Source organism: Stigmatopora nigra, chromosome 6, assembly GCF_051989575.1.
Source record: "Stigmatopora nigra isolate UIUO_SnigA chromosome 6, RoL_Snig_1.1, whole genome shotgun sequence".
NCBI classification, from domain to species: domain Eukaryota; kingdom Metazoa; phylum Chordata; class Actinopteri; order Syngnathiformes; family Syngnathidae; genus Stigmatopora; species Stigmatopora nigra.
In genome coordinates this window covers 15,713,048-15,968,830 of record NC_135513.1, presented here as the reverse complement: position 1 = coordinate 15,968,830, position 255,783 = coordinate 15,713,048, and the positions used below count along the sequence as shown (strand labels likewise).

The 255,783-nt window shown below is 40.2% G+C and overlaps 19 protein-coding genes, 1 long non-coding RNA gene and 3 other non-coding genes across 44 annotated transcripts in view; 10 read left to right on the top strand and 13 right to left on the bottom strand.

The window, feature by feature from the left end:
• Nucleotides 1-13,861: 13,861 nt before the first annotated feature.
• Nucleotides 13,862-14,952, bottom strand: LOC144198467 (uncharacterized). Its single transcript, XM_077719497.1, has 4 exons — nt 14,822-14,952; nt 14,632-14,746; nt 14,460-14,552; nt 13,862-14,032 (listed from the first exon to the last, which is right to left on the bottom strand). Exons 1-4 carry the CDS (start codon nt 14,886-14,888, stop codon nt 13,972-13,974), a joined length of 336 nt encoding a protein of 111 aa, XP_077575623.1. The 5' UTR covers nt 14,889-14,952; the 3' UTR covers nt 13,862-13,971.
• A 1,110-nt stretch (nt 14,953-16,062) lies between these two features.
• On the bottom strand, nt 16,063-23,288 carry LOC144198508 (ribosomal protein S6 kinase beta-2-like). Its single transcript, XM_077719561.1, has 16 exons — nt 23,083-23,288; nt 22,439-22,493; nt 22,290-22,327; nt 21,984-22,098; nt 21,513-21,581; nt 21,269-21,416; nt 21,118-21,175; nt 20,728-20,828; nt 20,477-20,567; nt 20,316-20,406; nt 19,598-19,705; nt 19,409-19,471; nt 17,964-18,041; nt 17,782-17,889; nt 17,574-17,686; nt 16,063-17,114 (listed from the first exon to the last, which is right to left on the bottom strand). Exons 2-16 carry the CDS (start codon nt 22,490-22,492, stop codon nt 16,934-16,936), a joined length of 1,416 nt encoding a protein of 471 aa, XP_077575687.1. The 5' UTR covers nt 22,493; nt 23,083-23,288; the 3' UTR covers nt 16,063-16,933.
• A 223-nt stretch (nt 23,289-23,511) lies between these two features.
• On the bottom strand, nt 23,512-23,584 carry trnak-uuu (transfer RNA lysine (anticodon UUU)). Its single transcript has one exon. It is a non-coding gene; the product is annotated as a tRNA-Lys (tRNA).
• Nucleotides 23,585-23,901: 317 nt separating this feature from the next.
• On the bottom strand, nt 23,902-23,974 carry trnat-ugu (transfer RNA threonine (anticodon UGU)). The gene has a single exon. It is a non-coding gene; the product is annotated as a tRNA-Thr (tRNA).
• A 277-nt stretch (nt 23,975-24,251) lies between these two features.
• LOC144198266 (E3 ubiquitin-protein ligase DTX4-like) lies at nt 24,252-35,777 on the top strand. 3 transcript variants are annotated; one of them, XM_077719183.1, is made up of 13 exons: nt 25,368-25,528; nt 25,629-25,871; nt 25,986-26,212; nt 27,218-27,432; nt 27,516-28,351; nt 31,533-31,594; nt 31,666-31,827; nt 31,911-31,972; nt 32,049-32,215; nt 32,626-32,779; nt 32,857-32,946; nt 33,074-33,172; nt 33,287-35,777. In XM_077719183.1, coding segments are annotated over exons 2-13 (2,208 nt in total). In that variant the 5' UTR covers nt 25,368-25,528; nt 25,629-25,869; the 3' UTR covers nt 33,419-35,777. The 3 variants fall into 3 exon arrangements, with proteins under 3 accessions (XP_077575307.1, XP_077575309.1, XP_077575310.1); XM_077719181.1 differs by lacking the exons at nt 25,368-25,528; nt 25,629-25,871 and adding an exon at nt 24,252-24,555; XM_077719184.1 differs by lacking the exon at nt 25,629-25,871.
• Nucleotides 35,778-36,108: 331 nt separating this feature from the next.
• On the top strand, nt 36,109-42,324 carry patl1 (PAT1 homolog 1, processing body mRNA decay factor). The gene is made up of 20 exons (XM_077719539.1): nt 36,109-36,247; nt 37,100-37,205; nt 37,292-37,519; nt 37,763-38,002; nt 38,073-38,161; nt 38,353-38,433; nt 38,500-38,700; nt 38,773-38,874; nt 39,050-39,136; nt 39,216-39,454; nt 39,526-39,670; nt 39,886-39,991; nt 40,143-40,240; nt 40,324-40,383; nt 40,450-40,595; nt 40,698-40,857; nt 41,126-41,251; nt 41,332-41,423; nt 41,589-41,738; nt 41,815-42,324. The coding sequence occupies exons 1-20, from the start codon at nt 36,233-36,235 to the stop codon at nt 41,834-41,836; spliced, it is 2,493 nt and encodes an 830-aa protein (XP_077575665.1). The 5' UTR covers nt 36,109-36,232; the 3' UTR covers nt 41,837-42,324.
• On the bottom strand, nt 40,879-46,385 carry LOC144198493 (uncharacterized). 4 transcript variants are annotated; one of them, XR_013326725.1, is made up of 8 exons: nt 46,261-46,384; nt 46,079-46,196; nt 45,922-46,009; nt 45,025-45,858; nt 43,315-43,367; nt 42,416-42,482; nt 41,533-41,718; nt 40,880-41,465 (listed from the first exon to the last, which is right to left on the bottom strand). It is a non-coding gene; the product is annotated as an uncharacterized LOC144198493 (long non-coding RNA). The 4 variants fall into 4 exon arrangements; XR_013326724.1 differs by having other exon boundaries at nt 40,879-41,718; nt 45,927-46,009; nt 46,261-46,385; XR_013326723.1 differs by having other exon boundaries at nt 40,880-41,718; nt 46,261-46,385.
• A 4,981-nt stretch (nt 46,386-51,366) lies between these two features.
• On the top strand, nt 51,367-51,453 carry trnar-ucu (transfer RNA arginine (anticodon UCU)). The gene is given in 2 exon segments: nt 51,367-51,403; nt 51,418-51,453. It is a non-coding gene; the product is annotated as a tRNA-Arg (tRNA).
• Nucleotides 51,454-51,653: 200 nt separating this feature from the next.
• LOC144198174 (fibrinogen-like protein 1) lies at nt 51,654-53,789 on the top strand. The gene is made up of 7 exons (XM_077719066.1): nt 51,654-51,859; nt 52,062-52,230; nt 52,285-52,444; nt 52,518-52,615; nt 52,727-52,815; nt 52,954-53,120; nt 53,219-53,789. The coding sequence occupies exons 1-7, from the start codon at nt 51,800-51,802 to the stop codon at nt 53,484-53,486; spliced, it is 1,011 nt and encodes a 336-aa protein (XP_077575192.1). The 5' UTR covers nt 51,654-51,799; the 3' UTR covers nt 53,487-53,789.
• On the bottom strand, nt 53,737-73,611 carry LOC144198173 (uncharacterized). 3 transcript variants are annotated; one of them, XM_077719065.1, is made up of 18 exons: nt 73,470-73,611; nt 72,021-72,171; nt 68,483-69,354; nt 68,013-68,345; nt 67,026-67,194; nt 65,299-65,496; nt 64,540-64,686; nt 60,498-60,610; nt 59,818-60,099; nt 57,443-57,509; nt 55,953-56,076; nt 55,793-55,883; nt 55,617-55,722; nt 55,482-55,555; nt 55,318-55,410; nt 55,083-55,199; nt 54,902-54,999; nt 53,737-54,655 (listed from the first exon to the last, which is right to left on the bottom strand). In XM_077719065.1, the coding sequence occupies exons 3-18, from the start codon at nt 69,179-69,181 to the stop codon at nt 54,433-54,435; spliced, it is 2,934 nt and encodes a 977-aa protein (XP_077575191.1). In that variant the 5' UTR covers nt 69,182-69,354; nt 72,021-72,171; nt 73,470-73,611; the 3' UTR covers nt 53,737-54,432. The 3 variants fall into 3 exon arrangements, with proteins under 3 accessions (XP_077575191.1, XP_077575189.1, XP_077575190.1); XM_077719063.1 differs by lacking the exon at nt 72,021-72,171; XM_077719064.1 differs by lacking the exon at nt 73,470-73,611 and having other exon boundaries at nt 72,021-72,253.
• Nucleotides 73,612-74,097: 486 nt separating this feature from the next.
• Nucleotides 74,098-80,660, top strand: mtmr7b (myotubularin related protein 7b). 2 transcript variants are annotated; one of them, XM_077719605.1, is made up of 14 exons: nt 74,098-74,357; nt 74,928-75,053; nt 75,615-75,777; nt 76,177-76,334; nt 76,425-76,553; nt 76,623-76,757; nt 76,832-76,964; nt 77,065-77,174; nt 77,578-77,703; nt 77,777-77,826; nt 78,060-78,260; nt 78,425-78,559; nt 78,766-78,892; nt 79,506-80,660. In XM_077719605.1, the coding sequence occupies exons 1-14, from the start codon at nt 74,334-74,336 to the stop codon at nt 79,812-79,814; spliced, it is 1,926 nt and encodes a 641-aa protein (XP_077575731.1). In that variant the 5' UTR covers nt 74,098-74,333; the 3' UTR covers nt 79,815-80,660. The 2 variants fall into 2 exon arrangements, with proteins under 2 accessions (XP_077575731.1, XP_077575732.1); XM_077719606.1 differs by having other exon boundaries at nt 74,099-74,357; nt 78,766-78,938; nt 79,506-79,710.
• Nucleotides 80,661-82,116: 1,456 nt separating this feature from the next.
• pmm2 (phosphomannomutase 2) lies at nt 82,117-84,733 on the bottom strand. 2 transcript variants are annotated; one of them, XM_077718968.1, is made up of 8 exons: nt 84,504-84,733; nt 83,935-84,046; nt 83,779-83,855; nt 83,627-83,718; nt 83,437-83,536; nt 83,232-83,307; nt 83,055-83,170; nt 82,117-82,662 (listed from the first exon to the last, which is right to left on the bottom strand). In XM_077718968.1, the coding sequence occupies exons 1-8, from the start codon at nt 84,576-84,578 to the stop codon at nt 82,558-82,560; spliced, it is 753 nt and encodes a 250-aa protein (XP_077575094.1). In that variant the 5' UTR covers nt 84,579-84,733; the 3' UTR covers nt 82,117-82,557. The 2 variants fall into 2 exon arrangements, with proteins under 2 accessions (XP_077575094.1, XP_077575096.1); XM_077718970.1 differs by lacking the exon at nt 82,117-82,662 and adding an exon at nt 82,747-82,889.
• Nucleotides 84,734-85,256: 523 nt separating this feature from the next.
• On the top strand, nt 85,257-87,737 carry hmgb2a (high mobility group box 2a). Its single transcript, XM_077718481.1, has 5 exons — nt 85,257-85,423; nt 86,173-86,334; nt 86,607-86,755; nt 86,818-86,992; nt 87,061-87,737. The coding sequence occupies exons 2-5, from the start codon at nt 86,188-86,190 to the stop codon at nt 87,235-87,237; spliced, it is 648 nt and encodes a 215-aa protein (XP_077574607.1). The 5' UTR covers nt 85,257-85,423; nt 86,173-86,187; the 3' UTR covers nt 87,238-87,737.
• Nucleotides 87,738-89,617: 1,880 nt separating this feature from the next.
• wdr17 (WD repeat domain 17) lies at nt 89,618-98,703 on the top strand. 2 transcript variants are annotated; one of them, XM_077718479.1, is made up of 32 exons: nt 89,619-89,782; nt 90,523-90,651; nt 90,949-91,132; nt 91,196-91,426; nt 91,497-91,607; nt 91,706-91,846; nt 91,904-92,026; nt 92,265-92,455; nt 92,532-92,700; nt 92,961-93,052; nt 93,132-93,214; nt 93,319-93,405; nt 93,635-93,799; nt 93,937-94,052; nt 94,157-94,243; nt 94,317-94,466; nt 94,537-94,667; nt 94,823-94,948; nt 95,053-95,208; nt 95,336-95,400; nt 95,648-95,780; nt 95,896-95,984; nt 96,068-96,167; nt 96,284-96,423; nt 96,575-96,686; nt 96,822-96,963; nt 97,191-97,293; nt 97,364-97,465; nt 97,542-97,640; nt 97,885-97,952; nt 98,019-98,107; nt 98,292-98,703. In XM_077718479.1, the coding sequence occupies exons 2-32, from the start codon at nt 90,529-90,531 to the stop codon at nt 98,409-98,411; spliced, it is 3,828 nt and encodes a 1,275-aa protein (XP_077574605.1). In that variant the 5' UTR covers nt 89,619-89,782; nt 90,523-90,528; the 3' UTR covers nt 98,412-98,703. The 2 variants fall into 2 exon arrangements, with proteins under 2 accessions (XP_077574603.1, XP_077574605.1); XM_077718477.1 differs by having other exon boundaries at nt 89,618-89,782; nt 97,885-98,107.
• Nucleotides 98,704-98,710: 7 nt separating this feature from the next.
• Nucleotides 98,711-102,697, bottom strand: hpgd (15-hydroxyprostaglandin dehydrogenase). The gene is made up of 7 exons (XM_077718480.1): nt 102,522-102,697; nt 102,306-102,429; nt 100,202-100,308; nt 100,036-100,132; nt 99,823-99,899; nt 99,567-99,730; nt 98,711-99,293 (listed from the first exon to the last, which is right to left on the bottom strand). The coding sequence occupies exons 1-7, from the start codon at nt 102,612-102,614 to the stop codon at nt 99,170-99,172; spliced, it is 786 nt and encodes a 261-aa protein (XP_077574606.1). The 5' UTR covers nt 102,615-102,697; the 3' UTR covers nt 98,711-99,169.
• Nucleotides 102,698-103,901: 1,204 nt separating this feature from the next.
• On the bottom strand, nt 103,902-119,771 carry glra3 (glycine receptor, alpha 3). The gene is made up of 10 exons (XM_077719604.1): nt 119,463-119,771; nt 112,602-112,732; nt 112,031-112,098; nt 110,585-110,808; nt 109,662-109,744; nt 108,106-108,243; nt 107,802-108,016; nt 106,673-106,819; nt 105,698-105,826; nt 103,902-104,971 (listed from the first exon to the last, which is right to left on the bottom strand). Exons 1-10 carry the CDS (start codon nt 119,528-119,530, stop codon nt 104,660-104,662), a joined length of 1,515 nt encoding a protein of 504 aa, XP_077575730.1. The 5' UTR covers nt 119,531-119,771; the 3' UTR covers nt 103,902-104,659.
• A 158-nt stretch (nt 119,772-119,929) lies between these two features.
• On the top strand, nt 119,930-148,214 carry LOC144198772 (docking protein 1-like). Of its 3 annotated transcripts, none has more exons than XM_077719966.1 (14): nt 119,930-119,987; nt 122,052-122,091; nt 124,737-124,829; nt 125,109-125,294; nt 126,441-126,519; nt 127,997-128,127; nt 128,193-128,303; nt 128,384-128,453; nt 128,773-128,945; nt 129,477-130,918; nt 132,205-132,290; nt 138,467-138,607; nt 144,845-144,932; nt 147,319-148,214. In XM_077719966.1, exons 4-10 carry the CDS (start codon nt 125,238-125,240, stop codon nt 130,278-130,280), a joined length of 1,425 nt encoding a protein of 474 aa, XP_077576092.1. In that variant the 5' UTR covers nt 119,930-119,987; nt 122,052-122,091; nt 124,737-124,829; nt 125,109-125,237; the 3' UTR covers nt 130,281-130,918; nt 132,205-132,290; nt 138,467-138,607; nt 144,845-144,932; nt 147,319-148,214. The 3 variants fall into 3 exon arrangements, with proteins under 3 accessions (XP_077576092.1, XP_077576091.1, XP_077576093.1); XM_077719965.1 differs by having other exon boundaries at nt 119,975-120,122; XM_077719967.1 differs by lacking the exon at nt 125,109-125,294 and having other exon boundaries at nt 119,975-120,122.
• Nucleotides 136,183-143,720, bottom strand: gpm6ab (glycoprotein M6Ab). The gene is made up of 7 exons (XM_077719975.1): nt 143,555-143,720; nt 138,653-138,845; nt 138,416-138,572; nt 137,597-137,750; nt 137,415-137,491; nt 136,811-136,876; nt 136,183-136,733 (listed from the first exon to the last, which is right to left on the bottom strand). Exons 1-7 carry the CDS (start codon nt 143,589-143,591, stop codon nt 136,581-136,583), a joined length of 837 nt encoding a protein of 278 aa, XP_077576101.1. The 5' UTR covers nt 143,592-143,720; the 3' UTR covers nt 136,183-136,580.
• A 144-nt stretch (nt 148,215-148,358) lies between the features above and the next one.
• On the bottom strand, nt 148,359-152,522 carry hand2 (heart and neural crest derivatives expressed 2). The gene is made up of 2 exons (XM_077719974.1): nt 151,509-152,522; nt 148,359-149,029 (listed from the first exon to the last, which is right to left on the bottom strand). The coding sequence occupies exons 1-2, from the start codon at nt 152,196-152,198 to the stop codon at nt 148,901-148,903; spliced, it is 819 nt and encodes a 272-aa protein (XP_077576100.1). The 5' UTR covers nt 152,199-152,522; the 3' UTR covers nt 148,359-148,900.
• cep44 (centrosomal protein 44) lies at nt 150,038-184,329 on the top strand. 3 transcript variants are annotated; one of them, XM_077719969.1, is made up of 14 exons: nt 150,038-150,190; nt 168,291-168,340; nt 178,877-178,961; nt 179,572-179,696; nt 181,204-181,301; nt 181,699-181,846; nt 182,069-182,206; nt 182,328-182,399; nt 182,761-182,928; nt 183,011-183,142; nt 183,214-183,309; nt 183,479-183,550; nt 183,921-183,958; nt 184,042-184,329. In XM_077719969.1, the coding sequence occupies exons 5-14, from the start codon at nt 181,210-181,212 to the stop codon at nt 184,100-184,102; spliced, it is 1,017 nt and encodes a 338-aa protein (XP_077576095.1). In that variant the 5' UTR covers nt 150,038-150,190; nt 168,291-168,340; nt 178,877-178,961; nt 179,572-179,696; nt 181,204-181,209; the 3' UTR covers nt 184,103-184,329. The 3 variants fall into 3 exon arrangements, with proteins under 3 accessions (XP_077576095.1, XP_077576096.1, XP_077576094.1); XM_077719970.1 differs by lacking the exon at nt 178,877-178,961; XM_077719968.1 differs by lacking the exons at nt 150,038-150,190; nt 168,291-168,340; nt 178,877-178,961; nt 179,572-179,696 and adding an exon at nt 180,981-181,117.
• fbxo8 (F-box protein 8) lies at nt 175,871-180,851 on the bottom strand. 2 transcript variants are annotated; one of them, XM_077719971.1, is made up of 8 exons: nt 180,591-180,851; nt 179,554-179,656; nt 179,191-179,274; nt 178,125-178,269; nt 177,889-178,015; nt 177,691-177,809; nt 177,074-177,270; nt 175,871-176,570 (listed from the first exon to the last, which is right to left on the bottom strand). In XM_077719971.1, exons 2-8 carry the CDS (start codon nt 179,654-179,656, stop codon nt 176,383-176,385), a joined length of 963 nt encoding a protein of 320 aa, XP_077576097.1. In that variant the 5' UTR covers nt 180,591-180,851; the 3' UTR covers nt 175,871-176,382. The 2 variants fall into 2 exon arrangements, with proteins under 2 accessions (XP_077576097.1, XP_077576099.1); XM_077719973.1 differs by lacking the exon at nt 180,591-180,851 and having other exon boundaries at nt 179,554-179,713.
• Nucleotides 184,330-184,573: 244 nt separating the features above from the next.
• dctd (dCMP deaminase) lies at nt 184,574-187,193 on the top strand. Its single transcript, XM_077719211.1, has 6 exons — nt 184,574-184,902; nt 185,082-185,181; nt 185,525-185,660; nt 185,787-185,903; nt 186,086-186,182; nt 186,645-187,193. Exons 1-6 carry the CDS (start codon nt 184,862-184,864, stop codon nt 186,727-186,729), a joined length of 576 nt encoding a protein of 191 aa, XP_077575337.1. The 5' UTR covers nt 184,574-184,861; the 3' UTR covers nt 186,730-187,193.
• Nucleotides 187,194-194,131: 6,938 nt separating this feature from the next.
• tenm3 (teneurin transmembrane protein 3) overlaps nt 194,132-255,783 on the bottom strand; it is a 106,622-nt gene continuing 44,970 nt past the window's right edge. For 3 of the 7 annotated variants that reach the window (XM_077719976.1, XM_077719982.1, XM_077719983.1), the window contains 50 exons: nt 252,831-253,101; nt 248,543-248,716; nt 244,778-244,842; nt 241,266-241,373; nt 239,035-239,115; nt 238,820-238,944; nt 236,646-236,895; nt 235,339-235,440; nt 234,179-234,373; nt 232,778-232,978; nt 231,783-231,968; nt 231,448-231,474; nt 228,121-228,267; nt 225,826-225,956; nt 225,629-225,717; nt 223,241-223,360; nt 222,044-222,176; nt 221,005-221,133; nt 216,330-216,461; nt 216,125-216,260; nt 215,040-215,183; nt 213,105-213,176; nt 212,840-213,017; nt 212,305-212,325; nt 211,117-211,241; nt 210,415-210,522; nt 210,064-210,218; nt 209,317-209,418; nt 209,029-209,202; nt 208,795-208,854; nt 208,439-208,601; nt 207,708-207,846; nt 207,533-207,638; nt 207,321-207,463; nt 206,561-206,739; nt 203,685-203,789; nt 203,122-203,252; nt 202,683-202,852; nt 202,097-202,223; nt 200,648-200,845; nt 200,339-200,398; nt 199,914-200,258; nt 199,174-199,418; nt 198,928-199,109; nt 198,447-198,649; nt 198,047-198,157; nt 197,827-197,969; nt 197,629-197,753; nt 197,386-197,516; nt 194,132-196,179 (listed from right to left, as the gene is read on the bottom strand). In XM_077719976.1, coding sequence (XP_077576102.1) covers nt 195,424-196,179; nt 197,386-197,516; nt 197,629-197,753; nt 197,827-197,969; nt 198,047-198,157; nt 198,447-198,649; nt 198,928-199,109; nt 199,174-199,418; nt 199,914-200,258; nt 200,339-200,398; nt 200,648-200,845; nt 202,097-202,223; nt 202,683-202,852; nt 203,122-203,252; nt 203,685-203,789; nt 206,561-206,739; nt 207,321-207,463; nt 207,533-207,638; nt 207,708-207,846; nt 208,439-208,601; nt 208,795-208,854; nt 209,029-209,202; nt 209,317-209,418; nt 210,064-210,218; nt 210,415-210,522; nt 211,117-211,241; nt 212,305-212,325; nt 212,840-213,017; nt 213,105-213,176; nt 215,040-215,183; nt 216,125-216,260; nt 216,330-216,461; nt 221,005-221,133; nt 222,044-222,176; nt 223,241-223,360; nt 225,629-225,717; nt 225,826-225,956; nt 228,121-228,267; nt 231,448-231,474; nt 231,783-231,968; nt 232,778-232,978; nt 234,179-234,373; nt 235,339-235,440; nt 236,646-236,895; nt 238,820-238,944; nt 239,035-239,115; nt 241,266-241,373; nt 244,778-244,842; nt 248,543-248,716; nt 252,831-253,101 — 7,703 coding nt within the window. In that variant the 3' untranslated portion in view covers nt 194,132-195,423. The remainder of the gene's footprint in view (nt 196,180-197,385; nt 197,517-197,628; nt 197,754-197,826; nt 197,970-198,046; nt 198,158-198,446; nt 198,650-198,927; nt 199,110-199,173; nt 199,419-199,913; nt 200,259-200,338; nt 200,399-200,647; nt 200,846-202,096; nt 202,224-202,682; nt 202,853-203,121; nt 203,253-203,684; nt 203,790-206,560; nt 206,740-207,320; nt 207,464-207,532; nt 207,639-207,707; nt 207,847-208,438; nt 208,602-208,794; nt 208,855-209,028; nt 209,203-209,316; nt 209,419-210,063; nt 210,219-210,414; nt 210,523-211,116; nt 211,242-212,304; nt 212,326-212,839; nt 213,018-213,104; nt 213,177-215,039; nt 215,184-216,124; nt 216,261-216,329; nt 216,462-221,004; nt 221,134-222,043; nt 222,177-223,240; nt 223,361-225,628; nt 225,718-225,825; nt 225,957-228,120; nt 228,268-231,447; nt 231,475-231,782; nt 231,969-232,777; nt 232,979-234,178; nt 234,374-235,338; nt 235,441-236,645; nt 236,896-238,819; nt 238,945-239,034; nt 239,116-241,265; nt 241,374-244,777; nt 244,843-248,542; nt 248,717-252,830; nt 253,102-255,783) is intronic. The other 4 variants (XM_077719977.1, XM_077719979.1, XM_077719978.1 and 1 more) reach the window with 2 other exon arrangements.

The following is a 255,783-nucleotide window of genomic DNA, read 5'->3' as shown; positions in this document are numbered from 1 at the left end:
GGGGACATTTGGGGACATTTGTGGACATGTGTGGACATGTGTGGACATGTGTGGACATGTGTGGACATATGTTGACATATGTTGACATTTGTTGACATTTGTTGACATTTGTTGACATTTGTGAAATCGAATGATCTAGCCATCCACTTTCAACAGCTCTTATTTCAACTCTTGCTCGATTTGGGGTGTTGGAGCAACTCGGGGCCAAAGACGGACTCCGACTTTGTCACTTGCGACTGCCAACACGGTCCAAGTCTTGGTGTACGTCACTGAATTTCCGAAAAAAGCACTTTCCTTCTAGTCTATTCCAATACGAGTGTCTTCTCATAAATAAGGGAAGTTCGGCTCTTACATAATACGCACACAGAGATTTCATTCATTCATTTGCTTGAGGAAATGTATCTTTCAAACACAATGGCCTTTCTTCTTCTTCTTCTCCGCCCACTCTTGAAATTCCGCCGTTTGGGCTGACCACCCAAACACCGCCCGATATGCTCCGGCACCCCACAGCATCACAACATGACCTGAAATTTTCCACCATGGAATCCACTGGGTAAAGTACGGCAGATACGAGGGTATTTCCTCGCCGTAAGAATGTCGGCAAAAAAAAAAACCCAAGGTGGAAAGGGATGACGGAGGAGTGGACATTTTGCTCAGGGCTCCCGAGTGAAAGCGGGTAGGATGGTATTCCGTCTTGCGTAGAAAAGATGGCGAGCCGCATTCTGTTCTCGCTGACAGCTGAAGCGTCCAATTTAAAAGGCAGGCCTGGGAGTTGGGCGGTGGACTCCATTGCCGCCGTCCTTCCCTTATTAAAAGAAGAAGAAACGTCAAGGAGGAAGTCCCTTAGCTCTTTTTGGCTCTTTCCTCCAGTCAGTTCAGAGGTGGACTCCCAAATAAGACAGAATTATTTAATGGTGCCATGTACTATAACTCACAGACGGTTGGACAAAGTGGGCGATGGCTGTTGCTAGGACAAAAACTCAGTGAGAATGGCTACAAAAAAGACGTCATTGATGGAAACAATTGGTAGGTAACCTGGACCTCTTGTCCTCACAAGGGTCGCGAGGGGTGCTAGAGATCTATCCCAGCCAACAAAGCTCAATCGGCGGCCAGCCAATGGCAGGGCACGAGGAGACAAAGGACAACAAATCATAGCTAGGGTGGTTTGGCCAGGGGTGTCAGACTCAGGTTGGTTGGCAGGCAGCGTTAACGTCAACTCCAATTTACGTGGGCCGGACCATTTTAGGTATAAGCCACATTTGGCCCCCGGGCCGCCACTTTGACACATGTGGGTTAGACAATTTAGTGTTTAACCAGCTAGCCTAGCATGTATGATTTTTGGAATGTGGGAGGAAAGTGGAGTACCCAGATAAAACCTACGTACAAGCTTGGGGAGAAGGTGGAAAGGCCGAGGATTCGAACGCGGAACCGGCCGACGTGCTAACCACTCATTTTGATAAGATCAAGAAATGGACCCGTGTTTTTATTTGGTTTTGTTGTGAGGCGTCGCACCTGTTTTTTGTTTTGTGTGGCTAACGTGCCTTGCTTGCGAGCGCGCCAACAAAGCGTGGAAGACAAAAGCTTCAAAGCGCAAAAGTTTGGGGCGCCTGCCTGACCACGGGGGTGCCGAGTAATGAGCTGCCAAGCCAAACCACTTCTTTGTCAGCAAATGGGTCCACACATCAAAGCTCAAGGAAACAATCCTCAGGACGTTTAGCAACATTTTTACTTTAACTTTATTAACTAATGGCATTTTTTGCGTTGCATTTCTCAGATTTAACACTAGATGGCAGTTGTCATGTGACTAGCGGCTTTTTGTTAGCTTAGAGCAGGGGTCGGCAAACTTTTGGGCCCAAGGGTGGGCCATATTGACTTTAAAAATATGAGAGATGGGCGGGGTCAGCACAAGATACGATACAAATAAAAAAGTGCATCTGTGCGCCTTATAGTGGTGAAAATACGGTAAGAGTTTGGATGGCGTGGCCTTTGCATTGCGTTTCGCCATTTTGAGCCAAAGTGCGTTGGCGTGGATGGAGCTCCCCTTGGACTGCGTGACCTTTAGCATTTAGCTACTGTCACGTTTGCGTGTCATTGCGTTTGTGGCCAATGTAGCGGCGAGCCAGCCAGCCTGTGTACGGATGGCTGTGATCAAGTCTGTGAGCCCGCACTCGTAAATGCCATCGCATTAACAACGTCTCGGGGGTCCGCACGACGTCCCCCGCATCACGATGAAGCGCCGTTCCCGTGCGTACACGTGGATAGCTAGCCGTCCCTCGTCACCAATTCGGGGCGGCGATCCATTGCAAAAGGATAAAACTTGAGCTAAAAGCTAATCAATGCTAATCGATGAGTATATGCATGCAGAAAAGGCGCTAGAGACGTGATGCAACGCTCCTATTGGTGCGTTCGGGACTAGGCACTTTCCATATTTTAGCAGAGAACCATATGCACCCGTCAAAAGAGCCGCATAGGGCTCCCGAGCCATATGCACCCATGAAAAGAGCCGCATAGGGCTCCCAAACCATTGGTACCCTACCTATTTGAAGCATTTTCTAAATTACTGGTATCAAAGTGGCGGCCCGGGGGCCAAATCTGGCCCTTTGCATTATTTTGTGTGGTCCTAAATTTTCCCCCTTTTAAATCAATAATTGTGATTTTTTAATCATTTTTTTCTGTGTTTTAAGTTCAAAAAATATTTTGTAAATTTAAAAATATATTTAAAAAAGCTCAAATAAACATTTTTTACATCTATAACAAAACGGAATATTCAGGGCTTTTTAAATCCAGTTATATTAATCCATTTATAACAAAAACAAATCTAAATATTCTATCTAAAATGGTCCACGTGAAATGGAGTTGACGTTAAAGCGGCCCGCCAACCAACCCGAGAATGACACCCTTGCCTTAAAATCTTTACCAAGAATAGTACTAATAATGTGTCAAGGTCTGATGAAGACGATGATATTTGGTGAGTCTTAAGGAAGGAGGTCATAAATTGTCAAGACGTCGTCCTTGTCCCAGCCAGCCATCCAACGGAGGAGGAGGAGGAGGAGGAGAAGGAGGAGGATGCTGGGATTAGCCGCAGGGATCAGCGAGTGTGTCTATGCATGAATCAAATCCTTGTTCAAACACATGCGCGCTCTTGGCATTTTAAATGAGACAAAACACCAGCCACCATCCTTCATCCCCCCCGATGCCAAACATGAGTACCACCTCATTTTTCACCATTTTTAAGGATTCCAATTGAAATTTCAACAGGCAACACTCGTCTGTAGGACAAGTTACAGTTGACAAGTCGTCGTCGTATTTCCCCCGCCTGACTCCAGCACCCCCAGGTGTCAATAATCAGAGAAGCGAGATGGTCAGTCAGTCGGTGGCGAGCATTGTGAGCCAGTCAAAGAGACCTAAGTGAAGAAGCTTTATGATCGATAGCACTTGATTGCAGACAGGCAAAGGTTGTTTAATTGCGCGCCGCACTAATTGAAATCAATGGCTAATCTCGTGACACTTAACCTTTCCACCCCACGCCATTCATAAAGGAGTCGTCAGCCATCTGACAAACACAAAACTCCCCACAATTCCATTTCAGATGGCCACCCGCTACCTTTTATTTCTTTATTTTTTTGTGCTGATTCACACTTTTACTAATATACCTAAAGGGCCATCCAATGAGCTTTTTGCATTGCAAGATCGATAACGTAGTGCCCCCCCCCCCCTGCCTTTTATGTCTGCTAAAATCCATAAAATCGTTGCGGATGGAAAAAATGAACAGGCGACTAAAATGTGCAAAAGGTCATTTGAGCTGATTTGTACGAAAAGCAAATGTCATTGTCAACGAGCAAAGATCTTATTCTACTTGTATAATGACAATAAAAGCATCCCATTCCATTCCATTGACCCATAGCACCCTGGTCACAATCTGTTCCAAATCCTGCACTTTAGGAGATGCTATAGGTCCCACAAGGTATGGACAAATAGTCTTAAGGACAGTTTTTTGTTCACCACATCCATCAGGATTCTAAACTTTCGGTAGCACGACACACCGTCCCTTCTGTGTAATAACTTTGGGGTGAGGTCAAATCAAAGACATTGATCTGCCTCCTACTGGCTAATAAGTGAAAGACAGTGAGCGGTAAGTGATATGATATATGAATAACGGCAAAATGCCAAATTCCGAGTCCGAAATGATCCCTTATTTGGGTTTTTTTTGCAGAGAAAAGGCCCCCTATGGAGAAGCACTACCAATTTGGTCATATGCAGTTTCTGGGTATGACGACATTTAGGCTTTTGTTGAGTCAATGATGATGACATCGTGTCCAATTATTATTATTATTAACTAATAGCACTCGGTAGGATCGGTCTTCTCATAAATGGAAAATTCTCCTAAACGGCGAATGGCGGTGAACATTTTAGCGACACTCGGTTAGCGTCACCCAGACGCATGATCGTGGGAGGCCAGGACATTTTTCAACGGCACTACCCATTTCTTTTTTTGCAGAGAAGTGGCGATAACGAGGCCCGGCCTGCCGGGCCTGCCGGGCCCGCCGGGGAAACAAAAGACAGAAGGCGACGTGCAGAAAAACAAACGTCTTCTGCAGACAAAACGAGAAAGCGGTGGAGCACCAAAAGTCATTAGCCGCAACTGCACTTGACGATGGATTGGTCGCACATTCCAGGCTTTACAAGACGAGTGATGGGCCACTTTACAATTGGGCTAAAGGAGGTGAAGACAGGTGCCCAAACGGAAATGTCTTGATTCAGAGCTAAACTGGCTAATGGCTACGCTACGTCACTTAGCTTGGGGTCCATTGTCAAACGAGTGCACGTTATTGGTCGTGGGCCGGCCATTAGGAAAGTTTGCCGTCAAGCTTTTCAAGTGGAAATATGCCAGCAGATATTTTGACAAAAATATTTGGCGTGGGCGTCGCCAGGAAACTTTTTGGGTTTTTTTTCTTCGTGCTTGAGCACGTGATTGCTTGGTTTTTGGATTTTCTAGCTGGCAGCCATCGTCAGGCTTTGTGTGGGTGGTTGTTTGTTTCTTTCCATTGTTTGAAAAACGCGACGTCAGTCTCTTCGTTTTTTTTCAATGTCGCTGTCACACAGGTAAAAAAAGACCTCCATTTTATCAGTAGGTGAATACAAATCAATGATTGGACCTTGACATGTACACATGGAAAGAAACATGCCAAAATAATGGGATAAACAACTTGATTCATTAGCATTTGTCTTTGTGAAAAGAAAGGAAGAGCCTTCATGAAATGGAAATCTTCTGCTGACATCCCATTTTCTCCTTTGGCAATCAGACCTTTGCTAGCCTTATAGATTGCGTCTCTCCCACACGTTCGTACGCTGCCTTCGTGCGGGTTGTCGTGTCGGAGCAACCGGGGGTGTTGATTGGTGACCGGTCCGTCATTTTCGTGGGAGTAAATGTCCGGATAATTTGGAGAAAATGGCCGCTAAACTGAAACGGATCCGCTGAAATGAGGGATTTTGACGCGGCGTCCCGGGAAACAAGATGGCAGAACGGTATGGTACCGCCGTGTCGTGTCAGATTTGTCATTGGTTGGCGCTTTAAGCCGGATTTGCGCAGGTAGGGGGTCCTCGCGGATACTCGTAAGCGATTTCCAGAAAGCGAAACGGAGTGACGCGGTGACTTTACGGTGAACTTTAAACACGGATTGCGGTGTTAAGAAAATATGTTAATGTTTATTAACTATCGAAGTCGGCAAAAAAAATGTTGCGGTTGCTTCCACCTCGATAACCGATGATTGACAGCCGTGGGCATCAAAAAGGTTTATCGGGCTAGCATATATATGAAAAACATAACGGTAATTATCGTGAAGTTATTTTGGTCAACGGTAAAAATTCCATCATTTCAACTGCAGTTACATTGTCTGACCACCACAAATAATGGGGCGCTGTTGAGTGATAAACGCTAGTTTGCAGACCAATTTGAATATTTTATTCATTTCAAATTGCGCAGAAACTTTTGGTTTGAAGGTAAATTTATACAAATACATTTATTTGTTACTTTTTATAGTGTAAGGAGGGAGTTGTCTTATTTTTATTGCAGAAATGGACAACATAAATACTTTATATAATCATCCCATTTCATATTTTCTTTTCTTCTGAAGTAAGAAAACGTCATTAATTCATATTTGAATAAGGAGGATAGTTATTTATTGACTTATTCCCAGAATGTTGAAGTATTTTAAACAAAGAAAGATTAAAAAACTGATAAGTGATAACAATTTTTGTCATATCACCCAGCTCTAAGTGAGAGAGCTAACGCTAGATTAAACTTGTGCGTTCAAACTTCAACATTATTTTTGCCACAAAACGTAACAAGCTTTCTTTTTTTTTTCTCTAAAGTGTCCCGAGGCCAGCAATCAGGTACTTTCTTATTTTAGGCGCCTATTTGCGACAGATAAAGCGACCGGCAAACGTTTGATATGCCACGCGGGGTCCTGAGGGGGAATTTTTGCGACGGCGCGCTTAATCAAGCGTGTCAAATTCCGCTTGTAAAAAGTCAAACAAAACCAGTCGTAGGTTGCGCTGTCGTCGAGATGAAGACACATTTTTTGGCAGCCGCTTTTTCCGGGCTTGACGCAATGTGGAGGCTTCGGCGCCAAATAAACACACAAACACCTGTTTTTGTTTTTCCTTTTAGCCACCTAGCTAGCTCGCCAGCTAGCTCAAGTCATCCCATTTGCCCTATTGAGTGGATTTTGGGACGTTGGCACGCCATGGAGTCGTGTGACCTTTACAATTCAGACGGCGCTGCCTCATCGGCAAAATGGCTACCTATTGCGGATGTCACCTTTCAAGTTATTCGATAGGTGCGTTACAATTCCGGACAGAGTAGAGCCGCTGCTGAAAAACGTGCAGCGACTTACAACAAACCAGCAAAAAAATGGACGGAATTGCCATTTTATAAAGTAGTATTTGGGCAAATTTGCAATTTAGCTCAATTGTACTACTACAACAACGCGTACAGTATTTATTTATGAAACGAACAAATGACAAAAGTCATATATTGCAACGAGACCTACAATAGACGGAGGCAAAACTACAAAAGGAACCAAAGAAGACCATTAATCTGTCACAGAACTGCTATTTTTTAACAGTAGTATCCAGCAAAATGTAAAAAATCCTCATTTAGGACAACTTGGCTCATTTCTACAACTGTATTTAGGCAATAGATAAGTTAGAAAAGCCATCTTTTCCAACTAAAGACCCACAATGAACAGAAACAAAAACTACAGTAATCCCTCAAATATCGCAGCTTCACGGCTTCACAGATTTTTTTTCTGGAGGATTTTTTTTTTCATTATTATTTTTTTTGTAAGTCCATAAAAATGTAAAAATCCATGCTGAAACTTGCAAGCAGAAGCCACGCCCCCGTCCTCCACTTGCTACTATAACTCAGCACTAAAGTGAAAAATTATTATTATTATTTTTAAATAGGGTTGACCCTATTTTGCAGTTTTTTGGTGATGGCGGCCATGTCTGGTCTACACTAACTACAATAATTTAGGGATTATTGTACAAAATCAATTAGTCCGCCTATTTTGTTAATGAATAATCATTGTAAAAGGGGGAGGGGCCATCGGACCAGCATTGGCACTCACCCACGGATAACGTAGCCTAAGTACAAGAGCGAATGTGGACGACATGCTCCCGCTAATGAGGTCAGCGCCCTTCCTCCAAAGGTGCGACCTCCGCCCAACAGGATTTGATATTTGTCTATGCAAATGGCCGCCGTGCTAATCATCTCATTTGAAAACTGGCAACATTTCACCTCCCCTGTCGTCACCACAATGTATACTCTTTCAAAATCCATCTTTGGAAATCTTTGACAGAGTACAACAGGTGAAAAATCGTAAGTGCGCCATTCCAGCCGCGCCATTGGACAACAAATACGCTCATTAACAGTTGCCTGGATTTGAGCTCAAATTCAATTATGTAGGTCCACTTTAGCCCAGTGCCTTTTGTAGTCATTTTCTGAAGAAATTGAGAAGGAAATGCTGACACGCGAGTCCAATCGATAGCGTAGCCACGGCGTTTTAATCGCGGCAGGCCAAAAAATGTGGCAGAAATCGGATAACGCCGACTCAGGCAAATTGCCTATGGAAATGGGAATTCTCTTGGAAATTTCTCTCATGAGCGGCCACCAAACGCCCGGCGACCAAACGTCCGAGCACCGTCCTTTGTCTCCTCGTACGCCGAGATTGGCTGGCGACCCTTGTGAGGATAAACGCTGCAGAAAAAAGAACGAAGGAAAGACTTTTGGAGAAGTTCAATATATTCCTGTTGTCTAATAAAAAGCACTTTTTTTGCGGTAGCTTCTTCAATCGATGAGCAAATATCGACCAATGGCGGAGCAGAAGACCACCGCCGTGGGGAAACAAAGACGCTTTGAGTGACAGACGGCTCAGTTGGATGACCACAAGGCTCGTGTGGGGCCGCCTGTTGAAATCTTCCAAGTTTAACGCCGAAATGTTTTGGGGGTGACTTGAAACTTGCTTGATTTGCAAGAGGAATATTTGCCACTTTCCTGCGAAATATGTCATCACCACATTGAATAGCTCCATCCTCCAGAGACTCTTCTTCTTCTATTTTTTTTTTTATGCAGACGATGAAACGAAAGCTGACGTGTGAAGAGAAATTGTGATGGAAACAATATCTTTTCACAGGTGTAAAATGGATTGGTAATGAAATCCCCCCACAGTGGCGGGCCACATGATTATCCTCCCCTGGCCAACGTGTACAATCCTTCATTATGCAAGACGCCCATTGGATATCTTCCAATCTGTGCTGATTTGACTCTCCTCGCAAAAAAAAAGAACAACAATGGTTCCAAAGAGAAAATCCTTTTTCCTCCAGTCTGGAGTCAAATCTGTCTCTGGGGTGGCGGGGAGGACGATGGGGGGGACGGTTAGTCTTCGACTCTTCATTGTCCCCCGAAATTCCAGGTTTGGCTCAGTCTCCAACCGCCAATTGTTGTGCGTCGCCATTGTTGTTTGGTCCTCCAGTCAATGGAATTTGCCACTTTCTCCGTTTTTTTGTGTGTGTCCCGAGTCTTGGCGTCTTTTGCCTCCCTTGAAAAACTTTTGAACGGACAGCAATATGTCTGGTTGATGCTCATTACTGGTTGATACCATCATAAGTTAATGAATAAATAAATAAGCGTGTTACATGAAATATATACATATGTTCACTATTATGGACACAAATATGTTCTGTCCCTTATGAAATAAATCCAATTTAAAGTCCTCCCATACCGTTTAAGATTCAAGATTTTGCTTTGGAAAGTTTGCTCGTCAATGGATTTTTACATCAAAACATTTTAGAAAAATGACAATAAAATGGACTCACGGTTTTCCTCTCGCTCTGTGATCAAATGGCGACCAGTTCTGGTTGTTTGTCCACTTCCAGCGCATCGTTAGCTCCGGCACCCCCGCAATCATCATCGGGGTGAACTGCAAACTGAGGAGAATGGGCACAATGAGACAAACAACCAAGAAAAAAAGCAAACTTGGAATGTGAACAAATCAGGTGGCTGATTCAATTAGTGGAGGTCACACGCGTGGGCTGGCCAAACTGATTGAGTCAAGGCTAGGCTAGGCTAGCACCTTTTATTCGCTAATGCCATTAATTGCTCTTTAAGTCGGGTGGCGCCTTTCGAGGAACGCCATGAATATGGAACGGCGGCCACTTTATCACCCGTGAGCGTGCATTCGCTCACGATGGGTCGCCGAGGCCGAGCCTGTTATTCGGCGAGACGTTAGCCGTCTCCCAATTAGCACTAGCGTCGTCTACTTGGGAATTCCGCTGGGGACGGAGCGGCGCACTTTGTGATGGTCCGATTGGACGGAAATCTCCGCTTTTGAACGCCAAAGTCGAGATACGCTTGGCTAATGGATGGCATAAATTAATGATTTGAAAAGAGGATTAGAATGATTGCAGTTATTTGGCTCATAACGAGGGTTTTGCCAGATTGGGATCCGAGCCCGGTTGGAGCGAGTAGCTCCAATTGGCCACCCGGGACTTTTCAGCCAATTAAGGGTGTGCTTGGCGTGTCGGCCAAAGAGCTTTTTATCCACTGGCTGCGCGTGGGGGAACAAAATCCATACGCGGGGCGCCCCACCCCCGGCTGACATTTTGGCTTCTCGGAATATGAGGAGTCGGCTCGCTTGTCTCCTTTACGACGACGGATCCTTCCACCAGAATTCAAAAATGGCCCCATCAGGACAAAATACTCCGGGCATCTATTTAGAAATATGCATTTGTTCATTCAATTGGAATTTGCAGAATAGTCAGAAAAAGTATTTTTTTAAAATTATAATCTGCCAAATTATTTATCAAATCCAATTCATTTGGCCCTGATGAACTGGACTGTGTTTTAAAAGAGAATTAAAAAACATGAAACAAGTATATACAAAATATGAGCCGTATTCATTTTGGACGGGAGCCGCATGAGGCTCAAGAGCCACGTGTTTGCCACCTCTAGCATGGGAAAAGGATGATTATTGCCACAAACCTGAAAAATACTTTCATGAAATGTGTATCATTTACCATATTAACAAGCTCCGTCAAAACAAGTGCGGCGGATAACAGACGGGAGACAAACTTTGTCAATTTGACTGGAGGCTCATTTACTCTGCAGCTAAAACGTCGGTGTATTTGAAGTAAAATGTGAGTGTGTTGGCTTTCTTCTCACGCTCCAGATCATTAAAAGGCTCCTATTGGTTAAAGTTCCTCCTTCTCACATTTGTCTCCATAAAACTTTCCCAGCAATTTTCAGCTTGTTTCTCTGGCCCTAGTCGCTTTTTTGCGGGGTGGTGTGGGGATACCATGGTTATCTCTTGTCAGCTTTGCGTACCTTCACTCAAGTGTCAAGCTATTTAATTTGTCCTGATCTCAGAGTGCTTCTCTTTTCTAGCTCTAAACTTCAGCTCAACCTTCACCTGCAGTCAACATTTACACACATTTCAACTACTTTGGGCTCATAAAGCAAGATTTGGGCTTAGTTAAAAAAAATTCCGCTCTAAAATCAATTACATTGCACACGTTTTATTTCAGACACTCATCATTGACTATCCCGGGCCACGCAAAATTTGGCCCCGGGCCAGATTTGGCCCCCGGGCCGCCACTTTGACACCACGATGTTTACGCAAACAATTTGACTTTAGCAGGTCGTTTAGGAGTCTTATAATTAATACGTTGATGTAGATTATAGATGATGATATCGTGCTTCGTACTTACAAGATTGCGTGTCTTTGAGTGTGTTGATTGTTGTCAGTAAAACGTTCGGACGTCGTCCACAAAACTGTGTTTTTCAGATCATTGCAACCTGCAGGATTCTCTGCTTTGGAGTGCACTGTTTTGAGCGTCCATTAGAACCCGATCTTGTCATTAATAACAAGAATGGCGCATTTGCGATTAGCGGTGCAAACAAATTCGGACATGCAGCTGTAACGGCAGTCATCGATTGGTGTTAGAAAAAGTTCCGGCAACTTTGGAGCGTCCGCATGTGTTTGCAATCAAGCGACGCATTCACAGTCGAGTTGCGCCTAAATGACGTCATCTTTGGGGGCCCGGGGCTTGTAATCAAGCGACATATTCACCGTCTCGTTGTGCCCAACTGACGTCATCTTTGAGGCCCCGGAGTTTGTATACAAATGAATGGGAATGTGACAGATTGACTTTTCCACACAGCGAGTCGCAAACTGCAGATTTGTCACAAAAGAAACGTGATTTTCTCAGATTAGGTTGCCTAAAACTGATGGCCACACCTGTTCACAATAAATTATTTGATCCAAAACGAACGAGGCTTCGACTTTGTGTCCCATTCCAACACTTGCATACATGCCACAGTACAGCTATTACAATAAGTAGATGTTTTCATTAAAACAAAAAAGTCACTCCAAGGACGCATCTATTTTAAATTGGTTACATAAACTCAAGGAGGTGTTCTAGTTGCTCGGGAGTAGATTCAATAGTGTTCCCGAAAAAAAAGGAAAGGAGAAAAAGTCAATTTATTGTCAAATTTGACAGCTGTCCGATGGCATGACGTGTACTTCGCTGACTACCGATGATGGCGACGATGGCGATGAACACAGCTCGGGTGGCTGAAAAATTAACCGTCTGATGTGACATGACGTTTTCTTAAATAGGAACAAATGGGGTCCTGACCCCCGTCTTTTTCCTCTCGCTAAACGGTTTCAAGTGCGAGCGGTCTTGTTCGATACACTCGGAATGAGAGTTGGGAGTGAAAAGCTTCATCAATTCCTCACACAAGAAGTCGTGACTCCCTCTTACAGTGACAAAAGCCAGACGTGATGTGGTTTGATCAGGAACCTGTGGCTCAGGACCCGCATCTGGCTCTTTGGATGGGTCCGCATGGCTAAAACATGGAGACCACTAGTTCTGTACGCACCAGTCGGAGCGTCACATCAATCTTTGTTTTAATTAGACCTTTTTGTATGCATACTCTCATTTATACTTGTTGATTAGCAATAGCACCAAAACTCGGGTAATTATTTTAAGGTTTGAATAACAAAGGGATTGTGTTTGCGATGGCGGAGAGCGAGTGGTACTTGTTGCCCCTCCCCCTTCTTTGTCATCATGTTGTCAGTGAGAAAGAAAGAGCGCATTGAAATTCAGCGACAAGTAGAGCGAAATAAAGAAGACGGGGCTTAGCCGGGAGGATTTTCAACGTCTGCGTATTTCGCCGTCTCAGCAACGGAACGCCATCTCCACGCCGCCGGGGTTACCTCTAATTTTTGGTTGGTCTGGGCAGAAAGACAACCTCCTATGGCCTAAAATTGAAAAGTAAACCTTAGTTTTGAACTTCTTTTGACCTCCAATGGACACTTGACCTCCATTTGACCTCCAATGGTCAATTCCAGTACACTCTGACATCAACTCATTCCAAAATATTCCAAAATGGGACACAGAGGTCAATATTGTGACCCTTCGACGACCCCAAGGATTGCTTAGACAGAATTCCCTGGTCAGAAATTCTTGGAAAATAGATGGACTGTCACGGCAAATGTGTTTCAAACAAAAGCTGTTGCAAAACGGACTGGATGTTAACATTGTGCAGATTCTCTTTTTTAAGTACGTAGTATGTCCCACCCAACATGCAGCTGCAAATGTATTTCATTTCTCCGGGGCATTTTTAAATGGCAATCATGCAAGAGATCCTTAGCGTCTACTAAAGTCTTTTTTTTTTTTGTGTGAACAATGGCTTTCCAAAGTCAACTTTTCTCTACACTACAGAATAATGATGATATCATTTAGTCAGGTTTTCGTTATTAGAGTTCAATTATCCCAAATAGGAACAGATGCTAAGCTATCATTAAATATAGCCCCATTAAAGGTTTAATACACAGCATTTATCATACTTTTTTTTATCCTCACAAGGCTCACGGACGTTATTCTCAAAGTCTGTCAATGTCAAGAAAAATCTATACAACGTGTGTCAAAGTGGCGGCCCGGGGGCCAAATCTGGCCCGCCGCATCATTTTGTGCGGCCCGGTAAATTTCCTGATTTTCCCCCTTTTTTCTGTTTTTAGTTAAAAAATCATTTAGTAAAATCTAAAAATATATCTTAAAAAAGCTCAAATAACCATTGTTTTAGATCTATAAAATAACAGAATATTTAGGGATTTTAATCCACTTCTTTTAATCCATTTATAAAAGTAAAAAAATCTAAATATTCTATCTAAAATGGCCCACGTCAAATCAAGTTGACATTAAAGCGGCCTGTGAACTATACAATAAATACACATAAATAGCAAAAAGTACATTTGAAAGTGACTGAATATTTACAGTGGAGACTTGTTTTTTTTCTTGTTCACTTGTGGGCTTCCTTTTTGTACTTTTGGTTTTCCCAAAAAGTCCCCCAAAAAGTTGTTGTGATAATCCCTGGAGGCGTTTCCTTCCTGGAAGAGCTCCCGTTCTTCACTCTGCCCTTCTTTTTCTTTCGATGCACTCCGTCTTCCGCTTCTCGTCTTTGTTTATCCTTTAAAAAACAAAAGGGTGAAAAACGAAAGGGGGGGTGGGGGGGTTGTCCAGTCATAGGCCAGCGAACTAATACGAAACATCTGGAGTTTTCTTGCCAATTCTTTTTGCAGGCTTGCTCAAGGGCTCATTTGGAGCCTCACATCTTTTCCTTTTTTCCTTAAATCATGTGATTTGCGGAATGTGCTTCGAGTAAAAGTTGAAGCTAAAGAAGGCGTGGTTAAACTACGGCCCGCGGGCCACAAACGGCCCCTTAGGCTTTTTAATCCGGCCCGCCGACGTTGTCCAATTGTTTTTTGTTGTTGTTTTTTTACCCCAAGATGGCGCCATCCCGCGTAAGCCAGTGTCAGTAGCTGACCCCGCCCATCTGTCACATTTTTAAAGTCAATTTGCCCACCCCTACGCTAAAGTTTTGAGGGGGATCTTACCTCTCCCAGCATCGAAAAAAGGCCTTGGCCAGTCTTCCCAGTGGATTCACGCAGACTTTTTCCGTAGCGTTGCCCGGCTTGTCCAGGGTGATGCTGACCAAAACAAAAAATGGAGCAAATTTCAAAGTGGGCAAGGACGAGCGCCAAAAAAAAAGTTGTATTATTGACTTACATGAGTTCCGTTTGATCGCAAGCCGGTCGCTTTTCCAGGACTTGGAAATCCGAGATGTTGCCTTTCAGGAACTTGATGGAATTTGGACAGGAGCAACGGCCGGGAAAATCCTGGGCTGGTTTTGGTTTAGTGTCAAGATTTAAATACCATTAAGACCACATAAAAATGAGTTAAGATAGTTGTGACTTACCTTGATTGAGGTTCACAGAGAGTCCGCTGACCAGAAGAAGCAGGAGGAGGAGAGCAAAGGTCATCATGTCCTTCTCAGCCAAACCAAAGAAGTTCCAATGGGACGGATGAAGAAACCGAGTGGGAAACCGAGTGGGAAACCGAGTGGGAGGCTAAAGAACATCCTCCTCTTGTTTTATACGGAGTGGAGTGGGGATTTTTTTTCTTTTTTTCCTCCCCCGGAGACCACGCGCTTTCCCGTCAGGCCGAAGCGAAAGCATGAACTGGAATTTCCACAAATGCCTCACAGGGGCTAACTACATTAGCCTTGCCAAGTTCTTCATTGATGTAAGCCTCAACTAGGAGGTCGTCGGGTTGACAAAAATGGTGGATGGGCAGTAAATACATCTTGAAATGTCTTCTACTTCTATTAGGAAGCCGAAACATGGTAAAAAAGTTTTTTTTAAATGGAAATACCCAATTTTGCGGTTTAATATACCCCTGCACCCATTAAAATACCCAGGTATATTAAACAGCAGGGGTATATTAAATGGCGCACAAACAGGAAGGTACGATCCACTACGCACTCTTTATGGCGTGACGGGGTACATCCACGTTTTGAAGACTAAAAGTATTTACTGCTGAATAAAGTTTGACTTAAATGAACTTGAATTTTAATGAACTTAAGTATCTATAATTATGCTCCTATGAACACCATACAAATCTTGCCAAAAAAGCCGAGTTGCTGTTTAATATACCCGGGTATATTAAACGGCAGGGGTATATTAAATGGCAAAAAAATCTAAACTCATTTAAAATACCCGGGTATATTAAATGGCAAAATAGGGTAGATGTGTCAAATGGTAGTTTGTTAGGACAGGAGAGGACAGGAGAGTTTTTGGCAGAGTGGCAAGACACTAGAGCCATCTGCTGGGAAAACAAAACATTGGTAGAGAAAGTCCAGAGCAGAGGAAAATGTCAATTTCAACTAGAGGAACTTTGAGGAAAGGCACTGAATCTTTCATTTTTAACATGTTTAGATTCTATCTTAACAATGTTTGGTTTTTTTGTTATGATTTTTTTTTCCTGCCTTCACTTTCACCGTCATGCAAATTTATTTGGGTTCTTGCGTTCTATTTTTACCGCAAACAAAAACAAGCAGGCGTCACATTTCAAAAGAGGAACGAAGCTTTTAAAGAAAGAAATAAAAAACAAACTCTTCCTTCCAAGAAAATAACAAGCACGAGAAGAAGTGCACAAATGTTAGTAGCAGTTGTTTTTATTCACTCTTCAGTGATGTGACTCCAAGAAATTCCACTCCATAATATTTCTAGTACCAATATATATAATTATCGTGAGATTCAATGTCAATTTTTATATATTAAATATAGAACTTGACACAATCAAAGCAACTACACATTTTAAGATAACACTGTCGCAAATAAAGATAAAGATGGTAAATCAAACAAGATGAAAAAAAATTATTAATATTATAAATACTTGTTTTTATTGCATTAGAATTGTCTTATTAAATTTTGGCATTTATCTTTGAGGACGCTTCAAAAAAGGCAACACTGTTTATCGGAGATAAATAATTAAGGCTAACGTCAAAATAGCATTTGAAAGAAAAGTGTTGCTAACTAACCAGCTTGCCTAACAAAATTTTAATAGAGAAAAAAATACTGCATTTCAATTCATAGAGAAAAAAATGCGGTCTTTGAAATAAGCCTTTAAAATAGAGAAAAGGTCAAAAAACGCTGGCTAATTTGCTTAGCTTGCACCAAAAACATACGCGCTAGCATGCTAGCACGTCATTGCTAACGTTTTTTTTTCCTTCAACGGTCCACCAATCCTAATTTAATTTTGTTTTTATATGAAAAAACTCCAAGTATATGTCCATACTTCTATATTTTATATTATGTACTGTCATGACATGATCGAGTGAAAAATAAATTAATATGACACGTGATTGTCTCATTTTTGCATTAGCATACTCTAGCATACCTTGGTATGTTCCAATCCATCCATGCGACCAATCCCACTTTGCCTGAAACAAAATTAACTTCTTTTTTTTTTCACCTACCCCTTTTTCAACAAAAAAAAAAGCTGCAAAAAGTCAGCGAGAGACAGAGATTCATCTGCGGTGGCCTTTGTCCTTTTTGTTTCTGGAGGGCGTCTTGATGGGCATACTGGCCGCTCCGTTCTCCAGCGGCACGGCGTTCGGGCGGCTCACCGGGGGCGACGTGGGCGAGAAATGTCCGGGTTCGCCGTCCATGTTGGATTTGAAAGGGCCGGCGGGGGAAAATTTCAGAGGGCTGAAAAGAAAAAAATAGGGGGAAGAAACAGTTCATGAATGATGCCATATGCCACAGGTGTGTCAAAGTGACGGTCCAAGGGCCAAATGTGGCCCATCGCATCATTTAGTGTGGCCCAACAAAGTCAATGATGAGTGCACACTTTCTGTTTTTGGATCAAATTCAAATGAAGAGTATAGATATATTATATTTCTTGAATTTCTCCCTTTTAAATCAATAACTGTCATTTTTTAAATACATTTTTTTCTGTGTTTTTAGTTCAAAAATCATTTTGTAAAATCTAAAAATATATTAAAATAAACATAGTTTTAGATCTATAAAACACTGAATATTCAGGGGTTTTAATCCAGTTCTTTTAATCCTTTTATATTAAAAAAATCTAAATATTCTATCAAAAATGGTCCGGCCCAAGTCAAATGGAGTTGACATTATGGTGCACTGTGGTAGATGGAGGCTTACCTGTTGGGCGTTCGTGGGCTGCTGTTGTGTCGTCGGACCGGCCTCATTCGGGGCTCGAAGGAGAAACCTTCTCTTAAACTTTCCAGGACGGAAGGTGCCACGTAGGTGAAGCCCTGAATCAAAGTTCACCACAGGGAAATGTCACATATATGTCATATACATGTGTATGTATGTATACATATATGTCATGTCATGTGTCTTTACTCACGGCAAAAGTGACGTCTTGACTCTGACCAAGTGACGTATCGTCCGGACTGTCCACCGGCGTCTGTCTGGTAAACCTGGTGTCAAACTGGCTGAAGTCCTCGTCGGAATGCTGCGAGGACGGACAAACGGCGGGATTGTGACGTTGGCAATAGTTGACAAGAGGCAAATGTCAAAATGCTTTACCAGCTGTGGCTTGTACGGCGGCTCAACTCTCTTAGCCAGCAGGTCGGACCACTTGATTTGCTTGAAGAATGGATGTCCCTTTAAGACAAAAAAAGGGTGTTTTCACACTGAAATTGTTTCTTAGGGATTTTTTTCCACTGTCAAAGCCATCCATCCCAATATTTCAACTAGTTTTCTATGGAAACATAATTATTTGTGGGTAAATAGATATGTCCAACGCTTCAATTTTGTCAAGGTACTCTTGAATGGGTCAAAAGTCTGCAATGTTTTGAAAAAAAAGTCTTGGACTGGCTTCCACAGTCTATACTAGGGGTGGGGCTAAGCAGTGTTCGAGGACCGTTCCCTGTGAGGGCAGCTTTTTGGTCCACAGAAACTAGAGTTGAGGGAATGGGGGTTGGGCTGAAACAAGCACCTGATGCCAATCCACTGATTGCACTCGCAGTACACTTAGTATTGAGGAAAGCTTTCCTCTTTAGAAAGTTGAAACTAAAGCACCCCCACTTTGTGTACTAGTTTGCCCAACCCTGTTATACGAGGGTTAAATTTATTTATTTACTCATATAGTTGTGTATATATTTATTTACTTATTTACTACCGTACTTATTTACTTACTTACTTATTTATAACAATAAAATTTCTCAAATACGGGATGAATCCAATTCAATCCTAAAAGCGAGATTTATGGGATACCACATCTTCATATGTCCGTCCAATGCTCCAACTTTATCTAGTCTAGGTGCTCTTAAATGTGTGTTCAGTGTTCGAGGGCCTGTGTGGGTGGGTGGGGGCAGCTTTTTGGTCCAGAGAAAGAGAGTTGAACCACAACGGGGGTTGGGCTCAAACAAGCACCTGACGCCAATCCACTGATTGCACTCGCAGTACACTTAGTATTGTGGCTTTAGAGTCAGGACTGAAAATATGCACCCCATTTGTTGAGTAATTTCCACTTTGTGGAATAGTTTGCCCACCACTGTTAAATAAAGGCCTAGTCTTATGGGATGCTACATCTTCCTTCCTATGTCCAACACTTCAACTTTATCAAGGTGCTCTTAAATGGGTCAAAATGTCTGAAACGTTTGAAATAGGTGAACAAAAAGTCTTGGACTGGCTTCCACAGTCTATACCAGGGGTGGGGCTAAGCGGTGCTCGAGGACTGTTCGCTGTGGGGGCAGCAGCTTTTTGGTCCAGAGAAACAGAGTTGAACCACAACGGGGGTTGGGATGAAACAAGCACCTGACGCCAATCCACTGATTTCACTCGCAGTACACTTAGTATTGTGCAAAGCTTTCTTCTTTGGAGCTTGGAACCAAAGCACCCCCGCACCCATTATTATTACCCATAGTTTTCCCAGCCTTGAACAAGGCTAGAATGTTACATTCCAATTAGACACTGCCCATATCTTTAATATCTACACTATGAGAGGAATGCAAAAGTCAATGACATACTTTAATTTCTGCACAGTCTGCTTTACTGGAGCCAAGTCTTTGGGCTGGATTCTTCTTTAGCAACTGAAAAAAGTGAAGAAAAAAAAAACTTTTTGTCATAAAATGTTACCAATTTACTGCATATGTCTTATTCCGTGCATGAAAATAAATGTAAAAAGGGGATTTTGGGCTGGTATTTGTGTTACAGACCTTCTTGACGAGGTCCTTGGCATCGATGGTCAGATAGGGAGGCAGATTAAGTTTACATTTCAAGATCTTATCAATGGTCTTTTTTCGGTTGTCTCCCGTGAACGGAGGCTAGAAAGGGAAGGCCAGGGGGAGAGAAGAAAGAAAATGACTGTGATAACATCACAATTCATGCAAAAACCTTGTCTGGTCTGTCACAAAAGTCATACATTTCTAATGAGATTGCTGCTTCGAAAAGCTCAAGTGGTGTCAAAAATAAAGTCAAGAGGAGGATAGAGAACTTCCATTTGGCCTTCTATACGCCTCTCACAAATAAAAATTAAATAGTATTTAGTAGGCGTAGTTGTCAGCTTTTAATTTGAAAAGCTAAACTTGCTAAAACTTTTTCACAAGTGTCAGCACAACATTTTTTTTGCGTAATATTTGGAGAAAAGTCATAAAATAATCCAATTATAAACATGGCATTACTTATTTTTGCATCACTCAAACTGGGTTTGCAGACATCAGCTTTTGTTGACATTAGGTCAGACTGAAAAATCAGATTTTTAAAAGATTTCTGTGATTCCTGCTGTTAAAATTTTGACGAGAATGACTATAGTTAACGTAGGTGTCATAGTTCAAAATGAAAAGATTTTCAAATTTCATGCAAAAAGTGTGCCACGGCTCAAAAAAGGTCGGGAAACACGGATGTAGCCTCCCCCAATGCGGAATTTTGTCTTACCGATCCGGTCATCATGTCATACATGAGCGCTCCGAGACTCCACCAATCGACGGCTTTGTTATGACCCGAGCGGCTCAGAATTTCCGGTGCCCTGCAGACCAGAAAGTGGGTCAAACAGAGCAGCATTGGGGCCAAAAAGACAGCCAATCGGCGACACTCACATGTACTCGATGGTGCCGCAAAAGGTGTGCGTGACGATTCCGTCGTGGATGGACTCTTTGCACAGGCCAAAGTCTGTTAACTTGATGTGTCCTATAAAATGCAAATGGGGGAAAAAATTTGCGGTCGGAAGTAGAATTGCAACTGTCTAACATTTAGAGTTAGCATCCTGTGCTAATAATGCAGAAGACTTTAGTTTCATACCCTGAAAAAGGGCTAAAATGGGTGTCCAAAGCGCATTATTTGATGGTACCTTGGTAATTAAGCATGACGTTCTCGGGCTTGAGGTCTCGGTAAATAATTCCGCTGGAGTGGAGGTGACCCAGGGCAAGGATGATCTCTGCTAGATAAAAACTGACCACAAAAAACAGCTTCATTCAATTGACATGTTTGCAAATAATAATAATAAAAAAGTAAAAAAATGGTCTAAAATCCAGATTGCTCAAATTATAATTCCGGGTACCACGTAAACAACAACAACAACAACAACAAATATTCAAGAGCGCAAAGGTAGTAACTATATCTTGCAAAACACAAAGTATTTCGGGACAAGGAAAATGAAAATCAGCCTTGTGCTATGCTAATATTTATCCCAATAACAAATTAAAAGTGGCTAAAATAGTGTAGGTAAGGCCATCCATACCAAGCCGTGTCTTCCATGAAGATGCCCTCTTTCTCCAATTGCATGAATAACTCTCCTCCTGCAAGCATGAACGCATGAATTCAGATTTCTGTACAATTTTGAAAAATACCGTCATTAACCAAAAGGGAATTGTGCCCCCCATTTTTCTTACCACTTAAATACTCTAATATGAGGTAGAGTTTCCCATTGGTCTGGAAAGCGTAGAGAAGATCTACTATGAAGGGGTGTCTGACCGTCTCCAGGATCTCCCTCTCGGCTCGCGTGTGCGCCGTGTCTTTAGCGCTGCACACGATTTTCGCCTAAATTAGGAACAATTAAAAAAAGCTCAATGATGAGAGAGAAATTTTGGAGCCTTTCTCTGGTCGCGGGAGATTAAAGACTATGTTTCAAAGTACCTTTCGGAGGACTTTCATGGCAAATATTTTCCCGGACATGGCGCCTTGCACTTTTCGCACTTGAAAAACCTGAACAAAAAAATAAAGATGTCTTCGGGTCACTCACAGAGAATCTGTGTTCAAAAGGTATCCATCAAAAACGTGATGATTACAATAATAATAAGAAGAAGAACAATGTCGTGGATTTTGGTGGCACTTAAAGATGCTTTCCTAGATTGAATTAATTTCACTGCACACTAGGTGGCAGTCACGGAAAGTTGGGTAAAGTATCTGGCCCATGGATATAATATATATATTTTGTTTACAAATATGTACTTATTTTTAAAATTTGAGGTCACAATTAACACATCAGTCTGAAATTGGTTTGGAGCCAAAATGGCCAACGTGGAAAAAGACACACCCAGACGAAAACACACATATAGACAGACATATATAGACATAGACAAACACAAACATAGACAGTCAAAATACCTTGCCATAGGCTCCTTTTCCAAGTACTCTGAGAAGCTCAAAGAAATCCGGTCCGACTCGCTCACTGTCCCTGTTGACCAATTCACTGGTCAGCTCCACTTCTTCTTTCTGGACACTGGATCAAAAAGACAAAATAAAAATATAAATATACAGCTGTTAAAATCCAAATGAGTAGAATAATCTCTCAAATATTGTGGTTAATGTAAACCAGAGATGACGGTAATAATTGAAAAATCATGAAGTAACTTTTTTTTCTTCTTTGATTAACACCTGATTGAAAGCATAAATAGGAAGGATTGAACTCACTTGTCTGGTTCTGTTATGGTGCCGTCACAAACGTCATCCTAAGGATGGGAAAGAATCCAGCACAAGGAGTTAGCACAATGATACAAGTTAGAGGTGCTTCAAGCCTTTTGAACACTTTAGGGAAGAAGTAGTTTGTTACAAAGACAAACCTCTGCATCGCTGACATCCTCAGTCTCCAAGTCAATGTCGAACACGCCAGCCATCCTGAAATCAAAATAAAGTCATGGACCCTTGTGAGGAAAAGCAGTCCGGAAAACGAATCATTTAATAATACTTACATGGCACACAAAACGGGGCTTTATAGTTTAAGCTCTCAAGAAAAACAACAAAATCTCTCTTGAGACAACTTTGGAATTGTTAGGTCAATAATGAGTCTGCATCAAATTACAAAGTAAACAAACCGGTCCAATTGAAACACACATGAATGAGTGCTTCAACTCTTCATCAAAATAGTACGTTGGATATGTGTCATTGATAGGTGATGTAACATTTGTTAATGGAACTGCATAAGCTAGGTTTACTATGGAGGAGTTTGATTGGCTCTTTAAAAATGCCGATTGTTTTCATTCCATTACCTTCACATTTTTAAACCGCATAACTACCACGGGTGCAAATAACAGAAGCATATACAGGCAATAAAGTATTATTAAGATGATTGGGGCGTTCAGTTTAATGTAAGAAAACATTTTTGCTGACGTTTTGGGATCGTCACTTAAGGGGATAGTTTCTGTTGATACTTGACAGCTAGCTTAGCACAGTAGCAGAGTCGCTAACAACAAGTAAACTAGCTCACCTGGTGGCACTTTCATCCGGGGGGTTCGTAGAGCTCTCAGAACGGCAACAATGTAGAACGTAGATGACACGGAGGGTGGAAAAAACAACGCGAGTGGAAGAAGGTGCTCCTTCTGGAACGGAATCGGCGACCCTCTGTTGTGTAGCACTCCGGACGGTGATCCAGGTTCACCTCGTGGACACTTCCGGATTTTGTTATTGCTACGTCATTGTCCACGTCGTTGGTCTTTTCTTTTACTTTGTAGTCATTGGTTGGGAACAAACCATTGGGTCTACGTCAGTGAGCTTAACTGTTATTTGTATTCTCTTTACCGTTTCGAAAATTGTAACTATCGCTTCGGAAGTGTGGGAAAAAAGACAAACAAGTCTCAGTATAAAGGGGGGATCAAAGCTATTTTAGTTTATTACTGAGAAAATACAGCAAAACATGCGCCCGAACAGGGACTTGAACCCTGGACCCTCAGATTAAAAGTCTGATGCTCTACCGACTGAGCTATCCGGGCTCTGCTGTAAGGTTTCCTAAATCTCAATAACAACCTAAAAACCGACACAGTTTTACATGTGCTGTAGGATTTTGACGTTGTGAAGAACTGAATCATTTGCTTTGTTTTGAAGACGCTATAACGTTCAAGGGAGGATTTTTACGTGGTAACGAATGTACAACGTAATCCTGACAAAGGTGATCATTTATTCATGCAGTTTTGTTCTGTCAATTAAATACCTTTATTGTATTTAGATTACAAATTACCTTTAGTGGTGTCCAACTCGTTGAACGTTGAATTTCATTGCACAAAACAATCATCCAAAAAGAAAATCTTTGAGGCCCCAGCGAGATTTGAACTCGCGACCCCTGGTTTACAAGACCAGTGCTCTAACCCCTGAGCTATGGAGCCCGTTTATCGAGACTGGCGAGATGTTTTAATATAAATCTGTCTAGACAGGATACCAAAACCCAATATGCATATCCAAATGAAGTTAACTGTTTCCAAATACAATATTTTATAAAAACAATGCTAAACAAATGTGAAAATGTCACTAGCCAGACAATGCAAATGATAAAACACCTCGTACTGGTTTGCTTTGGAATGCTCAGTCCTGATTGGCAGGAGGGGGGAACTCTCCAGCAGCTTGCTTATTCCTTTCTCTCCTCACACTTGATCTCCCCCTTACAGAGTAAAGTTGGACACCGAACCAAGCAAACATGAGGGATTGGATTCATTTTCTTTAGAATGGTTGATTTCTGTTCCTTGCTTCTAACTGGACGTCAATTGGATGTGATTGCTGGCCGGGTCCTGATTTTGTTTTGACCAAGAAGGACCAGCCTGGCTTTGTTCCAGGCTCCGTGGAAGCGAGGGGAGCCATGGTGGACGCAGAAGAATGGACACAAGAGAGTGCATACTATTAGTAGTTGCCAGATGAAAAGCTGAGTTATCCGAGGGTCTTGGATGGTGGACCCGGGAGATCATATCAGCGAGTAAGTCAAATTAACCTTCTCCAAACATCGGTGCGATTAAATATGTGTGAGAGCTTTTTTAGTTATGTATATGTTTTTTCTTAATTAAAAGGCCTAACCAGGGTGTGCAGAGCGCCCTCTACTGGCTAACTCGAACCAACAGGCAACAATAAGTCCTCAATGAATGAATGGATTTAAAACTTCACTGATTGATGCGTAAAAATTGCCAGAAAACAGCTCCCAGATTTAATTGTGCTATTTCAATTCAACAATTACTCAACCGTTTTGAGAATGTCAATCAAATTTCATTCTGATCCATCTTCCAAAGACAGATGTAATATAAGTTCCTCCAGAAGAAGAAGAACAATATTTTTTTAGCCATCCGTCCACATGCAATAGGCATTTTTCAACTAATAAAAAGAAAAACACTCCTGTTATGGCCCTCAACAAGTTTAATTTCTGTTGTTATTCATATATTTAAATCCATAATATTCAACTAATGCCCCATTGATAATGATAAAAACCCAATAAACTTAAATTGGGAGAACTTCAATCTATGTGATGGACGGCCATGCACGTCCAATCTGGCAACCTTTCCCCGTCAAAACTGGACGTCAATGGCAGCCAAATAGTCACTTGAATTCCTCGCAAGAGGCTGAGGCATATGTTCCCGTCAGATCTATTGATGTTATGTGCCCCGGCGACTGGGTTGTTATTTTACGTATTGATTTGGCAAAGCAAACTTGGTCGTCATCTTGTGTCAAGGCACCCGTGGAACCTGTTCTCGGATCCGGGTTGCACCCGAGGAGGAGAGTCGCTCGCTACAGTCGCTCCAGTCGCTCCAGTCGCTACAACTGGATTTGGGTTTCTCGGTGGCGACCTGCTGCTACTTTTCTCTCCAGCTACGCCCCAAAAAAAGGATGAAAGAAAAAAACACTAGCGGTCGCCATATATGATGCCCCCCGTTGGATTTGAATTGGAAAATCTGTAGTAGGTAGGCTAGCTTGCTTTGCTTTTTTCGACGTCCCAAAACGTCGCCTTTCATGCTTTTCCCGCATCAACACATCTCTTCCTTGGACACGACTGACCAACAGAAGATGTTTAAAAGGCCTCGTGTCGAAGTCAACGTTTCTTCCGAGATTCTATCGGCGTGTCTATCGGGGTTGCTAGCCAACTAGCCGAAAAAAAAGAAGAAGAAGCGTCGTCAATGTCGGACGGTCTTTGTTGTGGCTTTGCGCGGCTGGAGCTTTTCCTTGCCCAATGGCCGGCCGAGGAAACGGGCTACTTGTAGAGGAATGCTCCGCTTTCTCTTGGCGTTAGCTCTGCGGCGAATTCATGTAAGGCTAGCCGCCGTATGTGCGTCGAAAGTGGCTATTAGCTTGTCACCGCCGTCGTTGTCGTCGACGCGGCTCATTTAGCTTCATTTTGGTATGTTTTTTTTTTTTTTGCAGGGCCAACAATAACAACATGCTCGTCGCCTCTGCTGTGGTGGTGTGGGAATGGCTGAACGAGCACGGTCGCTGGCGGCCCTACAGCCCGGCCGTCTCGCATCAAATCGAGGCGGCCATACGGACGGGGGATATCCGAGGAGGGAGCGTCGTCCTCGGCCAGGTGGACACTCGCCTCTCCCCGTACATCATTGATCTCCAGTCCATGCACCAGTTCAGACAAGACACAGGTAATGGAATATATAAATAGTATTTTCAAATGTAAAATGTATTTTAGAGGGCCTGTAATAGCCCTGAGAGCAATTTATGAAAACATTAAGAGAGAAGAATGCTTCAAATTATACCAGATAACCCTGGCTCATTCTTATGTTCCCCCAAATAATCATATTAAGTCTTGACATTTCATTCGGGAAAATGGCTAATGTTTATTTAAATTGCTAATTCTTGAAAAGCCGAGAACATTTGTTTAAATAAGATATTAAAAATGAATACAGACTTATTAAGTCACTATTTTTCTTGACCAACAACAACAAAAATGTAAATATGGATTAGACAAACGCTTTCGGATAATTCCAATGGCGCTTTACCGTTAAATTGAAAGATTTTATTATCATTATACAAGTGTAATAAGATTAGCGTTGTTGGTATCACTGTGACATCCGTCATTATACAGCCTGACCTAAAAATGTTTTAACTGTATCTTCCGATTTTGACACTTCCTGGCTGTACTAATCACATGATTTTGGCTAATATGTGTGAAAATGCGATCGTAGTCCTGAGTTTTAGGAGTTTTATTTTGGTTAGGAGTGTTTTTTGGGCCATCGGTGTTGTTTGAGCAGAATGTAGCTCCAGCTGGCCCTGCTGAAGGAGACACTTTCTCAGACCCCCACAAAGCCACGGGGCAATAAGGTCAAGGAAGGAGAGAGACCCTGGCTGGCTGGCTGGGGGAGGGCAACGGTAGTAACATAGGCTACCAATAGCTAACATGAAGTCAGATTCTTATAAAAGTTGGATTTTTTTTGTCAGGGACCCATAGACAAAAAATAAAACAGCTTTTTTTTAAATCAAAAAATAGGAAATGGAAAAATATCCTTTTCCATATAAAGCGCTAAAACACTTCCCAAAATAATAATATAATATAATAAGATAATATTTACTTTTTTTTTTTTTTGCTATTTCAAAAGGTGAACATTCTGTGCTCTGCTTATAAAAGTAATTTTTGGCTTTGTTTGCAGGAACTATTCGCCCAGTGAGGAGAAGTTTTTACGAACCCTCGACAGCCCCGGGACAAGGTTGGCAATGGGAGTGGGAAAACGACAGCGGTTCGTGGACGCCGTACGACGTGGAGGTGGCCATCGCCATCGAGAACGCGCACGCTCGCCAGCAAGCCTGCCTGGACCTGACGGCCCTGGGCTTCTGCTACCTCATCGATTTTCAGAATATGACGCAGGTTCCTTTATCCGCCCGCCTCTTTTTATGTCTTCTCCTCCCTCGGGAATAAACGTTAGCATTTCCCCATAAAAAATTCCCTAGGTGAACAGACAGAGCCAGAGATGTCGAAGAATCCAGCGACGGGCCGACGTGGCCTACCCGTTGGTTTCCGGGCCTCTCCCGTTCCCAAAGGGCGTTCCGGGCGGGGGATTGACGGGCGCCCTGCTGGGCGTCGGCGTCTCGGGGGCCGGCGCCGGAAGCGGGAGCGCCGTCTACCCCAATGGCGGCCTGGTGACCGCCGTGTTGGGCCAGCCGTGCACCTGCCAGCAGTGCATGCTGGTCTTCAGCGTGAAGACCAGCACGGGAGGAGTCGGTACGCAGACTCTTAGCAGACGCTCGCTAACCATCCAGCGTCCCAAGACCATGATAGTGGCAAAACCGCCCACCGCTCCCAAATCGGCCACCCTTGGGAGAGGACAGAACCTGACGTCCAATTGCAACGCCTACCAGACGCTGCCGCACGGCTTGGCCATCTCCAAAAACACGGCGTCCCCGAGGAGAAACGCCCAACTGTTCGCGCAGTCGCTGGCCGCCCTCACGTCGGGGACTTCCGCCCTGGCCATCTCGCCGGCTTCCAGGCCTCCGCCCCCGTCACTCCCGCCCCCTCAGCCGCCGTCGTCGTCCGGCGGCATCCCTCCGTCCATGGCGGCCAAGCACGAGCCGGTGCCGACAGCTACTTTGGTGACCCCGGCCGGCGGCGTGACCGCGCCGCCGTCCCCAGCGCCGTCTCCGTCGCCGGCCGTGATGAAGCCGCAACGCGTGCCATCGTCGAAAATGTGCCACGCGCCACTGCCCCAGAGGTCCAGCCTGGCCGGATTGAGTCGACCGGCGTTGCAGAGGATCGCCATGGCCCAATCCAGAGCGCTGATTGCATCGGGGTGAGTCAAGATAACAATTAGTACTTTGAGTATGTTTACTAAAACTACCAGTACCGGTACCCGGACGTTTGGTCGACGGACAGTTCTCTCTCTCTCATGATTATAATTTTGAGATCGAGCAAATCTGGCGACAAAACGTCCATTCAATGAAACATCCGGGGACCAAACGTCTGGGGACCAAACGTCAGGGGACCGAACGTCCGGGGGCCAAACGTCCGGGGGCCAAACGTCCGGGGACCAAACGTCCGGGGACCAAACGTCCGGGGACCAAACGTCCGGGGACCAAACTTCCGGCTACGACCATTACCTGTGCTTGTGCGGAATGTACCATTGTGTTCATTTCAATTTTGATCATTTGATAATCACGTTTGGTCTTCAAACCAAATTTGGAGTTTTTTTTCGCCATTTTCTAGTCTGTGATTCCTCGCCACCTTCCGTCTTTGCGTCCGTCCCATTCTGGGCCCCTCGAAGCCACATTGTTGGTCTCCACAGAAACCTTTGTTGCATCACACAAGCCTGGGCCACATTAGCAGCACAATGTCGAGTCTTTGCTACGGCACCCCCCTCCTCCCATCCTTTCCCTGCTTTGTCTCATGATTTTTTATACATGGAGGCTTCTCATCTGCTGCCACCCACTGCAATAATTCTCACCCTTACAACCTCCACCACTTTGGTTTTGTGGGGATAAGATGCTCGAGCACTGGTGTCAAAGTGGCGGCCCGGGGGCCAAATACGGCCCGCCACGTCACTTTGTGCAGCCCAAAAAAAATTAAGTCGTGTGTCGACTTTCTACATGAGGATCAAATTCAAATGAAGATTAGAGATGTGAAAAATATTTCCAGATTTTTTTCCCTTTTTTAAATCAATCAGCGCAATTTTTAATCCATTTTTCTGTGTTTTTAGTTCAAAAACCGTTTAAAACTTTTTTGTTCTCCACTAATATTGAATATATAAAAAATACTTGGTTTTCTTTTGAAATAAAAAACAAATAATTAAGAAAAAACTCAAATAAACATTGTTTCAAATCTATTAAAAAAAACAACTGAATATCTACGGATTTTGATCCATTTCTTTTAATTTGTTTTTTTTTAAATATGTAAATATTGCTCTGGAAAGATGGCTACTTTCACACTAGGCTTCTCGCGTGGAAGAAGAGAGGCGCTTGGTTTGGCCAATGTTTATCTTTTGTGTCTGAATATGGGCTAGACGCTATTGTCTATGGCGCCTCTACCAAACCAGTGTGTGTGTCCCCATCTTAGACTGGTCCCCACCCAGACAACCCCCAAGACGGGGTGAGAGCTTTTAAAACAAAGAAACGAGTCAGGAAAGGAGCCTGAGCGTCACGTGACGTAAAACATCGACGGGGAGACGTTAGGCTAACACGTTTATTACGCCCGTGTCCACGTCTCCTGTGGGAAGCGTCAATATTGACCGTCCTCACGGGAGACACAGTCAGGAATGTTAGCTTTTGCTACCATTCCACGTTCCGGGAAGCACACCAAACTATTTTGTCGCCTAGACCGTCGGGTCACCACCGAGTGAAGGGGTGGGCAAACTTTTGGGCCCGGCCGGGGGGGGGCCACTTTGACTTTAAAAAATTGACAGATGTGTTGCTAGTTGAATTCTAGTTTGGAAAGGTGGAGGAGTTTGTTATTGTTTGGAATCGAGTCCAGCTGATGTCCATCTGGGCCCCAGGGAGTAGGACACGGCCATTGTGGGAGTGCCGCAGAGAAAGCTGGGGGAGTCGTGTCTTTTGACTCGGGGTCAAGCGCCATTCAGCAAAAACTACATCACCCCCCTTTTTTCATGTTTCTTTATGTTAAGGGTGTCAGACTCGGTGGGGTTGGTTCGCGGGCCGCTTTAACGTCAACTTGAGTTCACGTGGGCCAGAGGACCATTTTAGATCGAATATTTACATTTTTTTGTTTATAAATGGATTAAAAGCCCTGAATATTTAGTTTTTTATAGGTCTAAAACAATGTTTATTTTATCTTTTTTATATATATTTTTAGATTTTACAAAATGATTCTTGAACCAAAAACACAGAAATGTATTTAAAAATGACAATGGTTGATTTAAAAGGGGGAAAATAAGGAAATGTAATATACATCTATACTCTTCATTTGATTTTGATCCTAAAACAGAAAGTGGACACTCATGATTGACTTTCCCGGGCCACACAAAATGATGCGACGGGCCAGATTTGGCCCCCGGGCCGCCACTTTGACACACTTGCTTTAAGTAGTCCTTCTCACTGAGTCTTGCCTATTTCACCCTTTTTTCCCCTATTGGATGAACCCGCTTTTACAAAACATGGGACAGTCGTGGGCCCTCCTGCGATTGGCTGTAGAATATTGCGCGGTGCCTCGTAATGACCATTAATACCCGCATGTGATTTACGCGTGTAATTTTAGTCCTCTACACGTGCACGCGTCGTAGTGAGTCATTCACGTACGCAAAAATGACTCACTAAGATACGTAACGTAGGTCAAGGTAAATCAGCTTTGTGCACAAAGGATTTTGCCAAAAGGAAACAACAGATCATCGGCACACTTTGACTACATTTTTACCGTATTCTTACATGTACGCCATATTTGATATAAAATAATGCTCATTGTCACGAGCAATGTCAATCTTGATTCGCGGTCGCATTTAGGGGACGTAGTAGCGCAGTATTTTGCTCACGAGATGAGAATGTAAATACGGAGGAGTGTATATTTGCACATAACAAAAGCTTGTGGATTTGACACGCCTGTGAGAGATGATTGGCTTTGTGACCAAGCAGGTAATCCCCCCCCCCAGTGAGCGACTATATGACGTCCGTCTTTGAGCAAATGGAAAATCCGTGGATTAGCTTCGCGCCGCGCATGTACAAATGGCCCTTCGCAATCATCCGTAGGCTTAGTGGACATTCAAAGCCTGTCAGGTTTGCTATCGCCAGCGACCAAAATCGGGCTCGGACCATCGGCTTTTTCACATTGGACATCTTTGGGACCTTTTTTGTATTGTCCTGCTCTTATCTTTGCTTTTTTAAATTTTACTGTCCTTGGGAAAATGACAGTCATCTGTTTGTCGGAGTGAGTATCTTGATTGTTTTTGGTTCTGATGATTCAACTGATTAAAAGGAAAAAAATACCCTGAAAACAACTGTTTTAAAGAATTATTTTTTTCATTTTTGCAGCGTGCCTACTGTTCCCGTGAAGAATCTTAACGGAGCCAGTCCCGTTCACCCGGCACTGGCAGGTAATCCTTCATTTTTTTAAAAAAATCTCTAAATTCTGTATTTGTCATTTATAAAGCTTCTTCCATTTCAGGGATCACAGGCATTCTGATGAGTGCTGCCGCCCTGCCCGTATGTCTCACCCGGCCCCCCAAACTGGTCCTCCACCCTCCGCCCGTCAGCAAGAGCGACATCAAACCGGTTCCGGGTTTCGGCCATTGCTGCAGAAAGACCACTAAGAAGCAGGCTCGCAAAGGTCCGAAAACTGGATTCCAAACAAACCTTTCAATAGGCAAAGATCTATCCTGAGCTAACATGCTAACGTCATTCCCTCCTCAGGTAAAACTCCGGAGGATGTGGTCAAAAAGTACCTACAAAAAGTCAAGAGTCCACCAGATGAGGTGAGCCTTTCGGACCGAGAAAATGACAAAAAAGATTGGTCTAAATGTCAGTTCTTGGTGCGTCTTCTTCTTCCAGGATTGTACCATCTGCATGGAGCCGTTGGGGGGGCCTTCTGGCTACAAAGGTCCAGGAGTGGGACCCGTCTCCAGAGCCGAATCCGTCGGGCGACTGGCCCAGTGTGGGCACCAGTACCATTTCCAGTGTCTGGTGGCCATGTATAATAATGGCAACAAGGATGGCAGGTGGGTCGCAACAAATATTCTTTTTAACGCTCTAGCAAGTAGACTTTAATTTGGTTTTTGCACAAATATGGTCTCATACATTACCAATGGTAATGGGTTGGTAAATGAAGAATTTAGGAATGTCTAAAAAGCAAACTATATCACCAATCTTAAGATCAGGAAGAATCTTTCACACAGAATTAGGACACTGATCATTTTTTAAAGGTATTTTTGAGGACCGTGGACTGAATTACGAAATTTACATATACAGTACTACTCTGCTTACAAAATATTCAAGTTGGGAAAAAAGTTGTGGAACCTATTAATTTTGTAAGTAGAGGTACGACTGTATAATTCAAATGAAGACACTCGGTTGCAAATGAGCTGTTATTATGTAAACTCCTAGCTTAATCCCAAGTCTTTTGTTTCAGTCTCCAATGTCCCACCTGCAAAACCATCTACGGCGTAAAGACGGGAAACCAACCGGCGGGCAAGATGGAGTACCACATCATCCCTCATTCACTACCGGGGCATCCCGACTGCAAAACCATTCGCATCATCTACAACATCCCGCCGGGCATTCAGGTACGAGGAACCGGTACGGAGACGGCGCCTCGTCCTCGAGTCCTTCTGATCTTGTGGTCTTTTTCGCGTCCGATCAGGGACCGGAGCACCCCAATCCGGGAAAGCCCTTCACGGCCAGAGGCTTCCCGAGACATTGCTACCTCCCGGACAGCGACAAGGGTCGCAAGGTAAACATTCATTGCCTTTCTCTTGACCCTTACTGAGGACTGAGCGGTGATAGGGATTGATGGACAGTTATCTCAATGGAGATAATATCACGCTACTTTTTGATTGACGGGCGCATTTTTCACTCAGGTATTGAGACTCCTCCTCGTGGCTTGGGACCGCAGGTTGATCTTTTCGGTTGGGACCTCCAGCACCACGGGAGAATCCGACACGGTCATATGGAACGAGGTATGCAATTCAATTGAATGCTTTTATTGTCATTATGACTTGCTGGACAGGGTAGGTAAGAGGGAGTTGATGATCATCAGGTCAGATTTTGCTGAATGAATTGTCTTTTTGAAGGTTCACCACAAAACAGAATTTGGCTCCAACCTGACGGGTCACGGTTTCCCCGATCCCGGACACCTGGACAATGTTCTGGACGAGCTCCGAGCTCAGGGCATCACAGAAGATGACGGTTTGACAGAAAAGTGATCTACCCGGGGGAGCAAAGATGGCCGTGATGGAGAAAGAAACCAAACGGAAGAAAACGGAGAAGAAACCTTGGCCTCGGCGGGTGACGCGGGATGGACAAGGAAGAGGACAAGTCTGGCAGTATTCAAAAAGGACGCAGAGAAGAACCTTTGGAGCATTTTTTTCCCTTTTGTTTGTTTCAATAACCACTTTTTTAAATGTTGATTTTGTTACTGCCTGTCATTCCAGTTTGTGTATGGCTAATACACATGAAAAGAAAAAAAATCTGAAGGAAGAGAAAGAGGACTTTGCCACTCAGGATTTAGCTACTAACAGCCCACCAGAATGAAATGGTACTAATAACCAAGAACAAAAACAAGTTTAGTTTACACAGTGAAATTGTAGAAGATGGTACGTTTGAGAGTTTTTTTTAAAGAAACAAAAAACGAGAGAAGGGACAGAAAGCGAGAGATGAGTGATGAGGGGAAGGAGGGACGGTAGAAAAATTGCGGCAGCAAGAACGAACAAAGGCTTTATGAATGTAGTGTATGCGATAAGAGTAACGCTAACTTGTATTATAGACCATAGTCCTTTCATTCAACGCAAGAAAATCAAGCGACAATTCTGGCCACACCACCAAAATGCCTCCATTATTTTACTTGTTTATTGTTATTATTTTTTTACTTTTTTGCAACATTATTTTTGTGAAACTGCTCCCTCCCGTGTTCGTCTGTGGAACTACATTCACCACGTCAGCCAACGAAGCGCTTTCATTTTAATAAGGCACCACTTGTATTATTTTTTTTTATTTTCTCAGCCCCTTTATCCTCACTAGGGTCGCGGGGGTGCTGGAGCCTATCCCAGCTGAAACCGTAGTACTTGGAGAAAACCCATGCAGGCCCAGGGAGAACATGCAAAGGTGAACCGACCCAGATTTGAACCCAGAACCTCCACTGTGAGACCCACTCAACCGTCCATTCATTTTCCGAACCCGCTTATCCTCACTAGGGTTCATTTGAGGGGCCAAATTGAGCACAGTGACCATTGTGTACCCAACCAACGCATTCATTATCCAATGCGTTCTCCTTTAAGCGTCTTTTCTAGTATTTTTTCGTCCAACAAGTCGCCAAGGTACGCGTACGGGTGAACGAAACGATTGGTCGCCCTGAAAACCCACGCAAATTACGAAGCTCGACTTAGAAAGGTCATTTAACGGTACCCAATGGGAGTTGCGTTACCCCGAAAAGGTGCCTGTTTCCGTGCCATGAGGTCACTTTGCAGCACCGTGCTAATTAGCATTGTTAGCATAATTCTTCTGTGTACTTTGGGATTTGTGTTTGGCACATTTGCGGATCACCTTCTCTCTTCCAGCAAGCAGCAAGTGATACTAATGCACTGCCAAGTTCCTTTTTATTAGGGTCTGATCATTAAATTCCTGTTATCTTAATAGTTTTGAGTGAGTGCATGTGTTGCAAAAAAGAAAAACGCTGTGTACTGTGTATACTACCAACTTGCTCTGAGCCAAGAGTTTTACTTCTTTCTATTTTCTCTAGTCATTCATTATATTCTTGGAAAACTTGGAGGAAAAAATTATGAAGATGGTACCCACTCTATGTTTACTCCTTTTTAATGTCTTTTTTTATTTTTTACTACTGTTGTGTTTTAATTCATGTGAACTGTAGCTACAACTTTTATGTATAGTAGAATATTCTTTACATAGACTTTGTTGTACATTTAATGCGTATTCATTGAGAATGTTTTTTTCTTATTGGTTACTGTTGGTTTACATTTTTTAATACCATTTATTTGTCCATTTTCATTACGTACAGAAGTCAAGCTGGTTGGAAAAATCTTTTCTTTAGAAAAGGAATGTGATAATATAGTATTGCGCGCGCGGCCAATGGGTTTGTCATGCCAATCCCAAACAAACTCTTTTACAGTTGCTTTGCTTTTTTTAGATGGTTGGAGAATGGTTACGGGCCATTGTTTTGGGATGGGAATGTTATCTTGAATGTCCTGGCGTTTTATTCCAGCTCTTGTTCCCACGACCCAACTGACTGTCACGATTTCGTCGGGCTCGAGAGCCATAGTCTGTGAGTTTTTCGATCCTTTGAGCGTCGTTGAAAAAAAAAAGGCAAGCAACTCATTGGAGTTGTGCCTCCTTTTAAAAGCTGATTTTTTTGCCATTCGCAGTTATTCCAGATGGCAATAATTCATCTGTCTGATGTGACCTCTTGGAATTGATTGTGTTCATCTGATGGGACTGCGGGGCGGGAAAAAAGGGGTGCAGGTACTCAGTCAATGGGACAATGTGTAATTACAAAAATGCTGGAGTGCAGTATGACTGATTAATACATGTAAGAATAAACAATGAATGAAACTTTGGTTCCGATTTTTTACTTCAAAGTCGTCGCTGCAGTCAGGAAATTGTTTCTAACGGTATAAATTTCATTTTCATGCTGTTTTAACTATTCAAAGAGACAACGTTTATTTGGGATAAAAATGCATTCAAGGGCCAAAGTGCAGTTTTTAAATTGATTTGAATGCTTTTATTGTCATTATACAAGTATACTGAGATTTAAAGCGTCACCACAAAGTGTAAAAATAACAACAAAGAAAAAATAAATAACCATTTGTCGGAATCAGGGGAGATTAACTTTAGAAAAATGTTCCTAATATATTACATAGCAATGGTCCATCCATCCGTAGTGTGCGTCTGAATGCGTGCTCGTGCACGTCATTCCCAAAACGCCCGTTCACGTGAACGTAAGCAGTGCGTCACTCGCGCGCCGTTTACCTTTTGATGCGCCGACCTCCACTTGAATTCCGGGATAGATGTTTCGATTCCAGGTGAGTGGCCTTTACCCAATACTAACCACGGCCTTTCGTGGACAAAGTGTTCGACAGCGACGCTTCATTTTAAGGCTGTTTGCGCCTTCCATTTGGAATCATGCCACGGCTACATTGGCGGCCTGTGAGGCAGCCCGCTTTCCTGCTGCCTTGAGCCGCAGGAAGAAGAGCAGAGAGCCGCCACCTTTTGCTCGGTGCTTCGCCTCACTTGTTTGGTACTAAACCACAGTGCTTTGAGTCGTTTTCGTCTTTCACGCGGGGTTCAAATCCCACGTTGGTGGTTTCTTCTCGGTTCGAAATCGCAGCTGCGTGCGTGATGTAAGATCACATTGGGATTAGCATTGTTGCTAACGGCTAACGTGGTTGCTTACCTGTTTATTGACATTGTGTTGGGAAATAAGGGGGCTCAGTGTGTGTCGTTTTAACGTCGTGTTTGTGTATTTGGGCAGGTGTTAACGTCAAAATGCGAAATTAAACCTTGCCAAGGGTGCGTTTTTACACCGGGATACCGTGATCGGTCATTGCAGACACTGTTATTCAACCCGTCGATACCTATTTCAGCGGGCGGTAACCGAGAGAGCCGTAAACAATCGTATTTTCAAATGTTATTCCGTGAGAAGCCTACACGGAATTTAAAGGTCAAAATACATGAAGTTATGTGCCTTTTTTTTAGTCATTTCACCATTTTTAAAGTGGAAAAAGTATCCGAATTATTTTTGACAACACGGTTACGATGATGCTAATGTGTTTGTGGATATTTCTTAGCTCTTTCCCATTTTGTAAACAATATCTCAAGCATGTTGTAGATTGTAATTTCTATCTTGAAAAATCTGGTGTCTTCTTTTCTTCTAGTCCTTGGAGGAAGACTGTACGTTGGAGGAGGAAGATGATGGACTGGTAGAAGAGGAGGAGGAAATTGATCAGTTTAATGATGATACCTTTGGAGCAGGAGCTATCGGTTAGTCAATCGCTGACCAGTTTTACAAATGTTTTGAATGGACAACAACAAGCAACTCACCCTTTATTCGCCGTTATTTTGTCCAGATGACGACTGGCAAGAGGAGCACAAACGCCTCGCCGAACTTGATGAGCGAGATGAGCTCGGAGAGGGACTTGGCTTGGGAGCCGTGGTGAAAAATGACCCCAATTTGCCTCTGGCCGATGATCCGTCCGCCAACTATGTCACCTCGCTTGCCGGCCATCTTCCCTTATACTCGGTCCTCCCGGGAGCCCAGCGCTCGTCCTCGTCTTCTTCTGGAACACATCAAACAGGTTGGTGACCTCCTTCAAAAATATCCTCGAATGGGATGCAAATGAAATTAAAACTTGGGCAACTGCTAGTTTTCCAATGAGAAAGTCCTTATCTCAGCCATAGATTGAATAGATTTGAAGCTCCTTATTGTTATCATACAAGTACAGTGAGATTTAAAGCCTCACCATAAAGTGCATGCATAAATAAGTAGTCATAAAATAACTATAAAAATGAAAATAAAATGGCTGTGTTTTTACGAACAGATGCAGAAGAAGGAAGACGGGAAGGTGACCTGGCCGAGTCGCTGGCAAGACTGGTCCTGGAAGCCGACCCGGCTATCGCCGGAGTCGGGGCGGCCGAGTTGCCCGCTTTTCCTCCGAACCAAAGGCTGGGCCAGGACTCCAGGTCCAGAGTCCTGCTTCCACCGTCCCCCGTGTCCCACCCGCCTCGACCTCACCTTCTACGTCATCCCAACCAACGGCCTCCGGGGCCCTCCATTTCAGGTAGCAATCTTCCCGGTTTGGTCTTATTGTCAAAGTTGTTGGACTGATGTATTTTGTCGGTTGACTGCAGGCCATCCCTCCCCATCCATGCTTAGTTATCAACAACAACAACAGCAGCAGCAGCATTTGCTTCGCTCTGTCCCTAGTAGCATTGGCCAGGTTAGTGTTTACCACTCCATTCCCTATCATGCATTTTGTTATAAAACATTATGATTTTTTTGCTAAAATGCAGCACAAAGGCATCACTTTCACCACCATCGGAGCTTGTTTTTCACCACTGCCAATCAATTTGTACACTCCTTTTTTTTTTTCTTTTTTTTTTTAATGTGGCTCAACCTCCACTCTTTTAGATGAACACCCGGAATATCTGGGAGAACAATCTGGGTTTTGGACCAGTCAGTGTGACTCCCGGATTAGTGACCCACCTGGAGGTGAGTTACTTTATTCTTTATTTGTTTTATTCAATGACTAATTTGGACTCTTTTTTTTCTTTTCAGGATAGTCCATTAATGTCAATCATCAAGGAGGTGGGCCTTCCCAAACGTCCATCCCAGGGGATGAATGACGAAGGGCGGGATTTATCGGAACGGGTCCCGCCTCCGCGCTCCACGTCTCCCGTGATTGGCTCGCCTCCCGTCAGGGCGGTGCCTATTGGCACTCCTCCCAAGCAACCAATGGCTCACTCCTTAAATCATCAGGTGGCTTTTCCCACTTTGTCTTTTCACTAAAGCAATTTTGACCTGACCTGATTTTTTTGTTTGTGTGTACAGATCCATCACCCCACGGCCGTTCACGTCAGAGCCGCCATCCAACACAGATACCCGCCTCCTTTCCCCGAACGTTTGTCTCCAAACACGCTGCTCAATTTTACCGTAAGCTTTTCATTTTTTTTCCAATTAATCCCATTTCTGTCATACACACCCACAAACGAGGATTTAGTCCAGTCTATTGGACAATTTTTTTTGCACGCCGTCTGAAAGTTGTTACTGTCACTTTAAATAAGAGAACTATTGACTATCTGAGCCTCACCCTGGCATCTCCCCCAAGAACTCGCCGCTGTGTCGTGGGCCATTTCCTCCGGGCGTGGGTCCAGTGCTGTCGCAGCTTCAACGGGCCCAGCTTCTCAACTCTCAGGTCGGTGGCGCTCAGTCGGCCTCAATCTTTCCCATTTCATGGATTCAACCACATTTCTCGTACGCCGGTGTGTCTGCAGGTGGGCGGAGTTCCCCGCGGCGGTCCGGTGCCGCCCCTGTTACCGGGCGGAGGTGGTTTCCGAGCCTTCTTCGGCGGACCGCACCCGGTGCACGGCCATCGGATGGGGCCCCCGCATCCTCTGAATCTCCCTCACCCTCACGGCCTCCCCAACCACATGCCGCTGATCAGGCACAACGCCACGCACCTTCACCCTCAGCACCGCCGCATACTCACCCAACGGATGCAGAACCGGGGCGGGTAAGTCCATTGTTTTTATCGTGGCGTGGAGAGAACATCCACCTGACCGCGAGAACTCGGCCTCCCCGTAGGGATCGAAGCCGAAGCGGGGGGGACTGGCGGAGCAGGGACCCCTACAGCAACTTGATGACTCAGAGTGAGAAGGAATGGGTCACCAAGATCCAAATGATGCAACTTCAAAGTACCGACCCTTTCCTGGACGACTACTACTATCAGGTGGGCCACAATGGGCTGGCTTCGCCCCTATTTTAATTTTCATTCAGCGTATTTTCTGGCATATAAGCCGCAGCCTTTAAATGGTTGAATTGGACTCGGTATGAGACTCCTAATTCACCAATCATCCATTTTCCTGGCTTATACGCCAGAAAATGTTGTAAAACTCAAAGGCATGATGTGGTAAAGATGGTCCGTAACTCTTTTGACTTTTGTAGCAATACTTTGAAAAGATGGAGAAAGAGAAGGACAGCGGCAAAAAGGAACACACCACCAAGCTCATCACTCCACAAGTGGCCAAGATTGAACACACCTACAGACCAGGTAGGTACCTTTTTCAAAACGGAGTCGACTTTAAACACTTTACATTTTTGATGACTCATAGTTTATGTCAAATGTGCAGCAGGAATGTATCGACTCGGAATAGAATTCTTGGAGCTGAGTTTAATATTTTATTTTATTTCTTTCTCAACAGTCCAGTTTGCAGGGTCTCTGGGGAAACTGACCGTTTCAAGTGTCAACAATCCGCGCAAAATGATTGACGCCGTGGTGACCACGCGCTCGGACGATGAGGTACATTTCAGTCTGATTTTTTTTTTTTTTTTAAGAGATGACCCTACTTTGTAATTTAACTCCAACCCACTTTGCATCCGCAGGAAAAAAGGGAGAAGCAAGTTTGGAATAAGAGACGACAGGTTCTGTACACGGTGGAAAAGGTGAGAGCGCCGCACAACCAAAGTTGGGCAAAATCTCGGTCCAACCCGGTTTGCCTCCCTTTTCAGATCTACAGTTTGCTGCTGGAGGTTCAAGACTTTGGGAAACGTTTTGTCCACGCGCCCGAGGAGGACAGGGAAGCTCTTCTGGAACGCAACAAAAACAATTCCCTGCAGCTCTGCCACTCTCTGCAGGAGAAGGAGTGGGACGATAGGTAGGAACCACGTAGACACTCGTCCAGCACTAAGACGGAAGACGTATTTTAAAGAATTGAACCCCCGTCGTCCTCATGGTGATTGTCTTTCTCCCCGAAAAGAGTGAGCGACGAGCGCTGCGTGATGATCATGTCGGTGAGGAAAGGCAAGCGGCTGATATCCAGGCTCCTCCCCTACCTGCCCCCCTCCCAGGCCGCCGCCGTCGTCATGGTGATCGCGCGCAACCTTCCCACGTTGGCCAAGAAGGACAAACAGGACCAGGTCAGGAAAATTGTCTAAACTTAGCTTTCTGGTACAATCCAGCCGGTCCGCTTACAAAATGAGTTGATTTGCCTTTTGTCATTTGGATTTTTTATTTTAAATTTGCTCCGAAACTCTTTAGAAATAATCCAAGTAATTACCAAAAATACCCAAAACATTTATTCGCCATTTCAATTGATAAGAGATGCAACGACAACTCTCCCACAACAATTAAAAAAAAACAAATGACAGGAATGTTTGATTTAGTTTGACGGTCCACCCCGAGCAGGTCCTTAGCTGGTTACTGGAGCCCGTTTCCACGGTGATCGTCTCCATGTCCAGTGCCGGCCTCATAGACTTGCTGCAGGAGCTTCAGGGCAGTGAAGGTCAACTGGCTGCGGTCTTGCAAAACAAGGTGCGCTGGTTTAGCCCCGTCTTTGCTCTTGAGATGGAATGCCTCCAATGACGCCTCGTTTTATTTTTGTCTTCCTTCAGTTTGGCGTGACGCTGCTCTACCTGATCCTGAGCGAGGGAGAGAGGATGCAAAGCTCCGACCCTACCTGTCAGCTCATGGACGACAATCGATGGTGACTATTTTTCTGGGACCTTTTTCACGTTCCCGGTCGCCCCTGGACGAATATAATTTTGAGAGCTGCTTTCAACAGTAAACTGTCATGTTGTCAAACGTCCGAGTACCCCTTTTTTCTCCTCCAATCTTTATTCAAGCGTTTGCTCTCAATGCGTGTGTCCAGGAGCGAGCTGGTGTTCTCCGTGGCCCGGGAATTGCTGAGCGTCCCGTCTTCGTCCTTGTCCTCTCCGCTCTACGCACCCGCCAACCTGCTCAGCCTCTTTTCGCGCTTTATCGACCGCCAGCGTTTGGACCTGTTGCAGGAAAAGCTCCAGTAAGTCTAAACCCAACGCTCAAGCCTTTCCCGCTTGGAATTCTACACCGTTTCGTCTCCATTTTGTCTCTCTCAGGCTCACCGACTCGTCCAGGTAGAAGTTTCCGTGGCCTCCATCCAACCGGGTTCACAATTGATGAAGAGCGTGTGTGTGTGTGTGTGTGTGTGCGTGCGTGTATGATATCATGAATTGTTTTAATCCTTGGTGTGTCTGTGATAACATGAATTGTGATTGCGGTTTAAATGGTCGTGAAATATGCTTTTCTAATCTTAAATCTTGTTTACAATTATGCTTATGTGGAACCTTAAAATTAAAAAATATTTCTATTATATAAAAAGTGTCATGTTATCTTTGGGAGCTATAAAACTTCTAGGATGTATATTAATAAACAAAACAATAAATACTACTGCTTACTTTCGGGAGCCTGTGGTCCAGTGGATAAGTTATTGGCCTCCCACCTCGGTGGACCTGGGTTCAAACCCTGCTTTGCTCTGTTTACCTAACTTTTCCCACTTGAACGGAACATAAAGTACTAAGTATGACCTGTGAGTGAAAAGAGACAAAACAATAAATACTACTATCTCATTCTGGGGAGTGGTGGCCCAGTGCTTGCAAAGATTTTCCCAATATTATTCAGGTAAATGAAAGAGACAAAAATATAAGTACTATTGCCTACTCTCATGGTGTGGTGGCCCAGTGGATAAGTCTTCAGTCTGCCACCTCTGTGGTCTTTGGTTTGAATCCTAGAACATGCAAAGATTTTCCCAATATATTATTCAGGTAAATGAATGAGGTAAAAGTACAAATACTACTGCTTTCTCCCACAGGGTGGTGGCCCAGTGGCTAAGTCATCAGTCCGCCACCTCTGTGGTCCTGGGTTCGAATCCCAATGCCAGCAAATATTTTCCCAATCTTATTCAGTTAAAAGAATAAGTTCTAATGCCTAAGTGTTTAAGTGTATAAGTGTAAAGTGTATAAGTCTTCAGTGGTGAATGAAGCATTTTGTCCAAAAAATGACTAAGTGTTTCACCCCATTTCCTTGGATAAAACGTTTCAACACCCTTGTATAAGTGGGGCACGAGTTGGTGTTGTGGGTTGCACACTCGCCTTTGCACCGAGAGAACGTGAGTTCGCTTCCCGGTGTCGGCGGTTCACTGACCAAGCAAGCGGTCGAGGGTCGGCCGAAGGCCGACCCGAGAACGCCTTTCGCACATACAGGTCCATCAAGTGTCTTCCGAACTGCCGAAGGCAGTTCGGAATATAACCTTTTGCTGAAAAGTATGACTAAGTGTTTAATAAAAATTAAAAAGTTTTTCTTTTTTTCTTCTTCTTCTTATTCCATTTTCCAGACCACTTGGTTCGGTGATCAGCCAAAGGGCGACAGCGGGAAGCGAACCCAGGTCTCCCCGGCGGGAGTCCAGTGCACTAACCTCTGCGCCAACCAAGTGGCTACACTTTCCTACGTCACCATTTCTGTGTCTTGAGTTCAAGTCCACAGAAACAATTAAGGGAAAATGATGTGTCCCAACCGGGACTTGAACCCAGGTCCCCCAGGGGGGACTCGGGTGAACATACCTCTGCGCCACCAAGTGACTACAGTTTCCTATGTCAGCATTTGAAGATCTTCACTGCAAATATATAAAAACAAAAAAGCCTTACTATACTATGTCGTTTTGTGAATTAAAAAGCCTTACTATACTATGTCGTTTTTTTAACAAAAAGCCTTACTATACTACATCATTTTTTGAATCAAAAAGCTTTACTATACTATGTCGTTTTGTGAATTAAAAAGCCTTACTATACTATGTCGTTTTTTTAACAAAATAGCCTTACTGTTATACTATATCGTTTTTTTTAACAAAAGAAGCCTTACTATACTATGTCGTTTTTTTTTAACAAAAAAGCCTTACTATATTATGTCGTTTTTTTAACAAAAAAAGCCTTACTATACTATGTCGTTTTTTTTAACAAAAAAGCCTTACTATACTTTGTCGTTTTTTTGACAAAAAAAGCCTTACTATACTATGCCGTTTTTTAACAAAAAAACCCTTACTATACTATGTCGTTTTTTAACAAAAAAAAGCCTTACTATACTGTCGTTTTTTTAACAAAAAAAGCCTTACTATTATACAATATCGTTTTTTTTAACAAAAAAAGCCTTACTATACTATGTCGTTTTTTAACAAAAAAAGCCTTACTATACTATGTCGTTTTTTTTAACAAAAAAAGCCTTACTATACTATGTCGTTTTTTTTTAACAAAAAAAAAGCCTTACTATACTATGTCGTTTTTTTAACAAAAAAAGCCTTACTATACTATGTCGTTTTTTTAACAAAAAAAGCCTTACTATACTATGCCGTTTTAACAAAAAAAGCCTTACTATTATACAATATCGTTTTTTTTAACAAAAAAAGCCTTACTATACTATGTCGTTTTTTGTCGTTTTTTAACAAAAAAGCCTTACTGTACTATGTCGTTTTTTTAACAAAAAAAGCCTTACTATACTATGTCGTTTTTTTAACAAAAAAAGCCTTACTATACTATGCCGTTTTAACAAAAAAAGGCTTACTATACTATGCCGTTTTAACAAAAAAAGCCTTACTATTATACAATATCGTTTTTTTTAACAAAAAAAGCCTTACTATACTATGTCGTTTTTTGTCGTTTTTTAACAAAAAAGCCTTACTATACTATGTCGTTTTTTTAACAAAAAAAGCCTTACTATACTATGTCGTTTTTTTAACAAAAAAAGCCTTACTATACTATGCCGTTTTAACAAAAAAAAGCCTTACTATTATACAATATCGTTTTTTTTAACAAAAAAAGCCTTACTATACTATGTCGTTTTTTTAACAAAAAAAAGCCTTACTATACTATGTAGTTTTTTTAACAAAAAAGCCTTACTATACTATGTCGTTTTTTAACGAAAAAGCCTTACTATACTATGTCGTTTTTTAACAAAAAAGCCTTACTATACTATGTCGTTTTTTTTAACAAAAAAAGCCTTACTATTATACAATATCGTTTTTTTTAACAAAAAAAGCCTTACTATACTATGACGTTTTGTGAATTAAAAAGCCTTACTATACTATGTCGTTTTTTTTTAACAAAAAAGCCTTACTGTTATACTATATCGTTTTTTTAACAAAAAAAGCCTTACTATACTATGTCGTTTTTTAACAAAAAAGCCTTACTATACTATGTCGTTTTTTTAACAAAAAAAGCCTATATGTCCGAACCGGGATTTGAACCCAGGTCCCCCAGGCTGGAGTCCAGTGAACAAACCTCTGCGCCACCAAGTGGCTACACTTTCCTTGGTCGTCATTTGAAGGTCTTGCCTACAAATACACAGAAACAAATACGTGAAAATATGTCCAAAGCGGGATTTGAACCCAGGTCTCCCACACGGGAGTCAGGTGAGTTAACCTCTATGCCACAAATTGGCTACACTTTCCTGTGTCATCATATGAAGATCTTGACTACAAATACATAGAAACAATTAAGGGAAAATGGTTCCCAGGCGGGATTCAAACACATCATTATTATACTACGTCTTTTTAATTTCTTATCTGCACGCCGTGGCCGATGGCGAGGGCGTTCCTCGGTGAGATCACGATGGGCACAGCGTCCTGTTCACGGAACTCCATGACAGCCGCCAGCCAGCACGTCTTGCGCTTCTTGTTGAGCCGTTTTATGAATTTCCATTCTTTTCTATACTATTTTTCTTCCAACAAGTTTGTTGTAAACCAAAGCGTTTGAAGAATGGAGTCAATTCACTCTCCCTGCCACAAGATGGCTGTTCAGACATGGGCTTGATCATCATCATGGAATTATCAAAAGCCTTATTGTCATCATACACAGCGGCGTGGGACCAAATTGGTGGTGCTCCTCCACAAAGTGCGCCTTCCCGGCAAAAGACAAAAAAGAACTCATCTGAAAATACAAAAATCACATCCTGTTAAGGTAAATATTAAAACAAACGGCCTCATCGGAGATATTATTGGTATCCATGAAGATTCCGGTGGTCTGGAGATGTCCTGAGGGACATTGCAGGTTGGTTGGCAATCTGCTGTGATGGATATATGGCATCTCCTCCCGAGAGCCACCAAATCCTGGCGCCTGCAGAAAAAGTTTGCCTGGTAGATGTCAGCAAACAACGACAAGACTGAGGTAACAAAATACCAAACTGAAGAGCAGGAGCCAGCTGCAGCCGTGCGCGCCACCATCTTGGATCACTTCCCTCCTTCACAGCAGAACGTTTGAAGAATTTCTGTCGTAAGATGGCCGCCAGTCACTTTAACCAACAACAGGGCCTCAGAGACTCCAAATTGACACGTACCCGTGGAGCACGCTGAAAGAGAGCAAACGCGGGCCTGCGATTGGACGATGGCACGGGCCGGCGGGCGTGGCCGACTCACCGCAGTTGTCTCGGGTGAACGTGAGTGGCTCCGTCACTCCTGCGGGACAAACATTTGCAGATTTTTTTCTTTGAAAATGATGTACGCTGAATATTGTACTCACCTTGATCCCTCCGTCCGTCCATGCCGTCCTCCCGTCCATGCCGTCCTCCCGTCCATGCCGTCCTCCCGTCCATGCCGTCCTCCCGTCCATGCCGTCCTCCCGTCCATGCCGTCCTCCCGTCCATGCCGTCCTCCCGTCCATGCCGTCCTCCCGTCCATGCCGTCCTCCCGTCCATGCCGTCCTCCCGTCCATGCCGTCCTCCCGTCCATGCCGTCCTCCCGTCCATGCCGTCCTCCCGTCCTCCCGTCCGTCCGTCCATGCCGTCCGTCCGTCCATGCCGTCCGTCCATCCATGCCGTCCGTCCGTCCATGCCGTCCTCCCGTCCATGCCGTCCGTCCGTCCGTCCATGCCGTCCGTCCGTCCATGCCGTCCTTCCCTCTGGGAAAAGTGTCCAAAAATCCACGGAAAAAGTGTCCAAAAACTTGTGGGAAGAAAAGTGTCCAAAAATCCGTGGGGCAAAGTGTCCAAAAACCACGGGGAAAAGTGTCAAAAAATCTACAAAAAATGTCCAAAAATCCACAAAAAAATTGTCCAAACATCCGTGGGGCAAAGTGTCCAAAAATCCACGGAAAAAGTGTCCAAACACCTGTGGGAAGAAAAGTGTCCAAAAATCCGTGGGGCAAAGTGTCCAAAAATCCACAGAAAAAGTGTCCAAAAACCTGTGGGAAGAAAAGTGTCCAAAAATCCGTGGGGCAAAGTGTCCAAAAATCCACGGAAAGTGTCCAAAAATCCGTGGGGCAAAGTGTCCAAAAATCCACGGGAAAAGTGTCCAAAAACCTGTGGGAAGAAAAGTGTCCAAAAATCCGTGGGGCAAAGTGTCCAAAAACCACGGGGAAAAGTGTCCAAAAATCCACAAAAAATTGTCCAAAAATCCGTGGGGCAAAGTGTCCAAAAATCCACGGGAAAAAGTGTTCAAAAATCCGTGGGGCAAAGTGTCCAAAAACCACGGGGAAAAGTGTCCAAAAATCCACAAAAAAATTGTCCAAAAATCCGTGGGGCAAAGTGTCCAAAAATCCACGGGAAAAGTGTCCAAAAACCACAAAACATTGTCCAAAAATCCATGGGGCAAAGTGTCCAAAAATCCGTGGGGCAAAGTGTCCAAAATTCCACGGGAAAAAGTGTCCAAAAATCCGTGTGGCAAAGTGTCCAAAAATCCACGGAAAAAGTGTCCAAAATCCTGTGGGAAGAAAAGTGTCCAAAAATCCGTGGGGCAAAGTGTCCAAAAACCACGGGGAAAAGTGTCCAAAAATCCACAAAAAATGTCCAAAAATCCGTGGGGCAAAGTCTCCAAAAAATCCACGGAAAAAGTGTCCAAAAATCCACAAAAAAACTGTCCAAAAATCCGTGGGGCAAAGTGTCCAAAAATCCACGGGAAAAAGTGTCCAAAAATCCGTGGGGCAAAGTGTCCAAAAATCCACGGAAAAAGTGTCCAAAAATCCACAAAAAAACTGTCCAAAAATCCGTGGGGCAAAGTGTCCAAAAATCCACGGAAAAAGTGTCCAAAAACCTGTGGGAAGAAAAGTGTCCAAAAATCCGTGGGGCAAAGTGTCCAAAAACCACGGGGAAAAGTGTCAAAAAATCCACAAAAAATTGTCCAAAAATCCGTGGGGCAAAGTGTCCAAAAATCCGTGGGGCAAGGTGTCCAAAAATCCACGGGGAAAAAGTGTTCAAAAATCCGTGGGGCAAAGTGTCCAAAAACCACGGGGAAAAGTGTCCAAAAATCCGTGGGGCAAAGTGTCCAAAAATCCACGGGAAAAGTGTCCAAAAACCACAAAGAAATTGTCCAAAAATCCATGGGGCAAAGTGTCCAAAAATCCGTGGGGCAAAGTGTCCAAAATTCCACGGGAAAAAGTATCCAAAAATCCGTGTGGCAAAGTGTCCAAAAATCCACGGAAAAAGTGTCCAAAAACCTGTGGGAAGAAAAGTGTCCAAAAATCCGTGGGGCAAAGTGTCCAAAAACCACGGGGAAAAGTGTCCAAAAATCCACAAAAAAATGTCCAAAAATCCGTGGGGCAAAGTGTCCAAAAATCCACGGGAAAAAGTGTCCAAAAATCCGTGGGGCAAAGTGTCCAAAAATCCACGGAAAAAGTGTCCAAAAATCCACAAAAAACTGTCCAAAAATCCGTGGGGCAAAGTGTCCAAAAATCCACGGAAAAAGTGTCCAAAAATCCACAAAAAACTGTCCAAAAATCCGTGGGGCAAAGTGTCCAAAAATCCACGGGAAAAAGTGTCCAAAAATCCGTGGGGCAAAGTATCCAAAAATCCACGGAAAAAGTGTCCAAAAATCCACAAAAAACTGTCCAAAAATCCGTGGGGCAAAGTGTCCAAAAATCCACAAAAAAACTGTCCAAAAATCCGTGGGGCAAAGTGTCCAAAAATCCACGGAAAAAGTGTCCAAAAATCCACAAAAAAATGTCCAAAAATCCGTGGGGCAAAGTGTCCAAAAATCCACGGGGAAAAGTGTCCAAAAATCCGTGGGGCAAAGTGTCCAAAAATCCACGGAAAAAGTGTCCAAAAATCGCAAAAAATTGTCCAAAAATCCGTGGGGCAAAGTGTCCAAAAATCCACGGGAAAAGTGTCCAAAAATCCACGGGAAAAGTGTCCAAAAATCCACGGGAAAAGTGTCCAAAAATGTGTGGGGAAAAAAGTGTCCAAAAATCCGTGGGGCAAAGTGTCCAAAAATCCACGGGAAAAAGTGTCCAAAAACCACGGGGAAAGTGTCCAAAAATCCACGGGAAAAAGTGTCAAAAAATCCACGGGAAAAAGTGTCAAAAAATCCACGGGAAAAGTGTCCAAAAATCCGTGGGGCAAAGTGTCCAAAAATCCACGGGGAAAAGTGTCCAAAAATCCGTGGGGCAAAGTGTCCAAAAAATCCACGGAAAAAGTGTCCAAAAACCTGTGGGAAGAAGTGTCCAAAAATCCGTGGGGCAAAGTGTCCAAAAAACCACGGAAAAGTGTCCAAAAACCACAAAAAATTGTCCAAAAATCCGTGGGGCAAAGTGTCCAAAAATCCACGGAAAAAGTGTCCAAAAATCTGTGGGGCAAAGTGTCCAAAAATCCACGGAAAAAGTGTCCAAAAATCCACAAAAAACTGTCCAAAAATCCGTGGGGCAAAGTGTCCAAAAATCCACGGAAAAAGTGTCCAAAAACCTGTGGGAAAAAAAGTGTCCAAAAATCCGTGGGGCAAAGTGTCCAAAAATCCACGGGAAAAAGTGTCCAAAAATCCGTGGGGCAAAGTGTCCAAAAATCCGTGGGGCAAAGTGTCCAAAAATCCACGGAAAAAGTGTCCAAAAATCCACAAAAAACTGTCCAAAAATCCGTGGGGCAAAGTGTCCAAAAATCCACGGAAAAAGTGTCCAAAAACCTGTGGGAAAAAAGTGTCCAAAAATCCGTGGGGCAAAGTGTCCAAAAATCCACGGGAAAAAGTGTCCAAAAATCCGTGGGGCAAAGTGTCCAAAAATCCGTGGGGCAAAGTGTCCAAAAATCCACGGGAAAAAGTGTCCAAAAATCCACGGGAAAAAGTGTCCAAAAATCCGTGGGGCAAAGTGTCCAAAAATCCACGGAAAAAGTGTCCAAAAACCTGTGGGAAGAAAAGTGTCCAAAAATCCGTGGGGCAAAGTGTCCAAAAACCACGGGGAAAAGTGTCAAAAAATCCACAAAAAAATGTCCAAAAATCCACAAAAAATGTCCAAAAATCCGTGGGGCAAAGTGTCCAAAAAATCCACGGAAAAAGTGTCCAAAAACCTGTGGGAAGAAAAGTGTCCAAAAATCCGTGGGGCAAAGTGCCCAAAAATCCACGGGAAAAAGTGTCCAAAAACCTGTGGGAAGAAAAAAGTGTCCAAAAATCCGTGGGGCAAAGTGTCCAAAAACCACGGGAAAAAGTGTCCAAAAATCCACAAAAAAATTGTCCAAAAATCCACAAAAAAATTGTCCAAAAATCCACAAAAAAATTGTCCAAAAATCCACAAAAAAATTGTCCAAATTCCACAAAAAAATTGTCCAAAAATCCACAAAAAAAATGTCCAAAAATCCGTGGGGCAAAGTGTCCAAAAATCCACGGGAAAAAGTGTCTAAAAACCTGTGGGAAGAAAAGTGTCCAAAAATCCGTGGGGAAAAAAGTGTCCAAAGGCTCCGTCCGGGAAGTTGCGCAGAGTCAAGCCGCTGTCCATCGGGTAGATGTCAATAGTGCCATAACTGGAAAGCCAGAAGTAAGAGAGTTTGGTATTCTTCATAAACAAACAAACTTATTTCTATGTACACTACAACCAGTGAAGGCTAATGACTCAATCCAAAAAATTCGCAATTAACAAAAGACTTTTTGGCATGGCGTCTAGCCCATTCGCACCGACAAATAAGTCAAACTAAATGAAAGAAGTAAGAACATTACCTTAACTAGCTGCTCATTTAGCATCCGCAATAAAGTATAGCTACAGGTTAGTAGCACTGAGTGAACTCTGTTGACATAGCGATTAGCCCTTCTCGGCTAGCGCTAGCCTCGTTCTAATCGCTAATTAACGTGATTTTTACATAAAATAAAGACAATTTAAACCCCATAACAATAACCACCACGTCAAGAACACCAATTAGTTGCTATTAAAACTTGAACAAGACATAATTTAGCAAAATAACATTACAATTTAACATTGTACGTTTAGCCTTAACCCTAGCTTACTTAACGGAGCTCAACATGGCGACCACAGCTCTTCGCCTCAAAATAAACGCACAACTCTTCACCTCAAAATGAACGCACATTTGTTCGTTATAACAAGTAAGCAACTCGTAAGATATCAAATAATTCATAAACATTGTTATTTTACCTGACTGACGGGCAATCGTCTTGAAGTACAGTGCGCCAAGCACCTGAAGTCACTTGAACGTAATGAGCGGCCCCGTTGTTGATGTCACCGTGCCCTGCAATTAGCTGGCAAACCGGTAGGCTGGGAAATGGCTCCAGCAGCCTGCATCGTCTGCCTGGAAAAGCGGCACGGAAAATTATTGAATCAATGAACGATTTATTTTGTAAAATTGCATTATTAGACAGCAAGATGTATAGCGATTTTTACTGTAAAGTTTTAAAATAACAATTCGCAACGACGTTCAACAGGTGGCTCCGTGGCGCAATGGATAGCGCATTGGACTTCTAGCGGTACGAAAGATATTCAAAGGTTGTGGGTTCGAGTCCCACCGGAGTCGACTTTTTTTCCTTCGAACCTTCATCGTTCTGTATCTCATGGACTGTATAAAAACAAGCTTCTACTACATATAAAAGGCGTAACTGATATTTTGTTTATTAAAACAATGTATTTAAATTTAGGCCCTGCATTCGACAGCATTATCGTCATTACATACAATCCATGTCTATGTATATTTCAATCGTGTTTTCTTTGTTATGACATTGTTTTTAGTTGTAGCGAGTAGATAGCGTGCATTCAAGGTTGCACAGAGTAGCTTCGACTTTTTCGGCTGAACAGGAGAGAGAGAGAGAGAGAAAAAAAATTGAAGAGCATTTTGCAGACTGCAAGTCAGGAGAGGACGGCGAATGATGGCAAAGCTCACCAAGTCACTATATTTTCTCTTCCACTTGGCTTTCTCAGTGGCGGTAAGCAATCCAAGTTTATTCTTCAATATAGAATATATATATATATTTTTTAGTATATCATTCCCTATATAGAATATGTATTTCGTATAAACTGAAGTTTGGAGTTATTTTATTTCTTGTTTCCTAATGTGCTAAGATACTAAACTAAATCTAAATATTCTATTTAAAATTAGTTTGACCTAATAGATTTTTTTTCCCCCAGGTCCCGGTGCCGTGTGAGCTTCAAGTGGACCGCCTCCAAGCGGAGATTGCGGGCCTGAAAAATGCCCTGAATAAACAGCAGCGCTACATCCGAGTGCTCCACAGTCACCAGGCTCAGCAACTCCAGCACATCCCCAACTCTCACCTGGGCGCCCCAAACCACTACAGGGGTACGTTTGTTTACCGGGCAAAATGTCCCAAAGGTTGACTCGGCTTTTACGTAGATTGCTCGGAAGTGTTCGCCGAGGGAAACGTGGCCAGCGGCGTGTACGTGATCCGGCCCGACGGCCTCCCCACGGCGCTCAGCGTCTACTGCGACATGAACGACGGAGGCGGTTGGACCGTTTTCCAGCGGAGGAGGGACGGCAAAGAGAACTTTGACAGGTGCCTAGAGAACAATAAAGGTGAGAATGTTACTAAGGAATAATGTTGCTAAATGTTTGGTGAGTGTGTGCAGGGCCTGGGTGGAGTACAAGCACGGTTTTGGTGACCTGCATTCTCCAGACGGCGAATTCTGGATGGGAAACGATGCGCTCCATCATCTCTCCTCGCAAGGTGTGTCCGTGAGAGTATAGACGTATATTACATTTCCTGGTTTTCCCCCTTTTAAATCAATCACTGTCATTTTTTAATCCATTTTTTTTGGCAATTTCCAATTTCTGGCAGGAAAGTACGACCTGCGCATCAATATGGAAGACTTTGACGGGAAGGAAAGCTTCGCCGAGTACAAGGACTTTAAAGTGGACAGCGAACAAGTGAGTTCACATACGCGGCTTATCTTTAACCTCGACTTTACCCTTTTTCTCACCACTGGTATTTAGGCTACGCTTTGCCTCTGGCCAAACACCGTCCGATGGCATTTTATTAACTATAATGGACCAATGTGTTCCAAGGACATGTACCAGTTGCATTTGGGGGAGTACACGGGGACTGCCGGGGATGCCATGGCAGACCCGCACGCCGGCCGGCGAGCGACGCCCACATTCAGCACCTACGATAAGCGGCCTGAAGAAGAAGTCAAGTGTGTGAGACATGGAAAATCCGGATGGTGGTTTAGCAGGTCGGTGAGCTTTACTTCTATCTTCTCATGGGTCAAATAAAAACAATTTAAAAGCGCCTCCCTGATCCAACCCTGACACGTTACCCCTGTCCGGGCAGGTGCGATTCCGGCAACCTTAACGGCCACTACTACAAGGGTCCGTACCAAGCCATGACCGACGACGGGGTGGTGTGGTACACGTGGCACGGCTGGTGGTACTCCATCAAATCCGTGGTCATGATGGTACGGGCCACCGACCTGGAGGGTCCACCGACCACGGCGCTGGGGCGACTGGACCACAGCAAAATGGCGGATCAGAGAAATATGGCGGCGGGGCGAGTGGATCAGAGCAAAATGGCGCTCCATGCACACTCTTTTGGCCATTGAGAAGCTCAGTTACTATGACGTAGTCACCCCTAAAAACAGAGTATGGTATTTTCACGACTATAAGGCGCACTTATAAGTCTTACATTTTGTCCAAACGGCGCCTTATATTCCAGTGTGCCTTATATATGGAAAAAAAATGAAAAGTTGTCATTCATTGAGTGTGCGCCTTTAAATGTGGTGCGCCTTATTGTTGTGAAAATACGGTATTTCCCTTCATTTATTGCTCTCAACAATGAAAACAGTAGAAAAATGGGATGTCATATTGTCTTTATCCTGTTTTGAAAATAAAAGAGCTCTACTCAAGCATGGCGGGACTATTTTTGAGGTCAAATAGAAAGGGACAACAATGCCTCAAAATCAACGGGAAAGCTTTGTCCGTGGTGATCAATGTGATTTTCACGGAGTTCGACCTTCTGGGGAAACAACTCGACTGGAATTCCACGTCATGACCTCCTGAAAAAGGTAGGCCGGGTCTCATCTGGCCCACATAGACATAAACAAGACATCCAAGGGAGAATTACATTCCACATAGTAGATAGACTTAAGGAAGGTGGGAAGGAGCAAATATAGGACGAGAACATCCAGGCTTTGCCGATATCGAAGTTTTCTTCACGTCTTGCGGAATTCTGAGGCAGACCGCTGATTGAGTTTCGCTCTTTGGGGAGAAAAGCGTCCTTAAAATGGACTGAAAAAAAGGTCCTGGATGGTCTAGTGATGATTATTTAAACGTAGTAGGATTCCCGTGGAGTTCTTCAATGTGGAAAAGTCGGGGGGAAAAAAAGCAAACGCCAGCTATGTACACACCCTGAGATTCGCCGTCCATTTTCTGCAGATTAAAAGACAAATGGGACGTTTGTTGGCGTTTGCTGTTGCGGATCTAAATGAGCCCCCTTTGAGGGGATTGGCTCGGACATTTTGAGTTCCAAGACCGGGAGGATGGACGCCGTTATCTGGGAGATAAGGGGGTGGCGGTGGTGGCCGGGGGGAACGAAGCGGAGTTCCCGGGAGAGCCAAAGGGGGAGGTCGGGGAGAGGCGGCGTGGACTCCCTAGCAGGTCGCCGTTGTGAAGTTTCCAAAGTAGTTCTTCGTTCTCCATGGACAGACGTTTGTTGACTTTAGACTCCTTTTGGAGCGTCTGTTGTAGAATGGCCTGCTCGCTGGAGAGTTGCCTGCAGACAGAGAAAAGTAAACATTGTTTAAAAAAAATAATTCTTTTAATCCATTTATAAAAAAAATCTAAATATCATATCTAAAATGGTGTGAGCCACATTAAATCGACGTTAACCCTAGTTTGACACCCTTGATCTAAATAAACGGTCTCAGGCACCACCTGTAGGTAGCTGCAGGTATTACCATGACCGTTACAGTTGAGTGAAGACTTTTTTTGAGTTATTAGAAGAAGAAATGTGGCCCACCTGGAGAGAGCGGCATGTTTGTCCATGCGGGCTCTGTAGTCCTCGTTCTCCTGCTGAACCTTTTTCAGACATTCTTCCAGTTTGACGTTGCTGTCCGCCTGTCACAACAACATTTTTAATTACTACTTCACAAATGCTATTTTCTAGTTAAAATGACTACAAATGAAAATGAGAGGCTGACCAGTTTGTCCAATTCCATGAGTTTCTTCTCCTTCTGGTGGAGTTGCTGATTCTTGATCTCCAGCACCACCTTCAGGCTTTCAAGCTCCTGCTCCAAGTACAAAGTGTGGGAGTCCTTCTGCCCACAAAAACAAAACAAAAATAACGTCATTCTTTTGCTTCGATGCATTGGTAAAGCCACCCGATTATGCCAGAGGCCACTAGGGGACGCTCCAGCACATGCATTTTGCTCCTACCAGATTCTTGTGGGCTAAAAGTCGCCTCTCTTCCTCGGCTTTGAGCTTTTGGTCCAAGTCGGCCTTCTCCGCCGTCAGCTCCGAGATTCGTTCCTAGCGACGAGACGACAAACGTCCACAAAAGCAACTTGGACAACAACCGGTGAGGTGGAAGTGGCCCTTACGGAAAGAGCGTCTTGTGTCTCCTTGAGGTTTTGATCCAGGTTCTGTAGATCCCGTTCCTGGATTCTCTGAAGCTCTAAAAAGGAACAATGAAAGCTATAGGAACGGCTAGCTTGTTTAGTTGGCGTGCTACCCACCTTGTAGCGAGTTGTGGTGCTGCTCTTGGAGCGATTCCAGTCGTTGGCAGTGATCAACTTGCTGTTTCTTCCTCTCGGCTTCCTGTCGGCTAATCACCTCCTCCACCTGTGAGCGGGATTTTGGCTCGTGAGTTGGTTCCGAATAGCCTAAAAACTTCAAATTTGAGTTTCCCGACCTGCCGTTCCATTAATACGCGACACTTGTCGGCCTCCTCCTGGTAAGCTTGGTGGACTTTGTCCCACTCCGTTTGGTAGAAACTCCTCAACCTATGTGAAGGAAAAGGACAAACGTTTAGACACGGATGTTGTTTGGCTGCAAAGATGGAGTTGTTTTACTTTTCCTCCAGCTGCTGTAGCTCCTCCCCATGTTGGTCTTGTAGCCTTTTCAAGGTGTCATCGGAACGTAGGCGCGCCTCCTCCTTCTCCTGGTGCAAACGGTCGCAGTGGCGAGTGGACGCAACTGCAAGTAGGATTGGTTTTAGGAACGTATCGACTTTAGATCAAGCACACGTGTAACATCTTCATTTTTGAGTGAACAAGGGCCCCAAGACTTTTTTCATAGCTTGAAAATTTCGTAAGTAGAGGTGTACTTGACATGTAAATTTTCCGATTGATTCCACGATGCTCACATAACTACCCTATAAACCTTTTAAAATGGGTCAAAGTGTCCCAATTTCGTATGAAAGATGTGATGAAACACAATCACACGTGTTTGTCCGCCAGGTGGCCACTTTGTAGTACATTTTAGACTTTTATGTGTGCCCTATGAGTGTGTGAAAACGTGTCAAGTTGCATTTGTATAGTTTTGCATTGCTTAAAAAAGGGGATTTCAAAATAAAATAATGGATAAGGAGATGCATTGACTTTTTGGGAGATTTTGTAACTTAAAAAAAAAAAAAAAGTAACTCGGACCGGATTGGTAAGTAGAGGTACGACTGTATGTAGGAGCCAAAATTGGGACAGTTGTTGTATTCTTTTGAATGGAACATGTGGCGTATGTGTGTGTGTGCGCTCGTGTGTGTGTGTGTGTGTGTGTGCTCGTGTGTGTGCAGCTGTTACAGCGGTGATGAAAACAAAAAGCCAACAACAGCTGAGGAAAGCTGAAACTACAGTACATGTTGGAGCACTATACCGCCCAAAATAAAATAAATAAATGTCCACTTAATCAAAGAAATAATCAAGAAACATGGATTAGCGCTCCGAAAACGAATTTCTTGGCAAATGCTTTTTTTATACTTTTCCAGCGGCATCTAAACGATTATTGCATGTTGAAAAAGAAACGGTTAATGACTCATTTGCCGGAGAAACACGATTAAACTGTCGGAGGGACAACAGGTCGTTCCTGTTGAGACTGACAAGAGACCAGTAGGGGCCACCACGTCTTTACTATTTACGACGACAGATATGCGTATATGTGTGTGTGTGTGTGTGTGTTGTACTTTGTGTGTGTGTGTGACGCAAGGCAAACATTCTTTTGGCAAAGCTCAAACATGCAGTGAAAGTAAGAGGAACAACGCCTGTGACAAAAAATGCCATCAAAGAGGCCAGAAAAGGACAAAAGTGCTCTTTGAGGGAAAAACTAAGACACAAGAGAGGCTAATTTACCACAATATTTTGGTGTCTTGCTCAATGTCTAACACATATTTCTCCACTTAGCGTCATTAATTACATATTTAGTTTTATGTCGGCTAGGGTGGCCACCCAATAACTCAGTGTATGTACATATTTGTATAAGTGTACTCTTTACAACAAGGGTGTCAAAGGGTTGGTTCGCGGGCCGCTTTAAAGACAACTTGATTTCCCTATGTGTCTTTTGTGGTACTCACCCAGTTGGTCTTTGAGTTTTGCCAGATCCTGGGACAAGTCCTTCTTCTGCTTCAGAGCTTCTTCACGCTGTGGACAGAAAACAACAACAATTCCATCAAACAGGATTTATTCTTTATGTCAATGATACATTTGAATTATACGGTGACTTAATGGCAATTTTACGACATGCACGGACAGTCTGGTCCAAAGAAATCCATCTACAGGAAAGGGATTGTGTATCTAAAAGCTAAAAATATGAACTCACGATGGACATGCGCACGTGTCTTCATTCCTTGTTGTGTTGTCAATTGAAATTGAAAATTACAACCACAATAAAAATGGGTTTAGTCATTTAAAAAGTCACCTCTGCATCTTATGGCAAAAGCACAATTTGGTGATACGTTTTTTTTATGGACAATTTAATTTCATGGTGTAAGCATGCATAGTGAAATGAGATCAAAATATTGATTTTTGACCAAAAAAAGTCAAAGCTGAACAAAGATGAAATATATGGAGTAAAAAATGAAAAATGAGAATATCTGCAGATAAGTGAAACTACCGCCCGTATTTTCACACACACACCCACAACAAACTGTCATTTTTTTTCTTTTCAGTCCAATTTACTGTACAATTTGGAATAACTCAAAAAATGACTTTCATGTGCCTGCCTGTCTATCCGCATTTACCCGCGTATCCACACACCAAAAACACACCCATAAAGTCCATCTGTTGCCTGAGGGATCCGATGAGTGAAAAAGCAGATTGCCAGAAAGGAAAACGGCCCCCAAAAAAGAAGAAAAAAAGTACAAAAAGTCCGAAGCGGGCCGAAAGCGACACGACACGTCGGTCATAAAAGCAGATGTCGTAAAAACACATGTCATAAAATCACTTGATAAGGAGACGACGACACTTGACAAGCGACCGCATGACTTCGAGATAACAAGACAATTTTCATGTTTTGAACAACACAAACAGAAAGAAAAAAAAGTCCTGAAATTCCAACACTGCCCCCCAAAAAAACGTTTCCACAAGACGCGAAGAAAAGCCAATAAAAAACAGACCTTCCGCTTCTTCTTGCGATTGGGAGAAGAAGCCCGCCGTCGGGCTTTGCTGGCCGATGAGCCCATGGCTTTAATTCGTACTAATCACCGCAATAAAACCCACACAAACACGGGCAACCACGCAGCACTTGTCCTGTGGCTTCATTTCTCTCCTCAAACGAGAAAATGTTCTTCTGCATGTGGTGGGTGGTGTGAAATGTTCCTCCCGCACGCTACCTGTCGCTCACGGAGTTCCCAGTCCTCCCTGGGCCACGCCCCCTTTCTGGTCCCGCCCCCCTCTGCGAGTCTGGAATACTGTTCAATGTAGGAATTCCAGATATTTTGACACCCACTTTACTCTCTCCCACATGGAGGACTTCGGAGGACTTAGGTATTCTTAACTCAGCGTGTCTTTGCTTACTTTGCGGATCAAAGTCAGAAAAACTTCAAAAAATATGCCATAAAAATGGAAGTAGTATCAGAAAACACAACAGGAGAACAATTTGAAGTAAAAGCATTGTAGTATAAGACAGTAATATCTTGAAATAAGAGAAAATATGCCATAAAATGGGAGTAGTATCAGACAACAGAACAGGAGAATAATTTGAAGTAACCCTAACTCTTATAAAATTAATTGGTTTAATTGGACTTTTTTCGTAAGTAGACGTGTACTTTGTATGTAAATTTGTGATTTTTTGTGTGAAATGTTGTGCCCAGTGTTTGTATGAAAATGTGTCACGTTGCATTTGTAGTTTTTAATGAATTCAAAGGAAGACAGTAAGAGAAGAAAAGCCGCAAGATTCTTGACAACTTAAAAGGCAAACCCCACCCCAAAAATAAATAAATAAAAGAAAAGCCCTGAGGGGAAGGTGTCTAAGCATTTAGTTGAGATTTACCAGTTGACCACCTTTCAAATGCAGGAGACAGATTAGATAATGATGGAATTCACACACTCTTAACTCTTTATCTCCCTCCCACAAAGGCGCTAAGCAAGAAAAGTGGTGGCGACTGGATTTGCTGGCTAAAAATAATCACTCTCTCTACTTCCCAGCCTTCCAACTTCATCAGACGCAAAAACACTTGAGCGGCCATTTTATCGTTAGTTCCGTCTGGGAACAATAGCTGTAAAAACACAACCTGGTTGACAGTCAAAATATGGGAGTGATATTTGCTTCTCCCACCATTCTCTCATCAAATATTGATTTAACCTCTTCACACACACACAAGTTGGGACTTTTTGGCGGCTGGCTTGCAAAGTCAGCGCCAAGAAATGCCAATTCCACACAGCAAGGAATCGAACCCACGACCCCGCAAGTGCGATCCGAACTCGGATATGATTAAAAAATCCAACGTACCTCTTTGAAGACGTGCTGAACCACGGTGGCGAGAGCTTCCACTTTTCGGTTTGCTTGGCTGAGAAGTCTCCAAATCTGAGCGGACTGGTTCTTCCTTTCTGCCGACTCTTTCCCCTGGTGGAGCTTGGACACCACGCCACCAGTTTTGGGCGCACTCGGCGAGTTTTTCGGGCTGGAGCGCACCACGCTTTTCGCTCGGGAGGTCGGCGCAGGAGCTCCTGTGGCGACGACGTTGGTGGGAACTAGCGCCCCCGGTGGGTTGGAGTGCGTCCCGTTGGGTGCCTTGCGAAAAAAAAATAAGATTAGATAAATACAAAAAATAAGAATGGCATATGTCATGTTGAAATTCCTAAAACTCTAAAGCACTGGTGTCAAAGTGGCGGCCCGGGGGCCAAATGTGGCCCACCCCATCATTTTGTGTGGCCCGGTAAAGTCAATGATAAGTGGCGACTTTCTGTTTTGGGATCAAATTCAAATGAAGAGTAGAGATGTAGATTAAATTTCCAGATTTTCCCTCTTTCACATCAAAAGTTGTCATTTTTTAAACAAAAAATCTAAATATTCTATCTAAAATGGTCTGCCCCATTAGAAATTGATGTTAAAGCAGCCCACCAACCAACCCGAGTCTGACACCCTCGGTGCCAGATGACGGCATTCCTTTGACACAAAATGTCGCCTACCGGTGCTCGCCATGAATTCTGCTGCCGGTTTCCCGCCGGGAGTGCCGCAGATCCGCCGCCGCCGCGTTGGTTTGCCGATCTGCCGTGGGCGTCCTTGGGCTTGTTTTTATCCACTGCAAAAGAACAACAACCTCTTATTTTGCGCTGTTGTGGCACGACATTCAACATGGCCGCAACCATGCAAAAAATACTCCGTTGAAATTACACAGTTTGAGGAAAATAGGAAATCAGAAAGATGCATCAATCCGGACGAGGAGGAAATCCGGACAGCCAGTCTTTTGACCGAGAATACGCCCTTGTACAGATGCATTATGGGAAACGGTGTTATCGATGGGTGGATTGGAGGTGAGCTTTAAGTGCTGCTGTGTCAGATGGACTTGAAGGAGTGCATTACAAGAGAGAGAAAGCTATTAGAAAGCCACTTATTCAATAAACATGGCGGAATGGAATGGAATTCCTATTGGCAAATATTCAGGGAATGCTGACAAGACTTTTATGATGGAAATCAACCTGAAAAGCATCGCCTTTCCATGGGCGTTTATATGTGTTAATACAATTTGTGTGGTGTGTTTTTTTGCTTTTTATATTGTTTTGGTGGGTTTTTTTCAGTGTGTTGATGGCTGTACCTGAAGTTTTCCAGTCATTGAGGGAAAGCTGCTGTGCCAAGACTGAGAAAAAGCCAAGTTAGCATCACATGCTACAATAACATGGCTTTCAAAATAAAGTAGAAGATGGAGTTAAGGGCTTGTTTCAAGAGGAGGAAAGGTTAGTTCAGGGGGAAAAGGCGTAATGGAGTGCAAGATTGATCAATAGAAAATAAGCCACAGCGTACGTACGAATCTGCATCTGCTATTGTTTAAAAACTGGCTAAAAACAAAAACAATGATGAGCAAAAAAAACATTGCTTTTAAACCATGTCATCGTGGAGCGGGCCAATAAAAATGGATGACCGTACATGAAAAGTCCAAATATGTGTGTATGGAAATGTGTGATAACACATGGGTCGATTTTTCATTAAAAGTGAGAGGATCTTTGCAAAAAAACATCTCAGAATTTGGAGGGGAGATACTAGTTTATCCTCTAATGCCCTCATTGGAGAAAGAAAAAGTCCACATTAGATTAAAGCTTTCACCGCTGGCTGGCCAAGATACAAATGAATCACGATGTGTGTACATGGACTTGTGTGTACGTGTGTATGTGTGTGTGTGTGTGTGAGGCCACGTGCAGTGGAGCGCCGACTAAATCCGCTAACCTACATTTTAGGGGGCAGGCAGCGGTGGGGAGGGAATTGGGTCTGTGGAGCTTCCACCCGCCGACAAACACACACTTACACGTGCGGCCTGCTCAGATGGCTCACGGAAATAAATCATTCACATCATCATCATCATCGTCATGATAGTGTAGCTGTGCACTCAAACAACTCAACCAATACCAACTACAGTATTCCCTCGAGTATCGCGGTTAATGTAAACCACACATGGCCGCGATAATTAAAAAAAGAAATTGGCAAGTTCAGCGAGGATTTCCATTTTTTTTAACAAAAATGTTTTTAAATTAATAGCAGAATTTTTTTATCACACTAAACATAAAATACCACCAAATTGCCAAAATGCATATCAACAAGGAATGTTCTCAGATGTTTACTTCAGTCTTAGCACTGCAAATTTCCATCTTAAACACAAAAACGCGACCTTCAGAACAGGATGCTAACCACTTTACTCACCTTTTTTTTACTTCACTGTATATAAATATTTTAGGATATCTTATTTACAACTTTCAATCTCATCCTATAAAGACATTCCATTGAATTCCACATTTGACACAAGCTATCCACAATCGAAAGCGTTTGATTGGGCCGACTCGCCAGTTGGAAGCTAGTTAGCCGTGCGTTAGCGCCAGTCACGTGACCTGCTGCTGTTTCTCCAGGCGCAGCTAAAATGAGAGCCAAGCAATAGCCATTCATCACGCCACGCGCCTGCAGAAGGACCGTAAATATCTACGGACGTACTTGGACAGATGGCTCTATTCAAAGTACACCATCACACCACACGGCGGAATAATAAAAAGCCCCCCCGAGAGCCACAATGGCTGCCGACGCCAAAGTGAATCATCCCAGTTGAGAGGCATTCTTTGGGATAAAAAAAAACAGGAAAATCAAGAGAAACAGAAGAGGAATATCCACCCAAGGGGGGAAATATTGGAAAAGAAAGACATAAATGTTGTCTTGGATCGGTTCTTTAAAGCACTGGTGTCAAAGTGGCGGCCCGTGGGCCAAATGAGGCCCGTCCCATCATTTTGTGCGGCCCGGGAAAGTCAATGATGAGTGGCCACTTCTGTTTTAGGATCAAATTCAAATGAAGATAGATGTAGATTAAATTTCCCGATTTTACCACTTTTAAATCAATAATTGTCATTTTTTAAACCATTTTTTCTGTGTTTTTAGTTCAAAAATCATTTTGTGAAATCTAAAAATATATTTAAAAAACAGTCCAAATAAACATTGTTTTAGATCTATAAAATAATGAATATTCAGGGCTTTTAATCCAGTTCTTTTAATTCATTTATAAAAAAAAAAAAACTAAATATTCTATCTAAAATGGCCCACATGAAATCAAGTTGACATTAATGCGGCTCGCGAACCAAGCCGAGCCTGACACCCTTGCTTTAAACTTGGATGCCGCTCAAGGGGGGCTTGTGGGTAAACGTTGGGGTTTACAAATGGCGTTTTTTGGATGACACGCACGGACAGTGACATGGACGGCAAGAAGGAAAGGAAAGATGGACATTGACGTGTTCCAGACCTGCACGGAAGACCACCGTGTTCCTCCGGTCACCGGACAACAGATGAAGATTCCGGAAAAGTCCTTTGGCCGTCAGCTTCACGTGGAAGTCGGACAGCGACAGTCTGGGAGACCATAACATCTTCAACGCTCCAAAATACGCTCAAAAGTAGCTCAAAGAATCACGCCGCCGCCGTTCAAAGGTCAAAGGCAGGCTTCCTTAACCCTGATCTGATTGGCAGTTGCCCTCCGAGTCTTTTTAAAGGAGAGATTGACGCACAAAAATATGTTTACGAGCCCTCACGTGCTGATTGGACATTTTCAAAACAGAAATCCCCACTGGGTGAAGAGATAAAACGGAGATGTCCTCCATGGAACCCGCGCCGAAGGTTGCCGTGACGATGAAAACAAGAAGAGGAAAAACGGCGGGCTAAACAGCCATGAATGAAGAAGAGAAAATGGCGGCAAGGAGCCGAGGATTTCCCCGCGATGGAGGCGCTGGCGACAAAAGATGGAGACGGAAGAAGAGCGAATGAGCACGTATGGATGCTCGGCGGAGGGAGGAGGGGGTGGGAGGGGCTTAAATCAGCAACGCTGCAGCTGATTTGTCAGCCCCATCCAGATCTAATAACTATTTTTATTGGATATATTCGCCATCTTGGTAGTTTATCTAACATAGCGATATGATATGATATGGAAATCTGGGGTACTCGTGGATGAGTAAGTCATACCTGTCAACTGGTACGTTCTCGCCGTAATTGGTACAACTGAAAGCCCATTTTTATATTGGTACGCTGTACACATGAAAATGGTACGCTAAACGGTGATTTTGAGAAAAAAAAATAAATTAAGGCACTTTCTAGCCATTTTTCACCATCCGCCATTGTTTCTTCCCGGAAACGCATGTCTGCCAAGTGATATATGTACCGGCGCCTCTGATTGGCTAAAAAAAAAAGATCATGATAAACATTTCGTTTTGTAACACTTTCACCATGTGATTTCCGTTTCCTGTTCCCTTGTTTATGTTTACTTTCATTTGCAAAAAATTACAAAAAAGTAAAGTGGTAAGATTTTCCATGTATTTATACATATATGTAAGGGCGAAAACAAAATTTGGTAAGATCACAAATGGTTCGAGGTTGACAGGTATGAGTAAGTGCATGGCGAGGAGGGGGAGGGGCTATGGTCAGATGAAGTACTTAGCCTTGCAGTAATAGAAAATGTAAAAAAAATCCCTCAACTGAATACAAGATATTTTGTACCTGTTCCGTTGAGTCCGGCGAACCTGGCCGAGCCGCGTCTCTGCAACGGAGGCGGGGCTTGCTTCGTCGACACCTGGGCCACACTCGACGCCATCTTAGCCTTTGGGTCGGCCGCATTGGGGTTGCTGATCGAGGGCACCTTCAAACCTACATTTCGGGTTAAAACAGGTCCATTAGACATACATTTTCATTTCACCCAGGCTCACTGTTTTGTATTCATTCACTAGGGGGTGCTGGAGCCTATCCTAGCTAACTACGGGCGCCAAGCAAAGGACAACCAATCATAGCTCAGGGTAATTTAGAGTGATCAACCTGGTGGTCAAACATGGTATTGTAGCTGTAATACCCACGTTTGTCCACCAGGGGACCTTTTTTATGTGCTTTATTTATTTGCAGACATTAATAAATCATTTCCTTAAAATTTTCTCTCATTTTTGTGTGTTTCCTCACATTTTACATACGAAATTGGGACATTTTGACCCATTTTAAATCCTCTACTTTGTTGTTGTGTGACCATGGTAACCAATTAGAGAATTTAGATATAAAGTACACCTTGAGAATGTGACGGTAAGAATCTGACAAACCCAAGTTAGGCAAATCAAGCCATCTTGAAAATGCTGAAGAAGACTGATTGACGCGGACGTGTTTGCAATATCCTGACCAGATGTGACCTTTGACCCCGAGAGAGGAAGACCCAGCGTTAAGGTCAAAAGGCCACATTGGGGAACGCTCCCCTCCGTCAACGTATGTCTCGCTCACCTTTGCCGTCCTCGCCGCATCCCGCAGATGACAAAACCAGGTGGGAAGATAATCCTTTCACGGGAAGCTTGGACGGCGGGTTCGAGATGGGTCGCCCGCACGGACCGGACGCCGGCGGCTGGCTCGCCGGGGTTTTGGGATTGAAGGCGGGGATGCCGGGGGACGTTGGCCACGCCCTCCGTTCCGGTTTGGACACACCTGAAAAAGGCGCACCGTCCATCAATGAATGACACATTTTAATTTTTTCCCATATATAAAGCACACTGGATTATAAGGCGCCCCGTTTATTTTGGTGTAAATTGAAGACTTTTAAGAGCGCCTTATAGTCGTGACAATACGAAGAGCCCGATTTTTATGTCATGTTTTTCACAGATCCAAAGGGGACAAAGGACATTCCGAGCAGACCTCCAAAAAGAATGCGCCCTTTCTGACTCGCACAAGAAGAAAAAAGGAAATCTCCGCTTTTTTTTTTTTCAATTTAAAAACCTCAGCAACATTACGTCACTTGAACAAGAGAGGCTCTGTTGATGATGAAGGCCCGGCAACAGCAAAATGGTGTGTGTGTGTGTAAGTGTGTGTGTGTTGGATGGGCGAGCAGGAAACATCTGGCTTCGTTCTCTTTCAATTTAATGACACGTCAGGCCAGCCAAAACAGCTGGATTTTGTTACCTAAGAAATCAATGTAAAGTACGAACGGGAGGGAGGGAGGGACAGCGCGCAAGCAGCAGCCAATACGATCCGTACAAAGTAAAAAGTCATAGTTAAAAGTCCATTTTAAAGCCACATGTGGCTCTCGAGCCATAGTTTTCTAGCCCTGTTCATGTTAAGAGTCATTTAATCATGGTATTTGATGGCTAAGAAGTTAGGATGTCAACTATAGTTTCATTTTTACATGTAAGCATTTTTTTAAATGCTAAATAACATGGCTACGTTACCCACGCCAGTGCAATTATGGGCTGTGGGACGCCATGAAAGTCGCAATATTTCGTCACGTGACGTGAGGGGTGCGGAATTTTTTACCAAAACAATTCCTATTTTCAAATGTTATTCCTTCAGAGCCATATGTGGGATTTTAAAGTCAAAATACAGAAAAATGGGGGCTATTTTTAGTACAAAACTTTTGACGACGTTGTTATGCTAATGCTAATTCTATTCTGTTTTTTATAGATCTAAAACAATATTTATTTTAGCTTTTTTTAAATATATTTTTAGATTTTACAAAATGATTTTTGAACTAAAAACACAGAAAAAAATGATTTAAAAAATGACAATAATTGATTTAAAAGGGAGAAAATGAGCAAATGTAATATCAATCTCTACTCTTCATTTGAATTTGATCCTAAAACAGAAAGTGGGCACTGATCATTGACTTTGCCGGGCCGCACAAAATGATGCGGCGGGCCAGATTTGGCCCCCGGGCCGCCACTTTGACACACTCCTTCTGCTTCAGTCAGAAACGACGCGTGGTAGTGACCCACGTTGCAAGGAACAGGCAACCAAACAATGTGTACGACTCTGCTTTGCTGGTATGTGGAAGCTATGGGAAGTCATTTCCTCAAGTTGCCCCGCAGAGGAACTTGATTATTGTTTTTGTCTTCCACGCCACAACCCGCACGACACGGCTAACAACTATTTAGAAGACGAATGAGCCGCCGTGGTTTAAATTTCAAGTTCTGAGCAGGACACGTTGTTCAATTGGACAAAATAGCTTTTGTTTTGGGACTCACCGTGGCTGGCATTTTGAAGCAGTTTGGTCCTGGACGGAGATCCCTCTTTGGGTTTGGGTCCGTGGCTCAGGTTGGGTCGGTACGCGGGGTTCTCCGGTCCTGGAGGCGGGACCGCCGCCTGGGTGGCTTTCCTCGGGGGTCTGACGGCGGGCCCCAACTTGGAGACTTTCTGCAGGAAAAGTTGGTGCTTGGTGAGGGACTTCCAGCCCAGGTTCCCCAGCTCGGAGCTGCGCACCGACACCATGGTGTTAGCCATTCCCGTCTCCCGACCAGAAAGACGGACGGGGGAGGACGGCGGACGGGGAGCACAAAAGGGGGAGGGGCCAGGCAGGGAGCGTTGCACGTGTGTGGAAGGACAAAAAAGGAGAAGAAAAAGGAAGAAAGAGAGAAAGAGAAAATGGAAGCCACCAGCAAACCAGAAAAAAAACTCTTAAAGTGTTATAAAAAAATATATTTTATGTCTATAAAAAACATCACACAGTGAGGACCCACTTGGGATCGAACCCACGATCCCAAAAGTGCGAACCCGACGCGCTATCCACTCTACAGGTTGAACAATTCAGCATCTGCAGTGATTTTATTGTCAAAGAGCTTTGCATGGCGATAGCAATAGCAATAAAAAGTGATTTGCATGTAGAAAAGTGGTGACATTTTTGTGTCATGCGTGTACTTGCTCTTGTTTGCACAAATGACAGCCAATGTTTTTGTGGACACGCCCTTGGCTTGGGACTCTGAGGGAGACGATGTCAGGGCAGGTTTTTAGACCTGTTCAATCTTTTAGAGCCCTAAAGGCAAAATATTTGAAATAACTGTACCATCCATATGCTCTTTTGGTGCTATGCATGTTGTTAACAAAATAAAAGTGTACACATGAAGAACTGGGGAAAACTAATAACAGACTAAACAACGTTTCTGGAGAAAAACAGGAAGGTAGACGAACATAGAACACAGATGATGGAAATGAAAATGAATAAAAATTGGACTGACCTGGCTGTAGTTTCTTACTTTGTCCACCGGGGGCAAAGGCAGCTCTTTCCCCAAATCTTCCTCATCACGTATTGAAGTGGGATCTTTCAAGTCTAGCTTTGTTAAATAGTTATCAGTCACCCCTTGAACTACTTTTTGGGGTGAGACCCGGTCTCGGTCCTTAGTCATGGTAGCTGCATTTTGGTTCCTTTTGATAAAAGTGTTCCCTCCTCGGATGGGTTTCAGCACCAGGGCCACTTTTACGGGTGCTCTTTTCCTCGGAGACTCGGAAAAAGACGTTGGTTCATCCTTTCCCGTAGCGGTTTTCCTTCCGATTTCGGAAATCTCGATACTCTGCAAAAAAGAGAAAAAAAATCTGATGAACAATACCATATTGGCCCGAATATAAGACGATGTCTGGCCCGAATATAAGACGACATCGTCTTATATTCGGATCAATATATGGCTTTGAGGAAATTGAACACGAGTACCTGGTGAGTTAGCCTTGGTGGGAACCGAGTGGGTCGCGATACAATTTTAGACTTGATGTTTTTCAGGCCCATTTTGTAGAGCCGGTTTTCTTCCCGATTGGACAGTTTGGAGAATGCGGCCACATTTGAGTTGAGTTTGAGTCCACTTGCTCGGTTGGGGACCACCACAAACCTTTCGGGGCGCTCCATCAAACGGGCGACATCGTTGGCGTTCTGAGAGAGCAGGTGAACTACCGATGGAGTGAGCGTCAATCTGTGGACGTGGACACTGACGTCCTCCAATTTGTCACGTGGACGTTTGTCTTCCAAGACTCCATCGGATCCCTCGTCCTTCGCGATTTGATTGCCCCAGGTGGGGTCTGTCGAGTTTGCGTACGCGTCCGAGCTGATGGAAAAATACAAAGTCTCGTCTTCGCCATCGTCGTCTTCTGAAAGAATTTCCGTGGCCTCCGAGTCGGGGGTCGGCGAGCCGTGTCTATTTTGAGGCGTGCGATCGGAAAGCGCCGTGGCGTCCGATATTGGAGACGTGGACGCCGCGTGCTCGTTATGGTCACCCCGACCAGTTTGTTCACCGGCGATGGCGTCCAGGTAAATGGAGTGGGAGTTGTCATTGGATTGGCTGTTTCCATTGCGTTCTGCCGGATTGCCCAGAGGAAGTTTGGCGCCATTGTGGCTCGCGTCGGGCTCCGAGACGCTCATCTTACTGGGATGGCAAAGTGGAATACTCCAAGACCTTGAGGGGAAGACGCCATTGACATGTTGGGACTCTAAATGAATGCTTGATGGAAAGTCCAGTCCATTGAGGAAGTTTGAGGTTGGCGTCACAGACGGGAGGGAGGCCTTCTAGATCTTCGGAGTTGGACCAAAAACATCTAAAAAGGAGAAGAAGAAAGATTTGTGTCAATGGGAAGAAGCATACAACTTGAGATCATTCAAGTCATTTAAAATTTTGGTCAGTTTGGAATTTTAAGCTTCTTCTAGTGCAATGGTGTCAAAGTGGCAGTCCGGGGGCCGAATCTGGCCCGCCACATCATTTTGTGCGGCCCAGAAAGTCAATCATTTTTAGTGTAAAAATAAAGATGTATTAAATAAATCAAACTCAACTTGATGGGAATGAGAATGAGCTGTGCTGCCCTCTGCTGGCTAAAGTGAAATGATCAATGGCTCCAGATTTACTAGATTTACAACTGAGATATCGAGGTTAAATTAAATTTACCATTTGCATTTGAAAATTCTTACGTTCAAACCAAAATTCAAGTGTGACTTGATTGATTTGAATGAAAACAAAGAGCAAAATGGCGTGCATGTGTGCGGCAGTATATGGGTCATCGGGTCCAAAGTCATGGCAGGAACGGACGGCTATATAAAGATGAGCAGATTAAGGGTGGCGTGCCATCTTCGTGATGCTCTTCTGGCTCTCTTCAGGTGGAGAGATGTTAGCCAATGGCGTCCATCTTGCCTACAAACCATTTAGCCAAAAAAAAGTGAAATTGGCAAAGTGGAAGCAACACAAGCATATGCTGTGTATCCCCCGCCTTTCCAAAATAGAACCGATTGATTCATTGTTGCTATTTTGGGTTTTTGCTGACTTTGGCATTGGAAAGTGCTTTTACTCGTGGAGGAAGAAGCTTCATCCAATTAGACGCTGAACGCAACTCACTTGACCTTTCAATCAGCTTGCACTTGTGCACGGAAAAGAGCTGAGCAACACATTAAGGTCATGCCAACGGGCCCGCGTCTAACATGCAAACTCCATACCACGTGTGTCAAAGTGGCGGCCCGGGGGCCAAATATGGCCCACCGCATCCTTTTGTGCGGCCCGGGAAAGTCAATCATGAGTGGGGAATTTATGTTTTAGGATCAAATTCAATAGATGTATATTAAATTTCCTGATTTTTCCCCTTTTTAAATCAATCATTGTCATTTTTAATCCATTTTTCTGTGTTTTTAGTTCAAAATAATTTTGTAAAATCTAAAAATAGATTAAAAAAAGCTCAAAAAAAACATTGTTTTATATCTATTAAAAATTGAATATTCAGGTCTTTTAATCCAGTTTTTTTAATCCATTTATTAAGAAAAAATTCTAAATATTCTATCTAAAATGGTCCGGTCCATGTGAACTTATGTAGTTGTTACTACATGCATTCAACTTACAAGTCACAACTAGTCATTTCAAAATTCACCTCAGAATGTTGTACTTAAAAGAAATAGCTATTCAGGTAATGCATACTATCTTTTAGCTTAACACGGTATGCATGCATAAATGTTGCCAGATCAGCATTTAAAGCAGCCAGGTCATTTGGCGATGGGGGGAGTCCCCCTCCCTCTCCCCCAATTTGCGATTCCTTCCTCGATATTAAATCCACATTAAAAATTGAAGTTGACAAATATGATGCGGCTCGATATGAAGCCAATGTCAAAAGATATATTCCGCCAAAGGACAAGTATTGCAGCTGGTCAAAACATTTGGCAAGCGCACCACTGCGTCACATGGCAGCAGCAGCAGCAGCAGTACGGCGCCCCGCGTGCACTTCTGCAGCCAAGAGATGAGAGGCGCCGCTCCGGGTTGCCATCTTTAGTCAAATCCCATCAATGTTAAAATGTGTTTGTGTATTGAGTGGCCTTGTGGCCTAGTGGCTAGCACCTTGGCCTTGCAATCATGGGACCGTGGGTTCAATCCCAGGTTGGTTCTCATAGTGTGGAGCAAGGGTGTCAGACATGGGTTACTTTGCAGGCTGCTTTAGCATAAACTTGATTTCACTGGGTTTTTTTTAACTAAAAACACACAAAAATTTATGAAAAAATGACATTTTTTGATATAAAAAAACTGGATTAAAAGCCCTGTTAATAGTAGCCTGAGTTACACACAAAAGTGTGTGAGAGATCTACATTCATTCCAATATAGTGAAGCTAAAAGGCATGCTTATTTGAAATTGCTCTGCGATAAAAGCACTGAAGTATTCCGGGAGGCGAAGAGAGACGTTGAGTGGCCGTACATGGTCAAAAGTCTGCACACGAGCTCAAGTGCCAAATTCAACTTCCTGTAGAAAGATGGCTAACAATTTCTGCAGGCAGTGCATTTGGACTGCTCCATAAACTCTGCTATCCTGTGCAAGGTAACTGATATTTCTAAGGGCAAAATGGCATCCAACTTTTTCATTTTCAAACAGAAAAAGACATTTTTTCTGTGCTACTATATTGAGAATCAACCTATTTTTACCCCCAAATGTGGAAGTGATGCTGCATAGGGACCATTCCATTTCCCTAAAAAGCATTATTTGATGCTTTAACTGGATCAGGATAATGGAATAAGTCACCACAAAGCCATTTTCAGCCCCCACTCTCACCAAAACCTCAAACCTAGCACAAAAATTGCATTCCAAGAAAAATCCATTCCAAAAAAACATTTCCAAACACATTGAACTTTACCCCCTTGCATAGGTTCATCTTAAATGATTGACAAGTGAACATTTCAAAGTCCATAAGCCATGAACACACACACCTATGCAATGGAATGCTAAACCGGGACATAACTTACCGTAGCTCCAACTTACACGCGAGTATATTCCTCTCCAGGTTCAAAAACAGGGGGGGGAAGAAAAATATTGTGGAAACGCAGTCTGCTTCAGTCTGCCATGTACTTCAATGCGTCCTCACACACACACAAAATCAGTCTCCAGTCTTTCCTCCTGCGCAAACACACACACACACACAAATAGCGATAACCCAGCCATAACTGCACGCTCATGCGTCACATCACATTATGACTTTTGTGGGCAGGCGCCTATACACACACACACACACACACACACTAGACTGGGAAAGACGACGCAGAATGTGACGTGGTCCAAATAGGAAAAGCGGAGGTGGGGGGAAATAGGGGGAGACTGAGACACTGCGTTCGTTATATGGACACTTTTTCTTTTTTTTTCTTTCTAGTAATTCACAACAAGATGGAAAACTACTACTTGCGCCCGAGACAAAAAAAATCTGTATGACATGAAGAAAGGGTGGAAATAGGATTCAGTTGTGTGTTTACCTGCAAGTGGAGGTGGATATGAATAAGTCTAGCTATAAGCTATAACCTATAAGCTAAATCAGGGGTGTCAGATTTGGTTCACAGGCCGCTTTAACGTCAACTTGATTTCACTTGGACCATTTTAGAAATAATATTTAGATTTTTTTATATATAAATGGATTAAAAGAACTGGATTAAAAGCCCTGAATAAAAAGAAGTATACTTAGAAAGATATATTTGCCTAATGGTTTGATTTACAGCAGCTAAAAAAAAAACATCTTAGTCGTGAAAACCCAAGCGGCGACTTGTGACCAATTCCGATACGAAAATAGTCATATCGGGTGCCGATAACGATACAGATTATCGGATTGGGACATCACCAGTAGTCATTATGATAGTACTACTAGTATACTATATGCTAATAAAAGATGAGACAGTGAGGTTGAATTTTTGAAGGCATGGGCGGTTTTAGAGGCAATTTAGGTTTAAAAAATGGTCTCTCAAGTGGGAAAATGTGGTTATTTTGTAGCCTTAGCATCTCAAGATTAAGAGAGAACATGTCATTTGTCTGTAAACAGGTGGAGTGGACATTTAGGAGAAGCAATACAGCGCTATACTTTGTTGTCGAACGTTATAGTTTTTTTGTGTGCCTGAAACCGTCTAAAACTTTATTGACAAACCAGCAAATTGAACAATGTTTGCACCTGCTTAAATTACGTTCTGGAACTTTTGATTTGACGCCGTTTCATTGACATATCATCTTAAATAGTCGTATATCATGTCCGCAAATGTTTTATAACACTTTATTTCAATGTGAATTAAACGAGGAGAATCTTAAAAGAGTAATTGACCGTCTTTTTTTTTTACATTTACTCGGTCAAGGTTCACTAACAGGTACAGTATGAATCGCAGTTGAGATATTTGTGCTCAAAAAGCCAGGGCTAGTGTACAAAAAGAAAGATAACTCACCATTGGCAGGAGGCAAGAGGTGTTTAGTTTCACCCAAACGAACTGTACACGGTTTTCACCAGCTGCGGATAGGAAGAAGATGAAAAATGTTCACTTTACATACAATCAATCACAGGCTGCTTCCCAGAGCCACTTAAAAAAAACGCAGCACGCTCTCCTCCGCCCCTAGTGGTGGAAATGGGAGTGACATTAAACGCAGCAAAAGTGCGCAAAACTGCAAAGTTGCAAAGCAGTGAATGAAGGCTAGGACTTCACATTAATGAATAATATTGTTATGAGCCACGGAAAAAAAACATTATCATTCAATATATAATCTCCAATTAAGTTTATACCTGTGTATACTACATTATAGAAAATCAATCGGGAAAAAACGTACTCTATCAATGACCTTGACCAACAATAAAGATATTTTTCTTTGGAAACGTGCTTAGGATTTTATTTAAAGGTCCTTTTTTACTAGGTCCCTTCTGGCTTGCTATAATATAATTGAGAAGCCCTGATCTCCTGCGTTAACGTGCCAAAATAAACTTGCAGTGATAGATGATCTGCCACATACAACATGGAGGCCACGGTCACGTGTCGTAGCAACGGTTTCATGCGCACAATGCGGTGTATGTCTATATCCATGTCTATGACCATATCAACCCAAATCGCTACAAGGTGCTACTTCGCAGGCAAAGCAACGTTCAAGATGACAAAAAAAGAACATTACAGCATTATTTCTCTCTTTCAGTAGAAAACAATGACGCTTATTTTATCGTCTTGTCCGGACAACCGCCGCGGGGAATAGCACGGACACTAAAAGGGGCACACGTCTGTCCACAATCGGTCTCCTCCACCTCACCACCATTTTGCTTGTCAGTGATGGAGCACATCAGGACGCCCAAGGTATCGTCAACAATGACACGCTAACATTTGTACTCAAACTGAGATTTGCCATTTTGCTATTTCTTCGCACCGGGTTATTTTTAGTTCATAGCCCAACCCGGCTGAGTTACGCCGTGGTTTTTGCATCCCAAATGGGCGAGAATCTTCCTTTGGGCAAGGACGAGCATCCGCTATGGCGTTAGTGAATGTAGACAAACAAGCACAACACGGCACCTATTTTGTGCCTATTTCGAGGCTTGAAATTGTCTTTTCTGTGACTTGACACTGGGCGTAATGCCATTTTCTCAAAGCGTCTAAAAAAGCATCAATTGAGTGGTTTACACCCACCTTGTACATATTTTCTACAGTTGGCGTTTGTGACATTTTTCTAATCAGATGCCATCGCCATCTTTGGACATTGGGCCAGCCATGACGAAGCAAAAATAATAATTATGCTCTTAACATGAGGAAAAGCCATGAATGTTTTGACATTGTAGTTTTTTTTCTCCAAATTAAACAGTTAGAACAGACGTTTCATTGATAAATAAATAAAATAAAACTCCTCTTCGTGTGTGTATTTGTTTCATACAGGTGGAAAATGTGCATCTTCTGGACCGCTCAAAAGGCCAAAGAAAAGCCACTGTTGGGACTCTCTACCTGTCAGCGACACATTCCATGTTTATAGAAAACAACCCTGAAACACGCAAGGAGACGTGGGTAAGCAGAGAAGCCTTCTTATTAACTGTCCAAACCGTTTTAGCCGAACATTCCGGAAGCAAACGATCGCTGCCAATGGTTCATGGCAATAGTGTCATTCCATCTAGCGCATATTTGAGGTTTAACACTACTTTTTTACTATGAAATGAAGTTTTGTTTCATTTTAATGTTCGGTAGAGACTGTATACACAATTGTGAATCATTATAATTAGACAGGCACCCTATCAAAAATGGATTACGCTGTTTTTATGAGGAAAAAAATGGACAGCTTCCTCATTGGATGTCGTCCTTTTTGATAGTTTTGAATCACATGACAAATTACTCAACAGGATGAGATGGTGTGTGCATTTTCTAGTGTCCTAGGCAAAACTGAAGACACTTGCATTTTAGTCCTCGTGGTACAAGTCAAGCGTGTCATGTTTTGCAATCTATTGTTAGTCATTTATCATTCTCTAATGGTCCCATGATTTAATGGAAGGGTTGTTTGTCCTCCTCATTCTTACAGTCTGTTTGTCTTGGCTGTTATGGGAATTAAAATGTGTTGCAACTGACTTGTTTCAGATCTTGCACAGCATGGTAAGCAGCGTGGAGAGGTTGCCCACCACGCCGGCGGGTAGTCAGCTCGTCTTGCGCTGCAAAGATTTCCGGGTCTTCCAGCTTCTCGTCCAACAGGAGAAAGACTGTCTGGATGTCTACGCCTCCTTGTTGAGGTTGTCGCGACCAGGTTGGTCCACTTTGAAGCGCCAATGATGTCTTTTATTTGGTTTTAAAAACACGCCCAGTCATAGGAATAAAGCGGCAGAATTGAATTGAATGCTGATGAAATTGAATTGGAATTGCATTGGAATTGAATTGGGATTTGATTTGAATTGGGATTTGATTTGAATTGGGATTTGATTTGAATTGGGATTGGATTTGAATTGGAATTTGATTGGAATTTGATTTGAATTTGAATTAAATTTGAAATTGGATTTGAATTGGAATTGAATTGGAATTGAATTGGAATTGAATTGGAATTGAATTGGAATTGAATTGGAATTGAATTGGAATTGAATTGGAATTGAATTTAAAATGGATGAAATTGAATTTCAGATAGGTTGACTGAATATTTCCTGTTTTCCAGAAAAGTACAGCGAGCTGTACTGCCTGTCGTTCAACCCCAACATTAACAAAGAGGAGAGACAAGAGTCTTGGGACTTCATCGACTTGATGGCCGACTACAAAAGAATGGGAGTTCCAAATAACCTCTGGGTTACCTCAACGGCCAACAGTCAATACCGGGTGAGTTCCTAGCCAATGTTTCTCAACACAAAATCTGCTTCTCAAAAAAAAAAGACAACTTGAAAAAATCCGCTCAAAAAATCTTTCCAGATCTGCGAAACGTACCCATCGGAGATATTTATTCCAAAGTCGGCCACATCTTCCGTCGTCACCGGCAGCTCCAGATTCCGCAGTCGAGGTCGATTCCCCGCCCTCTCCTACTTCCACCGGGACACGCTGGTCAGTATTTGACGCAAACGCCCAGAACGACACGAGAACGTAACGCTAACGTTTCTGCCCCGCCCCCAGGCCGCCATTTGCCGCTGCAGCCAACCCCTGTCGGGCTTCAGCGCACGTTGCCAAGAGGACGAAATAATGCTGCAAGCCGTGATGAAATCCAACCCCGGAAGTAACTATATCTACGTGGTGGATACCAGGCCCAAGGTAGTGCTTTGAAAATCCCAGTCCTAGCGCGTTTGGCTACATGGCGCCCTCCCTCTTCCCGACTGTCCACACAGCTAAACGCCATGGCCAACAGAGCCGCCGGCAAAGGCTACGAGAACGAGGACCACTACGGCAACATCAAGCTGCACTTTATCGGCATCGAGAACATCCACGTCATGAGGAACAGTCAACAGAAAATTATTGACGGTAAGACCGCACTGGGGAAAGTAGGAAGAGTGAAATTGGAGGTCAAAGTGTTTTGCTGTGATGGCTGCCAATTTGCTGATCTCGCTGGTCTTTCTTGCAGTCGGCGAAATGCGAACCCCGTCAATGACCGACTTCCTTTGGGGTTTGGAAAACTCGGGTTGGCTCAAACACATCAAAGCCATACTTGACGTCGGAGTCTTTATCGCCAAGGTACGTGCTTACTATTTAAATCACATGTGTCAGACTGGTTGATTGGTGGGCCGCTTTAAGGTCAACTCCATTTCACTGGACCATTTTAGATATAATATTTAGATTTTTTTAAATAAATCGATTAAAAGAACTGGATTAAAAGCCCTGAATAGTCTGTTTTTTTTATTTAATATACATCTCTACTCTTCATTCTAATTTGATCCTAAAACCGAAAGTTGCCACTCATGATTGACTTTCCCGGGCCGCACAAAATGATGCGGCGGGCCAGATTTGGCCCCCGGGCCACCGCTTTGACACCCGTGGGTTAAACGCTTTGTTTTCAAAGAACCATTCATGGAGCCCCCATATTTTTGCACGACATTTAATGCACAGAATCCTTTTTTTTGTTTTGTTTTTTGTTCAGGCGGTGGCTGACGAGGGGGTGAGCGTGTTGGTCCACTGCTCCGACGGCTGGGATCGGACCGCCCAGGCCTGTTCCATAGCCAGCATACTTTTGGACCCCTTTTATCGAACCATCAAAGGAATGATGGTAAAAAAAAAACATATTAGTTGTTCCTCACAGTATTTACACGTACGTAACTCCCTCTTCTTTTGTCGTGCAGGTACTGATAGAAAGAGACTGGATTTCCTTTGGTCACAAGTTCTCCCACAGGTGAACAAGCATTATATTATCTTTACCTTAAATCAGGTATGAAAAATAAAAAAAGTCCATCTGGGTCTTGTTGTTACCGGGTAGAACTTTCGAAGTTCGGAAATCACATTTGCTTGCTATTATCTACCAATAGTAAGAGCATTTTTTTCAATAATATGCTATTTTTTGTATTTCATGGTCCCCCTGCATTGAAAATGAATGGTTACTCATTTCAATTTGATTCCATTTTCCAGGTACGCCCACTTGGACGGCGATCCCAAGGAGGTGTCTCCCGTTATCGATCAGTTCTTGGAATGCGTGTGGCAGCTTTCTCAGCAGTTTCCCTGCGCCTTCGAATTTAATGAGGGATTCCTCATCGCCATACACACGCACGTTTATTCCTGCCATTTCGGAACATTCCTGGGGAATTGTCAGAAGGAGCGCAACGATATGAGGTAAGAAGAAAAAAAGGAAATTACCTCAAACCTGCCTTTCCAACATCAAATAATGTTGGTGTCCTTTGTTTTTGATATTTGTGGTGTTATACCGTAAAGCTCTCGCGTTCTATACAGTGCATTTGATATATATATGTTTGTTTTATTATTATTTATTTTTTTAGGCTTCACGAGCGGAGTCATTCCGTCTGGCCGCAGTTGTGGAAGGACAAAGCGGACTTTACTAATCCACTGTACAAGGCCGAACTGAGTCAGTGCCAGGGTGTCCTCAGACCCAACACCACCCCCTACTGTTTCAAGTAAGGAACTGCAGCAATGCCTAGCTATTCATCGCTGTACAACTAAAAAAAATTGTTTTCTTTGCTAATCCCATAATTTACTTTGGATTTATCTCAAATATTCATTTACTATCCATCCTATTTATCAATTTGATCAATTTGAGCTGAATTTTAAATAATTCCACTGCACATTCTAACACTGGAATTTTTTTTGTTCTTCATTTTAGAATGTGGAAGGGACTCTACAATCACACGGAAGGGTCGACGCCCGCTTGTCAATCACCTGCCGACTTCCTGTCTGCTGTGAGGGAGGAGTCCCAGCAGCTGGAGGAAGAGCTGGCCAATCAGCAGGAGGTACCACCCGGAGGAAATGCTCCTTACCACCCAGGCTCCAGACAAGGCATACAATAAACACAACACTCATCAACACCAAGTTAGATTTTTTTTTATTCTTATTTTTTTAAGCACTTTTGATAGCATAGTGCAAGGGTGTCAATGCCATTTATTTGTGGGCCGGACCATTTTAGATAGAATATTTAGATTTCTTTTAAATAAATGGATTAAAGGAACTGGATTAAAAACCCCAAATATTCCATTTTTTATAGATTATTTGAGGGTTTAATAATTGATTTTCATTTCAAAAGGAAAACAATATTTTATGTTCCATATTTAAGTGGAGAACCGAAAATATCTTTAAAATTAGTTTGATTTGCAAGATGATTTCTGACCTAAAAACACAGAAAAAATGATTTAAAAATTGCAATTATTGATTTAAAAGGGGGGAAAATCAGGAAATATAATATACATCTATATCTATCATTTGATCCAGTCGCCACTCATGATTGACTTTCTTGGGCCACACAAAATGATGCAACGGGCCATATATGGCCCACGGACCGCCACTTGGACACCGTGGCCTATTTTATCCATTTGACTGGATGAGTAAATTGTTGTCCTTTTCACACAGAGGATCGCGGCGCTAACAGGGAAGCCGCTAACGTGGGAGAAAGTCCAGGTTAAAAGGAGGAGCGGAAACGTGGGCCCGAGACACCTGGGACCGGACCCACCCGGGACGTACTACGCCGTCCCGGCGGGCCGGGACGCCAAAGGCGACAAACGCGCCCTCCTTCTCCCTCTGGACAACCACAGCGACCTGGAGTCGGGGGTGGGGGACCTCAGCAGCCGATCGTCCAGCGCCGGGGAAGAGGGCCGGGACCCCCACGCCGATGGGATGGGGTGGCCCTCGCCATTGCCCGACTCAAATCATTCAAGCTAATGAAGCTATCGTAGCATTATTTTCGTTTTGGTCCCCTTTTTTTAGGGTAAATTGATTTTTTTTAATATATATTTAAGAGCAAAAGAGCTTTTTTAAAAAATTGTGCTCATTTAGTGTCATTTTTTTTAAAGAAAAACGCACTTTAGTGTGTGGAACATTTCATGCAAGTGGATTGGAACATTGCTAGCTTCCAGTTAGCTTTTTTAGCTTCTCGTAAAAGTCGTAAGACATTTTTTTTTGTTTTGGGAAATGGATTTCGAACTTGGTTTTTGTGGTGCAGAGAATATCTGACTAAGAAAACGTGGCTAGAGGGGAAATGGGTGAATCACTTGTGGTGCAATTATTTACTTTGGCAAGCACTTGATGGCTTGAAACACATTTTTGTTTTATTATTATAATCACTGTTAGTCAATTAGGTCTTGGAAGACGTTAAGGGAAGTCTTGCATTGTCATATTTTGACATCGTGGAACAAAATGGGAATATTGTTTACATCAGCCACGCTTTCATTTTGTGCAATATTCATTGTTTACCCCCACAATGTTATGTTTTTACTATTTTTTTGTGTGTGATGAGGGAAAATGATCATTTCGGGTTGCTGAAAACCAACGCTATGACTAAGGAGCGATTTTATTCCTGGATTAAAGGCAGAATAAGTGAACAAACATTTTTTTTGTATTTTATTTTATGTTTTTATACATTTTGGGACAATGCTGTATAAATGTACTTGGAACTCAATGGAAATAGAGGACAGCAAGATGAAATGAGTTTTTGTAAAGAGTCATGCCGTATTATCACATTGTATTCTTCTTCATGGTAAAACAATAAACTCTTTCAGCTGACCATAACATGCTTTGATTTCTTATCCAACACAAAAAGTCAATGTAGAGCCGTTGTGAAGATGGCCAAGCTACTATTGGTAGATGGTACGACAGTTAACATTTTGATCCCTCCCCCTTTGCCCATTTTCTGGTGCTCGGACGTTTGGTCGCCGGATGTTTGATCGCTGGTCGAATGGTGACCGAGAGTTTACTATTAATATCTAAGTACTGTTTGATATCTAATTACATTTGACTAGTGACCAAAAGTCTGGTCACATTTATGATGACATTATTGTAAGGATAGATAACTCCTTGAAATGGAGCAAAAAAAAAGTTGGAACAGCCCTGCAGTACGTCATGTGTGATCCCTTTCTGCAATACTAAGTGTCCTGCGAGTGCAATCAGCGGATTGACGTCAGGTGCTTGTTTCAGCCCAACCCCCGTTGTGGTTCAACTCTGTTTCTGAGGACCAAAAATCTACCCCCACCCACAGCAGCACTGGGAGAGAACTTTGCCCAGCCTTGGTGTGGACCCTCAAAGTAAGTCAAACACTTTTTTGGACTGATTTCAAACATTGCAGACATTTGACATTTTGAACCACTTAAAAGCGACTTGATAAAATTCAAGCCTTGGACTTATGAAGAAATAGCATCCCATAAGACTAGGCCTTCTGGTAACAGGGGTAGGTGGGCAAAATATTCCACAAAGGGCTTTAGTTCCAACTTTCTAAAGAGGAAAGCTTTCCTCAATACTAAGTGTACTGCGAGTGCAATCAGTGGATTGGCGTCAGGTGCTTGTTTCATCCCAACCCCCGTTGTGGTTCAACTCTGTTTCTCTGGACCAAAAAGCTGCTGCCCCCACAGCGAACAGTCCTCGAGCACCGCTTAGCCCCACCCCTGGTATAGACTGTGGAAGCCAGTCCAAGACTTTTTTTTCACCTATTTCAAACGTTTCAGACATTTTGACCCATTTAAGAGCACCTTGATAAAGTTGAAGTGTTGGACATATGAAGGAAGATGTAGCATCCCATAAGACTAGGCTTTTATTTAACAGGGGTGGGCTAACTATTCCGCAAAGTGGAAATTACTTGACAAATGGGGTGCATATTTTCAGTCCTTGCTCTAAAGATACAATACTAAGTGTACTGCGAGTGCAATCAGTGGATTGCCGTCAGGTGCTTGTTTGAGCCCAACCCCCGTTGTGGTTCAACTTTGTGTCTGGGATGGAACAAAAAAGTGTTTCCTCCAGCCACGGTGGGCCTTGAGCACCCCTGAATAGGAACCCTGATAAGAAAGTATTCGGGCAGAAGGTTGGCTCATTGAAAAGTAGAAAAAGTGGGATTTCGTGTTAATAGAGGGATTCAAATCACATTTTTTTGTGATTACAAGGAACTTTAGCTACATTCACAAAATGTTTAGTTTATCTGCAAGGTTAAATAAATGATCAGTAAAAGGGATATTGAATGACAGAGAAAAATACATCATTGTCGTATTTGGCAACTGTTTTATTTCAAAAGCCTTCAAATTCAATTCAGGACATCATACAGTAAATAAAAAAAATCTAAATGAAAAGTGAAATATGTTTTTATCAACCAAGTAGAAAGAAAAATATATTATTTTCATCCTTCACAGATTTGACACATAGAATGTTTTTTTTGTCAATTTGACAGAAATGATGCACATATGATGATTGCTTTGCCTAAAAAAGAAAAAAATCACTGCCAGGCCTCCCAGTCAAATTAGATTGGACGTCAATCGCCCCAATGGTAGCCAATGACATCAGACTCTACATTTTAAAACTGAATAGAAAGAGGCTTCTTATTTTGAAATTTTGGCTTTCATGTCGTGTTTTGGTCTTCATAAAGAAAAAAAACTGAGCCCACCATAGGCCCCGCCTCTTGACACACCCCCCTCAGGTACTTTTCTCACGAAAAGAAAAGTTGCTGGCAAAGTTTGAGCGTTTCTTCCGGACACGTCACTTCATGTCCAACCGTGCGAGGGTCACAGTAGATCTCGTGGTCATTTCCTCCCTAAAACAAAACAATAACATACACACAATATTCATCATTAGTTTGGGTCGCCGGACGTTTGGTCACCCAGACGTTTGGTGGCCGGACGTTTGATGGCCGGACGTTTGGTGGCCGGACGTTTGGTGGCCGGACTTTTGGTGGCCGGACGTTTGGTGGCCGGACGTTTGGTGGCCGGACGTTTGGTGGCCGGACGTTTGGTGGCCGGACGTTTGGTGACAGAGAGTTTACTGTTGAAAGCAGTTCTCAAAATTATATTCATGAGAGAGAGTTTAATATCCAAGTACATTTGACCGGCGACCAAACATCCGGTCACGTTAGTTTTCTACTTCTTTTGAAGGTATTTGTAGCACTAAAAGTGATTGCCATCGAGGTAGAAAAGGCGGCAAACTGACCGGCTTGGTCTTGTCCCCGAAGAAATGAATGGTGGAGTACTTGTCCTTCTCCAGGATCCCCAAGCAGTATCTCTTATCCCAACCCTCGGGGAACACGTCGAAGCTGATTTGCCCTCCTGCCAGGAATCCCAAAATGAGTCAAAAAAATGACAGGTCGTCCAATAAAGCGTCACTCACCGATTGAAAACGACAGGCCTTTTCCTTTGAACTCTTCTTTTAAAACGGAGACAAACGTCTCCCGGATTTTTTCTCTCTGTTGGTGCCAGAAACAGAATGGGGGGGGGGGGGGGGGGGGGGGGGATGAGATATCCCCATCTATTTGTATCTTTATTTTTAATCTAAACACAAGCTAAATGAGTCAAAGTGAGAGAATTGATGCTACCTGATCCAGTTCATAGAACTCTTTGCGTTCTTCCAAGGTACAGCCGCGACCAATCGGAGAAATGTTCAACATGCCGTTACGAAATTCGATAAACGTACCCCTGCCAAGAACAAAAATATAAAAACAATTCCAGCTGGTTTGAAGGCTTAATGAATAAGAGAGGTAAAGAAAGAAGTAAGGTAGTAATAACCTCTTCTTGGGAAGTTTGATTTTGGACAAGTAGACGAGACAAAAGTCGATAAACTGGTGCAGTAGTTCTTCTCCCATCTCAGCTTGAATGGACTGATGAGATGAAGGAGATATTTTAGCTTTAGGAAAAGCCTTTGGAGGACAATGTCTTACCTGAATGGATAGTAAGTGTCCCTCCTTGTAGGCCACAAGACCATTCTCCGCAAATACGTAGTACATTTTCTGGATCACTGTTAACAGACAATCATTGTGGACATTTTATACAAGTTTGAAGTAGGTAAGGACAAGACAAATGTTTGTGTTTCTTACCATCATTTCCCAGTTGCTCTTTGATTTTCACCAGGTCCGAACCGCCGACCACGCCAACACGAACCCGAGTCTTCAACTTCTCAATAAACGAGGCCATTTCAGCAGTTATAGGCTGCAAACACCATTTATTTAACAGTTAAAATACAACTCTTTCCTTTTATCGTGAGATTAAAACAAAAGTTTCACCCGTAAAGGAACATTAGGCCTCATATGTATTTGTTAGACCACTTTTAAAGGTTATGAAACCAATATTTAGAGTAACTCTACCAGCTTTGATTGATCTGTGTATTTTTCTTTTTAGCAAATGCTGGATTTCTTTTAATATTGAGTGTGAATAATCGCAGTACTAATACACTTGACATAAACAGCTGTTACAAAATACTACATGGAAAGGAGGCGTGGCCAAACCAGTGATGACTCAACTTTAAGAGAAAGATGACCGTTCGAGTCTGACCACTTATAAGGCGATCATTACAATAAAAAAATAAATTAAATACTCATAAATTAGGTGTAACATTAAGGTTTGAAACAAGTGAGGCGTATTTGAAATGTGAAAAGAAATAATCTACTTGTCTCGCGGCTGTCAGGGTGCCGTCTACATCAAATAGGCATAGAGTTTTATGGTTCACAGCGATGTCCCCCATTTTCTTTCCCAGCTTCTTCGGCAAAGTCCCAAAGTAGTGTCACCTCCGTTTATGGCTATTGTTCCGGGAATTTCACTACGAGTACATTCATAAGTAAATCTTTTCCGGACTGCGTTTCTTATTTGACTACAACGGCAGCTGTTAAGCAGCGAGAAAGCGAAATTTCGCCGTCTACTGGACTGGAGCTAAATTCACTCTAAATTTACGCATGCGCGGAGCTGATTTCAGCTTGCAACAGATTTTCGAACGCAGTGCTTTGTCATAAACGCCTGAGATTCTTATAAATGTTTATAGCATTTTCTTATCTCCAGAATTCGCCATTTCCACTTAATTAGTATGATTTTAAAAATCACAACGTATTTAAATCCATCCAGATTTCAGATATGGTTATATAATATGTATATACTTTCATTATTTATAAATGTATGGATGTGGGTACATTTAATTGACTCGCTCCCATGTGCACCGCGGTCGAGGTATGTTGTGATAAAATACGAAATGTCTACCTCGCCAAACAATTAAAGACAAAAACCCTGTTTTTATTTCAAACAAAGAAGCTTTCGCGCCATGTGTTTAAAACCCGTCCCTAGCCAATCGACATTCAGATAAAAGAAGCACACTGAGGTTGTCTCTCCCGATATTTGGACCAATCCAAGAGGGCGTTTCTGCGTCATCCTCTGTGTTCAAATTGAAATGTTCGCATTCGACCTATCCGCTGCCACCGAAGGCGGAGCTCTACAAGTACTTGAGGGCAGTTAGTGTGGCGTCGCAGACCGTGACAAAACCTCTAGGCTTTGTATCGTCTCCACTCTTCAGTCCGTTGTTCATTGTCCAAATTGTAACAGGTTAGTCTCCATTTTCACTTGTTTCCACGCTTTATATTCGTCGTGTCGTGAAAGGTTGTTTCAACAGTATGTACGTGGTCGTTAAACTACAGCCATTCCGTGGGCCTCACTTGTGTCGTAGCTCGTGAGAACGTTTTGAGTGTTTAAATATGATAAACTGTCGAGTTTACATTTAAAGTGTACATGTGTAGTGTGGTAATGTTACTATATAGAAGATTATCCCGTGGTCTGTATTTGTTGGTGAGGTAAAAACTGCGCAGTCTGCCTTCTTCTTGGTAAACAACTGCAGCTCAAACGCCATTTGGTATAGAGCTTAGCACGATGGCCGAAGAGCGTTCAACTATGAAATTCAGTCGCTTAGAGGCCCGTTTCCTTCCGTCTTTTAACTCAAGTCACGGGGGATATTTAAACCTAACAAAATACGTCGTGTGGAGCTTTAGAATGAGTTCCACGGCCACTTTAGGGGGTTTTGCGAAGTTTAGTTTAGGCGGGAAGATACAAAATGGAGTCGCGTCTTTTTGTCTCTACAAGGCAGAAAGCCGATTAAGGCCACGAACCATCTTTTTTTGCCCGTGTGACTCGTTTAAAACTCGGAAAGCCTCGGGAATACTAACGAAAACAACCATACTCCTTTCATAGTAATAACTATCGTTATACCACCTACTTTTTTCCATATAATTATTTTTTTCTCGGAAAAAATATTTTTGGAACATTTTTTGCCTCATTTGTTTTCTCATTATCTTTGCTAGATATAAAAAGCAGTTATGAAGAAGGACCCAAACAAGCCCAGAGGCAAAACCTCATCCTATGCATTTTTTGTGGCGACCTGCCGTGAGGAGCACAAAAAGAAACACCCAGGAGTCAGTGTTGGATTTGCTGAGTTTTCCAAGAAGTGCTCTGAAAGATGGAAGGTAATCTAACATGGTTGTATTAGTCCTAATCTCGATAATTAATGTATTCTTAAAAAACGCCCATTTTTTTTTAATAAACTGGCATCCTGAATTGGGTGGAGAATTTAGTGTTTATCCTTCTTTTTGTCATCTATTGGGGCATTTGGCATTGGGGCCAGATTAAAAGGCCCCACGGGCTATAGTTTGCCCATACCTGGGCTATATCTATGTTTAATTGTCCTAGCAGGTGAAACATTATATTTATTGAAGCCATTTTTGGCATTTGTGTGCAGACCATGTCAAGCAAGGAAAAACTGAAGTTTGAGGACTTGGCAAAGAATGACAAGGTCCGCTACGACCGGGAGATGAAGTCCTATGTGCCCGAGAAGGGTGCCAAAATGGGAAAGAAGAAAAAGGACCCCAACGCCCCTAAAAGGCCCCCGTAAGCAAAAAATGGCTAGAAAATCTGTCTGCGTCCCATCTAAAGCCCCTTCTTTTCCTCAGCTCTGCCTTCTTCGTCTTCTGCTCGGACCACCGGCCCCGGATCAAGGAGGAGAACCCCGGCATCACCATTGGAGACATCGCCAAAAAGCTCGGCGAGTTGTGGTCTACACAGACTGCCAAAGATAAGGCTCCGTACGAGGCCAAAGCCGGCAAACTGAAGGAAAAATATGAGAAGGTAACGCAGCCGCCGTCTTTCCGTGCCCGCGGCCGTTTTGACAAACCGTCCAAACTTATCCTCACTAGGATGTTGCGGCGTACAAGGCCACTGGCGGCTCAGGGAAGGCTGACACCGGCAAAAAGGGTGGCCCCGGGAGGCCAAAGAAGTCCCAGCCGGTCGCCGATGACGACGACGATGATGACGAGGACGATGACGACGAAGAGGAGGAGGAAGATGACGACGATGACGAAGACGACGATTAAGCCGGCGGATCGCCACGTGGGTCGTTGTTTGTTTGCAATGCGTTAAACTCAATTATTTCATTGTGTGGGTGTTCGAAAAGTATAGCCTGCTGTCCCTGTTGAGCCATGTGGATCAGACCTGTATTCCTTGTCCATTTCAGGGATTTAGTTGAATTTTCTCCCCCTCCATCCCATCCCCCCTCAGTTAGTCCCCTTAACGATTTCTTTAGATCCTCGTTGCGCTATCAAAATGGCCGACTTTTGGTCGGTCGCGCCACATTTGGGAGGATGTTCACCTGTGGAACGGTCGGTCGGCCGGCGGACAGCAAGGTTTTAAAGAAATGTTGGCTTTTCCAGAGCACTGCTTAGGTTTGTTTAGTGGTGCCGTTTTGTTCACTGTCATTTTACTCAGACTTACTGTTTGAATTAAATGGGAAAAAATTGCAGCCATTTTATTATTAAACATTGTAGAACTGAACTTTTTGTTTTTTCTTAAAAAATAAAATTTTGTATATTGGTTAGAGGATGTAATCTGTCATTTTTCATTTGGGGAAATGTGGCTGAGCAAAGGAATTCTTTTGCTTTCAATAACAAATCTACTTTGATAACCTCGGGGTACTTTATTGGTAGAATATAGTACTCAAAGTGTTCAAGGATTTTGTTGCCACTCAAAATATAATGTTTTAGTCGATGTAAATGGCATAACAAATTAAAAGTACTTTAGGAAGTAGAATGTAAGGTACTTGCTCCCAAAGTTGCCCACTTGGTGTCACTTGAATCTGCTAAACTACAATAAGAATACATTTTGGCAATAGCGACTATCTGCCAGTAGATGTTGAGAAACTCCAAGAATCTCACGATCCTTGTGGTTTGTCATATACTCTTGAGTTCAAGATGAAAAGGGATGACTGGCACTAAATCTGGACCAATCACGGATTAACTCGAGCCTCCCATCTGCCCAATCGCCGCCGACGTCGGAGGCAACCTTGCAGCTTGACCAGGGGGACAGGAAGCCCGTTTGGAGTCTCGAGGAGCTGTCCATTGTGCTCGAGCCCCAGACAGCCTCCGATTGATGGTAAGCTCACGACCCCCGAACAAACAATTGTCGTCGCAATAGCTCGCCGGTGGCGGCATGACGTGCAGGTCCTAATCGCGGACAAATCGGTGCTAGAATCGTGCGAAGGAGCGTCTACTTACCTTCACATCCCAGTGGACAGCATCCCCACTCGCGTATTAGTCAACGGCGCTGAAACCTGTTGATGACATCTCAAACCAAACACAAATATAGTCAATGAAAGTCTGTGACACGGGTGAGAGGTGGCTAACGTTTGTTTAGCTCGTGGAAGATGGATGATCCTCCGCGCAATCGCCTTCTAGTCCGGTTCTGCTATCGGTTTCATCTAATCCGTAAGCGTTCATTCGAGTGCATCATTGACAACGGCGACATTAAATGACTGTCTTGACATGGAACTGGCAACCCACCTTGATGCGCTTTATTGATTTACCCTTACAAAATGCAGGAGTAAATAAAACAGATGGAACTCGTGATAGAAGACTCCTAGCAGAAGGCCAGTTCATCTGAGAGATGTTGGATGTCCATTGGGAATTTTACACTTTGTAAATTGCTTCTTTACATCAGATTTTTGCACATTTACGACACTGGAGGACCTCACCCATTACATTCAATGGCTTTATTGACATTATACAAGTACAATGAGTGCAGACATTAATAAATAGTTCTAAAAAGATTTCTATACAATAAAAATGAAGTGAGTTTAAAAAAATGCTAAGTTTGAGTGGATTTCTGTTGCAATGCTTTAATATGTTCACTTCGTGTGATGTTGACCTTATGAAATGCGCATTGAAACGCAGTTTGCTGCTCTCCAAGGTTCTGAAAAAAGCGATCATGAAAATGAGTGTGAATTCAGGCTCACAAAGCGACAGTCATTAAAAAAATGAAATATTTCAATAAACCCATAAAATAATCATTTAAAAAGAAAAACTGTGAATTACAGCAGAAGAAATAAATAATAGACATTGCCACTATATAGAATACCATCGCAGTCCAAGATGGTACGTATTCTATTTAGTGGCGATGTCTATTATTTCTTTCAATGTTCCCTCTAAAATGCGCGTGCACAATTGCGAATTGCTCTCGTCTTTGCACAGCTAACATTAAAATAATATTAAATTACATTTTTTTCTGTGCCATTTAGCAACACAACTTAGAGAGTTGAATCTTGTCACTTATAAACGACAACAAAGGGCCTATTACGAAAAATGTATTACTAACACTGTGTCAAGCCAATGATATGATTTGGTTTACTTTGTGTTTACTTCCGGGGCAGGATTAAATGTTAACGACGTTGATTGGCTGCGTTGGTTAGGCGGGATGCTCAGGTGCCTCTGATATGCAAGTTAGAATTTAGCTAACGGTCCGGTGGAGTTGTTGCCAAGCCTTTACGTATCATGGCGAAACGAGCCAAAGTAAAAAAGAAATGTGGTTATTTCAAGATGGAATGTCTGTCAGAGTATGTGCAAATAAAAGAACTAGCGGTGAAATTGGGTAAGAATTGTCTAAAACTTTGCTGCATGTGTGTATGTGTTATCGTTTGTCTTCAACCTACACGGGACAAAAGATGGAAATTAGCCCTCGGCTACAATATTACATATTTAATTATATATGTTAATTAACATTAATATACATATTTTTATTAGTATGTGCTTTCCTCTAGTTCTCTGAAAAACATGTAGCGAAGCTAAAGTTGTTAGTGAGTTTTCCAATGAAAAAAATATTGCATATACAAAATGGAGGCTTGACTATTTCATGTGACTCATTCGGCAGAAAAGTCATTTGAACGAGAATGACACAGCAAAAATAAGGTCAAAGTCAGATTTGTGTATCGTCTAGTGTCATTTATTAATATCCTATAATTATAGTTATCAATCATTATATTTTATAATGACTAGATTGTTTCTGGGTAGTAGACTTCTCTTGATTATTTTACAAATGTCAATGTATTGACCTTTGTAATCAAAATTAGCAACCCTTTTCCCCAGACAAATTTAAACTGAAACAAAACTTCATTGTTCAGTACCAGTGGTTGTCTTAACAATGTATATATATTTATATATATTTTTTTCAAAGGGGATGAGAAATGGCTTTAGCCAATGACAGTGGAGATTAGCTCAATCCTCTCCACGCACTGTAGCTCTTTATAATCATCTTGTCTACTTAAATCACCGAGCCCTCCTCGTGATTGTTGTGCTAAAGCGAGTGTTTCCCTTTCATTTATTCACGTGTAGGCGAGGATGGCCAAAGTCAAGCAGGTGGGCTTGCTGGCAGCGGGCTGTCAACCATGGAATAACGACGTCTGCGCCGCCAGCGGAGACCGCTTCGCCTACTGCGCCACTCTTGCCATATACATCTACCAGGTACTCTTTGATACCCCAGATCAATGTTCCCTCTAATTTTTCATGTAAAACATGCTGTAAAACACGAAAAACATAAGAGTGGACAGAGTTACTGCCACTGGCTGCCACGTAAAGGGCGCCATCATGGGGATAGGGGTAAAAAAAAAAAGTTTTAATTTTATTTACTGTGCGCCATATGATTGCTGCTGCACAGAGAAGACTAGAGTAGTGCGCATCTTAGAGGGAACATTGCCCCCGATGGCTGTTTGTATTAGCCTGTGAGTCTGATTTCTCCATTTTGGGATTTCTCTCTTTTAGTTGGACCAGCAGTACAACGAATTCAAGTTGAGGTGCATCATGTCGGAACACAAAAAAACCATCACGGCCATCAGTTGGTGTCCCGATAACCCCGACCTGTTCGCGTCGGCCTCTGCCGACAACTTGCTGATCGTGTGGAACGTGGCCGAGCAAAAAGCCGTGGCGAGGCTGGACAACACGAAAGGTAGACACGCCCCCCATCCCACGCCAAAGTCGGACGCCGTCCTGACGTGTTCTTTCCTCGCAGGGATCCCGGCGGCAGTCAGTTGGTGCCTGAGTTCGTCGGACGGCGTGGCTTTCGTCTCTCAACGTGGACCGCTCTACGTTTGGCTCTATGGGAATTGTGAGCCCGGGGTGACGGTGCATAAAGAGGCCCACTCTTTTCTGTCCGATATCTGTCTCTTCAGATGGCATCCCAGCAAAAAGGGAAAACTGGTTTTTGGACACACCGATGGCAGTTTGTCTATTTTTCAGCCAGGTAGCGACCAAAGTTGAGCTCCCTTGCTGTGAACCCACAATATTTTCAACTGTTTTTTTCTTTTGTGTAGGTTGCAAGAGTCAAAAACACGTGTTGCGGCCTGAATCTTTGGAGGGGACGGATGAAGAGGACCCCATCAGTGCCCTGGAATGGGACCCTTTGTCAACAGATTACTTGTTAGGCAAGGAAAAGTCTGACCAATTTCAAAATTGAAAGCCATCTATTTTCCTCGACAATCCTAAGATAATGAATGTTTGTTATTTTTGTATTTTTCTCCAGTGTCCAACTTGAACAACGGCATCAGGCTGGTGGACAGCGAGGCCCTGGCTTGCATCACGTCCTTCTGCTTCCCCTCGGCGGCAGCGTCCGTTCAGTGCCTGGCGTGGATTCCTTCCGCCCCGGGCATGTTCATCACCGGAGGTAAACAATCCCACGCCACACCAAAAATCCCAGCTAGCGTAGCCTAGTTTCTTTTAGACTCCCAGGTCGGAGTCCTGAGGATCTGGAACGTGTCTCGTCCCACGCCGTTGGACAGTTTCAAACTGAAGAAGACGGGCTTCCACGCTTTACATGTCCTCAACACGCCCCTTGCTAAAAAAGGTACAATAGGCACATTTGGGACCTTGAAAAGAACTTTTTGCACGGCAACGCGCTCGTAACATAACATAAACTAATTTAAATGTGCTCGTAGAGACATTACACCAGGTAGTTTACTGTAGTATTAATTTCACCTTTCAATGTTTGTTGTTTAAAACTGTTACATAATTTGTGGAATGAATTCTCCGAAAAAAGTCAGTTTGCTATGATCATTTTACGATGTGTTCCGCCCTGCCAACAGCTCAGATTTGCTGTTCTTTGGGCAAAAGTCAGCAGCACACCAGCTCCACCAGCGAGGCGGTGCCCCCCCCGACCTTGTCACAGAACCGCTCCTTCTCTTTGCCCCCCGGCCACGCCGTGTGCTGTTTCATGGACGGGGGCGTCGGCCTTTACGACATGGGCGCCAAAAAGTGGGACTTTCTGAGAGACTTGGTAGGATTGACAAAGTGCCAATATTTTAGAAGTGGTAAGTCAAAGGTCATTTGCGTCAACTGTTGTCCATTTCCAGGGCCACGTGGAAACCATCTTTGACTGCAAGTTTAAACCAGATGACCCGAACTTGTTGGCGACAGCCAGTTTTGACGGAACCATCAAAATCTGGGACACCAACACACTCACTGCAGTTTATACCTCTCCTGGCAATGAAGGAGTGGTTTATTCCTTGTCTTGGGCACCAGGTACTCACACACAACATGGAATTCTGGCATTTTGAATATGCAAATGAGTCACCAGATGAGCAAAATGGAAAAAAAACATTATTTTAAGGCCCCAAAAACTTCCGATACACTCCTTGTTTTGTGGGGACTTTGGCTAGGTCCCTTTATTTCAGTCTCCCTTTCATCCAGGTGACTAGTTATCTCAAATGTCCTCAAAAACCATAAATACAAAAAAATATATATATATTTCGTGTTGATTAGCCCTCTGTGTTTTTGGTAAGGTGACCTAAACTGCATCGCCGGAGGAACATCTCGCAACGGAGCTTTCATTTGGGACGTCAGGAAAGGAAAGATAATCATGCGCTTTAATGAGGTTACCTATTAAGAGTCAAATCTGTTTAGTTTTTTTTTTGCAATATTTCAAGTTTATAACATGTTTATTCTTTCTGCAGCATGGAAAAAACGGTATATTTTGTATATCGTGGAGTCACAAAGATTCCAAGCGAATTGCCACCTGCAGTGGTGATGGTTTCTGGTAAGTACTCTCTTTTACCTTTTTATCATGCCTAAAAATCGGATTACTAGTATTTGCATGTGCGCTTTTTGAATTTGAATTTATATCATTTTTTTTTACCACAGTATTATTCGCACTATTGATGGCAAAATCCTTCACAAGTACAAGCATCCCGCTGCCGTTTTTGGTTGCGACTGGAGCCAAAACAACAAGTAGGTTCAAAGTTTTAGTTGGCCAAATCAATGTATTATAGCGCTGTTTCCCTGCCCAAGTCCATTATATACATTTATTTTTTACTGGATCCAATCTTCCTGTCCTGCGATCTAGCTAGAGTACCTTTTTAGCCTTTAGCCATCGACGTATTGAGCAGCCCTGACCTAGATGAACAACCAGAATTTACCATGTTGTACGTTAACCACGAGGGCTTAACGTGTTCCACAGGGATATGATTGCCACCGGTTGTGAGGACAAGAACGTTCGCGTGTATTACTTGGCCACCAGTTCCGACCAGCCGCTCAAAGTCTTCACCGGACACTTGGCAAAAGTATTTCACGTCCGTTGGTCTCCACTCCGAGAAGGGATACTGTGTTCCGGATCGGACGACGGGTGAGTTTTACGGGCCTAAACCAATGAGTACGGTATAACGGACACTGTGACACCTTATCTGTGCTTTTATTTTTCAAAAGTAACTGAAAAATAGGACATTTTAAATTGAAAGAGCATGTTTGACTGTGTTTGGGCAGTACCGTTCGGATCTGGGACTACACACAAGATGCCTGTATCAATGTGTTGAGTGGTCATACAGCACCGGTCAGAGGTCTAATGTGGAACACCGAGGTTCCCTACCTCCTCATTTCTGGTACGCAATTCATACTTTTTATTTAATGACTATTATGTAGATTAGAACAAATTTAGCGGTACAATGTTCTCAATGAATATGAATGTCCATGTTTTATTTTCCAGGCTCTTGGGATTATACAATCCGAGTCTGGGACACACGGGACGGCAACTGTCTGGACACGGTTTACGACCATGGCGCTGACGTCTACGGTAAAACAAGCGCCAGTACTAGCCTTGGGAAGAAATCCTCCATTTTGTTTGTCTTGCCTGTTTGTGTGTTCAGGTTTAACTTGTCATGAGAGTCGTCCCTTCACCATGGCCAGTTGTAGCAGAGACAGCACGGTCAGGTTGTGGTCGCTCATGCCGCTGGTTTCGCCTCTCCTCCTCAACGTTCTCACCGATCGACCTTGGGAGAACATCATCGGAAACACCGGTCGGTGGTATAGAGGGGTTTTTAAAAAAAAATTCTGCTCAATCCTGACCACATGTTGTATGTCTCGCAGACAAAGCCATGGTTCCCGGCGCGCCGCCCCTGCTCTGCGGGAAAGTCTCCAGAGACATCAAACAGGAGCTGGAGAAAGTCAGCTCGGACGCCGCCGCCAAGAAGCTGCGTTGGTTCTCCGAATGCTGTTTTGTAATTATTTTTCCTTCTCGAAATCCAATGATCAAGGCAGTTAACGGGGGAACGTTTTTACACAGAAGGGATTGTGTGTCGTGCTACCGCAAGTTTAGAGTCCTAATGGTTGTAGAAAAAAAAACTGTCCTTAAGCCTATTTGTTTTTTTTATAGCCTCCAGGGGGAAGCAGCAACTTGTGGGATTTGGTGTTTGTGATCAACGGCCAGGACGACTCGCTGCTACCCGGGAGCTACAGCAAGGGTGTCATGCACATGAAACACCTTCTCAAGTTTAAAACGGTAAAATTGGCTTCCAAATGTAGCCACCTTTTTCAAATGATGTTTTGAGTATTGAATGAATGTGTTGAATCTTGCCGTCTATGTTTGTGTGTCGCGCCACATAGTCCGAAGCCCAGGAATTGACCATCGTCAAGATGTCCAAATTCGGAGGAGGGATCGGCGCTCCGAGTAAAGAAGAGCGCCTTAAAGAAGCCGGAGACATCCATCTCAGGCTTGGACAAATTCAACGATATTGTGAATTGATGGTGGAGCTTGGACAGGTGATGATGGATGACTCTTTCAAAAAGTTTGGAGTATTATTTTATCTTGTTTTTTTTTAACATCAACCTGCCCAAGGAACTAAAAGATGAAAATGACCCTTTCACTATGATGTGGTTTGTCTGACAGTGGGAGAAAGCCTTAGCTGTGGCCCCAGGAGTATCCATGAAGTACTGGAAAAAACTCATGCAAAGGTAGGTTGGGAATAATCCATGACACCCCAAAAAAAACACACTATTTTTGCTTTCTTGATTATTTTGGTCCATCATTTGCTTAGATGGAAACCATGGTCAATCTTAGTGTGCCATTGGGAGTTTGCTGTACTTTTAAAAAATGTTTTATATAGTTTTCTTGATTCAGGGGTTGAAGCTGCACAGAAAATGTAAAGAAACAATAGAGTGCCACAAAAACAAGATTGAATCCACATTTTATTCATTCCAGGAGAGCCGATCAGCTGATTGTGGAGGATAACGATGATGCAATCCCCTACTGCATTGCCACCGGTGACGTTAATAAGCTGGTGACATTTTTCACGGGCAGAGGACAACTCCTTGAGGCATTACTAGTTGCTCAGGTATGGCGGGCGGGTCAATGCTTAAAGTTCTTTTTATTTTTTTTCCAAGGACAGTATACAAATATAATATAAAATACTACAAATAAATTCCCTTGATGGAGAATTTTTGTTTTAGGGTGCATGCGAGGGGAACATCCGTAGCCCTCAAACCTCGTCTACAAACCACAAGACAAACGATGTTGAAAACAGACAACAATACCAAAGGTAATTCATGCATGGTAAAACTACCATTGCATTTAATATTGCTTTGCAAGCTCACAAATTCTTGGGCTTTTGTTTCATCGCAGTCTCCTGAATAACGTGTGCTCGCAGCTGGCCGAGTGGTACTTTCAAGATGGCTGCTCCGTTCTGGCGGCCTGCTGCTACCTGGCCGTTGATAACGTTCAGGTACTTTTGTCCATGGAAAAAATACGACATCGCTCATCCCAGTACTGCCGCAGAACATTGATTGAAAGCTTTATTGTCATATACTTGCACAAACACCAGTGCTTACTCATTTTCAGTTGGCCATGTCCAGTCTGATCCGAGGCAACGAGCTGGAGCTGGCCGCTTGCGTGGGCACCGTCCTCGGAGAGACGGCCGCCCAGAGTACGGCTTACTGTCTTCAACTCCTGGCCAGGAAGTACATGAGCCCGCTAACCTGGTGAGTTGACTTGGCCCAAACGTCCGGGCGACCAAACGTCCGGGCGACCAAACGTCCGAGCGACCAAATGTCCGGGCGATCAAACGTCCGAGTACCATAAGTTTGTTGATCTTTGACATGGCTGACTTTGCTTTTTCTCGTTGACATTTAGGGAGCTTTCCGTCGATCTACTTCAGATGATTCCCGACAACCATATTTTATTGGCCAAAGTCTGCGCCTATTATCCCGGAAGTACGGCAGAAATCAACCAATTACGTGAAAGGGTACGTCTACCAAGCCTTGTTGTTTATAATTATCTCACCAGATGATTTCAATTATAGGTCACAACTCGGGAATATAAACAACCAATCCAAAAAAAAAGGGGATTTCATTTGAAAATCACTTATTTGTCATTCCAGTGCGGTGTCCAATCATTGGAAGAGTGTAGTGCCTTGGCGGAGGAATCCAGGAGTGCCGGCGATTTGTTCTCCGCCATTAAATTTCACCTTTTGACCTCCGAACCAGAGAATGGCCTTCAGATCGGAATCGATCACGTCAAAGGTATTTCAAGTCCACAATAACAATCGCTGGAACATTTCGCCACATGTGGTCTTAATTTAGTGTTTTTGAAGACATTTGAGTTACGCTCAAAGTGGAAAGTCTCTTGAGACGTGTATGATTACCGTAATTGGAGATTTCGTCAAACAGTACTTAGAAAACATACTTCAAAAAGCAAATTCCCCTGTACTTTTGTGTTTAACCTTGCTTTGAACATCCATCTTCACCAGAACAGCTGACTGAATCCGACTGGACGGTGGAGAGCGTCTCTCCCATCCTGGACCTGTTGAGTTACGTCCAACCGGAACGCCTCCAGGCGGCCAAGCTCACCAAGTAAAGCCGTTCCTCCACATTTCAGTCGTTAGCCACCACGCTAGCCTTGACAATCATTGTGTGCGTTTAGAGCTCGCAGCGAACTGTTGATCCTGTGCGGTTACGTGGGTGCTCTACTGGCCATCCGGAGAGAATACTCCAGCATCGTACCTGCACTCTACGAATACACCAGGTAGGCCAAGGTCATTGATGACATTAGCATCGATGGCTATGGTGATTTTTTTTATTTTTTCCTGTTTTTGTTTTAGCCAGTTGTTGAAGCGGAGAGAAGTCAGCGTTCCTCTAAAGATCGAACAGCTTTCGTTGGAGCTGGATGCTTGGCGGGCCTGCACTCAGAATAACGCTAAGTAGGTGGACAGGCATCTCCATCTTACTACAACTTTAACGTCTAGTGTTTGTTGGTGATATCTAATCAATTCAAAAGTACAACTTGTCCTCATTATGTTTTTTCCCCCTGGTCATGACGTATTCTTGGGCCGCTGTGACTTCAAGTCGGAAAAATGCAACACAGACACGCTATCAATGCCTTTGGGAAACAGAGTTTTATTTGCAAAATGGTATCACATTAATGAATGTCTCTGTCTTCAACAGGCCTCCTTCAGAGAGTCAAGTGGAAGATTTCCAATGCCTGCAAAAAAGAATCCTTTCCGCCAACCCAAGTAAGTCTTATAGCCAAAATATGGAAACATCAAACGTTATATTTCAAGCCCATTTTCTCATTTTAGTCTCTTGTGGTGCCGATTATGTGACGGGCTCAAATCTTCCCAGCCATTCGGACGTCCAGCTTTCCTGTTTTACTGCTCAGAGAATTCAGGTATGAGAATTGTTATATGTATGTTCGTACATATGTACGAACATACATTGTGTATGTACGTTCGTATGTTCGTTCGTTCGTACGTTCAGTACATTTGTACGTTTGTACGTACATACATACAATATGTATGTATGTGAATTCTATTAATAATTCTTATTTTTCTTGTATTTTTTGAATGGTACAGGGTCCAGTATTTTTACTTGAAGATGGCAAGTCGGCAATTTCCCTGAATGATGCGCTGATGTGGGCAAAGGTCAACCCCTTCTCCCCACTTGGTACCGGAGTTCGCATGAACCCCTTCTAGCACTTGAAAGATCCAAAATGACAAAGGTATTATTTATTATATTTAGGGAGAACTTATTGAGCCAACGTACGGATGGATGTTCAAGTCCATATCAGTCAACATTTGGACATGAAAGAAGGTCCAAAGTTTGTACTGTATTTTCCTCACTGTGTCAGAAGCATTTTTTTGTAATTGAAGTTAGAGAAGAGTTTTATTGAATACATTATTATTGTGAATCATCTACTTTGTTTGTACATACACGCTGATTTAATTGATTTAACTGTTGTACAAAGAAGAGAAAGACCACTCAATAAAAAAAATTGTAATTGCACAACCTGTTTTTTCTTTAATGAGTATAAACTTCATCTTAATTATAAAATTGAAGTATATATATACACACAATACATATTTGAATTTTCACTCTTAGCTTCAAAAATGATGAAAACAAGATATGCTTAAAAAAAATAAAGGTAAATATCTCAAATAAATCCAAAGACATGCCACAGAGTTATTAGTATATTATTAAAATAATAATGATTAGCGCTCTCGATAATAACACTGCTTAATTCCAGAAGCTACACTTTGGCATTCAAAGGTTTTTGGTGGAGGATTAAAATTTCATCGATTGTATCACCACTTTAGATTTGGTATACGGAATTGTCATTCGTTTTTTCGGAGGTACTTTTCAATCCAATTGGGGCTGGATTTTTGTTCAGTCTTTCGGTTTGGGGTGTGCTACTCTATGGAATTAACCCGGGTGGGTGGGTCACCTTTCTGCGTTACGCCGACGCCGGTTCGTACGTGTGGAAGTGGATTCCTTTGGAGCAGGTGATCTTCATCACGGCGCCGTTCAGGCTGCTGTCGTTGATCAACTTCATCATGCCTTCCGCGATCAACGAGGGCCTGCCAAGGTTAGAAAAAAAAAAAAAGGACAGCGTCATAATGACAAAATATGCCAAAGTTCTGCTCGCCCAACGGACGTTTGGTCGCCGAATTCGCTAGCTCTCAAAATTATAATCATGAGAAAGAGCGAGAACTGTCCAGAGACCAAACGTCTGGGGGACCAAACGTCTGGGGGACCAACCGTCTGGGCGACCAAACGTCCGGGCTCCCTAATTGGATAGACAGCAGCGTGCCCCAGTTTAGAAAAATAATAAATGTGAAAAAGCGACTGACTGTAAAACTCCAAACTTCTTCATGCTGAGCTTGAAGTCGTCCTTAAACTTGACAAACTTGCCCATGTATTCCTCCTGTTCCACCGAGTGAAGAAGGGGCGTGTCCACAAAGGCGGGACACAACACGTTCAGCCGGACGCCGTAGTCGCTCTGGGAAGATGCATCCTGGGTAAAAAAAAAAAAAAAAAAAAAAATCAAACATGAAATCTTATAAATGTTTTGAATTATGATAAATAATTGTGTGTGTTTTTTCTTACAGCCATAACCCTTGTGAAACCAATGACGCCATGTTTGGTGGCGGTGTAAACAGGTTGGTGAGGAGAATGCAGAAAGGCTGAAACCATATCAGAACAAAAAACAAGAAATAACAATACATTAAAATGTTGCCGTCTACGTTGCATCAGGTAAGTACACAAAAAATATTTGTGTTTGTGGTTGGACACTTGATTAAAGTGTGTGTTTGTTTTGACCTGCCATAGAAGATACGTTGATGATGGTTCCCCCTTCTTTGCCGTGCTCCTTACTCATGTGTTCAAGAGCCAAATACGTGCCATTTATCACCGAAGTCTGCAAACAGAAACGGATGGAAATGTTTAATGGAATCATCATCCTCCTCCTTGTCCTCGTGCATCTTACCAGGTTAACTTGAATAGTTTTCTCCCAATTCTTTTCATTGTTGATTCCGGCATTATTGATGACGATATCCAGTCGTCCAAACTTGTCGACGGTGCTCTGGAAAGCATCTAAAGCACACAAATTGGATGATGGGCGTCAAAACTCAACACATTACTGACAGAAATCCCATACAGAAAGCAATTGGAATTTTCAGAGACTGAAAATGTGCCCATAATCTTACTAGAATATTTTACAAACTCATGAATTCATGTTTTTTTGTCACTCAAAGTTATGATGATTTTAATAATAATCCCAATTTTTCGTGGTGCGTTTCCTCCCAGCAAATTGCTGATGCTAAAACAGCACTTTTGGTTTCCTTCCTTTCAAAAGCTCTTCTCAGCCAAAATGACTTTTTTTCCCGTTTTGGACACTTTGTTTCATTTGCTCGCTTGGAAATTTGCACTACAAAATCTTTGTTTATATAAGACGGCAATTTAAAAAGAAGGAGAACCACATTGAACTCGAGCCTGGCCGCCAACGCCACCGCCACCGCCACCGACTTGTTGTTACTATTTAGCGTGCGAGCAGACGTGTCGGGTTACAGGGCCGCCTGACAAAAGGCCAGGTGGCAAAACCTGCCTTTCTCAACGGCGTTTGCATTCCAAACCTGGCCCACAAACACGCACACCCCAACGACTTTGGAACTGTTTATCTACACCACATTTGTCAGACTCGGTTTGCTTCGCATGCCACATTAACGTCAACTGGATTTCACGTGGGTCGGACCATTTTAGATAGAATATTTAGATTTTTTTTAATAAATGGATTAAAAAAACTGGATTAAAATACTTGAATATTCTGTTATTTATAGATCTTAAACAATGTTTATTTTAGATTTTTTGAAATATATTTTTAGACTTTACAAAATGATTTTTGAACTAAAAACACAGAAAAATGGCTTAAAAATGACAATTAAAAGGGGGAAAAATTAGAAAATGGAATATCCATCTCTACTCTTCATTTTAATTTGATCCTAAAACACAAAGTCGGCACTCATGATTGACTTTCCCGGGCCACACAAAATCATGCGGTGGGCCAGATTTGGCCCCCGGGCCGCCACTTTGACACCAGCAATCTAGACGCCATGTTTCAAAGCGACACGAAAGCCATTTGAAACCTTTGGCTAGTTAGTTCTCGATGTCACAGTTGAAACCAGGGCATGGCATGGCGCCCCCCCCCCCCCCCCCCCTCCGGGCGGAAACCAATCCCGGTACACGACGTCGGCCATGTGCGCCACCAAAGCGAGCGACGATTCTACCCGGCCGGGGAAACAAAACCAGCAATGGTGTGACGAGCCCAGACAAGATTGCTTTGAAGTTAACTGAAAGCAGATCTTTTTTCTTTTTTTTTTTTTTTTTTTTTTGGTCACAGTGACCGCATGTTTGTTTGGATTCAATCACCCAGATACAAATATCTTGTTTTTTTGCATTCTTTCGTCCACATGTTGCACATTTCAGAGTTTATCCTTCTTTCTTTCTTAGCTTTGTTCTTGTTCTAAATGGAAGTTAAGCCTTACTAGAGTCGCAGGGGGTGCTGGAGCTGACTTTGGGGGACTCCCTGAATGGAAAAAGATAGAATGGCCGTAAAACACGAAACACTGGCTAAAAAAAAACATTTGGACAACGTGGGCGGGCCGGATTTAAAAGCCAAACGGGCCGGATGCGGCCCGCGGGCCGTAGTTTGCCTATCTCTGCTCTAGAGTGTCTTTTTCTGTGTCTGTATTCTCCCCCTCTTGCTACTGTGACAATGAAATTTCCCAAATACAGGGTGAATTAAATGGTTTAATCTAATCTAATCTAAAATTCAATTTGTATGTTAGCGCACCGTGTTGTTGTTGTTGTTGTTGGGGTCATGAGGCTCTTACGAATTTAGTAGTAAACTTGAGTTAAGGTAAACATCCTCTAGCACATCCGTACACGCCGTTAAACATGATTGCGAGGTGTATCCACATAAAGAATAGCCGATACGCTCTGTAAACAAAGTCGATAGTGGTTGTTTGAACAGCCCCGTTTCGCCCTTTCAAAGCCATGTAAAGGTTTGAGAGCTCAGTTTGACGCTGCCTTACCTCTGAGGGAAGCTCCGTTGGTCACGTCGCACTGAATAAAGGTGTTGCTGTCCTCCCCAAATTGGGCGTTCAGTTGCTTCTTGAGCTCCTCGCCGCAGATCTTGTTGAGGTCCACGACGGCCACCTTGCAAAGCAGAGATAAGATTAAAAGGCAGTTGGAGCATTTTAGTGAAAGCGACATGTTTATTGGCAAAGTTGTTGGGACTTGGGACTGACCTTAGCGTGGGTTTCCAGGAGAGAGTGGACCACGGCTCTCCCGATGCCTTGAGCTCCCCCGGTGACCAGAGCCACCCTCCCATTTAGAGACATGATCCTACACGCTTTGGGCTTCTTTCGAGCAACCTGTTGTTCACTCCCTCCTCCTCCTCCAACCTCCTCCCTCCCTCTCCTCTCTCTCTTCTCTCTCTCTCTCTCACTTTTTTTTCCTTTTCTTCCTACTCACCTACCTGAGCACGTGTCCGACACCCTTTCACTCCACACAAACTGACAGACACAAGTTTGCTAACTTTTGACTTGGCTTGGACTTTGCCTCCTCCCTCCCTACCTCCCTCCCTCCTTCTCTCTCTCTCCCTCTCTGCCTCCCTCCCTCCTTTTTCTTATCAGGCCAAACCGATTCGACGTGTGTGTGTGTGTGTGTTTGTGTGCGGCAAAGATAAAGAGCTTAGCATATAGCCTACGGAAAGGGTGTCAGACTCGGGTTGGTTGGCGGGCTGCTTTAACGTCAACTTGATGGACCATTTTAGATAGAATATTTAGATTTTTTTTATTATAAATGGATGGATTAAAATCCCTGAATATTCAGTTTTTTATAGATCTAAAACAATGTTTAATCTAGCTTTTTTTAAATACATTTTTAGATTTTACAAAATGATTTTTGAACTAAAAACAGAAAAAATTGACTAAAAAATGACAATTATCGATTTAAAAGGGGGAAAATTAGGAAATCTAATATACATCTATACTCTCCATTTGAATTTGATCTTAAAACAGAAAGATTGACTTTCCCGGGCCACACAAAATGATGCGGCGGACCACAATTGGCCCCCGGGCCGCCACTTTGACACCAGTGGCCTATGGAAAGTACCGTACGCTAATTACAGGTTAATCCAAAAGAACTTACTTCCTTTTATTTCTTTGTCTCCGCCTCCTTTGATGCACTTTTTTTTTCTCCCCCGGGCCTTTTCCAGCCACGTTTTTTTTTTCAACAAAATGGCTCCTCCAAAGTATGTGGCGGCCAACTCTCCCACTTCCAGTGGATTGGACATCTGCTGTCGACAAACACATTTTGTCAGGTAAGAATCAAACATTTGAATATGCTGCATCTTTTGTTTGTTTACCTTCTTTGCATTACTTTCGGAAGCGGAAACCTAAAAAAAAGTGCTGGTGCACAAATTAAGATGGTGCATTTTTTGTTTGTTCAGCTTGTTTGCATTTTTGGAGGCGGCCACGTCGCCCTTTTACAATTACCCAGGAATTTGCCATCACTTCTTTTGGGTAAACAGAGGAAGGAAGGATGGAGGAGAATTCAAAATATCTCCCACGAACTAGCTCAGACATTTTGAGAGCATTTTAGCCAATGATGGATGACATGGGCTCTTTAATGATAATTTGTTTATTTTTATTTATTTTTTTATAAAATCACAACCTGTTGAAATGCTCATTTACAATAGGCATTAGTGCAATCTATTTTTGTTTTTTTTTTTGACCTGAACTTTGGTGAAATCTCCATTTGAAACAGCTACCACAATTCAACCATAAAAAAGATAACGTCAAAGTTCATCTCTTAAAATAATAATATTCATAATATTTACAGTACATACAACGTAGTCAAATACTCAATTCAAACTACAAGGAAACCCCAATATTTGGGTTTACGACCATGAAACGTAGTGAGATAACCAAATTTTTCCAAAAAGTGTTAATGGTTCAATTCCGGGTGGCTCCCCACCGTGCGGACTTTTGCGTGGTTTTTCTCCGGGTATTCCACTTTCCTCCCACACCCCCAAAACATGCAGCATAGGCTAATTCTATGCTAAATTGCCACTAGCTATGATTGTTTGTGCTACGTACCCTCATGCCCTGCGATTGACTGGCCACTGTTTCAGCTGGGATAGGCTCCAGCATCCCCTGCGAGCTTTGTGAGGGTAAACAGGTCAGAAAAATGTATGAAAAACAGTGCAGCATTTGTTGAAAAGTGAGGTCACGGATTTACGGGTCACAAAGGGGGAGGAGTCAAGGTCATGAGACCAAAGTTGTGTATTTTTTTTTTAACATAAACTATAATAGTGTGTTTGCATCCACACACGCACACACACACGCATACACACACACACACACGTATTTACACACTTTTTTCAAATGCTAAAATCTTCATGGCGAAGTATTTTATAAAGAACCCAGTAAAAGATGTTGAAAAAGAGGAAGGCCAGAGGGAAACCGGCCCTGGACACAGTGTCAATCTTTTTGGCTCGGTCGATGAATAACTTTCTCATTTCCTCCGTGCTTTTGCCTCCCCTGGAGGTCAGCGCCCCCGTGGGGTTGGAGGCGGGATTGCCCGCGCCGCCTTGCGCGCTGGAGGCCGCCGCGCTGTTGTTGGCGCTGGCCTTGGACTCTTTGCTGTTGCCGGGGGCCGAGGTCACGGCCGAGGTCACGGCCGCTTCCGCTTCCTGTCGGGTAGAGGGCGACGTATTAAAGGAGGTGGGACTGACCGGGGGTGAAGATCTGGGGCTGGGGGAGGGTCGTTCGGTTGCCAGATTGGGGGCGGGAGGGCAACTCGCTTTGTCGATAAGAGGAATAATTGGTCCGAGAAGGCCGAGGTAAGGTAAGGTCAAGGGGCATTGGTGGGTTGCCAGATTGGGGGCGGGAGGGCTTCTCGCTTTGTCGATAAGAGGAATGATTGTTCCGAGAAGGCCAGGGTGAGGTAAGGTAAGGTCAAGAGCATCGTTAGGTTGCCAGATTGCGAGAGGGCTTCACACTCTGTTGACATTGTTAGGTTGCCAGATTGGGGGTGGCCTTCTCGCTCTGTTGACGATAGAAATAATTGTACGGAGAAAGCCAAGGTACGGTACGGTAAGGTCAAGGTGCATTGGTGGGTTGCCAGATTGGGGTGGGGCTCATTTACTCTTTTTCAATCTTTCATTCGGGATTGTCGGTAAATGGAGTCTTTTGTCTTTGGATCTGACTTGTCTCGACACTTCTTTTTGAATACTTGACGGTCTTTCCAATTCTTCCGGTACGCTTGTATCCAAAATCGTAGCCACGTTTACGTACGATACGCACGAGACGGTTGGTTGCGTGTCGTTTGTCCATGCCCATGCGCCAACATGCTCCCACACACACACACACACACACACGTCCACGTGCAGTCCAACTTGTTTTGTGACAGTGTTTACCCTGTGATTGTTGCTGTAGATGTTGGCAAGTGATCCAGTGAGACGCTGCGACGCCTTGAGGCCGTTGTCAATGTTAACGCGGTGGAGGGATTGGGCCAGCTCGTGGGCGTCCACCGCGCCGCCATTGTTCTACACGGGGACGCCATGCACGCCGTTTGGTCGGTAATGGATGGAGAGAAACCAAAAAGGGCAAAAGAAATCACCTACAAATACCACCACCACCACCACCACCTCATTCATTCACTCCACCCGACAACTTTTATCATGTTTACGGCTTACGTTTTATTCTTTTGGCTACCCATAGTAGTTCCCCACCTACTTTGGCATTTATAACTGGATATTTTGATATTTATCCATAACTAATGTTGCTTATTTTCTCTTTTTGCAAAAAAAAAAATCATACTCATCATTATTCTCATTTTCATCCTTATATTCATCATCATCATCTTCATTCTCATCACCATCCTCATCAACATCCTCATCATCTTCATCATCGTCTTCATCCTCATACTCATCATCCTCATCCTTGTCCTTATTCTAATCCTCATTATTGGCCTTAAATGAGGTAAGATCTCTTTTCCAATTTCCAATTAAACTTTTTTTGTATCATCCAAAAACGGTTAGATTTGCTCTTCAGCTCTCAAAGATTCTAACAAGAAAATTTGTGAACCTGAACACTGAACTTTTGACCAGAATCGCCACTAAATGAGAACTAAGGTTGACTGTATGCCTCTTTGGACCACCCCTCCCCCCCAAATGTAAGCACATGCTCAACTTGTTCAGACGTCCTTACAAAGACAAAAAACAAACAAAAAAGCCATCTCTTCTGATGCAGCCATGCAGAGCCATGCACTAGCTAGCATTCTCATGCTCCCCTCTAAAACTAGCATGCCACAAATGTCAGCAATCCATTTTTTTCAAGACAACACATTTGGTGAAGATGCGCTACGAAGAGAATATCTGGGATGTCGGTACCTTGCTCTTCTTGGGATGTCGTCGAAACCGCAGCAGCTCTTTGTGTTGCCTGGACACGAAATTGACGGCGGCGTACTCCAAAAGCGCCGAGAAGACAAACAGGAGACACACGGCCATCCAGATGTCGATGGCCTTGACGTAAGAGACCTGCCGCACACACAATCACAACACTCATAACTCAAAACGGCGTGAGCTATCGTTTGTCTCGTGCCTGTCAGAGGACATCTTTTTTTTCTTCCAAATGAGACGCTGTATTCAAACATGCGTAAGAGTGAGTGCAAAGCTCTGTTTAGCGGCGAGAACACGAAAAACCTCCTTGCTTGGGAACGCCACACGGCCGACACACGCGCACCGACTTTTGTGTGGCGCGCGTGTATATAACGCTATACGTGCGGGAGGGGAATGGTCGTGCTAATAAGGGTGATGGAACAAAGTGCTTTGTGTCTCATTGTTTTTTTGTCATGCATACAAGATAAGAACTTGTGTGTTTGTGTGGTGCACGCTCAACAGATGTCAAATTGGATAATGATAATAATAATAAAATTCTTAGTTTTCAATTGTACAGTTGTTCAAAATTTTCAGGACATTTTACATCCCAATCTTTCATTTTTCATATCCGAGAGTAAAAGCATGTTATTTTACCTCCTCCAAATCGTGCAAAATTTACTGTCAATCAAATTAATAGACAAACTATGGCCCGCGGGCCACATACGGACCCGTTCGGCTTTTAAATCTGGCCCGCCGACGTTGTCCAATTTTAAAAAAATATTTTTAATTTTTGTAGAATTTTTTTTTAAAATTTATTTTACCCCAAGATGGCGCCTTTACGCAGAAGCCCGTGGCAGTAGCTCTGTCCACTCTTCTTTGTTTTTGGTGTTTTACAGGAACACATTTTTAAATGCATTGCCTCTGTTTTTAAAAAAAAATTAAATCAATTAATTGACTGATAAAACAACCAAATTGCAATCACTGCATTAACCGTCAAAGTGTTCAGATTTTTAATGATATTTGGCACAATCTAGCCTCGTGAATGGGTACTATGTCTAGACCCCGAACGTAAGACGACCAACACGGCCATTAAGAGTCCAATTGTAGTTTTAAAAGCAAAGGTAAATTTAAATGAAGTAACCTTGGGCAAGGAGGTCCTGGAGCCGGAACTCTGGGTGGTCATGGTGAGGACGGTGGTGATGCCCAGGGCCACTCGAGCCGGGGCGGCGTCCATGTTAATCCAAAAGGAGACCCAGGATAGAATGACAATCAGCAGAGAGGGGATGTACATTTGGATCAGGTAGTAACCCATCTGACGCTCCAAGTGGAACCGCACTTCAATACAAGTAAATTTACCTGAAAGGTCATTGCAAAAAAACACGCTCCTGTCAAGCCGCGACAAAACGCCACAGCCATTCGAAAGGAATTGTTTTTTTTAGCTTTACCTGTGTTGTAGTGCTTGGTGCAATATCGGAGGTCCGATTCGTCTTTAAGGAGGAACTGCGGCAGCGTCAGTCCTTCGGCCACTTGGACCGGACCGTTTTCTTGCCATTCGAAGATCAGGTCGTTCATGGTGTAACCAACTGGAAACAGTCAAAAAAACAAAAAACAGACTTTCAATTGAAATCAATGCTTGCATTGGCATTATAAGACTGCGGTAATCCCTCGCTCTTTCAAGGTTCAACTTTCACGGACGGCTTCGCTACATCGTGAATTATGTCAAGATTTTTTAATTTATTAATTTTTAGAATTTTTTATAGTTATTATTTTTATATATTTATTATTTTTAGATTTTTGTAGTTATTTTTTTATTTAATTATTATTACTATTTATTTATCATTTTATTTAATTATTTATCTTTTTATTTATTTATTTGTCTATTTGTTGGTCTATTTATTTATTTATTATTATTTTAAGTTCATAAAAATGTAAAAATCTTGCTACTAGGACCCACATTGAAGAATTCCTAATATTATTTTAAATATGGTTGACCCTACTTTGCGTTTTTTTCATCACCAACCTACAAAATGGTTGGGGGAAAAAAAAACCTTGCATTACCCTCTTTAGTACTCCCAAAAACAAGCGCCCATAGAAGCCACTACGTGCCCTAAGCCATACACCAAAAATGTTTTTTTTTCCTTTTTAAGGTTCACTTGTCTCATACTGCTAAAAATAAATGAAATAAAAAAGCCTCTTCTGTGTGTGTACTTTGCCTCTAGCCAATTTAATTCTGGTTTTATGAAACTTTTGCTCCAGTTTTTATTAATACACAGCGATTAACAAAAATCCAATCATTGTAATTTAACTATAGAACAAAATTCATGTGCAATTAAGATAACCCACTTTGTGTAAGAGTTCATATACAAAGTAAAAGTACTTTTCCTACAGCAAAAAAGCTTATTTCCATTTGTATCGTTGTGTTAACGTTTCCTAAGTTGCATCATTTGAACGTAAACAATCCCAGTATATGTACAATTGGCATATAGTACTAGTTATAATAGAGTAGACGGTAAAAGCTTCAATTAAAAATCCCAAAAGGAAAAAGCATTGAAGTCTAGTAATGCCATCTTTGTGCTGTGATTGGCCCGAGGCTAGACTCTGCTCCTAATTGGACAAAAGATAAATTAGTCCTCACAGAAATCAGGTTACACATTTATGACTTGGACTTTTTACTTCCAAAAAAACTTGCGTGTCTGTCCACAAAAAAGGGCCCCCTGGGGACAAATGTTACCCAATGTTGACGTTTTTATTCTTGGAATGTCGTGTCTTTATTCATAAAGACCATTTTTATGATATCCATTTAGATTTTTTATCATTTGTAAGATGCTTTGTCGTCATTTTAAAGACAGAGATCAAAATAGAAACAAAAATCCGCCTCCGGCTGCCAAATTATTGACGACGTGAAATAGTGTGTTTTTTCTTTTTTCTTTTTTTTGAATCACTTTTGATAAGCCGCGGCGAGTATTTGACGAATTGCAGGCGGGCGGCTTTGACTACTTACAGCTTTCTAACTGCATTATGCACGTCTGAACATCCATGGGGAAGTTCTTGAGATCCATGGGACAGGAAAGTGTTAACGTTAGTCTGAAAAGATACAATCCGAGAGAAAAAAAAAGCCAGAAACGTCAAGCACCCTGACCACACTCGTTAAATATGAACACAAAAAGCATGCAATGCGCTTCTTCCATATTTCAGTAACACACAAAAAGCAATATGGAGTATACATTGGAATACAGTAATCCCTCGATTATCGCAAATTCACTACTTTACGTTTTTTCTGCTATTAATTATTGAAAAAATGTGTATATGTATATATATTCTTTTAAAGTTCATAAAACTGAAAATGCATGCTGAAAGTCGTAACTGTAAGCCACTCCTACTACCATGACTGAAGTATTTAAAAAAGTAAAATACGTATTGTATTATTATTATTCATTTATTTTTAAAATAGGGGTGACTCTACATTAAATGTGATATTCCAGGGATTACTAATGTACATAAATTGAAAAAAATTAAATTCCTAAAGGTTTTTCAGAGATTTATATATTTTTTCCATTATTTTGAAGGTCAGAAATTGCAGCTCTAGAACAATGTATATAAAAACACAATTATAATTATATATATAAGAATGTGTGTGTCTCTAGACGTAGATATGAGAAATGTACATGTTCAAGTTGATTCATTTTCTGAACTGCTCATCTTAACATGGGTTGCAGGGGTGCTGTAGCCAAGGACAACCAATCATAGCTCGGGTCAGGCAATTTAGAGTGTTCAATCAGCTAGCCTAACATGCATGTTTTTGGACTGTGGGAGGAAACCGGAGTACCCGGAGAAAACCCATAAACTTCACATTTCCACTCTGATTTGTTCTTGAAGTCGTTTTGTTTTGGATATTTTCGTACGATGACTTTTGGTGGCACTGACCGTATGGAGTAGAGTACGTTTCCGTTTTTGAAGATGCGCAGCAACTTGTTGTCGGTGGTGACTTCGTGAAAGTGCGCCCCCTTCTCGTTGGCGAAAAACAGATCGGGTTTCCAAATGGAGTCTAACATGGACGGGTCCAAGTCCAAAGAGTCGTCCGGGTATTCGGCGTAGGCCAGTCGGGGGTCGTTCCATTGCTGGCGGAGAAAGATGTTCACGCGATAGTCCTAAAAAACAACAAAAACAAACAAGATGGCCGCATTCATTGGAGATTCAGCTCAATCTTTCACTTCATGATTCAATTATTATTTTGATTTATTGATTATTTACTTGATTGTTGTTATTTAAAGCTCATTATACTTGTTTATTTATGCACTTTCCTACTTATGTTGTTAGCTACTTATTCACTGATCATTCATTTATTTATTATTATTCATATTTACTGATGATTTATCTGCTTGTTATTGTTATTTCAATTTAATCATACGTGTATAATGACAATAAAAGTATTCCAATTCATTTTAATATACTACTTCACAACGAAACTCAATGCATATTTTTTGTGTCTCTTTATAGAAGTTCTTTACATTCTATCTAAAAGTGAGTCACTAATATTTTTTTCCATTTTTTTTAATCCCCTCCAGCTACAGGTACACAAAACTGGCTGTGGTTGCCAGTCACGGTTGCCAGATACCGACTACATAAATAAAGAATCCTGCCCTTTGACCCTAAACCACCACCACCAACAAGACAGTAAGTACTTTTACTAGAAGTTAAAAATTCAATGTCCATGTATATAGGTATTTCTACTCCAAGTGTTTATGAAAAACAAAGCGCTGGCATAGTAATATTTGTCTTTGTGTTCTGCCCATAAAGAGAAAGAATGGATTAAAAGGGATTTTGTGAGCAAATGAAAAAAAAAAAAAGTCTAACATCAGTAAATCTGTTTAACATAGATAGCGTGTGCACACCGCCATAGAAAACCTGTCTTTAAGCCCCTCTATGTGTGTCTTTGTGTGTCTTTGTGTGTGTGTGTGTTACACTAGATATTTAAAATTAACCTCTACGTGTATACACTTTCCGTGATAAAAAGATAAAATGGCCTTCCCCCCTCTTTTCAATGATTTATAGTAACATTTAGCATGAATTTTTAGTACACCATGCCCTGGTCTTCCAATAAGATGACTTTGCCGATTGGAATTAGATGAAGAAAAGTACTTTTTGGGACGTGAAAACGTATTTGAACGTTGATGTGAATGGCGGCCGATATGTCAAGATATGTTAAGTAGTGGCTTGATGGTTAGACAGATGGTGAAAGTTGTTAATCCTAAAGTAACATATGGATGGAGACGCTCATAGTTGATTTGGCGTTGCTTTCGAGTGTCCGTCAAAATGTGGACGTTTTTGTTGGATTATATACTGGGAAGGATTGGGTACGTACGTACGTACCATGGTGGTTTCAGCAATGGAGCCAAAGCTGTTGATGAAAATGTTGCACGAGACGTTGACTGGCGGACCTGCCAAAACACAATTATACATATTATGAGTATGGTACAAATATTGGGGGGTGATTCTACTTTGCGTTTTTTTTCCGATAAGTATCTGGTGTGCATAATCTGCGATATTCGAGGGATTACTGTATAATGCTATCAACAATAATGTCATAGTTTTTGTGTGGTCTATACATGCAATAAGTAAGACTTTTTTAAAGGATGATATGAGGAAAATATTTAGTTAAAAGGTCATTTTTTTTAGGAAAAGATGGCCGATGCCAAAACTGTCTTTACTGATGAATATGAAATTATTTGCAGTGAAAAGATTAGTATTTTTAGGGGGAAAAAGGCCGATTTTAGCATTTTTATGGTTAGAAATGGTCACAGTACATCTTCTTAACCCTAACTTGTTGTCTTACAATCAGGATCGTCTTATATTCGGGCCAGAATATTTTTCTGCAAAATGTACAGCCATTTTTTTCCCTGTCGCAAAGTCAACAAAAACCATAGGCCTAATTATGGGATACCTTTAAAGTTAGGCCTTATTCTGGCATCGTATCCCGACGTTCTCCCCATCAGTTTGTCCAGAAAGTCCGACGGAGACATGGGCACCTGACGTGCTTTGGGGGCGTGGTCAACTTCCTTACACTGGCCAACACTGTTACAAAAATACAAGCAAAAATACATGACAATTTGCTCAAAAAAACGATATTTTAACATAAAAAAAAATTCTCAGACATTTACGTCAAGTATATTAAACCTGCAGTTTAATGTTAGCATTAAAAAAGACATCCAATTTATGGGTTGTTTGAATTTGAGTGTGGTTTTATATTGCCATAATTATGCAGTATTATGTGCAACTGTGATTCTTGTGTAACATGGATTTCCTAATAAATTGAATGTGATCTTAAACGAATATATGTGCTAATAATAGCACTGATTACTACTGATTTTTTTTTTTTTTAAATCACAGTCGGATTTATCGAATTTACCTGACAGACGCACTCACTAATTAACACGCGTATCTCCCCAGTACTCATTAAATTAATAAGGCTATCATCACTCATAAACTGAAAGCATCTCACAAAGTATCTTCTTCTGGCTTCGTATTAACATAATCTTAAACATTGCTGACAAGAGAGAAAAATAAATACGGCTTTGACAGCAAAATCAAGTTTGTTTACGTTTGAAAAGCTTGAATTGAAATGTTGAACGAGGAACGAATAAGGAAGTAAAAGAGAAACACTTGGAGCCAAAATGGCGGCATGCGGGGTGCAGTTGCTCTTTGGTCTCCAGTTTGGTGTTTTGTTTTCACAATTAATCGTTATTTACAAACATTTTCTATTTTGTTATACCTAAATGTGTATGATGACAATAAAGGCTTTTGATTGGTTTAAAATAAAGGCTGAAAGAGAAATAAAGACCCCCCAAAAATGCATATTTTGAGAAAATGTAGACAATTTGAAGTGCTAAAATATCTCTAACCAATGAATGTATGATCACAATAGTTAGCCTAGCATAGCGTCAAAAACATTTCCAACAAAAACAATAGAATTTCTACATAAAAGTACAAAAACATGTTGTGTTAGGTGGCCTGAAATTCATAAATCATATCTGATTTCAAGGACAATCATTTTTCTACGTGTCTTCTATGTTGATGAATGGAACAATAATCTGTGTTTAATCCCAAAGAGCAATTTCCTAATCCCGGCCGGCCAAGTGGACAGACAGGTGTAGCCTGCCGCACCACTAGGGGTCGATCTGGGCACGTTCCTACTACTACGGACACACATATGTAAGTAAGTACTTACTTACGTATGTACTACTAACTAGACTTGCTTGCTTTTGAATATATGAATGATGTGTGACAAGAGAGAACAATTCCAAAAATATCTCTGCTTACAGCGACGAGCGCTCGGATAAACAAACCACAAACACACACACACTATCACACTATCACACACAAATACACACAAAAACACACAAAATACACAAAAAACATGCTTTTTCAGGATCATCAACCTTTTTAATTTGGCATTTGAAGGTACCAGCGTGGAGTTTATCGGGGCGTAAACTTGATGATTGACTTTGCCACCAGCTTCATGACTCATTTAACCTCTTTTTTACACAAAAATTCACACGAGGTGGTTCGGTGGAAAAAGTGGTTTGCGCATGTGGGCCTCATTGTGAGGGATTTGGGTTCAAATCCAGGTTGGTCTACCTGTGTGGAATTATCGTGTTCTCCCTGGGTCTGTGTGGGTTTTCTGAAAGTACACCGGTTTCCTCCCGTGCGGTTCGGTTTTAAGTGATTTGCGCATGTGGGCCTCAGTGAGGGATTTGGGTTCAAATCCCGGTTGGTCTACTTGTATGGAATTTGCCTGTTCTCCCTGGATCTGTGTGGGTTTTCTCAAGGGTACACAAGCCCCAAAGAGAAAATGCAAACTCCACACAACGAGAACCCACCTAGGAATCGAACCCTCGACCCTAGAACTGCGAGCCCGCCTTAACCTCCGAACCACAAATGGCTTTATTTGGAAAAATATTTTTATTTGTGCTATTTCCCTATTTAGTTATTTTTTGACTACTTTAGGTATGATTTATAGATTATTTATTTGTCTATTATTGTTGTTATTAGTCCACTTTGTGTTAAAATCTCATTATACTAGTAATATTATGACAATAAAAGCCCCCCAAAAACTGTGGTAGAATATTTATAGGACTCTATTTTTATGAATATCTTAGTCACGCCATCCCCGTTAGTGTCTTGCTTTGTGGCGACACCATGAACAGCTGTTTTAATATTTTAAGAACAGCTGTTTGGCGGAAAGTAGTACATACTACTAGCACCTCGGAGCGAGCCGGCTAGCTCGCCGTGACAGAATCCAACAAAAAAAAATCTGATTTTTTGGGGGGGTGATAAAATAGCAGAGAAGACCAGTGACGAGATTGACGGAAATCCATGTTTTGGTGCCTGTCAGATCTGTGTGGGGAGGTCGGCATGAAGGCCAAGGAGTGACGTAAACAATGGATGACCCCCCCCCCCCCTTCCCCCCCCAGCCAGCCAATGAGCAGTGACACAGAAATGCTTCCTGGATACTATGGAACAGTACACACATGCGTCCAGATGCGCAAACGGACAATTTGCTTTCTTGCCAATCTTGAGTCATCCCTTGTACATAGACGGCCATTTTTTTGCGCTTATTTTAGACGACAAACACGATAATTCTACTAATTGCTGGGTGGAATTGTCCTAAATAAGCTTTTAAACATTTCTTGGAATTTTTTCTGCCTGGAAGGCTGACCAGCAGAAGGTATTCCTTCATTTTTCTCCTCGGCAGGGGGTGCTGGAGCATATCCGACGGGGGAGACCCCAATTGGGTGGCCGGCCAATCACAGAGCACGAGGATACTATCATAGCTAGAGGGCAATTTAGCATGGAATCGTAGTACCCAGAGATTACCCGCGCAAGCCCCGGGAGAAGATGCAAATTTCACATATTGAGGACCCACACGGGATCGAACCCTCGACTCCAAAACTGCGAGGCCAACGCGCTAATAACATTTTAAATGGCATTTTTCTAAAGATGGTTATACAATTAGTAAAGACTTTTTTTTCAATTTGGATTTAAATTTATGCCATCTAAATGACAATATTTAACAGTAATGTTATTTTCTTACCAAAAAAAATGAATACGTTGACTCATTTGATTGTATTAGTTTAAGTCGCATTATATTGGTGTGTTTCCTTCAAAGGAATTTTTGATTGACAGACGAGTCGTGAGTTTTGCCGCCTGGGAAATGGGTTGTTAAGCGGCTTACTTTTCTCTCCCAAAATCTTTGCTCTCTTTTACATTTTTTCCCTCTCAGCATTTTTGCACACTTTTCTGGCTCATCCGTGTTTTTAAACATGAGAAAAAGACACAGGGCGTAACATTCATACCTCGTCAATAATTGATCCGTTCCGAAGCTACGACAACTCTCGCTCAAAGCGTTTTTGTGGGGAAACGCAACGTGAAACCGTCGTTTTTTTTTTTAAGAATATCACAACCAAAAATCTCCGGATGATGGAACTGCGAGCAATTCTTTGATAAAAATCATTGTCTATTTAAAAAACAAATCCAGTTATGTTCACAAAAACATTAAACCATTTTAGATAAAATATTTAGATTTTTTTGTTTCATAAATGGATTTTTTAAAGTACTTTATATACTTTTTTTTATAGACATAAAATTGGTTATTTGATTTTTTTCTTAGTAAGGGAAAACATTTAATAATAATTTGTGAAAAAGCGAAAATATTTTGATGTATTTATTTTTAGATCTGACAAAATAAAAAATAAAAATAAATAAATAAATAAATGGATGAAAAAAATGCAATTATTGATTTAAAAGGGCAAAATCAGGAAATATAATATACATTTTTATCTATTATTTGAATTTGATCCTAAAATAGAAATTTTCTCGGGCCGCACAAAATGATGCGGCGGGCCAGATTTGGCCCCCGGACCGCCACTTTGACACCTATGCACTAAAACCAAACCCCATCGAGATAAAAACCTAAAATAATTGCAGCAGAAAGAGTTGAACATATTTTAAAGATTGATAAAAGTAAAAAGTATGACATTTTCTCTCATTTTTTGGAGTTACAAATACATCTTATATGCGAGTAAATACGATTGGTCGCCTCGTTTCTTATCCTTCCACTGTGCTTATGACATTGCCAAAAAAAACAGTAAGTTAGGCTACTAAATACTGCAAACGATTTGTCATTGAGAAGAATATTTTTGAGTGCGAGTACGAGAATAAAAATACGAGACACGAGTCAAATAAATATAGATCATATATCCTGACAGGGAGCTCCAAAAAAAAAAAAATGTTGCTTGCGGCTTAAAAAAAAAGCTTTTGACGGAGCAAGCCAGCCAGCCAGTCAGGAGACACACACAGCATGACTAAAACATTTAAAAGCGCACACGTGAAGTGCATTATGTAAGCAAGCGCTCCGTCCACTGGTTAGCGCCCGGGTCTCACAGCTCGGGGCTCCGGGGTTCAAATCCGGGTGGCTCCACCTTTTTGTAACTTGTATTCTCTGCCCGGGCCTGTGTGGGTTTCTGTTTTTTGACATCAAAGTGGCGTGCACCCAAGGCGAGTTTAAAAAAGGGGGGGGGGGGGGGGGGTTTGGTTTTAGTCCTTATTTTATTTCAGCACTTTAAAGCTCACAACTCTGTCAAATGGTATTAATAGCGCTCATTTTAAACGTGTTGCCTAAAGCATCTGGCAGTCTTTTAGACTTAGTCAACATGCCATCACAACTTGTTAGTACTATTTCATTCCATTTATTTATTTATTTCCTTATTTATGACCTATTTATGTATCTCTAAAATGTTTTTTGTGTCTGTATTCTCGCCATTTTGCTACTGTGACGATGAAATTTCCCCAATACGGGATGAATAAAGTTAACTAATCTAATTTTCTGAACTGTTTACTCTCACAAGGGGGGTGCTGGAGCCTATCCCAGCTGACTACAGGAACCAGCAGAGGGGGATACCCTGAATCAGTGGCCAACCAATCACAGGGCACGAGGAGATGAAGAACAACCAATAATAGGTAAGAACAAGTTAGCATTCAATTAGCCTATGCTACATATTTTTTGATATGTGGGAGGAAAAACAGAGTACCAGGGATCGAACCCACGACCCCGAAACTGTGAGCCACACTTTAACCACTAGGCTACCAACTTGAAATTTGATATTCATTATTTATTAGATCCATATATTTACTTTCTGGATATGAAACACAAATTACGTCATATCAAACCATTGAATAGAAAGTATGTCGAATTTTCCGGACTATGAATCTCAAAAAAATCCACAACGAAGAGGAAAATGTAAAAAATAGTCAAATGAAAAACCATAGTGGAACTATCCATCTGTAAACAGTTTTTTTGACAACATAGAACCTGGTGTTAACGAGGGTATTTCCCACGTAATCCCCGTTTTCCCGTGTCAAAGCAAATTCCCAAAAGGCTGGTGCTCCACATAAACAGGTCACACTAGCAGAGCACAAGTGACACGCCACAACGTTTGCTCTTTTGGGACTATTTTGGATCGGAGGATGCAGATGTGCCCCACAGAAAGGTAACGCGCAAAAGGCGTCACGCTCAACTTGCTCCATCCGGCGGAAAGACGGACAATTTATCCCACCACAGGAAAATTCAGCGAGAGGTGCAGTAATGTTTTGCATCTATGATTTTGGGATGTGGGAGGAATGCGGAGTACCCAGAGAAAACCCACACAAGCCCGGGGACAACCATTAATGCTCACACTCATACCAAATTTGCAATGTAGTGAAGCCGCAATATTGGAGGGATTACTGTACTTGAATGTAGAATGAACTGTGCGAGTCCCATGGAAAGCCTTCAGGCTTTACAAAGGCAACGTCGTCTGCTCTACTTAAAGCACAAATTCAGAATTAAGGAGATCTTCCGCGGCACAGCGCGGCTGACTCATCATCATCATCATCTTCATCATCATCATCCAAACAAACATTCTTCTACTATATTCAAATAATCCACTGTTAATGCTCCGACTGAGCGGTCAGCACTTTGGACTCGCAGTTCTGGAGTCGTGGGTTCGATCCCAGGTCAGTCCTCGCATTGTGAAGTTTCCCTGGGCTTGTGTGGGTTATCTCTGGGTATTTTGGCTTTTCTCCCACATCCCAAAAACGTGCTCTGTAAGATAATTAAATGCTAATTTTCAACTAGCTATGAGTGTGAGCATTTGTGGGGCCTGCGTGGGTTTTCTCCGGGTACTCTGGCTTTCCTTCAATAATTAGAATGATATGGCTGATTAGAAATTGGAAATTGGGGAAAATGGAAAAGCATTTTCAACAAGAATTTAATGATTTTGGACAAATTCAGTGACTACTTTACATCATTTTTACTATTATGAAATAAATGTAAAAATATATTCAAACCAATTTAATTTTCCACAAACTCTGGATATTTCAACATAAGTGAATATCAATATTACGTGGACAAGTCAAAAAATTATAATTATTTGTCATGTTAACTACTTATTTATTTAGTAGCTATTGATTATGTACCTGTCCGTTTGTTTGTTTGTTTGTTTGTTATTATTTGAGCATTTCCCTACTTATATGTTGTTGAATACATATTTATTGATTATTAATCCATTCGTTTGGATGTTAGATATTATTTGTGCACTTCCTTACTTATTTATGTTGTCTAGTACTTCGATTGTTGATTTGTTTGTTTGTTATTTGCGCACATGGTGGAAGCTTTAAATCCCAGTATAATGACAATAAAAGCATTCATTTCAATTCAATAGTTGATTGCACAAAATAGGCATAACTTATAAGAGAAATGTTGTACCTGAGAAATAGCGATAGTCTCCAGATGAGTGCAAAAAGTCCAAGAGAATCATTCTTCCTCTTCTTCATCTCTTCCGCACGCTCGTGGCGACTCGTGTTCGCTTTCTGGAGCGATCGGCCAAATAACGCTTAAGGAAAAAACAAAAATAACAAACAAATCAAACCAAAACAAAGAAATAAAAATAGACTAGACGGGCCGAAGAGCTCTAAACAACATGATTCTGTTCTGAGATGACACAACGTGAAAGTTGTGCATGGTGATCAAATCTATCCACGCAAGCTGTTCACATCGGAGTGCCGAGATCGCGAACGCCGTATAGTGGATGCAAAAAAATGGGGGCGGGCATTGCTGGCTCCGTGACAGACAGTTCCCTCGGCCAATCGTCTTGCGAGTAGGAGATAATTGAACGCAGGACGCTGATAGGTCGGTTCGTCAGGTGTCCGTCCGTCCATTCGTCCGTTCGTCTTGTGTGTCGTATTTAAGTTCCGGAAAAGACACGGAAACGTCGAGAAGCTGCACTTGACGGTTAGTTGTCACAATAACCTTTTTTATTTGCTAGAAAAGGGACAATTATTTCCATCTGTAGACCTTGTTGTGTGCCCGACGGTGGAGTGGTTAGAGCGTGGTGCTCACAGTGAGAGACCTGGATTTCGAACCCAGGTCTGTGAACACTTACAAGACTTGAGTACTTAGTGTATGTGTGTGTGTGTCAAAGTGGCGGCCCGGGGGCCATATCTGGCCCCCCGCATCATTTTGTGCGGCCCGGGCAAGTCAACTATGAGCGTCGACTTTCTGTTTTAGGATCAGATTCAAATGAAGACTATAGATGTATATTATATTTCCTGATTTTTTTTCACTTTTAAATCAATCGTTGTCATTTTAAATCTATTATTTTCAGTTTTTAGTTCAAAAATCGTTTTGTGAAATCTAAAAATATATATAAAAAAGCTAAAATGAACACTATTTTAGATCTATAAAAAACGCAATATTCAGGGATTTTAATCCATTTCTTTTAATCCATTTAAAAAAAGAAAATCTAAATATTCTATCTAAAATGGTCCGGCCCACTTTGATGTTAAAGCGGCCCGCGAACCAACCCGAGTCTGACACCCATACATTTGTATGTGTGTGTGGGTAATGTGTAAAGGGTTATCCAGGCTGGATGAGGGTATTTTTGGAGTACTATACGTGACAGTGGCGGTGGCTGTGTGTCTGACTGTTGCTCCCGTTCTTTGCGATTCTTGCGTCCTCCATCTGGCCCAAACACACTTTCTCCTTCCGCTCGGCTGGACAAAAGCACATTGAGACGCATGTGCTTGAAATTCCCTGCCGTGGACGAAGACAACTTTATGCAACTTTGCCATATGTGACCCTGGGACAACCTGGGGAGGGACGAGGGGGGGACGGGGGAGGCCCTTGTCGGGATATTTTTTATTTGCTTGACTCAACTCGACTTGGAGAGAATCAAAAAGATTGGGGAAAAATTACTATTTCTTGGAATTCAGAGAAACGAAAAACAACCAAAAAACGTCAAAAAAGACAAAAAAACGACAATAAATATGATGGAAATTTGTTTTCATTTTACTAAACAAAATAAATTCATAGAAAATTAAATTAATTCATTCAAGTTTCTATTTGAGTGGACAGCCTCACAGTTTTAGAGGGTTCGAAAGCCAGCTTTGTCCTCACTCCTCCCACATCCCCCAAAACAGGCATGCTAAGCTAATTGTAGGCTAAATCGCCCCTTAGCTATAATGGTTTGTCCTTTCAGCCCTCCCGCCTGCTAGTCTCCGGCACCCCCTGCGACCCTCGGTTAAGAAAACGAATGGACAATTCACTCTTTGTTTGACGAGTGGCCAAACGGTGATTTCAGCGATCTTGTCAGAGAAGAAGCAAAGTTGAGTAGGCAGGCGAGTGAAGATGGGTGACGGACGGACGGGCGGGCGCGCCGAGGGTGACGAGGACCGCTGGAGACGGACGTCTGTACTTTGCAGCCGTCCTCATCATCCACCCGTCCCCGTCCTCGTCATCTTAATGTGAATGATATGAATTAGACATTAGCTTCTTCTGCCCATTACGGAGTAGCCGAGTGAAACTTTTAACATTCTACGTCTGCCAGCCGACCCCGATCCGGCACCCTCACTTTTGGAAGGTCACCCAACAATACAAGTTTTCGCGCCTGTACAGAAATACAAGTACAATGATCCAAAAGTGTATGTTTATGTATAAATATTACAGGTCCAGACTGAAATATATCAAAATATTAATACAATATTGATATCAAAATATTTGTTGGGCTTGCCTTGAAGTTGCCGTCTGGCAGATTTTGTAACATTTTTTACCGGCAGATTTCCAGCCAAGTTGGCACAGGACTATTGACATCCCAGTCAGAGAAATACTAGTGAATTAATAATGTTGCCGCTAGCGTTTTAATGACTCCGCCAAGAGTACTTTTAGGGGCTGTCACTGTGGCTCACACACAAAAAAAATGGCTAAATCAAAACATATCTCAATTCAACTCAAGTCTTTTAAGGAACATAGTTATTATTTATATATTTATTTTTAATGTCTGTCTTTTTCTTTCTACAGAAAGGCCAGAAACCAGTATTTAACCTTTGACCTCAGAACGGTGAGTCAACTGTATTAATTATGAAAGCATTTATATTGTATACCATAAAGTGGGCGTTTTAAAATATATATATAAACAATGTTGACTTCATTCCAGATTTAAAATTCCATCCCCAAAAATAGAAATAACTCATTTAAATCTGAGACTTACAACACTTTATCTTCATGCACAGTTTTAATCCAATTAGTTGAAGTATTCCAGAATAAATTAATTCCCGACCTTTGGATAAGACCCATGGGTGTCTATATATTAAAAAAAATATATAGCTGGGTAAGGCTCCGGCACCCCCCGCGACCCTAGCGAGGATAAAGTGGTCCAGAAAATGCGATAAAAAGTTTAGTACAAGTCGCATTTGTCTTAATACATACGCATACATGCACTACACTTTAAAAAAAGTCATTTGCATATTTGCATGCCGACATTAGCATTTAGCTGAAAGCGCCGAGAGCGTCCTCGCTCTCACGCCGCCGCTAGCACGAGCGAGCGTCCACTCTCGCTAGGTTCTTTTAAAGCACCAAAGCGTCGGATGCCATTGTTTTCATCTGACTGTGCATGGACGTGGGCCAAAATCTCATGCTGGCTGGGACCCATACCAGCTTGCGTGTCTGGTCTTTTGGAAGGAGACCTTTCATTGGTCGGATAGGAGAGCGAGGCATTTATTTCGTGGGATTTCCCAGCGCTGGGTTGAAATCCTAATTAGCAAATTTGACATATTAATGTAGGGTCGTAAATGACAGGCGTGTGGACTTTTGTGACAGGCTCTTTAGCGGGTGGACATAAATAGCATAAAAGGCTAAGAGAGCGCAACAGAGAGAAAATGCATTATTAACGTAACGAAGCTCATTACCGCTGACGCTGAAGCACCACCACCACAGAACAAGGAGGGAAAAACAAAGACTCTTTTTCTTCTTTTTCTTTTTCCGTCTCGCTATCATTAATTGATTTATTTTATATTTTGCGCCCTTGGCCAAGGCAGCAAACAGCATTTTCACAGTATTTCACGTCTTGTTTGCTAAACAGCTAAATTGACAAACAATATAAAAAAGGGCGGTTCGGTGGATGAGTGGTTAATGACTCGGTCTTAGAGCTCTGGGGTCGTGGGTTCAATTCCAGGTGGGTCCTCGCTGTGTGGAGATTGCATGTTTTCTGTGGGTTTTCTCCGGGTACTTTGGTTTCCACCCAGATCCAAAAAATGTGCATGCTAAGCTAGGTGGTCACTCTAAATTTCCCCTAGCTAAAAGTATTAGCATGAATGGTTGTCCCTGGGCTTGTGTGGGTTTTTCTTTGGGTGCTCCAACTTCTCACAACCCAAAAACTTCCATGCTAAGCTAAGTGGCCACTCTAAATTTCCCCTAGCTAAAAGTGTTAGCATAAATGATTGTCCTCGGGGCTTGTGTGGATTTTCTCCGTGTACTCCAACTTCCTCCCACATCCCTAAAACATGCATGCTAAGCTAACAAATCACTCTAAATTGCCCCAAGCTATGATTGGTTGTCCTTTGCAATTGGTCTGGCAACCCATCCCAGGTGTCCCCCGCCTGTACTCGACTGGGACAGGCTCCAGCACCCCCCCCAAGAGGATAAGCAGTCCAAAAAAAATAAAGTCCAGTGATTTTTGGAAGAGAACTAGCACGACCTTTGAGTTAGTCGAGTGCACCCCCCCCCCCCCCCCCCCCTTGGTTAGTTCTATCAAGACGCATCAGCGTCAAATTGTTGACAAGCACCTTTGTGCTCACCATTGTTTTGAATGGTGCTTTCATCCTGATTATTTCAATCTCAGGAGTTGCAAAATGTCACCCCACTCAGTCAGTCAGTGTGTGTGTGGGTTTTGGCCAAAGCAGAGTACCCAAATATGTGGTCACATGGAAGCGCATATTTCAAGGTGACCTTGCTCCGAGGTTCAACCATCCTCGTTCCAGCCATTCCACAACTGACACTCAAACCATGTTACACACATACAGCATTTTATTTCAATTCTAATTCGCTTATTAAATATAACAGAAGAGGTTCCACTATTTGTATGACATATATTTTACTGTCACTACACTATAGGTACAATTTTGTAACGTTTTCAGACTTAGAACTGCAATTTTTTGATCTTGTACTTTTAATACTTGCGCTAAAACGCAATAGCATGCTGCTAACTACTTTTTTAACCTTCATTTTTATTGTAAATGAATCTTTTGAATGCCCTATTATCAAATTACATCTCATTATACTCTTATAATGACAACAAATTCAATTGAGTTTTCTATATTTTCTTTCTAATTTGTCTGTTTTTTAAATGCATTCCAAACAAAGCTAGTACAAACAATACTTAAACTAAATTTACTATGAATTTTTGCTACGATTGCCGTGGAGAATTTTCCAGAATCATTTGTTGAAAGTGGACTTCACGTGGAAATCATAGAGCAGACGCACATTGACTCGCAGCTTGATTAATTTAGTAAAGACACGCTTTATCACTTAAAATGTTTTTTTCTTTAATATATTTAGTAAGCCGACTCTTCTGCACCTCCCCGTCTTTCTTATGCTCTTCTGACTCTTCTTTATAGTGTTTTCCTTCTACAATGCCGCCTCTACTTACAAACGCCTCTATTTACAAAAGCCTCTACTTACAAACGTTTCTACTTACAACATTTTCAGGTTACGAAAAGTCTCCATAGAATCAAAAAACGATCCAAGTGACGAGACATCGGACAAAATCAAACACCCCCTTAAGACCACCCTCTACTGGCGGTGAGTTCCTGATTGGTTGTTGCCATTATTTTGAGTGTGCATAACATATTAAGTTTTGTGTTTACGTATGTTTCCTCCACTTTTGCATTTCCTAATCATTTTAATGGTTTAGTAAACAGTATTCTGATCTTTTTTTGCCCAAAACATATATTTGCATACGTATTTTGTACAAATTTGGCATATTTTGATCATTTTGAAAGGGTGTCAAAGTAGTGGCTCATTTGAAAAAAGGTAGAGGCCACTTTTTTCATTTCCTCAACATTAACTGCTCACTTCCAGGTGAGTCTCATATTACAAGCATTCCTGAATATAGATAACGCCCACTTGGAAAAAAAAGAAAGAAAAAAGGTGAGAGCGCGCCGCCGTTGTATTGGAAATCTTTGGAACGATAATGTTTGTCTTTCCGTGATGGACTCTCGGACTAAAACGGGGAAGGTTTACCTTCAACCTCGCAAAGCTGGTAAAGTAAGTCCACTTTGTTTAAATCCAATCTATGGCATTTTTCCGATATTCCTCCCAATTAGTAGTACTGGTTAGTTTGAGATGATTATGGGTGTGGTTTAACCTTTGGGTTCATGGATCACATTCGCTAGATCTCGTGTGGGTTGGTTTATTTGATTTTTAGGTAAAAAAAAGTGACCTTACTGGCGACCATTGGCGTCCAATCCACTTGGATGTTCCCTAAAACGGGTGTACCTGAACGCAGCTTTTTTTTGTTGGCTGAAAGTTGTGTAAGGGTATTGCGCAAGTCAGCGAGCGAGCATGCGGACAAAAGCGGAGCCAAAATGAGCATGTTGAAACAGCACCAGCCCTTTTTCTTTGCTTCAGGTTCCCGTACGCACGGTTAAAGAGATCCCGCACGCACGCACGCCACTGTTGGATTTAGATGACTCCATTTGGCTTTTGATTGGACGCTACATATTAGGCTGGAATTCGTGCTTGCTCTCATTTCCATCAGGAAAGACTTTTCTGCATCAGAAAATGATCTTAATAGGCATTCAAAGATTATTTGTCCATCTCTCATTTAACAACATTATTCTTTGTAAACAATCTAGTGGCTAGCACAACATAGGTATGCTAGCGGCTAGTGTAACATAGGTATGCTAGTGGATAGTATAACATAGGTACAGTAGTGGCTAGCATAACATATGTACGCTAGTGGCTAGTATAACATAGGTAAGCTAGAGGCTAGCATAACATAGGTATGCTAGAGGATAGCATAACATATCCTAGTGAGTAGCATAACATACACTAGTGACTAGCATAACATACACTAGTGGCTAGCATAACATATACTAGTGGCTAGCGTAACATATACTAGTGGCTAGCATAACATACGCTAGCGGGTGGCATAACATGGGTATGCTAGCGGGTGGCATAACATGGGTACACTAGAGGCTAGCATCACATACGTTGGTGGCTAGCATAACATATGCAAGAGACTAGCATAACATACACTAGCCTATTGTCATGCTAGCACCTTATCGGACGAGACGTCCAACGTATTGATAAAAAAAGCAAATATACCCGCAAATGAGACTGCTCCCTATCACTCATTCAAAAAGTATGTTTGCTCTCTTGTTTGTCAAGTGTTTTTGTCTTTCTTTTCAGAAATGGAAGCTGGTATTGCTGTCATTGGTTCCAGCCAGCAGCAACGGAGTTGGACGATTGGAGATTCAGTTCATAGGAGGTACGCTAGATGCTCTTTTGCCTTGATTTAGCACATGTCGTCAATAGCTTTTATTTGTCATCGCAGGGGCCTCACGGGCCGGGTTTGGGTTCAGGCTGAAGATCTTACCTCTAAGATAGATACAGCGTAGACATGTTAGTCATTTTTGTGTGTGTGCGCGCACGGGGGTGAAAGAGAAGCGATGGAGAGAGCAACAAAAACATGCACGGGGCAGCGGCAGTAGCAGAAGCAGCAGGGTGAGCAGCGCAAACAGCGCTAGATGAAAAGTCAATTTGACAGCTTAAATAGACCCCAGGATTGTGGAGATGACTTATGTAAGCTCACCGGATGCACATTTTCTCTTGTTATCTCTTTGCACGCCGGCACGCGGGAAACGCGGGGAACGCCGGCAACACGGGCAACAACGCTGGTATGCACATTGCGTACGACCAGTGCCATAATCCCGCAGAGTGTCACATGTGAAAGAAAGACATCCCAAAAACAGACGGATGCCTTTGGCAAATCTGGGAAAAAGAACACTGGCGCTTGGGGCAAAAAATTTTTTTCTTTCCAAGAGTTTTTCGCAACAACGACCAATCACGGCTTAGGAAAGATTTCATCCAGGAGAAGCATTCTGGATAACCATGACTGTATTCTATTCCAAAACCCGCACACGTTAATTTATTTAATCTCAAGAGAAAAAAAAAGTTTAAAAAAAAACGTTGGTTAAGTGGTTAGGGTGTTTGGCTCGCAGTTCTCGGGTCGTGAGTTCGAGCCCAAGTCAAAGTTATCTCCAAGATTAAAAATATGAGGAAGAAAAAAAATAGTAATTAGTGGATGTTGTCATTGCTTCATTTAGAGAAGAAAGGCTTTCTTTTGTAAAGGTAGAAGTAACGAAATGTCATCTTGTGTGTAATTGCGTCACATGAGTGATTTGGGCGCATGTCTTCATGTTTTATTCTTGCTTGGCATCAATAATGCAGTGCATTTAGAGCCCAACGTCTCCCTCCCGAATCCCCCCCATCGTTGCGCTCGTGTCACTTGAGATCAAAAAGCGTCTACCTGAGTGCTTAATTACAATAAAACCACCAGACATCTTTTTTGTTGGTACTTTCCGGAATTTTTAGCCTTTTCGTGTAGACATGGTCTTTTTATCGTCTCATTTGTAGAGTGCCCTTCTTATGTGATGCCATCCAAAGTGCTTGACATGGATCAGATTGAAAATGATGCTGTTTTAGCCTACATTTAAACAAGAATGCGTCTTCTGAAAGGCTTCTCCATCTTTTCAAAGCACAAACTGAAGCAAAATCCTGCGCGTTATGTATAATGGGAGACGTAATACCTGTCTTTGACCACCAGATGGTGGTAATCGTCATTCTTTTACTAAAGACAGCCCTCTCCAAATAGCCCTCGGCAAGTTTATAGGGGAACAGTGGTCAAAATGAGGAAGACTGGATGACCAAATGGGGTCAAAGCTCACCATCTTGGATCTTTCCAGGTGGAGCTGGAGTAAGAGATCATGTCTTGAAGAAACATACACCTCCTCAAGAAAGCAAGGTCAAAGTGGTCCGGCTCTCTGAGCTTTTGAGTGTCCTGAGACTGCCGCCCAATGCCGAAGCCTGTCCCATGGTACGTCACTTAGTATTTTCACATCAATTCTTGCCTAAAATTTAAAAATGGCTGTCTATTTTTAGGAAAACATGGCGGCCTTTTGCGTGGAGTCGCAGGAGCGGACCATGGTCTTTGCCACGGAGAAGGACGAGTGTGCGGTATGGGTGGACAGACTTTGTCAGACAACATTTCAGGTACCACCAAAAAAAATCATATTTTCTGACCAATGTCCTAAAGGGAATTCCGTTGGTCGACGGCACTTTTCCTTCCTCAGAAAGACGTCGGTTCCAACGCCAAAGAACTCCGTATGGAGGAAAATGTCATCTACGACACCGCAAATGACGGTAAATAGTATTTTCATTTCCCGACACAAACAAAGTTCTACCTTTTTCAATTAGTTTGGCATTCTATTTGAAATGGCCTATTTACAGAAGGCCCTAGTGGTTAGCACGTTGGTCTCGCTGTTCTTTGGTCGAGGGTTCGATTCCCAAGTGTGTCCTCACGGTTTGACTGAATTGCTGGCCAGCCAATCAGACAAAGGACGAAAAGTCGTAGCAAAGGCCGATTTAGTATACAATTAGCATACAATTAGCATGTTTATAGGTTGTGTCAGAGGAAACTGAAGTACCTGGAAAAAAAAACAATTTTGTCCCCTCTTTCCAGCCTTGGAGTTTTACGTGGTGGCGCAAAGGACGGATGCGGCCACGCGTTGCGGACTGCTGGGTTCCTATTGGCTCCAAGTGGGACCCACTAGTCTTCTTCTCAAAGATGTCCACAAGGTCAACATTGTCAGATGGTGGCCATACGAACTGCTGAGGCGATACGGTAAAGACAAGGTGAGGCTTTTCAAAGCGTTCAATCATTCACTGTGTCAAAGTGGTGGCCCGGGGGCCAAATCTGGCCCGCCGCATCATTTTGTGCGGCCCGAGAGAGCCAATGATGAGTTCCGAATTTCTGTTTTTTTAGGATCAAATTCAAATGAATGCATATTACATTTCCTCATTTTCCCCTTTTAAATCAATAATTGTCATTTTTTAATCATTTTTTTCATTTTTTTGTTCAAAAATCATTTTGTAAAATCTAAAAATATATTTTAAAAAAGCTAAAATAAAAATTGTTTAAGATCTATAAAAAAAATGAACATTCAGGGCTTTTAATCCAGTCCTTTTAATCCATTTACTAACAAAAAATCTAAATATTATATCTAAATTGGTCTAAAACGGGGTGTGCAAACTTTTGTAAAACAAGCGATTGGACTAAAAACTGAATGAATTTGAAAGAAACCATAATAACCATACTACAAAGAAAAAATAATGCCATTTTCCATTTTTTAATTATTATTATTATTATTATTTTTTTTCCATTAGCTGACCTTAACCATCGAAGCAGGGCGGCGCTGCGAGAGCGGTCCCGGAACGTTCACTTTCCAAACGCAACAATCGGAGGAAATCTTCCAACTTATTCAAAGTACCATCAAACAGAAGACATTATCCGTTTCATCGGGTAACCTTCAAGAAGACAAGGCCCTGGCGACCAATCGACCAACAAAATCCCCTCTTCCCGAAATACCCGCAACGCCCGCTCTCACCACCGTTCTGGAAAACCAAAAGTTGCGTGTCAAAAACCCGGAGGAGTCTTCACAACCGGCCCCGATCACCCTCATGCCTCTCCCGACCATCCCGACCTCCGACCAATCCTCCGGAGATCTTTCCGCTACCCAGACGGACTCCGAATACGCCACCCCGGCGGACTGCGTCCAAAAAAGAGCAGGGTCCGAGTCCAACGTGTACGTGGACCCCGCCAGCGTCCTTCCACTTCACCCTCCAAATTCGAAAGAAGGTCTAAACTCTGTTCTCCAACATGCGGATTCTATTTATTCGGAGGTCTACGATAAAATGGTACCAGAACCAGAGAATTTGCCAGAAGAAGAACCCATTTACACGCTGCCCTTGAGCAAGGCAGAAGGATCTCCTGTCCAAGAAGAAGAAGATGCCAAAGTAGACCCATTTGCCCACCTCTACGCTCAAGTCCAGAAAACTCCTCCCTCCTCAAGTCCCCGCTCGACCCCGGCACCCCCCTCGTTGTCCTCCTTGGCCGCCAGCATGGCTGCCGCCAAAATGGGCGACCTCTCGCCCGATGATGTCATCTACGAAAACCTGGGATTCATTTAATGAAGTTGTTTGTCACTTCATATGAAAGTCATGCTTCCGAAAGCTTGGGGCAAATTCGTCTCAAATGTGAACTGTGCCTTTAAAAATGATACGTTTTCATATTCCCGTATGTTTACCACTGCATGTATTAATTATTTTTTTAAATAAAAAAATAATTTAATAGTGTTAATGAAAAAAGTATGTGCATTGTAGTTATGGATTTTATTGTTGGAATGGTCAAATGTCAAATTGTTCCTTTCGACAATAAAATAATGTATACTTTTTACAATGAGTAGCTGCCCTCTGCTGGCCGAAACAAAAAATAAAATATTTAGCTTACATTTTTTAATAAAGTACAAAAACATTGTTGATTAAAAACAGACAAGGAAGTTTTAATCATGGCACACAATAATAAGAAAATTTTGATAATTAAAGGCATTAAAAGTCTTCAGTTTTAAGTGACTTAGAAGAAAATAGGGTTAGAAAGAAATTAAAATGTATATCAATGTGTATCACAATTTTTTTACCTCCTTATTCATGGTTCCAATAGTGAGTGCAACGAATTGAAATAGAAAGTCACGTGAGCACCTTAACCCGGAAAGGCGTCCTAGATATCTTGGCAAGATGGCGGCACCCGGAGGGATCCATGGCCGGCACAAGTGAGTTTTTTTAACGTTTTATTCAAGATACGGTTTATTTGTCTTCTTAAATTTCATTCATAGATGTCATAATTAAGTTTTTTTTAGCGTTTTATATATGGATTGTTTCTCTATTTTCAAATAAATGACAGTTTCGGCCGTATTGTCTTTCGTTATGGCGTTTCGAGCATGTCAAGTTTAATGTATGCATATACATTAAGTTGTACCCTTGATTTAGTCGTCATTGCTTTTAAGTACAAATACGATTATATGTGATAAAAATGGTAATCAGGTTGAAGCAAAGTGGCCACTTTTCTAAAATGAAGACACAAACTCATTGGCTTCCTTATCAACAAGTACACAAGTGTCATATTTCATTTTATTTATATATGCAAGCAAGTCGATGTTTTTACAAATAAAAAAGCCACTGTCTGCCCAAGCTGTTGGCACAGATATGTACAAAAATGGGGGAGTTAATCAAAGAAAGCTTTCTACTAAGCAACTACAGTGGAATACCAAAAAGAAAAAAACTCTACTATGTAAACAAAGGACAGCGTCTCCTTAAGTCCAAAATGTCCAACCTTGACGTTTGCGTCTCTAGCTCATTCTCACTTTTGTCGTGATGGTCAAGAGTTGGCCATCTGAGCCTCAGAACTCGTACCGTCCAATTCCAGGCAGAAAAAAAGAATAATAAAATAAGCCCATCAAGTTTTCACAGAATGATTGAATTCACATTTCATGTTTTGAAAGTTAGCTTCATGCTAAAAAATGGCACACAACTAAAGCCAAAGTGGTGGAATGGCGGTTCTGAGTCCAAATCGGCACCGGACGGCGGAAGGTAGACTCGGACGCAGGATTAGCGTTGGGCGCCATACAAACATTTTCACGAGGAGGAGATTCAAACGTGGAAAACGAGCCACTCGCATCTTTTTCCGCTTTCTAACAGCACAAAAGATTTCCAATTTGGTCAAACATTGTTTATAATAGACTACATAGCACCAGACCAAAAAATATCTTTTGACCATAGAATTGTATTTGTATCTAAGAAGTTTTGCACTAGTTGCTAGGCAACCCCATACAGTAATACCTTGACATACAACTGTCAAAAAAAATATGAACAATTTGAGATAGGAGGAAAATTCTGAGCACATTTTTGCCCCTGAGATACGAGACAAATTTGACATACAATTTGATGGAGCCGCTAGCTAAGCGGCTAACACCTTTCGCTAGGTTATAGCATAACAAAAGTGTTGTATTTTTTTAAGCCAAGTTCATTTTAAGTAAAAAAAAATTGTTCTGTTTTTTAGTGTCACAGAAGTGCAGCAAACCCAAGGTCGTCATCAAGTTGAAGTTTGCCGCCGCTAGCCGTTAGCTGCTAACGGCTGTCAAAAAGGTAAGAACTCCTTACAGTAAGTTTTAGATCATAACCACTAGTTATTTGTTACTTTGTGATCTCAGGGGGTGAATTAGAACATCTAAAAACATGTTTTCCAATTGTGATAAGCTATTTTTAGGCATTTTTGCAGTGTGTGGGAACAGATTCAGTTATATTTAGTTATTTTCTATGGGGAATAATTTCATTTAATTGTGGATTAGTAGTTAATTGACATATGAGCTCAGTCTCAGAACGCATTACACTCATATCTCAAGGTATTCCTGTATTTCAACCCCTTTAAAATAAGCCTATTTGTCAAAAATCGAATTATTTATCAAATCTCGTACGTGAAAGAGCGGTAAAAGATGCGAGCTGAAAAAAGGGGGAGGGGCATGTGGTGCATTATGGGCCGCCAGAGCAATACATGATGACATCATCGCTGAAAATGTCTTTAAAGACAAGAAATGACACACTTAATTAGTTTTATCATGCACCTATATGGCAAAAAAGTCATTTTAATAATAATAATTTGATGTTTTGTGTCAAATAGTTAGACATATTGCTCTGGTGGTAAACAAGTAAACAAGCTGGCTAGCTTAGCAACACCATAGCAACTAGGACTTCAATACCGCAAGCCAAAAAGTGGGAAAAAAACGCAACAAAAAAGCAGAACAGCGCTGGTGGAAAATATTTTTTCGTAGCGTAGTTTAATCGTTTAAAATGATGACCATTAAATGCATAACCATGCCACAAACAACAACTAGACTCACTGTCTTTTTTTTCTTTTTTTTTTCGTAGTTTAAATAACCTGGAATAAGCTTTTTTCTCGTCATGAATTCGGTTGTCGTGGAAACTGCTTCAGCTTATGGCGGGCGGGCGGGCGCGTGCGTGCGCAAGACTTTACACGGGCGTCCATGCGCCAAAACACACACACACACTCACACACGGCAAGAATAAGAGATATTCAGCTGACAAATGGGCAATAAGTGCACAAAAAACATCGCTTTGTATCTGAGGTTCAAAACAATGACCAGACTTCCGTGGTCAGGCAGTCAAAAGATATGAAATGAATACTTTTTTTTTGTTTTCCCTTAAAAATACCCACTGGATATTCAGCCAAAACACACTCTTAGGCTGGTGTGTGAACTTTGACCCCTTCTATACATTGCTAAAACCCTTAAAATGACTTCAAATGATGAAAAAGTTCATCATATGACTTGTTTTGGTTATTTTTTGGATCTTTTTTGATCTTTTTAGAACTCTCGTAGCACGTCAGGCTTTTTATTTCACTACATTTTGGCATCTTTTTAAACAAATCATAGCATATTTCGTTTTATATCATATTTTCACGACTATAAGGCGCACTTAAAAGTGACAGTGCGCCTTAAAATGCGGTGCGTCTTATATACGTGAAAATATGGTAGCTTAATTCTTGTCAAAATAGCACACGTCATCTTTCCGTATGTTTTTTTTGCATGCGTTTGAGTTTAAAAACCATCCCGTAATCCCTCGAGTATCGTGGATATTGTGATATTTTTAATAAATACACTTTTTAATCATTGTAATTTCTGTGTCGGCGCGAAAAAAATGATCATAATAATATGGCTAATCCTACTTTGCGCTTTTTCAATTATAGCGAAATTGGAGGGATTACTGTAATTCATTCTTTGTTCCATTTCACAAATCGGAAACTTTTGTACAGAATATACTATGTAATCGTATTACTACTCCGAAAAGCTTGGTTTTTCCCTTTTTTTAACCTTTTCGTGATCATTTTGATCGACAAAAATAGGATGAAAAGATTGGAAAATACTCAAAAATGTTATTTGAACAGCAAAAGAGCAGCTTTTCTGGCTCAAAACGTTTGGCAACCGTAAAATGGGTGTTTGTGTGCATTCGTGTGGCTTTTTCCGCGGGTTGACCATGGATCAAGCCGCCGCATTTCCACAAAATAGCTAGCTAAGAATCTTTTTGGAGCATCTCTACTGGCAGATCGAGATTGGCAAACCCTCGGAGCTTATGAGTAGCGTACAATCATTTGACAAATCCCGTTTCTTAACACTCCAACAAACACGCCTCGTTCTCGTTTATGACGCTTTACGTCGCCATCTGTGACACGGCCGCGTTCAAAACAATTAGCAATCGGACCGTACGAAAATCATGGCTTTCTCAACCGATAAATCAGGGGGAGGGAACCTGTGGCTCGCGAGCCGAATGCGGCTCTTTAGACGGATGCGTATAGCTCTACGCTAACCTGTATGCTAAAATATGGAGTCCTGAATGCACTAATACGACCTCTAACGCCGCTTTTAATATTTGAATTTTTTCATTATACTCCAGCGAATGCATGTCAAAATACTTTTTGTGCTTTAAAAGTGGTGAAATGTGTTTTCAAAAAGCAGATTTTCAACTATTTTGACTTCTGAATTATGAAAATTATTGAAAATAGGATGTCATAAAAGGTTCCCGCCTCCTGCAGTAACGTTTTTCGATTGGTAAGGAGGCTTTGACTTTAAAAGAAAATTCCCATCTGAAAACAACGTGCTTTAAAATATCGTCAACGACAACAAATCTCTACGCGCGACCAATCAGTGACTTGTCCGTTCTGATGAGATCACAATTTCATTTCATGACAAAAAAAAGACATTTTGGTATGATTAAAATCTGATATACAAAGATACGAAAAACACTCATGTAACAATGTTGGCAAAAAAAGTATAGAATCAAAGTCTCACAAAGACCCGTGTTTACGTCAGTGTGTGTGTATATTTGTGTTGTGTGTTTGTGTGTAAGTGCAGAATCACATGAAACTGTGAGCGTGATAAAGACCCTGACCCGGTCGGACCCCCTCCCCCCTGTTTTAACCCCTTTAAATGTAACCCCGCCCGATGTTTAAAAGGACACATGAAGAATGCTGGTAAAAATGTGGCAAAAAGTCCAAAAAGTGAGAAAAAAGTCGTCGGCAAAGACGAGAAGACGAGATTACGTTAAAATGACGTTAGAAAAAGACTTTTGTGCTGCTAAGATGTGCGCTTTCGGGACAAATCACCACTTTACACAAACGTTGTCATCAATTGTGGAAAAAGAAGGAAGGGAACAAGAAGTAAGAAGAAGAAGAAAGAAGTAAGAAGAAGAAGCCACATTTCACAGTTGTTTCAAAAGACCACCCACAAGGTGGCCACAGGTTTATGGACCTAAGAAACAACTTGTGAAAGTAGGCTTTGAATAAAAAGTGGGAAAAGATTTGGTCTGGGTTGGGAAGTGAGTCAAGATGGTCAATCTGATTGGTCGTACAGTTTTTTGGTAGCATCTTCCAATTTCTTGGCAATAGCGCCGCTCATTGTAACGTGGGGTAATGACGTTTCACAGCATGACACACCACCGTACAACACTGCCTGCACAACACTGACCATTCAGCCACATTTATGTATTTTGTGTATGTGTGTATGTGTTTGTGTGTTGTGTAAGTGTTTGCAAAATTTGGTGCATTCTGGGAATGGAGGTTCTTCATGGTGGCTGGTGTCCTCTCGTAGGAACAAACCACCATGAAAAGAAGAGTTTTGAGACGATGACGGTCTTCTGCTGATTTTGTGTGGGCGTGGCTTGGGAGGAGTGGGCTTTGTTAGGATTGGGTTTGCCAATTTTTGTTGGGTTGCTGCGTTTTTAGGGAGGTTTTATGGATGTTACCCAGAAATTCTCATATTTTGTGTTTGTTGAACAACTTTGTTGACTTTGATTTTCCTTTTTAGTCAAACTTATTGGTCCAATTTTGATACAAAAAGATGGATTTTGTTTGAATTTCGGTATTCTTTAAGAGCGCGCTCAATTTGAGAAATTATGTTTTCTGAATTTAATGATAAGTATTTGAGGGAATTTGTTAAACAGGGCTTTTTGGGAGCTTTACATTTATTTATTTAAATTGTTGCAGTATTTTTTTTATGTTGGCTAGGGCTTAACCTGATCCAAACCCTATCAAGTATTCATATTTCCACTATATGACCAAATGGCTCAGATTTCTCTTGTTGATTAAAATTTGACTAATTAATTCTCGTGTTAAAATATGTCACGTATGGTTTTATTTTGGATTTAAATTTTTTAGCACAAATCACCTAGCCACAAAATCAGCAGCGTCTCATTTTTCTCTTCTTTTTTACAGCCTACCACAGGCCTGAATACCTTTTTTTTAAATGTAGGTGTACTGTAAAATGTTGTATTGTGGGTAATCGTATCCATGAGTGTGTGCTGCGTGTGTAGATAAAATGTCGTCTGTGGGGTAACGGCATGCACGGGTGGGTTCCCATCACGTGTTTATGTGTAGGCGTTGAGGCGTTCTTTGGAGCGCGTGGAGTGGATGTCGTGAAGCTCCTGCTCCTCCTTGGACTTGATGTCTTCGTATTTCTGCATCCGGCTGGCGTCCTTCAGGTAGCCCCAGTTGGCGGCTAAGGCCATCAGGAAATGGACCTAATTTCAGAAAAACAACAAAACCTCGGTCCAAAATACTTTAACATAGTATCTGGTGAGGTTTTTTGTGAGCTTACCATGGCTATGACGGCTGCTCCCGCTCCGGCCAGTGCGCACACAAACAGGTGGAAGGTCAGGTCAAGCTGTAAAGGTCGCAGTTTAGTTATTCTGTAATACTATTACATATATATTGTATAAGAGCTTCTTCAATATGTCTAGGGCCGGCATCATAACATGAGTTCTGAGGACTGTTTACTAGAAGATAGGTCTGACCTTTACCCCAGAATGCAGACCTAGAAGGACGCTCAAGAAATTTTCTGATGCAGCGTGATGGCTATCCAACAACCTTCGCATGTTGTGGTCAATGGTGACGCTCTTTTGGCTTGATTATGGAATTGTCTTGCCGAATGGAGGCTTGTTTGTTTAATTTCCAATTTGAGTTCCGACCTTAATTGTTATTATTGAATACCTGATATGCCATGATTGTTACAGCTGTTGTTTTTGCTCAAGCATTTGGATGAATCAATGGGCAGGAGAGATGTCAAATTAATTATGTCCTTAATTAAGTCAGATGTCCTCCAGTATTGTTTTATAATTATATTAAAGTATAATTATTGCTGAACCTAACATTTAGGTTGTGGTCCATTTTGGATCTAATTATGGTTATGGATAGGGTTTTACCTCATTTGATTCACACATTTTGAAGAACTTCTCAGATCCCGTGCAAACCTTCCTCTCCTCGGATATGGTCACGGCCCCTGGCAAGTAGAAACATGGTTACAACTATTCTGATTCTGGAGATATCATTTAAGTCCAGAAACCAAGTTGGCGGTTTCTTTGGATGGATGGTTATGGCAATTTACCAAATTGACGAAGGTCCAAACAGAGGTTGGCTCCTTCCACCACGCTGGTGTTCTTGCACATGGACCACACGTTGAAGTACATGAAGACGGGCAGGCTGGTGAAAGCCGTCACGCCCAACCACACCAGGAAGAACAGGTAGGCCAGGAACATCAGCTGGAGGACACCACAGGAAAAACAGCATGTCAAAGGACGATCCAAAATTCAATCAAAAAGGTCCACGTGGGTCCTCCAGTCACCATTTAAAGTTTATTTATTTATGTTTTTATGTATTTATTTTGGCAAATACGAATAAAACTTTAAACCTATAATACTTTTGTGAAGGCTTCATCATTAGCATTTCTATCGCTACTATTTTGAAATTGAATTGTCTTTTTCACTTTGTCAAAATTCATCCAATTCAAAATGACTACGTTTGCGGCGCGCTAATTAGCTATCGCTTTGGTCAGAAACTACATTATTACGGGAACTCAACTGCCTACAAGATAAGAAAAAAACATCTTCCAGTGGAAATATAACCAGAGACCGACGGCCCAAAGGTTAATGAAAAAGTTAATCCACTAAATGCTAAAACTTGAGTCCCAGGCATTAGCTCGAAAGACTTCTAATGACTATTCTTTCTTAGCATTCCTTTTGTTTTGCCCTTTGACCTTTCCTAAATGCCACAGAGCCTCCCATGTCTAAGAAAATGGAAAAACTTCATAAAAAAAATCCAAATTTCAAGGCATATGTCCAAACTAAGAGTGCCTAGAGCCAAAACCGACTGTCCCAAACTAGGTTTTTGGCCTGAATATAAGACGACCGAAATGTTTATTTCTTACAAAAGCAGTCAGGCATCGTCCACAGGCGGTAATCTTGAACTCTCCATACAGATCCCGAATGGCTCCGGTGGTGAAAAAGGCTTCCACCAGCAACAGGACTCCAAAGACAAAGAATCCAGCCGCCAGACCGTAGATGATGTACTTCAGGATGTCGATACTGCAAACACAAAATCAACATCACTCTTCCACCAGGTGAGCTCATCCATGTTGGCTTTGGGTTATGGTACGGTCACTCACATGGTGAAGACGTCCAACGTTTGTCCGGGGGCTCTGATGACCTCAAAGTAGTTCTGGAGGATGGTGACGGTACCGCTCAGGGCCTCGTGACCGCATCCGCAAAACAGGGCCACGCCCATGAAGAGGAGAACGGTGGCGATGAGGGACGCCCAGGGCAGGCTGCCCACGCATCGTTCGCAACACTCCTTGCAGCCTGAAAGCAGGAAAAAAATTAAATAAATTAAAAATATGGGTGACGCCTGGCCCAAATTGCACCAAAATCAGTCGTACTGACATCCATTTGGTACTAGTTCTGAAGCTAAAAGCTTTTTCTGTGTCTGTATTCTCACCCTTTTGCTATTGTGACATTGAAAATTCCCAAATACGGGATGACCAGATAAAAACCTACAGTGCCAGAGTTTATTATTATTTTTTTTAGATCATCCTTAAACCGGTTTGGATAAAATCTAGGTCCAGATTTGGTCCATATTCAGATATAAGTCAAGCTATCTCCAGCTAGCTACCTAGCTTAGCATCCATCTTTTTAGGATGTGGGAGGTAAGCGGAGTACCCGTAAAAAATACCCACCGATCCCAGAGAGAACATGCAAACCCCACACATCAATGACCAACCCAGGATCGAACCCAGAACCCCAGAACTGCGAGCCTAACTCCCTATCCACTCGCCCACCAAACCGCCACTTGGATAGACGGCATATTGAGTTTGATAGTACGTAGTTGGATGTGTCCTCCCTCGGTGGGTGGGATAGAGGCAGTGGTTAAGCGACCATTCGTTGGAGCGTGCGTGATCTACAATGGCCGGCCGGCGCCACTGGTTATATATGGAAGATTTGATGGAACGTAACAGCCAGTCAAGATTGGGGTCGCTGCGTTCATTCAAGTGGCAACCCACGCCGCCGCCTCTGACTTTATAGTTTCCCAAATGACCGTGGATAGATTTAAAGCGCCTTTTCCCTCCGTGTCATAACCCACACAAATGGCTGCCATTTAAAAAAGGCTCTTCTTTTTAAATTTTACGGTATTTTACATTACTATTTTATGTGACAACTTATTTATGTTGACTACTTATCTATGCTAACTACAACTTGACTACTACTTACTATGTATTTATTGGTTATTTATCTATTTGTTGTTGTGTTGACTACTTATTTATCGATTATATAGTATTATTTATGAACTATTAATCCATTTGTTTGTTATGTTGACTACTTATTTATTCATGACTTATTTAGGATTATTTATTGTTATTCTTTTGTTTGTTGTTATCTATGGCCTTTTTGGTGAAGCTTTAATGAACTAAATTGAATGTTTTTTATTGTCATTATACAAGTAAAATGACATTTAATACTTTGACTACAATTTACACAAATAACAACAACAACAAACAGACAAATAAATCATTAATGAATCAATACTAGTCATAAATATGATGTATTACTTCTTTATGGATAATGTATTTATCTGTTTGTTATTATTTGTGTACTTTGTGGTGAAATCTTTAAATTTCATAATATTTATTATAATGCCAATAAAATCATTCAATTAAGTTCTATTTTTGATGCAATTAAATCACAGTTGTGCTTTCCAGGGCGACCAATTGACATTTGATTGACACTCCATGTTTAATAACTCACCCCTCAGTATATAATATTTTCCCGCAGCTAACGAAAAAATGGGGAGATGCTTCTTGGAGAACAGATTTTGTGTTTTCATTTGCGTGAGTCATCTTATTGCTCATGTTTAATTGACCTGCCATGTTGCCATGCCAGCAGGGGTGTGGCAGCAGCCCGCTGACCCACTTTGCCGTGGCGTCGTCATGGCAACGGCGCAGCTCGCCCAGCATTACGGCCCCGCTCGTACACATCGTCTCTGTGTGCGTTTTACGGAGATCAATGGAACAACATTTTTTGGATAAAAAATGATCGTTTGGTCCAATTTTGCTGCAAAAAAATGTATTTCCATAAGGAGTGATTATGGCGGCAGATGGTGGAGTCGCTCGGGAGACATCTTTTAAATATGTTATAAGCGGTTGTAGAGAAGAAGTGATTTTCTGCAGCATGATGTCATTGTCGGTCGGAATAGCTCCATAATTCACCCAAAAAAAAAATCTGAGCATAACACTGATCCTGTATCAGCAGCGTTTGTAGGTGTTTGTCATTTTTCAGATTAGAGCCATGCGATTATCCTCCTCATTTGCATATTTTGTGTTTTAATAAGTATGCAAGACCCAGTGACCTGCAAAAAAAAAATGGGGGCACGCTATAAGCACACATGGCTGTTTACGCTCCATAAACAAGAGGGCGTTTCTTTCAGGCTTCCAATGATAATACGCCTGACTCATTTGTGCCCTTTGCCCTATAAAAATCAACTTGTGCAATGTTCAAAATGGCGGCTCAACTTCAATTCAAAGGAGGCAAATATCTAAAAGATCATTCCGTCTATGGACCGTCATTTATTTAGCATATTTAAGCGGTTGCACATAAATACGTCTGCGTAATCCATACAAAATGAAATCAATGTTTGCCCATCCCCCATCGTTGAGCCGTATAGGTTGTACAAGAGCTTTAAAAAGAACATCTCAGACCCCCAAAAGCACAAAACCTGGTTTTAAGACCATCCAAACAGTCCACCAATCCAACTATTGAGAATGTAAAGAATGTAATGACCCAAAGGATTGAAAATATTCACAGATATCTTAATATTTTAGCATTTTATAGCATATTATAGCAATAGAGTCTTATGAAGAAATCAATGTACAATTAAAAGTCATTTTCTTGTACAACTCTAGTACTAATCAAGTCATTTTCTAGGATCTTCTAGGATTTGTTGCTTATGGAACATTTGAGGCGGTCAATGTTAGGTTGGATTCCTTTGGATCCTCACTGGCCCTGCCCCCGTCCCATTCTGTGCCGTATGTCGTGGTAGTCGGCCACCCATTGCTTTTTACCTGTTGGAATTGGCCTTTTCGGCCCATCCCCCCCTCTGGTGTCAGCCACCTGTTCCTGATTGTCTCGTTAACCACTGCGACTCAGTTTCAACCTTCTTTTTGCTCTCTTGAATTGTCCAGATTTTCTATTTTATCTGCATTTGTCCTGTTCCCATCATAGAAGAAATTAAAAAAAAATATGATATTTATAGGCTAGAGGAACCGCAATTTACTATTGAAACATTCAATTTCTAGGAAAAAAAATGTGTTCTTAAAAAATACCTTTTGAAGTCTTGAGAATTTAGTCTCCTGTTTTTTATTTTTCTTTAAATTTTTTTTTTAAAAACTTGCTTTCAAAATCCCCAATACACATGACAGGCACTTATGTATTGTCCCAATATTTTTGCAACAATGATTGCTGTTTTCTTTCCCCTCCCCCCAGTAACGAGTGTAGCCAAAAAAAAAAGGAGGATTCAGATGTCAGGATTGTGTTGGCTTGCTTGAAACTTTGACTTGCTGTGAGTGTGCTAAGTCCATTTCTATTGACTACATCTCTCTTTCTCTCTCTCTCCATTAAGTTGTTCTCTATTTGTGGTCATGCTAATGAAATGGATATGATATCATATGACAGATATGGATTCTCCACTTTCATATATCTGTCTCTTGTCAGCTTTCACACACACTTATATATATATTTATATACATATACCTACATATATATATATATGTATATATGTAGGTACATGTGTATTTATATGTATATACATATGTATATTTATATGTATACATGTGTATACATGTATATAAGTATATATATATTTTTTGTATGTATGTATGTGTATATATATGTATATATATTTTATATATATGTGTATATATATCTCTTTTCATGTGTATTTGTGTGTATGTATGTATGTATGTATTTGTAAAGCAAGCCTGGGAATTATGAAGCATTGAATTGTGCTGTTATTTTGACAAAATCCAAACCAAGAACAGGTCTGATTGGCTAAACTAATAAATAATCAATAAAATAAAAACAACGCTCATAAATACCTCAAAAAATCCATAACAGCAACAACAGTTTTGACATGAATTTAATGATAACTGCCATTCCAATCGATAGGCCAAAAGATATTTGAACCAGTTTCAGTGCCATGTCTTCTTTTTCAAGCCGAGAAAAGGGACACGCCCATTTTGACAGACGACAACAAAACAAATACGCCATAAAAAGATGAAATAGTGCGCCCCTCCTGGAAAACAAGAACGCATCCCCTCCGAGGGGAAGGAGGAGAACCTCCATAGTCCATAATCCCCCACCCCGCCATCAAAAAGAAAGCAAATAAGAAAACAAAATGGATGCTAACAAGAAGACAGTCAAATCACAGCCATACACCAAAAAAAACCCACTCCATATGCTGATAAAAAACAAAATCAAGGGGAGGGGGGGGGGGTTGATGTAGAAAATGGAGGAAAGACACAGAGAGAGCGAGAAAAAAAGGCGCTCAGACGAGCGTGAAGCGGCAACAATAGCGCCTAACAAAGAAAATCCCATAAGAGCTGTCAATCACTGCCCTACTTTCTTTGAAGGCTTTTTTTATTTTTCATTTAAATGACCATCATCTAACATTCATCTTCATCCATCTTCTGTCTCCAGCCATTTCATCACATTTGCAACCCAGCTTCATTATCCATTCAACAGCAAAATATGGCCGTATCTTCTGCGCTATTTCCATCCCATAATTACCCATCTTTGAGTAAAACTCGCATTCATATAGAGGAAGGAAAAAAATGAAAGTATAGCTGTTTTTATGGGTGGGGGGGAAGGAAATGTTGGATGGGGATGCGGCTGGTGGCCGTAAAACGTCAAGGCGCTCACTCGCTCGCTCAGAGGAGAAGGAGGATGGGATGATGGGATGTGGAGGAGAACAATGAAATGAGGGAGATGCCGCTAATGTTGCGTCCATTTTGCCGTCCTACCTTTCTGGCTTTGCGATTCATCCATGTTTTCTTCCATTGTGGCTGCTTACACTCCTTTTTTGTCTCGATATTCGGGGGGAAAATGCTCTCAAGCTCCTTGCTAGCGCTCGGCGGGATGGCGTGCTCGCGTATTTGTGTGTGTGTGTGCGTAAGAGTGTGTGTGTGGGAGGGTGTGTGTGTGCGTGTGCACATGCATGTGGGTCTTTTTTTCCTTTCTGCAGATGATGGAGGATCAGGAAAGTCCTCCTTTGGGCGACTTTCATTCAATCTGATGAGCTTTTTGGACATTTGGGTGATCTAAAATAGCATTTTTTGAAGAAAAATATATAGTACATTTATGGGTTTTTAATGTGTGGTGATTAGTAGCAAAATTTTATGAGATTGGGGTTTGTAAAAGATGGGTGTTTATCAAAAATGAGGTTCAGAAATGGCATTTGTCATTGAATTAATGGCCGAATGATGTGGGATATGATGTGCTTTGCTTCATTTTTTATTGCAATATTAAATTGAATTGGTTATGGAATTGTTTAGTTTGGAATTATTTTGGAAAGTGATTTATTTGTAGTTGCTAAAATGGGGCTTGTTCATGTTTTTGGAATGTGTTCGTATTGTCATGTGACTTGTGGCGTTCCACAGGGATCCATACTTTGCCCGTTATTATTTGCCACTTGGTCATTCTATTTTAAAATATTATAAAGCGTAGCCACATTATGGCCCCATGGTTCTTCTTTCTGATATTTGATTTTTGTATTTTATTTAATTACTTATAGTACTTATGACACAAAGTATTTGCCCTACCTCCACTTCCACCAACTGCTAACTCTACTACATCCACTAGAGGGTGACAAAGAGCAACCTCTCTAATCCCTTCCCACTTTCCCTTTTGATATCCAAAACACATTCAGGTCCAACCTACTTGAGCAAATACTTTTTTTAGGAGATGATATTTATGCTAGATTTGAATTTATTAGACCTGGACTTGTTGCTGGTGTCCCCCAAAGTGAATCCCTGTCCAATCAGATTGCCCCCTACTGTGTGTGGCCCCATAGGTCAGTTTACTAGTACACATGTCAAACACAGCTCACAAATGGTGTTGGATAAACTCTCTCCTTGAGACCCCCACACAGCCCTCTTTGGACTCGAGTCATAAGGGGAGAGGGGGGGGGTCTCCCCATAAAAAACAGGACTCCATTAGTAGCCATGTGTGTTACTGTGAGTGTGACAGAATTATAGCTTTGCATATGTGTGTATTTGCCCACCTTTTACCAGCTTTTATGTGTGTGTTCCCAGACCTGCTGATCAAAAACACGTCTCCGCAAACTGGACAACACGGTGGTCTGCGTGGGACCGGGTGGTCTTCGTATTTGCAGAATTCTAGGTTCGTGTATGTGTGTGTGTTCTGGAAGGGGGATTAGTATGGGGGGAGTGTTTTTACAAGGCTGGTCAAAACTAGTCAAGACAAAAAAATGACCAAAATATATGAATTTGTCTGAATTTTTAATAATTCCACCCCCCAAAAAAACCTATATTATTTAATGAAATTTTTACGTGTTTGCTAATCAACTAAAGCGTGCTAGCAGAAAGGTCTAATTAAAAATATATATCTATATATTAGTGGAGAGCTAAATGCACCCATCCATAGAGCCACATGTGGCTCCAGAGCCTAAGCTTCCCCAAACCTGCGGTAAACAAACAAAAAACATTTCAGAGGAAATGATGGTGTTATTAACATTAACACGTTTGATTTTTCTTCAGTTTATGACGTGACAATATTTTATACATGTAGCATGGAATATTGTACCTTTCCTCACCAGACGAGGGCACTGTTTTAACTTGTTCGGTTCACTCGGTGCCATCACAAGAACATAGATTTATATTTTTAGATTTTTTATAAAATATTTATCCATTTTGAAATTGCGTGACCCTGGTGTAGAGAAGCGGAATAGAAAATGAATGAATGAATGAATGAATGAATGAATTATAAGCCCTGCCCTCCTTTCCAGCCACCTCCCTCTAGAAACAAACGAGAGAACATCTGTGATTTTATGATTGCTTTTTCCTAAGTGGGATTGTATTTTGGGACCAATAAAATCTTGGCGCGACATTGTTAGGTACTGTAGGTGAACTTAGAAAATAGAAAATAAACTTTAGCAGAGAAACTGGGTAATTTTATGCAAATTTTGACATTTTTTTTCCTAGCAGCTTCCATATTTTAGCTCACGGGTTAGTGAAGAGCCTTAGGCGCCCATCAAAAGAGCCACATGTGGCTCCTGAGCCTTGGGTAAAAGCCCAGGCAGACTCAAATCCTTCATTTTGGTGCACGCGGGAGGCCGAGGAAAAGTCGGTTTACTGCTAACAGACTTCTCTATCTGATAACGATTGGCACAGCGGGACACGGCCTGGAGCATCCGGCTCGCAGTTCAGGGGTCAAGGTTCGTACGTTCTCGTCTTACCTGGCATAAAAAAAGGTTCTCCGCTTTTGAGCCGCATCCCAAAAAAATGTAAGTTCACGGGAAACTCCTATAATGGTGGTGGGTTTGGCAAATGGGGTGAAATGGCGCCTCTTAGGATGAAAATGGTACTGCATGAGGTGGGGGAAACGCGGTGGGGGAGGGGGGAGGGCTGGCTGGTGCACACATTGTAATGACTCCCAGATGTTTTGGTATTGTTGCAAGAAGAAATCCTGAGCGTGTCCCGCTTTTAAGACGTCTAACACCCTTCGCGCTCGTGTGCACGTGCAGACAGAACATGGGATTTGAGAAAAAAAATGTGGGTGTGATGTGAAGAATTCCTGTCAGCAGTGGGAGAGACACTTGCTCAGCAAAATGCAAATATTTCTGTTTAGAAACGTACATTCTCCGCTTAGCATCGACGTCATCGTTTACAAATACAAGCTAGCTTCCTAGCTAGAAAAATAGCATTTTTTTGTATTGAAGATGTTTTGTTTTGTGATGTTTTTTTGATGGGGAGGGTCTGGAAAGGGTTAGCCTTCTCATCGGCCGCCACGCAGCACATCGGACTGGTTATTTATTGGCATCATTTCCGTCCAGACGGCAATAGCCTTGATCACACAGCCGCAATATATGAACGCGTGCCAGGCCTCGCTCAGCCGAGTTGGTTCGCCTTAGGATTGCCTTTGTCGCTCGCATTTCCAGACTCGGGCTAGGAACTACTACAGAACTTGTCCTAACAATGTATGTCCATTTTAAGACCTGTTTTGAAATGTTTTCCTTTCCAGGTTGTAGAAAATACCAACTTTAACTAAAGCTAGCAACTCAAGAAAATCAATTTTTTTAACCAAAGCTAGCAACTAAAGAAAATTGTTTTTTTTTTTTTTTTTTTTTACCAAAGCTAGCAGTACAAGAAAGCCCATTTTTTGACCAAACCTAGCAATACTTGAAAAGCATTTTTAACCAAAGCTACCAACTCAAGAAAATCCCCTTTTAACCAAAGCTAGCAACTAAAAAACAACCTTTTTTTTAACCAAAGCTAACCATACAAAAACATCAATTTTAACCAAAGCTAACCCATACAACAAAAACAAGTTTTGACCAAAGATATAAACTCAAAAATATAATTTTTTCCTCCCAAACTAGCAACTAAAAAACATCAAATTTGTCAACCATAGCTAGCAACTCAAGAAAATCAATTTTTGTTAACCAAAGCACATCTTCATAGTTCAAAAACTAAATTAGCTAGCACCCGAAAAAAACATAGACCCTTTTCAACATTATACAGCTAAAATTATGGCCGCTCTTTAACAGACACAAACCGCCCAAAGGTGGTCACTTAAAGGTCAAGAGCGTCTGCCGCCCGTCTATCTCCTCTGGGCCAACCACGTCAGTCCTTCTGGCGACTTTCCCCCATTCCTTGTCTGACTCCATCAACATACCAATTGGGTTGCCAGATAAGAGCTTCTTACCAGAGGCCCGATTGACAGTTCCATCAGATACCAAGACGACGCCACCATCAAGGAGTTGTCCTCGGGGGCGGGGCGGTCCAAGGCCACGTCTTTCCGTCATGTGACCATCCTATAGTCTTGTCCATTACAGAGGATGTCCACCATTGAGAGGACATTCCAGCCAATCCTGATGCGCCTGTAAAAATAAATGCAAGGTGAGAAACCAATCACACACGCTACCACGACGACGGCAGACCTTCAGAGTCCATCATGGTGAACGTCCCAGGTAGTCCGAGGGGAATCCGCTCACTTGGTAAAGATATTTATTTCTTCCTGGGCTGTAAAATAAATCTTGGTCAGCTTCCAGATTTGTCTCAAGTCGGGAAGTCCTTTAGTGGCGATCTCGTGGCATCCAATCACCAGCGAGATTCAAAAATTGATCTTCTCGGTGATTGATGCAACAGTACCAATGAAACCTGGCAACATTTTCCCTCTATTTATGCTCCAGTAATACTGTACCACTGAAACCTGGCAACATTTTCCCTCTATTTAAACAGTGATAGATGCAACAGTTATTTTATATGGGAAAATTGATTTGAGATATGATATTTTTAAATAAGGTTGCAAAAAATTCTATTCCAGTAGACCTTGAGCACCAAAACCTGACTGTAATATATTCATATTAATTTACTAAAAATGGAAATCTAATCTTACATGTATATGTATTGTTTCTTCATTAAATGTCAAATTTAAACATTTCTCAGGAGGAAAAATCTGAATTATTGTATTTGATAAGGGTGTTATTATTATTTTATAAATCACTTGTTGTTTAAAATAGTAAATATGTATAAATGTTGCTTTTAATAGTCACTTTGCATCACTTCCCAATGTCATCATGTGGCGGTTTATTCAATTTCATAACACATATTACAGCCTATATTTAGCAGTACATCAACCACCTCCATTTTTTTCTTGTTTTTGTTATATTTTCCACAACACGGCCACTTTTTTGTCATCACAGTGATGTCACAACATTTCTACACAACCCGTTCCATGAGAACCAGAACCAAAATAAAAGACAACAGAATCATCATCGCAGGTAGACAAACGAAACCACTTCACAAACACCCGGCCGGCAGCGTATAAACGACCAATCCAAATCCGGCGTGTCCCAACGGCCCGGTTGCAATTGCACATTAGATCGAGTTAAATAAGAGTTCACCTTCAAAATGGGGGGGAGGAGGGGGCTTCCGTCTCGTGCGGGCTGACCGTCGAGCTAACAAGCTAGTTTGGGATGTCCAAAAATATACAGATAGCAAACAGCAGGAAAGCGTGCCTCGCCAATCAAGGGTTTTTAACGGGGTCCATTCCTTGGTAAGGGGTTTGGAAACCCCGTATTTTTAACAGGGTCCACCTGAGGGAGGGATGGATGGAGGGATTGGAGTCTATTGTTTGAGTTCCAGAGCCCAGACGTGTTGCGGCCACCCTGTCCGTCCTTTGGTCTTTTTGTCCCCCAGTGAGGACGAGGACGACGACGAACATGAGGACGTCGACGCCGTCTTGGGGAGGTCCACCTGCGGGGGAACGCCATTTAAAATGAGGAGGAATTCTAATCCAAATGATGGTTTTTGAGAGCAAATTTTGGATTGAAGGCAAATAAAATGTAAGTGAAACTTTTACAAACTAAAATTTTAAAAGACATTTACATATTAGCACGTTAGATGATAAAAATATGCTGTTAAATGCCATTTAAGCAAAGAAAAACTTAGTTTTGAACACATTAGACCATAATGGAGAGAAAAACAAGTAATAGACTAAATGTCATGCTATAGCTATATTTTTCTGTTATATACATTTATATATTTAGTTTTTTTTATTGCTTTCACTGTCTGTATATTTTGCTTGCCGAAATAGTCAAATGCTATAATAACCACCAAAAAGGAAATTAATTTAGCTGCCCTAATTTGAAGCCTGTATTGATATATCCAATATCAATATATTTCCTTATCTTACATCTAAACTATTGATCAGTCAATTATACAACTTTATCATTATACCTCATCATAAATAATGACAATAAAATACAAATATTTTTTTCTGTGTTAATTTTATGAAATATATAATAACACTAAAATTATGTGCATATGTAAATTCATTTTTGAGCACCATCATTTCATTTAATTAGCTTTTGTATTCCCTTATTTGAAAATACAGTCAAACACATGCATTTATTTATATCTTAAAAAAGGGTTTTGCAACAATAATTTTAAAACTAATTCAAACCTATTTTTAAAAAGTTTCAATGTAATATTGTTATGACACTCATAATTCTCCTTAAATTCTGTAAGCACGTCCTTTCTGGTTCAAAGTATCATTTGCTTAAATTTAAGAGTTGGGAAATTGTTGCTTTTTACTCAAATCCACGTTAAAAAATGGAAATCTAAAGTTCTGCCATTTATTTATTTTAGTTTTCTAACGTATGTCAATTTAAGACGCAAGCTAAAATAACATGCCTTGTATTTAATTTTAATTGGATTTTCTAAATTCAGCCCAGAAATGTTTGTTCATTCGAGTCGACCTGTGACGTCATTATTTTTTTGTTTGTCCACACCAGGAATCATTTTGACATAATTATGTCACGAAAACAACGCTTTTTCCTGCAGATCTACAGCTCTACAAAATGCAAATATCTCGTGGAATTTAAAAAAGGAACATTCTACAACGTCCTTCTATCGGTGAGTCCAAATTTTGACTTTAATCTTGATATAAATGAAACGTATTAATTGATACAGGGTCGAGGAAATCGTCGATTAATGACGATCGTCGTTGTGTTCGTTGTCAGTGTGCATTTTTCCGTCGTCTTTCCTCACCTATAAGAAACTAAATTAACATTCGAGTACTGCCATAACCCCGATGCCTCATTTAAAATGTTACATATGATATTTATTTTTCAAAATCGGCGTGTTATGATGCATTCGAGGAACGAAGGAAAGTAGAACGATTTTTGAAGTGTGTGTGCGTGTGTGTGAGACACGTTTTGCATTGAAAACGAATCTTAAAACGCACCACCATCTCAAACTCCTCTCATTTAAAACTGTGTTAACGATATAAAGTTGCAATCGTAAATATTGTATCAATATAGTCCAAAAAAAGGTTCTAAAATCTGATTTTTCAAAGCGATCTAATGTCCCCTAAAGATGACGTCTTTGGACTCCCGATCAACTTGATGCACAAAAAAGGTCACGTAACGTTTAACAACGTCACAATTTGAAGAATGTTTCTCCAAATATTGCTTAAATATGATATTATTTTACGCAAACGGCAATGTTGTGAAGACATAGACTTTACGTCGCCAATAGTTGAAGCCCTTCAACCGAAACACTGAAACACTAAAACGACTCAAACCCCTTAACATTACGCTTTTTTATAACTCCAAATATGACTTTAATATCCCAATATTACACAGAGTAGTTTAATATCTAATGTTTTTAATTGAATTGAATATCATTATGCAAGCACAATGATATTTAAAGTTTCGCCATAAAGTTTATGTATGAATAAATCAAAATGGATTATTTGTTGATGATTTATTCATTGCTTTGTTGTTGTCGTTATGCAACTTTAAATCTCCTTATACTTGTATCATGACAATAAAAAGGGATACAATTCAATTATATAAAAACAATTCATATAGACGCAACCCCAATTTATGTGTATTACATATACGTACATAATATTTACGTGAATTGCTATAAATGGAGAGAGTAAATGCCTTGTTTAAGTAAAATTATTTTTGGTCTATTTTGCTGACTTTATACAATAATTTGGAAGGTTTAGTATTACGTCCACACATTTTTTTCCAATAATTTTGGAGACGTTTTTATTATCATGTCATATTATTAGTGTGTGTATAGGTCGGTTTGAGTGTTTTTTGGGGGGAGTTTGGGGATATTGTGGCAGATTTTTTTTATTATTTTAGGTGAAAGCAGAAATATTCTAGGCACTTTTTAGGTTGTGTATTTATTTTTTGTTTATGGTATTGCTGGGTCTTACCGCGTCCTTCTTCCTCCTCTCCTCCCTCACCTCGGACTTCTTCAACTCGGCCTTGAAGGCCTGCGTGTCTCCATGTTGTCCATCCTTGTCCAGAATGTCCATCAAGTACGAGATGTAGCTTGTAGCCAGCCGCAAAGTCTTAATCTTGGACAGTTTAGTATCAGCCGGTACGTTTGGGATACACTCTCGGAGTTCGGCGAACGCCGAGTTGATGCTCTGCGTCCTCCGCCTCTCCTTGCGATTGGCCGTCGGTCTTCGCTTCACCGTTCGGGGGTGTTGCGGGTGTTGCGGGTGGTGTAGACCCCCAACTTGGCCTCCGTTAACGGATATCGCCCCACTACCGGGAACGAGCGCCCCTGGGCCAAAGTGGGGGTGATGATGATGATGATGAGGAGGAGGATGATGGTGTGAAGGGGTGTCCAGGGCCCCCACGTTCCCGGGACTCCCGTTACCATGGTAATCGGGGCTGTAACCCGGCGCCAGACCGTACTCGGTGGGCGACATGTCCGCGTGGCTGATGAGCCAGCTGGTGAAATAAGGGGGCGCGCCCCCGCTGTCCTCGTGACAGCGACCGCTCGCGGCCGCGTGCAGGGAATAGTGGGGTCCGTCGTGGTGGTGGTGATGGTGGGGGTGGTGGCGGTGGTGGTGGGGGACGACCGGGTGGTGAGGAAAACTCGTTACCAGACTCATGGTGGCGGATGGAGGCGCACGGGCGCGCGCCCGAGCTCTCAGGAGCGCGCAGTAGGACGTCCGATCGACGCTTCACGGTTGTCCGAGATCGATAATCTGGAGGTTGAATGATCTCCGCATTGTTGGGTGAAAAGTGGCGGACGACAGGCCCCAAAATGTTGAGAGATGATCGGTCCTCAGGATTCCCGTTTGGACGACATGGTCTCGGAATCCAAATAAGTCGAGGACGAGCTCCTCTTTTTCGTTTGTTTTTAGTTTTTTCGTTTGTTTTTCCACTTCATGACATCGTCAGGGGGTCCGTGTCGGTTCTCGGTCTAAACCGGCAACCGGCTCAACGCTACTGGCTTGAGTTTACTGGGAGAAAAGGGGTGAGGGCAAAAAGGGGGAGAGATAGAGCGAGTTAGAGTTAGAAAGAGATGACGATGACGTCACTGGTTAAGGGGTGGGAGGAGTTATTTTTTCAGGACTTTTTCGACCAATGGCCAAGCAACAACTGCAAGGTCTGTTTACTTGTCTTTAATGTCAATGGGCCTGCTAAGTAGGTCCTCTGGCAGGCACGCGCGCGCGTGCACGTGGCCGTGTAATTCTGCTGGGTTGCTCGTTAGTCAGTAAATACGATGTTTTCCGTGTTTGGAATTTGTACACAATTTTTTTTTACAGTTGTGATGTGGTCGGCTTATTGGCGAGTTTTCGTGGAAAAGTGTTTAATAGAGAATGTTTCAGTGCTAAAGTACATTTTTACTTGGAATTATGGTTATGAAACGGTGAGGGAAGATCACATTGAGTGTGTTTTTAGCGAATATATACTTTTTTGGATGTAAATATGGTTAGTGGAGAGATTTGGTTGGGTTGTGGATCAGCAGTTCTTGTTTCATAGTAATACACATTTTTAGTATTGCAGGATTTCATTAAAATCAACATTTTTACTATACAAAAAGAAGAGTTTTTCATTTGCATATTTTTATGAATGAGGGAATCTGTCCATTAAAAACATAAATTATCAATACAAAATGGCACATATAAATAAATAGTTTTATAAAATCGTTTTTCCCACTTTATATTTCCACATTTTCAAAATAACTGCACAAACACAAGGCCTAGTAACCTTATATTAATTCTACAATCCCGTTTTGTCATAAAACGTCTTAAAATGAATACATTTAATTTCAAAAATCTGCCTTAAGACTAAATTTAAATATCTGTGTCCCCTGAACAGACAAAAAAACAGTTTTGTCAATATTTGTGTCATATACTTGACAAACAATCTATAGAATTTATTTCACCACTCAGCCATAAATGCATTTTTTTTCCCATTTAAATATACTGCAAACTAGACTAAATAAAACAGGTTTTGGCTTAAAGCACACAATTTTCCATTATGGATATCAAACATGTCATAATCATTACATTTTAAAGTGGCAAAATGAATTTAAAAAAATGTGCACATTTTAATGCATGCATACTTTTGAAATTCTTAAAGAATAATATTCAAATGTATGAATTGTTGATGGCTCTTTTTGTCAAAAAGCATCCCGACCCTTACGTTACAGTAAAGCCATGTTAAAAAAATGGCGATTTTTCAGTTGCTATCTGTTGACGATAACTTTACGTGTTTTTTGAGTGACGCTATTAATCCTCCCCGTCTGAATTCTTTGCGAGAAAAGCCAATGATTTATATTTGTTCAAGTGTTGAATGGGGAGTGGCGGCGAGGCGAGTGTATGCCTTTTTGTGCAAAAGTGTGCATTTGTGTGTTTACGTGAATGTCAGCCTGCTCTGTGTAATCCATCTATGTGAATGGGAGCCCATTGCAGTAATTTACATCAGTTTGTGTCTCCTGATAATGATATATAATTAGACTGTAGGTCAGTCGGTCAGACTCCTGATCTCCCTCTCTCCCTCTCTTTCTCTCCTTCTCTCTCTCTCTTTCTCTCCCCCCCTTTTTTGACGTAAATGATCTCCCCCATATGCCCGCCCTGTCCTCTGATCTCCGCCATTCTTTCTCTGTATAAATAAACCCCGCCGGAGTCCCTGGATGTGCGTACGCGGGTGCAAAAGCCAGCCAAAGTTAGCTTAGTTAGGGTGTGTACGTATGTAAGTACGTGAGAACTTGTGTGAGTGTCGTGTGGCGGGATGACGTACAGGTACATTCCGCCGAAACGGAAGTTTGGACCCGGTAAAGTCCATTGGAAGTCTGGATTCAATTCCTGTATCCTCTGTAAAGCAAATTGTAGCTACAAATGAGGAAATCTGATAACTATTTACCGGCGCAAATCAGCGTTACGCAACGATACACAGTAGTAATCTCATAATAATGTGATATAACAAAGCAAATATTTGATAGTAACATCATGACGTGTAACAGACTACTCTGGCTGTTATCGGCATACCTGGCAACTTGTACGATTTCTTCCAGTATTTTATACATTTTTTGTTCATTTTAAATTGTGTACGTCGTATAACAACTTTTGTATAGGATTTTTTGAAGTACTTTTTTGTAAAAACGATCTTGTTTTACCCATTTGGGCTCTAATCCGGATGCTAGCAGATGAAAACGTTTCAATTGCTAATATTGTCATGTTTTTAACCTTTTCACGATATAAATATAGCACGTCAGCAAGCAATGTACTCATTGCATGCCCATAAACGCTTTCAATGTGTTTTGGTGTGGTCTTCCAGGCCCATACCAAACTCGTCATGTACATTTTGTCAAAACACAATTTTGCAGTTTACCTTAAAAGCGGAAAAAACTCATTTTTTCAGAAAAGCAAAGTCGGAATACCTGATTTGCCAGCGCCAAACTTTTCATCAGCAACTCAAATGGATTCAATTCATCATCATTACCAGCGTTAAATATCGAAAGTGGTGAAATCCCTGTAGTCGTAAGCCGAACGGACGGCATCGTGATTAATGGATCGCATCAGCAGCGTGTGTGTGTGTGTGTGTCGGCCATTATGAGATCATTAAGGAGTAGTCCAAACTATGTTTATAGCTTCCATAAGCCTGTATTTCACCAAAAAAGCAACGTACATTCCAGCTACAACACAAAATCTGGATTTGCGATCCTGCTTTTCTTTTATTTGAGCAAAAGAATTTAGTCGTCTATCCATCCTTAACACTTGAGCAATTTTATGTGGGATGGACCATTTTCGATATAATATTTAGATTTTTTTTTAAATAAATGGATTCAAATCCCTGAATATTCAGTTTTTTTTATAGATCTAAAACAATGTTTATTTGAGCTATTTTTCAAATATATTTTTAGATTTTACAAAATGATTTTTGAAGTAAAAACAGAAAAAAATGGTTTAAAAATGACAATGATTGATTTAAATGGGGGAAAATCAGGAAATATAATATACATCTATACTCTCCATTTTAATTTGACCTTAAAACAGAAATTTGGCAATCATCATTTACTTTTTTGGGCCGCACAAAATGATGCAGAGGGCCAGATTTGGCCCCCGGGCCGCCACTTTGAGACCCGTGTAGTAGGTCAATCCGTATGTTTCCTGGTGTCCATATGGCAGCGTTTACAGTATAAAGTCGGAGCTGGCCACTTACACGGCGAGGTGTGTGTACGTACGGAGGAGGCGCCAAGACACATTTTTTGGGCCCCACCAAAACATATTGCCCCATCAGCCAAGGCCAAAGCAGGCCGGCGTTATTGCGCTAACCGCTAAAAAGCTAATAGGTGAATCATACTTTGAGACATGCAACGGCTCTGACAAATTGTCCCCCGTGTGGAGATTACAAGTTATCTCTATCAACAAACTTTCTCTTTCAGTGGCTCAACTTAAAAAGAGTGTTTACGTTTAAAAAGCGAGAGAGTGTCTTTGACCTGAGGCTTGAACATTTATCAAATGAACTTTGCTAAATGATATTGTGGCTTGTTTTTTTTTTTTTTTGGGGGGAAGGGGGGTTTGGTCGGAAGGCGGAAGGAGGAGGTGCCTCGTGACGTACGCTAACTCCTTTGTTGATAGTCGGAGACTGGAATTTGACTTTTTGGAGGAGAAAATTGGTGGTGGTAGACTTGGTAATAACGGCAAAGCAGATTAAAAGGGAAACAAGTTGAATAGAGCAAATTGGCATTTAGCGCCACTGGTGGTTGAAACTGGTATTGCAAGTTAGCGAGTTACATTAGCTCACATTAGATGAGATAACTTTAGTCATCCCGTATTCAGGAAATGTCATTGTCACAGTAGCAAGTAACACTCTAAAGCACATATTTTAAAAATAAGTCAAATAAACATTGTTTTAGATCTATAAAAATTGAATATTCAGGGTTTTTAATCCAGTTCTTTTAATCCATTAAAATCTAAATATATCTAAAATGGTCTGGCCTGCGTGAAATCATGCTAAGCTAATTGTACGCTAAATTCCCTGACCCTAGCTATGATTGGTTGTCCTATTTGTCTGTTTGTGCCCTGCGATTGGCTGGCCACCCATTCAGGGTCTACCCGTACTTAGCTGGGATAGCCTCCAGCACCCCCCATGACCCATGTGAGGATAACCTGTTCAGAAAATGAATGATTGACTAGTTTAATCCACTCTTTTATTACGGAATCCTATATTAGAGAGCAAGTATTCTCCAAGCTATTCTAAAAGTACATGTTCAGGGACCTGGTGTGTCCGATTACATCATCAAAATGCGCCAAAATGTCATGAAAATTCAACAGGACAAACCACAGACATGAAAGTGGCCACAGATCGTCCTTTAACGAGCCGCTAATAACATATTTATTGACACGCGGTTGTCCGTAGCACTTAGTTTTGGACGCTGTCTTTATTTGGACTTCCACACGGAATATAATGCGCCGTGTGTTCCTGCGAAAATTGTTTTGCGGAAATCCAAACAAAGTCTATTGGCTACTTACAGGCAAGAAGGCAATACAAGAAGAGATTGGAGCTGATTTATTTCTTGGCGGTTAATGTGCGGTCCAGACGCGCTGTTTATAATTCTTGTTCCAGCGGCAGTCTGTTCAATAAACAGCTTGACACTCTGATTTATTACTGTACTTCTTCAGCCTTTACAAATATGACTATGAAATGTTCCTTTTCCTTTTTGTGGACGCCACTTCTATTCATATTTACACGTTACTAAAGATAGCTAAAAAGATTAAAAAAAATCTAAAAAGCTCTACGTTATTTAAGTTAGTGATACCAAAAAACAAATGTGGGCGTGTCCTAAAAACTCAGGAAATGATTTTGTCAAAACATTATTTACAAATTCAGTTTTTAATGGTGACAAATATTAAGACATTATGATCCTCTTGATGGTAAAATTTATACCAAATAATACTTAAAAATGCTAGAATACCTTTTAAAGATATTTCCTTAGGTAGTTTGGCATAAAAAATAATTAAATGATGAAGTAAATTAATTCCACTCACTGGATTATGCATTAGATTATGCTCTAAATCTTTTTTATGTATCGTCATTTATCAAATTTAATGGGTGCGACTTATACTCCAGTGAACTCGTTTTTTTTTTTTGTCGAAATATTTTTATGTATACATTTACTCGAACCAATTTACCAAATTATCTGCCACTACAGCAAATATTATATTTTCTGAAACGTCCTATCTTGAACTGAAAAAAACCCAAACCCAAACCCCAAAAAGTCCATCTAAAAAAAGCCTTCCCTTCATTAGTAGCCACATAAAACCCCCGTTTCCTTTCAAGTTAAATTCATGTGGGACATAGAGCGCCTGCTTGGGCCTCATCTTTGGTGGTCTGTTGAGTCATTTGACATGTTTGATGTGCAGTCATTATCAAAATCACATTAGTCTATTCAATTGCGCTCTATGGGCCTACTGTATTCGCCCTGTGTGTCTCTTCGACTGTCTCATTTTAACTCCAATGTCATTCATGGGCTGACCTTGCGCCAATGGACAAGACCATCATTCCTAATAAATGATAATCATCTCACAATCCCATGTGTGTGTCAGTGGGGGGGTTGGGGGGGGGTGACTTGTAAAATATCGACCCAGGATTTAACTTTTTTAGGGTCCAAAATTAAAAATAAGGTTTCGTGTTGCTTTAAATGCACAAAAAACTAGCCAATGAGGGGAGAGCAACTCTATCAAGAAAATAAAAAATTATTGGGACATTTTGCATTTCTAGATTTCTTTCATATCTTGGAACAAAACCCCATCGAGCATTTTTGTAAGTAGAGGTCCAACCAGATGCCAATGCAACAACAACCCTTTCACAAACTTTAAGGATAAGTAACCATGTCCATAAACAAATAAGCATTAAAATGGCATATGTCATGTGTCAAAGTGGTGGCCAGGGGGCCAAATTTGGACCGCCGGATTATTTGTGCGGTCCGAGAAAGTCAATGATGAGTGCCAGCTTTCTGTTTAAGGATCAAATTAAAATGATAGATATAGATGTATATTCAATTTCCTGATTTTACCCCTTTTAAACCAATTACTGTCATTTTTTAATCATTTTTTCTGTGTTTTTTGTTCAAAAATCATTTTGTAAAATCTTAAAATATATTTTAAAAAATCTAAAAAAAACATTGTTTTAGATCTATAAAAAACTGAATATTCAGGGCTTTTAATCCACTTCTTTTAATCCATTTATTAAAAAAATCTAAATATTCTATCTAAAATGGCCCCGCCCACGTGAAACCAAGTTGACATTAAAGCAGCCCACGAACCAACCCGAGTCTGACACCCTTTCCATCTTCTAACTCATTTATTGATGAGTTACAGCAAATAATACTGGCCATGATAAAAATGACAAGCAGTAAATAACCCCTGTAAACATTGGTTGATCAGTCTGAGGGGACAGGGGTCGACTCCCGGGGTTGACCTTATCATTCATTCATCTGAAGTTTGACAACTCAACTACTGACTATCTTTAGCCTTGCTTGTGCGTGTGTGTGCGGGTGTGCATGTGTATGTGTGTGTGTGGGTGTGTGTGTCTTTTAGAACTGTGAGTGTGTGTCCTGTCTCCAACATGGCTTGGGGCATGTTGTTGCTTACCTCATTAGAGCCATGAAAGAATGGGCAGACCACCATCACACACACATACGCCATCCATCCACTCACCCACCCACCCACATTCACATATGAGGGTGTCCGTACAACCCGCACACTGCAGACTATTGTGGGTAGAGACGCTGGCCGATGAGTGACTCGGTGTCTTACGTGGAGGACAAAGAGCCGTAATGTGACTGAGGAGTCATTGTGACGAGCTCCATGTCGAGGGTCTCCATCTTTGTCTTGCTCTCGTAGACCGCTTCAAGCTAAAGGGATCATTTCTCTTCGTTAGCCTTCGTCATTAACATGTAGCCTGCAGACAGAAAATACCGGCTAGACACAACGCATAACTCTTAGGGTAAGGGTGTCAGACTCGGGTTGGTTCGTGGGATGCTTTAACGTCAACTTGATTTCACGTGGGCCATTTTAGATATAATATTTAGATTTTTTTTTGGTAAATGGATTAAAAGAACTGGATTAAAAACCCTGAATATTCAGTTTTTGTATAGATCTAAAACAATGTCTATTTTAGATTTTTTTTAAATATATTTTTTAGATTTTATCAAATTATTTTTGAACTAAAAACACAGAAAATGGATTAAAAAATGACTGATTGATTTTAAAGGGGAAAAATCAGGAAATTTATTATATCAGACCATTTTAGATATAATGTTTTGATTTCTTAAATAAATGGATTAAAAGATACGGATTTAAAAACCCTGAATATTCAGTTTTTTATAGATCTAAAGAAATGTTTATTTTAGCTTTTTAAAATATGTATTTCTTAGATTTTACAAAATGATTTTTAATCTAAAAACACAAAAAAATGATTTAAAAAATGACAATTATTGATTTAAAAGGGGAAAATCAGGAAATGTAATATCCACCTATACTCTTCATTCTAATTTGATCCTAAAACAGAAAGTTGGCACCCATGATTGACTTTTCCGGGCCGCACAAAACAATCCGGTGGGCCAGATTTGGCCCCCGGGCCGCCACTTTGACACATATGATCAAACAGATCGCATAAGCATGGAGTAAAAACCGATAAAAGTGGAAGTAAAACATGCTCACGACATGAAAAAAAGAAGAACAAGCTAAACACTAGCATTATCCTTGAGGAACTTACTCCGTCCGTGGCCCCTTAATACCGGCCGACCCATCATTCTAAATTTCCTCCCCGATGGGACGACTAGTCTTTCTCAGCAAATTGGACATGTCCTTTTGAGATAATATTTAACCGTAGGAAAAGGACGGCGGCGTTGTTCTCGAACATCTCCCAAAAGGAGTCCTCTTTAGCCGAGCTTCCCGCTAATAGCGTCTGACATTAGCACGAGTTATTTCGGTCCTTTAAATGGCTCTTCAAACACTTTGTTGTCCAGTCACATTTTTGGGGCGACGTGAGGGTGACACACAGACAAACTGGCAGCACAATTACAATAATAACACTACAACTACTACCGCTCCTTTACGCTTGTAATGTGTGTGTATGTGGCTTTACCAGCTTTAAACTATTAGCCAGAGTTGGGGGGATTTTTTTTTCTCTCCTTAAGACCCTGACCTCAGTGGTGTTACACACACACACACACACACACACACACACACACACACACACACACACACTTATACGCGCACACACACATCCTGTGTTTAGCGACTGCAGTAAAGCAAAAAAACAGTCCATCCAGAACTTAAATTGTGACACTTCCTGGTTATTCCACTTTCATGGTTTGCTGAATATTGTTGGAACAAGCCTTATTTGCTATGTTTTTTATGGCTAATGGGCTATTGCGCTAAATAGGTGCTAATGACGATAATACATTCATCTATAATACTTATAAAATGAGATTTATGGGTGTGGGTGGGTGTGTATGTTAAGATTCTCTCGCTATGTTTGGCCAAAAAGTGCAATGTAGAGAGTTGAATTTTTTTATGGTGGCCAAAAATGGTTGTCGGATCGTAATAGACGAGTGATTTAATTCTTCCACGTTTTAAAAGTTTGGAAATTCAATTTTTTATTTGTTAAACAACAATTTTTCAAAAGAGCTTTTTTTTAATGTCAAAAAAGATTTTTTTTTAATAGCGCAACAATTGTCTTTTGATTCTAAACAAGTAGGCGGGACCAGAAAAGCCATGCCCCCAGCAATTAAATTGTACCAAAGATGATTGGACTGACCCTAACATTAAAATTTTCAGAATTTTCTTTTATAAATGAATCAACTACATCATAAAAAATTATTGACTGCTAGAAAAATTAAAAATAAATAAAAATAAATCAGATTGGGCGCATTGACACTGTAACTGAAATACACAAATGTTAAGTACACACACCTACACACACACATGCCTAGTTCATTTAAGGGTTGCTAATAAACTGTTTTTTTACATGTATTTTTATGAGGATCAGGTGACCACCACCAATGATTTTGATTAGAGGAGACAGAGGCCACCCACATTTTTAGATCCTGTCTGCAATGCTCTACCTAAATAACTTCAATGAACCTCATATGCCTCATATTTTGACCAAACATCACATTAAAATTGCATATTTTGGTTCCTTGGACGTTTTAGCCAATGAGTACAAAATAAACTAATTGGCCAGCGGCGTTTATCTCCATTAAAACTGTTGGGTTTCCTTAACCTGGAGACTCTGGGGGTTAAAACTTTAATTATCTTACCGATGGTGACACTTGAAAAAGAATGTTTACAATTTGAAAACAAATTTTTAAGGATTTTATCTTGTCGCTGACATTTGATTGGATTGGATAACTTTATTGATCCTGTTTTGGGGAATTTTCGTTGTTACAGTAGCAAGAGTGTGAGAATACAGACACAGAAAAATACATTTGAGACATAAATAGATAGGTAATGAGTCAGTTAATCAATAAATAAAAGAATAGCTGGTTGCCCATTTCCTGCTTTTAAAGGTATATCCCCCCCCCCAACCCCCTCTTGGTGGAAAAAGCTACGGGTTATTCCCATATTCTCCACATTCCAGCCCATATATCTGCCACACAACTCATCAACTATACTGTGTGTGTGTGTGTGTGTGTGTGTTTGATTTGTGCAATAGTACTTGCTAGTTTCCTGCTGAGGGAAGGAGATAAAACCATTGCTTTCATCTAAATGGCTTTCCCTACAGGCTTCTGTGTGTAAGTGCGTGTAAATGTGTGTGTGTGTGTGTTTGTGTGTGCAGGTGAGGGGATAATGTGTGTGTGTGTGTGTGTGTGTGTGTGTGTGTGTGTGTTGAGGTAGCGAACTAATAGGTGGCTAATTTGAATTAGTAGCTCATGGTTTGACGGCTGGTGGTCGCAAATCCAGTTAGTGATGCCGGATGATGTCTGATATGATTGGTTGACTTTTGGGAGTGGTTTTTGTATGCTAAATATGCTTCATTTTTTAGGGAGAGGGGGTCATGCAATGGGTTTGAGTCATATTGAATCTAAGTGGATTTGTTAGTGGGTATATTTATTTGATTTTTGGGAGGAAAGATGTAGGTCACAGGTGTCAAAGTGGTGGCCCGGGGGCCAAATTTGGCCCGTCGGATTATTTTTTGTGGCCCAGGAAAGTCAATGATAAGTGCCGACTTTGTTTTAGGATCAAATTAAAATGATAGATATAGATATATATTAAATTTCCTGATTTAACCCCTTTTTAAACCAATAATTGTCATTTTTAAGCCATTTTTTCTGTGTTTTTAGGTCAAAAATCATTTTGTAACATTTAAAAATATATTTAAAAAAAGCTAAAGAAAAGTTTGTGTTTTGAGATATGGTGAAGTCATCATTAAAAAATGTACACCTTGATTTTGAGCCAAATGGAAAAATGGGGGTCAAAAGGTCATTCCTGGCTGTAAGGCTTTTGCTGTTTGTTGATGGAAAATTTATTTTTGATTAGTGGTAAGAGGCCTATTATGGTTCAATTGGTAGACAGAAAAAGAGAGTAAGAGAGCAAGAGAGGGAGAGAGAGAGACGTACTTTTTGGTGTCCATGTTTAAGGGCAAAGGTCAACCTATTTATACCATATGCACAAGCTAGAAATAGACCCCACACAAAATAGCCATTAACAAGGGTGGCGTGTGGGTGTGTGGATGTGTGGGTATGTTTTGAAGTATCCTCACGACTAACCTTGCGACCTGGGCACAAGCCAGGGTCAAAGGGCATGACCTTTGTGTCTGTCACTTTTAACACTACAGTAACAATACCCTAACCCAACCACACACACACACAACAGGTCGTTGTATCAGATTTGAAGGAATATATTTGATGAAACTCCATTTTGTAGATACTATAGCAATACTAGTCTACTTACGAAATATTTAGGGGAAAAGAGTGGGAAAATTTGCTTCAACATATGGATTCTGATGACAACAATTTAAAGGTGTTAGACTGGAGCCACACACACACTAGAGGCAATTCCTATTTCGGTTGCTGCAGTCTAAACAAGAGCGTTATCTTTGGCCCTGATTGGATAATGGATGACAACAGGTCACATGCCCCGCCCCCTCCCAGCCCACCCTAACAAGGTTGCTACTAAAAGTGACATTTTAATGACACCTTAAAAAACTCTGCTTACGGAAGTCACACATCTGATTTCATTTGTCCCTGTGTGTCTTATATTTATATATATATACATAAATATAGAAAAAAAGAAAAAAACATCTTTATACTCACCAGGGGGGTGCTGGAGCCTATCCCAGTCTGACTTTGGGCCTGAGACAGGGGAGAGAAACAACCAATCACATGCAGACTTAGCAACAATTTAGCTTACCATTAGCTTAGCATGCATGTTTTTGCAACGTGGGAGAAAACCAGAGTACCCAGCGAAAACCCACGCAGGCTCGGGGGGAACATGCAAACTCCACATAGGTAGAGCGACCTGGACTTGAACCCAAGTCTTTTGGTGTCAGTTGACTACTTCAATGATTATGTATTCATGGAATATTTATTTACAATTTATAGGTCTGTTTGTTTTATTGTTGTTATTTGTGCACTGTGTGGTGAACTTTTAAATCTCTATATACTTTATAATGACAATTTAAGCAATGCTAACATAACAAATGCATTTTTTGATGATGCTAACGGCTAATTTTACTTCTCATTGGAATGTTTGTTGTTGTTTATTGGATGATTTTGGGCTAAAACGTCGGGTTAAAACGTGATTGTTTTGGGGTGGGCTGATTGCGCCCCACATAAAGACGCCAGCTCGCGAGTGAGCCCGCGCACACACCCGGGGTGCCGTGGCTGGCGCCAGTGATTACGCTGTTAAACAAAATCAGTTTCCTGTGTTTGGTTTGATGGATGCCATCATTCTGATGGATCTAAAACAGGTAAATGTGCCCTCCCTCAACCTTTAGCCCTATTATTACCAGCGAGCGCCTTTAGCTTTAGCCCCACCCCCCACCAAATTCCTCTCATCCACACCAATACGTCCAACAATTAGTACCCTTGGATATACATTCTAACTAAACACAATTTTTTAGGTTTTCAAACCTTTTCAACAAAGAGACAATTCATATTTTCAAATATTATTCCGTGAGAGCTGCGGACACAATTTACAAGTCAAATTATGTGCCATTTTTTTGTCATTTTGCCACTTTTAAAAGACAAAAAAAATATTTAAATTCTTTTAAGAACATTGTTACGCTCTTGCTAATCAATAATTATGCTTGCAGGAGTCCAATGTAAAAAAATGTTAATGTTATTAGTTGGGCAGCGCAGTGGTTGAGTGGTTAATGTGTTTGTCTCGCTGTTCTGAGATCGAGGGTTCAATCCCCAGTTTCCTAATTTTTTCACCACTTCAAAACGTGATCAATCAATCATTTTCTGAGCTGCTTATCCTCAAGGGTCGCAAGGGGTGCTGGAGCTTATCCCCGCCAACTGTGGGCTGTAAGTGGGTGTCACCCTAAATTGATGGCCAGCCAATCACAAGGCACAAATCATAAACTTAGCATACAATTAGCTTCCGCTGCATGTTTTAGGGCAGTGGGAGGAAACCAGAGTACCCAATGAAAACCCACGCAATCATACCAACTCCCCACAGTGAAAACTGACCTGAGATCAAACCCTCGACCCCAAAACAACAAGACCACCACTCAAACCACTCACACACCGCTCCGCTCTCTCAAAACATGATTCTTGGATCATTTATCTAACAATCATGTTATGTAAACTTTATCATAAAGTAGTGTATTAAATTATTAGTACCAGTAGTTAAAAAAAACAGAAGAGTTTAGACAGTCAATGACTTCCATATGTTTTTGAAAATGGCCTCAATTCAGGATTCCTACACGGATGAACAGTCTCATCAAATACATCGACGGATACTTGGATGAATTCCAAATATTCACTATAAAATTGAACCTCATTAAACACACGAGACAATATGTAAAACATTTTTTTTACAAGCGCCTAAAGCCAATTTATGAACGCGTATGTACGTACGTACGGGAGAGAAGCAAAACCCAGAGTGGGGCAGCTGAACTGTGTCAAGACTGACGGCAGACATTCCTGTTAGTGTAGCATAACCTTCTACTGCTTTGCTGATAACACTGGCACCTCTCTATGTCACACACACACACACACACGTAACACACACACACACACATGTAACACACACACACACACTTTCCTTTACTATCTCTCGCAAACGCACAACCACGAGTAATACCATGGGAACCAGACTGTGGGTCCAACATTGTGTTGAATTATTCCACCGTGCACTTTGAAAACATATCCGCACACACACACGAACACGAGATTTGTGTGTGTGTGTGTGTGTGTGTGTGTGTGTGTGTGAGTGACCTCACCGTGGAAAGAGTTTGTTAAGATAGCGTGTCATATCTGTTGCACTCCAACACTAACATGCGTGTGCCTACAGGCGCAAGCAATGTAAACATAAATAATGGTTGAATTAAAAGGAGGATTTTTTTAAACTGTAATGGGGAATTGAATGGAATTTTAAGGGTTTACAATTTCTGTCAATTAGTATTTTTTTTCAATTATTTATTTTTAGAAGACTGGTTGTAATACAGTGTCATCATATAGTTTTATTTTTTGTATTTTTGCATTGATCAGGATTCATCATTGATATCATATTTTGAATTCATTTTTGAATTTCCACCAATCCTTCATACTGTTTTTCATTTTATTTGCATGTCAAAATTTCCGAACTATAGGCCGCTACTTTTAAAAACTTCATTTGAAGCATGGAGCGTATAGTAAGTAGCACGTAGCATGTGCGTTGTGGGATCCCATTGACATGTTAAAACGAATTTGTGTAGGGAATATGTCCCGCGGCCGGGAGACAAATAGGCAGGGAGAGAGAGAGGGAGAGAGATAGGAGCCGCGTCCAGAAAAGAGGATCAGTGGTGACCAGATGCCTCCATGATGATGTCCAGGCCAGTATCTGGACCGCGCTTAATTCACTTAACATATACCAACGGGCCTTGGCGTGTGTCCATGTCCGTGTGTGTCTGTGTGTGTGTGTGTGTTTGTGTGTGTTAGATTGTGAGTGGCGCTGGTCCTGCGTCTGCTGTGGCCCCAGAAACAAAAGGTTAACTGAATTTGGTCAACATGTAATTGATACATCCCATTTGGCTGCCTTTGTGTTTGCGCACCAGTGGACGCCTCATTGTTTACACCAAAGCCATAAAACATACTCCGACAGATGTTCGGGCCCGCACCACTCTCGCTTTGTTTCACATATTCCACTATGTTAAACGTGTTTAACATATTCCACTATGTTAAAACATGTTTAAGATATTCTTGTATGAAGATATTCCCGTACGTTAAAACATCTTTAAGATATTCCAGTACGAAGATATTCCAGTATGTTAAAACATGTTTAAGATATTCCATGTTTAAGATATTCCATCTTTAAAATATTCCAGTATAAAGATATTCCAGTATGTTAAAACATGTTTAAGATATTCCATGTTTAAGATATTCCATGTTTAAGATATTCCATGTTTAAGATATTCCATCTTTAAGATACATTCCATCTTTAAGGTATTCCATCTTTAAGATATTCCAGTATGTCAAAACATATTTATGATATTCCAGTTTGTTAAAACATGGGATTACTGTAATAAGTACAATGGCATTTATTGCCTTATACATACAGACATTAGCTTGTTTACTGTTATTTTGTTCTTCAACGGTTTTTATTTATCGTTTGGAACCGTCAAAAAGGTTACGGTAAATAAATTTAACTCGCTTTGTGTTTACTAAAAAAATGTGGCTACGATAAAACCAAGCCAAAATAAGACACGCTATCCAAAAAGACTTTAACAAGACAACTTTATTTTATCACGGAACTAATGACACGTTATTTCAAGGCTGGCTAAAAATGTGCTTTCAAGCTTGTGGCTCGACGTCAACTTTGACTTTGGCTGCTTTTTATAGGCAAAAATAAGTCTGGAAATGAAGTTTTCCAAACTGACCGTGACCAAAACGTCATTGTTGTGGTCAAAAGAATTTTGGGAGAAAAAAAAAACACAATAGCCAGATAAAGCTAGCCGCCAAATAGTCTTGAAAAATATTCATGGCTAATTTGTGTTTAGTGTCTCCAGCTGAACACTAAATATCTTTTGCAGTACAAGATTTATTGCGTGAGCAGTTCAGATAAGTACCCAATTAAAACACAACAGTTACTAAAGTGACCCTGAACATTTTGGATGTGTGTGCGGGTGGGTGTGTGTGTCATGATGTAAAACCATGGTGGTCGATGCAGGTCGAATTTGGATTTTTGTTTATTTGTAAGAAAGCGCAAAAATGCAACGTACAGTCATACCTCCTCTTACAAAATTAATTGGTTGCAGAACTTTTTTCCTAACTTGAATTTTTCGTAAGTAGAGGTGTACTTTATATGTAAATTCCGGAAATCATACCATGGTCCTCAAAAAACCACCAACTCCGCCCTTTTAAATAGGATCCGGGTCCAGTTTTTGTATGAAAGATGCGGGAAATCAATAATAAAGAAAATTTTAAGAATATTACTCACTAATGTCATTAAATTTAATGCTTCTTTCAGCTTTATCCTCGTATTGCATTGTAATATCCACCAACTGAACGGCATTTTCTTCTCTTCTGTTTTTAGATGAATCATGGAGCCGGCTTGTTCGCTCAGTTTGTCTTCGTCTGTCGCTGGTAAGTTTGTTTTCTTTAATTTTTATAGTTTATATAAGGTGTATTTCTGATAGGAATTTCCATTGAACATTTAGTTTGTACAGAAACACTCATTTTTTGTTGACTGTTTCCTCCTCATTGGGCCCTACTTCTTCTTTTTGTACTGAAAAATTGTTCCAAATGCCACAAAATTGCCCAAATTTTCATATATTTTGACTTATAAATTCCAAATATGGTTCTCACGGAATGGCATTTAAAATAGGAATTGTTTATGGTATTCTCTGTCCAAAAGGTTTGTAAAATAGCTCAAAAAAAACGTTTAAATTCCGAGTAATAATTCCCAGCCCCTTTTTTTTATCGCAATCCCTTTTTTCCGTTTAAATAACACTTAAAACTGTATAATAAATGCTATACTATTGATCCACATAAATTGAGTGTGCCAACAAGTGTCTCCATAACATCCAATTTCACGGTCAGTGGCCTTAACTCCATCCCCTGTTGCTCACAATCAGTATTGCACCTTCCAAACCGAGCGTCAAAGCATCTGGAAGGCATGAACTTTTTTTGCGAGGCCAAGCCAAGCCATCACTTCACCATCCAGCCGCACTTATGATGTAGAAAATTGCAAATGGAGTGCTCCAAATTTATTTTAATACACTTGTAAAAAAGAAGCCATTAATTCTTAACCATTTTTCTACCCCAAACGGAAAATACCGCGTTCTCGGAGATTAGATGTTCCGAGGAAAGCGGGAGGGACGTGGAGGGTCCATCTTTGTACTACTTAAAAGGCCTTTGTCTCCAAGTGTGTGTGTGTGTGTGTGTGTGTGTGTGTGTGTGTGTAAGTGTGTAAATGTGATCAGGAATTCATTAGTTGAGAGGAAGCTTGATGCTGCAGTCTGTTTTCTGTCAGTCTGTCGCACGCTGATTTTTCCCAAGGCCAAGAGGATATCCCTTTACACACACACACACACACACACACACACACACACACACACACACACACACACACACACACACACACACACACACACACACACACACACAAACGTATAAGCGAGAATAAACACAACCTGGAAAAAAAGACTTGAGACATTTTCCCAACGCGTTTGATAAGGCATGTTTATGTAGTATTTGTGGATGAAATAATCTACCATTTTAAAGTATTTGTGTTTTTGTAGGCATTTTAATCATCAAAATGGTGTTGTCGGATGGCAGGCAGAATTTTTCAGTTCTTACGCAGTTATGCTATAATAGTTAGTTGTTTTTTTCATTAATTAATATTTTTTTAGTCTTTACTCTATCCTGACCTTTAAAAAACAGAATTATAAGCATAATAACTATAAAATACAGGACATGTATTTCTAAATAACATCAAAACAAGGCAATTGAAGTCAAAAAGTATATGGTTAGGTGTATATACTTTGCACTATAACCGAGCCAAAGCAAACAGCATGATTTAAACAAAATCAAATAAAATAAATCGCACTGTAAGCACAGTAGCAAATTTGAAAAGGAAAGCAGCACGACAACTTTATTTATTTGTCCTGTCTAGCGACAGAAACTGAAAGATGTTATTCTTGGTTTAAGTATGGATGGAGGGGGCTGTTGAATTTGGGACTCCCGTTTTTAAACCTCTGTGCACTCGGCCCTTCATTTATTATCTACCACATAAGCGTCTTCGTTGCAAAGTGCTTGACATTTTTAGGCGTTTTTGGGGGTCTTTTGTGATGCATTTAGGACTTAAAACTGGACTTCAGGTAAGGCTCACAGCGAACTTTTTTGTTAAATTATTCTGGACTAAATAATACATAAAATAAATTAACACGCCTCTATGATTTTTTTATCGCTGACATCCCAAAATCCAGGAATACTACTTATAGATTAAAGATTATTTCTTTATTTTGTTCTCGCGAATATGCGAACATTGATGAGTCCGTTTCATTTGATGTTGCGTTCACGGAAAGATTTCCGAGGGGGAAAGACAAGAGAACGAGCAGTTTTGCGTGATAAATTGCAATTAAAAGTCATAATAATACGCCTTAATATTAACTTGACTTAATTCTAATAGCCCCAAAGAACGAGTTAAAATAGGCCACCTCCTATTTTAAATCATTATTGGGCCTACTAATCTTAACATAATCGCGTCTCTCACTTTACGGATTATTATAAACACACCGCAGTGCGAGGAAAAAACTACAAAACAAACATTCGAACAGAAAGAAAAATATGAGTTGATCGCTCGTTTATTAGATACTTGAAATTAATTCTTTAAGGACAATTTAATATTCCCCTGTTTTTGGTTGATGCGTAGAATTTAGGATATTGCATGTAAAAGTTAAATACTTATTATATTATAATAATAGCTAGTACTGAAACCGTTGTCAGCCACAAATTATTATTATTATTATGATTTTATACGTCTATATTTATTTAATGATTATTTAATGAAGGTAAATAGGCAAGAGAAGAGAGGAAAATTGAAAATTATAATTGAAAAAATAAATTGTGCATCATAAATTGCAATTATCATGATGGAAATGAACATTTCTTAATAATTTTATTAGATGTCGAGCAATACTGTAACGAATTATTGGGAATGTTTCTGACGTTTTGGGGTCTAAATTATAGAAATATCACGCAGTTACATCAGATTTAAATCAATGTGTATCACCCCAAATATTTTGGATAAACAAACATTCAAAATTATGTTACAGTTGATGTATTTTATGTCATATTCATTGTTTTGTTAACTCATAAAACTGCTGGAGTCTCTCTTTTTGGCTATTAAACATTATTTTTTAGGATTTTTTTTTTTTAAAAGGACATTTTTAACATGCGTGAAAGGTTTGATATTAGAAAGTGACAGTGAGATTATGTTTCAGTCTTCATTTCTGGCTAATACATTGATGATGTTAATGGACCAATGATTGTTGGAGGTTAAGTGCAGGCTGACCTTTTGTGTGTGTGTGTGTGTAGGTGTTTGTGTGTGCGTGTACGTGTGTGTGCGTGCGTATCTTGTCTTTTAGTTGTATTTTGATGATCATTTTGCCTAAATTTTATGGGATAATCTCATTAAGTAAAATAAAAAATGGATGTACAGTCAAAACAAGCAAATGTAGTAATCGAAAAATAGTTGAGATGAAAATATAGTAAATTAAAATAGTACTTTGCCTATTTTTTTCAAGAATTAAAGTTTAAGGTAGGAATATCATAACTGGAACCCCGTCGATTTATACTTTTTTCTCATATTTTATACGTTTTTTGATCATTTTAAATTGTGTAAAACTTTAGTATGGGGAAAATGTTTCTTAAAAAGTAGCAAAAAAGTTTAAAACCGATCTCGTTCTACCCATTTGGACTGTAATTTGGATGTCTCGGTCATTTGTAGCAGAGGAAAACATCACTGTAGACTGCTTACCGTCCTTTTCACTATATAAATATAGCACGTCAGCAAGCAATGTCAACCTGCCAGCGTCATACAGCGACATCTACACAATCTGGATTGGGCACCCCACCCAATTTTGGGCAAATTTTATATTTTTAAGTGCACTTGATGAGTAAATATGCTCCGTGTAGCATTAATTATCACTTAATGGGAATTGCCATCATCAAAAAGGGGAGAAATTGGCCGAGGTTGCCAGATATGCTGATTCCAGATCAGATCCAAAATCCCCCAAATTGGCAAAAGGAGGAGGAGCCTATAGTTTGGGGCCTTGTCCGAATGTGACCCGTATTTGGCCCCGCATCTGCCAATGGCTGAATTTGTGAATGGGGAGCTTTTAGTGTATCATCTGCGTTACCCAGAATTCTTTGCTCTGGCTACCATGTCTCAACCCCATGTCAGATGTTGCGCAACACTCTGAGGCAGATGGCAGGCTTGTCGTTGGTGATTTATTACTCCAAAAGAAGTGCAAAGACGTAAATGTTGTTAGATTTTTTTTCCTTTTCTTTGTCTACGCCGTCTTGCCGCCGGATTTATGGGCGTCGTGGCGGCTTGGGACAGCTCGGAGTGGTGAGCTGGTGTTTTCATCACAGGCAGGAAAGAAAGAGGAAATTGAATGAGGTGAGGACTGAGCATTATGGGAATACCCCAAAAAAAATATGTTTCTGGCATCCAGAAAGAAAAAAAAATCTGACATGGAGGGATTTTGTTGGATTGGACGGCGAGGAAGAACCATTCAAAGATGGCTAAAACGTACAAACAGGAATATAATTGAAGAAATAGGAATAAATGGTAGTCATAAATCACAAAACGCAGGATAAAATGAAAAAAAAATGACTTTAAAAATGTGACAGATGGGCGGGGTCAGCACAAGATGGGATACATATAAAAAAGTGCATCCGTTAACAGTACATATGAAACAGAAACAGAAAAAAAGGACTCAAGTATTAACATACTCATCACTCATCATTAAAGTCAAAAGTATAAAGTACAAAGTCAAGTAAGCAAAAGAAGGTATTAAGAAATATTAAAAGCAGGCCGGATTCAAAACCCTAACGGGGCCGTATGTGGCCCGCTGGCCGTAGTTTGCCCAAATCTTTTTACGTTATTTCGAGTGATCAACTAGCTTATTTTATATTAGCATATTTTGAGAATGTGGGAAGAAAACCCACACAAACTTCGAACTTGGGATCAAACGCGGAATCTGGGAACTGTGAGGCGGACTTGCTAACCACCCATGAGTGACCATGTTAATAAAAAAATATGTACTTTCAAATTTCATTCAAATCAAATGAGTAAAATTGAAAAATATCATTTTTTTTGCTCAAATTATTTAGAAAAAGGGCACAATTAAAGATAAAGGCGAGTAGAACCAGCAGTACCAGTTCGAGTCCTGGTATGGAAGGACTGGATGTGTATGTATGTGTGTGTGAGGTAGCTATAATTGTGTGTGTGTGTTTGTGTGCATGTTTTTGTCTGAATGTCAAAGCAAGCTGACGAAATGCAGAGACTTTTGAGCCGAGGGAGGCCATCCATCATCTCTTTCAGCCTTAAGTGCGCCCGCCTCTCCGGACGGACCGAGACGCCACCACACCGCCACCACCCCGCCGCCACCCCGGTTCACATCTCTGGACCGGACTAAATAAACATAACTCGTCATCATCTTTAGATCCAAAATTTTCACTTGTCGTCTTCAAAAAATGGCAATTGCGGAATGCTAAATTTGACTTACAGTACGTATACGAAAAAGACTTGAAAATGAAGGAATTTCGATATTTTTGATATCATATTAATCCATTGAGTTTCTTAAATTCATTTCTTGTGATTATTATTGACTTTTATTGACTACTAAAATGCGAAACAGCCCTTAAAATACTCCCCAAAAATGACATTATCAAGTAAAAGTTGTTTTTGAGTCAATTTTACATAAAATATGAACCCCAAAATTAGTGACAAATGAATATATTTCAAATAGTTCCTTATTCAACATTTTCAGCCAATTCGATCATTATTAAACGATCTTTTTAGGATATTCAAATTTTCCGAGCGACATTTGAATGTGTCATAATTTGTTAGTCATTTTCCAATCATATCCTCCAAAACGGTCTGCGACGGCCATGTTGATAAAACTTTCCAAAGTAGAAATAAACTAGCAAGCGCGTATATATGTGTATGACTTAAATTTCATTTGGTTTAGATTGCTGACTGAATTTGACTTTGAATTATTTGGAAAAAGAAGTGTATTGAAATGTGCCAAATTATATCTTTGGCCTTATTTTTGCTGTAAAAACCCAGATATTTCCTTCTCAGGCACACGGAGAGGTCAAGTGTCAAGGGTCATATTGTGTCTGGAGAGGATTTAGGCTTTGCCTGCAACATTTAGAACACACACACACAAACGTTCACAAATAGAGGCTCACTAAGACTATCTGATATGTAGAACGGAGGCCCATCAAAAAAAGCAGTGTGACTTTTACCAAGTATATCATTTTTTCCCCAAAATGGCGGCGTTGAAGCGGAATCCAGTGACAATAGCTCCCTAAATCCCCACTCGTATTTTGAAATCTTTAATATTTATGTTTTATTGTTTTTTTAATACTTTACTTGATAGTTTAACTTATATTTTATACTCCATATGTATATATACATGTATATATCTCAGGAACACTTTATTTATTAACTTATTTATAACCTATTTATGTTTAAAATGCCTTTTCTGTGTCTGTATTCTCACCCCCTTTCCCAAATACAGGATAAATTAAATTATCTAATCTAATCCTAAAATGAATTTAATCTGTTATACGTTGATTTCCTATGGCTAATAGCAGTTTTCTTGAATTGACTTTTGCACGGCAACAAGAAGATAAACTCCATTTTTTTGCTCTAGCCAACATCTTATTGGCTGCCTCTCATAATAAAATGACTTTATTGATACATATATATTTTTTAAATGAGACTTTTACCAACACCAATTCTGATCTTAAAGTGCATCTAAAGTTCTTTTCGATCTTATCATCCAAATTTCTCTTAAATACAAAAGCATGGAAACTCTAAAATGTTAGCAAAGGTAATATTTAATCATTAGTGACATATTAATGAGCATTTCTCGCTAAAGTGTGTCAGTTACAAAGCATGACTCTCCCACAAAAAAAACAACATAAAACACAACAAATTGCTTTCTAATTTAGAAAAAACATACTTCATTAGTGTCTTTTTAATATAATCTTCAAAATAAAGACTACAATGGCAGCCAAATCTTGATTTATAATAAAACCAAGACACTATTTACTTCAATTTCACTAAAGCCAGAACAGCATTTTTAAAGCCAGTGAGATGAAAAATAAACTCTTAAATAATAGACAAACTTCCCAACAACATATTTGTGGCAAAGGTAACATTCGTGAGTGAATTCTATGCAGCTAAAATCTTTGTTAATGGCACACATTTTGCATTTAAAAGAGTATTTGAGCGTATTACCAATTATTAAATCTGCTTTTTTTTGGACGTTTTGATGCAATAGCTAAAATCCAGCACTAGTAAATATGTACTCCAACGTTTTTATGCAAATAAAGAACAAGAACATGAGTTTTAATACAGGGATCAATTACTTTTTAAACATAGACAACCATAATTAATTCAAATTTCCCATATTTTAAAAGAAAAATACATGTAAATGTGTATTTTTTTTAGTAATTTTACTGCTTTTAAAGTACAAAAATTTTATTATTACTTTTTTTTACGCTATTCCTAATCAACAAGTAATGAAAAAAAAAATTAAAAGGACGGGTGTCCTGGTGGATGAGTGGGTAGCGCATCAGCCTCACAGTTTTGGGGTCCTGGGTTACAAATCCAGATCAGTCCACCTGTGTCTAGTTTGCACGTTCTCCCTGGGCCAGTGTGGGTTCTCTCCGGGTACTCTAGTTTCCTCCCAAATTCCCAAAACTTGCATGCAAGGCTAATTATATGCTAAATTGCCCTTAGCTATGAGTATGATTGGTTTGTTTGTCTCGTTGTGGCCTGCGATTGGCCATCCACCAAGTCAGGGTTTTTCCCACCTCTGGCCCAAAGTCATCTGGGCTATGCTCCAGCACCCCCCATAATCTTTGCGAGGATATACAGTTCAGAAAATGTAAAAAATTAAAAAGGGCCGCTAGCTAGACATAGTGTCGCCGCCTCAGTGTTGACATGACGCTCCCATCGGTGCGTTTGAGATTCCATATTTTAACTCACAGGCTAACGGAGAGCCCTTTTTACCCATGTGGCTTCCGAGCCATAGGTTCCCTACTCCTACTTTAGCAATTTTTCCAACAAGTGATGGTGGAAGAGTCAGTATTTTCAAGAAATCAGTCTGAGAGCAGCTTTGGGGTTTCTCCTCCCACCACTTAGTAGTATGTATACGTAATACTTGAGCAGTGCAGCGTCAGATTTTGTCTTCACCGTGGCGTCTCTGACACAAAAGTCTCGGGACATTCACTTCATTTTGGTGCTTGTAGTGTAGGTTGCGTTTTTGTGCACAAAATCCATTTAAAAAGTCTCCACATTCTATAGACTATGGATGGGCCATTCCTATTCTTCAGTGCATGAGGAGGGTTTCTTCTAGATAGAGGAGAAGAAAACAAAACTAGGCGGCCACGTGGCCGATCAAGTAGATGTTGTCGTAAAGATGTCCCACAAAGTCATCGGAGACGTTGTGGGCTGCCCGCCGGGTGTTCCTGATGAACTCCCTTTTGGACATTTTGTTTTTCACGTGAGGACTGCTCAGGTCGATGGACAGCAGGATGAGACTGTAGCACAGGACGTAGACAGCATCTAAAAACCAACAAACAATATAAAATCATCTCACTAGGTAGGAGCTAACCCGCATATAAGACGACCCCTTTTTTTTCAAGTTTGAAAAGCAGTTTTTGAACAGCAAATTCAATTTTTTTTTACAGAAATTCATGATAGTACCCTGTCTGAAACCAATAATCATAACAATATATTGGTGAGAATTTTTAAAATTATTTTTCCTCTTTCAAATCATGCAAAAAACTAGCTCCGCCACTAGCTAATCACGGGAAAAGGTAGCAGTAGCGTTGAGACAGCCATCCAAGATCCCGCGCCATTACGATAATCCCACTAATCACAGCAGTAAATCCAGGGAGGATTACAGCAAATTCCAGTCGGCTCTGCTGAGAAAGCTAAACTAGCAATTTGTTGCTAGCGCTCTCCATTTTGGGCGTCTTTCTGCATCCAACCAGTCAGTGTATGTGTGTGTAAATGATATATACGAGTGTGTGTGTGTGTGTGTTTGTGTGTGTTTGAGTACTCACCAGGACTCAGACCCAGTTCTCGGACGAGGCCAGGGTTGCAAGTGCAAAACCGGTGGCTAAATTTGGTGATGAGCGTTTCCAGATATTCTCCGCGCTCCTCCGGCGCGTGAATGTGGCGGAAGAAATCTCGCAGAGCGTTGGGGAGGAACTGATTGCTGAAGTTGTGAAGTGTCACCAGCTCATCCAAAACGTCACGTCTACACACACACACACACACACACACACACACACACACACACACACACACACATTTTCATTTCTCTTGCTAAATTATTTATTTTAATTTAATTATTTTTTCTTGTGTTTTAACAGCAACCCAAAGGACTAAAAGATGGAAATTAGCCTTCGCCTATAATCTTACATATTTCCATGTTGACCTATATGACAATTTTACATTCCCTAAATTTATGTTATTTCACAGCTTTCTAGACTTTTGTCCTGTTTTTATTTATTTATTTGCTTTTTCCTCCTTAGTATATTACATTATTGATTTTATCTCGCATTTATAACGTCAACCTGTCCAAGATACTAAAGATGGAAATGAGCCTTTGCCTATAAATCGTACATATTTCCATCTAGACGTAGTGTCCCTTTAATTAAATCTAACTCAAGTTTACCTCTCATCCAAGTAAATCCTCAGCATCTTCCAATTGAGCCGTCTGGTATAGAAGATGAACTTGGCTTGTTCTTTGGGGTGATCCACCAAAATGCCTTTGGACATGAAATAGGAGATCCCCTATGGACGCCCCCCAAAAAAACAGAAAAGATTGAGCTCTGCGGAAAATCCAGATCTTTTGAAGTCCACTATTGGTTACCTCCTGCGGGTTGGCATTGAACGTCAGGCTGCCTTCATCTAGCTGCAGATAAAGTCTTCTATATGAGAAACCAGCAGGCAGTCTCCTGTTGTAGATGGAGCAGTGACCCCATGTGGACTTGCAGAGCCTTGGGAAAGCCAACGCGACATGGGAGGTTTATCAAAAAAAAGAAAAGAAAGAAAGGTCGTTTAGTGCAAACATGTGCCTAAGTGGAAGGTCGACTTGGGTCTCCTCACCCCTGCCAAAGATATTCGTCGTGTCCCAGGTCTTGCCACACGCAGCCGGCCAGACAAAGATCGGTGGCGTTCAGATAGGACAGGATGGTGATACCCAACTCGGGTGGGAGCATCTCCAGATCGATGAAACCGTCTTGTTCTTTGCCTGGAAATGTGGAGTAGGTTGGAAGGGAATCAAATGTGGATTTTAGAAGGCGGCAATGGGGAGGAAAAGGGGTTGCAAGGTAGGGAGTTTCCGACCTTAATAGATGGCGAAGAGGCTATTTGTAGATGTACTTTTTTACCTCTAAAAAGGACTTTTTGTGTTTTAGGCTTTGGAATTATTTGTTGAATTAGCTAACAAAATAGTAGTATTTTACTAGAAAAACAGCATTCCTTCTTGTGCGATGGTAGTTGTTGCTTCTATGGTTTATGTATAATTACTATAAAAACATGAACATATGTGTGTGAGTGTGGGTGTATATATGTGTGTATTTGTGTATATATACGTATGTATATTGACTATATTTGTCTTTTTATCTCATACTTCATATTACACGCTTATTTATATTTTATTAAATTCTACTAGGTCTGCAAGTTCTAAATAAAAGGAGCCCATTTGCAATCCTTGAATTTATTTGAGCATTTAACATCACGGATGTTATTTTTTGGACGCGTTGTAACTCGTCCAAATTGGAGAAAAGAAAGAAAACCAAACAACAACAAGAGCATAATTTTAGGAACGACTAACTGCACTTTTAGCATTTTTTTAGGCACTTCTTGAGACACTTTGCAGTACTTGAAGAGAAGTAGCAGTCTAAACAAGAGTAACTTGTTAAGACAAGTACATCGTTAAAAGTGAGGACGAAAAATAGACAACCCAAGTGGACTGGCGTTCAAATCAAGTGCTGTCATCATTCTCTACATTTATTCACCATTTAAGAAAAATCAATAATTACATATTTAGTTGCTTTTAAAACTACAAATAAATACACTTTTGTGACTTAGGAATAAAGCAATGTACGCTAAAAACATCAAGGATTGCATAGCGGTATTAGAATATACAAAGAGTGTATTTTGAGCCTACCCCCTCTGCGTGTTTTCAGTAGATGGTAAATGTCAGGTCCATGACAATGTTGAGGGTTTCTACGAAGGGACCCTCCATCCCTACCTGTGCAAAAAATATATACAAGTTTGTCATTTTTGCAATAATAACATGCATGTCACAGGACGTTTAGCATTAAAAATGACTCCCATTTGGTCCTTTTTATACTCTTCATATGTACTGTTAACGGATGCACTTTTTTATATGTATCCTATCTTGTGCTGACCCAGCCCGTCTGTCAAGTTTTTAAAGTCAATGTGGCCCATCAGGACACAAAAGTTTGCCCACACCTGTTCTATACACTGACTGGTATACTACTACTACTACTACTAGTTTTAAGATTACCCTGATCTGGTCTTGCAGCTCCTGTCTCCGCAAGTCGGTCCACAAGTTCTTCCTGAAGCTGCTGCTGTTGTCTTGGTGGCAGCCTCCACAGTGCCTGACCCATCTGTGTAGAAAAAACAGACGTTAAAGATGGACATTACCAGGTACCGTATAAATAATATTACAATACATTTCAAAATGTACTCTCGGCACAGCTTGTTGAGATGTTTAGGTAGTGTTCATGTGTGTAAATGTACATTGCTAAAAGTGGAACAAGACGTTTCAAAGAAATATTGCCATCACATATTGAAAAAAGTATGGTTATTTCCAATTTTATGTTCAGGTCATGTTCTTGTCATTGTTAATATATTAGGGAACGATAGTTCATTCTATTTAGTACGTACAAATTCAACGTTTAGAACTTCTCCTGCTAACCTAATGTTTTTTTAATTTAGAATTTTATTCATGTCAACACTAAGGATGCCAGGTCTTTATTTCAAGTGACATCTTTGTCACAAACAAATACTACTTTTCCCCTCATAATAAGTTGAATTATGCCCCATTATACCACATTCAGCAGATATTTTAATAATGTTTGATGTTAAAATTGACTCAAATGTGAGAAATTAAAGTTTCCCACAGTCACAGTTATTAATACCATTACAAAATATTGATATATTTTCCCACTAAGAAATTACAGAATCAGTGTTTTTGTTTATTTGTTTTTACTGCTTTAGCTGTCGCTGTGTTGTGTAAACAATCCCCGGGTCTCGTCAACCTGAAGGCTCATAGATAGATTGACGCGAAGAACCACGCACCATCCAATCAAATTCAACAATGCTTGTCACGTGTATAGTCGATTTGCGCAGCCATTGGTTAGATTTGCTGTCACTCTTTCGTAATTTGAAGACCTAGCATGGTTGCTATTTTTATAGTGACGAAAATCGGTCGACATGGCAAGCGATTGCGTAAGAATTAAAGAGACATAGTTTAATGAAGTGTATGTAATGCAAACGGAGCCGACTGACAGATAAAGTATCAAAACACGAGACACCTACCTGAGTTCAAAGAATCCTGTGACAGCTCGACTTTCATACAAGCTCAGCTGCAAATTTAGTTTACTTGAAGTTCTTTATTCAGATGTAACTTCTGTCAGTTCAGATACAAATAAATAAACCGAATAGAATCCCCGATTAAAACAAATGTTGCAGGGCTCTGGAGGAGTCCTCCATTCTGTCGATAACAACATTATCATATGTCAAACCCTCCTCCTGTCATTCCTACCCTCCCCTTCCCGTCGCTATTATCACTAACGACTTATATATGTAAGCGCATTATAAAAAAAATAATTAAAATCATAATAACTTTCAGTAAACTCTAAACAGTTAAAAAACAACAACAGTTTCGGATTTTAAAAGAACCTGTCACGAATCTTTTTTCAAAGACACACGTCACTAAACACCACGTGCCCAGAGGAGCCAATCACATATCGTTTTGTCCAAACCCGGTAAAAACAACATTTCCAATGCTAGGTTGTCTCTTGGATACGCTTTTTCGGTCAACCAACTAAAAAAAGCAGATTGAAGTAAGCACTTTTCTGAATAACTTTATTCAGCTGTTAAATGATGTACAGTAGTTTGTAAATAATTAGTACGCAAATGTAATTTATAGGTCAGAATGCTGCCCACTGGAGATGTGCAAGGCTGTCTTCGAAAACTGGAAACTCTTTTGCGAATCATAAAGTACCCTGGAAATGTCGACTTCACTGGGTAAACTGCTTAATTTGTATCCCTTCACAACAAACTAACTTGTCTAACCCAACCCTATGACTGTGTGAAGGCTATTTTATAAAGAGGACCATATAACATTCCTGTGTACCATAAAAGCGTTCCACCAAAAGCAGAAAAGTTAATTATTTACATTGTCGTCAATCATTTACATTCAAAAATTTAATTTGAAATTGACAATGTGAATTGGCCCTTAAAATTCAGGGTGTTGCTGCCTACTGCCCACATTTGGCTGGGATAGGCTCCGGCACCCCTGCAAACCTACTGAGTATACACTATTCGAATTGAATAACATAATTTAAAAGTATTATAACTTTTTTTCTTCAGTGCTGAGTCCTAGAAAATCACAACTATTTGAAATTGTGTTTGGTGTTATTAGACTTTCCAAAGGAGATCCCTCAGCTTTTCTCCCAGTACTGAGCTTCACCTTCACCACATTTTCACCACCATTTACGGAGCAATTAGTGGCTGCCGGATTCGAGCTGACGGGCAAAACCGACTTAAGATTCACCGACACGCTTTACAAGGTACCCCTCTCAGACACAGTTATTAAAAGCTCACGCAAGGGACTAATATACACTATACAATTCAGATGGGATATAAAATGGAACCTAGATGGGTCAAAAAAAATAACTTGCATTGAGCAGTATGAACTATGAAACATGAAAGAATGAAAATAATGGACAATTTTCCATTTGGTTTGTGCTTTTTTTATTTTAAATTTTTTAAATATATTTTTTTATTTTAAGGTTTTGCGAGATATCTTCCACTATAAGCCCATAGTCTCCAAACAACAGTTTCTGCAGAGTGGTTTTGCACAAAGAAAGATTTCCAACCTTTGTGATATCATTGGTTTGGTCCTGAAGAGACATGGGGAGCTGAAAAAGGTAAACTACTCATTTAAATGTCTTTAAGGCTCAATTATACCCTCTCATTTTCACATTGAATGTTGGAGTTAAGCAGCTTTGTATTTTGACAAATCTTTATTGATCTTTTGCTGTGTTCTAGCCCAGAATTAAAAATCCAGTGTCACGTAAAGACAGAAATGAAGAGCGACCAAATCGGACTAAGACAGATATTGTAAGTGTGTATTACAATATATGTAATCATATTGTACAAAAAACAGACTCCGTTCTAAATTAGTATCTCAAATTCAGATACACTACGATCATTTTTTGAGATAATTACATTTGCAGGAAATATGTTACTTAAAAAAATAAAAAACAAAACAAAATATTGCTAAGTTGGGGTCATATAGGAAATTGGACCAATCGATTTCCTTGTTTTGGATGTGGAAACTTTGAATTTGGCTGAATTTGGCCTTTAAAATCATGATTTCATGTGTCATAGAGAGATAAAGTGCAATGTATGGGTTTCTCTGCTTTTTATTTTGGAGTAATAATGTATAATAATGACTTGTAATGAATGTTTTTTGTTTCAGGTTTGTGACATACGGTTTGTTGATAATTGCATGCAAAAAGACCTCTCCTTATCATGTCAGGGTGCCGTACCAACCTTGCATAGCCAATTTTACTCAAATATGAAGTATACTGAACATGGAAATGCAAATGAGACTGAGAAGAAGCAAGAGGAAGAAAACATTCAACAAGTAAGACTTTTGTTGAGCCAAAAATTTGAATGAAAACATACCAGTTTGGAATTTAAGATAGGTCAGTCATTTTGTCTTTCAGTTTTCCCAGATGGAGCAAAGACTTTCTGTTATGGAAACTCAAATTGAGACTCTACTGAGTGGTTTTCAAAGGATCAGTGTCTTGGAAGACCACCTTGAGGAACTATCGAGAAAGACCAACACAAAAGAAGGAGTAAGCCACTTTTATATTGCATACTTTTTTAAAAAAATGACCGTGTTTAATCCTATTCTGCATTTTGGAAGGAAGAAGAAATGATCACCATACCAAGAAAGAGCTGGGACGATCTAAATGGGAGAATCCTATTGCTGGAAACCAAATTGGAACTGGGCCAGGCTAAGGTAGGACACACTCAAGAACTGGACCAGATTTTGGAGGGCAGTGATTTAGGTTTTAGTTGTTTTAGTTGTTTTAGTTGTTTCACCAATTGTGAAAGGAATTTCAATGTTTAACGATGACATTGTATTTGTTGTCGTTGAAATGACTTTTTGGACTCTCTATTTTTAATAGTCAGGGGATTCTCCATCGTGCAAGCCATCAAGTCCAGACTACACCCTGAATTCCATATCTGATGCTTCCACGGTGAGACATTGAAGCATTCTAATCAATTTTGCGGAGATGTAGACGTCAACAACTCTCAAGATGAAAGAAAACATTAGTCTGTGGGTCTTAGGTTTTGTCATTTTATTTTATTTTATGTGTTGTAGTACCAAAATACTTGGAATCTTTCTTTAAATCTCTAAGAAAGTATTTTAATTTGATGGACATAGTGTCTGTTTCTTGTTTTACATGGACATAATTGAAAAATTTAGAGCTGATGAGTGTATAACATTGGTCAAAGTGGGTGTGTCCTTTGGTTATTCATGTGGGTTGTCAATCAATTGAAATTGACTATACATAAACTGTAATGATTTTCAATCCAACTCATTTTATTTTTTTATATTTTCTTCAGTGCGACGTAAAAAACAGACTGGAGAGGATCACCAACATGTAATTGCCTTCCTTTGTGAACCAATGTTCCACAATGTAAACATGTCACTGTGTCCTCAATGTGTCTCTCATGACTTTTCTAGGTTGAAGAGTACCTCAACTTTAATGAAGAATACAGAGGCCTCTACAACACCAAACCCATGATTTACTTAAATATTCCGAGTGACTTTTTAATTTTGGGTGGTTAGGGCGTCAACCTCACATCCTCTGGCCCGTGAGTCAGCTGGACTAGGCTCCAGCACCCCCTGTGACCCTAATTGTGTCTAGCTTTCTTTTTTGGTTTGTCTTTTTCCAATAAGTGGAGGCAAGTTAAACTTTTTTTAATAGGGCGCTAACTGGGTTTGAATTAAATAAAAGAACAAGAATGATGACAGAGTTGTACTTCATGTTATTTTTGTTGTTTTTAATTTCATAAAAGACTTTAAAAATATAACATATTTATTTTCTACAACTCAGGATAAACTTAATCATCTGAAAATGGAGCAATTTAAAGCTATTTTTTCCAAAATTCAAAGCGCCATTGACTGAAACCAATGCCACAGAGCCAAAATGGCCGACTACTGTTTGACCACTAGATGGCAGTAGTAAAACAGAAATAGTTGAAGTATTACTTTAATGAATTCCCCGGTTGTGACTTCCAGGTGCAAGTCGCCGTTAATTAAGACGAAATTTTACGCTTAACGTCGTCTTCCACATAGTTTGGAGTTGTAAATAAAATATTTAACACATAAAATAGACTCACGAGGTCGTGGTAAAAAGATTAAGGTTTAATCGTTTACCTGTCAAACAAAAATCTGGTATTACGCAGACAAACATTTACGCGCGTGTTGCTGGAATTTCTCAACCAAGCCGAACAAACTTCCTGGAGTAAAATTCGACTTTCGTGGACGTATTTTAACAAACATGGACGACGCTAAACAACAGAATCCTGCTGTTTGCAACGGGTGAGTTGTGTTAAGTTTAACGAAACGAGAAAAACTTATGAAAAACGTGGTACTCCCACTGTAAATATGGAGGACTACAACTCCGTCTAGTGACTAATTTACACCGCCTGGCTTTTTGTAGTCTTGACAACTATTACATGTTGGTAAACCTTATGTTTACGAGTTCTTTATCTTTATAGCTGTACAACCAAGAAAAGAGAAGACTATCTGGAATGGCCCGAGTACTTTATGGCTGTTGCATTTTTGTCAGCGCAGAGAAGCAAGGACCCGAGTTCACAGGTGGGTAACATTTTTTTGAGAAAGTATTTACTAATTAGCTGTCTTAAGTCGGTTTAATAGTCATCTTAAGGTCCCTGTAGTATTCTTCTCCGAAGCACAGTATGTCTTCCCCTCCCTACTTGTCTTTTCTAAAAGCAAGTCTTAACAGGGGAACCCAATGAAGTAATAATGATGTTGTGAAATGAATTTTGAGATGTTTTGTCCGTTAAAAGTGGTGAAAAAGCTAAAAAAATGTATACATTTTCATGTATTTTGATGAGAGTACTGCTGCGATGATGCATTAGTTTTTTGTTGGCTGGTTTTAGATGTCTGATTTGCTTACAAGGTATTTTCCTTAACACAGGTGGGGGCGTGTATAGTGAACCAGGAGAATAAAATTGTTGGGATTGGCTACAACGGAATGCCGAACGGTTGTCACGACGACCAGTTACCTTGGGCTCGCTCGGCGGATGACCGCTTGGACACCAAATATCCTTACGGTGAGATGGCGTTCCTTGAAAAATACATGGGAACGGCCAATAAATGCCTTATGAACGTAAGGCTTTTTTCGTAAAAAAACGACATAGTATAGTAAGGCTTTTTTTCTTAAAAATCTTTCCGACCAGTGTGCCACGCGGAGCTCAACGCCATCATGAACAAGAACAGCGCCGACGTGAAGGGCTGCACCATGTACGTGGCGCTCTTCCCGTGCAACGAGTGCGCCAAGCTCATCATCCAAGCAGGTCAGTTAATGTTTGGTTAATAAATCCCCAGGAAAAAAATCTGCAATGTAATGAAGCCGCGAAAGTTAAACCGTGAAATAGCGAGGGATTACTGTACATGCAAATTCTGAATGACATAGAGTATCGGTGTAATGCATTTATTTGTAATGTTTTCATTATTATGGTGCTCAATCTGTCCCCAGGAATCAAGGAGGTGGTCTATCTTTCTGATAAATACCATGACAAACTAGAAATGATTGCTTCCAGAAGACTACTAGACATGGCAAAAATACAGTACAAGTAAGTTATCTATTGCTCACAGCTTATAATGTTCTTTGTACTTTTTTATAATTATTAATAATATTAGTAAGGCTTCTTTTCAAATAAAATTACCATGTATAGTAAGGCATTTCTTAAAGAAATGACCATGTATTATAGTAAGGCTATTTTTTTATGTCCTTATATAGTAAGGCTTTTTTATAAATAACCATGTATAGTGAGGCTTTTTTTTGTTAAAAAAAATTCTTAAAAAAACATAGTATAGTAAGGCTTTTTCTTTAAAAAATGACAGTATAGTAAGTCTTCCTTAAAAAATTACCATGTATAGTAAGAAAAACGACATAGTATAGTAAAACTTTTTTTCTTCAAAAAACAGTATAGTAAGTCTTGTCCTTAAAAAAATACCATGTATATATAAGAAAAACGACATAGTATAGTAAGGCTTAATTTTTTTTTTTGTAATTGTTCATTTTGTCTTGTTAGGCAATTCGAACCAAAAAGGACGAAAATTGTCATCGATTTCAATTCCATCAACTCTTCGATGGCGCTGGACAATTTGACAAAGTGACGTTGCAAATTAGGAACGGAAACTAATCCAAACAGGGGAGTTTAGCATTTTGGTTGTTTTGGCACCTCCACGGTAAAAGTTTTTATTCAAATTCCATTTTTATGAGAAATGACAAGAATTTATAGTTACCATATTCTAATTCAAAGGTATTTTTATAACATACTTTTTTTTCTTACTTCTTTAATTCCAAAGATATGAAATGGAAATGTTAGATTGTTGAAGAATTATTTCAAGGCTCAAAAGATTCTTTTTTGCCTGAATAATTAAGTTTTTACTCTGATATATGTCAACTTTTCTTACTGTTTTTAGAAAGAGCCATTGAATTTTAGCTGTCTCTTAGGGATTTTATCACTGTAAAACTATTCACCTGTATATTAATGACAATTTACATTGCTATTAAGAATTGTATTGTGAAAATCTATCTGGCTAGAATTTATATCAATAAAACCTTTAGGTGCTCAATATTTTGATTAAATTAATGTGTGTGAATATTGTGCTTTGATGCAGAATGTCATGTTCCAGAAGAAGAAAAAAAAATCACCATTGAACAGGTAAGACAACCCTAGCCAAACCCCAACCCTAGCCAAACCCTTACTCTAGCCAAACCCTAACCCTTTTGTATTTAAAAACACCCTAACCTTAACCCTAACCCATTTAAAAACACCCTAAACCCTAACCCTAATTTCAGCAAAAACAAACTCTTACCTCTTCAAGGGTTAGGGTTTTGAAGATTGAAAGATTTGAAGTGCTAGTTATGTAAAAAATATTGTCTTTTCTTTGTTTCAGGTCCAACTGAAACTACCGAAAATGGAGATAGAGCGTGCACATTTAATATGAATGCTAAACTCCGTGGCATCGTTATGCCCAATTGGTTTTGAAAGTGAAATGCAACAAAGGTAGGAAAGGGTAAGGGTAGGGTTAGGGTTCAGGAAAGGAACGGTAAGTGTTTCATTGGAGACCAATCAATATCGAAAAAACGACATAGTATGGTAAGGCTTTTTCGTTAAAAAACGACATAGTATAGTAAGGCTTTTTTTGTTAAACGACATAGTATAGTAAGGCTTTTTTTGTTAAACGACATAGTATAGTAAGGCTTTTTCGTTAAAAAACGACATAGTATAGTAAGGCTTTTTTATTCAAAAAACCGACATAGTATAGTAAGGCTTTTTTATTCAAAAAACCGACATAGTATAGTAAGGCTTTTTTCTTCAAAAAAACGACATAGTATAGTAAGGCTTTTTCGTTAAAAAACGACATAGTATAGTAAGGCTTTTTCGTTAAAAAACGACATAGTATAGTAAGGCTTTTTTATTCAAAAAAACGACATAGTATAGTAAGGCTTTTTTATTCAAAAAACCGACATAGTATAGTAAGGCTTTTTTCTTCAAAAAAACGACAGAGTATAGTGAGGCTTTTTCGTTAAAAAACGACATAGTATAGTAAGGCTTTTTCGTTAAAAAAAACGACATAGTATAGTAAGGCTTTTTTATTCAAAAAAACGACATAGTATAGTAAGGCTTTTTTATTCAAAAAAACGACATAGTATAGTAAGGCTTTTTTATTCAAAAAAACCACATAGTATAGTAAGGCTTTTTTATTCAAAAAAAACGACATAGAAGAGTAAGGCTTTTTCATTCAAAAAAACGACATAGTATAGTAAGGCTTTTTCATTAAAAAAAACGACATAGTATAGTAAGGCTTTTTTTTTCAAAAAAACGACATAGTATAGTAAGGCTTTTTATTCAAAAAAACGACATAGTATAGTAAGGCTTTTTTATTCAAAAAAACGACATAGTATAGTAAGGCTTTTTTATTCAAAAAAACGACATAGTATAGTAAGGCTTTTTTATTCAAAAAAACGACATAGTATAGTAAGGCTTTTTTATTTAAAAAAACGACATAGTATAGTAAGGCTTTTTCATTCAAAAAAACGACATAGTATAGTAAGGCTTTTTCATTCAAAAAAACGACATAGTATAGTAAGGCTTTTTCATTCAAAAAAACGACATAGTATAGTAAGGCTTTTTTATTCAAAAAAACGACATAGTATAGTAAGGCTTTTTTTTTCCAAAAAAACGACATAGTATAGTAAGGCTTTTTTTTTCCAAAAAAACGACATAGTATAGTAAGGCTTTTTTATTCAAAAAAACGACATAGTATAGTAAGGCTTTTTTATTCAAAAAAACAACATAGTTTAGTAAGGCTTTTTTATTCAAAAAAACGACATAGTATAGTAAGGCTTTTTATTCAAAAAAACGACATAGTATAGTAAGGCTTTTTCATTCAAAAAAACGACATAGTATAGTAAGGCTTTTTCATTCAAAAAAACGACATAGTATAGTAAGGCTTTTTCATTCAAAAAAACGACATAGTATAGTAAGGCTTTTTTATTCAAAAAAACGACATAGTATAGTAAGGCTTTTTTATTCAAAAAAACGACATAGTATAGTAAGGCTTTTTTATTCAAAAAAACGACATAGTATAGTAAGGCTTTTTTATTCAAAAAAACGACTCAGTATAGTAAGGCTTTTTTATTCAAAAAAACGACATAGTATAGTAAGGCTTTTTTATTCAAAAAAACGACAGTATAGTAAGGCTTTTTTATTAAAAAAAACGACATAGTATAGTAAGGCTTTTTCATTCAAAAAAACGACATAGTATAGTAAGGCTTTTTCATTCAAAAAAACGACATAGTATAGTAAGGCTTTTTCATTCAAAAAAACGACAGAGTATAGTGAGGCTTTTTCGTTAAAAAACGACATAGTATAGTAAGGCTTTTTTATTCAAAAAAACGACATAGTATAGTAAGGCTTTTTTATTCAAAAAAACGACATAGTATAGTAAGGCTTTTTTATTCAAAAAAAACGACATAGTATAGTAAGGCTTTTTCATTCAAAAAAACGACATAGTATAGTAAGGCTTTTTCATTCAAAAAAACGACATAGTATAGTAAGGCTTTTTTATTCAAAAAAACGACATAGTATAGTAAGGCTTTTTTATTCAAAAAAAACGACATAGTATAGTAAGGCTTTTTTATTCAAAAAAACGACATAGTATAGTAAGGCTTTTTTATTCCAAAAAACGACATTGTATAGTAAGGCTTTTTCATTCAAAAAAACGACATAGTATAGTAAGGCTTTTTCATTCAAAAAAACGACATAGTATAGTAAGGCTTTTTTATTCAAAAAAACGACATAGTATAGTAAGGCTTTTTTATTCAAAAAAACGACATAGTATAGTAAGGCTTTTTTATTCAAAAAAACGACATAGTATAGTAAGGCTTTTTCATTCAAAAAAACGACATAGTATAGTAAGGCTTTTTCATTCGCAAAAAACGACATAGTATAGTAAGGCTTTTTCATTCAAAAAAACGACATGGTATAGTAAGGCTTTTTCATTCAAAAAAACGACATAGTATAGTAAGGCTTTTTCATTCAAAAAAACGACATAGTATAGTAAGGCTTTTTTTTTCAAAAAAACGACATAGTATAGTAAGGCTTTTTATTCAAAAAAACGACATAGTATAGTAAGGCTTTTTTATTCAAAAAAACGACATAGTATAGTAAGGCTTTTTTATTCAAAAAAACGACATAGTATAGTAAGGCTTTTTTATTCAAAAAAACGACATAGTATAGTAAGGCTTTTTCATTCAAAAAAACGACATAGTATAGTAAGGCTTTTTCATTCGCAAAAAAACGACATAGTATAGTAAGGCTTTTTCATTCAAAAAAACGACATGGTATAGTAAGGCTTTTTCATTCAAAAAAACGACATAGTATAGTAAGGCTTTTTCATTCAAAAAAACGACATAGTATAGTAAGGCTTTTTTTTTCAAAAAAACGACATAGTATAGTAAGGCTTTTTATTCAAAAAAACGACATAGTATAGTAAGGCTTTTTTATTCAAAAAAACGACATAGTATAGTAAGGCTTTTTTATTCAAAAAAACGACATAGTATAGTAAGGCTTTTTTATTCAAAAAAACGACATAGTATAGTAAGGCTTTTTCATTCAAAAAAACGACATAGTATAGTAAGGCTTTTTCATTCAAAAAAACGACATAGTATAGTAAGGCTTTTTCATTCAAAAAATTGACATAGTATAGTAAGGCTTTTTCATTCTAAAAAACGACATAGTATAGTAAGGCTTTTTCATTCTAAAAAACGACATAGTATAGTAAGGCTTTTTCATTCAAAAAAACGACATAGTATAGTAAGGCTTTTTTATTCAAAAAAACGACATAGTATAGTAAGGCTTTTTTATTCAAAAAAACGACATAGTATAGTAAGGCTTTTTTATTCAAAAAAACAACATAGTATAGTAAGGCTTTTTCATTCAAAAAAACGACATAGTATAGTAAGGCTTTTTTATTCAAAAAAACGACATAGTATAGTAAGGCTTTTTTATTCAAAAAAACGACATAGTATAGTAAGGCTTTTTTATTCAAAAAAACGACATAGTATAGTAAGGCTTTTTTATTCAAAAAAAACGACATAGTATAGTAAGGCTTTTTTATTAAAAAAAAACGACATAGTATAGTAAGGCTTTTTCGTTAAAAAACGACATAGTATAGTAAGGCTTTTTTTATTCAAAAAACGACATAGTATAGTAAGGCTTTTTTATTCAAAAAAACAACATAGTTTAGTAAGGCTTTTTTATTCAAAAAAACGACATAGTATAGTAAGGCTTTTTTATTCAAAAAAACGACATAGTATAGTAAGGCTTGAATTTTGGTAAAAACGACATAGTATAGTAAGGCTTTTTTCTTCAAAAAACGACATAGTATAGTAAGGCTTGAATTTTGGTAAAAACGACATAGTATAGTAAGGCTTTTTTCCTTAAAAAACGACATAGTATAGTAAGGCTTTTTCGTTAAAAAACGACATACTATAGTAAGGCTTTTTCGTTAAAAAATGACAAAAAACGACATAGTATTGTAAGGCTTTTTTGTTAAAAAACGACATAGTATAGTAAGGCTTTTTTATTCAAAAAAACGACATAGTATAGTAAGGCTTTTTTATTCAAAAAAACGACAGTATAGTAAGGCTTTTTTATTCAAAAAAACGACATAGTATAGTAAGGCTTTTTTATTCAAAAAACGACATAGTATAGTAAGGCTTTTTTATTAAAAAAAAACGACATAGTATAGTAAGGCTTTTTCGTTAAAAAACGACATAGTATAGTAAGGCTTTTTTTATTCAAAAAACGACATAGTATAGTAAGGCTTTTTTATTCAAAAAAACGACATAGTATAGTAAGGCTTTTTTATTCAAAAAAACGACATGGTATATTAAGGCTTTTTTATTCAAAAAAACGACATAGTATAGTAAGGCTTTTTTATTCAAAAAAACGACATAGTATAGTAAGGCTTTTTTATTCAAAAAAACGACATAGTATAGTAAGGCTTTTTTTATTCAAAAAACGACATAGTATAGTAAGGCTTTTTTATTCAAAAAAACAACATAGTTTAGTAAGGCTTTTTTATTCAAAAAAACGACATAGTATAGTAAGGCTTTTTTATTCAAAAAAACGACATAGTATAGTAAGGCTTGAATTTTGGTAAAAACGACATAGTATAGTAAGGCTTTTTTCTTCAAAAAACGACATAGTATAGTAAGGCTTGAATTTTGGTAAAAACGACATAGTATAGTAAGGCTTTTTTGCTTAAAAAACGACATAGTATAGTAAGGCTTTTTCGTTAAAAAATGACAAAAAACGACATAGTATTGTAAGGCTTTTTTGTTAAAAAACGACATAGTATAGTAAGGCTTTTTCGTTAAAAACGACATACTATAGTAAGGCTTTTTCGTTCAAAAACGACAAAAAACGACATAGTATAGTAAGGCTTTTTCGTTAAAAAACGACATAGTATAGTAAGGCTTTTTCGTTAAAAAACGACATAGTATAGTAAGGCTTTTTTCTTCAAAAAACGACGTAAGGCTTGATTTTTGGTAAAAACGACATAGTATAGTAAGGCTTTTTCGTTCAAAAACGACAGTATAGTAAGGCTTTTCGTTAAAAAACGACATAGTATAGTAAGGCTTTTTCGTTAAAAAACGACAAAAAACGACATAGTATAGTAAGGCTTTTTTGTTAAAAAACGACATAGTATAGTAAGGCTTTTTTGTTAAAAAACAACATAGTATAGTAAGGCTTTTTTGTTAAAAAACGACATAGTATAGTAAGGCTTTTTCGTTAAAAAACGACAAAAAACGACATAGTATAGTAAGGCTTTTTTGTTAAAAAACGACAGTATAGTAAGGCTTTTTCGTTAAAAAACGACAAAAAACGACATAGTATAGTAAGGCTTTTTCGTTAAAAAACGACATAGTATAGTAAGGCTTTTTCGTTAAAAAACGACAAAAAACGACATAGTATAGTAAGGCTTTTTTGTTAAAAAACAACATAGTATAGTAAGGCTTTTTTGTTAAAAAACGACATAGTATAGTAAGGCTTTTTCGTTAAAAAACGACAAAAAACGACATAGTATAGTAAGGCTTTTTTGTTAAAAAACGACATAGTATAGTAAGGCTTTTTTGTTAAAAAACGACATAGTATAGTAAGGCTTTTTTGTTAAAAAACGACATAGTATAGTAAGGCTTTTTTGTTAAAAAACGACATAGTATAGTAAGGCTTTTTTGTTAAAAAACGACATAGTATAGTAAGGCTTTTTCGTTAAAAAACGACAAAAAACGACATAGTATAGTAAGGCTTTTTTGTTAAAAAACGACAAAAAACAACATAGTATAGTAAGGCTTTTTTGTTAAAAAACGACATAGTATAGTAAGGCTTTTTTGTTAAAAAACGACATAGTATAGTAAGGCTTTTTTGTTAAAAAACGACATAGTATAGTAAGGCTTTTTCATTAAAAAACGACAAAAAACGACATAGTATAGTAAGGCTTTTTTGTTAAAAAACGACATAGTATAGTAAGGCTTTTTTGTTAAAAAACGACATAGTATAGTAAGGCTTTTTTGTTAAAAAACGACATAGTATAGTAAGGCTTTTTCGTTAAAAAACGACAAAAAACGACAAAAAACGACATAGTATAGTAAGGCTTTTTCGTTAAAAAACGACATAGTATAGTAAGGCTTTTTCGTTAAAAAACGACATACTATAGTAAGGCTTTTTCGTTAAAAAACGACATAGTATAGTAAGGCTTTTTCGTTAAAAAACGACAAAAAACGACATAGTATAGTAAGGCTTTTTTGTTAACAAAACGCCAAAAAACGACATAGTATAGTAAGGCTTTTCGTTAAAAAACGACATAGTATAGTAAGGCTTTTTCGTTAAAAAACGACATAGTATAGTAAGGCTTTTTCGTTAAAAAACGACAAAAAACGACATAGTATAGTAAGGCTTTTTCGTTCAAAAATGACATAGTAATACAAGAATTAGGAACAGAAGGTTTCAAAGATTTTATTGTAGACTGTAGAAACACTGTACAGAAATTACTTTCTCTGAGACTAGTAATGTTTTACAGATAGAGGGCTTTTTTCACCCTTTAACAGAACTTTGATGAACCCGTAACACAACGACTGTTCACACTTGTTTGCAGGAAAGAACAATCCAATGGCCTATGAAGTATATGCTCTGCTAATTAGACACTTGTCCAAAAAACGATTGTCTTCCCAGACTCAGAAACAAAGGAGCATATACAAAAAACTCTCTAAAGGACTCACAGGCAATGGAAAAAAACAGATACAACGATGCGTCACGTGGTCACGGATGGCCATAAACTCTCCTTTGGAAAGAGAAACGAGCAAAAATGCGGCACCAAAGAACATGTCATCACTGGACAAGAACTCTTCCACCTTGGAAAGTCCCAGACTAGCCACTTGGACACTTTCTGTGCATTTGATTGAAATCCAGGACTTCGAAGTATTTCCATGGTGTACACGGAACAACTGCATCCATCCTGGAGGATAACTGTTTACTTAAGAAGTTTGAAATTTCCAATGTACTCAACAAAACTTTTGACAAGATCAATAACAAAGGAACCAAAAGCATTCAAGTCGGATTTTGCGAGGATTGAAATCTGTTTACAGAGTAGTGGTAAGTAATAATCCAGTATGTAAAGTCTTATTTTAATGATCCCTTCCTTCCCCTAGAAAATGCAGTACAATATTTCATTATAATACAAAAGAAAAATATTCCAACATGTCAACCTTCTTAGAAATCATTCTTTTTTTTCATTCACTTCTCTCCTGGAGAGAGTCCACAACAGTTCTCTTTGATTGCCCCTCAAAAAACAAAACCAGAGTCCTTTTAACAATGGTACCTTCTTCTATCCAGCAGGTCTTGGCTGAAGACCTGAGAAGTGGCGAAACATTGGATGGCGATTGAGTCCACATCCAACATTCCCCCCTTCCCTGAACCAGTCTTTACTTCCCAAGGGAATCCCAGCATTCAGGTATGCCCCGCCTTCCGGATGCCGCCGGCTGGGACGTGCATGCATACGCTGTTCCTTCAAAGGCGGTCCAAAGAAAAATGGGCAAAGGTCAATGGACGGGAGCAGTTCTCGTGTTTGGAACACCTTCCAAAAGTCCATTTCCAAAAACACAGAGTCCTACAGCATCTGGACCAGACTTGGGCAAGTACAAAGTCTTTGACAGCCATTTAATCCTTTTCCACATGTCTTTTTCAATCTTTTTTTTAGGGAGTCCACCAGAGTCCTGGAGCTGGGAGGCCCCCGTTACCTCTTCCCGATCTCACTCTGACGTAAGAACTGAATATTGTCGGCGCTGTCTGCCATTTCCGGGTACTGCTCCACGGACAGTACGTAGTATCCGTCGTAAGCCAAGACTTTACCGCCACTGAGAAGTTGTCTTTTCTCTCCCTCAGTCCATAGGCGGACTCCTTCCTCGCCATCCCGGACTCGGCGCTGTTCGCGGCTCCAGGCGCCGGCCAAGGCTCGCTGCCTGGCGTGTTCCAGAACCCTCGCCTTCTCCTCGTCTAAGGTGGTTCCGTAGCGTACGTGGAGCGCCAGGGCGCCGAACTGCAGTTCCACGTCGGCAAAGCGCCGAGTGCGGCCGTTCATGACGGTGGTGGACTGCGACACGGTCACGTTGACACCATTTTCCAGAGACTTACGGCCAGAGGTGAGTCGTAGGGCTCCCAGGTCGTTCTCGGGGAGGCTGGTTTTAATGAAGTAGTGGCTGTCTCGACCCTCCACCGTGAAGTGAAGATCCTCCAGGTAGAAGGCATTGTTCAGGACCGCCGCCACCTTGATGCAGTCCTCGTTGGCCACGTTGAGAGCGCTGGTCACCACACGGCCTTGGACCACTGCTAGCATCACTCCTTTGCCGATCAGAGACTTGACGGCGGCGAACCACAGCCATGGTTTGGAGTTGTCGGTGCGGCGGCGACTTGGCTGGATTTCGGGCATTCGTTCGAAGGACAAGAAGGCCTGAGACTGGCGAGTTACTTCCTGTTGGACACCTGAAATGGACTGCAAGAGACAAGATAAGGCATGTTAAGTGGCGTTGTAAAAATATTCATCTTACAAAGAACACTTAATGTGGAAAACAAATGTTCCAAGGTAAGAAGTTCTAGTTACGAAGGCTTCTATTTACAAAGTGTTCATCTTACAAGATCTTTCAATGGGAAAAATTGGTTCAAGGTAACAATTTGGACTTACAAATAGTATACTAAGCCCTAGGTGGCCTCCCATTGGCTAAAGGATCAGTACAAGTTAATCAAATACATTGAATAACAGTTGTCTTGCCAAAAGTTAAACCTTTGCTTCTAATAACTTTTAAAGGCATAATAAAACATGGTCTTTTGAGTTTGGGTGTGTTATTTACGTCTTTCCTACAGAATTGGTACGTGGCGTTTGTTTTTAAAGATTTTAGTTGGTTGTATAAGTACTTACATGTATACATACATGTATGTATACATAGATACATACACGTATGTATACATACATACATACATACATGTATGTATACATACATACATACATGTATGTATACATACATACATACATACATGTATGTATACATACATACATACATACATGTATGTATACATACATACATGTATGTATACATACATGTACATACATGTACACATACATGTATGTATGTATACATACATACATGTACACATACATGTATGTATGTATACATACATGTATGTATGTATACATACATGTATGTATGTATGTATACATACATGTATGTATCCATACATGTATGTATACATACATGCATGTATGTATACATACATGCATGTATGTATACATACATGCATGTATGTATACATACATGCATGTATGTATACATACATGCATGTATGTATTCATGTATGACCGTCTTCATGTATGTATCCATACATGCATGTATGTATACATTCATGCATGTATGTATACATACATGCATGTATGTATACATACATGCATGTATGTATCCATACATGCATGTATGGATACATACATACATGTATGTATGTATACATACATGTATGTATGTATACATACATGTATGTATGTATACATACATGTATGTATGTATACATACATGTATGTATGTATACATACATGTATGTATGTATACATACATGTATGTATGTATACATACATGTATGTATGTATGAATACATACAAACATACGTACAAACAAACATACAAACATGTATATATAAAGCGAGTACTTACGGGTAAGTCATCCCACAGCTGACTCTTTGTCATCTCCATGGACGGCTGCGTCAAGTCAAATTTGGGAATGGGGAATCCCGGGATGGCGTTGTGGAGATGGAAGCCGAACGTCACCAACCAGATGTTGATATCTTCACACGGAGCAGAAAAAATAAAGTTAGTCACATTGCAGCATTTGGCTACATCGAAATGAATAACCTAAAAGTCAGACAATACTTCAGATAGGGATTGATTGGAAAGTACCTGTCACGTATTCTTTGACTTGATGGATCTTGCTGATGGGATTGTTGCCCCGGAACATGTAGAGATTGAACGGCCGCGGGTCTTTGCCCACCCGGGTCCACGTGCCCACGTCCGGGGTGGTCCACCTGGGAGACGACAAATAACGCTTAAAATCGTTCTCGGGACCACGGAGTCGAGAACCAACCGGGTAAGACTGACCTCCCGGCGGGGACGTCGTAATCTCTGTCCCCGAAATGGAGCAATCGCGTCAGGGGATCGTAAAGTCCTCCGTGGAAGCCGATGACCAGCACAAAGTCGGGGTTGGAATCAAAGTAGATCTCGCCATACGCTGTGTACTGCACCTAAAAGTGATAAAAGGGCCTTTCAGTGATTTAGATAAAGAGAAGCGAGCTGCAAAATACTTGCAAATGTAAAATACCTGCTTAAGCAAAAGTCCATTGTTGCTGAAGACAGCCAATGGGGTGCCGGTGTTATCGCAGGCGATGTAAAACTCTTCTCCACTGCTGATTTCCATCGCAAAAACGTGACCCTGTGGAACAAAACGAAAAAAAAAAAGTTTTTAAATCTAAAAATAGAAATTTTGAACGAAAAGCAAGTTAGCATACAATTAATCTAGCATGGAGGTTTCTGGGATGTGGGAGGAAACTGGAGTTTTTGGAGAAAATTCATGCAAACTCCGACTTGGGATTCAAGCCTCGACCCCAGAACTGCAAGGCCAACACTCAAACCACTTCTCACTGGGCTCGCTATCATTTAGTTATAACAAAATATGTGGAGCTAAAATAAGCATCAGTGAAATATAAAAACAAAATGCTTACCTGCAAGTCGTAGTAAAAAGAAGTGATTTCGGAACTGGAGTGATTATAAACGTGCGTGATCCTGGTGGGGTAGTTCAAGTCGGCGTAGAAGAACTGCAAGTGTTGACCCAGACTGTTTCGGGCTGCTACACGGCGACCCAAACCGTCGTAGCGGTACTGGATGCTCCAACTGCCAGCTTTGCTGTACACCCGGACCAGAAGACCTGGGGGAGACAAACAGTCAAATTAAACAAAAAAATTAAAAAATTGGGTTAAAAAAAAACAATGTATTGGATTGGATAACTTTATTCATCCCGTATTTGGGAAATTTGGTTGGCACAGTAGCAAGAGAGTGAGAATACAGACACAGAAAAAGACATTTTAGACATACACCGGTCATAAGTTAATAAATAAATACATGAATAAAAATGTATATGTATATGTTTACGTATATGTATACGTATATGTATATGTATATGTTTGTCAAAAAGCCAGTTCTTACCTTTGGAGTTGTATTCAAATATTTCCGCTCCTCTTTGTCTCAGGAAGCCATCTTCGTCCATTTTGTACTGAACGTCTCCGAGACGAGTGATTCTGTCTCGGAGGTCGTAACGGAGAGGCGTCAAGCGACCGCTGTTCCCCGGGTTCAGCAGATGCAGGTTCCCGTTCAGGTCGTAATTGTACCTACAAAAAAAAGTTGTCTGGTTGGAACTTTTGCGTTGTAAAATAAATTTGAAAAAGACCTGACCTCCACATCATTTTTTCGTTGAGCGACACGGTCTGCAGCTGCCCGTCCACGTCGTACTCGTAGCCGTATTTGGTGGTGTTGGCGAAGGGTCCGATCTTGATCTCCCGCTTGGTGACTCGGCCCACGTTGTCGTACTGGATGGTGATCCAGTACATCAGAGAGCGGAAGATTTCGTACTGGATCTCCTTGATGCGGCCGTGCTGGTCAAAATGTTTGGTGTACGTCATCACCGCCGTGGAGATGATCTAAAAGGGGCGGGGACACCATGAATAACGTTTGCATTGACCCGAGTATAAGACGACCCCCTTTTTCACAACTCAAGTTTGAAAAAAGACTGCAATTCAATTTTTAAACACAAAATAATGACAGTATATTTGAAATAAATGATTCTAACAATATATTTTAGGGTTATTTTGCCTCATGAAAAAACTATATCACATTTCTATATATGAACATAAATATGTCAACTAATGCACAATCACATTTGTTAAAAAAATTGGCTTCTGGTTTTTGAAATGTCAATCAATTGTCTGTGAAAAATCAACAAAATTGCAATAAATATATTAATCGTCAAAGTGTCCCGCTTTAAAGGTATCTAGCGCTGTGAATGGGTTTTATTATTATTAATATTAATGTCTAGACCCCGAATGTAAGACGACAACACTTTTTAAGTCTTATTTCAATGCAAAAAACAAAGTCATTCAGGTCTTTGTTTGACCTTTCGTGACCTTTTTCCTCACCTGATTGATGTCGTAATAGATGACTCCGAACTTTCCAAACTGCTCCATTTTCCCCGATATGTCGTCAAACTGGTAAAGGTCGATGGGCAGCGGCGTCTCGTTGATGACGGCCTGCATGCTGGTGACCCGGAAGCTGTTGTCGTAAGTGTAGTCGAAGCGGGCGTTGACCATGCCGTCCTCGCTGAAACGGAAAATCTGCCGATCCACCAACGGGCCGATTTGCCGGTAACGGATGGAGCAGATGAAGCCCTCCGTCTGCAGGTTGACCGTCTTCAGGACGCCCGCCGTTTCGTCGTAAGTGAAGCTGACCCGGGTGGAATCGTACAGAATCTCTGCCAACTTGTTCTGAGATCAAAAAATGGATAAAAACGTCAGGACTGAAAATGGATCAACTTCAGCACCCCCGTACGTTCACCTGGACATACCTGTCTCCGATATTTGTACAATATACGGCGTCCAGTTCCAAGATGGGCCACTCTAAGGAGCTGATAGAGGAAAGAAAAAGTCATTTCAACATTTTGTTTAAAAAAAATAAAGAACAAAATGTGTCCTACATGCTTAAACTACCGTATTTTCACGACTATAAGGCGCACTTAAAAGTCTGAAATTTTCTTCATTTTCTCGTTTTTTTGCTTTTAAAATGATGGCAAATTTGGGTGGTATGCTTATATACTAAATAAGAAGCACTTACTAGGCTACACTTAAAGCTAATAGCGTAACTTTTTTGTCCACACCTGTCCATCCTCAGAGTAGTCCACGGTGACGGAGGCGTTGCTCTCGGGCGGAGTGTAGATATTGCGGTAGTAGCCCACCGATCGGATGGTCTGCATGGTGTGTCGAGCCACGCTGGGCATGGTCACGGCCGACAGGCGGTCTCCCGAGTCGTAATCGAAAATGTACTGGTGTTGGCTGTGCAGTAGTAACACCATCGACTGTTGGGAACACACACAAAAAACAACATTATTGAAGTTATGGACGCAGTTTTCCTACAAATTATTATTTTAAAAAGATAAAATAAAATGTATTATTTGTTTTTAATGGGCCCAGATGAATGGAAGTGAGTTTTGAGAGAGAATAAAAATAAAACAAGGCCAAGAGTACAGTAATCCCTCGATTATCACGTCCTCACTACTATATTTTTCCGCTATTAAAAATTAAGATATATATATTTTTTAAGTTCATAAAAATATTCAGGCTGTAACTCATAAGTGGAAGCCACTTTTTGGTACTAAGACTCAGCACTAAAGTTAAAAAATATATAAATATATATAATAGAGGCAATTTTTCAATTATCTGCTCTATATTAACTGCAATATTCAAGGCATTACTGTATATATAAAATATGATAAGAATCAATTTGGGCTAGGAGCCACATGTGGCTCGATAGCCACAGGTTCGCCTGTGCTAGCATCTATTCTGTTTTTATTTTGCGTAAATTTTTTAATGGCATAAATAACATTTTAGTGACATTGAAAAAAAATAGGTTGTCAGAATTTTGCAGGGGAGTTACTATCTTTTATTTGAATGTATTTTTTGATGTACCCTGCACCTCATTTGACATTTATGCCAGTCTTTTTTATTTTACTACAGGCGCAATATTCTGCCTTGTTAAATACTCGCAGAAACGACTCCTTCCCTCGGGTTTAGTTTCTGCTGAAACAAAAGCGTCTTAGCTGCCTTCTTTTAAATCTTAAGCGAACAAAAATGAGGAAAAAAAATTTAAAATTATTTGGACAACGTTGGCGGACCGGATTAGAAAGCCAAACGGGCCATATATGGCCCGCTGGCCATAGTTTTCCCACCATTGTACTAACCTAACGCGACTTTCCCACTTTGTTTCTCTTGGAAGACTTTTCTCAAGGGGACCGACTTCCGTTGGTCTTTCTTTTGTTTGTCGGCAAAATGAAAGGGATAACCTTGCCTTGTGTACTCAAGCAACAGAGAGACAATGTTTTTTTGGGGGGTGGACGTCCCCGTCTTTTTATCGTTTTATCGTGTCTCTGCAGACGTTGGAGTGTCTGTAGTTCACTGAAGAAGGAAAGATCTTTTTCCTCTTTGGTGGGACGGCTTTGCATAACACCGCAGTCGGACTTGATTTGAATATTAAAACAATGGCGTCTAGACCAAGACTGAGACGTGACCATCTTTGTTTTTTTCGCCTATGTTGAACATAAGTAAATTACCTTATCTAAATAAGTGTAGCTCCAAGTCTTTCCGTCAGCAAATAGTCGGGAAGTGATTCTTCCTTGGCTGTCGTACTCCCATTTTTCTGTAGTTGGACCCCTTTGCAAGCCAGTTACTTGCCCTGTACTGAATAAACACACAAAAAACCCAGTTAAAAATGTCGTCTTATACTCAGCTCAATTCAAATGAACTAGCACATTAAATCAAATTAATTAGCAAAAGTTGTAGAGGACTTTTTTTTCGATTAGGGCCATGGAAGTAGGGGTCATTTATTTATTCATTTTCTGAACTGCTTTATCCTCACAAGGGTGGCAAGGGGCGCAACAAGTGGACCAACTTGAATTCGAACCCAAATCCGCAGAACTGCGAGTCCGACATACTAAACACTTAACCGTCGGGCCGCCCGGAAGTAACGTTACCCAAAAAAAATTAAAATAAATAACACTTTGAGGAAGAGATTCGTAAGTAGAGGTAGCACTTTCATATAAAAAGTGATGTAATTAAATTGAGTCAACATCAGAAAGTAAAGCATTTTAAATTAAGCCAATGGAAGGATTTACCCCCCAAAAATGGATAGATTATTACCTGGAATAGGTGAGGTTAACGGCGAGGAGCTTGCTGCTGGGAACCCACAGGGTGGGATGGCCTTGCTGGTCGTAGATGATTTTCAGAAGGAACTTGCGGTGATCGTCGTAAATCTTCTCCGTCCGTAAATTGCGATCGTAATCCACGGACAGCAGGTTCCTCCCGTTTACCTTTGGGTTAAAAAAAAATGCACCAATTGTTCAAAACGGAACCGATTTTGCTCATTTTTAATTCATCTGCAAGGAACTGATATGACTTATTTGGACATATTTTGTAGCAAAACATCTTAGGCGTGTTTAGGCGGCCAAATTCTGCAAAAAGTCCAAAGTTTTGCTTCATTTGATACCTTAAGCAAATGATCCATAGCCTGCAATTGGCTGGTCAACAGATCCTAAAAACTAAACCTCAGTGGCTAAGTCAATTTATGATAATGACTCACTCTGAGCTTTCTCCCAAAGACGATAATTTTCCCTCTGGTTTGCTCCTTTCTGAATCTCCATTCCACCAAATTCTGGCCATTTTCTCCCGGAAGCGTCATGTTGCGTCGAGCCACGATGGGGTTGGCAGCACCTAGTTTTTGGTGGGCGGAGACAATGGTGCTCAGAATTCTTGGTTTTTAAAAAACTATAAAAGTCATTAAATTACTAAAAATCTATAAAAAAAAGAAAAAAATAGTCATCAAATAACTAAAAAACTATTAGAAAAGTCACTAAATAACAAAAAACTATAAAAAATTGTCATGAAATAACTAAAAAACTATTTAAAAGTCATTAAATAACTAAAAAACTATTTAAAAGTCATAAATAAGTATAAAACTATTTAAAAATGTAATTAAATAACTAAAAAACTATAAACATATAAAATAAAGTCATTAAACGTCAGATATTCAGTAGGTGCATGTCCCTTTAAATTTTCCAAGAATTTACAAACAGGCTTAAAAAAAAAAGTAAAAGTAAAAAACAGCAGCGTTTTTTCACAGTTTGTGGCGTGAAGTGGACCTACCGGCCAAAATATGAGGTTCCGTCTGATAATGCGTGTCCATCCCGTTGGCGTAGATGACCCGGAGAGAATGGTCATTACCCACTTGGTAGCTGTTCCGAAGTTGGTCTACGGAGGGGACAGAAAGACATGTGATTACCGCAAAGAAGACATGGATTTCTTTGGGGAGGGGTTGTTAAGACGACGTAAAAAAAAAAAATGATAAGCGGGTGAACAAAGAGAGGAGAGGAAAAAGGTTCAATTAATTTCTACAGCCTTATTTGAAGCCGCTAATGGAGCGCCGAGCAGGTATTAACATCCCGCTGCCTCTTTTAATTAGCTTTCCCTTGACCTCACACCGCTAATGACCACCACTCGATGTGTGCATGTGTGTGTACGGGTGAATTAAAACGAGGGGATATATATATTCCATCATCTGCAAGCAATGTATTGCAGATAACTGAAAAAAATGTTATGTATATTAATTTACATGTGTATGTAACTATATGTATATTTATTAATATGTATGTAGTACATATATACATATTTCAGCAAAGCATTTATTTATTAATGTATATATTAATTAATTTCTTAGTGTCGTTAGAGTATAGTATAGTTAGTGTTTTATTCATTAGTGTATTGGTTAATTTGTGTATTACTTTATTTGTGTATTTTTTTAATTTGTGTATTTATTTATTTGTGTATTTATATAAATGTGTGTATTTATTTATGTGTGTATTTATTTAGTAAAGTATTTACTTGTGTATTTATTTAGATATATTTATGTGTATATTTATGTATGTGTATTAATTTATTTGTGAATTTATTTATGAGCGATTTATGTCTAAAATGTCTTTTCTGTGTCTGTATTCTCACCCTGTTGCAACTATGACAATGACATTTCCTGAAGACAGGATATATAAAGTTATCTCAACTAATCTAATCTAAAACAACTGAAAAAAAAAGTTTCTTGACGACAGATTAAAAGCAACGCTTACTTTTTTGGCGCAAAAGCCGACCTCATCGGGGTTTGTAGGGAAAAAGATCAAATAGAAGTAGAGGAGATGGCGTTGAGGGCAATTTTGGGACCAAGAAAACTCATTTAAAAAGCCATGGATTTTCGCGGTAAACGTTGATTTGGAAAGGGAACGCCGGGTCATGTTTAAGAGCAAACTTTTCCAGACGGATTGGAAACGCTTTGGGAGCGACAACCAAAAGATTGGCCAGCTAGCAAAAGCGCCCGGGGCTCAATTCCGGGGTCGACTGAGGTCATTCCCAGCATACCATTTTCCTGTAAAATCTGACAAGACCAGATAACTTGCTTCAGATATTTTTTTTTCGCAAGGGAAGAACATTTCAATGAAATATTTACTTCTAAAATCCTCTCTTTGCTTGATACAAAATTTTGGGGAAAACTCTTGTTGACACATTTTCCGGAAAAGCTATGGAATATGTTCTTGTTTACAAAGCTCGGTGGGACTGGTTGCATCTCGACCGACCCCAGTCAGATCAAATACTAAATAATGTATACGTTTCTACGCGGAGGAACTCGGCTCGTCGATGCCGTTGAATAAGTTAGTGCGTTCCGATCGATGGCGCTACGCCGCGTTTGTTCGGGAACGGAATCGAACGCAAATTGTTGCTCGTGGAGCCCATTCGCTCAGATTTGACGTTCCTCAATTGTATCCGACTTGAATTGAATGCTCTTATAGTCATTATAATAAATTGTATAGTTAGATTTAAAGATTCGCTACAAAGTCCGCAAATATCAACAATGAAACGAACGTACATAATCAATAAATAACAATAAATGAGTAGTTGTTCAGTTTAACCTCACCGTCATACTATACCTGTATATTGTATTTTGATACAAAGTATCAAAGGTATTTCGATGTACCTGTATGTAATCAATAGTACACACTAACATTCATAAATATTAAGAAATACACATTTATACAAATACTTACTACCTATTGATTAGTTATTTGTCTGTTTTTTTGTTGATATTTTTGTTTTTATGCGTATATAAGCCGAACCCTCGATTCAGTCATCATTTATTTTGTCCGACAAAAGCGGCCTAAAGGCGAGTAAATACGGTCTATATACATATACATACATATATCTATATATATATATATATATATATATATATATATATATATATATATATATATATATATATATATATATATATATATAGATATATATATATATCTATTAATCTATCTATGTATATATCTATATCTATATACTAGACAGTAGATCAGCTAATGAAAATTTGCAATTAAAATATAACACATTTTGTTCCTCATTGAAAATGTTCATCATACAAAATGTATTAAAAAATGTAATGGAGTCCTAATTGACCTGGCTTTGATATGCTCCAGCAACCCCGTAACATGAGTGAATAAATGATATTTCACTTTTTCCTCATTTATCTTGGTGCGTGTCATAATAGATCACTTGAATAGAAGCCTCATAAATATTAAAAAGGCACTTGTCGCTCCAAAGCATTTAAGGCTTCATAGATCACAAGTCAAAATATAACTTTTAACAAATTGGAATGTTGCATAAGAGCCTCCTTAGAAAATACATAAAAAACCGCAACCATCAAGAAAATGTGAACGTACAGTTTGGTTTTTAATGAAGCTACAGTCGTACTTATTAACTTCTCGGTGTGCGTTTGCTTTTGACTGGCTTCTTTTACGGTGTACATTTTTTTAAAAAGTTGACCTTTTACTTTTTGTTTTTAAAGTATGATTCTTGTCTCAAAACCTACTAAGATTAATAATGTAAATTGATCCCCTAGCCCTAGAGGAGGCGCTATTTATGACTTTGAAACGAATATAGACGATGATTTAAAGGCTAATTAGCGAGGAAGGCCTCTCCATTCTACTTACCCTGAACCAGCGTGTAGGAGGAGTCTATGGATGACAGGTTAGTCGTTATGGAAACATCCTCGTCCTTCCCTGACGTCTCGATATCCACGGCAACGGCGCCCGATGACATGTCGCCGTGGAGATTGGTAACCACGCCGGTCGGGAAGGTGACGTTGGTCAGGCGACCCTCGCTGTCGTAGCTGGAAAAAAATCAACGGCTAACGTCAGTTTAGCGTCATCTGCCATTCACATGGTATGGAAGTGGGGGGGCGGAGCTTTAATCTTTAATATACCCAGCAAGAGGTTTATAACAAGTATGTACTGTATTTTCTGGACTATAAGTCGCACCAGCCAAATAAATGCATAATTAATAATGAAAAAAACATGTGTAATATGTACATTTATACTTAAACAAATCCCTACTACCTATTGATTATTTATTTGTCTGTTTGTTTTTGATAATTGTTGTTTTTATGTGCATATAAGCCGTACCCTCGATTCAGTCATCATTTTTGTCCAACAAAAGCGGCTAATATGCGAGTAAATATGGTCTGTACATGTACATATACATATAAATATATGTTGAAATGATCAACACATGCCCAGAGCGCCCTCTTGCTGTTCAGTGTGAAAATAGCATGGGAAATCATATAATAATGTGTTAATAATTCCACACATGAGTCGCACCCGTGGCCAAACTATGAAAAAAAAAACTGCGACTTATAACAGAAATGTATGGCGTTCTTGAAAATGTTTTTTTGTTCTTTATGAATCTACTCACTCATAAAATGTAGTCCAACCAATTTGGACGCTCTTGGTGGCCAGCAAGCCGCTGTTGCCATGGTAACTAAACAAGACCAACTCCTGACCCTGAGCCGTCAGAGACTTGAGTCCGCCGTTTGTTCCGATGGTCAGCCAGATGACCTAAAAAAAAAACATGGCGTCCTTTACGATCCGTCTGTTCGAGTCCTTGGTGTTTAGGTCTCGACGAACCTGATTGTCGGGGGTGACGGCGCGAACTGGCATCCGATTGGTATCCCTCCGGATGCGAAGGGTGTTGCCGCTGCTGTCCGTCACGGCCGTCAAATCCTCCTCGTTGCTATTGGAAAAAAATGGATTATTGGAGTTGTCGGGAGAGATTACAAATCTCATTATTACCCACACTGACCTGTAACTAAAATTGTATTTATAGTCTCCGGTGACCAGGGAGATTGTGAATTGGTGAGTTCCATTTAAGTCAAAGACGTAGAGTTCCTGGGAGGCCGGAGAAGCCACTTCCAAGAAACCAGGACCCGATGCCAAGGACCCTGAAATCACACAAACACACTTTTTCAATACGTACCGGTCAATAAATACGTTTTCCCCGTATTTTTTGATCATTTTAAATTGTGTATGCTGTATAACAACTTTTGTATGGGAAAATAACTAAGTGTTTTTTGGGAAACTAATCTGGTCTTGCCCATTTCGGCTCTAATTCCGGATCATCTCAGTCACTGATAGCGGACAAAAACTTATTCGTCGATTGCTAATGTTTTCATGCCTACGGTTCGCCTTTTCACTACAGTGGTACCCCGACATATGAGTGCCCTGACATACGAGCATTTTGAGATACGAGTAAAATTTCAAATATTTTGAAGGGAAGACAACAGCAAACAACCCTCGATAGGTTGCTTCTGAAAGTCAGGGTGGAGGCGGAGCCAATAGAGCCAACCTGGGTGAATGTATCAAATCAAATAAAAAAATTGAATTAAATTTAGTGTAAAGTTAGATAAAACTTATATTTGACTGTCTGCATCCAAATCCAAGTTCATTTAAATTTAAATTGATGTTATGTTACAAGCGCGTTGCCGTGCAAAAAGTCCTGCTGCCCCCTTCTGGCCACCCGTCAAAAGGACATACCCGTAAGTGGTTGGCTGCGGCGAATGGCTCGAATTCGGATGTTCCCGAGATCGGCCACGTACAGGGTCCCGTCCGGAGACACCACCAAAGAAGAAGGACAGTTGAGTCTGGCGTCTTTAGCGTAACCGTCTCCCGTTTGGTAACAGTCGCAGTTGGCGTCATTCTGCAAAAAAAACGGGAAATGAAACGAAATGAACTTGACATTTCGTCCGATTGGACCTGGCCAGTGCGTGATTGGCGCTGCCAATTTGACACCAATCACTCTATTTTCAGGCACTCTAAAAATACTCCCAAGAACATTGCACTTAGTTCCCTTCAAAAAGCCATTATATAAAAATAAAAGCGTTTTAAAGTACCTTGCAGTCGCATTCAGATGGCGTCCCGGCCAGGTAAGTCATTTCTCCATCGGTTGACACCTGGGAACAACACGTTACATGGTGTGGGTATTTCAGTGTGTGTGGAGGAAGTGAATCAAACGAATGAATCAACGGAATGAATCATCTCTCAGGTAAAGCTGAAAATGATTTTTTTTGCCCTTTTCCCCATGTGCCTTTTTTTCTGACAAACAGCCACTAAATACGAGCGATTACCTGTCGAATGCGATGGATTTTTTTCTCGTCCGTCTCGGTGATGTAGAGAATGCCGTTGTAGGACAGAGTAATGGCCGTGGCTCCTTCCAACATGGTCTGAACGGCTCTCTTCCCCATGGTGTATTCGATCCCGGGTACTTGGCAGTGCATGGGTCGGCCCGCCACGATGCGAACCTGAGCCAGAACACAATTACTTAGTCACGTTTATCGAACAAATTGGTGTCTGTGTTTCGGATTTAGTGGACTGGCCAAAAGGGGAGATGATTAAATTATGATGAGGGTGGGTACCTCTCGATTTTCAGTGATCTGCAGCACAATGTTGTTGTCCAAAACGTAGATGGAGTTGTCCATGGGACTGATGGCCAGGTCTGTGGGCCATTCCAGACGGACCTAGACGGACAACGACAAGTTCATGTCAGACAAACTATGCTTTGGAGACATTTTCTAGCGGTGTTTAGAGAGTAATTGTTAAGGTAGTGGTAGCAACAAAATAAATGGTGGCCTACTAGGTGCGCTATATAACTCCCCAATCTATGTAAATGTAGGTACATGTATATTTATATATATGTATGTATATGTATATATATTTCAGCAACATGCGTATTTATTTATACATGGATTAATTCATAAATCTATTAGTTTATTAATGTATTTGTGTATTTGTTTGTGTATTTATTTATTTGTGGATTTGTGTATTCATGTGTATTTATTCATGTGTTTGTATTTATGTCTATTCATTTATTTGTGTATTCGTGTATTCATGTATTTGTGTACTTGTGTATTTATTTGTGTGTGTACTTATTTATTAGTGTATGTATTTATTTGTGCATGTATTTATTTGTGTATGTATCAATTTGTGTATGTATTTATATGTGTATTTATTTATTTGTGTATGTCTAGGATGTCTTTCTGTGTCTGTATTTTCACTCTCTTGCTACTATGACAATAAAATTTCCCAAATACGGGATGAATAAAGTTATCTCATCTAATCTAATGTAAATCAACTGAAAGGTTGCTAGTTTCCACACTGCTCACCTGTCTTATATGCATGCTGTTATCGCAGGTGAGCGGGCGAGCCGAGGTCAAATCATTGCTTCCCAGCACCGTGGAAATGATTCCGTTGCGGTCCACTTTTCGAATCATCGTCCCGTCCACAAAGTAGATCAAACCATTTTTGTCCACTGCGATGCCTGCACAGAATCCCCCAAAAAAAAATACATGATCAAAACTCTGAAAATAAAGTAGAGAGGACATAAAAGTGGCTGCCTTAGGATGCAAAATACATGGAAATGGGAAAAGTGAATTTCCTGTGAACAAGCCACAATTATAGAAAAGACCTTTAAGAAAAAGACAGACCGTATAAATACAAAAAAAAAAGGCAGCTACCTTTAGGTCCCAAGAGCTGCGCTTCCGTAGCTTTCCTTCCATCGCCGCAGCGTGCTTCATCAAACGGCGGACATTGTTCGCCAGTCCCGGCGACAACCTCCCCGTTACCTTGACAAACACATGACAGCGTCCATCTGTTAAGCATGGCGGGGGACTAAAACGCTCGCCAGCTGACTTTTGGCAGATGACACCCCGACCCTATCCGTTCAAAATGTCACAGTCGTGCTCAGCGCTTCACCAACTGGCAGCTGAAATCTCATTTTTCGGAAAAAAAATGAATATACTCAGAATGACGCGGTGGACGAGTGGTTAGCGCGTTGGCCTCGCAGTTCTGGGGTCGTACGTTCGATACCAGGTGGGTCCTCAAAGGTGGAGTTTGCATGTTTGGGCACCCCAGTTTCCTCCCATATCCCAAAAACATGCTAAGCTAACTGGTTAAACAGTCTAAATTGCCCCTATTAAAATTGATATGATGATAGATGTATATTAAATATCCTGATTTTCCCCCTTTTAAATCAATCATTGTCATTTTTTAATCATTTTTTTCTGTTTTTAGTTCAAAATCTTTTTGTAAAATCAAAATATATATTTCAAAAAAGCTCAAATATACATTGTTTTAGATCCGGCCCACATAAAATCTAGTTGACGTTAATACATTATAATATATAATGGTTTATAGTGTAAAATGCAATTGGGACTTACTGATGAGGTCACGGGCACCACTGAGGTTCTTGGGTCGGTAGATGCGACGTGAGTTGGTGTCTGATACGTAAAGCTGTCCCGTCACGGGATCGGTAGCCATGAAATAGCGATGAGCGGGGTTGTTGCTAAAAATGGAGGACAGAGAGAGGAGATTTAACGTAAACATTTGACTGAGGAATTTTCTTTCACTGTGTTATCTATGGTTATAGGCGTCCTCTGTCTAGTACTACTGCATTTTCTTATGGCATTTCCTGCATGTCAAGTCTAATTTATGCGCATATAAGCCGCACTCTGGATTCAGTATTTATTTTTTTAGCGATAAATATGGCGTATATGCCAGAAAATACGGTAATCGGTCATTTTCTAATACATGTATGCATATTGTTGATTTGTCTACATTGGTGTGCATAAAGATATTTTCTGAATATTGAGAAGATGAAGTGGAGCTAGCAGTGTAGCAGTGTAGCTGGCCCCCTTCATTGTGTGTTCTCCTCAGCTCTCGTTGCTTGGGGCAAGCGTTAAAGTGATGACGGTGCCATTCATCTGCGCTGACAACACCAAAAAAATAGCCTCCTTATCTGTAACACTTGTCAGGACTAGAAATTGACAAAAATTAAGACTGATGAGGACAAAGCAACGCTGGCGGACGGATGCTAAAGCCCAAACGTGTCGTGTTGTCGCCGTGTGCCTATGAAGATTAGGAGGATGTTTTTGGTTAAAAACATCGGGAGTTAGAGATAAGAACCTGTGGCTTGAGAGCTATACATGGTGCATATGGCCCTGAATGCACCACAACAGTGTAACAATGTCATCAAAAGAATTCAAAGACTTTTTGTATGTTAAATCTGGTTAAAAAAATGCACATTTTCATATATTTTTACTTAAATTCTGAGGATGGATAAAAAAAAATGATTTTTTTTAATGTCTCTCTCTATCAAAAGGATTTCCAAACATTAATTTGCATTACTGCATTGAATATTTTGGTATTTGCAATGAATTACAACAAAAATGACTGACTAAGAACAATTCCTGACATCAGATTATTATAATGGATGATTTGACTTTGTCATTAATAGATGGGAATTATAAAACTATTTGAGGAATGAATGCATGCAGGGAATGACTGGAAAGAAGGGGTGACGGAGTCACTTTTGTTAGTGGGGGAAAAAAAGGGTTAATCACTCTTACCTATGTCGGAAATCTTTGTTTCTTAATAAAGCGCAAGCAAAGAAAGAGAAGAAGAAAAGAGTTAGACGACAGTTAGTCAATGCTTAATGAGGTTTTCCTTTAGTGGAACACATTAGGAATTTGGAGCTGGCTAAAAAAGTGCAAAAAGTTGAATTTAAAGTGGACAGAAGACAGAAAACTGCAGTTTTGTTTTGCTCAGAAAGTGTTTGAAAACAGATGACAGAGCAGGTGAGTTAATTTGTGAGGTGATTGCTTGCTGGGGATGTTAGTACGCCAAAGGTGAGTGGCTCATTTGAAAAAGAGTCATTTAATGAGTTGAATCTTTCCACATGGCTGTGGAAAAGGGAAATGTTCAGCCAAGTTTGAAAGCTTACTTGGCAGAAAAAAACGGCTCATTGTGCCTTTGCGAATTGCACATTTTGACTGAGTCACAAATGTAATTATTTGACACTTTTTGTTTTGTTTTTGGGAGTCATATCTGGCTATTATTGACAAACAAAAATGATTCAATTATCCAATCAGAGCGTTTTCTTACCTAAGTTCCATGACACTGGTGACATTCCCAGAAGGGAAAATCCTCCTAATGTAGTTAAAGTCTCCGACGTAAACACTGCCGTCGGCGCCGCACGCCAACGCCAAGGGCGCCAACAACTTATTACCCTCTGCTTGCCCATTGCAGCTGGGGCAAGAGATGCTCCGGCGCCGTCCGTTTCCTGCACCAAAACGCCAGAAACGTGTTTTAAATGAATCTCAAAGGGCATAAAAAAAAGAGTGTGAATGCAATCCAATCAAATTCTTACCCATGATGCTACTGATGACAGGAGGTTGCTGGGAGACAAATATATTCTCACCGTTGCCTTTGTACAGAATACCTAAAGTCACAAAAACACCAAATATTAGTCAATATTATGAATACAGTACTTTTTGCATGGCAACGTGCTAGTAACATAACGAAGAAATTTAAATGAAATTGGATGACGATGCAGACATTCAAAAATAAGATTAATGAAAGCTTACACTTAACCTTTCTTGGCTCTATTGGCCCCGCCTCCACCCTGACTTTCGCCATTCGCACTAACGGAAAAAAAATGCAAGGCTCCGCCCAGTGCTCATAGAGACATTACATGAGAGTTGCAGGGAAAGAGACATAAATGTACTCGTATCTCAAATTGCTTGAATGTCAGGGCACTCTTATGTCAAGGTACCACTGTAAATCGAAAAAAACTAATTGCACTTTTTGAGGTATTAAAAAAAAAAAAAAAAAAAACAACATCCAAGCATTTTTTCACGTCATTTTCTTTCCACTTTTTGCTCTCAATCCCCCAAAAATAAATATGATTTTTCCAAAATGGTGACCTTGCATTCTGTTCTTTCTCCTCAGTTTCTAATAGCATTGCTTGAAATCCCACAGGGGCTATCTGGCTATACTTCCCTCGCCACGCTTTCCCCTTCATGTTGTCTTCGATTAAGAGGTGTTGACGGATCAACAGCTGACACGCTCCTTCGCATTCCGTGCTTCCGTCCGTCTATAATGACGCGCGCAACAGGGACAAGAACTGAGAAACCGTGTGTGTGAGCGTTCGTGTGTGTTTTTGTGTGTGAGTGAGGAAGTGAAGCCATGCTTAAATGGCCTTTCCAGCTGTGAGTGAGTGAGGAAAATGTCTTTGGAAATGACTGCTTTTGACCTTCAGACACTTATTTCCCGACTTAAAATCCCAAATTTAGAACCACACGCGAGGCAAACTGGGTGACAAGGTGTTAGAAGCCCCCCAGGTGGTGATGAACGAGGGATATACAATGGTGGTGGTGATAGAAAGAGAGGGGGAGGGAGGGGCGGCCAGGGACTACATAGACAAGTCACAATCTAATAGAAATCCTGGAGGACTACATCCTGGTTTTTAAAAGTTGATTTTACAAGGTCTAAGATTGTGGTAACTCTACTTATAAATGTTTTAGCTTACAAAATGTTGTTCCAACTAACGAAATTTTGTTCCAACTTACAAAATTATTGTTCCAATTTGCAAAATATTGGTCCAACTTACAAAATTTTGTTTCAACTTACACAATTTTGTTCCAACTTACAACCTTTTGTTCTAACTTACACAATTTTGTTCCAACTTATGAAATATTAGGTGACGAAAATTTAGTTAAAAGATGGGGAAGAAATTTGAGTTTCAACATTAAAAAAAATAATTAAAATACATCTTCGAAAAGTACACTTCCCTGAAATCCTGTATTTTATTTTGAAAATGGCACAATCTAAAGAGTTAAAAGATAAGTTATTTTGATTTTATAAGTGTAGACGTGCGTGTTTTGTCAGTTGCCAATATTTTTTATTCATTTTAATGGGTTAATAAATCATTTTTCTAACCTCCCTGCCACAATTATTTTTAGATGTAATGAAAATTTGATCAAATGCCAGCTATTTTGCAAGTTTGTGCCCCCAATTGGGTTAAGTCAAGTACATTAAAAGTTGGAAAACAAATCCCCAAAAGGTAAACAAGTCTCCAATCTAAATCTGCCGTTCAAAACCTCATCACGCTGCTTCACAATTTTTGGATCTGGTTCTGGCAACACCCGATAAGTGGCCACCCAACGAGCTGAGTTCTCAGAGGCAACTAAAAAACACTTTTAAAAAAGCCCTTACGTGGCTTTGTAGTCCGAGATCAACATATTTAATTTCTATTTGACTATCACAAAAACGCAAAATCATACCAAAAAAGTGTTGTTCTTACCGTTTTGCACATCCAGAATGTGATGCTTATCCAGCGTCCATCCCCCGATGTTGGAAGCGTCCATCTCGTAGCCTTGCAAAATGGCCGTCCTCTTCTCCCACAGGATCAAATCCAGGCACGACTCGTATTCAAACCCCACCGACACTAAAAGACAAAAAAAAAAGATCACATTATTCCACTATTTGGTAGATCTACAATGTTCTTGTCCAAGTCAATTCTGTACATTCTGTGATTCCGAGACACGGCTTGCTTGACCTCCATCTGTTCACTTTTAGCCTGTGACTCGTTTTTATCCGTTTATTTTTTTTCTTTCGAACTATCGACAGCCTGTCGTTCTGTTTTTTTTTTTGCGTTACTGAAAAACAGTTAACAGATGCCCAGAAAGCACATTTTTTCCTCTATTTTAGTATGTTGACTTTAACATATATTTGTTCTTAGTTTTTGATCAAATAAAAAAAAATGGCCCTCCCAAAAATGCAACTTCTAAATGTTTCCATTTCATTTTTTAATATTTGGCTGGTATAATCTTTTTAGCATTTCTGATAAACAGTTAACAGATGCATATTTGGAATATTTTACTCCATTTTACGATAATTACTTTAACATATATTTGTTATTGGTTTTTGATAAAAAAAAAATGGCCCTGCCAAAAATGCGACTTCTAAATTTTTCCATTTCATTTTTTATCTTTGGCTGGTATGATTATTTAAGCATTACTGAAAAACAGTTAACAGAAGCGTATTTATAATATTTTACTCTATTTTATAATGGTTACTTTAAGGTAAATTTGTTCCTGGTTTTTGATCAAATAAAGAAACGACCCCCCAAAAAAATGCGACTTCTACATTTTTCCTCTTCATTTTTTAATCTTTGGCTGGAATAATTAATTTATACTCTACTACTCAAAAAAAAACTCAATATCTACATGCATAAACTACTTTTTAGTCCATAAAAGATCAAACTAAAACAAGTACAACTAAAAAAAGTATGAAAAGCGGCCATATTTTAATGACCACATGCTTTTCATAATTGATATTCAGAAAGCGGCTGGAGCGAAATATGCAAATTCTTAGCGGGAATCTCACCGACTGCCTCGGATAATCCATAAACTCGTTGACCGTAGGCGTCCGTCTTGTCCCAAATAAAAGTGTAGGAAAGATTGGGTTGGGCGGGGAACCATTTTTGGAAGAGACGGCCCACCACGGCCACCATCAGGTGAACCTGGAGATGACAAGGTTCAAGTTCAAATCCTGGAAAATTGAATAATAATCTTTTTTTTTTTGGGCTCACCTTCATCAGGTTAAAGGGGATGGAGGACTGGGTCATGGTGACTTTCAGGACGGGTTTGTAGCCCGCAGTTCTGGAACTCAGGTACATTAAGTTCAGGTAACTGCCGGGGATTGTGGTTTCTTCTTGTAAAACCTGCACAAAAAAATTAAAAAAAACATTCACTACATTAAAATAAGGAGATTAATTGGTGATTGGCAGGTGACCAACCGAGGGTCTACCCCATTGGTCGAGAACCTTTTTGAGAGAGCCATAAACAATTCTCATTTTAAAATGTTCTTCCATAAGAGCCATATTAAGAATTTAAAAGTCAAAATACATTAAAAGTGAGCTTTTTGGGGGGGCATTTCACCAATTTTAAAGCACAAAAAGTCTGAATTCTTTTGACAACATTGTTAAACAAAATCATTTTTTTGACATTACACCACTTTTAAGCCACAAAAAGTCTTAATTTCTTTGACAACATTGTTTTAAAAAAAAACTTTTTTGGCATTACCCCACTTTTAAAGTACAAAAAGTCTGAATTCTTTTTTTTCCTTCAGTCTAACTAAAAAAAATACGATTAAAAAGTCAAATAGTGCCAACGTGGATTCGGTCTTTCCATATTTAAGGTCACAAAAGAGACCCAAAATGGCAGCGCACGGGTGCAGTAGCTCTTTCCTCTCCAATGACTTATTGATGTTTTTACTGGGAAACACACACGTTGTGAAGTACCACCAAAAACTTGGTTATATACAGCTGTTGTATGGTGACAATATAGACTTTTTGATTTAATTTAATATGGCTCCCCTTTAGCAAAACCCCCCTTAACCCTGACCTACCCCCGCCCAATGGGATGTCCTTAACCTCCCCCATGGCCCACACTGTCGGAATCAGTCCATCCACCTAAGACACTCCAGATCCAAATCCAAATATTTCAAGCCGTGCATAAAAAAAGAAAAAAGTTATCGGAAGGCTCGATTTGTCCCTTTTTTTCGCTTTAAAACACAGTCAGGTCTGCGGGTAATAAAATGTGGCTGCACTTGAAAGCTCCTTTCAAGTGGTGTCTCCAAAACAGCGGGTGGGTGGGAGTCCTCACCTGTGCTGCTAAATCTTTCAAGGCATGTTCAAGTACATATTTTATCAGGGGCACCTGCAAGTGAAGGACAAGCAGGAGGGCTGCTTTGATTTAGATCAGCACACACACACCCGCACATCCGCACACCCGCACAAACTGATATCGTCCTTGACCCTTCCACGTTCCAACTTTCGTAGCCATTCCTTTTAAATGGACTCCATTTTCAAGGCGCTCAAATGGACTCCTATCATTTTCACACGGCGCTCTTAAAGACCCAAGCGCGCGTGTGTGTTTTGTGCGGGTGTATGTACGGCTATTCTACCGTGGCTCTTCCCGTGTGCCGGTGGGTGACGACGTCAGCGTGATGTTCGTAAGGCGACCCCGACGGGGTGAACGATCGTAAAAGATGATAATATGCAACACATGGTTATTTGGCGAGCGGGATCGGAAGAAATCAAAGAAGTGTGTCCTTGAAAATGTGGGTTTTGCGACGGTGGAACAGCGGGAGTTGAAGGTGGAATAGAATCGAATGTCAGGGGGAATAAAAAGGGCTGGGGTGGGGGGCAAATGATGATCACCTTTGTTCTTGCTACCTTCTTCGCAGGGAAATAAGATAGTGCTTCAGTTTTTTGTACTTACTACCGTATTTTGCTGTTTAATATAACCCCCATTTAATGTACCCAGGTATATTAAATGGCCCACAAATGGGAAGGTATGATCCACTATGCCACGTGTGTCAAAGTGGCGGTTGGGGGGCCAAATCTGGCCCGCCACATCATTTTGTGCGGCCTGAGAAAATAAATGATGAGTGCCGACTTTCTGTTTTAGGATCAAATTAAAATGAAGAGTAGAGATTTATATTAAATTTCCTGATTTCCCCCAATTAAATCAATCATTGTCATTTTTTATGATTTTTTTCTGTGTTTTTAGTTAAAAAATAATCTTGTAAAATCTAAAAATATATCAAAACAGAGCTAAAATAAACATTGTTTTAGATCTACAAAAAAAGCGGAATATTCAGGGCTTTTAATCCAGTTCTTTTAATCCTTTTATATAAAAAAGTATCTAAAAATTATATCTAAAATGGTCCGGCTCACGTGAAATCAAGTTGACGTTAAAGCGGCTCGCGAACCAACCATTTAACAACCCTTGGTGTAAGGTTAGATTAAAGTTATTTTTGAATGTGTTTGCATTGTAATCCAAGTTTATTTAAATTTGTTTATGTTACGAGCTTGTTGCCATGCAAAAACTTTTTTGTTGACCTAAACATGAATAAAATATGACCAAAAAACGTCCATTCTGTCCATCTTTCCGTCATTTGCAATTGTTCCAGAGTTGCAACATGAGTTAGTGTACGCAACAACATCTTTGCTGGGAGCTATTTTTGAAGGTTGTTAGGACCAGTGAGTGGCATGAGCAAAAAAAAATACATAAATCAATCAAAAAAATCGGCATTTAAAACTGACAGAAACATTCCGACATTGGACGAAGCGGTCAAGTGGAAACTACCAACCAAGAAACACGACCCAAGGGGGGAATTATTTAGCTATGTTTTACATATGACAAGAAGTCCAGATGTCCATCGCTCTAAACAAAAAAAAATATATAAATAAAAACACAATTGAGTCAGTGATCCGTTTAGATTACACATTTTCCGTCTGGCCTGTCAGTGCTATTTTTTGTTGGTCCATTGACAGCTCAAGACGTTCTTCACAATAAGAACAACCTGAAGTTTTAACATGACAGTATGTTTAATATGTAGTGGTCCATCTTGATTTTTTTCCAATTGTTTTTCTTCAATTTATCTTCTAATATTAGTATGTAGCGCCTGCATTAATAAACTTTCTTAGCTTCTCTGACTTTATTAAGCTAGTTTTCACTTTTGTACGAGAATAGAAAATACTAAAAATGAAACTACTCTTTCAACATATTTTAAGTACAATTTCAGGTGTTTTGATATTATAACAGCATACAATTTTTTTCTATCTATTCTTCTTCTACTTATCCTCACGAGGGTCAAATGATAAACAAATACAGTAATCCCTCTATTATCACGGGCTTCACTACACCGCATTTTTTTGAGAGATTATTTTTTGAGAGTTTTTTGATAATTTTTTTAGAGATTTTTTTAAAAAAAAATTTGGTACATTTAAAAAAATGTGAAAATTCACGCTGAAACTCTTTTGCTACTAGGACTTAGTACTGAAGTAAAAAAAAATATATATATATACATTTTTTTTAAAAAATAGGGGAGACCCTACTTTGTGTTTTTTCGTTTATCGCGGCCATGTCTGGTCTACATTAACCGCAAAAACCGAGGGATGACTGTACTCTACATTTCATGCCACGTATTGTACATTTAAGGGTGTGCGAGTGTGTGTATTTTGTGTGTATTTTTAAGACTTTAAGACTCCCCATCTCTCAGGAAGCAAGCCCACTAGCTACATTTATCAGTTCAATTAAGACAATCCTTTGCGCCAACTTCATTTGAAAAGGGAAAACGGTGGGCTCTTTATTTTTAATACGACATTAACTTGTCCCTTTTTCAAATTTACGATATGACTTCATAGATTCCATCCATGCCGGTTACACGGCGCTCATCTCGCCAAAGACGGACGGATGGAGGAATGGAATATACTCCTTATGATTTACACTCTGTGGTTAGAAAAAATAAGGTCAGATAGGGGTGAAACAGTAAGTATATAGATCATGGTGTCAAAGTGGCGGCCCGCGGGCCAAATGTGGCCCGCCGCCTCATTTTGTGCGGCCCGGGAAAGTTAATCACGAGTGCCGACTTTTTGTTTTAGGATCAAATTCAAATGAAGAGTATGGATGTAGATTACATTTCCTGATTTTCCCCCTTTTTAAATCAATAATTGTCATTTTTAATCCATTTTTCTGTGTTTTTAGTTCAAAAATCATTTTGTAAAATTCAAAAATATATTTTTAAAAATCTAAAATAAATATTGTTTTAGATCTATGAAAAACTGAATATTCAGGGCTTTTAATCCAGTTCATTTAATCAATTTATTAAAAAAAACTTGCTATATAAGTAGAGAACTCGGACAAATACCGCAAGTTTAATGTTAGCCGACTTTTTTTTTACTAAATAAAAGCTAATCTTTAAGGACCAAAGCCATTAAAAGGTTGCAACAATAGACATTAGTTTTGCTACTTTCTTATTAAAAACATAAATCTAAAAGCAAGTTTTGTTGGCCATGCTAGCAGCCATTTTTCGTTCCATAGTAGATTGACACTATCTTCATTACGTAGCATAAATTTGCTGACCAGGACACACCAATTAACGACAACAACGACATATGTCTGCAGTCAATCCATTTTTACAGAAAAAAACAATGTTTGGCCGCTCTGAAACAGATTTTCCCTTTTGAATATTCATGTAAAAGTCAACACCATATGCCGAGAAACCGATAAATGTCATCATGTTTATGCATGGTAGAACATGCTTGCATGATGGATACGCTTAATTTCTTGCTCTTCATTAACATTTTAATTCAATCCCGTTAAAATGTCAGACTTGTGAACGGAGGGGGGGAAAAAAAATAAGAAAGGAAGACCACGTGGTTGCCCCCCTTTTGATTGTGTGTACGTATTTCTGACCTGTGTTTCGGGCACGATGGGGCCATCTTGGGGTGAGATTCTGGAAAAGGAAGACAGGGGAGAAGCCACAATGACGGGACTGGGGCGGACAAAACCGCTCAGGTCGCAGCTGGGAATGTCGTTTTCCTCCTGAAACAAAAAAAAACACAATCAGATTAGTCATTTGCTAATTGTCACCTATAAAATCCTTTCTGTATATTAAAACCTGTGCGCAAGTAGCTCCTCTACTTATGAATATTTCTATATGTGAATTATTCAGGTTACAAAAAGCCTCAATGGGAAAAGTTTTGTTCCAAGATATAAACAAACATCAACGTTATCATTCATTTTCTTGTTGTTGTGTGTTGGTGTGAGCATGTTTACTGAGCTACCACTCGCAAAAAAATGTATCTGCATAGCTTCATAAATAATTTTAAATATTTTTTTTCCAACATACACGTTTCATACAGAATTGGTATATTTTTAAATTTGTTTTTTGAATAAAAGGTTATCAAGATAACTGTATTTCTCTTCTTGTTGTTGTATGTTTACATGCGCATGTTTACTGAGCTGCCACTCGCAAAATTTTGTTGATCTGCATATCTTCATAAATAATTTAAAAATAACATTTGATATCAACACAAATATTTCATAAAAAAATGGCATACTTTAAATGTTTTTTTAAAATAAAGGGTAATCAACGTAAATGTATTTATTTTCTTGTTGTTTGCTTACATGCACATGTTGTAAAAATTGTAACTGCATATCTTCATTTTAAGGGCTTCATAAATAATTTTAAATAACTTTTGATGCCAACACAAATATTTCATGCAAAATTGGTATACCTTTAAATGTATTTTTTTAATAAAGGTTATCTACGTAACTGTATTTCTTTTCTTGTTGTTGTGTGTTTACGTGTGCATGTCTACTGAGCTACCACTCGCAAAAAAATGTGTATCTGCATATCTTCATTTTAGGGGCTTCATAAATAATTTGAAATAACATTTGGATAGAACTGTCGAGATTATCTTGTCCAGCCAAGATGGCCTCCAAATCTCACCTTCTTCATGGCCAAAGTATCCATCACGTAGAAGACATTCCAAGGCACCCACACAGTTCGGTACTGGGTCAAAAAGGGGGCGCGTTCCAAACTCAACGTCAGAGATGCGCCGCCATTGACGAGTAGGTCGAACCTGGGGCACATTGAATATGAAAAACACACACACACATAAATATGAAAATCATTTTACCTATGCCAGATACATTCAAGATGACAAAAATCTCAAGAATTCAATTACCAAACCACCAAGCGGAGAAAAAAATCTCAAGGGGGTGTCGGAGTTTACACTATATGCATTTCATTGCATGTACTTTGCATTTCCATACCAGTGTGTGTGTGTGTGTGTAAGAATATGTACTTTATGGGAATATGATGCATTTTAAAATAAGCCGGCATAAACACATGCATACACACCTGTTCGGCTGACGTGTGTTTGACAGTAATACAATGCAACATCTTTACCGAGTGTAGTAACAAGACGCCGTGTGTGTGTGTGTGTGTGTGTGTGCGCTGTCACAATTCATAGCAGCTAAAAAAAACAACAGCCGTTTTAAATTCTATTTCAAATTTGCTCTTATTTTCCGAATAGTTGACGAACCGGCTTTTATTGTGCCAAGCTATTTTATTCATGTCATGACTTATCAAGTTATTTTATTGATGGAATCAATGGCGATAACGCCAAGTTTAGAAATGAACATTTATGGAGGGATTGAGCTGATGGCGAAATGGATCGATTCGTCTGTCAAAAAACGTGCCAAGAATGTCTTCCAAAGAGAAGATGCAATCAGAAATGGGTTCCTTTGAAGAGGGGGCGGAGAGAGTTCACGCCAGAACCAATCAAATTGACGGGAGATGTAGGAGACTCGCACAAAAAAACATACACACAACTACTGCGTGCCAATGTTCCCTCTAAGCTGCACAATTATGCACTACTCTCGTCTTCTCTGCGCAGCAGCAATCATATGGCGCGCAGTAAACAAAATCAAATTTTTAATTTTTTTAAATTTTTTACCCCTTACCCCATGATGGCGCTGGTTACGCGTCAGCCAGTGGCACTAGCTCTGTCCACTCTTATGTTTTTGGTGTTTTACAGCATGTTTTACATGAAAAATTAGAGGGAACATTGACATGCAACTGCTTATGGCAGCTTTAAGGTGGATTTATCGTCCAGAAATGTAAAGATGGGGGGATACGTACATGCCGTCTTTGCGGGTAAGGGTGTATCCATGTTCGGGGTAGTCAACAAATGATACGTTGACTCCAATCAGGGGCGTCCCATCGGCTGTTAAAACTTGACCCCGGATGACCGACACCAAACTGGGGAAAGGGAAATTAAGAACTGGTTATTTGCTGAAATTGAAACTTTACTAAAAGGCTAATAACAGTTATGCTCCGTGATATTGTGGAAATTACAAATTGATGGGGTTGTTGAGAGTAATTTTCGTACTGTACAATTAGATGTGCATTTGTTTTAATAATAATAATACTTGTTTTTTTCGAAGCGAGATCTTAATTGCTGAGAAACGACAAGTGGTTATTATTTTGAAGCAATCTTATTTGCAAGTTTTTGAGTGATTGTTTGAGGAAATTAGAAGCGGTTTAGCTCAAATGTGTGGAATTAGTTGATGTTTTTATTTATTTTTAATTAGGCTTTGGCATACAGAAGCATATTGCATTCATCTAAAAAATATATTATTAGTGTTGTTTTTTTGAATAGTTTTTTCTCCAACTCTGTTTTTTGATCAATATATTTTCAGGGTTGTTTTTTGAATGATTTGTTTAAATGTCCGTTTTCATTTATTTTGAAGGATTTCTTTTTTGAATGATTTTTATTTAAAAGTCTGTTTTAATATATTTTGAAGGTTTTATTTTTTAAGGATTTCTTTACATGTCCGTTTTCCTTGATTTTCAAGGTTTTATTTTCTGAATTATTTTTTTAAATGTCCGTTTTCATTTATTTTGAAGGTTATATTTTTAAATCATTTCTTAAAGTAGTTTTTCCACTTTTTTCTGAGCCAGCCCGCTCCAAAAAGTACACCAAAAAAAAAACCCACTTTTACATAGAATCAAACATTATACTCCATCACCATAAAAAAACGACAATGGAACATTTCAGTGCTATTTATGTATTTTCCCAAGCTTTTTATAAGCTCCCCCGTTAGCGTTTTACCTGACTTTGGAGGGTTCCGATCATTAGACGTGATAATAGTCAAGTGTCAACGGCGGTCCCGTAAAATCCGCCAAAACATTTCTTATGATTAAGGGCCGTGCAAATAAAAGTCTTTGTTGTGGATGACAGTTGGGAGAGATTTACGTCTTGTTGACACACTCCATTATCATCCCACAGTCTTAAAAACTGTTGCGAGGCCTCTTTTTTTTTAACGACAGTCAATAACCGTACGTCTTGACTTTTTGGTGGCATTTGTCTCTCTGGAGACGAATCGTGAACGCCGACACAAAAAAGTCATTATGCACCGACCGGGCCGAGGCTCGTCGCCTTGTTTTTACGGCAGTCTAATAATAACAATAATAATGTGTTGTCTGCAATGTCTTCCAAAAAGGATTTTGATCATCTGCTGCTGCGACACGTGTTTTTACAAATAACAAGGCTTATATTATTGTCTTCTTTTTGGCGCTGTAAAGCCAATTATATGACAGTACGAATATATGGAGTCTGTTTTACTCGTGCTGTTATTACGATACAGACTTGAAAAGTCAATTATTCACGTAGAAATGAAAATCTAAATTTAAAGTGGGGAATGTTTTCATTGGCTGACATTTTCAAGTGTAACAGTGCCAAATTAAGGTGAGATAAAGACACACTTGCTTACAAAACTACTAGTAGGAGCATTTTCTTACAACAAATACTGTATTTTCTGGTATATTAGCCGCCTCCCATTATAAGCCCCCTCTACGTATAAGCCACACCCTTAAAATGATCTTAAAATGGTTGAATTTAACAATTTCTCGCGTATAAGCCGCCCTCTGATTCTAAGTTTTCAACCCCACATTCATATTTTAATAGGGAGTATAAATGTGTTACTTTGAAGGGAAAATATTAACATTAAAAATCATCACACGTCCTATTTTTGATATTTTATCTATCAATTAGTGGGTTGCACATTCCGAATGGGTGTTATTTTCACGTAGACAAAATTAAAAAGGAGGTTATGTGACCAGTACAACCAGGAAATGGACTAGTTTGTCATTGACCATTAGCACGCGCAAGTGATTTTTTTTCATATTTTATGCATGATATGATTTATTTTTTTCTGGAATTTCATTCATTAACATCAAAATTATTATTTTTCCACATTTTATGCACTATACAGTTTATTTTTTGTGGAATTTCATTCATTGACATCAAATACATTTTGTTAAGTGTTTTATCGGTTTATCTTTTCTCTACTTTGAAATAAATGACCGTTTTGGCCACTAGGTCTTACGTTATGACGTAATTTGTGCATATCAAGTCTAATTTATGCACATATAAGCCTTACCCTGGATTCAGTCATTTTTTTTTTGCGACAAATATGGCATATGTGGGAGAAAATTCAATAACTAAAATAAAAAAATGATTTTTACCTTCTGTTGAAGGGGCTGTCACCAAATATGACGTGGGTGGATTCAGGACCCAGTAGGAAATAGATACGCTGGTAGAAAGACCTGGCAGCCTGCAAAAACAAAGACTAGAAATCAACAAAACATTTGGACTCGATCCCCTGTCATTCTGAACCACTTGACATAGGAATGGTTGGAAATGAACGGTCGCTAGTTCAAACCTGCTGAGGAGTCAACGAAGACGGGGACTGGCTCAGAACTTGGAGCGGATCCGGCGATCCTTTACAGTACAATTGGTTCTGGCAGGACGGTTGGAGACAGCAGTCTGGGTCCATGCAATCAGCCAAGCCATCTGAAACACACAAAAACAAGATGATTTTATTTCAAAACCCCCTTAAGACAGGTTAACCTTATTTTATTTCATTTTTTAAAGCAAAAGTAGATGTCAGGCTACATTTCAGAAGAAAAAAAAGGGTTTGAAATAGATACTTTGGGTTAAAACAGGGGTGGGCGAAATTTTGGACTCGGGGGAGGGGCCACATTGGCTTTAAAAATTGGACAGATGAGGGGGTGGGGTCAGCACAAGATAGGATACATATAAAAAAGTGCATCTGTTAACAATACATATGAAACATAAAGAGAAAAAAAAGGACTCAAGTATTAACATACTCATCACTCATCATTAAAGTAAAAAATATAAAGTACTACAAAGTCAAGTAAAATTTTTAAAAAAGATAGAGGGGCCATAAAACAGCAAAAACAAATAAGAGTGGACAGACAAACTGCCACTGGCTTCCACGTGACAGCGCCATCTTGGGGAAAAAAATAATTAAAAAAAACATTTGGACAACGTCGGTGGGCCGGATAAAAAAGCCTAACGGTCCGTATGTGGCCCGCGGGCCGTTGTTTGCATATCCCTTGGTTAAACGAACATCAGAAAAGCAGCAAAAAAAAATGACAATGACATAAATTAGGAATGATTAGCAACCTAGCAAGAACAAAAAGTCAGCAAAAAAGTAGCAATGAACACCGAGATCAAAGGATTGATGGAGGTGATTAAAAACTTGGTTATTTGCTTCCAAAGAGTTGATAAAAAACAGGTGTACATCTGCTGAGCAGGCACCTGAGACCACCATTAAGTTGGCCAGCACACTAGGAAAAAAAACAACCCCAAAAATGGACACCCACCCAAATCATCTTCCTTCCTTCCTTCCTTCTTGACTTTTCTGTTACATTCATCTTGTCCGTCCACGTCTTTAAATTTTTTTTTTGCCACATTCCCTTCCAACCTAGTCATGTTTTTTTTGGGGCTTTAATGTCGTGATTTAGCGCAGCATCTGCTTATGTTTAGCATCAGTAAAAATTCCCCAACAGTCTTTATTTATGACCAAAGATAACTTTGTATTTTCACACAGAGCCATTTTTCTTGTCAGACAGTTTCACAAGCGGGAACCATCTTGGAAAAAAAAATGTTTTCTCCATGGACATTGGAAGGGTTGCCAGTTGAATACGGTCGATTTCTTCAATGTGTACGCCATCTTTTTTGCACTATTTTTTCCTAAATTGGGTGGTGGGAGTGCTACCTTTAATAAGGGAGGTTCAGATTTTCCAATCCCGGTCTTCCAGGGGGTTTCCAGGTTCTGAAAATATCCCATGTGACCCTCTTGCCTTGATTTTTTTTATCGTTATATTCTTCAAAAGTCTCAAACTAGAAGCCCTCATGAGTCAGTTGGATTTGAAAAACATCCCTTATTCCAAGTTTTGTCCTTAAAACTCTACCCAACAAGAAAATGGATACATTTCTTATTCCTCTGAATAACGTCATAAAGCATTTTTAGATACATTTTCTTTGCATACATGTATATAGATGTATTTCATACTTAAGTGGAAAAACATTATAGCCGCTAACCACTTGAGTCCCTTATTTTACCTCTATTTTTATTGAATATCGAGGTTTTTAAATGCCTATTTATGATGTGTGGACTTTAGGGTGAAGCTTTAAATCTCATTGTACTTGTAAAATGATAATAAAAGGTATTTAAATGGTCGCTTTAAAGACGGAAGGGAAACAAATGATGCTAACTCTATGTAAAATAGGTCCCCAAATGGGAAAATCTAAGTTCCAAAACCAGTCCTGGAACCATTTGATTCCGTAAGTCCCACTATACTCTAGTCATTTTTTATTGGACATAAATCAATATTGTGAGTACTTATTCATGTGTGCACTTTAAAGTCCCTATTTGGGAAAAACCCCAAGTTCCAAAACCACTGCTGGAACCATTTGATTTTGTAAGTAGAGGTTCCACCGTGCTCTTTAGTAATTTTTTAAACCCTAAATCTCATTGTACTTGTATAATGTCAATAAATGCATTGAAAAGGTCAAGAAAAAATGCCAACTCAACGCAAAATAGGTCCCAATTTCAGAAAAAAAAAATCCAAGCTCCAGAACCAGTCCCTAAAACCAACTGAATTCATAAGTAGAGGTCCTCCATTCTACGGCACTCGCAAGAACATACCTCCTTCGTTGTCCTTGCCGTCAGTACAGATGGTTTCCATGGCTACGTGGCATCCGGCTCCTCTCCATCCTGACTGGCAGATACAATGCCAGCCACTGGCTTCCAGGGTGCATCTGCCATTGTTGTTGCAGAGACCTGGACAGCCCTCTGGATGGGGACAAAAATAGATTTGCACACTTAGACCACAGTGGCTCCACTTGAATGGAATCGCCAAAATGCTAAGCTAAGCTAACACGGGCGGATAAAGTAGGCTTCAACCAATGAACATGTTGGAAAGTTGGTAAGTTACTATTAGAGAAGAGCCAAAATGGCGGCGCACGGGTGCAGTGGCACTTTAGTCTCCAGTTTGGTGTTTTGTTTTCTTCTAATTTGGTTTGACGCGGTCGTTTATAATGACGATAACGGCTTTTGATGGATGATTGGTTGATTAAAATTGAGATTGAGACGCCACGTAAGGTCATTTGTTGAAAAAGAAAAGCTAGCGGTCCTGACAAATGAAATGAAGATGAATTGTGCGGATCGATGAGTCGGCGGCGGGCGGGAGGCGAGTCGTTAAGGATGCACAATAATCACACAAGCACAATTATCTAGCTGACATTAAGAATTATTATGGGATGCTGTTGGTGTTTGACGGGGAGTAGCTTGGGGTGCCGTAGAATTTATTGCAAAGGTTGTCTGCATTTCTTTCTACTCCAAAAAATATTGTTATCAATCTGCTTTTCTGTCTTTTTTATTGGTATTAGATGGATTATAATGCTCGTTATTACTAGTGCTCAAATGAGTGGAATATTAACTACATTTTTCCACAATGATGACTTTGTCTCCTATAGAAATGATCATAGAATTAGGCAAAAAAATATTATAAATATATTATATTTCTCTGTTAACAAATATGGTTGTTATAGATACAGTAAGACATTCAAAACTCGTTAATTTCAAATATTATAATTAAAAAAGAGAAGCCATGTGCAGAAATGTGATATGTGGGGAACAATAGCCCATTTTCCAAAAGGTCCTATTGGTTGAAGCTCAAAATAATGAAGTAAAATGTATTCCTCCACTGTTGACAAATGACAAATGTGTATATTAAAAGACATACGAGACAAAGAATGAAATATTGAAATCTTGTAGTTTCACATGAATCACTTGGATGGCCTCAAACAAAACATTACGTACACTAGACAGCTTTCTGAATAGTCTGGCGTATGGGCGCATATATTTTGCATTTGTTTATCTGCCGTAGCTGCTTCTCATGTGACAACCAAGATGAGACAAAACTGCCGTCAACATCGGAACGGTCAGCGACCAATCGCCAGGGACAATGAGAAAAAAAAAATCATACACATTTGAGGTGGAATGTTCAATTCTAATCTAAATGTAATCCTAATCTACGCTAATCCCAATCTGATCCCTATCTGATCCCCATCTAATCCTAATTCCAATCCCAATCTAATTCTAATCCCAATTTAATCTAATACTAATTCCAATCCCAATTTAATCCTAATACTAATTCTAATCCCAATTTAATCCTAATCCTAATTCCAATCCCAATCTAATCCTAATTCCAATCCCAATCCCAATCTGATGCTAATTCCAATCCCAATCTAATACTAATTATAATCCAATTTAATCTTAATCCCAATGCTAACTCTAATCCTAAATCCTAATTCCAATCCTAATCCCAATGTAATCCAATCCTAATCCAACTCTAATCTAATCCTAATCTAATCTTAATCTAATCCAATTCTAATCATAATCTAATATAATCTTAATCTAATAAAATCTAATCCAAATCTAATCTCTTAGCCAACCAGGGCTTTTACCGTGTGCAGTACAAAGAATGATTTGGATTTTGACAGGACAATGAGCTGCAATTGTTTTGGTCCAATTATCTCATCCTACAATATGGATTCCTGATGCTTAAAAGTCCAGCGTGGCTAATGCAATATACTGAAGAAATACCGTATTTTCCTACGCGCAGACTGTAGTCGTGAGCCTTTTGCGCTCCATAAATAACAACGCTTTATAGGCCAGGAGTCTTTTACGGGTAAATGTTGCAGGTGGGGGGTGGAGTAACCTGTCCCAAGATCCCATTCATGTGAAAACACAACCAGGAAGGGAGAAACTAAAGATGATCAAGTGCTTGGAATCGCATGCCGCCAAACCCAGACGCCATTTTCGCCCGACCATTCTATTACCCGAGAATACAGCCTGACGCTAATCCCGTGAATATAAACAAAACAAAATCCAAAAGCCAAGCTAAGCCTTGTCGGGGAAACAAAAAAAAGTGAGGAATTGAGACGGCGGATGGATTGATAGCATAGCGTGAAGATAATCAGAAACCCCAAAATCGACAAAAACATGGACACTAGGCTCCTCATTTCAAAACAACAACAATGGGGGAACATCTGTACTTTGACAATAGAATTTCACAATCCTAATAAAGACATGAAAAAGATGGAATGACTGCAAAAAATGAAGACGTCACATGACAACAAAAGTATTTTGATGGAAGAATGAATGTTGTACTTGTACTTTTGAGCCAGTAAAACCTGTAAATAAGCGTTTGACATGAATAAATTACCTTTAAATCCTTGGAAAAAGGGAGGCCACGAGGAAGAAAGGGAGGAAAATTAGGGAAGGTTCATTGAAAGGAAGCCAAGATGGATAAACAACCGTTAAAAAACGGAAAATAGGGGTTTTGGGGAAGAGCTGGGATCAAGGGAATGGAGTGGATGGGACATTTGTGAAGAAAAACTGTCAAAAAATGCAACACTTTTGTTGTTTTTGCCACTCAAAAACGCGTCCGTGTAAACAAAAGTCAGAATCTGTGCACTGAAAAGGACTTCAACTCAAATTTGTCCACTTATGAGAGGCTCGAGTAGAGTAAAAATAGGAGAAGTCCATTTGGAGGAGTGCCACTTTTGAAAAATAGGACTCAAGTTCATGCAAAAAATGAAGAAATCCCTCAAATAATGACATAAGAGGAAAAGGGAAAAAAATGGTAATGTCGATTTATATTCATTCAGGGCCGGGAGGGTCTTGAATAGCATGAATAACTATTTTTTAAAATTTAAATCGGCACGTTACATAAAAGAAAAATAAAGCGGAATTTAATATGAGAGATTGACTACAAATATTGATGGTGACATTTGTAAATAGTGGCCGGATTTGATGTGATACAAAAGTGCTGCATTATAATTTTCCAATGAATTTGAAAAAGTGAAAACCGAATAAATAATTAGCAAATAAAGATTCCCATTGAAAAAAAATGGTTTTAAAAGGATGATAAATGAAAAAGAGAAAAAATGAGCAAGAGTACACTACCTTTGACTCTAATATCCGGGTTGTGTGCTTTTAAAGAGGGAAAAAAAGTGGAAAAGAGAGAGAAAAAAAGCATAAAAAGCAAGAAACAACAAGAAAAGAATTAGTGCAGAATATTCTCTAAATATTAGAAACGTGTCTTGCTAACAAATGGCATTTTAAGTGGTTAAAAGGTCATATAAAATTGATGTTTAGACGTGGATTTTGTTTGAGGATCAGGTTATGCTGTGCTAACATCAGTACAAAACTATTTACAAGTATCCGTTTCATTAGATAAATGTAAATGACATTTTGACTAGATTTATAGAGCCCTAATTTTGTTTCTAAGGAAGACTCACCGATATTGCAATGTTCTCCAGTCCATCCTTGGTGGCATTCACACTTTCCGTCCTTGCACAGGCCGTTTTTGGTACACATGGGATGGCAGGCTTTCTGATCGCAGACGGTTCCGGTCCAGCCTTCCTCGCACTGGCATAAACCGCCGTAACAAATGCCGCGGTTACCGCAGTCCACTTCGCACAACTCTGTCGGAGAGAAAATAATAACCTATCTTAAGTAAAATGCACAAAATCCCGAAAGCAAGATGAGTACAACGTAACATCCCAAGCCATTATGAGCTCAGAGCTACGAGGGATACATACGGGTGCTCGCTCGGGCATTTGGTCGCCGGACGTTTGGTCACCCGGTCTTTTGGTGACAGAGACTTTACTGTTGAAAGCAGCTCTCAAAATAATATTCATGAGAGAGAATTCAATATCCAAAGTAGATAGTTTAATATCTAAGTACTGTTTCAAATCTAAGAACTGTTAATTATCTAAGTACTGTTTCATATCCAAGTACTGTTTAATATCAAAGTACTGTTTAATATCAATGTACTGTTTCATATCCAAGTACTGTTTCATATCGAAGTACTGTTTCATATCTAAGTAGTGTTTCATATCCAAGTACTTTTTAATATCGAAGCACTATTTCATATTGAAGTACTGTTTCATATCGAAGTACTGTTTCATATCTAAGTACCGTTTCATATCGAAGTACTGTTTAATAATTTTGACAGCTGCTTTCAACAGTAAACTCTCTGTCACCAAACGTCCGGCGACCAAACGTCCGAGCACCTTTAAATTGACCTCGGTACTGGCAACTGTATCAAGGGCGCCGCAAATTGAAGCGTAGCGATCGTAACAACGTCAAAGGTTGTTTATGTGAGAGGCCAAGAGAGGCGTGGCCTCACCTCAACCCAAATAAGGCAGTTTAAAATTGATAAATATAAAAATCTGAGGCTATACGTCAAACGTCCAAATATGGAGTGTGATTACCGTGCGGTGAAACCCACCTAGCGAGCAATCTGGCCCCGTCCAATTCGGATCACAGGTGCAGGTGGAGGTCTCGGCGTTGTGGGTTCCGTGACCCGAGCACTGGTCCGGGCACATGGCCTTGGCGATCTCGCAACTGGCTCCGCCCCAACCCGGCTGACAGTGACATTCGCCGTGGATGCACACGCCGTGAGCCGAACAACTGGGGTCGATGCAGTCCACTGCAATCACACGCCAAAAAAAAATCGTTATGAACATGACGCCGACAATAGAAATATGATTAGCATAAGATAACGGCGGGCCATCCATCCATCCAAAAACATAAATAAATCATGTGATGGCTGCCCAGTCGTAATGTCGACAGCTATTGGGTGTTTTTTTCTTTTTCTTTCTCTTCAGTAAATCCTATAAGCCATACATAACAGCATTTGCAGACGCAGTGCTACCTTTAATAGGATTACAGTTCACACAAATTCACCATTTGTGCTTTTGAAGGGCTTTTTCTCATGTCTTACATTATACTTCTCGCTCATTAAGTCACATTTCTCAAAATATGAATAAAACCGAGGATTTGACTGGTCTGAAAGCAATCTGCACTATTTATGGCCTCCAGTAATGCAGTCCCAAAATATGTATTTAAATCATGCATACGCATAGATTTGTGATTTATTACAACACATTTGGGCATATATCAGTGATTTACCAATATGTTTGTCAGTTAGCAAAAAACATTTCTGAAAATTTAGACTATCATTTTATTTACTGTATTTTCACGACTAAAAGGCGCACTTAAAAGTCTGAAATTTTCTGCAAAATAGACAGGGCGACTTATAATCCAGTGTGCTTTATATATATGTGAAAAAAAATAAATGTGTCATTCATTGAGGGTGCGCCTTTAAATGTGGTGCGTATTATAGTCGTAAAATATGGTAATAATAATTAAAAAAATTTAAATATGGAAAAAAATAAACTGTCATTCACTGAGGGTGCGCCTTTAAATGTGGTGCGCCTTATGGTCGTAAAATACGGTAATAATAATTTTTCAACAATTAAATATGAAAAGAAATGTCATTCATTATACAGTAATAATATATTTTTTTAAATATGGAAAAAAAATGTGTAATTCATCGACGGTGCGCCTTATATACGTGAAAATACGGTATCTATAATGTATTTCTATTGCTGTATATAGCTGTGCCCAAATTTGAATCCAAGAATTTATAATGGACAACAAGTGTCAATCAAATTTAAATCCAATTTAAATGTCCACTTGATTTGCCCCTTTAACAAAACCAAACGCTGTTATCCAAAAATGTAAATATTCGCTATCAATTGCACTCGTTGACTCGTTGCTAACCAAAAAGTCAGCCGTTTTTGACGAGAAATATTGTTTGAAAGTTTACTATTGCATGTTTGTTTACCTTCCTGGCAATTGTCGCCTTGGTAACCGGTATTGCAGATGCAGGCGCCCATGATGCAGATGCCGTATCCCCCGCAATGGATGTCCACACACTGGTTGGAGGGCACGTCGCATTCGGCCCCCTTCCAGCCGCTGTAGCATTGGCAGCGTCCGCGGGAATACTGGCCGTTACCGCCGCACAGCACGGGGCAGTAAGCTGGGTAACACAAATCATGAAAAAATTATGGAAATGAGACCATTGAATAAAAAATGGGGACAAAAGCATCTGCAAAAATGAGCTGCACTTTTGTTGATTGAGGCCAGAAAAAGCACAAAACAAAGCCTGGGTGTCCAATTCCGTTTTAGTTGGCAACCCGCATTTGTGCCGGACAATTTGATTTTCGGCCCAAAAAGTTCACTGACTTGCCACCTAGCCAGTAATAGCCATTTAGAGTGATCCATTAGCTTAGCAATTCATGTTTTGGGGATGTGGGTGGGAACTGGAGTACCCGGACAAAACCCACACGAGCTCAAAGAGCCATTTATGCTCACATTCATAACTAGGGGGAATTTAGAGTGATCCATTAGCGGAGTATTCATGTCTAAGGGCTGTAAGAGGAAAGTGGAGTACCCAGAGAAAACCCACACAAGCCCAGGGCCAACTATTGATGTGCACACTCATAACTAGGGGCAATTTAGACGGTTCAACCAGCCTTGCTTGCCACATTTTGAGGAAGTGGGTGGAAACTGGAGTACCCAGACAAAACCCACACAAGCCCCCGGAGGACATGCTTACTCCACACAGTGAGGCCTAACCGGGGATTGAACGCACGAAGCCAGAACTGCGAGGGCGAAGCACTAAACACTGCCGTTTATAAAAATAAAATGTGGGTGCGTTCAGTTTTTTTTTTTTTTTTCCCCACCCAAGGACTCACGGGATTTCTGATGAACATACAGTAGTATATCATTAAACAATAAGAAGGAGGAGGAGTGAATGTGCTTGAGTTGGAAAAGCCTGAGCAGATGTCAAAAGGTGTCAAAAACATGGCTTCCTTCCACGGCAATCCAAGTGAAGGGTACGCAACGTTATTCCGTATGCGCGGGTCGCCTTCGCTACGCGGGTAACCAACCGGCTGGTGGCAATCAAGCTCCCCGGTGGGCGGCCGTGTCGTACATACGTACATCGAGAGCAGTCGGGTCCCAGGAATCCGGGAAAACAATGGCAGATTCCCGAGAGGCAATCTCCGTTTCCATGACAACTCTGGGGACACTCCATAACAGACTCTAATGTGGAGAGAAGAAGAAGAAGAGCAGTGCAAAGGTGTCACTTAATTGGCTAGGTAGGATACCAAACCCGTACGAGGACTCAAAAGGCTGACTGCTACGGTTGCTATGGTTACAGCCAGCCAATCAACACATTGGAACGTCCAATTATCCTCGTGCAATCTCGCCATCACACAATATTTCATTTTTCTAGCCGGCCTTACATTAAGGGTGATTTTAACGACTTGAAGTTGCGGCAGACGACGATTTCCAATGTTTTCGTAAATTGCAACGCAATAAAAAAAGCAGGAAAAGAACATCATTTACCGACATTTTCATGTTTATATTACTTATATTTATACCAGGGGTGTCAAACTTGTGTTGGTTCGCGGGCCGCATTAATGCCAACCTGATTTCATATTATTTTTATTATTTATTATTTTGAATATAATATTTAGATCTTTTTTTAAATAAATGGATTAAAAGAACTGGATTAAAAGCCCTGAATATTCAATTTTTATAGATCTATAAAGTGTTTATTTGAGCTTTTTATTATATAAATTTTAGATTTTACAAGATAATTTTTGAACTAAAAACACAGAAAAAATTGATAAAAAAATTGCATAGATTGAATTTAAAAAGGGGAAAATCAGGAAATATAATATGCATCTATACTCTTCATTTTAATTTGATCTTAAAATAAAAACTCTTGATTTACTTTCTCGGGCCACACAAAATGATGCAACACCAGTGACTACTATACTGTTGTTGTGTGTTTTTAGGCCCTTTAAATATCTTTTTGAAAAGAATTAAATAGCTTTATTGTCAATGAGATTCAACACAAATAAGCAGTCATAAAAATCAAGATTTTTACACAGTAAAAACATTTTAAAAAGTGACTAAAAAATAAATTAATACATATAGTAAAGCTGGCTTTGCATTGAATGTCATCGACTAGCTAATATTATTGCTACATTTTGTCATAAAAAAAAGATTTTTATACAATAAAAATGAAGTTATCGCTGCATTTTTCTGTGGAAAAATGGAGCTAGGATTGATTTTTTCTTGGCTGGAGATTTCAGTTTTCTTTTATATCTCTTGACAAACCTAATTTACTTATCGACTTTATCGCGCGTGACTTTTTATGAAGTTATCGTCTTGTTTTACCCGAAAAAAAAAAAGGTTGTCATCAATCACTTGGAGCAGAATATCTTTAAAAGACTTACCGATGGCCAGCGTGTTGTAGGAGACTTGTTCCGTATTGCGACCGTCGTTGTAAAAGGCCACATGCCAGATGCCCGTGTCCAAGTATTGGACGAAGCCGGCCTCGTGGAGGTTGACCGACCGTCGCCGACGGACTTCTTGGTTTTGGAATCCGCCGCCGAGCGAGTGGACGCGGGCCACGGCGCCGTCGCTCGGGGATCGCTTGTCTTTGGAAATGAGTCGGCTTCCGTCCAGAAGCTCCACAAAGTCGTACTGGAAGAGAAGCATAGAGGATGTGATGATTAAGACATGTGGCTTTTATTCCATTTTAGATATAATATTTAGATTTTGTTTTTAATAAATGGATTAAAAGAATTGGATTAAAAACCCTGAATATTCCGTTTTTTATAGGTCTAAAATAATGTTTATTTTAGCTTTTTTAAAATATATTTTTAGATTTTACACAAAGATTTTGAACTAAAAACTGAAAAAAACGGATTAAAAAATGACAATGATTGATTTGAAAGGGGGAAAATCAGGAAATTTAATATACATCTATAATCCTCATTTGAATTTGATCCTAAACAGTACATTTTGATTTACTTTCCCGGGCCGCACAAAATGATACGGCGGGCCACATTTGGCCCCAGGGCCACCACTTTGACACCGGTGATTTATTTAATAATTGGTTTTCATTTCAAAAGGAAACCATTTTTAATTATGTTTCATAATAAAATGGAAAACTGAATATTTTTATATATTTTTAGATTTTGCAAGTTTATTTTTGATCTAAAAACAGGAAAAAAATGCATTAAAAAAATGCCAATTATTGATTTAAAAGAGAAAAATCAAGAAATGTAATATCCATCTATACTCTTCATTTGAATTTGATCCTAAAACAGAAAGTCGGCACTCATCATTGACTTTCCCAGACCGCACAAACAGATTTGGCCCACGGGCCGCCACTTTGACACATGTGCCCTAAAACGGCCAATCTAACTGTTTGTGTTTGCTATCCGGCAAATGTCAAATACATTTTATTGCACTTGAATCGGGCGCATCAACAACAGACGTTAAAAGAGAAATGTTTTAAGTTCCGATGGTGTGGTGACCTTTGACATTGGGAGTGATGTAACATTTGTATTGTGAACATTAAAGTGGCCTTAATAAGCGACAGTTCTTTGGCAATATGGCGTTAAACTCCTAATCTTGCTTCAATACATCATGTCGTGGATGGTTTTTCTGATTATAGCTTGAAACTTATCTGAAATTGTTTAATATCCGCTGGAGTAGCTTTAGCAAGCAAACGCTAAAGATTAGATTAAAAAGAAAAAATGGTAAAAGAATATTAATTGGGGTGACGCCGAGGACAAACCTGTGTAAACTCTTATCTTAGCTAATATTGAGCAATGATAAGCATAGCATGACAAGAATGCGTCTTTAGCAGATAAGCGGATCAGTCGAAGACACTGGTGTCAAAGTGGCGGCCCGGGGGCCAAATCTGGCCCGCTTGATCATTTTGTGGGGCCCGGGAAAGTTAATCTTGAGGGCCGACTTTCTGTTTTAGGATCAAATTCAAATGAAGAGTATAGATGGATATTAAATTTCCTGATTTTCACCCTTTTAAATCAGTAAGTCATTTTTAAGCATTTTTTTCAGTTTTTAGTTCAAAAATCATTTAGTAAAATCTAAATATATATATAAAAAAAAAGCTCAAATAAACATTGTTTTAGATCTATAAAAACCTGAATATTCAGAGAAAATATTTACATGTTTTTTTAGATTTTCCAAAATTATTTTTGAACTAAAAAACACAGAAAAATTGATTTAAAAATAACAATGATTGCTTTAAAAGGGGGAAATCAGGAAATGTACTCTTCATTTGAATTTGATCCTAAAACAGAAGTCGGCAGTCATGATTTACTTTCCCGGGCCACACAAAATGATGCGGCGGTCCAGATTTAGCCCCCGGGCCGCCACTTTGACACCCGTGGTCTAAGAGACGCCATTTAACACAAAAGTCCGGGTTTAGAAGGGGGTTCGATAAAGCATTTTTTAATAAAAACGCCTCAAAAGACCTCATCCTAAAGTTACCAAAGCGAATTGCTACTTTTTGCCAGATTCCGAGTCATGCCAAAAACTAATTTAGGTCACATTTTTTGTGTGGAAATTACGACAAAATAACATCTCATCCTACCTGTGTGTGCGAGGGCGGTAAACCTTTGCGTCCGTACACTCCGACAAGAGCGTCTTTTTGCACCGAGATGTTAAATTTCAGGAATTGCGGTAAATCGATGTAAAGTTGCGACCTCCAAAATACACCTAAGTACACAGAAAAAAATGTCATGATGGCTGGGTGACTCATAGCGACGGAAATATCCCAGGCACCGAACGAGAGGCTGAATAATTAACCTGGTGGGACGTCTTGGATGCTTCGTCTCCCCACGTCTACTTCCCCCGTGTCGATTGTGTTGTTTTCCAGGAGAAATTTTCCTGCAAAAAAGGGCAAATTAATACAAGAAGTCAGATGCGAGTTGTACCAAAAGTTGCCACAAGGTGTAGTTCCCATCAGGGAGTAACGTAATGGCCCGAATATAAGACGGTGGGTTTTTTTTGCATTGAAATAAGGCAGAAAAAGTGGTTTGTCTTAAATTCGGGTTCTAGACGTTATACCCATTAGATATTTTTAAAGTGAAAGCAGAGTAGAATGTGGTTATTTAATTTGTTGTTTGGTCACAGTTGATTGGTTCATTTACGTTTCAAAAACCAAAAGCTGTCTATTTACAAATGTGATTGCGGTTTAGTTGAAATATTCAGATATTAAGAAGTGATAAAAAGTTTTTGCATGATTTGAATGAAGATAAATTTCTCCAATATATTGTTCTGATCATTTACTGTCATTATTTTCTGACTAAAAATTCAATTTGGTGACCAAAGTCGATTTTCATACTTGCGATAAAGAAGGGGTCGTCTTATATTCGGGGTCTAGACATTATATACCTATTGGATATCTTTAAAGCGAATGCTGAGCACTTTATGGTGAATGAGTTTATTGAAAATTTGCTTCATTTACATTTTTCAAAACCCAGAAGCCGTCTATTCACAAATGTGATTGCACTTTAGCTGAATTATTTTTAGATATTTTCAAATATTCAGATATTAACAAAGTTTTTGCATAATTTGAATGAAGATAAATAACATTTTTCCTTCCAATATACTGTTATGATCATTTTCAGATTGAACACTGTCATTATTTTCGGTCTAAAATTTCAATTTAGTGTTCAAAAACTATTTTTTTTTAAACTTGAGTTGCGAAAAATAAGCAGTCGTCTTACATTCGGGGTCTAGACGAACCCGAGTCTTAAACGATCAACGAAGCATTTTAAAGCATGATTTTGTAAGAATAAAAAGACCGCCCGGATCCGGTGGGAGAGAAAAAAAAAATCCATCTGGTTACTGTTGACGCAACGAACAAAACAAACAGATGTTTGTTGGTTATTCAATCCGGTGCTTAAGGGTTATCTTCAGTCTCAAGTGCCGTTTCAAAAGGGAAAAAAGGGGCGAGGCCACAGATTGAAGTCACTTTCAAGGGTGCCGTTTCACCACTTAGCTTTAAAAGACACCGACAAAGTACAACAAGGTCCAAAATGTTTACAATACGCTACGTCGCTTACGTGAATTGAACGTTTAAAATACAACAAGTATGACTTCGCAACAACATTATTTTAACTTTAAATATGGTAATTTATGAGCTGCCGTTAAAAAGTGCACCACGGGGCACCAACAAGCTGCTACTTTAACAACATTCAATAAACATTGTCTTTCTGCACCATTTATATTGTCAGCAGGCTTTTTTTTCTCGCAAACGGCTTCTTTAAACTAACAAAAAAATAGAAATAAGCAGCTCATTAAAGTTTCAAGTGGGATTTTTTTCTTGTCCAGGCTCACAGAATGCAATTATTTCAACTTATATAGTTGTTGGAGTTATTCTGTAATGCTATTATATATGTGTGTGCATTTAATCATATTTGTATAAGAGCTACATGTCGCCAAGTCCTTGTTTTGAGGACTGTTTACTGGAAGATAGGACTGACCTTTACCCCAGAATGCAGACCTGGAAGGACGCTTATGAAATTGCTGATGCAGCGTGATGGCTATACAACAACATTCGTGATTACTCAAATATTAAGATCAATCGTGACTTTGTGATTACTCGCATTTTGTCATAAATGGTGACACTATTTTGGCTTGATTATGGAATTTTTATGCCGAATGGAGGCTTTTTTTTGTTTAATTTCCAATGGATTTGTTTTTGAGTTCCGACCATATTTGTTATTATTGCATACCTGATATGCCATGATTGTTACAGCCGTTGTTATTACTTACACATTTGGATTAATCAATAACCTTGTAATTGTTTTGATTTATGGCCTTAAATTGTCTGGAGAAATTGCCAAATTAATGATGTCCATAATTAAGTCAGATGTCCACTTGTATTGTTTTGTAATTATATTAAAGTATAATTATTGATGAACCTAACAATAGTCAAAAAGGAATGTCAACAAGTCTATTTGAAATAGTGTTGGCTGGAAATTTGAGGAGAATTGAGAAAGAACTTTTTTTGTGTTTTTTTTGGAACTGACCGTTGTCGGTGGAGACCATGAAGGTGTTTGGCGTGGTGTCGCCATTTTCAAAGGCGCCGTAGGCTTCGGTCTCCCGGAGTTGCCAGTTCAGGCCGAGCAGGTGCATTGCTGAAGCCACAAAAAAAACAAACAAAAAAATGCAAATTAGTCAAAGCTACTCAATAAATCGCTAAAGGAATCGTCAATAATGGTGGGCGGAAAATAACGGAAAATGTGGGAGGTTTTCATAATGCATTTTTTGAATCAGAAGATAATTTTGGCTAAAAAACAAAATACATTTGTTCAATCTTGGCAAAAAAAATGTGGAATTACTGCAAAAAATAAAAAGGGGAATTTACCAAAATGCTTTTTTTATGACAGTTCTAACTAAACAAAAATGTATATGTTCATTTTCAACACCATTGGATGAAAAGACCAAAATTATCTTTAAAAAACTAATGATAGACTTTGTAAACTCCCTCCTAACAAGTTAAATGTCCTTTTACACTAAATGAAAAAAAAAACGTAACAACAAACAAATTCCCAGCTTGTTTCATGAAATGTCATCCATGATATTTCCCTTCGGAAAATGACAAAAACATAACCGAGATGTTTACTATAATTTGCTCTGTTTCTATAAAACACAATAAAACAACATTGGCATCAATTCAAACCGCATGTAATAATCACAAAGCACTTGTTTTCCTTAATTAACCGAATCCAAAAGACAAAAAAAGCCCAATTAATTGCCCACTAAAGAAGCTTCAATGACAAATCCACTAAAAAAAAAGACCTTTATAATATCCCATGACAACACACACCAAAAAAAAAAATGAAACAACGTTTATTGTGGAATCCAAACAGAATCCGATAGCATCTTGGCTTGGATTCACAGCGAATATTAAAGCTGGACTTATGTAAAAGAACGATATGGGATGGACGAGAAGATATGGGAATTTGAGTGAAAAATAAAAAAAAAATAGAAGGCTCCTGGTGGCCAACAGGCAGATTTGTGCTTGCACACACACACCTCTCTCTCTCTCTCTCTCTTTCTCTCTATCTCTGTGCCTCATTAAATTAGAGGCATGCTGTGGCAGTGTGTTGGCCATAACACCTCCTGTTGAGGACGGGAGCACCGGGTCATGGGAGAATGTTGTCTAATCGACAAAGATGCTGTGCGCATAACATGCGTGTGTGTGTGTGTGTGTGTGTGTGTGTGTGTGTGTGTGTGTGTGTGTGTGTGTGTGTGTGTGTGTGTGTGTGTGTGTGTGTGTGTGAACTAGAGCGCTATGTGTGGCCTTGGGGAACACTTGCGCTTATTCCTCACGCTCGGAGACATTACAGTGCTACCTCCACTTACGAGCATAATGCGATCAGGGACTGAGTTCGTGTGTCGAATTAATTGTAACTCAAATGAACGTTTCCCATAGAAATGAACTTCAAATTAATTAATTTGTTCTGGAGGCGTCTGAAAAAAACACACAAAATGGGATATTGGATTGGAAAAATATTTTGATTGGTTTTAATTCGCCATCTATTAACAAAGTAACAAATAATTAGTAGTTTGTTAGTACTAAAATGTGTTTAATAGTACTAAAAATTATATAGATTTAGCAGAGGGGGAGAATTTTGCACGACAACGTGCTTGTAACAAAACAAACAAATTTAAATGAACTTTTTTTATTTTTATTATGATGCAGACACTCAAAAAATAATTTAATTCTAATTTTGTTTAAAATTTGATTAATTAATTAAAAACAAATGAATTTAGATGACAATACAGACACACTGATCTGCTGGTATATCAAAATTGGTCTCGTATCTCAAGATAAATATTTGCTCAAAATGTTACTCTTATCTCAAATTGCTTGTATGTCGGGGGACTTGTATGTAGAGGTACGAGGTGCTCAAAATGTTACTCTTATCTCAAATTGCTTGTATGTCGGGGCACTTGTATGTAGAGGTACGAGGTGCGCAAAATATAGAGCAAATGTTTCCGTCCACAAAAAAAACGTTGTCAAGACTTGAAGCGGCGTAGCGCTATTTTTTTTTCTTTGCGTGGATATTGTATTACAAGATAGCATCATCAATTTCAATGAACAATGGCTGCCTTCTCCGCGTCCAACCACGAGATTGCAAACATGTCACGTCATTAACCTTTTGGAAACTTTTGGCGTCCTCATTTTCGGGGGACGCCGCCAAGCAGAAAATGCTATAAAAAAAAAAGCCAGAAAATATCCAAAATTTGTTGCTAAAGATGGTTGCTAAGTGACAGAAACAAGATGGCGACCAACAAGGTTCCTCAGGCAAAAGAACGCTTCATATTTCCAGTAATTATAGATATATAATATTAACGTGGCAGCTCGGTGGGGGAGTGGTTTAGCGCATGGGGCTCGCAGTTCTGGTGTCGAGGGTTCAAATCCAGGTCGGTTGTCACTGTGTGGTGTTTACATGATCTCCCTGGGCTTGAGTGGATTTTCTCCAGGTACTCTGCTTTCCGCCCACGACCCAAAAACATGCATGCTAAGCTAACTTAGCATTAATTCGCCCATAGCTATGATTGGTTGTCTTTTTTCTCTTCATGCCCTGCGATTGGTTGGTTACCAATTCAGGTTTTTTTTTTTGTTGGTCGGGATAGGCTCTGGCACCCCCCCTGGGGACCTTTGTGTGAATAAACGGTTAGGAAAATGAATGATAGAAATGACGGTGTAATGGCAGTTTGTGTGAAGCTCCCGTTGGTGCGGAGCTCCCCCGCCTGGGCGCATCGTCATGGCAACGGCGGTCCCCGCCGCAGTCAGTGCTCCACTGGCCCTCACTTGGCCCAGAAAGGAAGGAGTCGCTCGCTTTGCAGCCCCCGGAGTCACCGCTTTCTTCTTTTAAATAGAAAGTAGCGCCGCTAACCCCAGCGCAATTCCGTAACCAGGTCGGGGGCGAAAAGACGGCCGCCATTTTTTTCAAATCATTGCGACATGAGTGGTCGCCGTCGCAGATTTTTAGCAAGAAAATTTGAATGAATCCGACATTTGGGTAATCAATTAATGAGAAAATATGTTTGTATTATTTTTGATAATAGCCCTAATGAAGAGGAACACGTTGATATTAAGATAAGATAAGGAACGCTAACTATACAGCTAAAATTAAACATAAAATAAGAACAGATAAGGGATGAGATTGTTATGTAAAATTTAAAAAATGTCAAAACGAAGGTCTATAACCATATTGCTCAGCTGAAATATACACTATTTTTTCCAAAAAAGAATAAAAATTAATGTTCATAGTGAAAATATGACAAGATGCAAAACTCCGCCCCCCCCAAAAAACTTGTGTAAACCAAGAAAAATGATTGTTGAATAGTAAATGAACCCAGACAAGATATATGACTCCAGATATTTGTCAAACTCTACGACAGTGCCCCCAAATCCATATACTATGTATATTTTCCATCTGAAAAATGGATGTAGACATTAATTTGTGATTCCATGAGCGAGCCGGCGGTGGTGGTGAATGTGTGCTGAGTGTCGATGAGCTCTTACCGACGCAGTAACAGAGGAGGATGGAGAGCAGTACAGATAGTCCTACTGCACTCAGGGCTGTACACCTGAAAGAACACACAAAAAATATTCCAGAATAAGTATGTATAGCGAACACTGACACTATTCCGACTCAACTTTTTCAATTTGCTTGGGTTCCTTCTCATTTAACGTTTCGTCTATCTACGTGTGTCAAAGGGGCGGCCCGGGGGCCAAAACTGGCCCGCCGGATCATTTTGTGCGGTCCGGGAAAGTTAATCATGAGTGCCGACTTTCTGTTTTAGGATCAAATTCAAATGAAGAGTATAGATGTATATTACATTTCCAAAATTACCCCCTTTTAAGTCAATCATTGTCATTTTTTAATCCATTTTTTCTGTTTTTAGTTCAAAAACATTTTGTAAAATCTAAAAATATATTTCAAAAAAGTTACAATAAACATTGTTTTTGATCTATAAAAACTGAATATTCAGGGCTTTTTAATAAAGTTCTTTTAATCCATTTCTAAATTATTTTAAATGGTCGGGCCTACTTGAAATCAAGTTGACGTTAAAGCGGTCCGCCAACTGCAAGATTTGGACCCAAAAAATTCCAACACATCACTAAGGGCTGGCTCTAGAGGTGACTGTGTACTTCCCTTCAAACAGAATGCTAAATTAGCCTTCTCTCCTCATACCTGGAACTCAATAGCAATTAGCATACGTCAACGACCCCTCTTTGAACCTCTCGGCCAATCATCTTCAAGCCTGGCTGTTAAACCAACAAAATTGCAACACTATCTAAAACGATGCCAAGTGTGTGTCATCGTTTATCTTCAACCTACACAAGGGACTAAAGATAAAAATTAGCCTTTGGCTACAATCTTACATATTTACAAATTTCTGTTCATTATCATAAATATGAATATGTGCTGTCCCTTATTAAATAAATCAAAATTAAGTGAGATACACAGACAAAAGCAAGCAATTTGTTCACTTTAAAACGCTAAAGTCATTAAAATATGTATAGAAAACACAAATTCATGCATTAATAAAACAGTCAGGCCTATTTGTTGATCAAAAAAATGAAAAAAAATTGACATCATACGAAGAATTTGGCGGCCTTCCAACGTCGAGGACGTCGACAAATCTTTGGAGGCGGCAGATAATTGTCTTTTATGACATGCAAATATGGAGACGACTGGGAATCCCGCTATGGGAGAGCGACAATTGGCAGCTTAACACCAGAGCTCCCAGAGTTCCCAGTGGCCCCGACTTGGAGTCAATGGATACTCGGCGAAATGAAAAGGACAAAATTGGAGCACTAATGACGAGAAGAGGAAACACCAGAGCGCCCCCTCAGGGGGCTGTGTTAACTTTGCGTCCAAGTGAGGACTGTGTGTCAGGTGCTAATCAGGCTAATCGCCTTGCTAGCCTGGAGGACATGACGATTGTTGTTACCGTATTAGTCCGAATGTAATTTTAACATTGAAATAAGACTGAAAAATTGTCATTTGGATTAAATTGGGGCTGTAGATATTATAGCTGTTCACTAGGCATTAGGTATATTGATGAACTGGTTAATTCAATTTTGTTGTTTTGTCACATTAGATTGGTTAAAAATGATTTACAAATATGATTGCACATTAGTTGGCATATTTAAATGTTGAGATATTTTTTGCATGAGTTCAATGAGGCAAAATAACACGTGTTTTGATTCCAATATATTGTTATAATCATTTCTTTTAGATTTTGGGTCATTATTTTGGGTAAAAACAATGAATTTGGTGCTCAAAAAGTCTCCTTTTCAAAGTCCAGTCTTTTTATCTCCAATATATTGTTAGAATCATTTGTTTTAGATATTGTGTCATTATTTTGTCATTATTTTGTGTAAATAAATATATTTTGGTGCTCAAAAAGACTTATTCACAAAGTCCAGCCTTTTTCTCTCCAATATATTGTTAGAATATTTTGTATTAAATGTTGCGTCATTATTTTTGTAAAAGAAAAATGGTGTTCAAAAAGTCTTCTTTTCAGAGTCCAATCTTGAAAAAATATGGGGTCGTCTTATATTCAGGGTCGTCTAATATTCAGGGTCGTCTTATATTCAGGGTCGTCTTATATTCAGGGTCGTCTTATATTCGGGGCAATGCAATATTCGCAGAATAAAAGAAAGTATATACGTGCCAACCCAAGGTAGAAAGAAGTCAATGAAACCGGTGGACAAAACTCCAAAGAACTCCAGAACGTCACGGAACAGATAAACAATGTTTTTTTTATTTTATTCCCTAAGCGGACGTGAGCGAAATGGGCTTCGGGTTTTGAAGAGGTTGAAAAGAAAGCGTGAGAAATTCAGCTTTGAGGGAAATCAAGTGCTTGGCCCACGCAAGGGAAGGCAAGGCAAAGCAAGGCAAGGCAGCACGTCAAACAAAGTTGAGGGTTTTTTGGGGCACGTACAAAGAGAAATATTGTCCGCATTCGTGGCATGTTGGCAGGTCAAGAAGGAGATAACATAACGCAATGTATTGAATGATTTATGAAAACTTGACTGGCTCTCAACGGCATAGCGCCCGCCACGAATACAAAGATGCCGACCGACACTCGCTCGCCCGGCCTCAAATACCCGCAACGTGTCGGTTAGCCTACTTTTTCTCGCACGCAAACTCTTGCTCAAATACAACTCTTTAAATTTGACGAGTTTGTTTAGCCTGTCGGCCTGGCGTAGACATGGGCAAACTACGGCCCGCGGACCACGTCCATTTTCTCCAATGGTGCCGCAGAAAAGAAAGTGGAAAAGCTTGAAGGAAAAGAACATTATTTCCAGAAAATTCACCTCTGCCTCGACCCGATCTCCGCTCGACGACACCAATGTCGCCGCAACACATTTTTTAAAAGAAAGATGGCTTATCGACTGCGAAAATGACACGACGGAGTGAGGAGGACGAAGATTGAAGGACTTGGGGAGCACCCGTCCGTGACCGGCCGTGTTTGCCAGGAGAAAAAAAAAACGGATTCTCTGGCTTTTTGCCTGGTTTTGGAGAAGCCTGGCTTACTCTTCGCATGCTTTGTTTGACGACTCTGACAACGGAGGCGGCGTTTTATAGGGTGTCTCCGACTTGACAATTTTACAAGTGTAAAGATTTACACTTGCATTGGGTGCTTAGCTCCTCAGATGGATACTTTAACAGTTCTAGGGTCAGGTTTAACTCTTTAATAATCCCACTTTGGGGCCCTGAGAAGACGAAATTGGGGCAAAGTATGCTCAAACCAATAACGTCTCAAGAAAATGAAGAAATATATATGTATATATATCTTGAATTTCATTCATAAAAGTCAAAATAAACTTTGTTTAGCGTTTTATCTGTTTATGCTTTATTTAGGAATATGTATTTAAAATTATTGGCCATATTCGCTTACATCATGACATCACGTCGCCACAAAATTGTAGATTTTTGCAAGTCGTGTTTTTATGCGCGTAAAAGCCATACTCTCGATTCAGTCATCATTTTTTGCGAGTAAATTCTGTACATTTTTTACTGGGATTTAACATATTTTAGTCGTCCTTTTAGTTTTAAATAAATCAAACTAATACTTTGTCAGTTTCGATAAGTGTAAAAACGAGGAAAGTTCATAATTATTTCCAACTGTCAAATGTAAATGGAAAGAGTATTTTATCACTACATCAATTATTATTATACCCACTAGACAACAATGTTAATCAGCTAAAATTCTGGAGAAACCTTTACGCTTTACAATAAAATGGTAATAAAAAGTAAGGAATGTTGCTTACCTCCATGAGCAATATCTGGAGGATTTTTTAAACTTGAAGGCTGAGCGGGACAAGGTGTTTCTTGGCAAAGGTCTGGTCGGAGGGGAGTACACCGAGCCCGTTGCCATGGTGTAGCCGGGTGTTGCCGTGGAGAAGAGAGGGGTGGTACCCGTACCGGTTTTAAAAAGGAAGTGCCTAAAAAAAGAAAAACAAAAAAAAACATTGGGATACATTTTTTACTATAGACTCTTACAGTATAGACATGATTTTAAGATAAATTTGAGGGAAATATAACACAGAAAAGCTCATTTTCATTGGTTGTCATGGAGACAAATGACAAAAAACTAAAAGCACAATATACAAAAGTACCAAAGAGCAATCTGAAATAGAAAAAACAAACAATAATGAAGTGAAAAATGTAATTATATACATTTTTCAAACTCTGACAAACATAATTAAATCCCTTGAGCTGCTAATGTTGACATTTTTCTCACTTGAATATCATTTTGAAAAGTGTATCTTTCCTAAGTACACATGGATTTTTTTTACTCCATTTAATTGATATTTACATCAATGCCCATGAAAAAAGGCATTTATTATTTTTTTTAGAGGAGCTAAAGTGATGTAAATCCCTGCTAAAAAAACAACAACGCGAGTACAGTAATTACCAAGGTCACTGTCTAATTAATGACAGAGCTTCAGCTAATGAGCATCTGCAATTACAATTACGACGACTGTCTAACAAGCAAGTGTGATTAACAATTAGAGGCGATTGCAATAAGGGCGCTGTAATTAATATCTTGCTCTAGGCAAGATGGGGAAAAAAGATTTTACCCCCCAAAAAAGCCAAGAATGGTTTCTTTGAGCATTGTTTAATTAAGCAGCAGATGCTAGCTAGCATTTAGCAGCTGCTCTAGCTAGCATGAAGACGTTTTCAGTCTAAAAACAATGTTTCCACTTCTGTTTTACTAGAAAGTAGCTCTTATTTTGTATTTTTTGTTGTTGTTTATCAGTAAATTGAATGGAAGTTATTGAAATTATACATTAAAAGGTTTATATACGATAAAAATGAAGTGGGGGGATATTTATTTTGTTAGCGCTTAGCCGTAAGGCTAAACAATATGCGGGTTAGAAGTGAAAGTGGAATGCAACTGAATGAAATGCAACCCTTTTTTCTCCCCTTTGCTCTAAGGTAGCTTTGCGCTACATGTTGACGTCATTTTTCCATCCCCTAATTGGTTCCCCGATGGCTTCAAAGCTCCTGGCCGGGCGGGGGTCCACCTGGGAGCCCCAGCAGACAACACTCCAGACAAATGAAAATTCATTTCTGAGGTGCACGGAAGAGAAAACATGGGGAAATTGGACCAAAAGCACACACTAAAATGTCAGGTTGATTGTTAGCCTCACAATTCTGGGGTCGAGGGTTCGATCCCAGGTGGATCTACACCGTGTGGAGCTAACATGTTCTTCCCAGGATCGAGTGGCTTTTCTCTGGCTACACCCTTAATTACCAGCATGCTAGGCTAATTGCTAACTTGGCCTAAATTATGATTGAATTAGATTTGCTAACTTTATTTATCCTGTACTCTAGAAATTTCATTGTAACAGTGGCAAGAGGTTGAGAATACAGACACAGAAAAAGACAACTTAGACGTAAATAAATAGTTAATAAGTAAGTTAATAAATTAATAAAAATATTCTTTAAAAAACTATATACATATACAAACCTATGTACACACAATTCAGGGTGATGCCTACCTGGGATAGGCTCTAGCACCCCCGCGATCCTCGTGAGGATAAACGGTTCAGAAAATTGATTATTTTTTCTTTCAAAAACCCAACCCAGACATTACAGTATTGTGTTTTGTTGTTAAAATCCTTCCCGTCATTTTATATACGAGTATAACCTTAATTTTACATAGAAATAACAAATTAGCCGAGTAAGCAAGCCAAGTACGGATCAGCGAAATGGAGTCGGCCAGGTTTTGTGTAAACGAGAGCCAGAGGACTCGCTGTGGGGTTCTTCTTTTGAGTCCATCTTTAAGGCCCCGTAAAAGGATTTCCAATTGACAAATGTACGCCGTACGGCGGGATGGCTTGGTGTAGCGCACCGGCCATTCAAGGCCATGGTGGAAACTAATGACGGCAGACAAGCGGAGATGGCGGCCATAATAGAGTGGAAAATGAGCGTGACCGCGCTGAGCGGCAAGCAGAACTAAGACGCTCGCTCCAGATAATTCTTTCTTCTAACCTGCATTTGAGCAATTCTTCACACTGGATGTCTATATTAATCCTGGCAACAGCAGAAGGTTGGAACTTACACTTTTTCTCTCTAATGGATGCGCTCATAAAGCAGTAACAGACGACGACAACAATCCAACAACGCAAACTAATACGAGTGAATTGCCATTCTAATTGACAGTTTATGTGAGATGAGGGGAAAAAAATGGATGAAAAAATCCTGAGGTAATCATATTTTCAAAACTCATTCATAGCATGAATGATGAGATATTATTCAATTTTCTTTGCCTTTCCTTGCAAAAAGTGATACATTTCATAGCAAACTACATACATATACACACAGGAACTAGTTTCACTGTGTACAGTATTTGAAGTAGTTAACTTTTTAAATATATACATCATATTTTGATATCAACAGTCTTTTGACAGCTTTAATATTCAATACACACTTTTTATTATAGGTGGGTACTTATATTTATGTATAGGCGCAAAAACATGTATTTTGGTAGTTAAAATGGGGGTGATCATACTGCAGTTTTTTTTGTTTTCTCTGGTTTAATTTAACCACGATGTTCTAAATATTACTGTACATATGCACACATACAAACCTATATATTTTATGTATATTTTATTTTTTTAAGACCTACCTACCATATGTATACATATTTATTTATTTACTTATTTATGACCTATCTATTTATGTCTAAAATGTATTTTACTGTGTCTGTATTCTCAACCTCTTGCTACTGTGACATTGAAATTTACCAAATTATCTAATCTAATCCATATAGACTCACACAGCTGAGTCATGGACTCCATAATTTAGACGTGAATATAGCAATTGTTAATAGATGACACAAAACTGCTGTCATAAGCCGCAAGGCAAGCTATTTTTTTTCTTTTTTTTTTACTTTTTCAAATCCATATTTATATTTTCCAGTGAGTCACCACAGCATTAGCTTGCATCTCTCACACTTATCCACACACGTTTTAGGAAAGCTGCCAGATTTCAGTTTTTGTTGAACAGAATTCTGTATTGGCCATTTCAAGCAGACATATTTTATGACTTATTCATTGTCATGATTGGGAGCATTTTTAAAAACCATTCGCAAGATTTAAATCTCCAATTCTTGACTTGTTTCCTTTTCTCGACATGATTTGTACGCAAAATGTTATGTTTGGATTGTAACTATCAACAAAAAGGAAATAGTCAAGTACACTAAAAAATATTGTGGAATTCCCACAATTCTTGCCAACTTTCGCAATCAGCAAAATATGAACTCTCCAAATAAGTGCATGTCAATCAAAAGTCGGGACTGGTGTGATGAACGTATAATTAAAAAAAATAAGATTATGATTGCACTTTTGATTTTTCTGTCCCGGATCATGAAACTTGTTTGATTCCAAACATTAAATGAGTGAACGTCACGCTTAATGGAGTCATTACTCAGCAGACACTGGCCGCATAGCCTCCAAATTTTTAATATATAAGATTGATGTCTGGTGTTACATGCTATTACGGAGACAAAAAAACGGAGTCCTAACGCATTTTAGGTTAAATTACGATCTTATTTCATAATTTTCAATAGATACCTGATTTGATTTTTGTCTCAAATGAGCACCAGCAAACAAATGATAGAGACAAAATAGTCCAAAAAAAAACAAGGTGGCGCTACAATGCAATTTCAAATAGAACTTACTCTTGCTGGTTATTCATTTGAATAAACAGAAATATAAACTTACTGTACCCTGAAACATAGTAGTTTCATTGACAAAGCCAGTGGCATGTTCCCCCTACCTCTACTTACAACTGCCTCCACTTACAACTGCCTCCACTTACAACTGCCTCCACTTACAACTGCCTCCACTTACAACTGCCTCCACTTACAACTGCCTCCACTTACAACTGCCTCCACTTACAACTGCCTCCACTTACAACTGCCTCCACTTACAACTGCCTCTACTTACAAATGATTCCACTTACAACTGCCAATAAAAGCATTCAGTTCACTTCATTGGTGCACATTATAGTGCGATAAATACGACAGGGTTTTAATTGTGTGTTTACCTTGTTTCCAGAGGCACATTGCTACCCAGCACCCAGCTGTCTTGCAGCGGGACGCTCTCTGGGGGCGTGGTCTGCAGCTCGGCAGGCGATTGGCCGGCCACGGGGGCCGGGTTTCCGCTGGGAGGAGCTTGATGCCGGACCGAATTCAACAAGTGGCCGGTGTGATGGTTACTGTGCAGCGACTGGTTGAGGGCGGTTACCGAGGGCTGCTGACGATATGCGGGTGACGCCACCGGGGGCAACGTAGAGTTGTGGTGATGGGAGCTTTGCTCTGTAAAACATTAAATACCAGAATTAGAATATGTCACGCAAAATGATAGCATTAGCATCTCTTAGCTCTGCTCTCATTTTTTTCCCAGTCACAATAACAAAAACTACAGTACAGAAAAATCTAAGTCAATGGAAAAGGCTGATGTACGTGTTTAAGAGTTCTAACTTGTAACGTCAACATTGCGGGTTAGAATCCATCCTTGGCTAGGCTAGGTGAGGGAAAAGCTTATTTGTAATTGTAGCCAATGAAGCGCGCTATCATCCATCCATTCCTGCTGAACACACTGAAAAATGTGGCCAGTGTTGAGTGAGATCCAAAGTACACAAAGGCTGTTGATTTTGCTCTTTGATTGCACAGATTAATCTTTGCTAGACCTCCGCGTAAACGCCAATCGGCCTATTTAAGCAAATCCCACGGCATTGCGGCCAGCCGGCAACATCAAAATTGCTTCAATGAGACATTTTCTCCCTCTTTCAGTTTGATTTATTTAATAAAAAGGACAATTCATATGCATGTAAGTTGATAGCCAAAGGCTAATTTACATCTTTAGTCCCTTGGCCAGGTTTATGTTAAAAAACACAAGATAAAATCAACAAGGCAATATTAGGGAGGAAGACAGAAAAAATATATATATATCAAAAGTCATATATAGGATTATTTAGTGTGAGGGTTCAAAAATTCAACCTCAGTCCTGATATTGTGGTGACGGTTTTAATTTGTTTTAAACCACAGATCTCCAATCTTAATTTGAATTCCCTCAAAACCTCCAAAGAGGAATGTTTGCCACAATACTAGTGGTCCTACAAGTGCAATCAGTGGATTGGCATCAGGTGCTTGTCGTAACCCAACCCCCATTGCCTCAGAGTCTCAGTCAGCTCGCTTTCTGCTGGAACACTCCTTGAAACGCAAAGTGGCGGCCCGCGGGCCAAATGTGGCCCGCCTGATCATTTTGTAAGGCCCGGGAAAGTCAATGATGAGTGCCTACTTTCTGTTTTAGGATCAAATTCAAATGAAGAGTATAAATGGATATTACATTTACTGATTTTGCCCTTTTTACATCAATCATTGTCATTTTTTTATCATTTTTTTCTGTTTTTAGCTAAAAAATCATTTTGTAAAATCTAAAATTATATAAAAAAAAATGCAAAATATTCAGGGCTTTTGATCCAGTTTGTTTAATCCATTTAAAAAAAAATATTGTAATTATTTAATATTTTTTTCTGGGTTTTTAGTTAAAAAAATCATTTTGTAAAATCTAAAAATATATTTTAAAAAAAGCTAAAATAAACTGTTTTAGATCTATAAAAACAGAATATTCAGGGCTTTGAATCCAGTTCTTTTAATCCATTAATAAAAAATGTAAATATTCTATCTAAAATGGTCAAGTTGACGTTAATGCGGCCCGCCATCCAGCTCGAGTTTGAGACTCTTGCCTCGTCACACAGGGCCAACCCGCTGTAAATAAGAGGTGGAGTCGCCCCGTACGGAGTAAAGGACAAGTGTTTGTGGCGGAGGCAGTGAACATTGTAACCCGGAACATCTGGCGCACTTTCATTTGCAACGTTTAATTAGTAAGTCGTCTGAGCTCAACGATCTGTAAAAATGGGGAAAAAGGCAGCGGCAGCGGCAGCAACAACAACGACGGGACATTTGGACAACGACGAGCTGAGAAGGAGACGGTGGCCACGCCACGCGCTCTCCGCGATATGACTCGACGGGGAGGCATTACGCCAGCCTCATTTGCCCGAGTGTAAACACGGAAGGCAGCTTAATGATGCCATCTTCTTAACGGTGCTTTCGAGGACTCGCTCTTAACGGCGTGAAAAACAGCTTTTCCAATACTCGCTCATTTTAGTCCAAAAGCCCAATGCTTGTTACAGACTGACATTTGAAACGGTTGTGAGGATCGCGGGGGGTGCTGGAGCCTATCCCACCTACCTACGGGTACTGAGACAGGGAGACAAAGGACAACCAATCTCAGCTAAGGCCAATTTAGCATACAATTAGCTCATGCTGCATGATATTGGGAAAAAAGTACCCCGAGAAAAGCCACGCAAGTCCGGGAAGAATATGCAAACTCCACACCAACCTGGAATCGAACCCGAGACCACAGAACTGCGAGGTTGACATGATAACACCCTGAATGTGGCCAACCAATCGCAGGGCACGACGAAACAAAAGCCAACCAATCATAGCTAACGTTGTGCAATTTACAGTGCTAAATTAGCCTAGCATGCAAACTCCACACAGTGAGGACCAAACTGGGATCGAACCCGAGACCCTGGAACTGCGAGCCTGCCGCGATAACCACTTGTGCAACACTCCCTGAACATGGATAACAAATACAACAAAAAGACAACCAATCATAGCTATGGCTATACAATTTACAATGCTAAATTAGCCTAGCATGCTTGTTTTTGGGACGTGGGAAGAAATCGGAGAACCCAAAGAAAATCCACGCTAGCCCAGGGATAACATACAAACAAATACTAACAATCTCAATGGCAAACGAATGCATATTGACATATTGCAATGACATCATCATTGTGCAACCGTTGGTTTGCTATTTTTCGACCAAGTTCGGAGGCTTTAATCAGCGTTCTCCATTTTGACTTTGCTAGTTGAAAGTGGCTGACCTCCGATCCACACTCCCTTCTTTCTTGTTCCCACTTTGATTTTCTC

Coding starts and splice junctions, on each gene's coding strand:
- LOC144198467 (XM_077719497.1), bottom strand. CDS start 14,888: ATGATGACCTTTGCTCTCCTCCTCCTGCTTCTTCTGGTCAGCGGACTC. Junction 14,747..14,821: donor CTCTGTGAACCTCAATCAAG/GTAAGTCACAAC, acceptor AACCAAAACCAG/CCCAGGATTTTCCCGGCCGT. Junction 14,553..14,631: donor TGCGATCAAACGGAACTCAT/GTAAGTCAATAA, acceptor TGTTTTGGTCAG/CATCACCCTGGACAAGCCGG.
- LOC144198508 (XM_077719561.1), bottom strand. CDS start 22,492: ATGGCTGGCGTGTTCGACATTGACTTGGAGACTGAGGATGTCAGCGAT. Junction 22,328..22,438: donor AGGATGTCAGCGATGCAGAG/GTTTGTCTTTGT, acceptor TCCCATCCTTAG/GATGACGTTTGTGACGGCAC. Junction 22,099..22,289: donor ACCATAACAGAACCAGACAA/GTGAGTTCAATC, acceptor TTTTTGATCCAG/TGTCCAGAAAGAAGAAGTGG.
- LOC144198266 (XM_077719181.1), top strand. CDS start 24,527: ATGGTGGACCCGGGAGATCATATCAGCGA. Junction 31,595..31,665: donor CGTTCACCCGGCACTGGCAG/GTAATCCTTCAT, acceptor CTTCCATTTCAG/GGATCACAGGCATTCTGATG. Junction 31,828..31,910: donor TAAGAAGCAGGCTCGCAAAG/GTCCGAAAACTG, acceptor TTCCCTCCTCAG/GTAAAACTCCGGAGGATGTG.
- patl1 (XM_077719539.1), top strand. Junction 39,671..39,885: donor TGGACGACTACTACTATCAG/GTGGGCCACAAT, acceptor TGACTTTTGTAG/CAATACTTTGAAAAGATGGA. Junction 39,992..40,142: donor TGAACACACCTACAGACCAG/GTAGGTACCTTT, acceptor CTTTCTCAACAG/TCCAGTTTGCAGGGTCTCTG.
- LOC144198174 (XM_077719066.1), top strand. CDS start 51,800: ATGATGGCAAAGCTCACCAAGTCACTATATTTTCTCTTCCACTTGGCT. Junction 51,860..52,061: donor ACTTGGCTTTCTCAGTGGCG/GTAAGCAATCCA, acceptor TTTTTCCCCCAG/GTCCCGGTGCCGTGTGAGCT. Junction 53,121..53,218: donor TCCGGATGGTGGTTTAGCAG/GTCGGTGAGCTT, acceptor CTGTCCGGGCAG/GTGCGATTCCGGCAACCTTA.
- LOC144198173 (XM_077719065.1), bottom strand. CDS start 69,181: ATGAGCGTCTCGGAGCCCGACGCGAGCCACAATGGCGCCAAACTTCCT. Junction 55,000..55,082: donor TCATGGAATTGGACAAACTG/GTCAGCCTCTCA, acceptor TTGTTGTGACAG/GCGGACAGCAACGTCAAACT. Junction 54,656..54,901: donor AAACATGCCGCTCTCTCCAG/GTGGGCCACATT, acceptor CTCTGTCTGCAG/GCAACTCTCCAGCGAGCAGG.
- mtmr7b (XM_077719605.1), top strand. CDS start 74,334: ATGGAGCACATCAGGACGCCCAAG. Junction 76,554..76,622: donor ACTTCCACCGGGACACGCTG/GTCAGTATTTGA, acceptor CCCCGCCCCCAG/GCCGCCATTTGCCGCTGCAG. Junction 78,560..78,765: donor ACCACCCCCTACTGTTTCAA/GTAAGGAACTGC, acceptor TCTTCATTTTAG/AATGTGGAAGGGACTCTACA.
- pmm2 (XM_077718968.1), bottom strand. CDS start 84,578: ATGGGGGACATCGCTGTGAACCATAAAACTCTATGCCTATTTGATGTA. Junction 83,537..83,626: donor ATCAAACTTCCCAAGAAGAG/GTTATTACTACC, acceptor TGTTCTTGGCAG/GGGTACGTTTATCGAATTTC. Junction 82,663..83,054: donor TCGGGGACAAGACCAAGCCG/GTCAGTTTGCCG, acceptor GTTTTGTTTTAG/GGAGGAAATGACCACGAGAT.
- hmgb2a (XM_077718481.1), top strand. CDS start 86,188: ATGAAGAAGGACCCAAACAAGCCCAGAGGCAAAACCTCATCCTATGCA. Junction 86,335..86,606: donor AGTGCTCTGAAAGATGGAAG/GTAATCTAACAT, acceptor ATTTGTGTGCAG/ACCATGTCAAGCAAGGAAAA. Junction 86,756..86,817: donor AACGCCCCTAAAAGGCCCCC/GTAAGCAAAAAA, acceptor TCTTTTCCTCAG/CTCTGCCTTCTTCGTCTTCT.
- wdr17 (XM_077718477.1), top strand. CDS start 90,529: ATGGCCAAAGTCAAGCAGGTGGGCTTGCTGGCAGCGGGCTGTCAACCA. Junction 91,608..91,705: donor GTCAACAGATTACTTGTTAG/GCAAGGAAAAGT, acceptor ATTTTTCTCCAG/TGTCCAACTTGAACAACGGC. Junction 96,168..96,283: donor TGGCCGTTGATAACGTTCAG/GTACTTTTGTCC, acceptor ACTCATTTTCAG/TTGGCCATGTCCAGTCTGAT.
- hpgd (XM_077718480.1), bottom strand. CDS start 102,614: ATGTCTCTAAATGGGAGGGTGGCTCTGGTCACCGGGGGAGCTCAAGGC. Junction 102,430..102,521: donor TCCTGGAAACCCACGCTAAG/GTCAGTCCCAAG, acceptor CTGCTTTGCAAG/GTGGCCGTCGTGGACCTCAA. Junction 99,731..99,822: donor GTTTCACAAGGGTTATGGCT/GTAAGAAAAAAC, acceptor TTTTTTACCCAG/GATGCATCTTCCCAGAGCGA.
- glra3 (XM_077719604.1), bottom strand. CDS start 119,530: ATGAAGAAGAGGAAGAATGATTCTCTTGGACTTTTTGCACTCATCTGG. Junction 108,244..109,661: donor CATAATGCAGTTAGAAAGCT/GTAAGTAGTCAA, acceptor GACTGTTTCCAG/TTGGTTACACCATGAACGAC. Junction 108,017..108,105: donor CACCAAGCACTACAACACAG/GTAAAGCTAAAA, acceptor ATGACCTTTCAG/GTAAATTTACTTGTATTGAA.
- LOC144198772 (XM_077719966.1), top strand. CDS start 125,238: ATGGACTCTCGGACTAAAACGGGGAAGGTTTACCTTCAACCTCGCAAA. Junction 128,128..128,192: donor ATGCCGAAGCCTGTCCCATG/GTACGTCACTTA, acceptor GTCTATTTTTAG/GAAAACATGGCGGCCTTTTG. Junction 128,454..128,772: donor CTACGACACCGCAAATGACG/GTAAATAGTATT, acceptor CCCTCTTTCCAG/CCTTGGAGTTTTACGTGGTG.
- gpm6ab (XM_077719975.1), bottom strand. CDS start 143,591: ATGGAAGAAAACATGGATGAATCGCAAAGCCAGAAAG. Junction 138,573..138,652: donor ACGTTGGACGTCTTCACCAT/GTGAGTGACCGT, acceptor TTGTGTTTGCAG/TATCGACATCCTGAAGTACA. Junction 136,734..136,810: donor GAGCAGCCGTCATAGCCATG/GTAAGCTCACAA, acceptor TTCTGAAATTAG/GTCCATTTCCTGATGGCCTT.
- hand2 (XM_077719974.1), bottom strand. CDS start 152,198: ATGAGTCTGGTAACGAGTTTTCCTCACCACCCGGTCGTCCCCCACCAC. Junction 149,030..151,508: donor AGAGGAGGAAGAAGGACGCG/GTAAGACCCAGC, acceptor GTTCCCCCGCAG/GTGGACCTCCCCAAGACGGC.
- fbxo8 (XM_077719971.1), bottom strand. CDS start 179,656: ATGGGTCAGGCACTGTGGAGGCTGCCACCAAGACAACAGCAGCAGCTT. Junction 177,810..177,888: donor TCAATGCCAACCCGCAGGAG/GTAACCAATAGT, acceptor GGGCGTCCATAG/GGGATCTCCTATTTCATGTC. Junction 177,271..177,690: donor AGGATTTACTTGGATGAGAG/GTAAACTTGAGT, acceptor GTGTGTGTGTAG/ACGTGACGTTTTGGATGAGC.
- cep44 (XM_077719970.1), top strand. CDS start 181,210: ATGCTGCCCACTGGAGATGTGCAAGGCTGTCTTCGAAAACTGGAAACT. Junction 182,207..182,327: donor GACATGGGGAGCTGAAAAAG/GTAAACTACTCA, acceptor GCTGTGTTCTAG/CCCAGAATTAAAAATCCAGT. Junction 183,959..184,041: donor CTGGAGAGGATCACCAACAT/GTAATTGCCTTC, acceptor TGACTTTTCTAG/GTTGAAGAGTACCTCAACTT.
- dctd (XM_077719211.1), top strand. CDS start 184,862: ATGGACGACGCTAAACAACAGAATCCTGCTGTTTGCAACGG. Junction 184,903..185,081: donor AATCCTGCTGTTTGCAACGG/GTGAGTTGTGTT, acceptor TTATCTTTATAG/CTGTACAACCAAGAAAAGAG. Junction 185,661..185,786: donor GGACACCAAATATCCTTACG/GTGAGATGGCGT, acceptor CTTTCCGACCAG/TGTGCCACGCGGAGCTCAAC.